This window comes from Nelumbo lutea, chromosome 6, assembly GCF_056320005.1.
Source record: "Nelumbo lutea isolate HS-2025 chromosome 6, American lotus-T2T, whole genome shotgun sequence".
Taxonomy (NCBI): domain Eukaryota; kingdom Viridiplantae; phylum Streptophyta; class Magnoliopsida; order Proteales; family Nelumbonaceae; genus Nelumbo; species Nelumbo lutea.
The window spans coordinates 72071366-72332565 of NC_142689.1; the positions used below are offsets into that span (position 1 = coordinate 72071366).

At 38.2% G+C, this 261200-nt stretch overlaps 9 protein-coding genes and 1 pseudogene across 20 annotated transcripts; 7 read left to right on the forward strand and 3 right to left on the reverse strand.

Moving 5' to 3' along the window:
* The first annotated feature begins 20832 nt into the window (after nt 1-20832).
* Nucleotides 20833-24796, forward strand: LOC148849614 (putative L-type lectin-domain containing receptor kinase S.5). Its single transcript, XM_088948886.1, has 2 exons — nt 20833-22133; nt 23543-24796. Exons 1-2 carry the CDS (start codon nt 20915-20917, stop codon nt 24382-24384), a joined length of 2061 nt encoding a protein of 686 aa, XP_088805012.1. The 5' UTR covers nt 20833-20914; the 3' UTR covers nt 24385-24796.
* Nucleotides 24797-35291: 10495 nt separating this feature from the next.
* Nucleotides 35292-37929, forward strand: LOC148849615 (galactan beta-1,4-galactosyltransferase GALS1-like). 2 transcript variants are annotated; one of them, XM_088948619.1, is made up of 3 exons: nt 35295-36032; nt 36273-36594; nt 37116-37929. In XM_088948619.1, exons 1-3 carry the CDS (start codon nt 35501-35503, stop codon nt 37459-37461), a joined length of 1200 nt encoding a protein of 399 aa, XP_088804745.1. In that variant the 5' UTR covers nt 35295-35500; the 3' UTR covers nt 37462-37929. The 2 variants fall into 2 exon arrangements, with proteins under 2 accessions (XP_088804743.1, XP_088804745.1); XM_088948617.1 differs by having other exon boundaries at nt 35292-36594.
* An 18502-nt stretch (nt 37930-56431) lies between these two features.
* LOC148849616 (protein RGF1 INDUCIBLE TRANSCRIPTION FACTOR 1-like) lies at nt 56432-58984 on the forward strand. The gene is made up of 5 exons (XM_088952072.1): nt 56432-56707; nt 56805-56916; nt 57050-57250; nt 57349-57564; nt 58142-58984. The coding sequence occupies exons 2-5, from the start codon at nt 56914-56916 to the stop codon at nt 58439-58441; spliced, it is 720 nt and encodes a 239-aa protein (XP_088808198.1). The 5' UTR covers nt 56432-56707; nt 56805-56913; the 3' UTR covers nt 58442-58984.
* Nucleotides 58985-82308: 23324 nt separating this feature from the next.
* On the forward strand, nt 82309-82875 carry LOC148849617 (uncharacterized). The gene has a single exon (XM_088951427.1). The coding sequence runs from the start codon at nt 82309-82311 to the stop codon at nt 82873-82875; it is 567 nt and encodes a 188-aa protein (XP_088807553.1).
* Nucleotides 82876-111327: 28452 nt separating this feature from the next.
* On the forward strand, nt 111328-112304 carry LOC148849618 (protein MIZU-KUSSEI 1 pseudogene; annotated as a pseudogene). The gene has a single exon (XR_016101475.1). The product of XR_016101475.1 is annotated as a protein MIZU-KUSSEI 1 pseudogene (transcript).
* Nucleotides 112305-121250: 8946 nt separating this feature from the next.
* On the forward strand, nt 121251-130743 carry LOC148849619 (Serine/Threonine-kinase, putative (Protein of unknown function, DUF547)). 3 transcript variants are annotated; one of them, XM_088951663.1, is made up of 10 exons: nt 121251-121417; nt 122202-122319; nt 122600-122681; nt 126667-126990; nt 127708-128090; nt 128602-128701; nt 129461-129520; nt 129600-129686; nt 130035-130163; nt 130237-130743. In XM_088951663.1, the coding sequence occupies exons 2-10, from the start codon at nt 122237-122239 to the stop codon at nt 130552-130554; spliced, it is 1566 nt and encodes a 521-aa protein (XP_088807789.1). In that variant the 5' UTR covers nt 121251-121417; nt 122202-122236; the 3' UTR covers nt 130555-130743. The 3 variants fall into 3 exon arrangements, with proteins under 3 accessions (XP_088807789.1, XP_088807788.1, XP_088807790.1); XM_088951662.1 differs by having other exon boundaries at nt 121271-121812; XM_088951664.1 differs by having other exon boundaries at nt 121346-121812; nt 130035-130453.
* Nucleotides 130744-130868: 125 nt separating this feature from the next.
* Nucleotides 130869-134244, reverse strand: LOC148849620 (protein DETOXIFICATION 33-like). 2 transcript variants are annotated; one of them, XM_088951665.1, is made up of 8 exons: nt 133481-134244; nt 132778-133319; nt 132575-132664; nt 132330-132386; nt 131824-132062; nt 131492-131610; nt 131242-131328; nt 130869-131127 (listed from the first exon to the last, which is right to left on the reverse strand). In XM_088951665.1, exons 1-8 carry the CDS (start codon nt 133718-133720, stop codon nt 131029-131031), a joined length of 1473 nt encoding a protein of 490 aa, XP_088807791.1. In that variant the 5' UTR covers nt 133721-134244; the 3' UTR covers nt 130869-131028. The 2 variants fall into 2 exon arrangements, with proteins under 2 accessions (XP_088807791.1, XP_088807792.1); XM_088951666.1 differs by lacking the exon at nt 132330-132386 and having other exon boundaries at nt 133481-133846.
* Nucleotides 134245-134849: 605 nt separating this feature from the next.
* PDE191 (Mitochondrial transcription termination factor family protein) lies at nt 134850-141966 on the reverse strand. Of its 3 annotated transcripts, none has more exons than XM_088951669.1 (3): nt 141828-141966; nt 139747-140748; nt 134850-135511 (listed from the first exon to the last, which is right to left on the reverse strand). In XM_088951669.1, the coding sequence occupies exon 2, from the start codon at nt 140741-140743 to the stop codon at nt 139748-139750; it is 996 nt and encodes a 331-aa protein (XP_088807795.1). In that variant the 5' UTR covers nt 140744-140748; nt 141828-141966; the 3' UTR covers nt 134850-135511; nt 139747. The 3 variants fall into 3 exon arrangements, with proteins under 3 accessions (XP_088807795.1, XP_088807796.1, XP_088807794.1); XM_088951670.1 differs by lacking the exon at nt 134850-135511 and adding an exon at nt 139475-139667 and having other exon boundaries at nt 139747-140743; XM_088951668.1 differs by lacking the exon at nt 134850-135511 and adding an exon at nt 139475-139667.
* On the forward strand, nt 141903-144189 carry LOC148849622 (uncharacterized). Of its 2 annotated transcripts, XR_016101166.1 has the most exons (3): nt 141903-143448; nt 143663-143723; nt 143853-144189. XR_016101166.1 is itself a non-coding variant. In XM_088951667.1 (2 exons), exon 1 carries the CDS (start codon nt 142191-142193, stop codon nt 143412-143414), a length of 1224 nt encoding a protein of 407 aa, XP_088807793.1. In that variant the 5' UTR covers nt 141970-142190; the 3' UTR covers nt 143415-143448; nt 143853-144189. The 2 variants fall into 2 exon arrangements, 1 of the variants encoding a protein (XP_088807793.1); XM_088951667.1 differs by lacking the exon at nt 143663-143723 and having other exon boundaries at nt 141970-143448.
* Nucleotides 144190-147706: 3517 nt separating this feature from the next.
* On the reverse strand, nt 147707-236975 carry PHOT2 (phototropin 2). Of its 4 annotated transcripts, none has more exons than XM_088951659.1 (24): nt 236404-236975; nt 234517-235217; nt 233781-233963; nt 208234-208325; nt 207872-208148; nt 207330-207540; nt 206342-206412; nt 205525-205631; nt 205231-205280; nt 204802-204906; nt 203929-203988; nt 202395-202484; nt 186957-187033; nt 183171-183255; nt 177085-177165; nt 173118-173221; nt 169524-169573; nt 168941-169047; nt 159649-159768; nt 157184-157235; nt 149906-150018; nt 149395-149535; nt 148177-148289; nt 147707-148032 (listed from the first exon to the last, which is right to left on the reverse strand). In XM_088951659.1, the coding sequence occupies exons 2-23, from the start codon at nt 235077-235079 to the stop codon at nt 148179-148181; spliced, it is 2850 nt and encodes a 949-aa protein (XP_088807785.1). In that variant the 5' UTR covers nt 235080-235217; nt 236404-236975; the 3' UTR covers nt 147707-148032; nt 148177-148178. The 4 variants fall into 4 exon arrangements, with proteins under 4 accessions (XP_088807785.1, XP_088807786.1, XP_088807783.1 ...); XM_088951660.1 differs by having other exon boundaries at nt 236436-236789; XM_088951657.1 differs by having other exon boundaries at nt 147707-148289; nt 236404-236902.
* Nucleotides 236976-261200: the final 24225 nt, after the last annotated feature.

A 261200-nucleotide genomic window follows, 5' to 3' on the forward strand; every position in this document is an offset into this window, starting at 1 on the left:
TGTGATAAGAGCTTTGAAGACATGGGAGCACTATTTGATTGCAAAAGAATTTATTCTCTACACTGACCATCAGACCCTAAAATATCTTAGTGGGCAAAAGCAATTAAGAAGTGATTTGCATGCTAGATGGTCTGCCTTCCTAGACTAGACAAGTTCCTATATAAAATTGTGTATAAGACAGGACAACAAAATAAAGTGGCTGATGCACTTAGCAGGCGTGTAGCTCTCATCAAGACCCTCAGTGTTGAGATTGTGGGTTTTGAGTGCCTAAAAGACTTATATGCCCAGGATGAAGACTTCCAACAGGTATGGGAGAAATGTGTGAATAAGCAGACAACAAATGACTTCTTTATTTATGATGGGTTCCTTATGAAAGGGGAGCAACTATGTATCCCTTATACCTCCATTTGCGAAAAGATCATCAGGGATTTGCATGGGGGTGGATTAGCAGGACATTTGGGAAGGAATAAGACAGTAGAAGCAGTTAAGGGGCGATATTACTGGCCGAAATTAAGAAGGGATGTGTTTACCATAGTAAGTAGGTGCTATGTTTGTCAGACAGCTAAAGGACAAACCTATAACACATGTCTCTACATGCCCCTACCCGTTCTACTACTATATGGGAAGACTTGTCCATGGATTTTGTGCTAGGCTTGCCAAAGACCGAAAGGAACATGGACTCCGTCTTCGTGGTGGTTGATAGATTCTCAAAAATGGCTTACTTTCTCCCATGCAAGAAAATAGCAGATGCATCCACTACAGCCAAATTGTTTTTTAGGGAGATTGTCCGCTTGCATGGGGTACCAAATACCATCACATCAGATCGTGACACATGGTTCCTTAGTCACTTTTGGATAACCCTGTGGAGGTTGTTTGATTCATCACTTAATTTCAGTAGTATAGCCCATCCGCATACAGATGGATAGACAGAAGTGGTAAACCGGACCTTAGGGAATTTAATTCGCAGCATATGTCGGGAGAGGCCAAAACAGTAGGACTTCGCCATAGCCCAGGCCGAGTTCGCCTATAACAATGCAGTGCACATTTCTACAGGTAGATTCCCATTCTCCATTGTATACATGAAGGTCCCCTAACCATGCATTGGATTTAGTGAAGCTACCCAGAGTACCCGGCGCCAATATCTCAGTAGAACAGATGGCAGAACAAATCTAGTCCGTCCAAGAGGTCGTGAAGCAGAAGCTAGAGCAATCCAACGCCAAGTACAAGATGGCCGCAGACAAGCACCGCCGACCTCAAGTGTTTGATGTAGGTGATGAGGTTATGGTCTTTTTAAGAAAGGAAAGAATTCCCGTAGGTACTTACAACAAGTTGAAGCCTCAGAAGTATGGTCCATACAAGATAGCGAAGAAGATTAATGATAATGCTTATGCAGTGGACCTACCAGATCACATGGGTATTCAAGACCTTCAACGTTACTAACCTTCACCGGTACCTACCAGAAATAACACTTGCTTATCTTAGTCACAACTCGGGGTCGAGTTCTCTCCAAGTGGGGGAGAATGATGGAGGCCCATCACAAGGCCCATCTCACCCCTAGGGGCAGAAACTCCTAGGATAATGTTAAGATAAGAAGAACTTCCAAGATTATCAAGATAAAGCAAGACTCTTCCAAGATTATCAAGATAAACAAGACTCTACAAAGATTATCAAGAAATCAAGATCAGAATTCCAACAAGACTCCAAGAAGCATCAATATTAGCAAGATAATCCAAGATTCATGCATCAAGGGAGATTTGACGGTGGAAATCAAACCAAGAAGAATTCGATCCTATCAGATTAGATATTTGGATCTATCCTAGTTGTTATTTTATAGTTCTTTTACAATTTCCAAATGTATTATAAATACTGTTATTTTCCCAGAATTATTCATCAATTCATACTTCATATTTTTCAGAATTTCTTCAAGTTCTCTTCTTTGAGTTTTTGCCAACTTTTCTCTCTCCTAGAGAATTTGGTGTTCTTCACTAGGAACTAGCGATTGCCTGGTACTTGCATAGCCAGCCCGATTTCTCATTGCTTCCACGCTGCATGAATCAGCATTGAACCGATTGGACCATTACTTGTTACCAGCATTGGAACTGCGGTGTAGGGCTCACCGGTGTCCATTGCTAGTCACCAGCACTGGACAATTGTTTGTTAGCGTCGGCATCGTCGGTGCGGTGGAAGAAACGGAATGCACCATGAGCTAAGCCAAGGCGGTAGGTGTCTCAGTGAGAAACTTCACCGCCAGTGTCATAATGGTGGAGGTGGTCTCGTAACCCGCCACCAGCAGAGTCAGCAGGAAGTTGACGATCTCCTCATCCGAGAACCCGCCTTCCCCACCTTCCAATAGTGCCGCTAGCATGTCTTTCTTCTTGCCTTCTCCTCCTTCGCTCTCCCTTCTCCTCTTCCCCACGATCAACCGGAGAGCCTCTACCTCCTTCTTGAAAAACAATAACAGAATAGGGACAAAATAAAGTGCAAATAAAAAGCTGCAAATAAAGAGTAACTCCACTTCTTCTTGATGGATCCAACAACACTTGAACACAACCTTGGACTTCACAAAGCTGATGATACAATCCGAATTGGGCAGAACCTTGTTGGAGGTTTTGATAGCCTTCCAATAAAGTGAATAGTTTTGTTGGGGGCCGCTTTGTGACTTCTGCACATTCCCTTTTATAGGCGATTGCCACAACGTCTCTCCTATATAAAAGGAGATAAGAGCCGTTGCAAAAGATTTACTCACCAACACTTATCTTGTTCTACCCCTTCGGATTGAGACAAGTGTCTCAATGATCATGGTTTTAAACCGATCACTCAGCCCATTCTAAGCCAAACATCGTCTTGCTGACTTAGTCAAAAGCTGAAATGGATCCAACTTAGACCCAATAAGCACCCTGTGAATAAGTCAAAAACAGTTTACAGAAAACAGATTTATTTATTTATTTTTACATGAAAATAAATAATAACATATAACAAAAATTATAATTGGTGTGTTGTAGTGTATTCACAGAGATGATATCATTAAGCTACTCCATCAACGTGTAGCTTTTCACATGGCCAGTGGATTCTCCTACACGTTGAGGATTCCAAATCGAGGGCCTATGGCCACCCGGGCCTGTGCGAATTGGGGTACATGTAAATTATCTCAACAGTGCAAGGAATGGAATTAGAAGAAGTGTGACGTTCAGAGTTAATAATTACTTTGATAGCTCGGCCATAAGCACTGAAGAAGAAATGCAAGGGAACGGAGAAAAAGCCCTCGATGAGAAGGTACTCCATTCTCAAGCACTCAGTCCATTCCCCTGGATCAAAGCTCATCAGCTGCTTCATTGCCAAATTGAATGCATTCTGCGAAATACAAATTACTTCAGTTAAAGAAACACTTGCCTTCAAAAGAAAAAGGAAAGAAAGAAAAAAAAAAAAAGCAACAAAATTGGTCTCGTTGAGGGAAAAAATGATAAAGCAAAATAGCAAGGTAGACAAGACCCATGCACATTTCTCTTCTTTTTCCTTTTCGGAAGATATTACAGGGGAAGCAAGGAAGTTGATACCGCCACTGGTTCGAGTTGCAGCGGCGGTGGCGAAACAGGGGAGAAAGAAAAGGAAGAAGAGGAAAGAGGGAGAAAGGAAGTTGCTACCGCTGCTGCAACTCGAATCAGCAGCGGTGGCGAAACAGGGGAGAAAGAAAAAGTAAAGAAAAAGATAAAGAAAAAGAGGAAGAGGAAGAAGGAGGGAGAAAGGAAGTTGATACCTGGTTCGAGTTGCAGCGGCGGCGGCGGCGGCGGTTGCCTATCCCCGGTACCCCTACTATCGCGTAACTGATACCCCTAGTCCCCTACTGGAGAGGAGTCTGAAGCATACATTCGATATCAGGCCTCCACGGCTTTGATCATGTTCCTTGCAAATGGCACCACTTCCATTAAGATGAATAGCGCTGCCATAAATGCCTGATTCGAGTTCTGCTTCTTTAGTATTTCTGCGATGCCCTCGAGCTATGATCGCCCTGGCTCCGCCTCTGTGTTTAGATCCGCCACTGCAAGTGACGGCGATTGAAACAGGGGAAGGTATATAGGTCGTGGCACAACTCCTCCTTGTTTTTGCGATGCATTCATCATTTACAGTCTGTGCAGTTGTTCTTCTGTCGTGTCTATGCATGAATACAGTATTGCGTCCCATAGATGTCACCACAGCCACCGTTGCCGTTGCCGTTGTCGTTGCTGGCCTTGCTAGCCTTTGATTGCCTTGGCGGTGAAACTGGAAGCCTTCGGGAAAGAAGGCATCACCGGTGAAACTGGTTTCCCATTCTTTGATATTTTACACCATTGAAGAGGAAGAAGAGTCCCAATTTCGGCCGAGACCTTGCTCCATTGAAGAGGAAAAAGAAGGCAAATTTGACATTTAATTATAATAGAAGTAACAATGATTAAACAATAAAATATTTTAATCAAATAAATCGTGATATTGTATAAAATAACCATCCATTTGAACCAGATAGTAAAACCACCTAAGCTGAAAATACGTGGCCAAAGGGATTCCAATTCCGGACGATTTTTAAAACCTTGGTGTCTTTAGGCATAAGGTCCTTGGATAGGCAATTTCTCCGTTGTTTGAATCAGAATTAAGGAAACGCCACACATAAATTCCCTTATGGGCCTCACACTGGACCTGTAGAAGGATGTCTTTCAATGGAATAGATGGTTATGGTTGCCATAACCAATGAAGTTTGAGCCTGAAGATATATCAGCTTGATCAATGATAATAATCAAGCACGAAACACAATGTTCATGATCCTTTAAAGCACTGCAGTTATGGGGTTTTAATTTTGTTGTAGATGTTGATAGAATAGATCTCCAAACTAAAAATCTGAGATCACTGTTATAGAAATGGTCGGACTGGCATATCATCAACATCATCATCATCCATATCTTATCGGATCGGCTACATGAATTCTGTCTGGCAAATCTCTATTTAAAACGATATCTACTGTTAGATTAGTTAAAGGTCCGTTTGGTTTGTAATTGAAATCAGAATCCTTTGAAGTTGAAATCGAAATGGTTTATTCTAATAATTTGTTTGGTTCATAAAGGAACTGTAATGGAAATTAGAATCAATTGAAAAGGGATTTCGTTTTCAAGGGAGGGGAAGGGAATGCCCATTCTCTCAAATGGAGGAATATCATTTCAACAGGAATGAGAACGGGATTCTAATTCCACCCAATCAAATAGTTAGAATGAAAATGACCCATTCTAATTCCAATTCTAGACTTCTATTCCCACAAATCAAACAGGCCTTAAATCCTTATCCTTTTTGGTGAGAAAGATGTTTAAAATAAATGTAAGAGATTGGTTGATGGTGGGCCATATCATATACACTTTATGATATCCCATCAGGTTAAGGTGTCAGCTGGTTGGTTGGTAAGGCAATCTATTGGTTTCAGCAAAAGAGGCTGGGTTATTGCCGTTGATGGTAATTAAGGATTTACTATCAACAAAACACTCTCAACGCTCTCCAACCCGGCAACTACAGCCATACATTGGGAATATCTCCCTTTTATTATTGAGAGAATGGCTGTTGAGCCCATCTCAAAATTCTTAACCCCACACCTTATAGGTGGAATGAATCCCGAACTGCAGATTGATGCCGAATCCATAGACGAGGTTGTAATTTCAGAATTCTGCGATGGGCAACGTACTTAACCGTTTATTAATGCATGGGGAAATGTTAATGTAGGCTGATAGTTGATTCAAACTCATTAATCATGGGTGAGGGATGAGATGGCGGTTGAAACAAAACATCCCATCAGATACTCAAATGATTCAAACAAAACATCCCATCAGATACTTTCTGACTTGAAAAGTAAAAGTTAACATGGAAACAGAAATTAAGAGGAATGGGATGGCGGTTGGTCGTCATTCTTTTGTAACCAAAGCAAAAACCCATTAATCATATAGGTAAGGGACAAGTTCATAAACATGGAATGATGTCAGACTAATAAGCGTCATCACTGATCATAATCATAAACGGTTATGGTTGTTGGGCATATAAAGAAATAGGAACAGCCACTGTCATAAATTATGATTTTTTAAGGCCTTAATAGGAAATAGGGTTCCACTATACACAATGTAAGAAATACATAATATTTGAAAATTTTGTGACCGATCAATACGTATATCATAAACATGTTAAACAATCAGGTGGAATTTATCAAAATTCATATATGGGTTTTGATTAGTCAAAATTCTTCATAGATTTTTCCTAAAAAAATGATGTATTTTGTATATTGGCAAGGATGTATGTAGTCATGTGGATGGTGATTTTGTTTATTTACTAACATTGACTTGATAACCATGATTCTTCCAAGTTTTTTCCTTTTATTATTTTTTCTTGGAACCCATCTACGCTTTTATTTAGTTTTTCCTTGTCACGTGGCGCATATATGTAAAAGACTTTTTGGCTAAGGATTAAGGAGGAAGGAGACATCTGTCAGGACGCGTTATAGTCAGTGGAGACATTTGTTTTAATTTCCGGGTTCAAAAAAGTTTGATTCCATGTTTGTTGCCTGGATTTGTTCATACAACCAGTATTTCAGCAAACGACGACAAATTAAAGCCTATCATAAGAAGCTAGGGAGAGAGCTAACCGTGTTTCCAACAGTTTGATTTAACTTTTTAAGTCCATTTTTTAATTTTTTTTTTAAACTTCCATGTGTATTCTGAAAAAACACTTGTATGGTGTTTCATAATTTATGGTATGATGTTTGAAAAATCAAACTTATTATTCAACTATCAAATATGAAAAGCAATCGTTTTTTTTTTTTTTTATTTATCTTTTTGACTTTTTCAGTGACTCTAAAACTTATAGTTGGAACAATTTTTTAATGTTTAAAATTATAAACTTTATTATTTTACTTACCTATATATTGGGATAAAAACGGATCGGATTGGATACGAATTAGAGTGTATTCAAATCCAATCCAACACTCTTTATGTCAGATCCGATTGGATCTTCTGATAGAATTCGATTTGAATTCAAATCTTATCCGTAAGTCAGATCTTTGAATTTGATTTGTTTTCTTTAAAAATTAATAAATTATTAAAAGAAAAATAAAATATGCTAATTTAAATAAAGTAAAAACAAAAAATATAAATATTTTTTTAATTATTTTCATCATATATACATGTTTTATAAAAAATAAATAATATAACAAAATTATTAAAATATAATATAAAAATATATTTATAAATAAATAAATAACATATATATATATATATTTATATTTATAAATATAATATATATCAGATTGAATCTTCTCAGATTGGATAGGATGGTGATTCAAATCCGATCCGAAGATCCAAACAGGAGTAGTTAAAATTTGACCAAATAGAATCGGATCAGATCATGAATTGCCAAATAGAAATAAACTGTTAGATGTACACACACAAAGCCTATTTATAGGATTCTTCCATGCATTGCCAAATTCTTGTTAAAAATTTCTAACAATATAGGATTCAATATACATGTACATAACAAAAATTTCTAATAGTACAAGATTTGATTCACACGCCAGAACAAAAATTTCCAGCAGTATAGGCCAATTCACATTTCACAAACACAAAAACTTCATTGCAAAAAATTCACTGCAAAAAATTCGCATTTCACACACACAAACTTTCAGAACTTGCGAAGAAGGTGCTTCTAGGACACAAAATTCACTGCAGAAAAAAAAAAAAAAAAGGAATGAGCAGTGGCAAATTACATTGCAGGATGAATATAATGCCGTATAAAAACGAAAGAATCCTACTAATTAATGCCTGACGACAATGAGTAGCAACGTTTGTATACTAGAAATGTTGAAGCAAAGGATAATATATGTATTTGGTTATGAGTGTTTATTTTGGTGTGTTTATTGCTTTAAACATTTATTTGAAAAACTTTAGTTTAAACGTTTTTGGGTGTTGGGAAAATAAGGATTTGACATTTTCCCAAATGCTTCATGCTCATAAGTCCAAGCACTTATTATGATGGGCAAAACTAACACACCAATCATTCGACGCCACATGGATATCTCATGCCACCTCACACATCTCAGGACTTTAAGTAACATCAAGTTGGAATTTTCCCACCAACATGACTGCCTTGTGTCTTATCAAAAGACCCCTAGCAGAATTGAAGACAGTCTGGGTAGCAGGGGAAGGCCAACCATGACTTCGGTCATTACATCGGGGTATTCATACAGCCCAGGCTCCCGATCAGTTCTTCGACCTCATAAAGACAATCTGCATCATCCACTTGTGGAGTACTTTGTAGAACATTTAATGCCTTTGAGACCCTCGGGAGGCATGTCGCACACTTGGCGGTCATGGTGAAAGTCTCCCCCATCTCTTGTGGAAACGGAAAGTAGCATATTCGGTGAACGCTCCCAAGGATGTCACCTCCAATAATCTCGGGGGTGTTCTGATCACTTCCCGAAGCCTATTTATAAGCAAATTCTCACCTCCAAAAGGTACGCTCTTTTTGGCACTGAATTTCTCATCCCTTTCTCTCTGCTCTGAGTTCCCTTCAACTTTCTTACCTTGGAATTAATTTGATTGTCAGAGCTTCTACACCCGGGTTGTGAACCCGGGCGCTCTAACACTGTCTCCTTTGCAAGCTCAGGTAAAGCATCCATATCTAGCTCACCTTTCTAGTAGGGACCTGGGAAAATCGAGCGACATTAATTGGCACCGTCTGTGGGAACAATCGAAAGGTCATCTCCACTCTATTCTCCTCACCATTACCAATACGACTTTGCACAATGGAAAAGAAACCCAAACTAATGCCACCGGAGCAACACCTACATAGCAATAACCGCAAAATATCAATTCGTCAGCGATCCCAGTTGGAGTTAATGCCCAACAATTCCAAGAACTAATGACCTACATTCAGGAAACCGACCTTCAGATGCCAATGTGGGAGCAATGCATGGTGGCCGTGGGACAACCCCCAACCCAAGCACCAAACCAAGATCCTCTACAGAACACCAACCATCCATCGCTTCAAAGTAAGGAACGACCCCAAAACCCTGACAAACAGGTCGCTACTACAAGTGACCATGCCAAGCATGTCACTACAAATGGTGACCGACAACCTTCACAAGTCCGCTTCATGAAAAGCTCACACGAACAACCACCTCGAAACGATAAGATCACACTTAAGTTCCCAAACGAGTAGATAGTAGGAAGACCACTTCACATGGGACCGGGACATCCACTCTATGGCCAGTTCACATTGGGATAGACGTAGGAGGCACCCCTGCTGCACCTAAGTGTTGGATCACCTCGGACCACGGGTCGAGCAACGCGCCAATTCAGTTGAAGATCGCACAACTAGTCATGGTAAAACCTCTGGTCTACCTATGCTTGCTCCCCCCCCCCCCCCATTGTTAGTCAATATCCTTGTCGAACCGCATTCAAAGGACTTCAAAATGCCAAACCTGAAAAAACTATGACAACATCGCCGATCCTTTGAACCATTTGGAAAGCTCCTAGACCCTTATGCTTCTTCAAAGGGAATTGGAGGCCAATATGTGCTTGGCCTTCCCCACCACCTTTTGTCAAATAGCTTAGATGTGGTATTTGGGGCTTGTGTCGAGCTCCATCACCAGCTAGAAATAGTTCTCTAAGCTCTTCATCACTAACTTCACTACTAGCTAGAGACACACCAAAATCGTGGCGAGCTTGATGTCCATCCGCCAATGTTCTAGGGAAAGCATCCGAGAATATGTTCAGAGATTTAACTTAGAGTGCCTACAAGTCCAAGGCCTCAATCTATCCATCCAAGTGACTACTTCCACCCGAGGTGTGCGAGATCATTTCCTCTAGGCCTCCTTGGCAAAAAACCCCTCGCAAAAAATGAAGAGCTTCATCGATTGTGCATAGAAATATATAAGCATAGAAGAGTTGATGGTAGGCTAAGGTGATCAGGGAGACAAGAAGAGGAAGGACCATGACAAAGACTGTAGAGAAATTAACAAGTGAGGACAATTAGATCGTAGGTCATCCAAACGCTTGAGATCACCGGAAAAACATTCTCTGACTCCCTTGGTGAAGTATCATAGTTCCAGACCACTTAACGCCAAAAGGGGGGAGATTCTTATGCAAATAAAGAAGATAGATTACTTGAAGTAGCCACCGCGTATGAGGAGAAATCCAGAGAACAAGAACCCAGATAGGTATTGTCATTTCCATCGAGATAAAGGCCACGACACAAAATACTATTGAGATCTCAAGAACGAAATCGAGGAATTGATCAGAAGAGGGTACCTCAAATTGTTCATCAGAGAAGACCAAGCGCCCGACTAGCAAAGGAACTAGTATGTTGAAATCCAGGATGAGCAGATTGTCGAGGTAATTGTGACAATCTCGGGAGGAACAATTATGGCTAGATACAACAGCTCAATCAAAAAGAACATGGTAATAAAGCTGTAACACAAAGAGAATCCTCCCTAGAGATTGAGATCGGAGGCAGTTATTCCCTCCATCAAAGATGACCTTCGAGGAACCCACCTACCTCATGAAGGCCACACCGGCTTGTCCCTTGCAAGAGAGATTGGTGGGAAAGGTTTACATGTCTGTATTGACTCTCATCTCGTGTACCCAATGAATGGGCATTGTGAAGCTCAGGGCCCAGCCATGATTGAGAACTTAGCCAAAGTCCTTGAGCTCACTAAGCAGTTCAGTACATTCTCCATTCACTAGAGCCTGGGGCCTGAGAACAACCAGGTCACCGATCTTTCAATGCATGTATGACTTGCTTTAAGAGCTCATCAACATGATTATTGTCTTGATTTAATTCATTACATCTCGATTTAATTCATTTGTGACTTACTTCATTTATTCTCTTCGATTAAGTTCATCGAAGAACAACTTGACCTGAGGACCAAGCTTTGTCTATGCAAATTTCACACAATGACCCATTTAGACCAACCTGTCAATAGCTCCTTGGTACGATTATGCACGCCAGCACGTTTGGATACTTTGACTTAATTCGTTGGTTTGGTGCATTTTAATCTCTTCGATTTATATCATTATGACTAATTTCACTGAGAAATAGCTTGGTATGAGTCGGTATGAGGACCGAGCTCCATTTATGCGATTATTGCATAACGATCTCATCAAACCGACATGCTCTTGGCACCCTAGTCCGGTTGTGTACTTCAACAATATTTCAATAACACCTTGGTAGCATTTTAATACTTAGCCGATTTTATGGACACTTCAGTTTATACCTCAGTTTGTTATTACCTTGGAATTGTTTTAATACTTAATAGATTTTACAACAAAACAACACGATACAAGAAACATTTCATTGCCAAAGTGAAGAGTCTAGGACATTGAACACAAAAAAAAAAAAAAAAGTAGAATAGAAACTATTTTAGAAAGTAAACCGAGCTCAGAGGCTCAAACCATGTTGTATGTTCAGGGGGTCCAAGAAAAGAGGCAAAATGTCATTGCTGACTAGGGGCAGATCATTGTTACCTATCCTTGTACCTTCACCATCCTTGCCTCCTTTATCATACTTGCCTTCTTCCACATCATCACCGCCATCATCTTCACCCTCACTATCAACATCCTCCTCGTCACCCTTTGCGCTAACTTCCTCTCCACCGGAGTCTGGCTCATTGTAAACCTCCATTTCCATCTTGGGGGTGGTGGCATCAATCACCAAAGGACTAATGTTGTAATCTAGCGTAAGTGAACTGATGAGCTTGTGGTATAGTTTGAAACCTTCCCTCATGGCATAAGCAGCATAATTGTCCTCCTTTTTGAAGAGGTGCGAGGCTCGGAATGTGGTGATGGCTCTCACTTCTATAGCACGGATGTCTTCGACAAACTTGGTTTGTTGTTCCTCCAAGCTCAATCGCCGCCTTAAGGAAGATAACATGTGAATAACTAGGAATACATTAAATCAACCTACTCCCTTCGCCTGAGCCTTCCACCTCAAGTTTGGGAGTGGGGGCATTTGATGATGGGAAAAATTGGCACACAAGTCATTCGATGCCATGTGGATATCTCGTGCCACCTTACACACCTCAGGACCTGAAGGATCATCAGGTCGGAATTTGCTCACCAATAGGATAGACTTGTGTCATACCAAAAGACATCGAGCAGAATTGAAGATTGTCCGGGGAAGGCCGACCATGACTTTGGCCATCACCTTGGGGCATTCATATAGCCCACGTTCACGATCAGTTCTCCAACCTCATAAAAACGAATTTTGTCATATTTATGTGGAGTACTTTGTAGAACATTTATTGCCTCTAAAACCCTCAAGAGGCATGTCGTGCACTTGGAGGTAATGGTGGAAGTCTCCCCTATCTGTTGGAGAAACGATGAATGGCCTATTCGGAAAATGCTCCTAAGGATCCCTAAGATCTTGGTGGTCAAGGCCTTTTACCTCTGAGAATCTCAGGGGCATTCTGATAAGTTCTCGAAGCCTATTTATGGATAAACTCTCACCTCCAAAAGGTGCACTCTTTTTGGCACTGAATTTCTCACCCAACTCTCTCTCTCCTTTGAGTTCCCTTCAGCTCACTTCTTCGGCACTAACTTGATCGTCGAAGCTTTTACGCCTGGGTTCACAACACGAGCGCTATGACAGTATCTCCTTTGCAGGCTCAAGTAAAGCATTTGTATCCAGCTCACCTTTCTAATAGCCAAGGTGATTTTATGTTGTGGGGTAAAATAGTGTAAGAAGAAATAATGGTGAAAAGTAGAAAAATCTACTTGCAGGGGTGGAGCTACATTATACCTTGTGGGGTCCTCCCCTTGAGACCATGTATCCTACAACTACATTGCAGGACAACCCCCAGGACCCCCATTGATTTTTGAACATGCTAATGCTTGGTGAAAAATACAAAATATCACATCAAATTGGTGTGTTCAAAAATCACTTGGAGGGGGTTGTTTCTTGAGTTTATCTTGGAAGGGTTCTCACAAGAAATGTGACCTACCTCTCCCCCAATCTCTCTCTCTCTCTCTCTCTCTCTCTCTCTCTCTCTCTCTCTCATTTTGCATTGATTAATGATTTTTTTTTTAATTTTTTTCTTCTTTTTTCTTTGTGTAATGGAGGTGTGAGTTAGTTAGGGTGAGATATTTGTATCTAGGTCTGGGGCAAGGTGGGCTATGTCCTCCCCTTTTCTTGTGACTTTTAAGATTATTTAATAAAAGTTTTGCCCCTCAGTAGGAGTAAAGTTTAAAAAAGAAAAAGAAATGTGCCCTATGTTGCTCATCTTCATTCTTCAAAAAAAAAAAATTAAAAAACTTTGTGCCAATGGTCATAAACTGTCGACCTAGGTCTCTAAAACCATAGACATAGATGTTTATCGATGGATGACCAATGGTCAATGTATAGCGGTGTAAGTTTTGATGGTAGTCTGCCAATAAACATCTATGGAGATAGTTTTGTAGACCTAGGCGAGCGGTTTACGACTATCAGCATAGAGTTTCATTAAAGAAAGAAAATGTGCAAGATGGGGCATGATTATTTTTCATGCTATAGGCTACCTCAATTTTTGTGTTATAGGCTGACTTTTCATTTTAAAAAGAATGAAGTCCATGGTAAAAAAATTGTAACCAAACACTCTAATGTTATTCATTCTTGCCCATTCTTGCTTAGGATGAACAAGAATTAAAAGGATGGGAGGGCCAAAGCAGTGAACCAAACATGGCCTTTATTTCTCGTATTCCATCTCATTTGATCTAACACAACTACTGATGAACTTGCTAGACATTCTTTATCATGTAACAAGACATTTACTTGGTCTGTCCTTGCACATTTTCTCTTGACAACATGAGGTGGTTAATGTTGATTGATTTTGCTTCAGGCCTCTTTCGAAAAAGAGTATAAGGAGGTTTAAGTAATTTCCCCTAAACAAAAGCCCCACGTAAATCGTAGCATGTCAGTTTCAAATTAGTGGGGTTCTACTATGATGCTAGAAAGACATGATATTGGAAAAATATACAACCAATAAACCACTATGGGAACCAATAAGGTGGGTTTTTATCAAAATTCATGGCTTTTCTTTTTTATAAATTGTTTCAAATTCTTTTTGGGGAATGCTCTTTAATGGGGGAATTATAATCAAACTACAACATGGCATCTCATTCTCTTTCACTTTACATAAGCAAGTAAACAACAATAGTCTCCAACGACATTTTTCCAATTTTTTCTTGTTCTTTATTATTATTTTTGATGGTGCACGATCTAATGCTCCCTGCTAGTAGACAATTCAGACTCCGAATTGAGTAAGTCGCCTGGTTGAACTGCAAGAAAGTGATTATCAGAGTGTCCGGGTAGCTTGACCTGGGGTGGGTACTTCGATGCTTGTCAGCGAAATAGTAATTCTTTGCAAGAAAGCGAGAGCTAGAGAATTGCAAAAGCTAAATCGTGTGTACCTTTTTTGTAAATGGAGATGCCTTTATAAAGGTTTGCTGTAGTGAGGCTCACGAAGCGCCTTTGAGATCTTGGGCCCATTAGGTCCAGAGGTGGTTTCGCGTCCACAGATGGACTCCATGTAAGCAGGTAGCGTCTATCCAGTCGCATCCGAAGTGAGCGGAGTGATAACCAACTCTTCCGACATGGCATCATGATCTCGGGGAAGTTAGAGATGATAATCCGCTCATGGGGATGTCAATCGACACGTCTGGCAGGTCACTAGTCGAACTCGGGTCAAGTTAGCAGAAGCAGGTCGCTTCTTATGCTGACCTAATGTTTTCCAGGCTGTTTGTAGTCCAGCTTACCGAGGCGGTGGTGAGGTTGTCAAGATGGGAGCAAGGTATCCAAGACGCTCCTAAGATTTACTTCCGTAGTGCTGAGATGTCGTTTGATTATTTTAAAGTATCATATGTCATTATCTCACTGAAGGCCAAATCTCCCCTCATCAATTATTAATATATTAATATTAATATTATTTTATTTATTATCTATTTGTTTCTGATTATGCTTCTCTGCTTGTCTTAAATTATGGTGGAAGATAAAGACAAGATGCGGCTGGGTCAAAGAATTAATAATTCAATGTGAAACGAATAAAATTACAAATTAATAAACAATGTTTAAAAGTGCATGGTTAAGCTTAAATATTATAATCCCCTCCCCACTCTTGCATGGGTTCGTAATATTTACTCATAATGGGCGCAGCGTATACATAATATTATATATATCAAGCATCAGAATTTTTTTATATCTTTTTTTTTTTTTTTTTTTTTGAGGGAATCAAGCCTGAAATAAAGATGTTTCATCCTTTAATTTCCGCATTTCCCACCACTACTTATATATGGTCGATTGCTCCCCTTAAAACTTAAAAGGTTCAATCTAGTAAAAAAATGTGATCAAGCATTGTTTATAAATGCAGACATTCTTTTAATTAAAAATAAAAGAAAGAAAGAAAGAAAAAATTAAAATCTTTTAATTAACTACCTGCATTACATGTGATGATCAATGATTGCTCTTTGCCACCTTTTTATATTTATAAATTAAAGTTTAATTAACAGTTGTAAAGTAGAGATTGCATCGATGCATATACCTGTACCAGTACCTCTGTATTGTAAAGTCGTTTCAGTCTAAATTAGTGGACTCATAACTTTACCACATTGCTTTCACACATTACATCTTAATTCTCAATATGCAACTTTCCAAAGACAGCAGTTTAGTAAGGTCATGAAACCATGTTGAAGGCAGTAGTTTAGTAAGAATGTCTGCAATCTAATTATGGCTGGGAATGTGATTGATCAGTAGAAGGCCGGCCGCAACTTTTTCCCGTTTAAAGTGAACATTCAATTCTATGTGCTTGGTGTGAGAATGGTGGACAGGATTGGAGGAGAGAAACTTGGCACTCAAATTGTCACACCAGATGACAGGTGGGTGAGGGAGCTTCAATCCAAGCTCCATGAGTAACATTTGGAGACAAAGAATTTCAGTGGCAGTGGAGGCAAGACTACGGTATTCTGATTCTGTGTTGGAGCAGGAAACTGTAGACTGTTTACGAGAGCTCCATGAAATCAGATTACGACCCAAGTAAACACAAAAACCACATTGAGAGCGACAATCAACAGGGCAACTAGCCCAGTCAGCATCAGAAAAAGCTTCGAGAGCCAATTCTGGAGAAGCATGAAAAGTAATGACATGACCAATTGTGGACTTGGGATAATGAAGGATCCGCTTGACTGAACTTCAGTGAACATCAATAGGTTCTTTCATAAACTAGCAAACTTTATTAACTAAGAGGCTGATGTTTGGCCGAGTAAGGGTAACATATTGCAGTGCCCCCACGACACTGCGATATTTGGTGGCATTTGGAAGAGGAGAACCATTGCTCACATCAAGTCTGGTAGATGCCGCCATCGATGTATGAACGAGTTTAGCCTCATGCATCTTGGTCCTGACGAGAAGATCATGAATATATCTACGTTGGGATATGTGCACCCCATCTGAACTGCGATGCAGTTCCAAACCCCAAAAGTAATGAGCTTCCCCAAGATCTTGAAGAGAAAAGGTGGTAAAGAGCTGAGAGATGAGCTAAGTAAGTGTAGAAGTAGAAGAGCTAGTGATTAATAAGTCATCCACATATACAAGAAGAAAAATGACATCAGTGCCAGTCTGCCGCATGAATAAAGAACTATCTGCTCAGAATTCCAAAAAACCAAGGTGAACCAAATGATCTCATAATCGAGTAAACCAGGCCCGCAGGGCTTGTTTCAAACCATAAAGGGAATGTTTAAGACGACATACAAAATGCGGCCATGTTGGATCAACAAAACCCATAGGTTGTTTCATAAATACTTCTTCACTGAGATAGCCATGAAGGAAGACATTGCTCACATCAAGTTGTCTAAGATTCCAGCCATAGTGAACTGTGAGAGATATTATTAACCGAATTAGTGGTTGGTTTAACCACCGGACTAAAAGTCTCAGCAAAGTCAATACCGGCTTGTTGAGTAAACCCTTATGCCACCAATCGCGCCTTGTATCTTTCAATGGACCCATCCGGATGTCTCTTAATTTTATAAACCCATCTATTTCCAACAATGTTCTTATGAGGTGGAGGTACAAGATCCCATGTATCATTGCGCAACAGCGCTTTGTACTCATCTTCCATGGCGAGTACCCAATGGGGATCTTTCTTGGCAATAGTGTAGCAAGAGGGTTCAACATTTGGGTCAACAGAGGCTTCCAAAGTATACTGAGACTTTGGCTTGCGAATGCCACTCTTGCTCCATGTCATCATGGGGTGAGCATTAAGTGGGTTCGCAGTGGAGCAAGAGGGCGTATCTGATGGGGTTGATGATGATGGTAGCAGTAGCAATTCGACAGAACTAACACTAGTAGATAGAATAGGTGGGCTAGGGGAGGTGGAGTCGGGGGGTACGGGAATGGTTTGAGGAGAGGTACACGGGTATGTAACAATAGGAGGGCCAACCATAGTGTCGGTAGCCAATTTGGGAGGTGGAGTTGGGCTACCAGAAGTGCATGGGAAGGTATGTTCATCAAAAACCACATTACAGGAAATATATAGATGTCCAGATGTTAAGTCCAAGCATTTGTACCCTTTGTGATGTAAACTATAACCCAAAAATAAACAACGCTTGGATCAATAGTCTAGCTTAGAACGGTTATAGGGTTTGAGATGCGGATAGCAAGCACATCCGAAAGTGCGCAACATAGTGTAATTGGGTTTAGTGCCAAAGAGACACTCTAAGGGAGAATTCATGTCCAATATTGGAGAAGAGAGCCGGTTAATTAAAAAACTGCAGTCTCAAATGCACCATACCAATAATGTTTGGGCATTGAAGACGTAGCCAGGAGGGTGAGACCCATTTCAACAATATGGCGATGACATCATTCTACAACTCCAATTTGTTCATGAATATGAGGACATGAGAAACAATGAGTGATGCTTGAATTAGAGAGAATAGGGAGAAGTAGTTTGTATTCTGTACCTCCATCTGTTTGCAAAGTTTTAATAGAGGTGTTCAATAAATTCTCCACATTCTTCTTAAAAATAACAAAAAAAGTGACAACCTGAGTTTTGGAGGTCATAGGAAAAATCCATATATACTTAGTGTAAGCATCAACAAAAATCAAATAATAGTGAAAACCTTGTCTTGTAGAGACAGGGGATGGTCCCCAAACATCAGAAAATAAAAGTTCTAATGGATACTTTGCAACAAAAGCACTACTAGAAAACGACAATGTATGACTTTTGCCTAGTGGACAGGATGGACAAAAAGAGATGTCCTTATTTGAAATTGGAAGTTGAAATGAAGATAAGATGTGGCCAGCTACTCGCTTGCTGGGATGTCCTAGCCGCTGATGCCATACTGAAAACGATGCTTTCTCACCAATGAACGTCGGTGGAGCTGTAGAAGTTCAATTTGTCTTTAGCTGATAGAGCCCTCCCTTAATCGACCATTGGAGGAGAGTTTTCCCAGTTGCTTTGTCCTTAACAAAGAAGCCAGTAGCATCAAAAATAAAAGATGCATTATTATCCTTACAAAACTAGCTGACAAAGAGCAAGTTCTTAGATATATTAGTAACTCTGAGAATATTTTTCAAGGCAATGGACTCAGAATCAGTATTCAAAATAAAAGAGCCAATATGAGAAATGTCTAGACCCGTACCATTGTCGACCAGGATATGATCTGTTCCATGATACTCACCGTGAAGAGAGAGATTCCCAAGATCTGAAGTCATATGATAGGTTGCTCCAGAATTAGGATATCAATTTTCATCACGAGCAGATCGTGAAGATGAGTATGAGCTTGCTTGGTAGGCTTATTCGCAGTGAGTTCTAGATAACGGCGGCAAGTAGCTGTTGTATGGCCTGGATACCCACAGAGTTGACAAACCACAGTGGCGTTCTTGGAATTGGATCTGCTGCGATTATTGTTATTATAGGAAGTTTTCTTGGAGTTGTTAGAACCACCATCATTATTAAATTGTTAAGGCTTATAAGAAGAGGACTGATTGCGATTGAAGGTTTTCTTCTTATTGGCCAAATTAGCAGAAAGAGAATCCAATACAGATTGTGAAGAGTGACGCTCTAAGCGCTTTTCAAAGGTAAATAATGTACTTTGAATTTCAGCAAAAGAAAGACTATCTAGTCTAGTAGTCACAGAGAGCACAAAGGTATCATATTCAGTAGGTAAACCACCAAGAAGATAATGAATTTGATCAACATCAGTGAGAAAGTGTCAAGAAGTAGCTAAAGCATCAGATAAACTTTTAATTTTCTGAACATAATCAGTGAGAGTGAGAGCACCCTTCTTCAGATAAACTAATTCTAATTTCAAATCATGGATTCGAGTTTTATTGGTAGATGAAAAGAGAACATGAAGTAGATCCCATACCTCTCTGGATGTCTTATAGCCAACTACTTGAGCCAGAACTGGCTCTGTTAATAAAGATAATAACAAGCTTATGATCAACTGGTCTTGTTTGATCCATGCTGCATGGTCTAGGTTGCTGCGGCTAGATCCTTGGCTACTATCATCTTCTAAGAAGAGTGGAGGACAAGGAAAAGATTCGTCCACATAGTCATATAAACGATGCCCTCTGAGAGCTAGTGTAGTTTGAGAGCTCCAAAGCAGAAAATTAGTATGATCCAGTTTTACTGAGACTACATTTATAAAATTAGAAAGGGAGACCACCATAATGGTTTGACCATCTGTCGATCCAGGCCTCATTTGTCTCTGGACAGCATGAGCAGTGGTGCTTGTTTCTGAAGCCACGACGTTTGTCAAAATGGCTCTGAAACCATATAAGAGCAATACTAAAAAAACAATGAGAATGGAATGACTCAATCAATGATGATTGGTCTCTTGAACCATTTAAATAGAGAAGTTACAAGAGGATAACTATCTACAAAGATAACTGTTACAGAGTTAGAATTTATCTAGAAAATTACATGATAATGAGATAAGGTGATCAATTACCTAGATAACCATGATCAGTTATCTAGGATAGCTATCAGAAATACCCATCCCAGTTACAAGTCTATCATAACTATTGAGATACTCTAACAAAAATGATGATATTATCATTAAGAAATGTTTTCAATACATGGCGAAAATGTGTTATGAGACGTTGTAGGGGACAATCTTGAAGAATTGATTTGATCTCTTCATACTTGTAACTTTACTGCCCCATTTCTTTTTTCATCCCCACATGCATATCGCATGCAGCTTGCTCAAAGAGTTGTTGTGGGGCGCCAATCTAATTTTTTTTGTATTTTTTTTTTTGTGAGGTCTGATTATAACAGAAGAGACTTGTGGGAACATCTCTTATAGTTGAGATTCATCCACTACTTTCTTTTATTAATCCAAAATTCCGATTGATCTGACTTGGTAGAAGCCTTTCTAAATTATGCCATTGCCATTAGCTTGCCAATGAGAGTGTTTTACCAAATAATGTTTATGTTTTATAACATAAAATATGTTTCAAAAATAAACTACGAATTTTTATTCTTCCTAAATTGTTATTTTTCCCCTTAAAACAGCTTGGTTGGCTCGGCCGTTTGGACCATGACCAACCTCACCGGGTCTAGGTAGTTGGATTGGTGATGTAAATACGCGGTTGTCTTTTTCTCTGTCCCAGACCCCAACAGGACCAACAGGAGCTCTTTAACTTGCAGAGCTAACGCTTCGGTTTTCTTTTGAGGCCCGAAATGGTTGACCTTCTTTTTCCATTTGACCTGTAAAACAGAGCCGCCTCCATTCAATTAAAAAGAAAAAATATTAAAAAAAAAAAGTGCTGGATGCCTCTCTCTCTCTCTCTCTCTCTCTCTCTGAGGTCTGAGTATATATTGACATAAATGACATGCTAATCACCTTCCCCTTACGGCTTTCGCTCTGTTTCACTCCGGCCATCTATTGAAATGACTACGCCGGAGAAATTCATCAGCGCCATACTTCTATCGTTTCTGTGCATTCCACCCATACTAGGAGTCAGTTCCTCACCTGCTTTCTACACGTACAACAAGACGGACTTTCAGACAGAAGACTTAGCCGGCAATTTGACTGCTAAAGGCAACGCCTCCATCAATGGAGGAGCTCTTCAGATAACATTGGATTCCAGCAATACGGACTACCGGGCCTTAAACAACTACGGCCGGATCATGCTCAATCGACCCTTCAAGCTCTGGGACGAAACCTCTGGCTCCGTCGCCTCCTTCTACACCAGCTTCACCGTCAACTTCTTCCGCCCCGACAACCAAACTGCCGCTGAAGGATTCGCTTTCGTCATCGCCCCTAATCTCACAATCCCTTCAGACAGCTATGGCCAGTGGCTCGGCCTAACAAATGCTTCCACCGACGGCAACCCCTCGAACAAGCTAGTCGCCATCGAACTAGACACTGTACGACAGGGCTTCGACCCAGATGACAACCATATCGGTCTCGACATCAACAGCGTGAACTCCACCGTAGCAGTCTCGCTCAACAAGTCCAACATCATACTGGCTCCTGTGACAATCAAGAAATACGTGGTTTGGATCGATTACAATGGCACGTCCAAGGTGATGGACGTCTACATGGCCGAACAAGGGCAACCCAAGCCGAGCAGCCCTCTTATTAATTACGCCATAAATCTCACAGACTACGTAGCACCGTCATCTTACTTTGGATTCTCTGCTTCCACGGGAAACACCACGTACCAGCTCAACTGCGTTCTGAGTTGGAATCTGACGGTGGAGATGCTCCCTGAGGAGAAAGATCAGACACAGAAGAACATTGCGATTGGGGTTGGTGTCGGAGGAGGGGTGGTTGTAGTGGCGTCCTTGGTGGGGGTGGTGTATTTTATTCACAGGAGGAGGATGGCCAACGATCCGAGGATAATGGGGACGCTGAAGAGCTTGCCTGGGCATCCAAGGGAGTTCAGATTCAAGGAAATGAAGGCGGCCACGAACAACTTTGATGAGAAGATGAAGCTTGGACAGGGTGGATTCGGGGTGGTTTATAGAGGGGTACTGCCCAAGGAAAACCTTGAAATTGCTGTGAAGAAGTTCTCGAGAGACAGTGTGAAAAGTAAGGATGATTTCTTGTCGGAGCTTTCAATCATTAACCGTCTCCGGCACAAACATCTCGTCCGATTAGTTGGTAAGTATTTATGACCCCTTCTTCTTGCTTATCTTCATCTCGTCATCGTCATCGTTATTATTTCTTTATATATAATTTATTGATTTATTCAGCAGGAACAGCAACACCGGATTTCATATATATAAGCCTAGGAAGATAATAAAAGTATTAAACCCTCTGCTATATCCCAATTCCACGATATTTATACGCTCCGTTGACACAGAATTGAAATCTTTTTTTTTTTTCCTCAAAACAGACACGCAATCGAAAGTTCAAAATCTGCATCTTTCCCAAATTCTTTTTAATCACAGAATTGGACCCAAAGCAGAGAATGTGGAAAGTTGCGGATTTCCACCTCTCTCTCTCTCTCTCTTTCTCTTCCTCCCCTCGTCCCTTTCATTTTTTGTTCCAGATTTCCACCTCTCACTTGAATGATCTTTTTGATGCGTGCATGTTTACCAAAAAAACAAAAAACGAGTCGTAACTAGCGAAAACGGGCTTGAAAATCCATTATTCAGCGTTTGAGTTCAAATGTGAACTTCGAATACAAAAACATAGCAGGAACCAAGAAGTTTCGGCTTGTTTGCCCTTTGCGACTCAATATACCCGATGATTTGTCGATTCAGGATTTAGAAATCGGATTAGATTAGACCGAGTATGGATCTACCCCAGTAGTCGGCCAACGCCATCTTCTATCTCTTGCGTTGGATTTGTTCAGTCTATTTGAAATATATATATATATATATATATGTTTGTGTAGGTTCCTTTCTCTCTCTTCCGTGTGCCATTCAACTACCGATAATAATATATTTTAATTAATTTGATTTATTAATGATATCTAATTTTAAAATCTGACCCACCAAAATTAGAAAAGTTTGGGGTAAGAAAAAATCAGATCCAAAACCAATGAAAATTTGACGGGTAAAATTGAATTTGAATTCCAATCTTAACAAGAGTTGTGTAATTGTACATGCCATGCCCAAAACGTCTAGGTCCCATGAACCATGACAAGAGTATATGTGTCTTCACCTTGACTGAGTTCACTTGTTCTTTATTCCAGGAAATTTATGTATGACTTGATGGACAGGATATATTTGAAGTTTTGATGCACACACATTAAAGCTATAAAAATTCTTTATAAAAATTTTGTTTTCTGGAAAGATTCACATTCACAATCACGTTTTTGTTTGACTATTATTTATGAATATGGCAAACAAAACCCTCACGGCCTCACCTATCACATAATATTCTATTTTAATTCAATTTGGGAGACCAATTAATCTACTTATACACCTAACCTCTTATTGGGATTGGATATATTCGATCCATTTATTAGGTCAATAATTTGCTGAATGAATTTTCATTAATTTTGACACAATAGTTGTTCCAAAGGTGGTGATGCCTCACATCAGTTTACACATTTGGGACAGGATGGTGTCACAAGAACGGAATACTTCTTTTGGTGTACGAATACATGCCGAATGGAAGCTTGGATAAGCACCTATTTGATGTGGATGGGGCAGAGCAAACGCTGAGCTGGGCACATCGGTCCAAGGCCATCTCAGGGGTGGCATCGGCGCTGCACTACCTCCACACCGAGTACGACCAGAAGGTGGTCCACCGGGACATCAAGCCCAGCAACATCATGCTGGATTCCAATTTCAACGCCCGGCTGGGCGACTTCGGGCTGGCCCGTGCCTTGGACCACGAGAAGACATCCTACGCCGAGCTGGACGCCCAGGGCATGCCCGGCACCATGGGCTACCTCGCACCAGAGTGCTTCCACACCCTCAAGGCCACCAGGGAGTCCGACGTCTACGCCTTTGGCACGGTTGTGCTTGAGGTCGTCTCTGGGCAGCGCCCATGGACCAAGATCGAGCACTACTCCTCCTTGGTCGATTGGGTGTGGGCGTTGCACAGGGAAGGCCGTCTCCTTGAGGCGGTTGATGAAAGGCTGAGGGGTGAGTACGTGGTTGAGGAGGCACTGAGGCTGCTGCAGCTGGGTCTGGCCTGCTCCAACCCTGAAGCGTCTCAAAGACCCAAAGCGCAACAGATTTCTCAGATTATATCGGCATCTCTGCCTCCTCCTCATCTCCCTCCCTTCAAGCCAAGATTCGTATGGCCGCCGCTGGGGCCGCTTGAAGACAGCAGCATAGAAGATTCAACGACCGATACCACACCCATGAACTCGTCTTACTGTGTATCACTGTCCACCCCTCAGTCTCTCAGCCGGGAGGACTACGTCCGCCACACTCGTCATATTGGTAAATAGATTAAGGGACTAAAATAAATTACTGTTAATTTGGTCAAATTGTAAATGCCATTCAGTAGACAGTAGCCAGCAGCTAAGGCCTAAGGGAGGAGAGGCAGAGGCACTCCTCCATCCGACATCCGTTTGGTTTGGGAACGTGGTGACCTGGTGACTGGTGGGCGAGTTTTTTAAATATTTCTTTTCCTTCTTGTCTGGTAAAGGTGGTGGGTGGGTTTTTCTTTTTGAGTCTTGACTTTTGCACGTTGTTGCTCTCTCTCTAAAAGAGAAAAAGTCTCAAGTGGTTGGGTTTATTAATTATTTTATTTACTCTTCTTCTATTGCAAATGCTGATTTTTTGCATTATTCATTGATTATGATTCATGTACATATGCATAGTTTTGGTCTTTGAATATTTGGTTGTTTCAATCTTCTATTTTATCCGGTCCCTTGCGGTATTTTGAATTCATTTCCAAATAAAAGAAGAAAAGAAAGCAAAATTAGGCATTGTAAATTTGTGATCAATCGCCTAGGTTCATAAACTATCATCAGACGATTAGTTTGTCTGGTAGTCAGGTCAGGTGGTTTAAAATGAAACTTGAATGATCAAAGAATGAAACACTTTCTTTGGTATATGGCAAAGTGGTTCAATTTGAGGCCCAAATGGCTCTGCACATCCCTTAGCAGAGGAACAAACTTGAGCTTCAAAAACTATTGACACATTATAATCAGAATGAAACCCTTTCTTTGGTAAATACTTAAATATGAAATATATTATAATCAACTATATCCATGTATATCCTTCTTATCATTAGGGGTGTTAATTGGACTGGATTTGGTTCAATGTAAATCCATTACAAATGGACCTCATTCAATCCAGTCCAATAAATATTTTGAACTGGTCCAATTCAATGTCTGGACTGTTTAATTTGTTCAAATTCATTTTAATTTAGATTGATTGGTCTATTAATACCTATATGGTTATATTCTTATCTTCTATCAATGGATCAGATATTGACTTAATCCAACAAAATCCAATGCAAATTCATTATAGGCGGATCAGGTCCAATCCAATCCAATAAATAATTTGGGCCGTTAAGTCTGGACTGGTCCAATTCAATATATCTTATTGGTCTGTCCAATCTGTCCAAATTGATTTTGATTTGGATGGAGTCCAACCTAAAAGTGGTCCATTGACACCCCTATATTCATGCATTTCTAAATGTATCCCATTATGCATTACTTCTACGTATATGCTTACAAGTTACAACTTGGTCCAAGAGAACATGTCTCATATGACCTGGTTGGGCCTGAATTCTCATGTAGTTATCCGTCCGTCTCGGTCCAGCTTTCATGTGTAAAATAAATTTCAATCAATTAGATTTTCTGAAAGCATTTTTTCTGGATTTTATGTAAGGGTGCACATGAGGAGTAAAGTTTAAAAATTACAAGAAGTAACCCATATGATACATGGATTTATGGATGGCAAATTTCTCCAACCTAGCAGAGATAGGGATGGAGACCGTCTTAGCAGGGATGGGGATGGGGTGAAAACCCTAGCTTGTATATATTAAATATATGATATTATTTATGTTATTTAAAATATTATTTATATTATATAAATCAAAATATATTTAAAATGTTATTTATATTTTAATTATTTTCTTTGTTTTAAATAAATATTTAATTAAAAAGTTTCGGAGATTTAGGGGATTAGAGATGAAGGTCAGAAACGTGGATTGGAGATTTAGGGGATTAGGGATGAAACCAAAGATAAAAGATAACTTTTCTGTCCAACAAGAATGAAGGTCAGAAATGTGGACTAATTTAAGAGTGGGGATTAGAGATGGGAAAAACCTGCTCCATTGCCATTCTTTCATGGATTGGGGCGAAAAACCAAGAAGGCTGAATCTTGGCCTCCCTCTTTTCTTTATAATAATATATGATTCATAGTTTGCATCAGAATATGCATGTCTTTGTGAGGCGAATTAAGCTGCTGATTGGCTTGTTCATCAGGCCCAATTCAAATTTCTTAAATTTTAATATCCAGGATCTCCTTCCCCCTCTAGGTTTTATATGTAATTGTGATTGTTGGGGGTCGTAGTACCCCCTAGACCTAGACTTGTGTAACACCGCTTGGATTTATTAAAAAAATATATATGCATGTATGAAATGAATAATTACTTTTCTCTCTCTCTTTCTATATATATATATATATATTGTACAAACAAGCCTAAAAAGTCTAAATGCAGGATACAATAAATTACTATATAAATTCTGTTGTCAAAAAAGTTAAAGTTTTGATTGAATCATCAGTATAGAAGAAGCATATGTATCAATTTTGGGTAACAAAATTGAAGCTGTGAAATCTCAGCCAGGATTCAAATTTCAAATGGGATTTTAACTACCAGGTCCGTATTCATATCGTTTTCAGAAGGAGGTCGGATCTCCTCACAGAGCGTGCCTCAACCAACCTCACCTCACCGTGCATCGTAGCCGTGCATTGATAATATCTCTTCCTACATAATGTCATTATCTATAGAAATAGAAAGATATTCCTAATGCACGGTTGCGATTCACTGTGTTGATGGTGTGAGTTGTGATGTGTTAATAGCAGATCAGAACTCTTTTACAAGCATCGCATCCTTGCCCCATGGGCCATGGCCATAGTGACGGCATGGAGTACCACTCCGGTCCGCATGGGTCTGTCCCTGCTACCCGCCTACCGTACCTTCTCTTCTTGTGTTTATTTGCTTTTTTCTCTCTCGATCCATGGCTGATGAATTTGGATTTTGGAACCATCGGCTTGACCCTTGGGAATTGGGATGTAGGATCTCACGGAAGAAGATAAACCCTGATCCGGCCCATTTCCAATACCATATTAAAAGGATGTTTGACCCTCACCCTCACCCAATGGCCAATGCCCAAAATTATTCAATGTGGATCTCAATTTGATAGCTTGTTCCTTCTTCATTGCAGTGTTTGTACAACTGATTATAGATTATCCATTAACAGACCCAGAAGCCACAATGCCCATAACCGTCCATTTATGAATCTGGACAATCGGGTCTGACTTCATTATATTTGTAATTAATAATTATCTATAATAATAACAATTTAAAACTTTGTTTTTGATAATTTAACTATTAAGAATGATTATGTTGACAGCCAGATGAGGGAGGGAAGAGCAAGGTCTATGCTCAATCCAACACCTCAACCACTTTTCCAATACAAAAACACACAAACAATGAAATACCTGAAACTTGTGCTCTCTCTCTCTCTCTCTCTCTCAAAGAATAGGAGAAGAAAAATCAGAAGAAGGTAATGATGATGATGATAGCTAGTTGTTTATTTTGTGGTGTTTCAAATATCGTCCCATATGTGCACATATTTGTAATTATCCCTAAGAGCGCATTTTTTAATTTATGGGGTGGCCTTGAAATTATTTGGGAGTTGAAGATGGTTTTAGATAATTCCCTTAAAATAAAAGACACTCATAACATAAAAATCAGAAGGCTGTCAAAGCTCGATTCAATAATTTTGAATTTGGACGTTAAACCCTGCTTCCATTTAACAATCAGATATAGATTTGATTCGATTAAGGGTCTGTTTAGTTTGCAGGAATAGGTGCTTGAAATCGGAATTAGGATGTCCTTTTCAATTTCAACTGTTTTACTTTTGACGAAAAAAAAAACTTCAATTTTGATCCGAAACCCTACTCGACCCCAAATCCTCGTATCTCAGAGGCATTCCAGCATCCAAGTTAGTCACCGACAACCACCATCTCCAGCGAAGTCTATTTTCTTCCATTTCTTCCTCTTTTACCCCTCTTCTCTCTTCTTTTTCTCCCTCTTCCACCTGCCCTTTATCACAATTGCTACTACTAATACGGTTGATGATTGTTACTCTTAATCCAACTCGAAAAAGTTGGATTGGGTTGATGTTCGGGTTAGGGTTAGGGTTGAAATTCATGAATATGACTTTATTTCGGGTTGGACTAAAATTGATCCCTTAGCCAATCCGATTCAACCCAAACCCGACTCTATAATATATGTCATATATAAATATATGCTATATATAATATATAGCATACATTGATTTGTTTAGATGCATGATATTTGTATAGTCTCCACCATATAATATCATGTATTTCTTTTAAGATAATCACTTCACTTAATTCTAATAAGAAAGACTAAACCTTAATAACATTTTTTTATGTTTTTTGAAAATTTTCTTCTTCATCTCCTCTATGTTGTTTGCCACTTAAGAAAGATCTATCGTAAGTCATAACTCATAATAAAATATAGTCATCTTTTATACTTGTTTTTCTGAATTTTGTACCAAAAGAACAAAAAAAAAAAAAAAAAAACATCAACAAACAAATATTAATGAAACATAGGATTAATATATGTAGTGAGAGTTGAGTTAAGATCTAAAGTCGATAAATTCTATGAGGTTTTAAGGGATGGAAAGAAGGTTGGGTTGGACCCAACTCGAGCCCTTGGGTTGGGTTAGGGATGAAGGAATCTAATTAGGGTTGGGTTGGTCAGTTTGAAGTTCGGGTTGGGTTAGGATTTAGAACTTAGGGTTGGACTAGGGTTGGCCTCAAGCCGACTTAACCCAGCTCGACTTACAGCCCTAATATTAACAAATCCCTCTTCTTCCAAATCTTTGTCCAACTGAACAAAGACTTGAATCTGTCCTCTAACATTCCCCTCTTCTTCATCTTCTTCTTTATTTTTTATTTAACTAACTATACTAATGCTTTGATTTGCATATCCACCCTGCAACCATAAGACTATATTTGGTTGCAGTGCAAATTTATTTACACTAATATAAATTTATGCGAGTGCAAATGTAAGAAATACAAATTATTGTTTAATTTTATTTTATTCTTCTTCATCTTTTAATTTATTTTATTTGTATTATAATCAAACAAAATAAGCTAAAATTTGAAACAAAAAATAGGTCCGAATTTACATTCAAATCATTTGCTCTGTCATTCTTTTGCGTTAGTGTAAATTTACAACAATCTTACTCTTATTTTTAACCAACTGCTTCATCTCTTCATTTTTTTTCATATTTTCTCCATATATATACTTGTTAACAAGTTGTTAATGTATGTATTTATTGAAAAAACACAATAAGTAACCTGTTTTTGAAGTTCTTTTAACAGGGATAAAATTGAAATTTTCGATTGATTCTAATTCTAACTTCTAGTTGAACTAAAAACAGCAACAATCAGAATTAGGTTCCAATTCCCGGCTGAACCAAATAAGGCATCCGGAATAGATGATTCTGATTTCGATGCTGAACATGAATCAAACAAACTCTAAGATTCAAATCTGATTAATATATGTATACAACTAAATTTATGGTTATTAAATTTAACATTTTATATGAAATATATTATTTATGTATAAATTAAAAAGTAATTAATTCTTTAGACATACTAAAATTCAATCTATATTTTATAGACAGTAAAGTGGATTCAGTTTGAATCTGCATGGAATCCAATTAGAGACCCAGAAACCAATTTAGCCAAAATTTTAAAGCAATTAGAGACCCAGGAACCGTTTTGGCCTTCATTTTTTTGGTTGACAGTTTGATTGTTCAATTCAAACTGATGACCCACTTTTATAAAAAATTAAAAAATAATTAAAATAAAAAATGACAAAAAGCCGTTGCACGGGTTAATAATTTGACTGTTTGAGTTAATAGATCATTGATTTTTTACCAGAGACCGAATTTAGAATAAAATGAAACTGATTTCCTGGATAGTTTCCAGGCGAAACAGTCCAACGGTCTGGATTAACGGCGGTTTAAAGACATTGGTTTAAAGTGTACCAAACCATAGGTTAGTGTGGTGTGAGAATAGACACGAGTACACTTGGCTCAATCAAGAGAAATAAAATACTGAAAATTTAGACAAAGTAGCTTGAATACGGCCCAGTGTCCCCTTGCCGACACCTTTAAATGAAAGACAAAGGTAGTTTCCATTTTCCGCCTTCCAAGGATCAACTTATTACAACTTTCCCATGGACGGGGGTTCCTGGTTTCAGTGGTACCGACTGTCAACCGTTCATTCGTTTCAACTTTCAAGTATCAAGATCGATATATTCGCCAGAGAAGAGGAACAAGGTTGGCATGTTTTTATCAAGGTTTGTAAATCAGGATCGGATATGGAATAATTTTGGGGACGGGTTTTTAGGTTGAACGGTTTGATTATTTAATTCAAACGGAACATACTTAAAAATATAAAAATAAAATAAAAAAGATGGTCAAAACCATTGTCCAAGTTGACAATTCCACGGCCTAAATTAATGAGTTATTAATCAAATCACTGATTTTTAATTAAAATCAGTTTTAAGGTGAAACAAAACCCATGAAATAACCGGTTCCTGAGTTTTCCAGTCCAACTGTCCAGTCCCGTCCGATTTTCAAAATCATGATTTTTATATCTCCAGACTCTAGATTGCTTCTTTTCTTCCTCCAAAATTCTAATTCATCCAGCACCCGTTACCCTGTTTATAATCACGGCAATCCAGTGACCCGATTAAACCGGACACCTTGATAGAAAGAAGACCCACCTCCCTCATACATATCATTGTACCATTGGTTTAGGGATAAATAGATTCCATCAGTTCAGACCTGGGGCCTCTGGGCCTTATGGCCCAGTCCGGATGCCAGTCTGGATCTCCTACATGTAACATCATTGGGGGCCTAATTGCTCGAAGTTTTTCCGATATAAAATCCATCCAGATCCAATCCCACGTTTGAGAGTGTGACCAATCAATCCTCCCCACCCCCACCCCGAGTGGTGAATTTTGATGAATACTAAAGCCCTGTTCGGTTTTACTTTATCATTTATTCAGTTTGGCTGTACTTAGAAACGATGCAAATATGTAAAATATAAAATAGTTCATATAAATTGTAAAGTTAGGTTAGTTTTGCACCGACAAGTTTACCTTCTTTTCAAACTGTAATAGATGCAAACATGAATTTCAATAAAACATATATATATTGTCAAAAGCCCACTTGAATGCAAATTTACTTATTTTTTATTGATGTACTTTTACATCTTATTATCAATGTAAAGGTCCGTCATTTGTCAATGCATAAATGCAATGTTGTCAAAAACAGGCAAAATTGAATTAGAGTGCAAATTTACCCTAAACTGGGATTTACACTCCATTTGCATCATTTCCAAACACAGCGTCAAGTGTTTCTTAAATCAAACTTATCTGGGTAAATGAAGTTTCAAGCGATACAAGTTATTTGGATAAAAAAGAGGTAGGAGAGAGAGAGTGTTGTAAATTCGCACATAAATTGTTTATCCACCTTGCAAGAGGGAGAGTATCAATATCAGGGTAACTAATACTATCCATTATGTTGGATTTTAATCTCATTAGAGATTAAATCCAATGGGTTTGATTGGTCAATTACATGAGAAATTGCACATGCACACTTGTTTTAGAAAACAAATTTTCTCTTACTAAAACCAGTTTTTGAACTTATCCCACATTGGATATTTATAAGTTTTGTTTTGGGTTTTTTAATAAGAGCTAATTTGCACTCCTTAGAAATAGTAGAGGAAAGTATGGAGGTTTGATACCATGCAACACATGTGTGCGTGTGTGTATGACACAATGAGATCAACGGTCATAATTCGATCGGGTGTGATCAAGAGGCACAATTTAAAGTTAACAGTCATGAACTGTTAACTTTATATAACCCAACAGCAAACTCAGTGAAAACTGAGTGGGGGCAAATAACATTCTAAAGACGGTGTCTTCAGACACGCCTCAGAGCCTCTCCTCCAAGTTTCAGTGACCCCATTCCCAACACATTATCTAGCTACAAACGAACATAAGGATCATGATCAAATTATCGATTGACCAACTTCTCTCTACTAAATGCCGCAAACGAACGGACTATACATAAGAAACCAAACATGAGATTGGCCCCTTGAAAATAACTAAAATAGAGCTTGAATGGCATGGTTAATAGTGGTGGCAATTGGGCGGGTTGGGTTGGGTTTGGTTTGGGTTGAGTTTCAACCCAACCCATTTAACCTTCCAACCCGTTAATGACCCAATTATGTAAAATTAAATGGGTCGGGTTCAACCCAAACCCGCTTTAATCCAATCCAATTCGCCCAAACCCATTAATCTTATATTTATGTACTTAAAACCAAAAACTAACTCCATCCTAATAAATAAGTTGGTTATAGCTTAGTGGTAATAGTAGTTGTTATTTACACAAGTGTTGAAGGTTCAAGTCACATTACATGCATTATTTTTACATAAGTAGCAAAGCCATTTAACTATGTTCGGGCTTTGGATTTGATGAACCACTTAGGTTCAAACCGGTTATATCAACTTGAACTATCTAATTGGATTGTCTTTGAGCTAATCACATCAAGAGTGGTTGAACCCCTTAGATATGGACCAGTCTAGTTGGACTAGGTCCCGACTGAACCAGTTCGGACCAGAGCCGAATAGATCGGATTCAATTCGGTTGGGACCACACCCGATCGGGCTGGTTCATCTTGGTTGGGACAGACCTTGGCTGGACCGGTTCACTTCGACTGGACTGGTTCGAGCCAGCTTCGGGTTAGTCCCAGGCCAAAGGCTCCAAAGGATCTAGGTCAGCTAGCATTGTTGACCCGGGTCGGATTTGGGTCGGGTTGTATGGATACAAGGCGAACCGATGATCCGAATAGGGCAAAGAAAGTGTGGTGGTTTAGTGTCTGGAGTTCACCCGGTCCGACCCGCTTCAGATTTGGGTCAACCTGGATCAGCTTGTGTCGGGTCGGGCTAGGGCTGTGTGAATAATGTTTGGACCAGACGACCCAAACTAGGCAAAGCAAGCGATAGCAAGCCATCCTGTTTGAGGTCTATTTCAAATTTGAATTGACCTGAATCGGGTCAGACTATGTTGAACTAAACCGGACTTGGATGAAATTGATTTGGATTTATGTTGCGTGAAGTATGTTTATTGAAGACAAAACTAAATTTACTCAACAATTAATAGAAAAATAATGTATTAATTATAAATTATTTAATTTAAATGAAGAAAAAAAAAAGGCTAAAGAATTAATAATTCTGTTTGTAATGGTTAACCCAATGGTTATCTACACCCAACCCAACCCAACCTATTTAAATGGGTGAATTGAGTGATGGATTGATCACATAACCTCACCCAACCAGCCAAATAAATGGACGGGTTGGACAGGGGTTGGGCAGGTTAGATCCTGAGTGGATTGGGCAGATTCAACGGGTTGGGTGAAAAATCGCCACCCCTAGTGGTCGATACATGCACGAGGAAAGGAATTGGTCAAGCGAAGAGTAAACCGAAACTCGAGTGCAAGGACCAGATCTAGCAAATACAACATAAGAAGTATATTCAGTCAATACTTTATAAATATTCTAGGAACAGTTAAAAGTTGTCTTGAATCATGTTGAGGGATGGAATGGGGGTATTTCAAGGGACATGTGTCAAGTATTCATTTAATGTACTCTACCTCATCCAATTCCTAATAAGGGCCTCAAAATCGAATTCATATTGGCTGAACCTTAGTTTTACGACAGTAATAAATTCATGGTCCCCACAAATTCGCTGAACTTGCTCCTCCAAATTCCGGATTTCAGTCATCGCCTCTTTGGCATTTGACCCAACGATCACCTACTGCCGCTGAAGCCTGACGCCAGCCTAATCTTTCTACCCTAAACTCAGTTTACATTGTAATTTAATTGGATTGAGGTAGGTTGGTCAATAAATTCATTATAAAATTATTTATGATATATATATATATATATATATATATATATAAATATATTTACACAAGTATATAAAAAAATTTAAATTCTTAATACTCAATGACTCAAAATCCAAATCCATCTTATATAAAATTTTTGGTTGGGTCAGGTTAGCTCGGGCTCAAGTTGGGCCCTCCCAATTCCCTAATCCCAGCTCTTGTTCCAACCCACACCCATGTTCCTGCCCACGAGATTCTATTCATGCCTAGTCACAAAATACTATCTATGTGCATTGGGAACATCTCTTCCGTGCATGATAATATGTAAGAGGATGAGATCCTCCCCACCTGCGATGTTGTGGGTAGGTGTTGGTAGAATTGTCATGGATAGTAGGGGTAAAAAAAAAAAAAAAAACTGAACTGATTGAAAAACCGTTGGAATCGAATAAAAAAATCGATTAATCAAATTGATCAATTTAGTATTTAAAAAAAAAAAAAAAACCAAAAATATCAATTTGATTTTGATTAACCAATATAAAGACCGACAGTTAACCAAACACATTAATATACATATATTTCTATATTATATATATATTTAATATTTTTTATATATTATAAATTAATAAATAAAAAAACAACGAATGAACCGATAATTAACCAAATCGATCAACTGGATAACCAATTTTGATTCGAATTCGATTACCGATTTTTCAAACACCAATAGTATCGATTCGGTTACCGTGAGCACCCCAAAATGGTAGGAAATCCGGACTCTCATGTTCCCATTGCTGCATCACCATATCTCTTCTGCCATATGATGCTCATGCAATAAAGAGTTCATCGAAAAAGCGATACTAAAACCTAAGACCGAATCTGCTCCTGACAGCACATAAGATTAGATGCACACACATGGGTTGTTACTGGACCCATCATCATTTAACGTGTCCGTTGCTGGCGCCGATCCCCTCAACTTTAAGAGATATGATGTGGCAAGTTAATGGTACGGACCATTTTGGCATTGTTGTGATGCAAGGACCGTTGAAGGCACTGGTTTTTAACGGAACACAATAATCTAAAATGCCATTTTCGTAATTTGTAGTTTAATCAAGTCCATTTCTAGATTGAGATTTGAGACCACGACAAAGAAACAAAGAAACCCCAGAAGCCAGAAGGCCCAGAAACAGAACCGGAGCCCGGAGATCGCAAACATAACATCAGTACCACTCGACTCTCAAGTCAAGGAGAACACTATCTTAGTGTCTAGTGCCTAATTCCACCCTCTTTCTCTCTCTCTCTCTCGCTCTCTCGCTCTGAGTTTCAGTCTCTGTCATCGCCACACTATCGAAAAGCTGTAACCAAAACCAGAATCCCTGGAACGCCATGAGGAAGGACGGAGCACCGCCCTCTGTCTCCGACAATCCGACCAGAAAAATGCCCCTCTGCTTCGAAACAAAACCCTTAGTCGCCACGTTTGTCGCCTTAACGTTGGTCATGGCCATCTGGAACCTCCAACGCATCTACAACTTCTTCTCCACCACCCGCCCCTGCTCCGCTACCATTACAACCCCACCGAATTCCTCCACCCACCAATCTCCTAACAAGGAGTTTTCCACCTCAAACTTCGATCCGAACAAGCGTCTCTTCCATTCCTACGGCAACGCTGCCTCTCTCTTCGTCCAAATGGGTGCCTACCGCGGTGGCCCTAGCACCTTTGCCGTAGTCGGCCTCGCCTCCAAACCCCTACACGTCTACGGTCGCCCCTGGTTCAAATGCGAGTGGCTCTCCATCTCCAACTTGTCCACCAAAGCCAAGGCCTACAAAATGCTTCCCGACTGGGGCTACGGCCGCCTATACACCGTCGTCGTCGTCAATTGCACGTTCTCCATCAACCCGAATGCCGACAACACCGGCGGCAAGCTCCTACTCTATGCTTACTACAGCCCTTCCCCTAAACGTTACGAAAAGATAATCGCTTTATCAGAAAAACCGGGGTCGTACAACGAATCCAAGTACAACCCACCCTATCCATACTCGTACCTCTACTGCGGTTCCTCCCTCTATGGCAACCTGAGCGCCGCTAGGATACGAGAGTGGATGGCATACCACGCGTGGTTCTTCGGACCGCACTCACATTTCGTGTTTCACGACGCAGGAGGGGTCAGACCGGAAGTGAGGGCGGCACTGGAGCCGTGGGTGCAGGCAGGGCGGGTCACGGTGCAGGACATTAGGGACCAGGCAGAGTTCGACGGATACTATTATAACCAGTTCTTGGTGGTCAATGACTGCTTGCACAGGTACAGACATGCTGCGAATTGGACGTTTTACTTCGATGTGGATGAGTATATATATTTGCCGGATGGGAACACATTGGAATCGGTTTTGCAGGAATTTTCCGATTATACCCAATTTTCGATTGAGCAGTATCCCATGTCCAGTAACCTCTGCTTGAATGATTCCACGCAGAATTATTCCAAGTAAGTCTCATCTTCCCTGCATTTTGGTATTTCGAGAAATTTGTTATTTTTCGCCATTTTCCCCTTTTAATGGGAGTAGTTGAGTTGGGGATGCACTCTGGGTGCCTGTAAAGAATTAATGCTGGGTGCCTGGGATTGAGTTTTCTCATTTGTTTTGAACTCTCTTGAACAAAATGAAATGTCGATTAGACCCAAAGAAGAAATTTCTGGGATTTTACTTACGATAATAGTAGTCTAAATGGGATTTTCTCACATCTTAAGCTTTCTGAATTTTCTGTGTGATTTCCAGACAGTGGGAGAACTGGGTAATTGATTCACTCCATTTTAGCATTTCCTCCTTGCGGCAGTCTAATTTCCTGGAAACAATACTTTTACAGGATTTCTTTCAGTTTTTTTTTTTTTTTTTTTTTCATCCAAATATTAGTATATATGGAAAAAAAAACCGAAAAGAAAATTTCGGCCAGGACGATCTCATAATCCTCTCTCAAGATTGAATCTTCTATTTTGTGGATGGTTTTTAGGCAATGGGGATTCGAGAAGTTGCTATTCAAGGAATCGCGAACCGGGATTTGGCGAGACCGGAAGTACGCGATACAGGCCAAGAACGCTTACGCCACCGGCGTTCACATGTCGGAGAATGTGATCGGGAAAACGCTACACAAGACCGAGACTAAGATCCGATACTACCACTACCACAACTCTATATCGGTACAAGGCGAGCTGTGCCGGAAATTGCTCCCTGTTTCGGCGAAAAACAATGTTACGTGGATCGACGACCTTCCGTACGTATACGATGATAACATGAAGAAACTGGCTGATACGATCAAGCAATTCGAGCAGAAGGCGATTGGATCTGTACACGTGTAGAAAGGAAATTGCGGACCAGGTTCCCAGTTCTCAGGATCGGATATGATGGAGACTGAAGTGGGCCCGATATGAAAAGTTGAAAACAAGTAAAAACGAAAAGGGCTTCTAAAGATGACGTTTTCATTTGTTTAAATTACTTTTGATCATAAAAGAAAAAAACTATTATTGTTTTGAATCCAAGAAATTGTTAATTGTTGGGCTGGGCCCGTATGATTTCGGCTCTGGATGATCTGGCTGGTCTAGTGAACATTTATATATGTCAGCATTTAGCAATGGAGTTCGGATCTCCTACATCCACAAAAGCCATTTCAATCTTAAATTGTGGGCTTGTTGGGCTCAAAGGCCTGATTAATATATGTAGTTTTGTATTGTGTTGCATTTGATTGACATGTGATGTAATCGTTTTGGTGACGTACCAATGTTTTGTGATGTAAAATATTTTAGCTAAGTACCTCGTTATTTGACCTAGTGGTGGTGTGCCTTAGTGATGAGCTACTTGGTGGTGAACTGCCTATTGGCGAACTGCTCGGTGGAGAATTGCCTGGGGGCGAACTGCCTGGTGACGAATTGCCCGGTGGTGAACTGTCTGGTGGCGAAATGCCTGGTGGCGAGCTCCCTGGTGGCGAACTGCTTGGTGGCGAACTACCTGGTGGTGAACTGCCCGGTGGCGAGCTGCTTGGTGGCGAACTGCCTGGTGGCGAATTGCCTGGTGGCGAATTGCTTAGTGGCGAACTGCTTGGTGGCGAACTGCTTAGTGGTGAACTGCTTGGTGGAGAATTGCCTAGTGGCGAACTGCCTAGTAGCGAACTACCTACTAGGCGGCCGGTGACTTAGAGAATGCTGGAGCTCCCTAGTGCGGCGCAATCCGACTGCCCTTAGCATTAGGTGGTCTTCTTTCCTTTGTACGCAGCGGGAGCTGAGGGACCTGCGAGAACTTCATATTTTCCTCCTCTTTGTAGGTGGCGGGAGCTGAGGGACCTCCAAGAACTCCATCTTTTTCTCCTCTTTGTAGGCGGCGGGAGCTGAAGGACCTGCGAGAACTGAATCAGAGGTCCCGGGGGTATTTTCCCAGTGGGGGCTCTTCGACGCTTAAGTTAGCACTCTTATTGTAGAGAGCTTTGAAGATAATATGAGAGAGCTAGAGAGCAGAGTTACTTCCCTTTTTTCATCCCCCTCCCCTTTGGGGGGTGAGGTCTTTATATACCGGAGTCCTTGCGGGTTAGGTGGGTGAAAAGCCTCCAAACGGTAAGACTCGTCGCATCCTGTCAGAACCGGGGTACGGTGGTGAACTCCTCGAGGTCGTTAGGCTAGCGCTTGTGTCAGGCGGCCAGGTCGGCGCCTGGGCCGGGTTGTTAGGGGGGCGCCTGTGTCAGTCAGCGGGTCAGTGTCTAAGCCAGGTCGTCAGGTCGGCGCCTGTGTCAGTCGGCGGGTCAGTGTCTAGGCCAGGTCGTTAGGTCGGCGCCTGTGTCAGTCGGTGGGTCAGTGTCTAGACCAGGTCGTCAAGCTGGCGCCTGTGTCAGTCGGCAGGTCAGTGTCTAGGCCACGCCGTCAAGCTGGCGCCTGTGTCAGTTGGCGGGTCAGTGTCTAGGCCCAGTTTGTTAGTGGGCGCCTTATGGGCGGCTTGGCCGGATCATGTGCTAGGCTGGTCCAGGTCGGCCAGGTCGCGCAGGCCGCACGCAGCTCGCGCAGGCCATGCGCAGTTCGCGTAGGCTGCGCGCAGGTCGCGCCAGGCCGGCCAGACTGGTGCCTGGGTGGGTCACCAACTTCGTAAGTTTGTTGGTTGGGTGATTTCCTAGTTGTCACGAGGTTCCACGTGTCACAATTTCACTGGAGGGCCAAATCTGCCCTCATCAATAGCCCCCCACTCCCGAGCTGATAGTAACTCAGCGTAGGGAGTAGATTTCTTTTAGCCCATAAGTCGATGAGCTAGTAAGTGCTGGTCCAATTACTAGTGTGGCCCGTAGGCTTTGGGAGCGACTCGTAGTCTACTCTTCTTTTACTTTTGCCCGTGCCGGAGAGGCGACAGGGTCTTTAACAATAATGTGGCCCATAGGCTTTGGGAGTGACCAATGGTCTACTCTTTTCTAACTTTGCCCGTGCCGGAGAGGCGACCGGGTCTTAAGTAGTAATGTGGCCCGTAGGCTTTGGGAGTGACCAGTGGTCTACTCTTTTCTAAATTTGCTCGTGCCAGAGAGGCAACTGGGTCTTAAGTAGTAATGTGGCCCATAGGCTTTGGAGTGACTAGTGGTCTACTCTTTTCTGACTTTGCCCGTGCCAGAGAGGCGACCGGGTCTTAGGTAGTAATGTCGCCCGTAGGCTTTGGAGTGACTAGTGGTCTACTCTTTTTTTACTTTGCCCGTGCCGGAGAGGCGACCAGGTCTTAAGTAGTAATGTGGCCCATAGGCTTGGCCTGCATCAGTTTCGTAATGCCGGTCACCTACTCCTACAAGAAGCTATTAGGGGCTTGACCTTCGGGGGCAACACTACTAACTTTAGGTTGCCAGTTCACACGGGAGCCTTGGAAGGCTCGACTGGTAAGGGCGCCTATGTAGTCAGTTGGCCGCCAACTCCCGCAGAAGCCACGAAGAGCTCATCTTTGTAGGGGGGACCTTGCAGAGAGGACTGATGTGGCATTATCTGAATTGAAAGTAAGGTTGGTAGAGCTACTTAGTCCGTTAGCTCCCTGCATAGTCTCTGAGTTCATAAAAAATGTAAAGTATAAAGCGATAGTTTCAATTTCTAAAAAGTGAGGACTTAGTTTTGGCAAGATGAGAACTTAGCTTTTGTAGGATGAGAACTTAGCTTTTTGTAGCGTGTTCCCACAGACGACACCAATTGATGTAACCGTTTTCGGCCACGTACCAATGTTTTGTGATGTAAAATTTTTTGGCTAAGTACCTCATTATTTGACCCAGTGGTGGCGTGCCTTAGTGATGAGCTACTTGGTGGTGAACTGCTTACTGGCGAACTGTCACAATTTCACTAGAGGGCCAAATCTGCCCTCATCATGCAACTGAAAATTGGAAGAGGTGAATACGCAGGGTTTAGTATTTACAAGAAGAAAAGAAAATAGCATTTGTGGACCTGGACCTGGACAGTTAACTGTTGGGCTGATGCACGTGAGTATGGCAGAGTACCTAAGTCACCTAAGCTTCGCCTATTGGGCCAGGCCTTTTTTTGGGTAAGGATGTCAATGGACCGATCAATTTTGGATAGTACTCCATCCAAATTAAAATGAATTTGAGCGGATTAGACGGACCAATAAGACATATTGAATTGGACCAGTCTTAATGGTTCAAAACATTTATTGGAGTTTGGACCTGGTCCCCATCCACAATGAATTTATATTGGATTGGATCGAGTTGAATTAATATCCAGTCGATTATTATAAAATAGAAATAATGGTGTCAAAGGTTTGGGTTAGAATATAAATTAAAATCAGTTTGAACAGAATTTCTTTCAAAAGTGATAAAAAGGCAAAAAAAAAAAAAAAAACAGTTTGAACAGAATAAGTTGATGCAAAATAGTACAAATCAGTCCGACCATCTGATGCAGTCGGGTTTTAAAAACATTGATTAATATTGAGGAGCCCAACTTTATATTTTCTGGACCCAAATCCAAACCCTGATGAAGGAAGAAGCATGGTTGTGTCAGCCTATCAGGTAGGTAGCCGGCATAAAACCCCTTTAGTCGGTCCAATATAAATATGAATCCAGAGTTGTTTTATGCAATAGTACTTATGATGACGCATTTCATTGGCCTTCAATGCAGTTATAAATGGGCAAAGTTTTACTATTTAAGTTTTATTTTTATTTTTTAAATCAATTTACCATTTGAGTGTTACTATGTAAATAATACAATGATCATATGGCAAGAGTTTCTTTAACTTAAGCCAATTAGGTAAATAAAACAGAAAGTTGGGTTATGTTTGGGTAGATTTCTATTGTTAAAAGTATATATATATATATATATATATATATATATATTATTGTGTCTTTTGTTTTTCGCTATGAAATGTGTTTTGTTTTGTTTTTTTTGTAAAAGTGTTTGGGGGGTTTAAATTTTACCATGTTGTGGGGTTTATCATATAGATCTGGATAAGGGTCCTCATGAACCAAAAATTCGAATCAAAACCAAGTTTTGAACCCGATGATGCATCCTATCGTCAAAGGTTTCACTTCTCCATCGAAATATAATTTGGATCATGGTTTTTAAAAAACTAGGAACCGGTCATTCATTTTACCCCAAATCAACTTTTTAGCCATAAACTGTTGATTTGGTCAGTAATTTGTTGATCTGGGTGTTGAACCATCGAACCATCAACCAGACAATGGTTTTTGGCTGTTTTTTGTCTTTTTAATTTTTTTGTTTTTTGTTTTTTTTTTATCAGAGGGGGGCCAACCATTCTGATTGAACCGTTCCCTGCCGTTCCCTGTTCAATCTGATTTTAAAAACCTTGATTTGGATTATTAATGGGTCATTCCTCCTCACATTATTCTCATTACCTGCCTTCACTAGTATTAATTCATAATGCAAATAAAATTTACTGAGTGAAAATGACGAAGTACAACCAACAGGTTCTTTTGAGTGTGGGAGGAGTTCAAATCAGCCCCCCAAAACGTCTTACAGTACATCCCCATTGTGTATTAGGAATGTCTTCCCATGATGATATCATCATTTCTAGTATTATGATCGGGAGATGTTTCTAATACACGGCAGAGTTGTGTTGTGGGACGTTGGGGGGCTGATTTGGGAGACCTAACATCAAAGGGTTCAGCTATCATACCAGAAGAAAAAAAAAAGATGATATCTAAAAAATTTGTCACCAACCCACTGTTATAAATTTGTTAACCAATCAAATGAGATTTATGAAAATTCACGGATGGATTTTGACTGGTCAAAATTCTTTCAATATCATATTTTTTCCGGCATCATAGATTTTCTCAACGACCTAGAATTTATCAACAACTTTTGGAGACAAAATCTTTGAAACTAAAAAAGCATTTAGAATATCTAATGTAGTTTTGGGTGCTAAATCTCCGTTAAGCTATTACTAGGTCTATGGATTTTTTCTTAACTCAAAAAAAAAGGTCTATGGGTTTTTTCATTTTAAAAAAATATTTTTTAATATTTCGTATGACTAATCTATACATTTTTTTGTTTTATGTGGTCATGGAATTTTTTTTTCTTTTATTATTTGATCCATTACATTATTCTACCATATCATAGTGTTTTCTTAGCGTATACGGCTCTTAAAATTGCTTTATGATACTCCTTGTGATAGTGACTGTGATGCTTAAAACTTGAATATAAGGTCTAAAATGCTATCCAAATCAATTTGTTGAAAACTAAAAGATTTAGGCCTTTTTGCTTCTGGTAGTCTATTTGTTACTTCCCAATATGCGGCTCTACCTACGCCACCACTTTATGTGGTCTCTCCTACTCTCTCCCTATGGCTTTAAATCCAACGCCTGATTTCACTCGCTGAAGATTGCTGATGTGGGTGAATGGAACCATGGGACCGTTGGGGGAATTTTAAAAGGCTTGAGTTGGAAGGTGGACAGCATTCTGTTTGGCCTTTCACCTTTATCATTATTGAGAAAAGATTACTGTATTTGATAGCTGTTTTACTTTTACTTAAGGCTCGGATTGAATTCTGATCTAACTGTTTTTGGCCACGTACCAATGTTTTGTGATGTAAAATTTTTTGGCTAAGTACCTCGTCATTTGGCCCGGTGGTGGCGTGCCTTAGTGATGAGCTACTTGGTGGTGAACTGCCTACTGGCGAACTGCTTGGTTGAGAATTGCTTGGGGGCGAACTGCAGGTGGCGATCTCCCTGGTGGCGAACTGCCTGGTGGCAAACTGTCTGGTGGCGAACTGCTCGGTGGTGAGCTGCCTGGTGGCGAACTGCTCGGTGGAAAAGAGCTACCTAGTGGCGAACTCCCTACTAGGCGGCCGGTGACTTAGAGAATGGTGGAGCTCCCTGGTGCGGCACAATCCAACTGCCCTCAGCATGAGGTGGTCTTCTTTCCTTTGTAGGCAGTGGGAGCGGAGGGACCTGCGAGAACTCCATCTTTTCCTCCTCTTTGTAGGTGGCGGGAGCTGAGAGACCTGCGAGAACTCCATCTTTTCCTCCTCTTTGTTGGTGGCGGGAGCTGAGGGACCTACGAGAACTGAATACGCCAAACTACTCTTGTACCGAACTTCTTCTCTACAAGTGGCAAGCTGCCTATAGCGAGTTGTCCGGGGGCGAACTCCCTGGGGGCAAACTCCCTGTGGCGAGCTCTGCCGAGCCGCCTGGCTCTTTGGCAAGCTCCCTGGTGAGCTATCGAGCTCGTGGGGTATGTATGTCGCCAAGTTTATCGGTGGGCGTCTTATGGGCGGCTTGGCCGGGTCATGTGCTAGGCTGGTCCAGATCGCGCAGGCCGCGTGCTAGGCCGCGCGCAGTTCGTGCAGGCCGCACGCTAGGCTGTGCAGGCCACGCACAGGTCGCGCAGGTTGCGCGTGCCACGCGTCAGGCCGCGCTCAGGTTACGTCATGTTGGCTAGACTGGTGCCTGGGTGGGACACCAACTTCGTAAGTTTATTGGCTAATTGTTTGCCTAATTGTCACAAGGTGCCATGTCACAATTCCAGCGAAGGGCCAAATATGCCCTGATCAAATTCAATTCAGTAAAAGGTATATCTAATCTATTCGATTTAAATTGTAATAAAAAACTTGATAGTATTATATAAATAATATATTATAGGGTAAATTTATTAAATTATCCTTATGATTTAACTATTTGACTAAGTGTATTTCTATTGATTAAGACGATTGACTAATTTTACCGTTATTTTTAATAATATCCTCATTTGCATGTTATATATTTTAAAACCCAATTTTACCCTCCACCTCCCTCCCCCTCCTCTTTCTCTCTCCTCCTTTTTCTTGTTGGGTTCAGGTAAAGTAAGAGGGCACGAGAATCAGCTCATAGTGAAAGGAGGTGTTTCACCGTACTCTTCGTCTTGCTGAAGAGAATCAGCATGAAGAGAATTTTTACAAAAATCAAGAAGAGATTTTCTTTCATTGCTGCGGAGGACCTTTTCGTCTCCATCTTCGGGTCTTCGTCTCAGTCTCAAGGCTTTCTTCTTCATTATTCCAACATTCTGAAATTCAAAGGCTTTCCATGTAGCTAGCGTGATGAATAAATCTTAGTTCCGGCAAAGATATCTCAATTCTAACATATTCAAAGGCTTTCTTCGTTCATTACTTCTTTATCCGTTTCAAACGAAAACCTAGGAGAGAGATGTCCATCTTAGTTTCGGCGAAGACATCTCGGTTCCAACATCATCAAAGGCTTTCTTCATTATGGGCTTCAGACCTTGTTGTACGGTCTAAGATTCTTCTTCCTTGCTTTTTGAGAAAGCAGGAGAATAATCGCAGAAAAAAAAAAAAAAAGCAAGCAGCAGGAGATCTCAAAAACCAAAACCCTTATCAACTGCTAACCAGGATGACGCAGTCACGCAGCGAGATTACGGTGTCTTTTGCATCTCCCAAGCTGTGCAGCCATTGGCATTTAAAGCTACATAGATTTGCTTTTCCTAGCAAAAATAATAATAAATTCATCCTCCGTTAGTTCCCGCCCATCAAGATCAAGATTAAGCTCCATAGTTCAGATTGTTGTAACTGTAACATTTAACAGAAACCATCGTTGGCTCTGACTTTGGAACTGGTGTCAGAATTCAAACTGATCTTAAAGCATGTGGGGCGGTTGGAGTGTACTGTTCCACCGTCATTATTGCGGTCACCGCGGAGTTCAGGTGGGTACAGGGGGACGGAATAAAAGCAGGACGCGGGTGCATCCTCTTCGAAACAAAACTTGTGATTCAAGTCTCCATAAGTAATATATAGGGTAAATTTCTTAAAGAGGAGGACGATGAAAAGTTGGCCATCGCTGGGTTTGAAAGGTTAGGGTTTTGATGAATCATCGTTCCTTTTCTATTTTTTTTTGTTTTATTTTGAAAATTTAAAAGAAAATAAAGGGTAAAATAATTTTCTTTTTCTTTTTGATAATGAACTTAATCAATTGTCAGAAATAGTAAGATAGGCTAATCAATTTTCAAACAGTAATAATACACTTTGTCAATTAGCTAAACCATAAGTATAGTTGAAAAAGTTTATCTTATATTATATTTATATAATATAATTAATAATATATTAGAATATATATATATAAATAATATATAATATCTTATAACTAAGGATTGGATTGGGTTATGACGGAGGTGCCCAAATCCAATTATTAGGATTTTGAATGGGATCTGATTTGACTTATTTGCAACTCTAATTTTACTGTCAATTATTTGTTCCACACTAGTCATAAAATGCGAATGAGAGATTGAGTGGTTGTAACCTATATGCAGAGTAAAATGCTTGGTCGTTTCTCTTTCTTATTAAACTAGTTGTGTGAATGCACATGTAAGAGGCCACTAACAACAAAATGGAGAGGGAGAGAGAGAGTAGGCAGGGGCGGAGCGAGGGGAACCCAAGGGAGCCATTGTCCCCAGGTTGTTCAGAAATCTACTTGTGATTGTAAACTTACCCCTCCCGCTATTCCCCATTCCAATAGTTGGTCCATTATGGCCATCCATATTTATTTATTCCTCCCTTTCCCTTTTAAATCCATTTTAGGTTTTACTCCCTTCATGAAAAATTTCTACCCCTGATAGTACGGGTATTGTGGGCAGGTAAAAATTTAAACAGACTGAAGTTAGGTTTGAAACTGTTTCTTTGGACATGAAACTCTATTTGTATAGAGGTTATAGAGAAAAAATTGATTCTGTATATTTGATAGCTTGGTCAATCATCAGGGCGGCTACAAACGATATCCGTTTGTTCAAATTCAAATTCAATCTCATTAAGGGTTAAGAGTGTTTTGAATTTGATATACTTACAATTTGATATTCTTTGTTGGGCCTTGAGGGGGTCATAGGCCATGAGGAGATGTCAAAATTGGGGGATTTGTACACATACACGCATGTAAGACTTATATGCAAGAGATAAACACCACTTACAACCCAAAAGCCTAAGCTATTGGGTTATGGGCCACTCTTGTATACAAGTCCCTTGCACTTCTTGTGTCTTTCCAATATAGGATTCCCTTTCATTCCTCATTCCATACACCTACTCAACCACTCCCTCTCGAATGGAACTCAATCACCAAGCTTGACATGTACCATATTGCACTGCATGCACAACACCAAGAGTCCTTGTTCACGACTATAGGGAGCCTACCACCTACATATCCGAACACACATAACCATGGGTGGTATCATGGGAACCATGTACATGCTCTTGAAAACCGCTCACCAACTGCTCTCACCCAACCCATTCAACCATGGGGAACTGGTAGAGCCATGAGAACCATTGCATGCAAACTACTTGACCATGGGTATGGGGAAAGGAAGCAAAGCCATGGGAGTCACTATGAATTCAACCATGGGGAACTGGTATTGGCATGTTGAAGAAATGGCTGATTAAATCAACCATGGAAATTTGGTATATAATGTTCCATTTACAGAATTTTACTTACCAAAAAATCTATGTTGCTAGAAAGACATGCCTTTGACAAATTAATACCCCACTCACTATGAATTTTGATGAACGCCACATGATTGGTTGCCATTTATATGATAACTGTTCTTTGGTCACAATTTTCTCTAATAATATGATAATGTGGACCCTAGACTTCTAAAGAGTTCAAGATTTCAAGTGCACCGAAGTCCAGAATTAAAAATAAACCAAATCTAAGGTTGGTATTTCATGGTCATTTAGGCTGTATTTGGTTTGAAGGAAAACGTAGGGAAACCTAATACAGGCTAGCCTGTATGTGATGGCCCTTTCTCTTCCTTCAAACCAAATACAGGTTAGGCTGACTTTCTGTTGGATCTTGTGGCATGGCTGCAACACCACAGTATCGTGTGTTGTTCGAAGCTCCAACCATAAACCTGTTTGGTGTTTTGGTATAGAAAGCCGCTGGGCTAGGCGTTTATACAAAGTTTTCACTTGAAACCCAATTGGTATTGGTTAGTACAAACCTGATTAGGTACATCACATGCAGTATCTGTTTACTGATTGTAAGGGTGTCAATGGACTGGTTTTGGATTGGACCCCATACAGTTCAAAATCAATTTGAATAGATTGGACGGACCAACAAGACATATTGGATTGGACTGATCTGGTTCAAAATATTTATTAGATTGGATTGGACCTGGTCCGTCTGTAATAAATTTATATTGAATTGGGTTGGGTTAAGCCAATATCTGGTCCATTGATATAAGATAAGAATATAGGTGTCAATTGACCAGGTTTGGGTTGAAACCAATCTAAATCAAAATGAATTTGAATAGATTAGACAGTCCAAACATTGAATTAGACCGGTTCAAGGTGATCCAAAATATTCATTGGATTGGATTGAACCTGGTCCATTTATAATGCACTCACATTGAATTGCATCGGATTGGTCCAAATCCAGTCCAATTGACACCCCTAACTGATTGAAATTTGAGATATTCATCCAAATGCTAAATGCTAAAGTTAAACCACACTTGCAGGATGGGGTACTTCACATGTGAAATATCTATTTATTGGTGCAAGATCATAATAGAAAGGATTAATGAAGGTGGAGGAAAACCACACTTTACAAATACAATGCCAAGCACACATCACCAACATTCAACCATTTTTTACCCAAGAAAAAAGGGTACATCCCTTAAACCTTCCTTAGGTTTTCTAAAAGGTCGTTAAACCTCCCCTGACTTTTTGGGGATAAAGGGACTTATAGATCCATCAATATTATCCTAACAAGAAATGGGTGTACAGTTGTGCCCTCTCCTTCAAAGAAATGATATCCCACGTACTAAAACCATAAAGCGTGCGAAAATGACTTGAAGAAATCATAGGAATGCCACATAAAGACAAACCATCCTATATAATTGTCTCTATGATATTTGAAAATTATAAGGTTGACACATATAAGAAACTTTCAATATAATTGACTCTATGGCATTTGAAAATTATAGGAGTGTCACATATAATTATTTATGATTATGCCATCCTATAAAATAAAATGTCATCATTATTCTCTCGCCTAATTTCCCCCCTCCTATTCAATATCTCAACTTTTATTTATTTATTCATTTATTATTATTATTATTATTATTATTATTATTATTATTATTATTATCTAAACATTTATTTAATAAAAGTAAATAAATAAATTATTTATTTATTTAGAAATATTTTACTAAGAAATTATTCTCTCCCCTTGAGCCTAATATTTAGGACTGTCAACATGTTGGGTCTGGCTCAAGATAGCCAATATCAGTTCCATCCCAATAGACTTTTATTTATTCATTTTATTTTATTTAATAAATTATTATATAGATATTAATTTATTTTAAAAAAATAGGGTTGAACCAATGGGTTGCATCTACCCGATGGAGTTAAATTGATTGAACATAATTATATTGGTTATGCTTCCATGATTTTGTCTCAATTAGAAATTGGGTCAGTTTTTAACTTTCTTGTAATTTTTATCATGTTTTATGTTTAAAATAGTAAATTTGATAGATAATAAATAAAATAAAATTAGTTAGAAATGTTTAACTTATTAGCATAAAAATAATTTAGTATTATTTTAAGTTATTATTTGAATAAACTCAGGTTTATGATTTTCTCCCAATTAAATAATTGGTTTAAGACTAGTTTTTCCAAGACCTGATCTGTTGACAGCCCTAAAACAAATTGGGGCCCACTATAATTATTTATTATTTGTAGTAATATAATTATAGTCATTTTTTAACAAAAAAATCTAATTTATTATTGTATCTCTATATGTCATTTTACCCATGTGAAGCAAGGGCTTCCTCGCTAGTTCCCTTAATTTTAAGTGGATAAAGACATTAAATATCTATAATGCCCATACTAATTCCTCCAATCGAGTTAGTAGGTTTTTTTCTAATTCCAACTTTACCCTTGAACTGTTAATACAAGTAAACATGTTATAGTATTTTATTTTTTATGGCTTAAACAAACCCATTTTTGGGTAAAGAGAGGTTTAAGGGTATTTTATTATTTTTTCCCTTTTTTTTTTGTCTACCAAGAGGTCTAATCGCCTATATGGCATTGACTAGACCTCAAATGGCAAAGCAACAATCCTTCCAAACACCACCCGTACTGTTGTGCCTATGGTGTGTCTTTGGTTTGGATATAGGTGTTAACAGGTCAGTTCTAGCATAGACCTGAACTGACCAAACCAATTATATTGGTTCTGGTTCTGTGATTTTGCAGCAACACCTATTGTTACAGTGCAAATTAAGTATTGATTAGACACCACACTTAACCCTACTTGATACCACACTAGCAAAATTACATAATTTTTGTTTTCAAAAATAATACCATCCATACTGGAATGCTGATTAGGTTATACCACTTTAACTTGAGCATATCCAAGTATTTACAAGTTGCAACCCTTAGCCTAATTATTCAAGTTTGAATACACCTAAGCTCCAATACATTTGACCTATATCCTACAGGTTTAGTCGAATTTAGGTCAAGTTATAAGGAGAAAAATAAACATGTAATTGGATATTGATTCAATCTATTTATTATTATTATTATTATTATTATTATTATTATTATTATTATTGTTTTACTATAATAAATAAGATTCAATCTAAACTTTAAACTTCGCATGAAGCTTCTCATAAATACTAAAACCAGTTAATTTATTAAACCTCCCCTCTAAGAATAAGTTACCATTAAATTTGACAAGGCAAAGGAAAAGGAAAAGACTATAAAGACTATCCTTCGTTATCCTTAAAAATTTCAAAGAAAAAAAGAACTATATCAATCTGCATAGTCCCAACATGTATGGCTTAATTTTGAGAAAGCAGGAAATGAATATATAGATACCGCATTAATTAATTCATGCTTAAAACTGCACCCGCTAGAGAGAATAATGGTTAATGTGTGAGGCAAAACAAGTTTCTTAGGTCGCGTTTGATAAATTTGAAAAAGTTAAAAAGATATTAAAAGTGTCTTAAATCTGAAAGAAGGCATTGATGCTTTTTTACTTTTAGAGGATCTGAATCCATAAGTTTGTTTGTGTTAGATTAACTCTTTACCATCTGAAATTTATTGATTTTACTATTTTACCCCCAAAATATACTATTTGAAAATGTTGAATTCAATTTGCATTATCTTATAAAAAATAATTTTCAACCTCAAAATAATATTGAAATAGCACAAATAAAAATAATAAAACAATAATTACTAATTAATAAATGAAATGATTAAAATTAAAAAAATAATTAATGACTATAAAAATATTAAAATAATTAATAATTTACAAAAATATAAATTAAAATAAATTTTAAAAATTACTAGTTAATAAAAATAATTAATAATTAATGAAAATATTATTATTATTCACCCAACCACCACTACTACATGTTGCAGTGGCGGTGGGAGTGGTGAGAAGATAGGAGAGAGAGAGAGAGAGAGAGAGCCCCCGCTGCAAGTTGTAGCGGTAGTGGCAGTGGTGGGAAGATAGAGGAGGGAGAGAAGGAGAGAGGGCCACCGCTGCAAAGTTGCAGCGGCGTTGGTGGGAATACAGGGTGAAGAGAGAGATAGCGAGAACGAGAGCGAGAGAAGACAGGGGGTGAGATAGCCATCGCTGCAACTTGCAGCGGTGGTGGTAGGAAGACAAGGCGAAGAGAGAGAGAGAGAGAGAGAGAGAGAGAGAGAGAGCGAGAGAGCCGCTGCAAGTTGCAATAGCAGTGGTGGGAATACGGGGTGAAAAGAGAGAGAGGGAGATGGAGAAAAGACAGGGGGAGAGAGAGAGAGAGAGAAGAGAGAGCCGCTGCTACAAGTTGCAGCGGCGGTGGCTGGAAGACATGGCAGAGAGAGAGAGAGAGAGCGAGTGAAAGAGGGGTCAAATGTTTAGGTTTTCTGGGTTTGGGGGTTATGGGTAATTCGTGTCATTTCCAAAATAATGTAAGGATATTTTGGACTATGTGCTTGCTCTTAAACGCGCCTGAGCGCATTAAGAGCCGGCCCAAGGTCTATTATTTTCAAAACTGAAAATTAGATTCAGACCAATTGTAAGAGATAAAACCAAACAAGGGGTGAGGTCTGAAAATTAGCATTTTCAGATTTAGACCTCTGAAAAGTGCAATCAAACGATCCCTTAATCCTTACTTTTCACCATTAGTAACAAGCAAATTAACAAGAAGCTACTCTAAAAAGGAAAAAGACCCTTTATATAAGATAGTGTTTGGTGTCTTAATTCTTACTTTGTGCAAGAGTCATATGTTTCCCCCTTTTTTGTAATGTTTTCCCCAATACTAAGGCTCAGTTTGGAAGGAGTATAAATACAAACATGTAGAACGCAAAACTATATATTTTGTATATATTTGTACCGTACTTGTATTTGTACTCCTTCCAAATTGAGCCTAAGGTATTTTTTTCACTATTCAGCTTAAGCAGTGACTAATGGTATCTAATGGCGCCTAACTATCAAAAAATGTTTTTAACTGTTTTTTTTTTTCAAGTTGAATGCCATAAAAAATATTTATTAAATAAATGGCAACAGAACTAAACAGCGCCTAACTCATCAGAAATTATCAATGTTTTATTGAGGTTCCTAATGCCAATGTTCAATGGTTTGGCTTGACGTGAGTAGCAAGGGACGATATCAAGGTTTTTAAAACCAAACCAGACAGGGAACTGTTATGGGTCTGATTCTTGGGTAAAATGGTCCAACCATCTGGTCTGAATGGACAGCCCGCTCACTCTGATAAAAATATAAAAAATTTAAAAAACCCAAAAAATGGCCAAAAACCATTCTTGGGTCAAACACTTTGACCACCCGAGTCAACGATTTACTGATCAAATCAACGGTTCTTAGCCAAATAACAATTTTGAGGTAAAACGAACCAATCACCTAACCGATTCCTGGTTTTCTAGTCCTACCGTCCGTACTGTCCGGTTTTGAAAACATTGGACGGTAGAACCTATTGTTCTCTTTATTGGGCAGCGCAATTCTACCCACTATACTGGTCCAATCCCATTAATTCAGGTAAGCTCTATATTCGTAGGTATCCAGTTTCCTTAGAAGATTTGGAGCAGAGGGGCGATATATTAACTTACAAAAGAAGAACAGGGTAGGGCAGCAATTACAGAAGGATTGACGAAACAAAAAACATTTCAACATGCAACTGGGTATTGATAGAATCCTGACAGAGGGGGGGTCACATAGCAATTGGGTCTTGATAGAATCCTAACAGAAGAGGAGGATGTTGTTCAATAACATCAGTCGACAGAGAAGGTATTAGTCCATTTTGAAACAAGAAGGAAGATATTAGTATTCGCTACAGTCTGCCAGAGACCTTACCAACGCCGGCACTGAGTCCTACTGTCTCTTATAATGATCCAAACCCACTAAATTTAGGTATGGAACAGATAGACATGAAGAAAAACTTGATGTACATTTCATTATGGAGATCAGGCGAAATGAAGAAAAAAAAAAATCGAAGATGTTGGCGAGATGGATTATATTTAAGGCCTGTTAAATGATATCCGAAAATCTGTAGTCCTATTCGACATCCGATCCGATTATATGTTTATGCAATCGGATTACATTCAAATTTTGAAATCTGCATTTTATTAATAATCGGGATTCAGATTTGATTTTATTCGATTTGATTAAAATCCGAATCTGATTATATTATAATATTTATCAATTTTAATATGTAAATTTGATATAATTATATTTAATATGATATTATATATGAATTTATATACTGTAATAAATTTAGTATGTGATATTTACATTAACTTATTATATATAAAATTTGAAAAGTAATTAATGTTTTAATTTTTTTGTATTTTAAAAAATTAAAACAGAGCCAAATTAAATCGGAATCCATTAAGATTCAAATTCAAATCCGACCAGATTTCACATCGGATTCAGATGCAACTTTTCAATAATCAGAACAGATTTGGATTTTGCTGAATCCGATTTGAAAGTTATTTGAACAGCTCTAGTTGGAGTACGTCTGTGAATGGACCAGATATTGGTCCAAGCCGATCCAATGCAACATGAATCTATTACGGATGGGCTAGGTCCAATCTAATCTGATAAATATTTTGGACTAAGCTGTTCTAATTTAATATCTTATTGGGACACCCAACCTGTTCAAATTGGTTTTAATTCATATTGTATCTAATCCAAACTTGGTCCATTGACACCCCTACTCTTGTCTTTTGTCAATAGACAAGATATTGATTCAACTCGATCCAATCCAATATAAATCTATTGCAGATGGACCAGGTCCAATGCAGTCTAATAAATACTTTGGACTAGTAAATTTGGACTAATCCAATTTAATATATCTTATTGGACCATCCAACCCATTCAAATTGGTTTTGATTTGAACAGGGTCCAAGTTGAACCTGGTCCATTAACACCCCTAAGTTGGAGAAGATGTATTAATCTTCAAATTACTTATTTTTCTAATCATAGCTAGTATGTATAGTTGTTGATATTAATAGTCATCCTATGGATTATTTGAAATGGTCCGCCTTGGTGCTTTGAATTTGTTAAGTTGGATGATAATGGGAGATCTTAATGTTACTGTTACAGGTAGGGGTGAGCACATGGGTAGGTTCTACTTGGAACCGAATGGAACTGATTTCGAGCCGAACCTACCCAATTTGTTATAGGGTAGGGTTTGGTTCCAAATTCTTGGAACCGACCCTTACCAAGGTTGATTCCAGGGTCTAGGGGTTTACCCTATCAAAACCAACCTGATGAACCGGCCTTGGTTGGCCTTAGTGAAACTGGTCTTGGAACTGAACTTTCATTGAAATAAATTTTAAATTTTTTTTAAGAATGTGAAGATTTGAACCCAAGCGCTCAGTGTTACTAAAGCCACGGTCTCACTTGACCACTGAGTTACTTAAGTAATTTGATAATTTGTTTTCACTTTAATATTTGAATGTGTATAATTAATAATGTAAAAGATAATATTTATAAAATTTAAATTATAATATGATATATTTTGAACCATATGTTAATATATTATAATAATCTACATACTAAGTTACTCAGTTTAATCAATAAACATAATATAAGTTTTAAATTATATATTATGATTAGTGAAAATCAACATTTTAAAGGACATGTTTCATTTTTTTTAAGAGGGAGAATAAACAAAGAATAGGTTTCATGGGAAGACCCTAGTGCCAACCTCAGAACCGTCAAGGCCAGAACCGACCCTGCAACCGATCTTCACATGGTAGGTTCTGGTTCCAAAAACTTGAAACCTACACCCAAGTTCTTCCATGAAACTGAACCAAATCAACCCATTTTCACCCTTGGTCACAGCCATGAAAATGAAAATTAAAAGGACTGCAATCTCGTTCGTATTAATAGATTCAAAGGGTGGGGGTGCTTAAAATTAAGTGTTTATTTAAATAAATATTTATTTTGGGCTGGGATCACATCAATAAGTGCTTATTCTAAGAATAGAATTTGAGAAGCCCAAAATTTGGGCTTATTTTTAAGGCCCCGTTTATTTTTTGGAAAGGTACTTATTCGAGCCCGGATAAGTGCATTTACTCATATTCTTTTGCTTCCTAGGTAAATAAAACAATGATTGTTTTAGTCATAAGAAAGCCATCTACAACTTTTTCCCCCATGTGGAAAAGTTTGTTACCTAGGTGGGAGATGGATATCACTTAATAAAATAAAATTTCGTAGACCTCACATAAGTTTGAAAAAAGAACATAAATATCTTCATCAATAAATACCAAAATCCCACAAACCGTCTTTCTCCCTCTCGAAATCCCAAAAAAAAAAAAATCAAACAGAAATTAAGCATTAATTCGACAAGCGCCTATTTCCATTCTGGCCTATCTTACCCTGCCACATCATTTTGACAATACCTATACTATCCCCATTTGAAATGAGTGGTTTTTCATCAAATACTTATAAACACTTATTTTTAAGCAATGATCCAATAATCACTTATTTGAAATTCAAATAAGCATGGTTTTTAAAAACAAACTGGTCAGGGGTCCGATTACTAGTTCGAACGGTCGGACCGTTTGACCCGAACAGCTGGCTCATTCTGAAAAAAAAATAATTTTAAAAAATTGTAAAACAGTCAAAACCGTTCGAACGATTAACCAACCGGTTCAACAGTTTACTGACCAAAATTAATGATTTTAAGGGGAAAATGATTTTGAAGAAAAATAAAACCAATAAGATGACCGATTCCCAATTTTTCCGGTCCGATTTTGAAAACATGCAAATAAGCACTGGGTAGGGACAGACTCCAAGTGGCATCTTCACCACTGTCTACTTCTACTTACTCTACTGTACATTATTTATATTTATGCATTTGGCTCTATCTCTCACTCGGAATTTGGAAGAGATTTTTGGCGGTTCAACCAACAAGCCGGCCGGCTTATCTTTTCGCCCTTTTCTCTTGTGTCACTTCTATCCAATATTGAATGCTTGCCCAACTTCAACTTAAGAATATAACAACATTAAGATTTCAGAGACAAAGTCATGTATTGAAAAATCAAATGTATGGACATAAGCGATAAGAACCAACCCATTATTTTATTTATACAACCACATTAACCAAAACACCAGTTTCTAATTTCTAAAATTTCCTACAAGCCTTTAGCCGCTTTTAGTCATATTCTTATTGGGCTTTACGTACTTAATATCTCATACCCCCATTTGACCAAGAAACTGCAAAAGGTTATGAATTAGAAGGAAATAGAATTTTGTATATTCAAAAATATATAAATCCTAGGGATTTAGTTGTATTTGACCAACACGTCTAAGGAGGTATAAGTAATTTGCTCTTTGTGTATGACGTTTTTCTTTGACCACTATTTAACAAGGGAGATCAGAATTAGAAAGAATAGAGATAAGCATAGAAAAACAAAGAAAATATAAATACAGAAAATCTGAAAACATTGGATGGTAGGAAGAGAGAATCTCGCTTAGCGACCGCCTCATATATTCTCCCTTGATCCATTAAACCCTCTTTTAGTTCCTCGCTGTCTTTCTCTCCTTGTTGCTGCTTCTCTCCCCTCTCAAACTCCAGAGCACAGCGGCTTCTGCTCTGAATCTTCTCGAAAAAAGTAGAGCTTTCGGAGCTTGACGCTTCGCAATTCTAGGTAAAGAACGAAATCAAGGCTAAAGCTGATTTCAAGTGTGTACTCTCTCAATCTATTCTGCCTTTCATTTCTAACATGGGTTGCTTTTATTTTTCAGTTTTGCCTTCTGCCCCTTCTTCCTGCCTGTGGATATATAACTGGACAAGCTGGCTATCGAGAATCAACAGCAGTCTATCGGGGTTGTCAAGGCCAAGCAAAAGAAAGTCATGGTGAGAATGAGAACACTCATTGGAGAATGCTCTGTCCTGTTTCTTCTTACTCTTGTTTTAATGGATTTGGGCATGTGGGTATGCGTTTTGATGAGGTTTTAATGGATTTGGGCATGTGGGTATGCGTTTTTAGGTGAGCTTGACAGTCAAAACGGGGGACGATGATCTAGGTCCGCCATGGTTGAAGCCGATGTTGAAGGCTAACTACTTTAGTCCCTGTAGAATCCATTGTGACTCCAACAAGAGCGAGTGCAACCTCTATTGCTTGGACTGCATGGGTGATGCTCTCTGCTCCTACTGCGTGATTCACCACCGAGACCATCACATTGTTCAGGTCTGCCGTCCCTATTTCATCTCCAAACTCGTTCTTGGCATAAACATCTCTGTCAATCTGGTGTTTTAATCCATCTTCTTTGGGGTCTGTTGATACAGATACGGAGATCATCGTACCACAACGTGATAAGGGTCCATGAGGTTCAGAAATACATCGACATCTCAGCCATTCAAACCTACATTATCAACAGCGCCAAGATCGTTTTTCTCAACGAGCGGCCTCAGCCGAGGCCGGGGAAGGGCGTGACCAACACTTGTGAGATCTGCTGCCGAAGCCTCCTCGATTCTTTCAGGTTCTGCTCTCTTGGATGTAAGGTAAGATTCATTCTTTCCGGTTCACTTCCTCGGTTAAAAAATTAAAATTATCTTGTTTATGATGCTATCATCCCACGCCTTTGGATTTGCGTGGTCTGTCCAGTTTCTCAGAGCATTCCAATTCCATGTATTATTTCCAAATTGGTTTCGTGAATTTTTTATTCTGTTTGCAGTCATCAGTAACATTAGTAGATACCCATGTATCTTGTTTCTCTGTGACTGCAGAAAATTAGTGGTTTTCTAGGAATCAATCCTCAATAATTGAGGTTTCTACAAGTACGCCGATTTTGACATTTAATCAATTAAGGTTTGGTTTCTACGAGTAGGCCAATTTTGACATTTAATCAATAATGTTCAATGGATTTTTGTCCGGGCTCTCTTTTTATTTTTTTTTTTCTGTTTTATTTCTGTGTTCATCCAGACTGCGTTGATTTTCTTCTTCCTCAACAATCTTCAGTCGATTTTCCAATCCGGGTTTATGTTGATTTCCTTCTCTCTGTTTCTATGCCCTGTTTTCTAGAAGCCCGCTCTGTGTTCATTCTTATGAGACAAAGAAAATTCCCTTGTTGATTGTCAGCTCGGAGGCATCAAGCGTGGTGACCCGGACCTGACATTCACACTGCGATCGAAACACAGCCGAGACGCGTTGCATGGATGGGAATCGTCGGACGATTCGTCGACGCCGAAGAAGATCCGAAAGACCTCTGTCTTCAATCGCTTCATTGAACTGGCGGTTTCATCCGATGGTGAAAAGGATGGCATTGAGAAGTTTAATAGCTCGGGTTACGATGCCGTGAACATTTCTCCGGGGACTCCTCCGATTGTCAATTACCGGACGTCCAGGAGGAAGGGCATCCCACATCGAGCCCCATTCTGAAATAAGTAGAATTAACAAAAAAAAAAAAAAGATATATAAATAAAGCTGAAAAAAAGAATGTAAAAAGGGTGTGGAAAAGGGTCCTCAGTCGTGTGAAATAAACGTGGAAAGGTAATAGTAAGATGGGTCTTTTAGAGAAAGGGAAGGGAATACTTGAACAAAGGCATAGAAAAAGGAACAAAGTTAAATATATATAATTAGATGTACAGAATGTAAATAGAAGGAATATAAACTATAACGGTGTGTTTGAATAACTATGATATTTTCCTTTTGATTTTAAGCCATAACCCCTTGAAGATAGGATTGAAGCTAAGTCTTGTTTCATAAGCTATAGGAGTAGGGGAAGCATCACTTTGCATAAATGCTTAAAGTATATTCTTGTAAATAATTCCTGGCTAGGTGTAGCTGTTTACATATATGGTGATGGTGTAACCTGTAGATGTGGAGAAGCTAAGGATAGAGAGAGAGAGTGTGTGTGGAAGTGGCATTTTTATAATGTACAGAGAATTAGTTCTGATAATAGAAATTACTTTTTAAGATAAAGATGTTGTCTATATCCTTGTTTGTTTTTTCCTATTTGATTATCTTTTGTGTTTTTTGTTATATTTGATTGAATATAATATTTTAGTTGAAACGCTTGTTCTCCCCCTGAGAAGTCGCATCAATTGTGGAGGAGGATTGTGGAGTTAGGTGTGAAGGAGGAGGTCGGTTGTTTTATGTTTTACACTTTTACTTTACACGAGGGAGGGTCTTCACTCTTGAGTGAGAGTTGAGATCGATACTTTGCTTTTATTCTAAAAACTGTTGAATGTATGGGTATTATTGTACTATTGGACCAGTAATGGTTGCTTGCTTTGTATCAAAGTTTGCACTGAAGCAATCAGCAATGCAAGAGCAAGGGCATGTGTAGTGTAGTGCCACCACGCCTATGGCCTATGCCTATTCGTCATTTACAACACACCCACCAACTTTAATGGGTGCAATGGACACATTTGTTTGTCCATACTTTTTAAGATGGTGTTTGGTAGGTTGGTCGTTTTTCGGCCCGATTTTTGAAAAAAAAAATGCCAATGCCTAAATATGCATATTTTCAGCATATTTGGTATGGCTTCCCTTTATTAGATAAATGGTGCTAGATCATTGCCATGTGGGCATTTGTCCTATTATGTTATTTCGTACGTTTATTTATCTTATAAATATTTGTCTTGATTTACATGTAAACCAATTTCTAGATTAAATTTCATTTTAACATTTCTCTCAATACAAAGGCATTTTATTTATTGTTCTGCTTATATGACATCTAACCATTAATAACTATCAAAAAAACATTTATCAACCACTTTTTTCCAGTTTTAAAGATTTTAAAGAGAATTAATTATAAACATTTATATAATAAACATAAGCCATACAACATACGTACATTATCTCTTTTCCAAGTTTTTGACTGTTTTGTGCCAAGTAGGCTTTCAGCAAAGTATTAATCGAACAGTCTGGTGTACTGTTTTCAAAACTGGTCCGGATCAGATGGTCGGACTAGAAAGACTAGGAACCGGTGTTTTCCTCTAAAACCGCTTTTCCCTCCAAAACCATTGATTTTGGTCAACAAACTGATGAATCGACTGATTAACCGTTCGAAACGTTTGAACGGTTTTGATTGTTTTCCAATTTTTTAATTTTTTTGTCAGAACAGGCCAGTCGTTCGGGTCGAATGGTCAGATCGTTTGAACTGATAATCGGACCCCTGACTAGTTCGGTCACCAATTCGTTTTTAAAAACCCTAGTGTGAGCTTAACTGTGAAGTATTTGTAGGGATCTTGTTCCAAATCTTGAATGAGGAAATAGTAGAAACCTTGAATGGGAAAACAATGCGATAGTTTTCATGAAGGAAAATTTTCAAAATCACCAAAACATTTTCATTCATTACTGATGAAGGGAAATTTGGTCCGACCTCTTAACAGGGAGACACGTGGATGTGACTCGGCATAGGTGACAACTCAACATGATCAGATCGGCACGCGGACGTGACTCGACACAAGTGATAGATCCGTTCGCTACAAAACTACCTCGGGTACCCTGATATCCCAAATTGAAGTCACCCCGGTATTAGATCGTGACCAGGATAACGATATCAAGTCCGCTACGGATTGAACCTAGACAGATGGACCACCTCGAAAAGAATCCACCTCGAGACAAGCCTACCTCGGTGTAAGATCACCTCAGCACTAAGGCACTTCGACATTCATATCAGGTCGGATCTAAAGAGCACGAGCGCAGGAAGGTCGCCCCTAGTCAGCTTGCCACTAGGCAGCATGGCACCTTACGAGTAGCTCGCCTCCTAATCAGACCAACCATTGCATTGCAACCGCGGAGATCTCATCACCATACTCCGCATCTTACGGGATCGTACCTTGTAAAGGTTTTATTAGCTCACCCACTTCCTGATTCAGGCGGAAATGGGTAACCTTACCGATTGGTTGTGTTGTTCCCACCTAACATGGAAACGGATCCCATTACAGCGGGGATCCAGGAACTGCTCCACCAAACCTACGAGAACTCCACTATATAAAGACTTCACCCCCCAGGGGCGAAGGTATGTGTGTAATCTTTGTTGTCTAGCTCTCTATTTCTCTTATATCATCTTCAAGCTCTCTATTACTAAGTGCTAACTTAGCCATCGGAGTGTTATCGTCAGGTAAACCACCCCAGGATCTCTAACTCCTTTCTTGCAAGAACCTTAATTCTTGTCGTTGCTGACAGGCAAATCATCTCCACCAGGGAGCAGCCGAATTACGCCACATTAATTACACATCATCAATTGCCACATGGGATACACATCGGATCCATGCAACTAAACTGCTGGGGGCAATGAGGAATTTTTTCTTTTTTTTTTTTGACTTCGGCTTCCAATAGAGATGCTCGTTCAAGCAGCCTTTACAGTTTTGCATTGGGAATATCTCCACATTCATGTGCTTTATTTCTTGAAAAAATATTTCCAATGTAAAGTTGGTATGGTGTGAGTACAGGCTTGCCCTGAGCAAAGCCGGTCTCGGTTTTTTTTTTTATCGAAAAAATGGTTTTAAAACCAAACATCCAAATCTATAACCAATAACTATATATGTTGCCAGCACCGGGACGACCCAGTTGGTATGTTAGTTGATTTATTCCAGCATTAGACACGGATTCACAGATTCGATAAAGATACATATGATATGGCTCCTCTCTCCTCTCTTTCTCTCTCAATGGATGAATGGAAAACATTTCAAACAACTGGAAAACGGTTTTTCGTCCCAACAGTCTGACCGGCCGACTGGCTGATCACCGTAATTTGTGTATTTGACAAAGTTAATTAGAATAATGTATTTAAGTCAAGCGAGTCTCAGTTGTGGATTAATCAGTGGAATAAATTAAAAGCTTGATTTTTAAAAACGAACCAGTGATTGAATCGGTTAAGGATCTGGTTCAAACGGTTAATTAGTCGGTTCAGTGATTTAGTGACCAAAATTAACGATTTTGAGGGAAAAAACAATTTTTTCTGATTAAATAACCGATTTCCAGTTTTTCTGATCTGACCGTCCAGTCCAGTCAGGTTTTGAAAACAGTGATTAATAGAGAGACATGGACATAATCATGCTTAGATATAATAATGTCAAATGAGTCTCACGATAATTCAAAGTCGTTGGATGGTGGCTTTGATCGATACTGATAAGGAGTTCAAATCATCTATAGTTATACTCTTATATTAATCATGATAAACCTAAACCATGTATTGAAGACTCTCTTGGAGTTCCATCCCAAAACTCAACCGAATTGTCTCTCTTCTCTCGATGGGCCTACTCATTCAATACTCTATTAGCAAATCCCAACTCTGACTCCTAATTCCAGTATCGTTTCTTTTTTTCTTTTACGCCTAAACAGTTGAGAAATCACTACAACTGACTTATAAATTAGGAGAAAAAAGACTTGAGAAATCACTACAACTGACGTAAATTTAAGAAACGTCATAAAGGTCGGCTAAGTGCCTTCAATAGAGATTAAGTCAGCAAGTGTGTCTTCCTATCAAATGAGTCCGGATCAACTATATGCAAAACCCTCAATGGATAGTGTCTCCCTACCAAATGAGTCCAGATCAATTATATGCAAAACCCTCAATGGGGTATAGAGAAAATGAGTACCATGGCACCCAATCAATGGGAGAGGCCCAAGATCTTCTCCTATTATAAAACTCTCCCTAATGCTCCACCTTCCAAGCATTCAAGGAATGAGCCCCACAAAAATTCAAAAGTGCACAAAAGAAGTTGTAACTTATAACTGTAGGGACATAAAATATGCAAAATACAACCCATCCGTGTTGTTATAGAAACCGAAACAGTTGGAGCATGAACGTTGCCGGAGAGACCCCGAATGGACAGTACACATAAATTCAACCAAGGCCAACAAAAAAAAAAAAAAAGAGTAGAGGGAAAACAAATATTATAATGAATAGAGCCAAAGATCCCAAGTCTACCCTATAGGCCTAGATCAAAACCGTCATCTCTCAAATCTATCCAAAGAACCTCTCCAACAAATACTGATATGCAAAGAAATAAATGAAAGTTTTTACATCCATAAATGTGAGAGAGAAACCCTACCACGCAGAGAGAGAGACCCTCACACAGAGAGAGAAACCCTCCTGCCAAGAGAGAGACCCTCTATGAATTCCAGTATTATTGAGATTGGTATAACTTATCATGTTTTATGAAATTAAGAAAAGAGTTGGACTATGATACTAGAAATATATGATAGCATAAAACTTATAATCAATCAACTGTTATCATAAAAAAATATGACCAATCAAAGGTATTTATCAAAATTCATGGGGTGCTTTGATTTAGAGATGCAAACAAATCGGATTGGATTCAAATCAAGGTATAATTGATTCCAATTCGATAAATTGTAGATTCGATCTGATCTGATTAGATTTCATGAATATTGGTTCAAATTTGAGTCCAATAAAAATGTTGAATATCCAAATCTGATTCGATCCGATTTAGTTTAAAAGAATAAATTAATTCTTAAAATAAAAATAAAATATGATAATTTAAATAAAGAAAAACAGAAAATTACAAATATTTTTTTCAAATATTTTCGTTATATGTATACATGTTTTCATTAAAAGATCAAATAATATATATTTCTTAATTGATAAATGGTAACTAATGAGATGAGTTTTCATCAAAATTCAAAAGGAAGTTTTGATTGACAAAAAGCTTTTTCGGTGTTATACATTATTTTCAAAACCGGACCGGACCGGAAAAACCGAGAACCAGTCACCTGACCGGTTCCGTTTTCCTCCAAAACCACTTTTTCCCCCAAAACCGTTGATTTTGGTCAGTAAACCGCTGAATCGGCCGATTAACCGTTTGAACCGTTCAAACGGTTTTTTCTAATTTTTAAAATTTTTTTATTTTTTTTGTCAGAACGGGTCTGAACGGCCGGACCATTTGAACCGGACCCTAACCGGTTCGTTTTTAAAAAGCATGGTATTATATCTTTTGGGCATTCATAGATTTTTTTTCCCGCAATTAATCTACTGACTGAAAATTTTCAATCCGAGCACCGGCAATAGTCCCGTGGTGTAGTAGTTTACAGTTGAATAACCGTCGAAATCGAGGTGTCAAATCAAGTGTGACAAAGAGGGCATAGAGAGACAAAAAAGACAAGGTAGATGGTGACATTCCCCCGCTTCTCTAATCTCTTTTCTTGGCGCACGCACTACGACACTACAGCCGTGAGGAATCTGCAAGGGCAGCGTGGCCCATTTCAATATCATTATATAACTATGTATATATATATATTTTTTTTCTTTGCATTACCAACTACCATTACCCACAAAGATCACACGCGACAACTTCAAGTGGATCGATACTACTGTGTATATATAACATAGCCTATCCATTGCTACGTGGCAAGAAATTCATCCTCCAATGTTGGTACATGTTTTATTCCTTTTTCTGTGGGCTGCGGATAAATATCATAAATCTTCTTCTTTCTTTTCATCTGTACCGGTAATTGGCTCAATTGATGATCAACTCCCTTGAAGTTGAAATTTATTAACAAATCGTAACGACTACAACATAGCGCATTTTGTGGAAAAAAAATGAATTAATTAATTTAGTGGTTCGTGGGTTTGCACCGGAGATGTCATAATTAATACTTGATTTGGACATTGTGAGATTACAGGGAGGAAAGCCTTTCCCAAGTGAGTCTGATCCGCATGTTTTTTTTTTTTTTTTTTTTTAATTTACTGATAAATAAATTCGTTTCACTTTTAGAATTGAGTATTTTGACTTTGTGAGTGAGAGAATCGGATTTGCTCCCCATGGAGTGCATCTCAAACCAATCTTATCGGAGCCGTGCATTCAGAACATCTCCCATGAATGACAAAATCAGTTACCGGAGATGTTCTCAATAAATACCTGAAAGGGCCGTGAGATTGGTGTGAGATGCATGCTGGGAGGAGTGAATCTGGATTTGCGAGGGGAGAGAGAGAGAGAGGTGCAAACTGCAAAGTTGGGTTAGCTAGCTAAGTCATCAATTTCTTGTGTGTCTATCATCATCCAAAGTGTTTTGGTTGGTTAAGTTTCTATTATTAGCACAAAACAAACCCAAGGAAGGAGCTATCAAAGTCGTCGACATGAGCTTCCTTCCTTCATTTTCATTTTATATAATATTAAATTGCAGTATCTAATCTAAATCTAAATCTAAATCTAAATCTAAATCTGATGGAGAAGAAGTAGACCAACTAACCCTAGCCAAACATGGTATCTTCATACAGTCAAATGTCACAAACAGCTTTTCTCCTTCTCCTTTTAAGTTCCAACAAAGCCTTGCTTCTTTTTCTTTCTTCTGTAATATCACTCACCAGAGATTCTTGAACTTCATCATCAACTTTCAACTATATATTTATATCCCACTATTCTTTTTTTTTTTTTTTTGAAATAAAATCTTGTCCATTACTGGGCTACTAAACAATGCCCGAAATACCACCCAAATGGTCCTCGTATAGAAAATATGATCCTTGCTTTTCTTCATACGATTCCTAACTATACATAACTGTGTCAATGGACCAGTTTTTGGTTAGACCCCATCCAAATCTAAATCAATTTAAACTGATTCGACATACCAATAAAATGTAAATTGGACTAGTCTACACTTAATGGTCCAAAGCATTTATTAGACTGAATTGGGTTGGAGCCCATCTAAACTAAAACTAATTTAAACAGATTGCATGATCCAGACATTAAATTGAATTGATGTAAAATAATAAAAAATATTCATTAGATTGGACTGGGCCTAACCCATTTATAATAGACTCATATTTAGACTGGATCGGATGTAACCAAATCCATTCCAATTGGCACCCCTGAGTATATAACACAATTTGGCAAGTACCGGGATGCATCCAACCTTGTATCAACCTTTGGAGATCCAATATCTGAATTTATTTAGTGATTTAATTGTTTGTTGGCTGGTTGAGATTTAATAGGATATTAGGTGAAATTGGCGATGTTACATTAAGTGATAAAGATTAAACAAATGAAGGATGGTGTCAGCTTGTCACATTCACAAGTCATACCAATATAATTAACCGCCACAGATTCCAAACGTTTTAACTTCCAATGGATAGTGAGTTGCACAAAAAGAAGAAAAAACAAGCTCTACTTCATTAATTTTTTTAAATAAAGAATGAGTGGTGCCCCACGCAATATATTATTTTGATGCCGGCCTTGTATGTACATTTGAATTATGAATTCATTCACCTTCACCAATCACCAATCACCACCACCACAGACCCTTTCTTATTCCGCCCCTTTGATTTGTTTTATTAATCGTCTAAGATTCCTTATTTCTAAATCTAATTAATTATTCACTTTACTTCCACCGAGACCGAGGGATGTTCATCACGATTCACACCCACCCAAATTCCTCCTAATTGTCCTCTTCCGCTTGGGAGGGCTTTTAGACGGTGGCTTTTGGTGTTTTATGAACACTACACTACACTACAGAAACCCTTTCAAATGGGCTCTAAAGCTGAGTTTGTGCCAGGTCTCTCACCTTCGAGCCTTGTGTTGTCATTTGCGTTATGCCAATGGGCCCCACATGCCACCCACCCATCAAACGGGATAATTTTGGCTGTTGGGGGCCAACAGCATATTGAGAGTGTTTTTGGAGTAGACACATTCACCAATTCACACCCATATCTATGTTTATGATACAAAAAAAAAAAAAGGAATAATTACTATTTTACCCTATTCTCATGATTAGGTAGCATTTCCAAAAATGTGAGTATAGGCCAAAGCTTTTCCCCATCAAATCTCTATAACCGGGTCGGGTATACTTACCCTATCCCTAAGAAAGTAAAGATACGAAAGTTGAGGCAATACGATAGTACATGGCTGATGCCTCGTGGGGCTGCGACTTGTGGAGTTGTGATGGATTATTACTCTTTCAGCGGATGGAAGGGGATTTATACGATGTGTTCTATACGAATTCTGTTTAGAATATGCCAAATTTGCACTGTAAAGTGTAAATAAATTAAGGGCCCGTTTGTTTGCAGGACTCAGGGTCTGGAATCCAAATGGGAAGTGGCCATTCTTATCGTAATTGTTTGGTTGATTAGAGTCGGAATCCCATTCTCTCTCTTGATGGAACGGTATTCCCACATTTTGAAAAAATGGATATTCCCTCCCTCTCTCTTGAGACTGAAATCTCATTCTATTTGACTCTAATTCCTCATTTTGATTTCTATATGAATCAAACAGACTGCGAATATACCATTTCAATTTCGACTATAAACTAAACAGACCCTAAGACTTGGGTGAAAATTGTGAGAATGTCCTATTTTGTCAACTTTCACCGGGGCATAAAATAGTGCGGGTTTATCCAAAATCCATCGACACGACATCTAGTTGTTTTGGAGCATCACAAAATATTCATTTTCTAAATCAAATCTGATCCAGATTGTAAATGGGCCAAACGTGAGCCCACCTGCACCAAAATCCACCTTTTGCACTCCAGGTGGATCTGGATTTGGTCGGGATTCGTTTAATATCTAATTTGTTTCATGTCAGTCCAACTTCTTCTAACTTGGCAAAATGAGTATGTGTCCCTGCAATCCAACATTGGCAAAGGGATAGCAGGTCAGACTTCAAGGCTATGTTTGGTTTGAAGTAAAAAGTAGGGAAAGGGAGAAAAAGATATGAAAACCTATATAAGGTTTGTAAAGGTTTTCTTAATTTTTCTTTTCTTTCCTTTTTTTTTCCTTCAAACCAAACACAATCCAAATATCTAGAGGTGCACCTTCAATGGGTCTGGGTGCCCTGTTCCCAATCTTGTAAGGTCAAATTGGACCCCCTCCAGTCTGAAATCAAATTGAACGGATTGGACGAACCAACAAGACATATTGGATCCGGATCAATTTGGTCCAAAATATTTATTAGATTGGATTGGACATGATCCCATAACAAGTTTATATTGAATTGGGTTAAGCCAATATCTGGTCCATTGATATAAGATAAGAATGTGTGTCAATGGACCGGATTTAGACTGAAATCAATCTAAGTTAAAATAAATTTAAACAGATTAGATGGTCCAAACAATGAATTAGACCAATCCAAATTAATTTAAAACATTTATTGGATTAGATTGGACCTGATCCCTTATAATATATTCACATTGGACTAGATCGGATTAAACCAAATCCAGTCCAATTAAACACCCCTATCTGCATCTAGATATTAATCTATGTGTAATAAGGAGCCAGGAATCATCAGATAACATTTATTTCACCGTTATAAATGAATGAACGAGAGTTGGTATAATAGGATGGTGTCACATTGAATATAAACATTTCATTTAAACGTTTTAGGTAACAACGCGAATGCCAAATACGACGATGCTCAAAATACATGTTAAATGCTTAATCAGCATATGTACCAATTAAACAAATTTCATGTCAAACCAGCTGTATTGCCTCTCTAAGCAGTTGACCCTGAAACGGCAATACTACCAAATACAACCTTAATTAGACAGAAAGAGAATCGATATAAATGATTCTAACATGTCATACGGCTGTGAAATTGATGGTCATGTGAAACCATAGGTGGATGTGATTAGAGGTGCTTACATATCGGTTAACCGAATCGTGGGCTATTTTTTAAATCGGACTCGTACTATTACGTTTGGAAAATCGATAGTTAATATCAAATCAAAGCCAACTGGTTAATCGGATGATCAATTTGGTTCGTTGGTTTTTTCATATTTATAATATATGTTATAAATAAATAAATATATATATAATAAAAATATTAGAAATACATATGAAATATATAATATATATAAATATACATATAGTATATATAATTAAATATAAGTATAACAGTCGATTTGATTAATTACTGGTTTTTTATATTAATTAACTGAAACCAAATTGGTACATTCAGTTTTTTGAAAATACCGAATTGAAACTATATCGATCGATTTGGTTTACTGGATTTTCAGTTTGATCTCATCAATTCAGTTCAGTTTTCTTTTTCTTTTTCTTTTTTTTTTTTTTTTGGTTTTTCATAATCATCCCTAAATGTAATGAGTAGTGGTTGTAGGTGGAATCGGAATCGGAATCAGAGTGGTCTACTCCCATAGTATGTTTGGTTCAGACAGAAATCAAAATGGAACTTAGAATCGGATGGAATGGGAGTTCATTCTAAAGGAAGGGGGAGGGAATGACCTCTGTCCAATCAAACAATTGGAACCGAAATGATTATATTCGCACAAATCAAACGAGTCGTTAGTGTGAAATATATTCACGTAACGTGTAACGAACTATACTCCTGCGGATGATCAATGACTACTAACAACCCATTAACGTAACGGACCTGCCACACTGCCATGACCCAGGAGAGAGGGCAACATGAAGTTTACGATATGATACCATAAAAAGTAAAAAAAAAAAAAGACAAATAAAATTAGATTGATGAATCTATCCATGTGGGATCTGTGTATGCATGTATGCTTTTGTACAAATATTGATACATATGATTAAAACATCCCAGTTTATTATGTGCGTTCATTAATGTGTAAATATCGTGGATGGGACCGTTTTGGTCCTGTCTACGTAAGATATGGTGTTCTGTTATGGACAGGGATGTGTTATACCCCAATTTATTATCTATAATATTTTTTCATGGATGATCCACACCATAATTTGTAGGAAGGTTTCAGTGTAATGCATCTGCGTTACATTTGTCCAATTACTTTCATTTTATTTAATCTTTTAATAATTTTTAAATTTTAATATTTTATCAATAAAATAATAATTTGTAATGTTAATTTTATCACAAGTCCGATGGTTCTCCTTCTCAGCTCTTTTTTCATTATTTAAATATTAATTCTTTTCATATTTTATCAATAACATAATATTTAAAATATTATTTTTTTAATTTTTAATATTTAAAATAATATTTTTTAATTATTTAAAATACAATTATTATCTACATATTGATGCTTTTCTTTCAATTTATTTATCATATAAAATACAAAAATTAGACATTTATTATCGAGCGTGTAGATCTCTCATAAAATGTATATGAGATACATCTATATTACTTTAAGAAGCACGAATAGCCTCAATTCCCTTCTATATTTAAATTTATTGATAAAAAATGAGGAAAAATAGGATAATTGGTTATTGATATAAATTGAGTTAAATTGAGGTAATTTTAAGATATTCAATTCCCTCTCACTAAATGCAACATTTAAGGTATTAACTTGCACTTACCTTCATTCAATCATATATTTAAGGCATTTTTGTTTCTTCTCATCATTGAATTCTATAAATTAAATCCATATATAATAAATTAATAGTTCCAATAACATAAAAATTTGTACTTTTAAAATCTAATTGAAAAAATAGTGGTTTCATCTATGTGGTGGTAAGAAATTAAACCATCTTGGGTCAAATGGGTCAATCCATGTTGCTACAATTAAATCATAAAATTCAGAAATAGATAAAATGCAAAAAAAAAATATAAAAAAAATTAATAAAAACTGGGGACATTTTTAACATCATATGTTTGACACATTAAACAATAATAAGTATGATAAATAAGAAATGTTTTTATTAATTATGGAAATGGAATATAAAATTTAAATAAAAACATTTTCCTATTCTATATCATTAAATCCTATATTTAAGATATATTTTTTTCTGATCTTTAAATTCTACTAATTAAATCTACAATATTAATTTTAATAGTATAAAAATAAATATTTTGAAAAATAATTTGCAAACAATACCATTTTTTTCCTCCTAATGGTGGGTAAGCAATCAAATCATTTAGAGTCAAATGAGTTAATAAATAATACCATAATTAAATAATAAAAAATAAAAATATATAAAATATATAATACAAAAAAAAAGAATTGGGCATATCTCCAATATTGTATATTCATTATACTAAACAAAAATAAGTATGAAATATAAGAATTAATTTTATTAAAGATGAAAATGGAATACCAAATTTAAAATCAACTTAGAAATGAAATGATTCCATAGTCAAATATTAAAATTTTCCAAAATAGAAAATACAAAGAAACATTAAAGTTAAAAAAAGAAAAATTTTGGGCACATAATTAATGTTATATATTTATAAAAAATATAATATTAGGTACATCTCTAATATTATAAGTTCATTATATTGAACAAGAATAAGGATTATACATAAGAAATAATTTTATCAATGATGGAAATGTAATACAAAATTTAATGTTAACCTAGAAATCAAAATCAAACTATTTTCCTTTTTGGATGGTGGGTTAATAGTTTGGTCAAAAGGATTAATTGATGATATGACAGTTAAACAATAAATCTTTAAAAAAGTACAAGTAATTATATATATATATATATATATATATATATATATATATATATATTTTATGTAAAACAAAAATATAGGTGTAATAAGTAAAAATTATTTATAAAATATAGATTAACTATATAATTTAAAACTGATCCAGAAGCAAATCTATTTTCTTATTTAGATGGTGGGTCAATGATCTAACTTTTCAAAGAAACTCATGATGTTATAATTGAATAATAAATATTTAAAAAAGATAGAACATAAAAAAATGAAAATGTACAAAATTTTGTTGAAAACATTTGAGAATATTTCTAATGTTATATATTCATCATATTAAATAAAAATAATTGTTGATGATGACGGATTTGGCCCTCCAATGACACCACAACACATGGCATCCCGAAATAGCTGGATGACACCTAGACGCCACCTAAAGTGTGACTTGCCAAAGTAATGATCCTAGATCGCAGTTTGACGTCGACTCCGACCTGGCAACCTTGACCATAATTTAGGCCAGCTAGCAGCACTTCGTCTAGTGCCGACCTGTAGCAGCTCGTCACCAATCGAAGTGGTCTCGATGTGAGGAGCGACCTCCCTCAAGGGCTTACTGATCTGATTGAGATCTAGGTGGTGACCTGCGGGATGTGCTCACTGACTAATTCTGCATACATGCCCCATCATCCCTAGGTCTCTCGGAAGTTAACTAATGAGGGGTGATTTGGCCCGACCTAGTAAACGACGGACACATGGACATAGTCCAGGTTCAAAATATCAATACATCCAATATGCTAGTATGGGCGTATCAGGCAGATCGAATATAGTTATTCAGGCCCTTTTTTTTATTTTTTTTCACAACCGGTTTAGGGGGCTAGTTTAGGTATCCTCTACCCCCTGAGTCAGCCAGACCTCCGATACACTCACTAGGGGCTTATCGAAAGGGTCCCGGAATGATACGTATCATCCAATACAAGTCGATATGTGTTGATACTTTGAACCTTGGACACAACTTGGTGATTAGACACATGACTCAGCATCCTCGACCACCTCAATAGGTCGCGTTGCCTCTGGTATCTCAGTCACCTCGGATAGCACCGAAGCTCAGGTATCTAGGGATGACCAAGCATGCCAGAGTGACACATAGCAGATCTCTACAAGCTTGCCAGTTGTCTCCTAACCTTTCGGGATCATGCCGCATAACTGTAGGCCTTAACTTCATCACGTCTGAATCGTAGGGAGATGATAATTCCTATCAGTTAGTGCAATTTCTACCTTCCAAAGCGAAATGGACCCCTATGGCTTAGGCCGAAGATCCCAGAGAATTTTGCAAGACCCACGATAGCCTAGCTATATAAGAGCTTTAGCCCCTAAAACCCAGGTATGCACGATTTTGTGCATTCTAGCTTATTAGCATACAAACTTTCAGCTCGCTACTCATATATAATACTGACTTAAGCATCGGAGCAACCTCGCCAAGCTAGCCGCCCCGGGTTCTCTAATCCATCTGTCTTATAGTTTCGACTAGCCAGCTAAGCAATCAACATTCGAACTATCCTCCAGGTAGGAGCATCCAAATCACGCACCATTAATTAGCATCATCTGTGGGAACCACTACAAAAAGCTAAGTTCTTACATTCCAAAAAGCTAAGTCCTCATCTTCCAGAAAGCTAAGATCTCACCTTTTAAAAATCTAAGTTCTCACTCTCTAATTTCCATTTTTATGAACCCAATGGCATCTTTGAGCAACACCAATATCTAGAACAAATATCAATTACTAGGGGGCAAGAACATCCGTAATGAACCTTGAGAAATCCATGTGACAACAAGACAAGTTCACGTCGAACTCAGCATTCCCAGTACCGCTACCTCATGTGAACACCCCTCTCCCCGCAGTAGAGCCATCAGTGGTTCCCGCCGAGATTTAAGCATGGCAGTTCTATGAGATGAAGCATGAATTTCCAGATGTGAGCATGGGAGAAGCTCGATGTATTCATACCGCCTTAATGTAGATTGCAGCAAAACAACCTCAACTCATCCTCAATAGAAGTCAGCCCAGATGAAGCCTCATCAGCTCTATTTCATGAGGTCGCCTCTGCAAGTCGAGCCCTTCAAGGCTCCTGTGGGAGTCAGCGGCCAACGGACTACATGGATGCCCTTATAGGTCGAGCCTTCCAAGGCTCTCGTGCGGGTTGGCGACCTATGGTTAGCAAAGCTGCCCCGCAAGTCGAGCTCCCAATGGCTTCTCGTAGGAGTGGACAACCGGCATTGCTAAGGGCCACAACGCCAAGCATATAGTGACCTCGGTGCTAAACATGAATAAGACCTAGTCACTTTCTAAGCACATGAGTAGTGGGGACGACTCTATGCCTTACCAGTGCATAGGCAGGCTAGGCACGTACCCTACAACACTTGTTCACCTTGGCTTACATTACTTCAGGTTGTCCTTTACTATGCTTTAGAAAAGTTGATTTGTACATTCAAAAGAGAGAGAGAGAGAGAGAGAGAGAGAGAGAGAGAGAGAGAGAGAGAGAGAGAAGAGGAAACAAAGGGAACCGGCTCGAGGGATTTTGTGTTGAAGTCTACGTAAGGGGAGCAATCTAAAAAAAAATAGTTACGCAATCAAAACTCCTTCTTGAGGGCGGCATGATGAACTTCGCTCTTGAGGTACTTGACTGGATAGAATAACCCCTTGACGGTTGCATCCCTAGTAAGGTAGATGCCCTCGGGGTATCTTCTCCACCTCTCCTCAAGCGGATAAGTTCGCTCCTATGCCCCATTAACCAAGACAGTGAGCCCCTGTGTAAGCTTTCATTCAACACTTAGACTATTCCGACCTGATGAGCAAATTGGACTGACGTCTATAACTTCGAGCTCATCAAATTAGTCATTCCGAGCCAAAGGAACAATCTACTCCCTTTGCCGAGCTTCCCTCAGCTCGGGAGTGGGGGCAATTGATGAGGGTAGATTTGGCCCTCAAATGACACCATGACACATGGCATCCTGAAATTGTTGGATGACACCCAGACGCCACCTAAGCAGTGACTTTCCAAAGTAATGGAGTCCCATATCGTAGTCCAACTTTGACCCCAACATGGCGACCTACCTCTGCCGCCAACCTGGAGACCTCGACCATAACTTAGGCCGACCAGCAGCACCTCGTCCAGGGCCGACCTGTAGCATCTCGTCACTAGTCGAAGTGGCCTCAATGCGAGGAGCCACCTCCCTTGAGGCTTGCTGACCAGATTGAGGTCTTGGTGGCGACTTGCGGGATGTGCTCGCCGATTAATTTTGCATACATGCCTCTGTCATCCCCGAGTCTCTCGGAAGTTAACTGATGAGGGGTGATTTGGCTCGACCTAGTAAGAAGCGGACATGTGAATACAACCCAGGTTCAAAATATCGATACGGTCGATACGCCGGTATGGGCGTATCAAGTGAATCGATACAGTTTTTCATGCCTTTTTTTTGTTTTTCGCAATCGGTTCAGGGGGGCTGGTTTAGGTCTCCTTTACCCCCTAATCCGGTTAGACCTCTAATACACCTACTGTAGGGGCGTATCGAAGGGGTCCTGAAATGATATGTATCGTCTGATACGAGCTGATACGTGTCGATACTTTGAACCTTGGACACAACCTGGTATTAGACACATGACTCAGCATCCTCGCCCACCTCTGCAGGTCGCATCGCCTCGGGTATCTCGGTCACCTCAGATAGCACCGAAGCTCAGGTATCTAGGGATGACCAAGCTTGCCAGAGTGACACGTAGCAGATATCTTGAAGCTTGGTAGTTGTCTCCTAACCTTTTGGGATCGTAGGCCTTAACCTCATCCCATCCGAATCGGAGGGAAACGGTAATCCCTATTAGTTAGCGCGTTTTCCACCTTCCTGAGCGAAATGGACCCCTACGGCTCAGGCCGAAGATCCCGAGAGTGTTTCATGAGACCCATGACAGCCCATCTATATAAGAGCTTCGGGCCCTGAGACCTAGGTATAAGCGATTTTGTGCATTCTAGCTTAATTGCACACAAACTTTCAACTCACTACTCACATACAGTATTGACTTAAGCATCGGAGCGACCTCGTCAGGCTAGCCAGCCCGAGTTCTCTGATCCATCTGTCTTGTAGTTTCGACTAGCCAACTAAAGAATTGGCATTCGAGCTATCCTCCAGCTAGGAGCATCTAGATCGCACAGCATCAATTGTTAAAGTAAAAAAAATATTTTTATTTATGACAGAAATGGAATTTAAATAATAATAATAATAAATAATTGTTAATATAATTTAAAATTTCCATGTGCAATATGCATGCACATTACTACAAGCATTTGCGTTTATTTTTAATCAAATTGTTAGTTTTCTTAATTTCCAATTTCTATCTTAACTATGATATATCTAAAATTCATGTAATTAATATGAAGAAAATTTTCTTACATGCAAGAAATGTGCTTAATTACTAGTGTAATAAAAAAGTGGTCCACACTACACCTATAGAATACCACCATGGATGTAGACTGATCCGATCCACAATTCAGAATAGTTATAGACTGTGGTATGGTGTGAATTGGTATTTACCACAAGGTGTGATGTGGACCAGTTGACTCCTATCAATTTTTCATCCACACTACAAAACACCCCCTTAATCTCAAACAGATTTTGATGAGGTCGGTGTTATACATACGGTAGATTAAGAGTCCTGTTCTATGAATGACAAGTTATGTTCGTGTAAGGGTCCCTCACTCCTTGAGATGCATAAATTATTAAATAATTTTTGCCTACTTGCCTAAACCTTCAATCGATCCATGGCTAGAAAAAAAAAATCCTTCAATCGACCCATGTGGCGAATGTATCAAATTAAAAGGTTCACAACATTTAGTTCAAATATATAGAAGTTAAAAACTTTTTAAAGAAAAACCGAGCTATAAACTTATAATCACATAAAAAGATTTACAAGTTTTTTCTGCAAAAATTGACATGTACTCCCTTAATGGGGGACACCCGCTTGTAGAAATTAACAAGGGTATTGTTTTTGATTCCTTACTAAGTAATATAATTATCTTTTTACCTATATTAAAATGGGCATATTTGTCCCATTACATTTTATAATTTTTCCCTAGCTAAATAAGTGACTCTCTTTACTATAGGACCTAGAATGCTGGAAAAACTCCACCCTTCCCATTTACTGATAAACGAAGAGGGCCATAGAAGGAATGGAAGTGCACAACAAATGCAATGCCAGCCTATGAGAGAGAGAGAGAGAGAGAGATTCTGATGTAATACTGGTTTGTGTCGAGATCAAAAATTTTTCGTTAATTCTCAACTTAATTGGCAGTGCGTATTTTATTTGTTTATTTGGATTCATAGTTGTTAACATTTCTAAATTAAATTGTAACATTGTGGTACAAGTTAGGTGCATATCTGGTGGCTTGTTCTAATTTAAAAAATTAAAAAAAAAAGAAAACATTCAAAAACTATTGAATGGGTCAAATAGGTTGACGGTTCAATTAAAGTAAGCAGGTCATTGATCAAATTAATGTTTTTTTGGCCAATGACTAGGTTAAGGGTGAAATGGAATCATTTGCTTAGATGATTTCTGAGTCGAACAATCTGACAATCTGAATCAACGACAATTCGAAAACACTGGTTACAAGGATATATTTATAATATTGAAAAATTTCAAAGACTTGTATGTATTTATGGGAGGTAAAAAGCCCTTTGTGTAATTCTGGCATACTTTACTTTTTCATTTATTTAAATAATTAGTTGTGTAGAATTAGGGTTGAGTGAAAGTAACATTTTGTATCTCTTGTTTCATAGTGGATATTTTTCCTCTCGCAGATTTCCTTTTTGATTTATTCTTTTTTTTTAGTTGGCAAAGGGAGAAATGAAAGCTTATTACTTGACAATTGACTTATTAATTATGTAAATACAAGACTTCCTTCCCAAATTCCAATTTCCAGTCACCACCAGAATAACAAATTACAAAAGGACACTTATAAAACCTAAAAAAAAACACCACTACATGCAAAAAACATGTGGAAATTTAGACAGACGAGGTAATCCTCCATCAAATCCCCTTGAATATGTGGTGTCATTCTCATATATCTTCCCCAACTTATTTTATTTTAATTAAAAATAAAATAAGAGTAGTCATCAAGTCTACTTAGAATAAATAATAACTAATATTTAGTAGTCAATATCTTGCGAATAAAGCTACTAGTGGTAGTCTTACAGATCGGGGCCTTTGTATCTATGTGTGTGGTCCATATTCAAAGGAGATTGTACTATCCATGTTTAATGTAGTAGCGTCGTCTGTTTGTTTCAAAAACAACGGTATATTAGCGTTATGTGGGAAAAAATAGTGCTTCAGGAAATAAACATTTGTTTGAAAAAACAGTGTTCTTAATTATACCTCGAAAACTCGAGAAGGCATAATTTGGAGCAATGTCAAATTTGATGTTTCTTGGAATCACCACTCGTTGTTGTGAACAAGGCACTGATATGACACTGAATAATGGGTACCAGTGCTAAAAACTTTTCCTGAAACATTGGTTCTAAATAGAAAAAATTGTTGTTACTCCAGAAATGTCCTATCTAACAGAACCATTCCAAACAAAAGGAGACACTGTTTTTTCAAAAAATGATGCTTTCAACCCATACATCAACAGCACCTTTTTCTGAGAAAACAGTGCTGCAGTATCGATGCCAAACATATGCATAATGTAGCCCATCCATCTAACCCACCCAAAGGAGATGGTACTCAAAGTTTCTTATTATCTCCAAGATCTTTTTGATAGCAATGCAAAAAATTATATATGACGGGGAAGAGACCTCCCACCCAAGACAGTTAGAAACGAAATAAAAGCAAGATCCCAAGGGAAGGGAAGAGAGGTATTAAGGGTGCCATTTGACAAATCTTTGTAGGACAATCTTCCAACAGTTTAGATAACCAAAAATTGTATTAAGTTTTTAGGATCTTATTTTTAAAGATAAAGATCATTTGGCAAGAGATTTGGTCTATTGAGCTTTTAAAAACACATTAAAAGACTATTTATCATGTCAAAAAATCAAAAAGCTTCATTTAAACCTTTTCGAAATTCAACATTTTTAGTCTTTTCCGGTATTTCCACACATGCATCTTTCCATAAAATTGGGATCTGCTCTCAAAAAATGTTCCTTACAATAACTTTACAGCTTCATCTCATGGTATATCGGGAACACCTCCCACAAATAATAACATGCAACTATGGAAGATGTTCCTAATGTGTGACTGGAATATGATGTAAGGTCGATGTGAGAAACACCCAATATAATGAGCAGCAGATCCCGACTCCTTGTATTACTAACTTTTGATTAACAAAGAAAAAAAAAAAAAACTAGGTTTTGGTGTCTTTCAAATTCAAAATCATTAAAACCAAAGCACCCGAAATACTCACCAAACGCCACCAACTGATCTAAGTTGCTAAAAGTCATACGAGAAGGTACGGTCAGTACAATCAACTAATTTCAATTTTTTATAATATTTACTTATGGCAACACGACAGCTTTAATTAACTTATTTTCAAGCCCCTTCACGTCACCTTTAATTTATCCTTACGTATAAGTTATTACCGTAAGTCAATTCTACATTTACATTTGTCTAACGTATTCCAATTATTCACGACTTCAGTCATTCAAATAACCACATCGTTGAAAATAAATTTTGTCAATTGAAAAAACGATGCTATTTAAGGCTGAATTTTATTTGTTTATTTTTTTCTACACCACTACACAGCAGAGTTGACGAAATGCCAAAACAAGTATGTAATTAATTCACGTGCCGGATCCGGAACGTTTCAAGGTGAGTATTGAGTAAATAAGCCCTAGAACTACGAGTGGGGATCGTCACAAAATTGTTTATTAATTAGTTTTTTCTTTTAGAAATTTATGATTAAAAAAATCCCTAAAATTAATTAAATATTCAGGATACAAAAGTTTTGGTACATATTTATATAGTTAAAAGCATTTAATTAAAAAAAAAAGACATGGAAGTAAAGCAATGAAGGGACAACAGTTTGACAAATATGTTATTGCTGATATATGAAAAAGAGAAAAGGAACAACACATGAGTTGACAAAATCCACCCTATAAAATAAAATAAAAATACCTTTTGTTCCATTAGGTGAATTAATTAATTAGTGATGAGATAAAAAATCATGGGCCTCATGTTGCGTCATACTTGTCACATGGCTAACACTACACTTACTATCTAGAATCCTCCATTAAAGTCAGCTGGAAAGTAGGTAGTTGGGATGCATTGCTTTCCCCTTGTTGTGTCATGTTAGGACTTGGGGGTGATCATTTCAGTTTAGTCTGGTTTGGCCTAAAATTTTAGGTTTGGACTTGGGTTTTGTGTTCAGGTCTATCTCGCAAATTTTAGGTCAGGTTTAGGCTTAATATTTCAAGTCCGGGTTAGCTCGTATATATTTAAACTTATGCATTTTCTGTACAATGTATACATATATATACAAGTTATTTTACGTTATATTATATATTTTATATATCAACATTATAACATGACTTGTATAATTTATATTATATAATGCATAAAATAAGTTTATATGCATGTTATGTCATTTAATATGAAATATTATAAATATGTAATGTTTTATATATGAAAAGCATTGGCCCATAATCAAGCTCAGTCCAGTTCGGACCATGTAGAACTGTGCTAGGGCTTATGTTTCAGGCCCGGAACCCTGGGCCAGGCCGGACCCGAATCTATACTATAACCCTTATCATAAGTGCAAAACCAGGGCCGAGCCTGACCCATGATCACCCCTATGTCATATTCTTCAAATCATCTGATAAGTCAACACAAAATATCATTTGTGTATATAAATATAAATGCATGTGTGTATGTATGATATATGTAATAAGTTTAAGTTTAAAAGAAAAACTTTTCTAAATCATAATAACGATATTCTTTTTATACCTAATAACTTTGAAGCTAGAATTAACATGAATTTAAGAAGAAAAAACATTTTGTAAAAGCCTCATATTTTGTATTTCTAAATATATATGTATTTGTATTTGGACTCGTTCCAAACTGAACCTTAGGATTGGGTTAGTATTTCCCCCCAACATTACTCGGCCTGTCTTGCACCCCTTGAATAAGGTGTGTTAATTGGACCGGATTTGGCCTAATCTAATCCAGTCCAATATGATCTATTATTAGGTGCAATTCAATTCGATGAATATTTTGAAGCATTTTGGATAAATCCAACTTGATGTTTAGATTGATCAACTTGTTCAAATCCATTGATACTTGTATTCACGTTTTTTATCAATGGACCGAATATTGATTCAGTCCAATCCGTTTCAATATAAATTTATTATAGGTGGACCAGTTCCAATCTAACCCAATCCAGTAAATATTTTTGGACTGTTAAGTTGTGCTAAAGCAAAGTTGATATGATGTATGATGATCTTGGCCTGCCGGCCAATCAAGAGACTATAGCTGTTAGAATGAGATGTGGGTCTCCACACCGAAAATCTGAATGTGGGCCTGTGTAACGTACGAGAGCAAAGCGTCCAGATTCATTTGACCAAAGCTCGTTGAGTGGGAAACCGGGAATCAATATTAATAAGATTTGGAAAAGTAGCGATACACAATTCTGAATTTCAGCCTCCCACAATTAGCCCTTTCCCCTGTAAACTTTATCCCGTCCGTAAATTTGGCATTAATTCACAGTCTCGATGCATTTCCCCAGCCTAGAAAATTCTGATATAGGCTGATTGGTACTTCTTCAAAGATTTCACCTGCACTCCGTAGTTAATGGAGCCGCATGACAAATTGGAGTTCACATGTGCGACCCACGAGGGGACGCCCCACAATGTCCCACGGCGGATCCCCACGTGTCCTCGGCTGATGATATCCAAACAATCTTCCCCCAAAAACAAACGGCACTTTTAAGTTGACCCTTGACTCTCACGCGGTTCGCTAGAAATTAGAAAAACAAACCCCGGCCTCACGCGATCCACACCAATTTCTCTGTTGCTCATTAATCGTAACTCTTACCTTGCCTAGCGGTTACACACAGCTTAATCAAGGATCCGTTTGGTTTATAAGAACCATAATTAAAATCTTTTAGAATTTGATTTGGAATCGTCTATTTTCACAGTGTGTTTGGTTTAAATAAGAATTTCAATGACGATTATCAATTAGAATTGGATTCTATTTCCAAGGGAGGAGGAGGGAATAGTCATTCTCTCAAGTCTCAAAGGGGAATGCCAATCCAGATTCCACTAACAATGAAAATAAGATTTCAATTCAGTTTCACCAAACAGTTGAAATTAGAATAATTCATTCCAAATTTCCAATTCCAATTTCAAATCCCTAACCCTACCAACCAAACAGGCCCTAAAAGTATTTAGGGGTTACGAACCAAGGGTGAACCTTAGGGATAGGGATTATCGGATGTGGCCTTGACACAGAACCCTTCATTTCCTCTATAATAATACGACCATAACTGTACGGTAAAATTAAAACCCCTTGATTTAGATTGGCACCCATCCACATACGAAACTGGCGCTCGCCTGGCTCCACCTCAATCACCTGTGGAGTCTCATCAGGATTCAGGAGAGGAGGTAGGCTTACGCCTATCTCTTAATTCCGGTCAAGAATCCAAATTGTCAGAGCTGAAGTGAGGCCGCGTTTCATCGTATAATTTGACGACTACCACGTCAAAAACAAAAACCATCAAATCAAACCCCCTGATCAACTTCACTTTCACCAATTCGTTAATGACGGCTTCGGCCACCTTCCCTCCTCGTCTCCTCCCCTTTTAAACCCTCCCACCTGAGTCCAGAGTTCAGACCACCTCTCCTCGTCCTCCGTCCTCGCTTATCAATCAAAAACTCCCACCCTCTCCCTCTCTCTGTCTTTTGGCTTTCACAGGAATTTTCCCAAACACTTACTGTCTAACCGTCTCGAAGATGGGCTCCTGCTTGTCCTCCGAATCCAGCGATTCCTCTGCTTCCCCAACAGTCAAAGTCATCTCCGCCGACGGCAAGCTCCGCGAGTACGCATCCCCCGTTACGGTATCCCAGGCCTTCGAAGTGGAGACGTCGCCGTGCTTCATCTGCAACTCCGATAAGCTTTTCTACGACTCTCTAATTCCACCCTTGCACCCCGCCCAGCTACTCCAGCCTGGACAGCTCTACTTCGTTCTCCCCCTCACCCGGTTGCACTACCGCTTGACAGCTTCCGACATGGCAGCATTGGCCGTGAAAGCCAGTACTGCCCTCACCCATGAATCAAAGAAAATGGGTAGGAGGGGTAAGAGGATTCGAGTTTCGCCTGCAATTTTTGAGGTGGACGCGAGAGTAGAAGAAGGTGAGGTTGATGATGATTGCAAGAGGTTCCAAAGTAAGGAGGTCAGGGTTTCGAGATATGGGTCTGTTGCTAAGTTACAAAGAAGCGCCTCTAGGCGGGCTAGACTAGCGGTGCGGTCGTTTAAAATGAGGTTGAGCACCATCTATGAAGGTTGCGTACTTGAGTGAAAAAGAAAAAACAAATCTTTGTGTTCTTATTTGTAAAGAGAGGGTTTTTTTTTTTTTTTAACGTACTAATACCATTAACTTTAATAAGAAATCAAAAATTTCTTGTTCATTAATTTTTTTCTTTTCATTTTTTTTTCACACCCGTTTAGTGAACAGGCCAAAATTGAAATTTTAACAAAGGATGTGCTCCTTTATCAAAATTGGGATCTGCCCTAATCATCCCTTTTGCACTTTGGTTTTAAAGTTTCTTTCTTAATTCATTTGTTTCTCTTCTGCAAACCTCCCCTGGTTTCAATTAGTTACAAAGACCTTCCCTCGGGTTTACCTGATGAGGTATGCTCTCTTTGTTTTCAAACCAGATGATTCTGCCTTGTTTTAGAAACATATTTTCAAAGTATCAAAAACAATGGTGGTCAAGCTTCCGAACGTCCGGAAGAGAATGGCAGGAGAGAGAAGAAGGGGATACGGGAGAGAGAGAGAGAGAGAAAATGGGGGTTCCTTCCCATTACAATGTTTTGGACCTCCCATTTTCTAGAATTTTTCTAAATTTTATCTTTATCTATTTTGCCCTTCAATTATTATTCTAGCAAATGCTAGTATTTAATTAATTTATGTGAATCAAGTGATCAGTTACTCTGAACTGATCTGGTTTAGCTCAGACTTAAGCTATGTTAATGCATTTATATAAATTTAATTTAATGTCTTATACTCAAAAAAAAAAAAATCACACTGGGGATAATTCAGTTAATACTTCATTTAGGCCCCATTCCTTTATGGCTAAGACCCATTTTTCCATGTTCTTTTACAAAAACGTGTAAGGTCCACGGAAAATAAAGTTTTCCCAAGTAAGTTTAAAGGCCACTTACGTGGGAAAAACTTATCCACCTCATGGGTGGATAAGTTTACTTTTCCATCATGGGGTGTTTTAGTTAGTCGAAAATACCCGTGTTCTTAATTTAATTTAACGATTAGTGGTGTTAAGATCTTTCTATGATTAGTGGTATTAAGAAAACCTCCAAAAAGGGTAATGTTGACAATAGTGATTGGTTTGTGATTGATTGGGTTACTTTTGATATGGCATGGACCTATTTATAACATATTGGCCTCTTACCCAGAAAAATTGGTGAGACAAAAGAAAATGAATAAGGTGGAGTGTAAATTTTACCTGAGTAAGTTTCAACTAAAAGAACATGGATAAATAAACTTTATTGGGTAAATTTTACCGAGGATGGCAGTAAACGAATGAGGCCTTAAGCGTAAATTACTTATACCTCTCCTGGTCCTAGTTTTCTTTTTAATTTATTTATTTGGCTTCAAACCTCCCCTGGGTAACAATTAGTTACTAAGACCTTCCCTCATATTTACCTAATGACTTATGCCCTCTTTGACCATGCAATTGGGGGTTTATCCAGGAATAGATTGAACCAATCAAGGTAGAAATAAGTACCATTTTATGAAATTTTTTCAGAGTAATAAAGTATCAAATGTGCCTTTAAAACATATTTTGAAATTCAAAAAATGATCTCATCTATGAGCACTGAATATAGTTTGACCTTCTCAAATTTTACCTATAATTGTTTCTTTCGCTTATTTTCAACTTTTTATTCACACTTAAATGTTATAGAAGAATTGTCCGCTGAAGAAGTATACCTTTCGCGTATACTATCCATATAACATACACAAAAAGTTGCCACAAAAATGAAAAAAATTGAATTTTGGAAAGTTTTATATAAGATGTCATATATGTTAACACTTCCCCTCACAAAAATTGACAGAAAATGAGTATAAAGATGGAATACGTAATTAACCTCAAACTATATGGGGTGAATAAGTTGGTGGATCAATCTAAATCTATCCTTTTAGGGTCTGTTTGGTTTACAGTTGGAATTAGAATCGTAATTGAATTTCTTTGGAATTAGAATCAGAATGGTCTATTCCCTTCACCTGTTTGATTCAGTCTAAAATTGGATTCAGAATCAGAATTAGAACTGACTGGAATTGATTCTCATTCCCAGAGGAGGGGGAGGGAATGACCATTCCCTCATGGAGGAATGCCATTCCACCAGGAATATGAATGGAATTTCAATTTGACCCAACCAAACAGCTGAAATTGAAATTGGCTATTCTGATTCCGATTTCGAACCCCTTTTCCCACAAATCAAACAAACCCTTAGTATTTTAATGAAACCCAAGTAGAGGTATAAGTAATATTTACCCTTCATATTTATATAGGTTTCCCTGCCTTCCCCTACCTTTTCCTTCAAACCAAACACAGGGTTAGAGTAAAAGTAGGTTTAAATGGTAAAAGGAAACATGTATAAATAGAAATAGTTATTGCTGAAATTTGAATCCTACTCCTACCCTTTCAGTTCTTATCGAAATAAAAAATTGCCACGTACGTGTTGGAATTTGCCATGTAGAAATAGTTATTGCTGAATCTCTACAAGAACCATGCAGGAATCCCTCTCTTTCCGAAAATTCTTTTGGCACTAAGGTGGTATTCGGTATCGTGGAATGGGATTAAGATGAGGTAGGCACGAAGTTGTAAGTACGTTCAATGAACACTTTGAAAATATTTTGACACCTGTCCCTTAAAATACCCTCACCCCACCCTTGAAAAAGATTAAAACCCACTTTGATAGTTGTCAAAATATTTATCAAGTGCTCATTTAACGTGCTTATTTTGATGTGTCTATTAGATTCGGTCCCCGTAGAATGAGCACGAGATATTACGTTTTGAAACACACAACGATGGCTTAGGACGTTCAGGGTGCCTGTGGTGTAGACCAATCCATGCTATCTCGTGGATTGGCCCACACCACGGGCCAATTTCTCATCGACGAGTTTTTCTCGTGGATCAAAACACGCTACACCGGTGTATGCTATGAAGACTGATCCCATACTTCGCATCTAATGTTTACGAAACGTAAACCCAATTTCTTTTATTGTTGCAACCTCTCATACAAAGCACTATTGCTGCCCCTTCTTTTTCGCTCGCCTTTGTAACTCCGAGCACTACTGTTGCCCCTTCTTCTCCACTTGCCTTTGTAACTCCGACCGCCACTGCTTGCTTCACCACACACTGCCTGCATGCAACTCCGACCACATTTGCACTGAACCACCAACAGTAAGTGCTTCATCTCCATCTACTCTTACCCTTGTTTCATATTATTTTTACAGCTGATGAATACATGCTTCTTCGATTCTTTTGCTCTGTGAATGGTTACATGTTTATGTATTGTGAGAAACAAAATTTCTCTTCATCTATAGAATTATAAAAGTAATAAACATATATTCTATTCATCTATAGAAACAAAATTGCTCAATCACTTGCTTCTGCATCTTCAACCATTGCTGCATCGAACCACTGGCGGTAAGTGGTCCTTCTCCATCTTCTACAACTTCAATCATTTCTTTCGTTGGTGTTATTTTTCTGTACTTTTTCTCTACTCTGTCTAACATATTCAAAGAACATGTTAGATATTCAACAAAAGAAAATACTCAACAAAAGAAAATATTCAAGAAATACTCAGAAACTAAAGCTTTTGTTTGTATAATAAACTATATATAATTTTAAAACTGACTTGATTTAATGGAACTTGACTTCAAGAGGGGGATGGTAGGAACCTCCTTCAGAATGTAATGCCATACATCAGGTCTAGCATGAAAAGTTTGATTTTCCCTAGCTCAGCAAGGGTGTACTAGCATCCTCCTTCAATATCTTTCTTGTTTATGTCAAGAAGACAAGAGTTATTGTTTGATCATTTGTTAAAAAACACTTAACCTTCTTCATGTGAATCCTGAACATCTATCAACTTGAAGGCTGGAAATTGTGCCGGAAAAGAGAAAATTATGAGGGGGTAGGAATGAAGATGAACCCAGAAATTGACTTTTATTTGTTCAGGAAGAGATAGGATATTCAAGGGTTGGACTTTTGAAGTGCTTAGCCTATGAGCTCTCTAAAAGTACATGAACATGGTGTATTGTTGTACTGATGCGTTCTATTACTGGGACGGGTGGATGAATCCATTGACCACCAATACATTCATTGTTTGGCTGCTTGGCTTCATTTTATTAAAGTTGTTGGGGCTAGTTGGGCGATGTCAGGCTCGGTAAAGGATGTGCTTTGTAGTTGGTGCTTCCCAGGTGTGCTCTATAGTTGGTGCCTCCCAGGTCTTTCCAAGTTTGCATTTTGAAGTCAATTCCTGCTGTGGTGATTGGGTCTATCTAGGGGGAAAGGAACAATATACTATTCAATAACAAAAGGAAAAGCTCTGATGAGTTGATTGAACCTTACCCTTCGTAGATTGGGTTCTTGGGTTTCAGCTATAAATTACTTCAGAAATCAGAATGTGTTATTGATTCTCAACTCTTTAAGTTTATGGGATTTATGATTTGCTTGTCCCAGATGGGATTGGCTTTTGCTTCCCCACCTGAGCGTATTATTTTATTAATAAAAATATTAAGTTTCAAATATTATTTGATTTTATTAATTATTATAGTTACTATTTTATTAATTATTAAATTTTGAATATTATTTTGTTAATATTAATTATTATTAAGTATTACTAATTAATGTTAATATTATTTTATAATTATTAAGTTTTGAATATTACTTTTATTAATATTAATTGTTATTGATATTATTACTTATTATTAAATGTTATTAATATTGTTGTTAATATTATCAAATATCATTAATGTTACTACTCATTTATTATTAATATTAATATTATTATGTGTCATTTAATATTATTAATTATTAAAATTCTTAGCAATCTACTATTATTATTATATTGTGTATATTACTAAAAAATAAAATATTATTTTTAATGATTAATGGCATATGTTATCTTAGATGTTGTAGTTGAGATGCATGGAATCAAACACAAGGTGTGGATATACACATTTTTTTTCCACAATTTCTCATCTACGTTACAGAACACTCCCTAAATCTCCACAAGAATTTGTTTTGGTTTAAGTAATGTGTTCAATCAATTACTAAGCTATGGAAGGGAGCTGAATTCATGTTTGATCCTATACCAAGTATAAACACAAAACAGTTGAACCTGAAAAAACATTTTCCTAGAGAGACAACAAAGGAAACTACCGAGATGAGTTCAACCGGACCACCCCATTCAACAATGGTTGAAGTTTGGCTGGTTACTACTTGAAACCTATGCTAGTACTTTTCATAAAAGTACTTCTGTAAGAGTACTTTGGTAAAAGTTATTTTGTAAAAGTACTTTGATAAAAGTACTTTTATACAAGTGTTCATAAAATTGCTTTTATAAAAGTACTTTTGTAAAAGTGCTTTCAAGAAAATACTTTTATAAAAACACTTTCGCAAAAGTACTTTTGTAAAAGTGCTTTCATAGAACATAAAAGTATTTTTATAAAAATGCTTTCGTAAGAATACTTTACTTTCGTAAAATTGTTTTTGTATAAGGGTTATAATTAGTATTCTAAAAATTCAGTGTAGACAATTATGGGATAAACAAATTGTATAAGTGCTTATTGTATGAGCACTTAATAAAAAGCTGGAAATTTGGATTTAAAAATAAACCCTTATTTCAGGTTTATTTCCCAAACACTAATAAGTGCTTAATGGTGTGGTTCCCACCCAAATAAGCAATTATTTCCAATAAGCCCTCTCAAACATGGCCTTAGCTTATTGGAGCATTGTTCCTGTTGTAGGGTATAGAAAAACCTAAGGCTCTCATTTCATGAGAGGTGAGAGCTCAGGTCATAAAAGTGGGATCCAAGGAAAGCGTTGTGCTCATGCATGCCAATACAAAGGGGTTGTGTAGTGGAGTTCAGATCGCTTATCATAATATAGATGATTGAACGTGACCAGCAATGTATTGTGGTCAGCAGATCCGGACTGGCATAATCACACTTCATTATCTTGTCATATATAGAATGAAGTTCAATGCATGAATAGTGCTCCCACATAGTTTAGCACATTTACCATATTGAAAACAGAGTTTTAATAAAATTAAAAAGGGGGGCCGCTTCAAATGGATTTGGGTCTTGGGTGAAAAGATTCCCACATAAATCCAAAATCAAATAAGGATTTTCAAGATTATTAAATTTCTCTAAAATTCTGATATGCCGTTGCTTCTCCTGAGATTCCATTTTCTGGCATTACTCTTCAATTGATGCAGCATTGTAGAGGAATAGTTCCTCTCCTGTATCTCGACTCTCCCTATTTCTATTTGATATCAATTTCACTCTTTCTAAATGATCGCCCCACCCACCTCCCTACCTCACCCTTACGGGTGTCAATCGTACTGGATTTTGTCTAATTCGATCCAGTTCAATGTGAATATATTATAAATGCACTGGGCCTAATTCAATCCAATGAATATTTTAGATCGATCCAATTTAATGTTTGTATCATCTAATCTGTTCAAATTAGTTTTGATTTAGATTGCTTTTGACACCTATATTCTTATATTATATCAATGGATTAAATATTGGCTTAATCCAATCCAATCCAATAAAAATTTATTACGAATGGATCGGGTTCAATCCAATCTAATAAACATTTTGGATTAAATTGATCCAATCCAATATATCTTGTTGATTCGTTCAATCCATCCAAATTCATTTTGGACAGGACAGGATCCAATCCAAAACCAGTCCATTAACACCCTTACCCACCCTATCACAACATTTCAGACATGCTTTTTCATGAATTTTTACTTTTGTAAGCAATTGCAGCTCCCTATTGTCTGTTCAGATATCTGTGTTTTCTGAATGCGGTCATTAGTCATGGCCAAAGGGGGGTTGGGTTTTAAGAAAAATTTAATGTCACAACTTATACAAATTTAATGAAGGGGAGGTCTTTGTCTGATGACATCAACCATTAGGGGAGGTGGGAAGTTTCAGTGTATACAGTAAATATCAAGAGAAGTTTAAGCCTTTTACCAAAATAAAAGTAAAAAAAAAAAAATAGAGATTTTAGACTGAATTTAAAGAAACCTCAAGTTATATTTAGAACACTGAAACTTCTCTATAAGAAATGATTAATCAACTCCAATAAAACTTGCTTAAGAGCCTGCAATAAAAAATTGCTTCCAATGTTCAACGAATCATCCAGATTATAGAGTCCATACTGATGTAACCGTTTTCGGCCACTTACCTATGTTTTGTGATATAAATTTTTTTGGCTAAGTACCTCGTCATTTGACCCGGTGGTGGCGTGCTTTAGTGATGAGCTACTTGGTGGTGAACTACCTACTGGCGAACTGCTTGGTGGCGAACTGCCTGGTGGCGAGCTGCTCGGTGGCGAACTGCCTGGCGAAGAGCTACCTAGTGGCGAACTCCCTATTAGGCGGCCGGTGACTTAGAGAATGGTGGAGCTCCCTAGTGCGGCGCAATTTGACTGCCCTCAGCATGAGGTGGTCTTCTTTCCTTTGTAGGCAGTGGGAGCTGAGGGACCTGCGAGAACTCCATCTTTTCCTCCTCTTTGTAGGCGGTGGGAGCTGAGGGACCTACGAGAACTGAATCAGAGGTCCTGGGGGTATTTTCCCGGTAGGGGCTCTCCGACGCTTAAGTTAGCGCTCTGATTATAGAGAGCTTTGAAAATAATATTGGAAAAACGAGAGAGCTACAGAGTAGGGATTACTTCCCTTTTTTCATCCCCCTCCCCTTTGCGGGGTGAGGTCTTTATATACCGGAGTCCTCGCGGGTTAGGTGGGTGAAAAGCCTCCAAACGGTAAGACTCGTCACATCCTGTCAGAGCTGGGGTACGGTGGTGAACTGCTCGAGGTCGTCAGGCTGGCGCTTGTGTCAGGCGGCCAGGTCGGCTCCTGGGCCGGGTTGTCAGGGCGGCGCCTGCGTCAGTCGGCGGGTCGGCGGGTCAGTGTCTGGGCCAGATTGTCAGGTCGGCGCCTGTGTCAGCCGGCGGGTCACTTTCTAGGCCAGGTCGTCAGGCAGGAGATCTTCCTGCGATACGCCAAACTACTCCTGTACCGAACTTCTCTACAAGTGGCGAGTTGCCTATAGCGAGCTATCTGGGGGCGAATTGCCTGGGGGCGAACTCCCTGGTGAGCTACCGAGCTCATGGGGTATGTATGCTGCTGAGTTTATCGGTGGGCGTTTTATGGGCGGCTTGGCCGGATCATGTGCTAGGCTGGTCCAGGTCGGCCAGGTCGCGCCAAGCCGGCCAGACTGGTGCTCGGGTGGGTCACCAACTTCGTAAGTTTGTTGGCTGGGTGTTTGCCTAATTGTCACGAGGTGCCACGTGTCACAATTCCACTGGAGGGCCAAATCTGCCCTCATCACATACCACTAGCCAAGCATAAACCAAATCAAATAAAAAATTAGAGATAGAATGTTTAATGTTAGAAACTTTCAAAATGTAGAATGTTGGCTTGAATCTTCAACAAGCAAGACCATTCGGTCAGAGAAAATAGCGTTCTCTTGATCTCTTCATCTACCTTCGTTTCTCAAAGTCTCAAGTCTTAAGTTTCAACCTTTCGTCAGTCTCTCAGTCTCCATAGTCTTCAAGCATAGATCGATGGGATCTCTTTGTTGGGCCCAGCCCATTATGGGATATTGACCCATATTATAGCCCACTCTCCTTCAGCCAACTGTTTTTTTTTTCAAAAAAAAAAAAAGAAAAAAAAAACTAGGGTTAGATTTTCTTTTGCGCTCGGCGTGTTGAAGAGAGAGGAAAAGAGAGAAATCGAAATATTGTGCAGATTACTTAGTGCGCAGAGTTCATCAAACGCCGGAACTTTCCGATCCACCGTCCGATCGAGCAGAAATTTGGATATTAAGTGGATAACTCATTTCTCTTCATTCTGAACGGTCGGATCGTTGATCGGAGCTCTGAATCGCCGGTTATTTGATGTCGAACAGAAGCAACTCGTAGTTGTTCGGGAAAAGAAAACATTTCGCGGCAGTCTTCATCAATTATTCTGATCAAGGGTCATTTGTGGTTCGATTTGGCTGAAATTTGGTGGGATTGTTCTAAACTCACAGACCTACGATCGGAACGGTGGAGATCTGATTTGGAGTAGTGAAGGTCTCCATGTTGTGGCCTGAACAGTAGCCGCGTTTGTGAGTTTTTCTGACTGTTATTTTCACCACTTTTGGTATTCTCGTTTGTATGTTTGAGAATCTGTATTTGCTCTAAGTTTGTGAGCATATTGTGGTGTTTGAGTTGCTGTAATTATTACCTCAAGTTATTAGTGAAGATTTTTTGTTGGGTCAACTTGGCCCCGTGGTTTTTACCCTTCACATTGGAGGGGTTTTCCACGTTAAATATCGTGTGTGTCTCTCTTTGCTTGGCTTATGATTGTTTTTGTTGATATCTTGTTTGGAATTGTGATAGTTGAATATCTACAAGTTTTTATTTTTGGGAGAGAAATAGTTTGTGGATAAACTTAGTTTCTTCCCAACAAAGTGGTATCAAAGCCAAGTTATTTGTTTGTGGATTTGTTTGATTGCATGATGGAGCCTAATTATGGTAAGATGATTAGTTTGAATGGCACTAATTACCACAAGTGGAGAGGAAAAATGAATGATCTACTATTTGTGAAAAAGTTACATTTACCAGTTTTTTCTACTAAAAAACCTGAAAATAAATCTGATGAAGATTGAGCTTTTGAGCATGAGATGGTTTGTGGCTTTATTCGACAATGGGTAGATGATAATGTTTTGAATCATATTGCTAATGATTCGCATGCCAGAACCTTTATTCGATGACATATTGATTGTTGGTCATAACTGTTCTAGAATTGGCAGGTTGAAAAATGATCTTAGTAAGTCTTTTGCAATGAAAGACTTGGGACCAGCAAGACATATACTTGGCATGCAGATTACTTGTGACAGAGAGGCCAAGAAGTTGTGGTTATCTCAAGAGAAGTATATTGAGAAAATACTTCAACGGTTTCATATGGATAAGGCTAAAGTGGTAAGTACACCTCTTGCTTTACACTTTAAGCTTAGTACTAGACAGGCTCCTTCTAGTGATAAAGAGAAAGGAGAAATGCAACGTATTCCTTATGCATCTGCAGTAAGAAGTTTAATGTATGCATCTGCAGTTGGTGTTGTTAGTCGTTTTCTATCCAATCCAGGTAGAGAACATTGGACTGTTGTGAAGTGGATATTGAGATATCTCCGGGGTGCTTCTAGTTTAAAACTCTATTTTGGAATTGGGAAACCTATTCTTTGTAGTTTTACAGATTTAGACATGACTGGGGATGTTGATTCTAGAAAGTCTACTTCTGGTTATTTGATTACCTTTGCAGGGGGAGCTGTGGCCTGGCAATCTAGGTTGCAGAAGTGTGTTGCATTGTCTACGACTGAGGCTGAATTCATCGCTATTACTGAAGCATGTAAGGAGTTGCTGTGGATGAAAAAGTTTGTGCATGAACTTGGTTTCACTGAAAAGAGGCATATTTTATATTGTGATAGTCAGAGTGCTATTCATCTTGGTAAGAATCCAACATTTCATAATAGATCGAAGCATATTGATGTAAGATATCATTGGATTCGAGATGTTTTGAACTCCAAGTTGATTGAATTTGAAAAGATTCACACTGACAAAAATGCTGCTGGCATGATGACAAAAGTGGTGCCTCGAGAGAAGCTTGAACTGTGTGCCGGAGCAGCTGGCCTTAAATTTGCATAGTTGCCTTTTTTGAAGTGTCTCCCTTCTCTCATGGGCTAGAGGGGGAGAATTGTTGGGCCCAGCCCATTATGGGATATTAACCCATATTATAGCCCACTCTCCTTTAGCCAACTGTTTTTTTTTTTCAAAAAAAAACTAGGGTTAGATTTTCTTTTGCGCGCGGCGTGTTGAAGAGAGAGGAAAAGAGAGAAATCGAAATATTGTGCAGATTTCTCAGTGTGCAGAGTTCATCAAACGGCCGGAACTTTCTGATTCACCGTCCGATCGAGCAGAAATTTGGACAGTAAGTCGATAACTCATTTTTATTCATTATGAACGGTCGGATCTTTGACTGGAGCTCTGAATCACCAGTTATTTAAGGTCGAACAGAAGCAACTCGTAGTTGTTCGGGAAAAGAAAACATTTTGCGGCAGTCTTCATCAATTATTCTGATCAAGGGTCATTTGTGGTTCGATTTGGCTGAAATTTGGTGGGATTGTTCTAAACTCACAGACCTACGATCGGAACGGTGGAGATCTGATTTGGAGTAGTGAAGGTCTCCATGTTGTGGCCTGAACAGTATACACGTTTGTGAGTTTTTCTGACTGTTATTTTCACCACTTTTGGTATTCTCGTTTGTATGTTTGAGAATCTGTATTTGCTCTAAGTTTGTGAGCATATTGTGGTGTTTGAGTTTCTGTAATTGTTACATCAAGTTATTAGTGAAGATTTTTTGTTGGGTCTCCTTGGCCCCGTGGTTTTTACCCTTCACATTGGAGGGGTTTTCCACGTTAAATATCGTGTGTGTCTCTCTTTGCTTGGCTTATGATTGTTTTTGTTGATATCTTGTTTGGAATTGTGATAGCTAAATATCTACGAGTTTTTATTTTTGGGAGAGAAATAGTTTGTGGATAAACTTAGTTTCTTCCCAACATTCTCTCTATCTCAATCTCAACTTAGGGTTTTCAATCTTATGTTTTGAGTCTTTTTGACAGTTCTGTACGTCCTGTTTTTAGAAAGCAGTTTTGCCCATTATTATTAGTTTCAAAGGTCCAAATTGAAAAAAAAAAAGTGTCTAATATTCTATATATTTCTAATTTTAGTGAAAGAGTTTGACCTGGGACGGTTTACACTAAAACCACTAGCCTTTCAAAACCATCTGGGTTTCATTGGTCCAGATAATATTTTGGATAATGGACACTTGAGATTGAGTTGAGAAAAAAAAAAAAAGGGATAATTACTTATATATTTAAACTATTTATATGTATCTTAAACTTTCAAAAACAGCTTATATATACGTTAATCATCTTTTAACGTTTTAAAAGACTGGTTTATCCTTAGTTGTTAATTAAATTTTCAAAGCATCTCATTCTCTCTTCTCTTTTTCTTATTTTCTTTTTTACTTTCTATGTTTTTCTTCTTCTCTGCCATGAAACACCACGGGAAGTCCTTTTTTTTTTCTTTTCTTTCTTTTTTATGTTTTTTCTTAGGCTGTGTTTGGTTTGAAGGAAACAGTAGAAAAAGGAAGAGAAAGGTGGAAAAACATCTACAAACCTTGTACAGGTTTTCTTATATTTTTCTTTCTTTCCCTACCTTTTCTATCAAACCAAACATAGAAATTTAAGATTTCCTTAGAGAAAAAGAGAAAGCATCACATAAAATTGATTCCAGAAGCAAAAGTCGTAGAAATTTGAGATTTCCCTATATAACACTCACCACCAAAACGGTCCAGTGGAATGCATCATGCCTTTTTTTTTTTTTTTCCATTGACGCAATCTATTTTGGGCCTTCAACCACATTAGGATTGCAATTTGCAAGCAAGTTTTAAGAGGAAAATTGTAGGAATCCTAACTATGATTCATACCTCACCTGTTCTCTTGCACCCCACTGATCATCCCTCGCCCACAAGACGAGCCACAGCAGCAGCTAGGGTTGTGAATTGGACCAGATTTGGTCGATCCAATATGAGTCCATTATAAATGGACCAGGTCCAATCCAATCCCATGAATACTTTGGACCACTGTTGTGAAAGAAAGAATGTTGAAATGATAAAAAACCACTGACCGAGATGGTTGAACCACTAAACTGTTCAACTCAGGCAGTGGTTTGTGGTTTTAATAAAAAATTATTTAATTTTTTAAGATCAATAATGGAAAAAGAAAGGGAGATTGAGATGGGGGACTAAGATGATTTCATCACTTAGATCTGTGAGAGAGAGATGGGATCTAAGATCAGCAAAAGAATCATTGTTGTCGCCAGTGAACACCGTCGTCGTCATCATCACTGATGAATGTCGCCTCCCCTCCTCCTTCTTCTTCTTTCCTTCCCTCCATATTTCTTTCCCTCCTTTCCTTCTTCTTTACTTGCTTTCTTTTCCGTTTTTCTTTCTTAATTTCCTTTTTTTTTTTTTGTTGTTGTTGTTTTCTTCAGCCAACAGCCATTATCTCTCTTCTCATAAAAGGAGAGAGAGCATAACTATATGTATTATATCTACCCTAATATTCCAATCTGAAGGCCGAACTGCTTGAACCGTTTGACCTGAATGGTTGAAATGCTGACCCAGAAACCAGTGGTGATCGAAAGCGATTCAATTTATAGGTCGGTTTTTAAAACCTTGCTTTGAACCATTTTGGATCGCTCCGATTTAATGTTTAATTAGACTGTTCAATCTATTCTATTGAGATTGGTTTTATATTTAGATTTGTTTCAATCTCCGCTTCTTTGATAGATTAAGAGAAATTAAAATTATGGGAGATTACAAAAGGTTAGTTCCATCCAGCTGGGACTATTTTGCCATTAACGAAATATGTCAGAATATTTTGCCTTTTGGGGCAGTTGAGTTAGCAAAAAGGGTTGCTCCCTAAGTCTAAATAAAATATTTACAGCACCCAAGTGTTTAACTTCACTAATGATTCTGTCAAGATGAGGCTTGAGACGCTAGTAAAAAACCTGCTCCAAATTGCCTTGGAGAGCATCATCAACTAGGCCTTTTGCATCCGTGAAGGTAGTTATGCTGGTCCAATCATTCTTTTTCGCTAAAAACAGACTTTCAAGAACCGCTTCACATATAGCTTCCATATAGGGCTGCAAACATAATCAATTCTGTTACCCAGAACATACAAAAATTTGAAATTATTATCATATGATCCTTGATTGTTGCTCCATCACAGATTATGTAAATGGCATTGTCTGCTGAGTAGGAGTAGTTAACCATTGGGGTCCCTGGAAGTTAGTCTGAATTTGGCTTAATGTGTCCATGAGACAATTCTTTATTTCATTTCTGAAGATGGCACTATTGCTGGCTGGCTGGCTGTCCAGATGAGGTATCATGCCATAGCAAGCCATGAAAGAACTTGTAATATGTTTTATCCATCCATCCAATCCATCCAATCGACGAAATTTCGGGGACACTCTTAAGCTTCCAGGCAAGTACAGAGTCATTGTAATAGCTTTTTGTTTCAATGCAACCCGGGCTCATTGACACTTGTATTCTCATCTTCTATCAATGGATTTGATATATTATTTCAATGTGAGCTTAATCCAATCCACTGTGGATGGATTGGTTCAAATTAATATGTTTTATCCATCCATCCAATCCATTCAAATTGATTTATATTTGACAGTCCATTGACACTCCTACCAGCAGCATTTAAGGGGAGTTGATTTCAAATTTTCTGACATATATAGGTTAGAAGTAAAAATAAAATAAAAAACAAATTAATCCATTGTTAATCAATCAATCCAGACCAAGCAAGCAGGTGAATCAAGTCTAGCATTGAGTAAACTAAGATATTATGTTTCTTATCAAAAACATTTGGCTCTTCTGTAAGTCTCTTGTTTTCCAGTTTATTTGGGTGGCTAGTCAGGCAGATTCAGCTGCGCATTAACTTGCTATGATGGGTTCCAAGGTATGTTTTCAGTTTGAAGATCTTTTTCCAGTTTGTTTGGCTCTCTGATGTTTTAAAAGTTGATCATGTCGTTGGTAGTTCTGTTTAGTCTTTTGTGTGTTCTTTGTGGGGTTGTGTGCTTGCAGTTCTGCTGTCTTGTTGCTCCTGTGTGTTATGTTATGTTTCTTCACTTGTAGTTGGTTCCTCTTGCTTTAATGAAAAGTCGTTTTACCAAAGAAAAAAAAAGAACTTCCAATTTAACTAGCGCTGCCCAAATATCCATCCAAGTGGCACCTCTCCCTAATTCATTTACTTGGATAAATGCATTTATTTGGACAAGTGTTTCTTAACAAACTTTTATCTACATGAATGCATTTATTAATGTTCTTTTATTCCTTAGAAAAATTTATATAATGATCATTTTATTACAAAATACAATATTAACTCCATCACATATCAGCAAATTTCTGACTGGGCGGATAAGTGAAAGTCTCATGAGGGTATTACTTGCCCAGGAATTGTTATTTTTTGTGAAACTAGAGGTGTTTGTTATACAGTTCAAACTGCAAAACAATTTGCAGTTTGGTTTGGTTTCAGAATTTTCTAAATTGCGGTTTGCACTTTCAGTTTGGTGTATTGAATTTTATAAATCAAACCAAATTATAAACTATAAACCAAAATTATATTTAGATATTATTTATAATATATGTAAATGGAATGTGTAAAATTATAAATATATAATGAACTCTTTATTTTATAATAAAATAATAAATAAAAACTTTTAAGTTTTAATTTTTAGGGGAGCTATTTGGGCTTTCTAATTGGGTTAAGCCCATAAGAATCAAAGAATGGTCCAAAGTCCCCAAACCACATTAAAAACTGCACCAAATCATAATAAAACGGTTTAATTTGGTTTGATTTCCATACCAAAATGGTTTGGTTCGATTTAAAAAGTTATCAAACCGTAATTTACCGATTTAGTCCGAGATCTTCTCCAAACCGCACTGAACATGAACACCCCTACCTTAAACCCACCAATTTACCCATCCAAGACCTATATGTTACCAATTGAAAGTTCTGATGACCCTTTTACAGTACTGGTCACATATGGATGAATGTAGAAAGCTGCACTCAGTCTATAGAGAGAAGTAAATATATAGAAGCTTAAAAAATAAATTAAATGCACAAAATCATCAGAATCAGCAGGTTGATTAATTGAACAGAACAAATTGAGTAAAGGAAGGGCGAGTTATGTTGAAAAGGATCCCAACTTGGGTTTTATATAAGTAGCAATGGCAACAAAATTGCTTTTAACAGATTAGACTACTAAATCTTTAGGAGTATCAAACAAGACTCCTAGAAGACATACTTTAATAATGTTGCATTTCGTGTCCGACATACGTGTCCCCTTATTTGTTTTGTCGTGGAGAAATATTGCCAACTATATATATCACTATTCTTACCTTTTAGCTCATTTAATGATCATTAGAAAGCCAGGTAAAATAACATACTTATTGATGAAATAGCATCTGATGCTATAATCTGGACAAGAGTTTAATTCCAAGGGCCAAGTGGGCTTCTTCTAAACAGGATTCAAGTTTTAGCTTTCTATGGGTCGGTTTGGTTTACATGAATAGGGGTCTAGAATGGAAATTGAAATGGCTAACTTTGATTTCAATTCTCTGGTTGTGTGGAATTAGAATTCTATTCTCATTCTTGGTGAAATGATATTCTCTCATTTGAGGAAATGGTCATTCCATTCTAATTAATTTAGATTCTGATTAGAGATGGTAATTTTGCGGGAATTTTTGGGCATCCAATCCGTTATGACCCTAATAGGACATGTTTATCAAAACCCTATAGGGTGGGATTTTAGAGTAAAACCCTATACGATTGGGGATGGGTTTGGGTTTTAACTTTAGGGTATCTGATACCCGATACCTGAAATGCATAAATATGAACCTATTATATTATATATCATACACAAATTTATAAATTTCAAGTACTAAGATAAGTATTCTATTCTTAATATTTTATTTGTATAAATTTCTTGGGATTAAATTCATCATTTGATGTAAATTTGGATTTGATAGATTACTTATTTCATTTAGTTTTAAAATGCTAATTTTAAATATTATTTCTTTTAATTTTTAATTGGAATTGTTAATCATATACATGTGTTGATTGTTTTGATAAACACAAAAGTTAATAAAATCAATTTTATTTCATTAAATAACACAAAAGGTGATATGATTTAGTAGATTAAAGTAGTGTTAAGAGATTTGGCGTAATCATTAATTGATTAGGGTTCAAGTCACACTGTAAGCATTAAGATACTTTGTTTAGTAGAAAACAATTGGTCAAGGGGTTTAATGGGTGGAATGGGTTTAATGGGTTTGGAAAATTGAAAAAAGAAAAAAAGTTAAACGGATTTGAAATCAAAAATACATAAATGGGTTTAGGAATAGATATAGCAATTTGTATGAATTACCCGTTGTCATTCCTAATTCTGATCCCTACTATAAACCAAATGGACCCTAACTATCAATATTAATAAATGAGGGGAAGGGGATTCAAGCTTGTGTAGTGAAATTTGGTTAGGGCGAGAGATGGTGGGGAGCATGTGGGTCAAAGTTGAATTTGGCTGGTTCATGGAAGGAAAGAGAGGGGGAGCATGGGGTAGTGAAAAACTGAGCCACGTTACCCATGTAATCATGTGAAGTTTGAGATTCTCTCAGAGACATGGGCAGGTGGCTTGGCCATCTACCATGAGAAGTAGCTTTACCGGTTTCTTTCATCATGTGGGTCTACCCAGCTAAGTAACCAGTAAGCATACCAATTAAGTACCTCAAAGATTTCTACATTATTGTCTGGCCTTCCCCCTTGCTTCTCATGGCTGCAAGTTACGACAGACACCAAGACGTTTGTTGGGATTGAATTTTGATTGCATTAGGAAGCCATAAGTTAAACTTGTGTTCCATACTCTGCTCTGCTGTCTTGTTTTCGGGCCATAAATTAAACCTGCACAACTACATGATTCTAAATATCGTTACAGGCCTATACAACGGATGGGGCATGTTTGTCTTTACCGTTGGACATTTCATTCTTTCCTTTTTTTTCGAAAGTATTGATAGATTATCGATATGATATATATTGGTTAATACGGGCTGATACGTTACAAAATTTTAATTCTTGAATGTCAATAATTTTCACATCTCACTCATTTTACAAGATGAGAATTTTACACATATAAATGGTAGTTGATAGAAGAGACTACCTAGGTATGACTTTTATTTAACAGCATCGACCAGGGCTAGTCATAGGCATATAGCTAGTCAAGTTAGTAAAATGAGAAAAAGAAAACCAACATTCCTCTACTCTACTTTCCAAATATTACATTTGTTTTTGTAATCTCATTTTAATTCATTCTATTAGTTAAATATAGATTTCTAATTGATGTTGTACAATTCGAGGTGTCGATTCAAGATCGTAGTTAGATAATCCTATCAACTGGGTGAAATCAAGGTAAAAGGATGAAATCGCACACCAAAGTCTGAAATCAAGAAAGAAAATCAGAGGCCCAAGGATTTATTCCCCAAATAGATACTTCGACGCTCAAGTTAGTGAAACGAAGGGTATGAGGTCGGGCCGAGCAAATAAGAAAAACATTGGTTTGAGCAGAAGAAGCGAAGTAAGATTTTAAAGATCCAAAAGTCTCTTACCCTGAGCAAAGGTTTCCTATTTACAGTTAGAGATCCGTGTCCTATTCGGATGAGGCTTTTGGGGTTATCGGGATGAAGTTGCACATCGAGGTCTTTGGGATTAATCATCATCCCAAACAGGATTACGTTTCTTGTCCATAGGGAACTCCTCTTCTTGGTCGCATTTATCCATTCTGTATGATGTCGATATGGCTAAGACGATAAGATGGCCGCAGAGATTACACATAGCATACGTGACCAACTCAACCATAACTCAAACACTAATATTACACAATAAAATGTTCTCAATTAATGTACGTGGTGGAATTTGATATGAAGCTAAAGTAATTGAGTATATATAAAGACGATGCATTGCTCATGAATAATTGAAGGGTTTCGCAGAGATCGGGAAGAAAGTGTGTAGAATATGTGGATGGAACAAGCTGGAGTGGAGTGGAGGGGTTTCTAGAACGTAATCATACGTACATTTAAGCTATTTAATCCACATGCATTGGCTTCAAATTGGCTACACCTCGCATTATGGGGATATGCTGATCAATGCTGCTGGTAAGAGAAAATCAGAAACTGTTAAACCCATTATTGAACATTTCTCGAAGCAATGAATTTTATATGACAGATCTTCAACAATTCAGCAAACATGTTTGATATAGAAATTCATATATACACACAATTAATGTAGCTAGATAAAGTTGCGAGTTTCAGATGAAACTTGTCCAAAAGGTGGAGGAATGTTAGGAAAGTAATCGATAAATGGGATCTTTAAATCTTCCCGCTACAAATTCTGCTCAACAAAATCCTGCATTATGTGCAATCCAATCCACCACTTGATTTGTTTCTTGATAAGCATGCAGAAAGATAATGTTAGAATTGAAAACGAGGCAGATATTGATGCTTTCTTTGATGATATTTTCCAATCTCCACAAGGGTTTTACCGTTTTCCTGAGACAATCGATGACAAGTTTGAGTCACTTTTAATATACTAAAGTGTATTAATCTTATATGTGTAATGGTGTGGTATACCACAAGACTAAGCAGGGGGGTAAATAGATAACATAAATTCAGTAAAATGGATTTTGTAATTTATAATTTAAAAGAAATACACATGGTTCGGTGTATCAGGTATTTCGATATCATAGAATATTTTTTTTTAGTTTTTTTACTCAAAATTGGTCAAGGATCGGTTATAGGCTTGCCCATCTACCACATGAAATTCCTAAAATCTCAAATCCTCTCAATGACTTGTGGACGTCCGATATGAAGAATATTATATCAATACTTTAAACCTTTTATAAACTTAGATTTTGATAAAATAATGGGGTATTGGCCAAAGCACAAGCAATATATTGCAGCTAAAATGTCTTAGATGTGTGCTTTTAGTTCTTGTAAAGGGAAAGAAGTCCCATCTAATCTAGACCCATGGCATTTTTTGAGATGTTTATGTTAAAATCTACGACCCATTACCGTCATTTAGACAAGTGATTTCATTTTCTAAAAAGCTAGACATGTGGAAATTTCTCAGAAATTCCTACTAAAACCCACAACCCATTGTCAAGCTACTCGCACCATTTAGACATGTGGCCTTTTCATTTTTGTGAAAAGTTAAACACATGGCATTTTAGGAGAAATTGCTGCTAAAGTCTACAACCCACTACTACTATTTAGAGAGACACATGGCATCCTATTAATTCAATAAAATAAAATCAAAATGCGGGTAGTTTCACTCTTAAACATTCTGATTAGATAGTTATTTATTAGTTTAACACATGTTTATCCATAATCTATTAAATACAAATGGTGGAACCCATTAAAAGATTACCATAAATCCACGTTTGTTTTTAAATGAATATTTTTTTTCAAAAATAAAATACTTTAATCAACCTAATTTAACTGTTAAAAATAAATAACTCAAAATAGATCTATTAGATAAATAGTAAAGACCAAATAAAGTGGAATATTGTTTATGAATAAGATCTCATTTAATATCTTAAGTTAAATGAAAAAATATAAATTAATAATGGTTTTCAAATAAAATAAGTCAGAATATATTGTCAATTACAAAGAGGCAAGACCCATATTAATTTTTTTTTTTTTAATTTAATTTTAGATAAGTAAATAATAAGCTTCAAACTAAATTATACACACATCTAGTTATCCTACTAGATTTACCACGTGCCACAGTTTAATGTATTCTATTACCGCCTCCAAATTTAGAAAGAAGTTGGCTTTTATTAACTGCATTCCAAGGGCAATAAACTGATCAGTCCCATGGCTGATTTGGCAAGATTAATTGTAGCAGAGGCTTACGTCCAATATTTAATCCCGCGTACACCTGGCGAGTTCTGTTTTAGAAGTTGAATGCACTTTCTCAATTTGAGAGAAGAGCTCAAAACCCTACATCAATCTCATGGAGCAGAATAATTAATTGGCAATCAAACCTATCGATTTGGTCTAAGGAGAACATACTAAAGGAGACAGCAACAGGGACTACCCTCACCAAATATCAATCTTTTCATTTTTAATGTTCTTTCTGGCTTAATTAGTTGGGGAAGAGGAAATGAGTTCAATCCTAAGATAATCATCTTCATCTTCATTTTAACAAGTGGTTCAATACTTGTTGCAGGGTTAATAGATACAAGACCACCCAAACCTTGATCGATGTATTCCTTTTCCATTCTCTTGTCTTATTATCACAATTCAAGGGCACTGTTCCCTTCACTGTAAACGAAATCTCCTTATCAATCCTCCTGTTTTGTAAGAGGAGAGAGAGAGGACCACTTTATGACTGGTTAAAGGGGATTCTATTTGTTACCACTAACTTTTTTTTTCTTCTTTCTTCCGTGGTCTCCATAATTTCATTGTCCGACAAGGAATCACACGCGTCAAGCTAGATGCCCTGCCTATTTTCATACTAACAGACTAACAAACAAAGTTTGGGTAGTGACAGGAAAGCAGAGATGTCCCCAAAATTGGAGGTCTCTGAGGCCCATGTGTCAACCTTATAAGCTGTGTGTCACATCATAGAATGATACTTTGTTCCAATGCTTTCCTAGAGAAGCGGCAAAGGGCCAGCAGTGTGTGTCTTCACTCTTCATCAAATTGGTGAAACAATCCATTGACCAAATCGACCTTATCTGCTTGGAATGACCAAATAGTGGCTTCTCAATGACTGATCAAAATCGTTATATTGACCCTTGTGCCTTTGATTCATAGACTAGGTCCAATCAGTTATTTAGAAAAAAAAAAAAAAAAAAATTGACTAGATTACATTGAAAAAACCACATTATATGTGTTTGGTTTTCTGGGCGCTTATAGTTAAGTGTTTCAGGTAATACCGTACGAAATTACTATTAATACGCCGTAAAGTATGCGACATATGCATTTAATTTTGGGGCATTTTTTTTACTGGATTTTGAGAGGGGGATTGTTTGGTAAATGGGATTTTGGTTCCCAGTGACTAAAAATACCATATTTATGTGGGTACTAAGAAAAGTTTATTTTCCTGGGTATTATTTACTCAGTTTAGTGATACCCATCTCTTAGGTGAGTAAATATCTCACCTATGGGAAAGTTGATAACACTTGAATGGGACAAAAATGTCCTTTTTAATAATGGATTTTATGACTAAAATGGTCATTGCCTTATTTACATGGAAAATAAAAGAACATGGGTAAATGCACTTATTTGGGTAAATAACTTACGGAAAAGCGAACGAGGCCTTCAAAAAATGCTAAGGCATTGGAGGAAACAAGAATTTTATGTTTTCCCAGATACCTCATGCACATAAATCCAATCATTTATGTTTTTAAGTGTTTATTTGATAAACATAGAAAACAAAGAGTGATTTAAAGCACAATAAACACCAACACCTATGTTTTTTAGTGTTTATTTGATAAAAATTGAAACCAACGAGTGGTTTCAAGCACAATAAACACCAACACCTATATGGTGTTTTTCAATAAGCGCCCACGGAACCAAACATAGCCTATATCATCACATTTATAGAGATAGAGAGAGAATCATGTATCCAATTACCCTATTAATTTCATGAAAAACTTAAAGATTGTTTGATTCACGAAACTAAGAGTTTGGAATCGAAATTGGAATGGGCCATTCCAATTCCAATTATTTGGCTGGGTGGAGTCAGAATCTCGTTTCCATTGGTGGAATGGCATCACGGAACTAGGAGTTTGGAATCAAAATTGGAATGGGCCATTCCAATTCCAATTATTTGGCTGGGTGGAGTCAATAGACCATTCCAATTCTAAAGAATTTTAATTTCAATTCTAACTGCAAATCAAACAAACCCTTAATTACAAGAAAACAATAGATTGGATGCGAATTCCCATTTGCCCCATAGAAAGCGTCCCAAAAACACTCCACATAACATCCCAACCATGCATTGAAAACATCGCCCAATAACAAATACCGAAGCTGTTCTCAATACACGCTGATATATGGATGTGAAGCATTTTGGAGGCGCTGTGGGGGCAAATGTGAACTCCTTGGGTGCTATCTATCAAATATAAAGAACCTGAAAACTACTTAAACTTTTCTTAAAAAACAAATTAGTTCATGATTACTTAGGTAATACCCATCATTAACTATGACTAGATGCCCATGCGCTCGCTTATATCAAGACTTCAACTTAGCCATGATTGCGAACCATCACAACAGAATGAGTAACAAACGTTTGTAATCCAAGATTCCAAGCATTAAATGTTAAAATAAGAAAAACTGCTTTTTTGTAAAGCAAGTGGGGGATGGGGGTGGGAGTTAACATTTCTTTTTTACATTTTTCCATCTTTTTTATGGAATGAGTAGATACAAACAGAGGAGTTCATAGCTAAGAAAGAATAAAAAGAAGAAAGGACATATCTGGGCCACGAGAGAGAGAGAGAGAGAGAGAGAGTCCCGGATGAAAGAGAAATCTAAATGGTTGGCATGAATTATTGAATCAAAGGAAGGGACTGAACGTGCAAAAGGTGGTTCTCTCTTAATCAATGAGTCCCGGATGAAAGATGAAGCGTGACTTGACAATGGGAGAGGCAGAGGCCCTTGTGGTGTTTTCTTGCTCGATGCTTCTCATATATTCTTTTTGCTAGGGCTACCTAATGTTTTTTCCCTTTTTTGTCTTCATGCGGCGGCTCAACAATTAATGGGTTGGGAGTAACCCGAGTACGGATCCGGATCTTCTCTCTACATCAACCTCACAATACATTTCAACCGTACATCAGGAACATCTCCTATACTTGCGTTGTTTTTATAGAAAGTGAAAGATGTTTTCAATACACGATGAGATATACTATGAAATTGGTGTAAGATGTAATCTGTGAAGAGCAAATCTCGATTTGGAAACCCCAACCTGTCCTTATAGATATAATCCCCCAATCCTTTAGGCCCGATTTGGAAACACCAACCTGTCCTTCATAGACATAATCCCCCAATCCTTTAGGCTCCATTTGGTTTGTAGGATGGGGACGAAAATATTCCCTTTTCTCTCATTTGTTGTGAGAGAAAGAGAGGGATGGGATGAGAAATATGTGGGATGTTGGATTCCAAAATCATGGAATTGAGGTCGCACCAAACCTGTGCGATCCTAGTAGAAAATTTTGAGAAAGAGGAGGGAGTGAGGAACGACTTGTGTGGAAAATACAGAAGAGGAGTTGGTTCAGTGGCGGTGACGTTCAAACCCAGAAGCAGGAGTCGGAGGGGTCGCACCAAAAGCATCGGCGGTCTGCTACCTCCCCTTCCTTGAGGACGGTCGCCAGGTGACATTCTCTACCGACGCCCCTCGAAGTGAGAATCTTTCATTTCAACAGAGAAGCAATGCTGAAGCTGAAATCAAGAGTGATTATAACTAGTCGAGGCTAAAGCTAAGATTAACAGGTCCAGCGATACTGAAGCTGAGATTAACCAGCTGAAATCCAGCAATACTGAACACTGAAGCTGAGATTAACCAGCGATACTAAAGCTGATAGTAACCCTCCTTCCAAGGCAACCACATTCCAAATGGCAGTGAATTGTCATCTGTGAATTGAACCCAACGGTCGCTTCTACTGGGGAGATGCTTTCGAGGGATTTGCGGGCGTGTGTGTTTCTACTGCATGGAAATGTAATCGGGTACAACAATGCGGCAATGCGGCGGGTAGTGGAAGACTGGGAGAAGCATTATTCATCATCTCCGACGCCACTGTCCGAAGGTAGGAGATGATGAATAGTGTTTCCTATTATTTACCCCATATAAAACCAAACAAGGGAAGTATAAGTTTTTACACTTTCCCATCTCATCCCACCTAAATCTTCCCACGAACCAAATGGAGCCTTAGATTATGTTTGATTTGAATGGAAAAATAAGGAAATGAAGGAAAAGGTAGGAAAACCTATACAAGATTTGTAAAGGTTTCCCTACCTTTCCCTTCCTTTCCCTGCTCTTTCCTTCAAACAAAACACAGCCTTAAGTAATAATATGGGTCATTATGTTAATCTGCACTAGCTAGATTGGGTGGAATTTTCAATTGATTTGAAAATATCAGATCTGACCTACTCCATGATTTTGTTGAGGTCCTTTTGTATTTTAATTAATATTATTATTCTTAAGAGAGAATCAACAAATGATGGACAATAATTAATCCCCTCTCATAATTGTGCAATTTTAACTCCTCTTGAGAATCGACTCCAATTCTACTTCCACTTGCATTAACTTCACACACACATGCTAAAAGAAGAATTTGGCATCATAGTTCTCACTTCCGTTTCCAATTCCACTTGAAAATTTTAATTCCTTATGACATAGCGTGTGCCATGTGTTCTCTCTTACTCCCTAGATCTGCCCGATACTCCCATGTAGGGGTGTCAATTGGATCAGATTTGGTCTAATTATATTCAATGAATATTTTGCAGCAGTCTAATTCAATGTCAGGATTGTCTAATCTGTTCAAATTTGTTTTAATTCAAACATGGTCTATTGATACCTGCATTTTTTTTGTTCTAACAATGGATCAGATGTTGTTTCATTCTGACCTAAATCCATTACCTATGGACTAGGTCCCATCTAATCCAATAAATGTTTTGGACTATTAAATCCGAACTGATCCAATTTAATATATCTTATTGGTCCATCTAATCGGTTCAAATTAATTTTGATTTGGACAAGGTCCAACCCAAAACTGAACCATTGACCCCCTACTCCGCATGAGTTGGACTAGGGATATAGAATTAATGACACATTGAGTTGGAAGATAAGCCGGGGTTGGGTTAGTTTTAGATTTTGGGGTTCAATACGTCCAATTGGGTTAAAGTTGCATCACTTCAACCTGACCTAACCTGATAGATAAATAGAAAAAGAGAGAAGGACGGATACAAAGTTGGAGTGTGGAACTCGGTCCCAATGTCAATATATGGTATATGAAATGTTTGAAGCACGCCTGACGCCTGATTTGGATGGAATCATTGCCGCAGCCATGCGTGCATGAACATGCATTGGATTCCAATTAAAAAACATCAACTTATTTCCGTTCCTCCTCATTTTCTCACTTTCTTTTGGTTTGGCTAATGTCGGGTCATGTCCTTCGCGTTTGATGTTGCTCTTGTCCACGTAAAATTAGTCAAGTGAAGATGATGATAACGATGATGATGATAATGATATTATATTATATTATTGCATATACATCATCTCATCATCTATCACAAAATTATTTATATAATAATTTCATACATACCAATTAGGACACTGTTTGGCCATATTTCCATCATTTACTACTTTAAGCTTTAATTAAATAATTAGCTCCTCTCCATATACCAAATGGTTTGCTTACACTGCATGAGAATATCCCATGCCAATCCTAGTAAAGATGTAATCTCAAGAATGGATTATTTTATTCCTCTCACTTATTTGATTCAGCTGAGAATCGAAATCGGAATTGGAATCAACGATATGGATTTTTATTTCTAAAATAGAGAAAATATCAAAATGACTAGCTATATCCCACCAGCAATATGAATGGGCTTCTCAGTATTCCCACAAACCAAATGAATCCTAAGTAATTCAATCATCGAACGCGACTCACACGATGGAGGCCGGAGGGGGGAACACCGAACACACGATCAGAACCTTTTGCACAAGCGCAAGAAAAGCTCATCAGTTATCACATGTAAATTCACATTGTCCCCTGTAATGCCCACTTGGAAACATGCCTCACATCTCCCTTTATTCTTTGCTGTAAAGCGTTGTTTCTTCCTTTTTTCCCGGCCGGCCAAACTTACTTAGCTATATAGCTGTGCATTCTCATAAACAGATAGAGTGAGACCAATTGACCCCAAGTTTGTCTGTGTAGTAGTGGTGGTGGTGGTGGTGTCTATGTCGGTGCACGTAATGCTGGGCTGCGGCCTCACCCTGGGCCCCTGTCCGGTCAGGCAGCTAATTTTGAGTTAATCTTCTCATGAAAATGGAATTTTGAATATTACCCTCTTAAAACTACTTAATTTGGACTATAGGTGGAATTAATTAAAGTTATTTAAAAAAGAGAGAGAGAGAAAATTGGTAATCCTTGACCATCGGTCAGATTGAGTCGTCGCCTTTCGAATTTCAGATTCAACGCTTTATATATAAAAATAAAATTTTCTGGGGCGAGAGTCGAGAGATGGGGTGATCATTACAGTTTATTGCATATTTATTTTATTTATAGATAGAAATAGAACAGACATTGTGACCATCATGCTAGCTAGGTCATCCTTTATGAACATTATTATTTATGATGACAATATGGGAGAGAATCTTCACTTTGATCTGGATTTTCCAAATCCCAACCCAACATCAACATTCAACATGAATGATCAGCCAGTACGTCAGGTCAGGTCCGACCATTTCTGGGCTGGGTCGGGAAAAGCCCAACCTGAGGCTGACCCAAAGTAAAGTGGGTTGGGCGGGATCTAACTTTTTTTTTACTTTTTGGCCTTGACAACCCAAAAGCGAAGTAGGGGAGCGATGACTGATTTCTATGCAATATATGCATGTGTCATGTGTGTGTCATGGCTGCCAGACCATCCGGATTAAACTTTATTAAACCGGGATGTCCATCAACATTAGCAAATCCCCGACCCTGAACAACAAAAGAAAAGGAAAAAAGGACAAAGCATTTAGGCCTTAACTAACCACTACCCAGCCCAGCCCATGTAACTAAACTATATTATTATTATTATTAATTAAAGATTAAAAAAATAGAACCTTCTGCTGTTGTGTGTTTTTCATCGTTTCTTGTTATTGTCTAGGCTTGTAGCTGCACTCATCCAGTCAGGTTTGATTTAGGGGGGGCCATTTGGATGACACCTTGAAGAGGCTGAATTGAATCACTTGCTGCTTTGTCTTTTAGTGGATAAATTATTTAGGAAGCAAGTTTCTAAAGCTGAAGTTAGATAATTGTACAATCCAATCACTTGAAATCTCCTACCATGTATTGGGAATATCTTTCCATGAATGACAAAAAAATATATTTACAAAGTATATCTATAATGTCTCATTTAAGGTTCAAAATATCGATACATCCAATATGTCGATAAGGGTATATTGGACTATATTGATACTTTTTTTTTTTAAATCAGTTCAATTTAAGACTTTTCTACCTACTGAACCAGTGAATATGTGTCGGCTCATACGGATCGATATATACTGATACTTTAACCTTAGTCTCATGGATAAAAATGTGGCAACAGTTTGTAGGCTGGAGATCGAAACTCCAATTGAAATATGTCATTATTTGAGATCTTATCCACTAAACGACGTAAATAATAAATCATCTAATTCATCCATTTTCGGCTGTTATCAAACTGGCCCTTTAATACATAAAGAATTCTAAAGGTTGATATTCTTTCTTGATTGTTGATTAGATAAATATAAAGAATTCGTTTTACCTTTTCTTGGTGTGGTATAGACGAGAGAGTTCGATATCTCCTTCCTTGGGGGTGTGGACAATGGACAATTGGACACGAGAGGAGAAGGGAGAAGATCAAAGAGACAAGGAAGCGAGGTCTTTGGTCCTCGTCCCTCTCAGCCTTTGTAATTTCATGCGCGCCATCCAAGTCCATCCAAATTGGGCCCCACACACCCTCGTGGTCAGAATTATTGCCCACGATTCCTCGGCCCACCAAGATATCAAACCCTCTTTACACGCCTTCCTCTCCCTAGCCCCCCTCCCCTTATTTAACACCCCTCACACCTTTCCTCCTACTAAGTTTCTCTCTTCACTTCTCTTGTGATCTTCCGTCTTCGCCTTCAACTACTTGATTTTCAGCCCCTAATACTTCATAGTTCATACTCACCTCTCTCTCTCTCTCTCTCTAGTATTATATATCTTGTGACTGAGATCCATAATATATACCATACCAAGATGAGGATGGTTGATTTGGGAGGCCAAAGAGGCCCTATATACATCATCGATACACCTACGGCCGTGGACTGCGGCCGGGAGGTCAGATTCCGGCGATCGTTCAGATCACTGGTAGAGTGCATGGTTCCATGTTGTGGGTTCCAACCATCGGACTCCGTCGACAGTGATAGCGACTTGACACATGGCTCGACTGTGACGGGGACCTTCTTCGGCTATCGAAAGGGACGGGTTAGCTTCTGCCTTCAGGATGATTCAAAGAGCTCTCCTCTCCTTTTACTGGAATTTGCCGTGCCTACGGCTTATCTTGCCAGAGAAATGCAGTATGGGTTGCTTCGAATTGCACTGGAGTGCAATCAAACAAGGGCCCGGTCCAACTCTTGTTCTCTGTTCAGTGTCCCGGTCTGGTCCATGTATTGCAATGGCCGGAAGGTCGGGTTCGCGGTCAGGCGTCAGATGACGGAGAGTGATGCCACTACTCTCAAGCTCATGCAGTCTGTGTCTGTTGGTGCCGGGGTGTTGCCGGTGGAGCCCAAGTCTGAGGATGGGGATCTCATGTACCTCAGAGCGAGTTTTGAACGGGTCATTGGATCGGCTGACTCGGAATCGTTTCACATGATTAACCCAGATGGTAGTTCCGGCCAGGAGCTAAGTATATTCTTGCTAAGATCATGACACCTCAACTTCAGACACGAAATCCCAGAGTGTGACGATGATGGCAGAACCCTGTGGGTCCCTCTACCCCAGAAAGAAAGAGATACTTGTATGATATTCCCAATTCTGAAATCCAAAGTCCATGGTTCATTGGTTCTTATTCTTTTTCACAGCTACTGCGTAACGTACTACATAAATACCACTTTTTCTATTTTCTCATTCTGTAAATACGATTAGGCGTATGTGGCTGGGCTTGTGCTTAAATTTTGGATAGATTTAGGCCTCGTTTGCTTACCTATATCTCGGGCAATTGATTAATTTTTCATGTTCGATTGCTGGAGAATATCAGTGTTTTGGGCAATCGATGCATTAAAATCTCTCAGCAAAGTCTAAGCATCCATGCAACTGAACAGTGACACCGCAATTTGACCGAAAAACTCTTACCTGATAATCATTTATCCAAATAAACACATAACTCGGGTACCGGAAACAAACGAGCCTTAATAAAAGGAAAATGTCCTTTGCATAGACACTCTTGTAATTAGACCCATTTCATTTGGGCGCCCATAGTTGTAAATTGTGAGGTCCAGCCAGGATGAGGATGGGTGAATAGGGATGAAATCCTTTTGTCCCCTGCCTACGTAACCGTGTCTTGGGGCTTTTGTAGCTTGTAACAGCCAACAAGCCCCCATTTAATTTGATGCCAAACAAAAAGGTGTTCTGAGAGTACGTTGTGGTCCTTAATCAGATATGGACATGCACACGAGGGCCAGGACCATCAATTCTTTGCTCTTACACCTAGAGATGTTAGATGTAGGGAGTAGTGGGTTATTTGAATTTATTCTGACTCCTTAGGGGCAATTCGGGGATATAATAAATATGATGAGACCCAGACACCGGAAATGTGTCTTTTACATCCCATGTGATGAGTTTTCCCGAAGACTGTGGTAGGGTTTTGGTCCAGGATCGCTGTTGTCTGTCTTTGACTCTTTGAAGCCCTTACTGATTAAAGGCCCAGTCCATTAGTAGTAGACTACAACTCTAGTCCTTGTTTTGGGGCATTGGGCAACGACCACATTCCTCTTCATCAATGGACCACTCCATTTGTACCCTATTAACCTACACCTTGGCCAAATAATTCTAATTGCTTTTGGCTAACAAACACGGGCGGGCCTTAATGTTGTCTTGTTTTGAAATTTCTGAGTTAGCCATATATATTCAATATTTAAAGTATCTATACTTTTGTGTGATATATCATATCATATCACGCATATCGTATCGTATTTTTTTAATATATGATACATCTATTTATTGGTATTTTCAGGAACCCAAATAAAAAATAAAATGAATGATTTAAAATACCAATACACCTCTGCCGATATATATACTTTGAACCATGCATATATTTAATTTGCAAACAAATGTATCCATGTCATTGCTCAACATCAAGGGTAGTAGGTCATTTGTAGATTTTAGATGTAGCTTTAACATGCAAAAATCAAGCAAATAATGATATGGTCGCCCCCAAAAGGGAAATATCATCAAATTCAAAACTCTAACTCTAATGAAATCAAACACTGTCAATTTGTGAATGATTTTATAGCTTCATGGTCGATGGTAGTGCCTAACAGCTAAATGTGGTTGATATTTTGCAATCAAACAGATCGAAATATCTTTTATTACTGCTCCATATTGAACCATCTGGCTTCAACAGACAACAGTCCTTTATATATATATATATATATATATATTATTTTTCTTTCTGGAATATGCATCACCACATTCGATGCTTAATTACCATATATAACACTTTTTCTATGCATGAATCATGATATCCAATTTGGTGACAACCCCCCGCTACATTGGTAGATAGGACTAACTAACTACCTTGGCGCATTGTTGGAGCAGAGGATGTGATGGAAGCTACTTCAATTCCACCGCCCAAAACAAGATGTGGCTGCCAAAATCCCCCAACTAATCTTTGCCATGTTTTATCTTAAGAGTCATTCCATGTGTATGATTGATTCAATATTTATCATGGCAATGGGATGGACAAGGGAAAAACGACAGGAGACAGTTGGCTTATTCTATCTTTTTCACACACAAAATAAGAATAGCAAAGGAATTGTGATGATTTGAGCACGTCTTCATCCATGATCCATCCATCCAGTGAGCGGCTCTCCCATTGGCCATTGGGTTTGGATACCTCTATGTGGGTAGAAGGATGTTCATAATTTTGCTTTTTTCGATCGGTTGCTTGAATTGTAGAGTCAATACCCATAAGCCCACATATGACTTATTATTCAATTGACAGTGTGCTCATTGAATGAATCATCACTCATGATTAAACACCAATATTTTTCTAGATGAACAATATACCCTCTCCCCTAACTTGATTATTTGGCTTGAAATCCGTTTTTCACATCGGCGCCCCACCTAGTTATTCGAGCTCGGCTTGTCAAGGTAGTATGAGGTCCGAGTTCGGTTTAAGCTAGAATTTTGAGTTTGAGTTCAACTTGAAAAAATGTTTTAGAAAAATAAAAAATATATATATAATATTTTTTATTTGATATTTAAGAAAGTAAAAATTATAATAATTAATTATTATTATATATAAAAATAAAAATATCATATATATAATATTTTTATTATATATTATTTTCTATAATTTTATTATTATTATTATTATTATTATTATTATTATTGTTGTTATTATTATTATATGTATGTATATATGCATCATAAATATGTAACTATTTAAGCTTGAATTGATTAATAAACGAGCATGTAAATTGTGCTCGAACTCGACTCAAAGATCGGTTGAAACCAAGCTGAGCAGAGCTTTTCATGAACCAAGCTCAAATAACTCATAGAGAACTCAGTGGAAATGTTCTCAATACACGCTGAAGATGTACATGTTGGGCGCCCCATCTCTGTGGAGCGCTGATGTGATCTCCTTGGACTTTTTGGGCTTGGGGATGTTGGATTTTTTTGGGTTGCTGCAACATGTTCCTTTTGATTGTCTGGGCTTGTCTTTTAGTTTGGCCCAGCTTTCTTATTTGGGTTGTAAAGGTATTTTGGGCTTGGAGATATTAGTTTTTTTTTGGGTTGTGAGCCCAATGTATCTTCTTTCTTCAGTAATACCGCTACTCTTTCTTCTGGGGTACATGTAACATGTTGAGTTGCTTGACTGACTAGTTAGATTAAGATCTATTTGAGCTATAATCGGAATCGGAATCAAAATCAAAATCTTTTGAAATTGAAATTAGAATGATCTATTCTTATAATTTATTTGGTTTATAAAAGAATTAAAATTGAAATTAGAATAAGTTAGACTGGAATTTCATTCTCAAGGAAGGAAATGTAGTTCTAGCAAGAATTGAAATGAAATTTCTAATTCCACCAAACTAAATAATTAAAATCAGAATGACTCATTTCGGTTCCAATTCCAGACCCCAATCAGACAGCCTGGGCTTTCCTTGCGCGCCTGACATATATTATCTCACCCATGACCCAACCCAATAAATACATGGAGCAATTGGGAGCTAGCTTCTTGAACATAACACGTTACCCCATTCTCAGTCTCTTCCTTGTCTTTTTGGTCAAGTGATTATTGATTGCAGCAAATATTGGTTTGGTTTATACTCCACCGTCCGTCCCCCCCCCCATGGTATGGTATTGGTAGGCACAGCAAGTTCCGACATAGCCTACCTTGGCCAATACCGGAACTATATAACAATTAAGGAGTCAGTGGGAAGGGAACCCGAGAACGTGTCACGCAGGGAGAGCCCTATGTAGAGTGTTGACAGCCCAGGCTGCACATTGTTTGAACAGGTACAGAACAGTCAAAAGTTTTCTCGCTAGTCGCTACGGAACATGACCCCACGTGAAGGTGAAGAGATGGCGTGAGCAAATCGGTCTGATCTGTTCATTTCATATCACACTTACTTCACATCTTTAATATGCTTCCTTATTGTAAATAGTAACGTATTCTTTCATTTGAAGCTTTTTCCTCGTATCCTTTGGTGGTAATCCATCCAGCAACGTCAACCCACTCATCCCCATTCAAGTATTGTGGACCAATGATCTTGGGATGCTTGGGCTTCTGGCTGTGGTCCTCTGTCTCTCAGTCTCTCTCTGGGTTCTGGTAAAATGCAAAAAGATCAAACACATAAAATCCGAGAAACCATTATTCAGTTTATTCTAATGGTGTCTTTGTTTGTACTTTGCAAATCGACGGACACATATTCATGGGTTTCACTTTCACCTAACTCTCGAAATTCAAACAAGGTTCCTTTGTCGCGACTTCCATCTTCAAGCAAACAAAACAAAAACTTCACGCACTTTCAGCATTATTTTGCTACACCCAAGCAATAAGCCTCCCCAACTGCTTTTTAAACAAACTACACCCCGAATCAGTACTACTGGATATCAGAACATGCAGCAGAAGATACCCAGAACGTAACGCAGCTGATGACCACCTCGATCTGCCCAAGAAGAAGAAAACATAAAATAATTTCGTAACAACACAATTACACCATCAGCATCTGGGCTCTTGATCAATCCCGAAAGAGGTTCGTTTTTGTTCTCTTCCTCTTCCCCTTCTTCCGTTTGTAGTTTACGTGAATTTTCCATATTACTTTCTGTGTTGTCTCCAACCCATGTGATAATTAGACATAAGAGTCGATCTGTCAAAGTGAAATCTCCCAACGTTCTCACCATTTTACTTAAGCAGCTTTTCTTAGCTAGCTAGCTAAGTAATCGTGTTTAAATTTAACCAACATTTGGAGGAGACATGCCAGTACTGCTCCAAAGAGAATATTTCTTTTGCTTTAAGGTGGGTGCATGGGTTTACGGTTAAATGCTTTTCCTTTCTTAAAGTGGGGATTCATTTTTTGATCAGTAGGTGGATATTGATTTGGGCTTCACATTTTGATAAATGGCATACTCCTTGTGAAATAAACAAGTTGGAAGGAGGGGGTGGAATATCTATTAAGGCCTTGTTTATATTTACCGATTATTTAATACAGGTAAATTAATTAATGGGATAATTAATTAATTTTTCCATGTTCAAATTCCAATATAATGAATCCCACAAAAATTATTTTTCCGGAGCGGAGAGTATTTGTTACCTGGGGGACCGACACTCTCTTAGAGGGTATCCAAAGTCTTAAAATCTTTGGTCAAAGTCATTACCAAGCAAGCATCGGTGTGACCTAACACTGTCACCACAATTTATCTAGATAACTCTTGCTTGGGAATCATTTGCCCTGATAAGTGTATTAATCAAGTAACGAGGCCTAATATTCTTCATTGCTATCATCATCGTTTTCAAAACTGGACCACATCGGATGGTCAAACTAGAAAAATCGGGAGTGGATGACTTTTTAGGTCAAATTTACCATAGGAGCAAGTACTCTTGTATGTGTTTGGTTTCACGAGAGTTTATAGATGGGGTGTTTTGTTGGGTGTTTCAAGTAATACCTCATAAAGCTATCTTCCACCTCAGCTTACAATGATCTAAGTAAATATTTTTATTTTAATAAACGCAGGGGCATTGGGAGAAACCAAAATTTGAAGTTTCCTCCAACTCCTCATAAGTCCAAGTGTTTTCTCTTTTTTAATGTTTATTTGATAAACATTTAAACCAAATAGTAATTTCATACACAATAAACGTCAATGCCTAAATGGTACTGATACTGTCACATTTTTCTAATAAACACCCATAGAACCAAACATAGCCCTTGTATCTCTATGATGCAATAGTACCATTAAAGCTAGAAGTAGTACTCCTCCATTTGGTTTTGCTAAGCACATGATGTACACATATTGTCAACAACTTGAAATACAAAACATAAGGAGATTCAACCAGGTTATTATTTGATATTATTCTATTCTCTAAAAGCCCATGAAATTCTAAGGCTGCATTTGACACATCTTTCCATGCAGTCTTTCGGTGTGTATAAGCGGGGAAGACTGATTTTTGGTCTATTTCCATTTGGCACACGGAAGATCTAGCCACCAAAAGACGGAACGCCGAAAATATGCGAAAAACCCATTTTGGGCTGATTTTAGGAAGCTCCAAATGAAAATTTTCACATTTTTCGCATTTTATTCTCGCGGAGAAAGGCGCACGTCAGCCAAACATGCTTCGAACTGTTCAGATCTTCATACAAAAGCTCAATGCGTCTTTTGACGGTCAGAACTACCAAAAAATCTTCCCAAAAATGTGCCAAACGATCCCTAAATCTTGGATTTGAAATTGGGTTTTTAAGAAGTTACTAAACCACCTGTCCCTCCCTTATTTCGTGGATCAGGACACAGCGTCAAACAGACCCTATTCAGTGCCGTAGCAGATAATCGTTAATATAATGCATAATCATCTAAGGCCTCGTTTGGTTTGCAGGAATAAGGATCTGAAATTGGAATTGAAATGGACTATTCTGATTCTAATTCCAACTGCAAACCAAACGAACTCTAAAATTATTATATTTTAATTGGATAGTGGACCAAAGGTTGCTTCTTTAAATGGTAAAAAACCCACAGATAATAAAGCAAACCAGATGGTTAATAATTGTATAACTATGCTTAAATTTGATACTGATTCAGTGGTGGACCACTGGACCCGGGGCCCCATCTATGGCCTGTGTGAGATCCTGAGCCCAGACCCTTGAATGATGGGCCCTGTTTCTGCAGGTAGACCCAAGGGGGTGTGTTAGCATCTAGAACAACTCGGTGTAGGACATTTACAGGTGTATGGGCATGAGCCTTCTACATGATATATAATGCCAACATCAATTATCAATCTAGGCTGTGTAGATAGATGAGTTTATCAATGTTTAATTTTGACTGAGCAATCATCAAACTAACTTGGCTTTGCTAATATCTAATCACGTTATATATATAAAATTTTAAGCTGTTGGATTTGATTGAAAAGAGTGTGTAAAGTGTGTTTGGGTTGGTGGCAATTAATGAATTAAAACATTGGTGGAGTTCAACATCTTTTCATCAAATTCTTAGTGGTAAGTGTAACTAATGTACCAAATCTTGGACACCATTATTTCTTATTTGATACTTGATCCACTGAAATACTTTATCAAAAGAAAAGTAAAATTGCTAAAACCTCCCTGAAGTGAAGTTCCTGACTTTTTCTGAAATCTCCTTTGAAGTTTGATAATTGCAGTAGTTGCTCTGAATTTTTTAACATGGTAGCAAGTAAATACCTTCTATTCGACATGAGGCATGAAAATGTTCAAAATGTCTAAGCATTTACTCTTGACCAATATGTTTATTTTCCAAATTTTTTCTCCTTATCAATTGCTATCTCAAAGTCCTTCTAGTCTCATTTTCGAAATTGATTTATTTTTTAAATTTGCCCCTAATATCAATCACTCAAAGATAAAATTGCAATTTAAAACTCTTTTTTCTGTTGTTCATAAAATCTGTATTGTTTTTTGTGAAGAAACTAGCCCCAATAGTAATAACGTTATGAGTATTTTAGACATTTTCCGTGCCTCCTATTAGAGGATTCTATTGAAAAAAATCTACTTTGAATATAAGTTCAAGGGAGGTTTCAACAATGACCATAAATTTTAGGAAAGCTTTCAACAATTTACCCAAAAAAATCCACTGAATAGCTTTTTTCCCTTTTTTTTTTTTTGAGGTTTAATTATCAAATGTGTGAAGAGGTGATTAAAACTGTCGTTATGAAAGTAATTGCATTTACTTTTTCTTGGTAACGGCAAACATAATTTTAGTTAACAAATCCTCTTAAACGGTTTAAATTTTAACAGAGTTTAAGTAAAGATTTCTTCTTCTTATGGAATAATTTCAAGAACCTCAAAATCAAATGAATATCAATGAAACGGCTATTTGTCATTATTGGAAATCCCTGTAAAATGTCTTATCATCATCATCATATCAATGGAATACTTATATCATCCTCAGATTTTTTTTACTATTTTTTCTCTCTAAATGGGTGTGAATTTCCTTCCTCCAAACCTTTTTCTTTCTTTGAAAACGACAATCAATAGACATAATTTGGCATTCTTTCAATATATATTTTTGGAGTGTGGGGTGCCTAACAACGTCTCAAATAGATATCCGCCGTGTATTGAGAACATCTTCCGTTGATAGTACCAAAAATGATGATACCATCATTCGGAAGATGTTGCCATAAAAGGCGAGGATGTTTTGGGACGTTGTGGGGCGCAGATCTGAATTCATATTTTTGCTTTAGGACTACGTCACCTTCTTACGATTTCTTTCCTAAAATCCTCCTTCTTCTTACAGTCTGTTGCCTGTTGGTCAGAACTTAGAAATTGCTTTTAGTCAATGACGTTTTCTCTTTTGAGGCCCCCCCCCCCCCAAAAAAAGCCCAACGATTCCAATTTTTTTCTTTTTCTTTTTAACCCCTTACACGTGATCAGTTTGGGAGTAAAAAGTAAGTATTTATTAAATAAATACTTAAAAATAAGTGTTAATTGAAAAGTACTTATTTTAATCTGGAGCAATATAGATATTTCCAAAAGCATGTAACGGCCACAAAGAAATAAATACTTATTTTGAATTTTTTTTTCTATATTCAAATAAATACTTAATAGTGTGATCTGACCCAAAATAAATACTTGTTGGAATGAATACTTTTAAGCACTCCCGAATTTAACCTTAGATGTTTCATTTACAGAAGGTATGTATGACTTCAAATCTACCCTCACAGAATGTGCTCCCAAAAACATTCTATAGCATATCTCAACTGTATATTAGGAATATCTCTCAATGACAAATATGATAAACGTTGTCAGTACACGCTAAAATGTACACGTGGGAAGTTTTTGATGTGAAGTCGGCATGTACGTGGGACATTGTTTGAGTAACGAGGATCCACCTTGATTGAGAGATGGAGGACCCACTTGAACCGATATAATGTTCCTGTCGTGTGGTTAAAGATGCACAAGAAAAAAAGAAGGAGATGAAAATTTGTTTTCATTTCATTATTCATTATAAATTTGGTTAAAGATGCACAACCGAGGACCCACCTAATTTTTCTGCTTTTGTCTTCATTTCATTATTCATTATATATCTAAGTTATATCCAGGAATAGGATACCCAGATCAAAATTTGACTCTCTTAACTGTTTCTTTCGCTAATCGATCCAATCTTTCGCCATTAAGAAACCAAAACCTAATGATAAGATGAAATGTTTTTATGTTAGGCAGAGCTGAAATACCTGCTCTCCCACTGCTTCCTTCGTCATCATAACTGCTCACTTCTGTGAGTTCTGTCCACCTAATAAGATGTGATTTATATTTTTTAAATGATATTTTTCTTAAGGCAGTAACAGTGGCCCCCTCTCTCTCTCTCTGTTGCTGAGACAATTAATGCCTGGTTCAACTCGCTCTGGTGGGTCGTCCGTCCTCCAGAAAATCTCTTGTTTGAACACCCGTTGGAAGATCTTTTGCAAATTGCAATGTTCCTGTTCATGATAACTCCATAGTCGCTCCATCTTTTCGAGATGGGTCCTGTGATTTTTTATAGATTCCGTTGTTTGGAAGCTTGGTAGTGCCTCTCTGCTGATATCATTTCAGTGGGTTCCCCATTTCTGCTACTGGCAATGCCTTCTTCTTGATCCTTTTTGATTATTTCTTCTTCCCACACAATATACTAAGGTGATGAAGCTCTCTTCCTTCTAAAGATTCTTCGTTTTGGCTTCATCCTGTATGTATTCAGTATTCTCAAGTTGTCTGTCAGAATGTTTAGAATTTGACTTCATGCGAGGTTCCTCTCCTTTAATTTTACCCTTGGCATTATTGCTCTTATTGTTTTCATCTGTGGATTCCCTTGTGTTTTTCTTTTGATATTTGAAGTTGAATAAATGGTGATTATTATTTTTGCTTGTGTTTTTTAGTGGTAATAAATACCCTATATGTCATCTCCTACTCATTGCATATATTTGTTCTTTTATTCGAGATTGTCGGGAGATCATATAGTAGCACATTGACATTTATATGGTTTTCCCCTTCTGTGGTAGCTGAAAAAAATTACAATTTCCCTTCAGATTCTCAGGAGATATCAGAATAGCAGCCATAGACAATGCTGCATGTTAATTGCCGCTCATCCTCTTCGTGTTCTTGTCCTTCTTCTACCATTTCTTCCCCACACTTGAGTTTGCAGAGGTAAGCATTAGGAGATTAGGCAGGGGTTCTCGATTCTCAAAAAATGGATACGATTACGAGTTGTTGTAGAGAATTAGTTGTTGTTTTCTGGGTTATTTATATTAGTTTAGAAATCATGGAATGCTCTCAGAATACTTGGATATACTTCTAGTGTTGAAAAGTAATTGATTCTCAATCAAGGCTTTTTAATTTGATTAGTAGCCATCCTTTTCAACGCTTAATTTGATTGAGTGTATTAAAATGTCTCATTTCTTTGTCTTTGTTGCGTTTGACATTGCAGTTCAATTTGCAGCTGTCCTGATAATTGTTTGCACAATGATATGCTACATACTTCACCACAATTATCCTGTAGTTCTGATTCTGTAAGTAATCCTACCCCTTTCTTCACTTGTTTTAGTTTTGTGCCAAAAGATGAATATGATCAGAACATTCTAGGTTTTCTCTTAGTTCATTATTGTTCACTAAATCAAATGATCAAGGCCAGATATTGTGGCCTCCAAACTGGGCCTATGATAGTGTCCTAGATTGAAGAGCTATGTCCCTTTCTTTTGACCTAAACTTCTGACCAAGGGACATTTGCCTCCAGAACTAGTAACAGCAAAGAATTATTGCCTTTCTTTTCATACATTGAGCATTGTAAATTAGGATTGTGTATGCCACTTATCACAACACTAAGGCTTTACAATCTCTTTTATCATCTTTTATAATTGGGAAACCATGAGAGGTATGATATTGAATGGAAATTCACTTCCTTCTAGTCATATGGCTGTAGAATATGTAGAATATTGAGTGACAGAAAAATTATATGATTCCAGTAATTGATTCTGATAATATCAGTAATTGCCTGAAGTGCTGGTGCAAAATAATATTTGTGATCATGAACAACAGAAGGTATAATACATGTTGATCTTTAAGGGAGGCTGAATAGACCAGAGCCTTCTACAATTTTCAGCTCACAATGGTTTGTCCAAGTCATATCTTGCTTCCAAGAATTTGGACTGCACTCATCCTGTAGCCAAATTATGGCATTAAACAGAACGGAATGGCAAAACAGTATTATTTTAGCCAACCGGCCCAACCCCATATATCTGGGATAAGGCTTGGATGATGATGATGACATGGTCTATTTCAGAGCCCTAAAGAGATAAGGTTTCTTACCTAGTCTTGTATGAGTTGTGTTTTTGGAATATTGCATCCTTGCATTGAATGGCAATCCATCCAACATAGAAAAGTGCTCAATTATAGTGGTGCTTGGTATCATGGTGTTGTGCAGGTGTTGTTGAACCATTTTGCCACCACATAAACACCACATAGGAATTTTCACTTTACCAAACCAAAATCCTGTTTGGTTGGGTTGATCAAGTACACACATTTTGTACTATTCTTTTTTCTTGGGTTATGTGAATGTGCATTTTGAAGGAAACACCATCTGGAAATTTCCTGCACAAGGGGGTGTTCCGGTGTTGTGTGGGCGGTTTGTCCTATGTGGTGCACAATGGCGCCTAGTGGTGCTTATGTGTAATAAATAACGATTTAGCATTCTACTTGGTACCCATTTTTTTTTTTTTTTCATTTTCCAATTCTTAAAATCAAGTAAAAACACAACATTCATACAACACACCAAGGTTCAAAGTATCGACACGTATCGGGCGATATGTATCATGCTGGTGGCTTCCCGATATGCCCCTACAGGGGTTGTATCAGGTCAGCCACTGGTTCAGAGGGTAGTCGGGCCTTAAACCGGACCCTCTGAATTGATTTTGAAAAAAAAGTGAAACATAAAAAAAAAAGCACCGACACGGGCCGATACACCCTACCAGCGTATCGGCCCGTGTCAATATTTAGAACCTTACAACACACCAATACTAAACACCCTTTCCATTTTGTTAATTTGTATATTGGAATGCATTGATGCTTACTGTAGATGTGGTTAATTTCAGTTCCAAGAAATGGTTTGAAACTGTTGTTAAGAAACTACCTTTAACTCCTAAAAACTGTCACTGCCAATTACATAAAATGTTAGATCTCAGAAAAAAAGTTTTATAAACTTTAAATATATTAAAAATAAAGAGTAAAGTACTATTCTTCTAAACCCATGTTGAACATTTCTGTGTTTTGTGCCTTTAAAATGTTGTCCTTGTCATGGTGTAAGGCCATGGAGTGCGGTCTATGCTCTGAAGGTTTGAGGGGGATGACAATCTAAACCGGGGGGAGGGGGGGTAGAGGAGAGGAGCTGGCCAGACCCCAGACCCCCAGGGGGCTGCCTATATACCCTCCAACAAGGGATCAGGCTGTTGTAGTTAGATGTTGAAATTTCAAAGGTGAGACTGAGAGAGGTTATCAAAAGAGTCTCAGATCTTAGATCTTAGGGCCTAATGTGGAAAAGGAAATTTTGACACAAGAAGGAAACTTATGCGGTTTGAATGGGTAAGAATGTGCCATGGATCCTCTCAGGGGTCCCCTATTTATGGATTTCCTTGGAGATTTTTCTTTCTGGAAAGGAGTTGAATTTGTTACATAGTTACCCAATTTGCACCACTTGCATTTTTGTTGGGATCTCACCACGTGCCCAAGCAGTTACCTTAGTGTCTGGGCCTTTGCCCCTTCCTAACGTGTGCATGTGAGGACATGGGTTGCTATGGCCCTTTTAAGTCCATAAAGAAATTGTGACGAGAAGTTGAACAAAGGATAATATGATGAGAGGCTAATTGTGATAGTGCGATGTGATGGGAACCTGCAATACGAAGCTGTGAAACAAAGTTGCGATGTAGAGTTTGTGAAATTGCGATATGAGAATGCAAAGCTGCGATACAAAATTTGTGAAAAGATGGGTTTCACTTGTGCTCAGGCATTGTCTCTTCCATTGTATATCGCAAGAGGTGCGGTGGCTAACTCTACATACTTACACATGGTCTAAAGACTCTAAACTAACTAAATGCATAAAGTTGTCATTTATGGGACAAGCAAAGAGGTCATGTGGTATATGCTAATTAAAAGGTCTATTTTCCAATGTTGGTCTTAGCTACTAGGGTCTCGAGAGGGGTGGATAGTGTGGACTGGAGATCTAACCCTCGACATGTTTTTTGCACAAAGTGGCATCTCTCAGACTCAAATCCACATTCGCGTGCTTGTCAACCTAAGGTTTTTCCATTACACCAAGCAATTGCCCCTTGGTTTATGCTATTTTCTAATTATATTCTTTTATTAACAAGATCGAAGCCATTGAACAAGGTGCATTTGCAAAGCTAGAACCATAAAGAGAACCTTTAAAATCATAAACAGGTAATGGGACTAAGAATATATGCATTGTCACCACCACCGTCATCATCATCTAACCGTCCCAACCATATGGGCTCGGCTACACAAATCCTGTTTCACCATGCCATTCAGTTTGATGGAAAATTTGAATTTGCAGTATTGGAGCAATAATGATTCATGATTAAGAGATGCCCCTAATTGACTATTGCCATTACCTAGGATTAGTCATCCATAGAGGAGGAGAAATTGAAGAGAATCCATAATCTCATTTAATTAGAGCTTATTGTTAAGATGGAGGAGCGCATATGGCATTTGTCGTGTTATCTTTATACAAATAAGGCTGGAAGGAAAGTTCTATAAGATGGTTATAATAAGATCAGAAGTGTTATAAAAAGGGTCATTACATGGATGTACATGGGTAAGTAAGATATTTTGCATATAAAATGCTTATAAAAAGACTTGATGTTTAATTTTAAACATCAATTGGTTTAATAAGGCTTCCATTTGATTTTAGGTATTCATATTCTCAATTGCTGTTGCTCCACTGCTCCTTTCAGATATTGTAAATAAAACAAAATTGTATTATGCTAATGCTACCCATTAAATTTAGGTGATGCAAGTTTTTATATAATGTATCTTTTAAAATCTAATGTAGTATTTGTTCTAGCTCGGATGTTCTATACTTGGCATATCCATGTGTCCATGCATATTGGTTATTCAGTTTCTAGAGAGCATTATAATTACATGGATCCAGTGATCTTCTCTTCATTATTTCTTTGTTTCTTTGTTTCTTTATGTTTATTCTTTGTGGAGGATGCACAAATCCAAAGTTGTAGTTTGCAATCTAAAGGCAGGATGGAAAAGTTTTTATTAGATTGGATAGGTAGCTTCTTTGATAGGGATGATAAATCTTTTAACTAGATGACTTCCTAGAAATATATTCTTTATTGACCTTTGGATGAGGATACTCTTAAATATACCCTTGTGTTTATGGTTTCATTTATTCATAAGGGTTGACAAGTTGATGTTTTATTGAATGTCACTCTGTTTTCAACTTGTTGAACTTTTAACCATGGGGTTGTGAAACAGTCTGCTGCAGAACTGATCAAGGAGATTGCAGCACTTGAGGTGGAAGTTACGCATTTGGAACGACATCTTCTTTCACTATATCGGAAGGCTTTTGAACACCATCTAGCTACCTTGCCTTCCACTATCATAGAAGAGGGCTCTAGACCTGACCTGCCATCTAGGACAGAATCTCTTTCACAGGACAAAAGAAATGAATTCTGTTGCCATAAGGATGCTGATGTGCTCAGCAATGACACAGTGGAGCATAATGGAGTTGCCCCTGAACATGGTTCCATTGGTTCTGATAATCCCAGTCACCCTCCTCCAGATGTAACACCTAGAATGGTACGTAGGCCTTACCCATGAAATTGTATGCAACATATGTAGTTACTCATTCTCAATGTGTTACTTTTATTTTGAGGTTAACAAGAAGTATTAATTTATTCCTAATGAAGTGCTTATGAAATATGAACTAATATTTGTTCTATAATATTTTCTGCAAGAATATTGCTTAACCTCTACTTTAGGCCTTAAAAAGAATTCAACTAGAGAAGCTACTGATTCTCTAGACTTGATGCTGGCCAAGGAGGCAGCTTTTAAATTTCACTTCAATGCTTAGGTTTAGTTTCTAGAGAACATTTTCTAGCAACTAGATCTGGTCAAGTGTTTATGAAACGCATTTTGTCAACTGAGTTTGCAAAATAATTGCCAGCTTAGAGAATGGAAAAATAGATTCTTGAACTAATCCCTGGTGAAAATGTTTAAAGATAATAAGCCAAATGACCTCTTAGTAAGAAGCTCAAATTATCGAGTCATATATATAATAATACTCCATGCTTTAATTTATTCCTTTTGTTTGTACTCCAGAAATCTTTCTTTTAAAGGTGTATAGAGAACCTTCTTATAAGAATGTGATCCTTTTTTAGAGAGAGAGAGAGAGAGAGAGAGAATTTTCTTTATTATTTAATCTTTTCTAGGTTTACTCCCCCCCCCCCATTTTTTCTTCATTACTGAAGCAAAAGAAAACCTTACATGCCAGGTTTATGGTGCATCTTTTTACAGGATGGCAAGAATGATGATTCAGGGTTCCGCAGCCTTGCAGATTACCTTGGTGCTTCTTTGATAGATGAGATCCCTGAAACCCCAGATAGACTTTCTGAAGAAATTGTAAGATGCATATCTGCTATTTATTGCAAACTAGCCAATCCCCCTCTACCCCAGATAGGCTTGTCAGCATCTCCAACTTCCTCTTTGTCCTCTTCTAGTACCTTTTCACCTCATGATCACTGGAGTTCCGGATACAGCGAAGAAACTCCAGAGAATCCTTCTCAGCTTAAAGTGGAGAAGGATAAGAATGAGCCACATGATGCAATGCTAGAAGTTTTGAAGATATGTGTAGATGATGAAAGGTTTAACTATGCTGCTGCCATGCTTCAAAGGTTTAGGTAGTCTACTCTCAACTTGCGCTGAAATTCTTGTGCATGTTTCATTTCACTGCATTATCTGGAGGATCTGTTTATCATGATTTGTACTTTTATATTCTTAACCCTTCTTATCAATATAGTTTTCTGTTCTTTCAAGTAAAAACAAACTGATTCAGGAAAACTGAAATGGCTAAAGCTTTCTAGACAGCACAAATCTTCTTACTACCATTTCAATCTTCAGCAAACCGAAAATCCCTTCCATGACCACAAAAAACAGAAAGAAAAGAATAATGGTCCTTCAACATAAACCAAACAATAAGTCTATCCAAAGCAGTTCTTTTTCTTTCTTGTACATGTCCAGCTTAGAGATTTTGTTGGTTGTGTTTATATTTGATTTTAACCCTCCTAGACCTTCCATTTATCCATTTAACATTCACATCTTAGCTTGGCTCATTTTCTTAACAACTTTCACAATGAAAAAGTTTGCCAGACCTAAAGTTTCTAAAACTGTACTAAACCTAAAGCTTTATAGGTCACTGGTTCAACATCTTGAGAAGGTTGACCCGAGGAATATGAAGCGTGAAGAGAAGCTTTCTTTCTGGATCAACATCCACAATGCCTTGGTGATGCACGTATGTCTTTCAAAGCTGATCTTGAAATTTGTTTTGGTAATTTATGTTCCCAAAGTTGCTGATTATTTTATGTCAGTTTGAATATTCTGAATATCAGAGTATTCCAGGTCATATCACACTATGCCTACCAGGTATTTTTACAATTCACAGAATCCCATTTGGTAGTTTTTCTAGGTTTAGATCAACTGTATGAGAATATTGAAGCCATCAAATGCCCCACATTCTTTTGGACAGTGAGACAACTGTTAAATGATCCATACTGACTTCACAATATATGATTCCAAGCATCTGACTTTTAAGTCGGAAATCCCTACATTAAATTAGGTTATCTTTTTTTTTGGGGGGGGGGGGTGGGGGAAGGCAGGGGATGGGACTGGAAAAGGATACTAAAATCCTTTAAGTGATGCTAAAACTAGCGGATTTGGTGATGGCCTGCCACACCCACAAAAAAAGATACTAAAATCCTATAAAACAACAGGAAAGGTGGCAAAGAATCCATATTCTAGAATTTGTGCAGCTCAATTTTCAGAGGAAACACCAGAATGCAAAATTAGCAGATTTTGGAATCCTTCATATTTTCCACCCCAGTCCAAACAGTCTTGTAAAGTCACATCCCCTGAATGCATGACAAAAGTTCTTTCTATTGAGACTGCTGTTTAGTCTATAATAGTGGGAAGAAAAATTTATGATGTTAATCGGGTTTGGCTATTCAACATGTTCAATCTGTAAGGCAGTATCTCAGCAGTTATTCTTTTGCAGGCATACTTGGCATATGGAATACATCATAATTGCATCAGAAGTACATCCATGGTCCTAAAGGTAATACTCTGAGTGCTAATTTTCAGGTTATAATTATTCATTTGACATTCACTTCAGATTTTTCAATTCTCATTTCCAGGCATCATATAATGTGGGGGGACATTCAGTAAATGCTTATATGATACAAAGCTCCATCTTAGGATGCCAGTTGCGCCATTCATCACCGGTATGTTCAATTAGTACATATATTTAGCACCACAGACTCAGATGCAATTCTGGAATTAATATCTGTGAACCAATTAGCTAATGGAAGGGAAAAACAGAGAAACTGGAGTTGTAGACAAAATGAGCTTGATTACATGTTGGTTTCAAGTAAATATAAGAGCAAATTTCAAGTTAATTGAAGACTTACACTAAAAAATACAAGATCGTTCTATAAAGAGACATGATGTGCATGGGTTGTGTATTCCCTCCATTTTCAATAAAAGATAGTTCATGTTACTGATCATAAACAAATATAAGTTCAATATCTGAATCTAGTTTTGTTTTACATGATGCCTTGCAAATTGTGCAGTGGCTACAGACATTGTTCTCACCAGGAACAAAGTTGAAAACAGGGACTCGCAAGCATATCTATGCCCTTGATTACCCTGAGCCACTCGTTCATTTTGCACTTTGTTCAGGGGCCTATTCTGATCCTGCGGTACCTCTCTCTCTCTCTCTCTCCACTTTAAATTAACTGCTAGTGACTTGCCTGTTGATTCATTATTTGTTAGGTCCGAGTCTACACAGCAAAGAATGTGTTTCAAGAGCTCAGAGTAGCCAAAGAAGAGTTTGTCCAAGCTAGTGTCCACATCCAGAAGGGAATGAAGATTATCCTTCCAAAGATTATTTACTATTTTGCTAAAGATGCTTCCCTAAATTTATCTGGACTTTTGGAGATGATACATGAATGCGTATCAGAAACCCAAAAGAAATCTATTGTAAGATGCATTAAAGGAAGGCTTGACAAACACATTGCATGGGCACCACAAGATTCTGCCTTCCGGTACATGATCCACAGGGACTTGGCCAAAGAAAGAGTATTCATGTAATCAGCCTTTGCTCTGTAATCAGTCATAAATTTAAACTCATATGTTGTAAGAGTTACTACCTTCATGTAAAGTCATTGTTAGTGATAATACCACACCTTGGGAAATGATTGATGGTGGGAGGACTCCAATCAAACATGGTGCTGTGCTGTTAATATGTACTAACAATTATGAAAATAAGCTTTTCTTGAATTGGAGTCTGGATACTCGCTTTGGTGTAGGCTGAGGCTGAAACATGTTAGCCACGCACGGCACCTACTTTCACATGTGCAAATTGGAGTCCTTTCTTATGCAAATTAGCAATACGCATCAACCAATTTTTGTCAAGGATTTAGTCTATTTTATATCTCCTGATAACTGATAACCCACATTAATTGTAATTGGGAAATTTTCTTTCATTGGGTCCATTCTTTCTCTCTCTCTCTCTCTCTCTCTCTCTCTCCAGTGATCTAAACATTGAACATGTACCCACCCTATTTAGGTGGTGATGTGAGTACCGTTGCTAAAAGATTCTTCATCCCCAGGATCTCTTGTTGACTTTTCCCATGTTGACACCCTGTCTTGTGCTGTTGATGCCTGCACTCAAAGACATGCATTGCCTAAAATCATAAACTTGGGGCTCAAAGGGACAAAACAAAGCTCAATACCATAAAATAAAAAATGCTGGTAGGCCCATTTGGATGTACTTGCCTCTTTATTCCAGTCTGTCCGCAATGTGACTATGGATATGATTATGAGTTGAGCCACGAACCCGAGTAACATTCCACCCCAGATGCCCTGTTCATTTTCATTTCCAATTGGTCATACCTTAAGTTATTGACATATATAGATCAAAATATCTCTGTTCTCTTCTCCAAGGAGTAAGGAAGCCCCATTATATTGATTATACCTCCTTACTCTAATGGAAATGAGAGAGAGAGAGAGAGAGAGAGAGAGAGACCTTGATACCAAGATTGAATTTGTAACCCATGATAATAGCTGAAGTGAGCCCAACTAGGAAGTAGCATCCAATATTGATGTAGGACACAATGGCTTGCCAACCAGCTCCTATTGCGACTCCTGATTATAAAAACCAAACGACAATTTTGAAAGATATGGGACTCTGGGTTGTGCCTAATTTTGCTTTATTGTATTCAACTGAGCAAATGCTGATTACAATTTACAACTCGGGCTCAGCAAGTAGGCCTAGGCCAACCCCAAAACGGGACCAACCTATATCTATACATGTAATTTTAAATGAAAGTGATGAAAAGAGAAGTTGAAATTGCTGACCTGATAGAACTGGTTGTACACTCTCGAGGACGATGGTGAGTCCTAAGAACCAAGAGATCCTTGATACTTCCTTCCTCACCTGCTCATCATTTGTAAAAAGTACGGGGAAACTAGTGCGAGTTATCAGAATTACAAGCATGAAAGCAATGCCCACCATGAGTGATGTTAACACCGTCACCATCACCGAAAACTTGGCAGCTTTTGGGTTTCCTGCTCCAAGTTCATTTGACACCCTAACGCTGTGAAATTACAAAAGATAAAACAATGGGGGTCATTAACATTTTCAGTTTGCCAATGTTCCATGGATGACCTAGCTGTCTACAGCGTGTAGTTAAGCGGAAATGCTACTCCAGCAGGAATGGAAATGAAATTCTGATTCTGCCCAATCAAACAATTGAAATCAGAATAACCCATTTGAATTCCAATTCTGGATCCTACTCCCACAAACAAAATGGGCCCTGGGGTCAAGCAGGTTGTTGTAATACTTGAAAAAGATGGGTTCTCACCTTACTGCAGCCATAAATCCAATTGGGACTTGCACAATCCATCCATCCAAATTCAAGCTATACAAATTAACACAATTTGGTTAAGTGAAAAAGCAAGTTAGTAATTAATATTCAAAGTTTGATGTTAACAAATTAAATTTGTTTTATCATGGGAAGGGGGTAGGAGTAGGAAGAACATTTGGGGTGGCCCGAGAATAACTGAGGCAAACAACAATTGGTTGTAAAAGGTTATTAATTATACTTACCATATGGCCATGGCATCCACATACACTTCTGCATTAGACTTCAGATGCCCCACTAGCAAAATCAAAATCATTACAAACCAGTATTCCAAACTGCAAAGTAAACAGAGCAAACTTATCAACTTATTGGAAGGCCCACAGTCCACAGAAAATGAATATCTCTATCTCCAGTTCCACCCAAGATTTAATGAATCTGAGGGACCTACCATAGCATGATGGCTGAAGCCATGGAGAGCTTCACAAACCCATATAAATCCTTAAAAGCCAACCATGAAAAGCCAGTCCAAGCTCCAGGGCATGTCCCGGCTAGGATGTAAACCAACTGCATCAACACTAGCAACCACCATGCTAAATTCAGTGTAATGGCAGCACCCACAAGTCCCCACCCCAGCTTCACGATACACAACCAGCTCCATATTACATGGATTGCTAGGCAAATACCCGACATCCATGTCATTGCCATGACCTTACTCTGTGCTTGCAGAAACTTCTGCATTGGAAAGTTCCATGCATATGCAAAGTACTGTGGAATAATCCATATAGAGAACTCCCCAGCAACTTGGGAAATCTCAGCAGTTTGTCCTAGGAGCCGTAGGATCGGGGCCGCGAAAATGAAGACCGGGCACGTAACCGCCGCGGTCACACTCAGGATTATCCATGATCTTTGCAAGTATATGCCCATCATGTGTAGCTGCCCTGCTCCAAATGCTTGTCCACATAAGGTTTCCAAAGCACTTCCCATGCCCATCTGTAACAAACAAATTAAAGGGATGTCATCTAGTCATGTTTAGAAACCGATCTAATACATACATCCATACATCTATGTTATTGAAACAGAATTTTCTTTTAAACAAGTATAGCATCTATCTATACAGAGGGTCTAGTCAGTCTAGACTTCTGATTAGTTACCAAGAAGCCGTAGCCAATCCCGGAGATGACCAAGTTCCCGATAGCCACTGCAGCAAGTTTAACTGCTCCGAGATGTCCCGAAAAGGTCTGTGTGATTGCAAACAGAGAGAATTGGAATACAGCGATCAAAATTGAAGGTCCAGCAAGAAGCCACAACTTCTTCCACTCTTGCCATATCTTGATCGATATTGTCTTTGATCTAGACTTGTAATCGGACCCTACTAATGGCGTAGGATCCATGGCCCTCTCGGAAGAAACTTTTCTCCAAAGTAAACAAAAGATGTAAAAGGTGAAGTGGGTTTGTCTCAAATTTAGTAGAAAAGGACATAGGAGGGATTGTTGTGGATTTGGGGACTTTGGGAGAGTTCTAAGAGAACTGGATCTGTCTCAAGACTTAAATAGACGATTCGTCTCATAGACATCTATTTCCATATGGAAGAATTTGTCCCGTTTGCTGCTGTCCAGTTTTCAGTTAGCACCAACAAATCAAAAAATCACCTATCTACCAGTCTGAATTTGTGAATTTCTTCTTCTCACATTGTGTTACATGGATAGCTGTTAATGTTACATATTTCAAGTATACACAATTCAAGGAGAAAGAACTGCAGGTCTGCAGCTGTGCCGCTGTGTTAGTGTTACATATTTCCAAGTATACACAACTCAAGGAAAAAGAATTCAGCTTTGCTCAGTGTGGGGCAGCCTATGGAGTGAGTCCGGATTTGCTTTTTGTAGCCATATATTGGAAATACTTCCCGTACTTGTATATTATATTGCCATTCATGGAGAGAGATTCTAAATACATCTGCTGTAATATACTGTGAGGTTGGTGTGAATCCCATTCAAATTCCTTTGGAGTATGTATAGACTGGTGGTTTAGAATTTTATGGTGGGTAGTAGTGGAATGGGGAGTGTTTTGAGGGTTCAATTTTCACCAAATCCATTGAGGGGACAGGGACGTACAGATGAGGTCAATCAGGGTTGTTGGTGAATGGTGACTCAGGGATGATTAACAGGATAGAATCAAATTACAATGAACCAGCAGAGAGCCCTTCAACAACATTTCACTACAATCAAACCTATCAAAGACAAAATTCACTATGCTCACGTAGAAAAGGAAGCCGTCTGGTAGTGTACCCTTATGGGTAGTAATTTCTTTAGAAATAATACATCGGGTCATTTGCTAGAATACCCCGTGAAATTTCATGAATTCATTTAAATTTACTTGTAATTTTTATTTTACTAAAGGGAAAATTTTCCATATGTATGTATACTCTAGACTGTGTGAATTTAGTATCCAAACTTTAAAACGCGACAATTTAATACCCTAACTTTAATATTAGATGTTAAATAATATGTAAAAAGACAAAAATACCCTTCAAATATTAATATATAAAAAGACAAAAATACCGTTCAAATGTAAAAAGATAAAAATACCGTTCAAATGTAATCTTCCAACTTTACTCCTTTGTATAAACTCCCAACCTTCTACAATTACGATCCATCCTTCTATTAATGATTTTTCTGTGAGATTCGGAATCCGACACAAAATGAAGCTCCTTATACTCTTCTTCTTTTTCTGCTGCTTCAAAACTCTTCAGGCTTTGAAGTCTGTTGCCGATGGAGGCGTCGAGGAGGTTGAAGAGCTTGCGGAAATCGGTGACGACTCTGCAGAGGACGCAGCTGCGCTTGCACTTACAGACGAGAGCCAAGGCACGTTCGAGATTCTTGGAGACTTCGGCAGCGATACGACGGACAGGGCGTTCGTAGAGGGAAGGTTTGAAGTTGGCGAGTTAGACGGCGGAGCGGGGCATTAGGTAGAGACGATCAACTTGCTTACCTACTTCAGAGTAGTCGAGCTTGAAGAGCATATCAAGTTCACTTTTCTTGGCTCTGCACCTTCTCTTAATCAACGAATGAAACCACAGTGTTGGAATGAGTTCATCCTTACTGGGAAAAGGTACAAATAGAGTGCAGATGAACCCTCAACGATCTTAGATGCAACCGAGATATTCTACCAACACATTATTGAACCTATACAGCCACAACCACAACAGTATCAATCCAAGATTTGAGAATATGGGTTCATCCAATAAGCATAACCAAGCCTCAAATTTCAATTACACCAATAACAACCATGCTGGATTTCCCATGACGGATGCCCTAGAGTTGCAGGTTGGATTGGGTCAGATGATTCGTTTCAGTGGTAGCTACAACTCGATGGATAAGGCGTGTAAGGGCAAGGAAACTCTAACAACGACGAGGAAATATTCTCCATTTTTGGAGTTGATGAGCTCATTCCTTCCTGGTTTTGCTCCCCAATCAATGGCTTCTTCCGGTAGCAGGTATCAAAGTGCAAACCATTTTCCGACCACGTTCCCCGGTGTGATTCAACAACCACTACCACCACCAACTTGGCTACCACCGTTCGCCAATAATGTGGTAGGATTGGAGAGCATGGCTCATCTTCGATGCTCTTCTCTTCTGCCAACGTTTATCAATGGATGGATTCCTTTCCTTTTTTCCTTCTCCTTTTCTTTTCTTTGATCAATACATCTACCATTACTTACATTTGTATGTCCTTCGCTTCTGAGCAATAGCAGCAAATGCGTTTGAGTCAACCAGGAAACCTGAGCAAAATTGATCTGACCATCGTCTCTGTTTCTTCTTCTTTCTACACCCCCAAGCAAAGTATTAAAGTAGCGCCTTTTCTTTTCCTTTTTTAATATATAGATTTTTTTTCGAGGGAGTAGTAGTGGTCCTACTCTCCAACATTCCGACATTCCATTCTTTGGGTTATCGGAATTTGATGATGAACAATGTGTTTGGGCTTGAGAAAGAAGATGATGAACAGTGTCTAAGGGTAATTTTGATATTTTTAAAAGTCTTAAATCGCACATGAGGTCATGTAATATACATAACGGTCTATTAACGCTAGGTACTAGATTGTCGCAAAATAAAAATTTGGATACTAGATTGTAGGGTTTTAAAATTCGGGTACTAAATTTGCACCCAGCCCAAAGTACAGGGTACTTATCAGGAATTTTTTCTTTACTAAAATACCCTCTATAATTTGCAATCTATTTACTTTATAGGCCGTTCACTAAGAAGTGTTTGTTTTGCCATTTGAAAATAGTAACATGATCACCTAAACTGAATGTAAAATGTTCAAGGGGTAAGGGCCCATACAAAAAACAAAATTAACCAAATAGAATGGTTGCCCGTATTTGTTAGGGGAAAAAATGGTATTTTCATTTTTTTTATCAAATTTATTCAAATAGACCTTAGGGTCAAAATTGCCATTTTCCACTGTCATATGATGAAAGATCAATTAAAATAAATTCATTGCAAATTATAGGGGTGTTTTTGTAAAACACAAACTACAAAGTAGGTCTACTCTTAAATGTCTGTTTGGTTCATAGTCAAAACCGAAATCAAAATCTATCGGAATCGGAATGGTCTATTCCCATAGTCTGTTTGGTTCAAACAGGAATCAGAATGGAAATTGAAATCAGCTAGAATGATATTTCATTCCCAAGGGAGGGGAGGGAATGGCCATTCCCTCAAATAGGGGAATGTCACCGAGAATGGGAATGCGATTCCAATTATGCCCAACCAAATAGTTAGAATCAGAATAACCCATCCCAATTTTGATTCCAGACCCCTATTCCTGCAAACCAAATGGGCCCTTAGTAAATACATGAAACAAATGATGTATTTAGTAAATGACCCTAAAACTTAAAGGTGTGCTTGGTTTGAAGGAAAAAGTAGGGAAGTATAAGAAAACCTTTACAAGGTTTGCAGGTTTGTAAAGGTTTCCCTACCTTTTCCTTCAAACCAGGCATAGCCTAAAGGTCTGATAGTCAGTCTGGATCCTCTAGTATGATTTATGGCCCACTAGGATGTGAATCAAGGTTTTTAAAATCGGACCGGATAGGGAATTATTCTGGGCTCCAGTTCTCCGGTCAAACAGTTCGACCGTCCGGTCCAATCAAACAGCCCACTTTGACAAAAAAAGTTTAAAAATTTTTAAAACTCAAGAAACGACAAAAAAATTATTCATGGGTCGAATGGTTTGATGATTTGACTGTTGGAATCAACATTCACTGACTAAATCAACAGTTTTTGGCCAAATAACAATTTTGGGGTAAAACGAAACTGATTAGGTGACTGATTACTAGTTTTTCCGGTCCGGTTCGCTTTTGAAAATATTGATGTGAACATATGTGGAGCATACAAAGATGACTGATATCACAGGACAGGATCCTGGTTCGACAAGTGTGCTCATCAATGAATAAAAAGGGAAAACTACTCTCTATCAATCCCCCAAATTGAGATATCATGTTGTAATAGACAGCCAACTCAAAAGATGGCAAGATAAAGACTGCCCACTACCGGTGTGAAACAATTAATTAATTAAGCTTGCTTTTAAGTTTTAAAGGAGCTTCGGTTTATAATCAGATGTAGCGAATGTTGTAATTAATTAATTAAGCTTGCTTTTTTTTTTTTTTTGGTATTTGGTGTCATGCACCATTAATAACTTTTCCTTAATCCCTTTTTTTTTCTAAAGTACTGATTGTGGGATTTAATTCTACGTTAACACTGAAACAAACCAGGTAACACACCAACGAGCTAGCCCTCAGTTAGCATGATCTTACCAAATACCATATATACGTATAGGTATAGGTGGTAAAGCAATTAGTGTTTTCAAGGCAATCCTGGGCTTCTGTGTAATTTGTACCAGCATCCATCACTGGTTATGACCTTTGCAACCTGAACCAGTTGATGTTTTCAAGTCATTGTTGTATTGGCCAGCAACCAGTGGCGGGGAGAGGGGCCTTTCTTGAGTAGGTATTTTGGTAAATTAACTTCTTCCATCACTCAATTTAATGGAGAGAGGTCTTTGTTGGAATTTGAAATTTCAGGAGGGTTTTTATTGCAAATGAAAGGTAAGGGAAGAGCTAATTACCACTACTCCCAAAGTACAGGTTACCCAAAAAATATGGATATGTTTGTTAACCTCACAGATAAGGAATCTCTTTTTGAGTTTTGACCACAAGGATGAAGGGAATTTCTATTTTGTTGAGTTATGACAAGAGACTATAAAATACTATAGAAATCTACTAGGGGAGGAGCATATCTCATGGCTATCTGTTTGGAGTCAAAATTTGTTCCCAATCAAGAGAGGAAGTAATATAAAAAGTAGTTACGCTATAGATTCCAACTTCCAAGAGCTTCACTTGATTGGGAAGCAACTGTAATTTGAAGTTTGATCCCCGATTGACTAATAAAATTCTCTATACTCTGCTAATTACATTTGACCCTTAAACCAGTTCAAATTCAATGGAGTGCCTCTCCCATTCACCCACCTTTTCCATTGGCAGCTCCACAGTAATTTATGGTACTGATACATTAAAGGCCGTTTCAACAACACAAGATTTGTATGTTCTTCTCTTCAGCGTCAATGGTGTGCTCCTATTCTATATGATTTAACTGTAGAACCTTTTCTTTTTTTTTTTTTTGATAATTAACTGTAGAACCTTTTCAAAAGGCACAAGGCACACAGATATAACTAGTACCAATCCCTAGTTGAAATAGATGTAATTGCAAGTGCCACTCTAGATCGTTAAATTTCTAATAGGCAGGGATTCTGATATTATCCATCCAAACTTTCTCAACTATGCATGTAGATGTAAAGTTTCGCCAGTGTCAGAGCAGAACAGACAGCAAGAAATCATGAAGTCACAACACAAAACACTGACCAAATGTGTCAATTTAACAAATGAGTAGTTTTGTTGTGGAATTACAGCTTAAAAGCATGGCTGTTAATTTTTTTTTGGATCTTATCGGATCGGACCCAATAATCTCAATTAATAATTGGGTTGGTTCAGGGTCCGTTATTATACTGGTTTGGGACTGGTTCTGCACATTTATTTATTGGATGGGGACCAGGTCTACCCTGAAACGGATCAGACCCAACCAATTGAGCACTAGGTATATGATGTTGCGATGAGCATTCAGATTTGTTGTTTCTACACAGTACAAACAGAATTTGGAAATGACTAAGAATTACAGAAGCAGGAGCAGGCAAAGACTCTTTTGTCTAATCCTGGAAAAGGCAGCCTAAACTATTTTTGGTTTAAGTTTACCTTAATCAAACACCACAACACAGGCAACATCAAATTCCAATCTGCATAAAAATGATAGGTATTTAAACCATTAATCTGGACTAAGAATGTCACAAAATTGAAAGGAAGTTACCATAATACCTCAGCTAAGCCCTTCAACCAAACCAAACTTTAACGCAAACTTCTTCGGATTACATTCCAGCATGTCACTCAAGCTATAATTTACATTCTTGTCTTTCAAGAGCCTTTGCCTCAACTCTAATTTCTTCTTCAGACCATGGCGAAAGAAATCAGGGTAATCTGCCACTTCATCAATCTGTCTTCCCATTACCTCCACCAAGAACCTAATCCTTGGCTCCAAAGAATTTCTAATGCTCTTTATGAGTACAGGGGGATATCCAGCCACCAGAACTGCTATCTGTCTATCTCCAAATCCACATCTCTTCAGAAAAGAGAGGTTGGGTTTCAGAATCTTCTCGACATCTCTACACAAAACTTCAGGGTAATTCATTGCCACTTTTTGGAGTTCTAACTCAGTCAAACCCACTGACTTTAGAAACTTTGAAGTAGGAAGTAGCCTTTTCTCAACACTGTAACCCATAATAAATGGGTGCTTCACCAGAACCTTACCAATCATTCCCTCTCTGCTAAGACCAAGGCTAGCAAGAAAATCCACAATTTGCACAAGTTTTGTTTCAATGCTGTAGCTGATGAGCCTTGGATTTAGAAGTATCAACTTACCCAACTGCTTTTCTGGAATCCCCAATGCCTGGAAGAAAGCTAGTAGAGGACAAAGCTTCTCTTCCACACTATGAGAGAGTATGTGGGGAAATTTCATTATGGCCAAGGTCACCTCATTCTGTTTTGTTCCCAAGGTTGCAAGACATTGAACCATAGGCACAAGCTTCTCATTTAGGCCTAAAGTAAGGATCTTGGGGCACTTTGAAACAACAGAAGGAAGCTTCCTCTCTTGAATACCAATGCTTCTCAAGTAATCCCAATTCTGGGAGGTTTTTTCTCTTTCTGTGCCCTCTAAACGCTTGCATCTTTTGAACATTTCATGGATGTTTTTCTCATCAAAACCTCGTTCCCTGAAGAACCCAATGATGCTGCCCTTTTGACTGCTGCTGATTTCCATCTTTCCTGGGAAGATAGTTTTAGTAGAAAGATTTATATTCAAGCCTAAATTTGTTCAAATACAGCAATACATATATTTCAGGGACGAGAGAAATACAAAACTAGGAACAGTTGAATTCTGAAAGATTGAAGAAAACAGGTTTTCTAAAAGGAACAGTTGAATTATCCTGAAAACTAGAATGTAGGAAAATGAAAAGTAATTTTAGCTTAAAAGAAGTTATATATCCTTTTACACCATAGTAACCATACAACAGGATAGAGTGAGGATAACACCATAAGCATCCGTGTTCCAACATCCTTCATAGGCATACACTACCATGACATTAAAATTAGCAATGCATGCATTCATCAATCATTATCATATATAAAAAAACACTTCTACGGTAATAAACTGTGCTTTAGTATTTCCAAAGTTTTTCATGAGCACGCACTATTTCCCTTACAGATCATATATATCACCTCATAGAAAGCAGAATGAGCCATCAGATCAACAATGCGTTTTTATTCATGAAATTCAACAAGAATTAGATGGAAGAAAAATGTATTTTTTCTAAATTTACTTAAAATAAATGGTTTTGATGATAAAATCAGTCTTAAGCAACAAATTTTACAATAAACATTATCCACATTCAATATAAATAACTAGTTTCCCAATGAACAACTCAGGAAAAAAGCATATACTGGTCTTACTAGACAGTCTAGACCACATCAAGAACTAAAGTTAGAGAGAGAGAAGGAAGAAGGAAACAAGTGTACTATTTGCCAAGACTGGAAAGTTTAAACTGAAACCGGTTCAAATGGGCAAGTATCAAATCTTACTAAATTGGAAAATATAAATTTCGTCAATCAAGGTCTTAGAAGTGAGAAGAGATTTCCAACCGGGTACCTTTCCAAACATATAAAAGAAAAATTGCCTGGTTGATCAATTTAACAGGATCCCCTGAAGGACATTAAATGGTCTAATCTGAAGAAGGTTGTGCGTGGTAACTTCCCCATAACTCAAATTAGAAGAAGGAGAGAGAGAGAGAGAGAGAGAGAGAGAGAGAGAGAGAGAGAGAGAGAGAGAGAGAGAGAGAGAAGGTTACCTCGATGAAATTCACGGATGGTTCAAGCTAAGCTTCTTTTAACCATTGCAAGCTTTGGAAGTGTTTTTCAGAACAGTTGCTGGAATATGAAGGTCTGAAATCCGAAGGAGCGGATACGGACTAGAGTCGCGGTTAGGAGGTAAAAAGCCTTATCCGGAGATGAGAAGTAGAGAACCACTTCAGCCTTTAAAGGGGTACATTCATCATTTTTCCGTAAGTACCCTTTTCATTTTTGCGTTAGGGCTAAAGTACCCTTAATCAGAGAATCAATTGTCATTCGCCTAAAACCCTTACCCTAGCCCCTCCGAGTCTGTCCTGGGTCCTCTGAAGTCTGAACCAGAAGAGAAAGAAGGAAACCCGTTCATGGCTTCCAAATTTCGTTTCTCAAATCTTCTCAAATTTCTCTCACATCGTTCTGAAACAGTTTCAACATTTCCTATAGTGCACCATTTTAGCTCGATTCGGGATAGACCCATAAGAGGAGAAATAAGAAGTAATGCATCACAGGATCCCTTCTTCAGTAAACTCGAATCTGGTTATGGTCAAGATGGAAAAGATGAAGAAAGAAGTAATAGAACTTATCAGAACCCCCCCAACCCGATACCCAACAGGCCCATGAGAGGAGAGAAACGACGAGAGCCATCTGAATATCATTTCAATGGAAAATTCAAGCTTGGAGACGACGAAGATGATGAGAAAATGAGAAAACCTGACCAAATACGGCAAACTCATTTTGGATCCAGTAGAGAGGGAAAGAGAGAAGGTAGGTTCAACGGTGATACTTTTGCCCGCAAATTCGACTTTGGTTCGGACATCGTCGACGAGAGGGCTTCGGAGTCGCAGCAAAGTCCTTCAGTGCAGTTTCCTAATAGACCCATGAAGGAAGAGAAGAGAGGGAGTCCATTGGACGAGAGTTTCCTCGAAAAATTGAGGCTTTGCGAAGAGAAGAAACAGAATACAAACGAAACTTCTCCCACCCAAGTTGCAGAAACCGATGTCAAAGCAGAACCAGATTCGACGCCACAAGATGCCGACGAAATTTTCAGGAAAATGAAGGAAACGGGTCTCATCCCGAATGCTGTGGCAATGCTTGATGGCCTCTGCAAGGATGGGCTGGTCCAAGAAGCCATGAAGCTGTTTGGCTTAATGCGCGAGAAGGGTACGTTCCCGGAAGTTGTAATCTACACGGCTGTAGTTGAGGGCTTCTGTAAGGCTGAGAAACTTGATGATGCCAAGAGGATTTTTAGAAAGATGCAGAATAATGGGATTTCACCGAATGCGTTCAGTTACACAGTCTTCATTCAGGGGTTGTACAAAGGGAAGAGATTGGAGGACGCCATAGACATCTGCGTTGAGATGTTGGAGGCCGGTCATTCCCCAAATGTGACAACCTTTACAGGCCTGGTTGACGCGATTTGTAGGGACAAGGGTGTGGAAGAAGCGAAGAGCACCATTGAGAGATTAAGGGAGAAGGGATACTTTGTGGATGAGAAGGCTATCAGAGAATATTTGGACAAGAAGGGGCCGTTCTCACCATTAATTTGGGAAGCTGTATTTGGGAAGAAAAATTCAAAACTATCATTCTAAATTCTATATATGCAGAGTTATTAACCGAAAATTTGTAAGTTCTTGCATTGGATTTCTTTCCCTTTTACCTTGGCTGTCTTTATACACTTCTGCATCTTTAGTTGATAAATGACTGTTTTTTTTTTATTTTTTTGTTCCATGAGACATGACTATGATAAGAATACATTTTAGTCCATTTAGTCTTTGCTTGTCTAATCTTCAAAGAAAGATGACTTCATCGAAGTGCTATATCTGATTATCTTCTGCAGTTCAGCTCTGATGGTTCTTTACTAGTATCTCATTTAGTAAGTTTATCTTCTTTTGGGAAGGGTAAGTTTGTCTTAATGTTTATTATGACTACCTCTTTATCTTACAATTTAAACTATTGTGACGTCTGTATGTATACATGGAGTGATTAGTATTCTTCTGTTTGTTGAATGTTTCCCTGTTTACTGACAGTTGTGAGTTTTGTGACATTAATGATGATCATCAAAAGCCTTAAGCTGAATAACTGGCGGGTCTGAGAAATTCCATGATTCCATAGCCCTATATCTGGTGTAATTCCTCTGCTAGCTTTATGTTTTTCGGCTCACTTTGCTTTATATTCAATAGAGAAGGTTCTGATTGTAATTCCTCTGCTAGCTTTACAATAAAAAAAAAAAAATTAGAGAATGCTCTTATTTTTTGAGAACACTGGTATTTATCATCACCTTGTTTCAGGAGTCCTGGTGGTCCAGTGAGTAATCCTTGCAAATTATTGGGAAAATATTGTTTTATCATCCATCTTCTTGTTTCAGGAGTCCTTTCTTTTTTGATAAATAGCTTCAGGAGTCCTTTAAACCTAGGCGTGATGTCTGGGCAAATCAACTGTCTTTAGTCTTAACTCTTTACCTAGTTGGATCATGCTGTTTTAAAATGGATTAACTTTTAAGTAGCAGAGAGGCTACTCGTAGGCCAAAAGCATTTTTGAGGCATAAAAAGAAAATCAGAACTATGAAACAAAAATATATATATACATATACTCTACCAAGTAATAAAACAACAAAAACAGCAATTGTCCACAATTCCACATACAAATGCATGTATCAGTCTCGCATGAACCCCTTCTAAATGGATGAAGCATCCATGTTCTGAGTGAACAACTTTCCTACCAGATATTTTTCCTTATTATGCTTTTACTTGAGCTAATATACATTATGATTGCCATATTTCCTACAGAACAATGTTAGAATTAATAGTGCATACGTTTTATTTAAACCTGTCACTGAGTGGACGTCTTTATTCAGACTCCTGCACGGCTGCACACTCTTCTGTCTGATTCTAATTCTCCCATCCATGACCCTGCAATATGTGCACACATATTCTGAAGCATGCTGTCCCTGTTAAGAATATTAAGAACTCGGGATAAATGATGTGTAAATGTAGTATTTGACTACAAAATTTGCAACAATGAGGCCAACCATTGCCTGGAGCCAAATATCAAGTTGAAACATTTTCTAGTGTAATATTTTTAGAGTATAATAAATGATCACCATTCGCCTGATCTAAAGTTGCATAATTGATCTTTGTGATTGATACAATCCCGATGGTGATTTTGAAAATCTAAACAGGCAGTAGATGGCCAGATGCAGGGACCTTATACTACAATCATCAGACTGTCCAAATGGTTTAAGATTCCAGCCAAATTGAGTTTCATGACTCACAAGCAATAAGAAAATGGCAAGCACTAAGGAATACAGCAGTAGCCATGGCAGCTAATCCAGTTAGGTGGGTTAGCTGCTACTTCTAAATCTTCTTCCTTCCTATTTTTTTAAGCCTCAAGGGAGTTTGCATTTGAGGGGAACCGGGGCCCTCCTAAAGCAACACCCTGCGAGTGTGAACATGTTGCAGATTCCATAAGCTCCTATCATTGTGCAAAGATCAGAGTGCTACAATCTCTTGCAGTTGCTACTTTCTCCCTTATTATCCTGTCCTCTAAAACCCTGAATAAACAATGATCTTTTATCAAGAATAAATGACAAGGAAAAAGAGAAAGGAGCAACTCCAAGAGAACTGTAGACAAGGTCAAATTCGCTTGTACAATCCGTTAGCAAAATCTAGGATTACCATTTTGCTCCATTCCAATCCTGACTGGTTTATTGGCTATCGGAACTTATCATTTTGCTCCATTCCAATTCTGCCACATCTGACAGATATCGGAACTTATCATCAATATTGAATGGATGAATCTTTTAATTCCACAAAAAAAAAAAAAAAATCAAGGAAAATTTTCTGCAAAGTCCCCAGTGCTATGCTTTTTTTTTTTTACTGCAACTGAAACATCCCTTTCTTTTCAAAAATATGATTAGACATCCCTCATCACAATATATTTGTCTAGCATAGACCACCTTCTGTGAGATCTGTTATTAACCATGTTAGGGAAACTTTTGGACTCTATATAGACCAAAGGAAGAAGCAGTGATCGAAGTACGGGCCGACATATACCAATAAATGGCACCTAATCCCATGTTTAAATATCACATATTTAACTCCCTCAAATCCCGCCTATTAATTTGTATTTACATTTTAAATTTTCAACTCCCTGAAATCCTACCTATTTTTTACCAAAAAAAAAAAAATCCTACCCATTAAAATTCAGGGAGGGGTTTTGATTGGTCAAAGTTCTTCCAGCATGAAAGAACTTATCTTGAGGGACTACAATTTACACATGCTATGCAATTTTCGCATACCATACTTGAAGGTGATGCGTTAATTGTTGTTAATCTTGTGTGAGTGGCAAGGTTCAAAAAATCATTACGTATTGACTTATATCGGCCAATGTATCGTATTGGGAGCATTTCAATATGTCCCTACGGAAGGTGTATCAAGGTTTTGGCCAGCTTAGGAGGTGGAGGAATCTTAAATTGACCCCTCTGAACCGAATTTGAAAAAAAAAAAGTTAAAAAAATAAAAAAACAGTACCAATACACCCATACCGGCATCAATATTTAGAACTTGGTCGGTGGTAGACCAAAGGTCAAATCATTTTGCTTCTATAACAAAAAATGGTGGGTTATAAACTTATAATAATTAAGGGAATTTATGGATAAAAAAGAAACAAATTTTGAAATGTGAGAGAAAGTGCATATAAAAAATTGGAGCATATCGGTTGATAGTACAACTTTGCATTTACTTCATAACCAGTCAAACGGCACTCCAGATCTCCTACCCAACCACAAAATATTATCAGTGTAATGAGAAAATCTCTCCATGAATCTGGTAGGAATACGGGAACGGTTAGTGGACATGACCAATGTTTTAAAAACTGATTCAGAATTGAAACCGCTTTGGCCACTGATTTTCAAGTTAGCAGTTCAACTGTCTGACTTGAACAGACGGTTCATTCTAATTTAAAAAATTGCCAGAAACCATTATCCTGGTTGATAGTTTGACCACCCAAGTTAATAGATTGCTAACCAAGTTTTTGGCCCAGGAACGGTTTTAGGGTGAAACAGAACCGGCTGCCTGGACAGGTTTCAGGTCAACCATTCCAACCATCTGATCTGATCCGGTTTTCAAAACTTTGGATAGGACTAGGAGATTCAAGCCTGTCTAACGGGCCCAGGACATGGCAAAAGAAAGAAAAAATCTCCTTGTTTCTTGGGTGGTAAGAAAGACCCTTGCAAGTATAAATTTTAGGGAGAATGACGATTCAGCCCAGGGTCAGATTTCATAGGCCCAAGGAACAGTTGGAGTAGGTGTCAACTCCAAATTGATGCCAATTCATGGGCGGGCATTGGTGCATAGGGTGGGGGTAATTGACATTTTCAAATGTTATAGATCTACAGTGGAAATCAGAACTCACAATGGACCTGTCCGTATTTCTCCCTAAATTTTATGGTTGAATATCCCCTTCATATTTTAATCATTTCATTTCAATAATATTGGGGGCTTGGGGCATTGGGAGAAACCAGAATTTGAAGTTTTCCTCCAATTCCTCCATCACATAAATCCAAGTGTTTCTGTTTTTTAATATTTATTCGATAAATGTTGAAACCAAACAGTGGTTTCATGCACAATAAACACCAACGTATGGTCCATAGCCTAAGCGGTGCTGATGTGGTGGTGTTTTCCCAATAAACACCCACAGAACCAACCATAGCCTAAGCCTACCAGAGATCAAGTCCTGTTACAAGGCAGGGTCCATAAACCTTTGAGGTTCTGAAAAGTGAACAATTAAGCCCCTAGTACCATAAGAGAGAGAGAGAGATGATTTGCTCATTATCTTTATTATCCATTTATTCATCCAAGATAAAAAAGCAATGGGTGGTGGATGCTCTGTAAATAACTATTTATTTTCTATAATAAAAATGCACATAGAGATTACAAATGGGTTCAATATTAATGGTGCTGAAGCGCTATCCACTTTCTGGTTGGATCTTATAGCCTGCATCTTTTCGCTGTCAACTTATGAATACACCAACCGCAACACCAGTATATCTTGCATACTCTCGACAAGATTATAGAAGCATTTGCTACAAAGATCCATGTCAAGCAAGACGATTGTACCACAAAGTTATATTCTTCAAGCTAGGGAAAGATGGGTTATCATTTCAGCCCACTCCCAACCTGAAGTGTAGACATGCAAGCACCACTGAACCTAAAGATCAGGTTCAAGACAATCATGGGCCAAGTTGCACCCAGAAACTAAACCAATGAATGATTTGCAGGTAAATTTTTAGAGCCAGCTTATACTAATTAAAGATCTCCAGATGTAAAATTTCCTGAAACAACTTATTCACACCTTTAAAAGATGTCTATAGACTGAACAAGCACTCCCTCATCGTCCCATTCCACATCTTTAGATTTAGAATCCTTTCCAATCAATTGAAGAGGCACCTCTAATGGTGGTGGGCTCTGCATGCAAGCAAACAGATAACTATATAGTAAATCTTACATCTCAAGTTTAGAAAAGGGCTAATTAAGAGCAGACTAGAACATATAAACCTCCTCTGGAGTTCGCGATCCAAAGGCCTAAGGCCTCTCTTATGATTTGTCACTTTTAGGTAACATGACCATCTAATTGCCATTTGACACGAATATACTAGAAATTGGTTCGCGGAACTTAGTTATTTGTTATTTTGTTAAGAACAGTCATTTACACTTAATTTTCACATAAGCAATTTAAAATGGGAAAGTTGTCTTTAAAATAAGCATCTCTAAGACTCTTAACCGATAGCTTTCTACCATATGTTTGCCTTGATTTATTATAATATGCAAACCCACTAAGTTGGGAGTTGGCCAAAGAAACTAAAACGTAATCTATGTGTTTAGAACTTTAAATAAAGTCGGCATCAGATGCAGCCCTCTCACAACCCTAGATAGTTTTGACTAACACTGAGTTCTGGCCTTTTAGATCTTTAGATAACATGGGAGAAAACATAGTCTCACCCAAAGTTGGTTTTCTTAAGTTGAACTTCGATTGCAGTAGTTTTGGCAATCCAGGCCTTCTGGATAGGAGGGGTGGTAAGAAATGACAGGGGAGAAATCCTGGGTACGTTTTCAGGACCACTTGGGGAAGGGGATTCCACAAGAATTGAGCTGAAGGCAGTGATGTTTGGCTTGCAAAAAGCTGTAGAGTTAGGATTCAAAAGTTGATAACTGAAGGAGATTCCAAAGTAATATTAAGCTGGCTGAAACAAGAGGAAAGGAGTCCGTGGTGTTTCAGAAATGAGATAAAAAAGTTTAGGAGGCTGTCAAAGGATTTGTAGTTAAATACTTCTCTGGACTCCAAGGTTGGCTAACAGTCTAGCAGATCAATTAGCAAAACAAGGGGTTAACAGACAACAGTGCTTTTGGACACAGTTGTAATCTTAAAAAGGCAAAGTCACTGGATTTGTTTCTTTGTTTCAGTAGTAGGAGGTAGCCGATGGTGCTCATGTGCTGTACTTTCACTTCTCCTTCATTAATAAAATCTTTTCTTACTGATAAAAAAAATCTCATATAGAGGCAGATAATATACCATGCACCGGATAAGAGGCCAATTGACTCCACGAAAAAAAGGGTATTGTTTGATTTCATTGGCACCATTTGTTGATCCTAATCGGTTTGCAGGGTCTCTATGAAGTAATCCATGGATCAATTGCCTAGCTGCAAGGCTTACCTGCAAAATTTGTCAATTTTAATCAAATAACAAGGATATATGATTCATCTCATTGTTGATTTAGTCTTCTAGTTAAATTAATCCAAATACCTCCTTTTCTGCAGTGAGTCTTATGGCACTAATATGTTCATTTTGTCAAATATGATTTGATTGTTAGTTGCTCATTACTTATTAATACAAAGACAAGATTTTGAATCTACGAGTAAGCTTTTGCAATCAATAACATTTAACAGCATAGCCATTAACAATTTCATGCTCTCAATCTGGCAAGTTAAACTGCATAACCAATGAAGTTTGAAAAATGCTGTAGAAAACAAAAAGGGTGACTCATGGAATTGCATTTAAATAGCAATTTATTTTTAATTTTTACCGGAATGCTACTTGGGAAAGTGAGGTCCTTGTGCAGGATATTGGCAAATGTTTTCTGCCTGTTCTTCCCTCTGAAAGGTGTACGGCCATAAAGCATCTCATACAACAAGATACCTACATTTAAACATAAATGAAGAATTAGGCCCAATAAACACAAACAAGCTGAACTAGAGGTACAAATTAGACCATCCAAATAAAACAAAAATAGATTTAATATAACACACGAGTTCTTAGTAAGTGTCCATGCAAAGTGAATGAAGAGCAACGTTCCAACCCATGGCCAGACCAGACCAATCAACCCATCACCCAACCAGATTTCCAGGTCCATTCCATCCCCAAACACAAACAAGCTGAACTAGGGATACAAATTAGATCATCCAAATAAAACAAAAATAGATTTAATAGAACACACAAGTTCTTAGTAAGTGCCCATGCAAAGTCAATGAAGAGAAATGTTCCAACCCATGGCCAGACCAGTCAACCCATTACCCAACCAAATTTCCAGGTCCATTTCACCCCCAAACTACTTGTCAAAAAACTTTGACTCAGTCAAGAACCCAGTGACCATACGGTTGAACCACTGAACCATTTGACCCAGTCAGCAGGTCATGGGTTCGACATTGATTCTTTATTTCTGTTTTTTGTATTTTTAGCCATTTTTCATCATTAATAACAATAATTATCACTTATGACACTAACTTTTGTTAAATATGATGAATATATAAAATTAGAGGCATGCCCAATTCTTTCTGCAATTTTTCTGAAATTCCATATTTTTCTGTAATTTTATCTATTTTTTACATTTTATTATTTAATTTATGACATCAAGGGTTGTCCCATTTGACCCGTACAGTTGAACCACTCACCCGCCACCCAGACAGAAAAGCAGTTCCATTTCCAGTTTTTAAAACATTAGTGAAGAGTAAAGCCAATAAACACATGAAGCACTATATTGAAACATACAAATAATATTCTACAAAATGCATTTGAAGAGACAGGATTTAGGGTCTGTTTGGTTCGCAGACAGGACCAGAATTGGAATTGGAATTGAAATCCCCCAAAATTGGAATCAGAATCACCTACACCTGATGCCTATTTAGTTCAATCAAGAACAGTAATCAGATTCCAATTGCTGTTTGGTTCATTGGGAGTTGGAATTGGAATCAACTCAAAATTTTCAATTTTGTATTAGTTTATTTATTACTTTATGTTAAGACACAAATAAGGGGAACAGAGGGACAAGTGTACAAGAAAAGGCAACATCAGCCTTTAAGTGATGTAACTCACAGCCAACCACTCGAACAAACTAAATAACAAACTGGACAAGTGGAGAAGCTGATATAACAGAATTGTAACGGAAGTGTTATAAATAAGGGAAGGAAGCCAGAAGAGGAGGTATTGATTTTGGGAATTCAGTCTCTCTCTCTCTCTCTCTCTCTCTCTCTCATTTCAGGAGGCAGGCTTCCTCGAAAAACCCTGAGTTAGGCAATTACCTAACAAGTTGGTATCAGAGCTGAGATGCCGAGCACAAGGTCATCCGCGATGGAGAACAGGGTCGACAACATGGAAGGAGAAATGCAAAGATTATCAGCTGACATTAAAGAAATAAAAGAGAGCTTCACGTCCTTGCTTGGGCGACTGGAACAAACACCACCAGTTCCGAATCGGGAAGGGCAAGAAGAATGCAGTGACACTAGTCAATGAATCGGATCAGGAAACACCAGAACGGCAATCAAGTTTCCCGTCTTCGCAGGGGGGATCCCACGTCTTGGCTTCTGCAAACCAAAAGGTACTTTGATTACCACAATACGCCTGGACCTGATCGTGTTCCACTAGCTTCCGCACAAGGAGAGGCGATTGTTTGGTACCAGTGGTACTGGTGACGGAACCCAAGAGCCACATGGGTGGACTTCACCGATGCCTTAACCATGATATTTGGAGTCTCGGTTTTTGAAAACTATGATGAAAGCCTTGCTAAGCTACGACAGACTGGCTCCGTCCAAGATTATCAGATGGCGTTTGAAAGGTTAGCTGTGCGCGTGCAATGGTGGCCAGAAAACGCAATGATCGGCAGTTTTGTTGGTGGACTCAAGGAAGAACTGCGGCTGGAGGTTAAAGCCATGCAACCCACCACCGTTCTTGACGCAACAGCCTTAGCTTGACTCCATGAAGACAAACTGAATTGGGCAAGAAGGATTAATCGACCCCCTGTGAGTTGCGGTCAGACCAGGTATACCGAATCCAGAACCGGGTATCTTAGGTAAACCGGAGTCCAGACCAGGAGTAAGAATCACAAGCAAGGAAGCCAACTCTGGTTCAGGCCCCGGCTCAGCCAAGAGCTTAACCTGGGATGAGATGCAAGCCCAACGAGAAAAGGGCCTTTGTTATGCATGTGGAGACAAATTTGGACTAGGCCATCGCTGTAAGATCCCGCAAGTATTCTTCCTTCAGCCCGAAATTGAAAACGCCAGTGAATCAGCAGACATTGACGAGCCAGTGGACAATCAAGAATGGGGGCAATGGACAAAAGAATATCCGAAAGTATCCCTGCAAGCCTTGACCGGTCTTGCCTCCTCTCAAACTATGAGTAACCGGACTGGTAAAAGGGTGACATGTATTGGTTCTTATAGACAGTGGCAGCACTCTCAATTTCATTACTCAAACATAGGTCAGACAACTAGGGATTCCGGTCCAACCATGTATAGCATTCCGAGTGCACGTAGCTAATGGAAGCAATCTGATGTGCGATGTGTACATGCACATGATTAAAATTGAAGATACAAGAACACGAGTTCGAAGTAGATCTACATCCCCTAGAAATCAGTGGAGCAGATGTAGCTCTCAGAGTCCAATGGCTAAGGCAACTAGGGCCAGTGATATGTGACTGGGCCCGTCTCACAATGGACTTTCAAGTGGGCAACTCACAGGTGCATATTCAAGGACAGATGTCCAAGGATCCAGGACCCATTAGTCTCGCCACCCTAAGAAAACAGGCAACAGACCCAACCCACATCATTTTAATGCAGATAGACTCCCATGGGAACGACCCATTTCTAGCCCAAGGAAGTAACTCCAGCAGATCCGAAGAAGCCCACATATAACTATAGCAGTTACTTCAGAAGTTTTCAGTGATCTTCCAAGACCCATTACAGTGAAGGATCGATTCCCCATACCGATAATCGATTAACTACTAGATGAACTCGGCCGGGCCACAATATTCTCTAAACAAGACCTGAGATCGGGATATCATCAAATTCAGGTCCATGAGGGTGACATCCACAAGACCGCCTTTCTTACACACAAGGGGCATTATGAGTTTTTGATCATGCTGTTTGGGTTGACCAATGAGCCAGCTATGTTCCAAGCACTTATGAATGACATATTTCGACCCCATTTGCACAGATTTATACTAGTTTTTTTTTATGATATACTTGTATATAGCACTACATGGGACGAACACCTAGTGCATCTACAAATCACCTTGGAACTACTAAGGACTCATAAACTCTTTGCAAAGGAGTCAAAGTGCACATTTGGACAGACTCAAGTACACTATTTAGGGAACGTAGTCGAAAACGACATTGTAGCTGCAGACTCAGAAAAGATCTCAAGCATGATAAATTGGCCCAACCTCAAAATGTTAAGGAGTTACGGGGCTTCTTGGGTCTAACAGGGTACTACCGGCGATTCATCAGAGGGTATGGACTGATTGCTGCCCCCTTGACAAGTTTAAGAAGAATAGGTTCTGTTGGACTAGGGAGGCCCAGCAGGCCTTCGAGACGCTCAAAACAACTGTCTCGTCCCCATCGACACTCGCACTTCCAGATTTCTCAAAGGACTTCATCATTGAATGTGATGCGTCAAGCCAAGGAGTAGGTGTGATTCTCATGCAAAAAGGAAGGCCACTAGCGTTTTTCAGCAAAGCATTGACAGCACAAAAATGGGCCAAGTCAGTATACGAACGAGAACTGATAGCAATTGTTCTCGCAGTTCAGCGTGGCGACCCTACCTTCTAGGAAGGAGGTTCATCACGAACTGACCACCATAGCCTGAAATTTCAGTTGGAGCAGTCAGTATTATCCCTGGAACTGACCACCATAGCCTGAAATTTCAGGGCATACTAACAAGGTGGCAGATGCGTTGTCACACCAACCACAACTATTTCCATTACTTCTCACGGACCCAACATGTTCCATCATGAGTCAGTTAAGGAAAGAAGCTGAAAGACACCCACAACTGAGCAAGCTGTGTTCATAGGTCCAAGAGGACCCTACTAGCCACCCAGGGTACACAGTGGAGAATAACTTGCTGTTGTATAAACGTCGAATGGTGATACCACAGGATTCAGCCCATATTTAGCAGCTTCTTGAAGTGTTCCACCCATAGCCGAATGCATCATTTGCCAGAAAAATAAGGCCGATATCCAATGTCCAGAAGGTCTGCTACAACCACTCCCAATTCCTACACAAGTGTGGGTGGATATATCCATGGACTTCATAACAGGGCTTCCCCTTTCCTATGGTAAGTCCGTCATTCTCGTAGTTGTTGACAGATTCACCAAATACTGCCATTTTTTCCCTCTTTCCCACCACCCCTTTACAGCTTCAATAGTGGATGAGACTTTTACTAAGGAGGTGGCACGACTGCATGGTACCCCTAACTCTATTGTCTCAGACTGCAACCCAATTTTTATGAGTCGTTTCTGGGCAGAACTTTTTCGACTATAGGGAGTGAAACTCTTCAAATCTACCAGCTACCATCCTCAAACAGATGGGCAAACTGAGGTGGTCAACCAGAGTTTGGAAACCTATCTAAGGTGCTATGCAGGGGACAGGCCACGTCAGTGGCTCAAGTGGCTTCATTGGGCGGATTGGTGGTACAATACCACGTATCACAATGCAGCAGGAATGACTCCCTTCCGGGCTCTATATGGATGGGACCCACCTCCCCTACTCCCATATGAGAAAGGGTCTACAGCAGTAGCAGTAGTGGAAGACCAACTCCTCTAGCGGGATAGGGTGTTACAAGATCTCAAATCCCACCTCCATCGAGCCCAACAATGGATGGCAGACTCTTACAACAGAAAGCATAGGCCTGTCCAGCACCAAGTTGGGGAGCAAGTCTTCCTTAAACTACAACCATACAAGCAAGTTTCAGTAGCAGGTCACGGGTGGAACAAACTGAGCCCAAGGTACTTCGGCCCATTTTGGATTGTGGAACGCATTGGGTCTGTGGCATACAGGTTTGACCTTCCAGCAACATCAAAATTGCACCCTTTATTTCATGTATCTCTATTAAAGAAATGGGCAAAAACAGGAGCAATAACAACAACAACCCTCCCATCGTTCTCGGAAGATGGCCAAGTTCAAACTGAGCCTACCCAGATAACAGATTTCAGGTGGATACGCAAAGGGCATCACATCGAACCAGAGGCATTGATGATATGGTCAGGTCTCCCACTTGAAGATGCAACTTGGGAACCTTACTTGAACTTATAGAATAGATTTCCACATCTTGACCTTGAGGGCAAGGTCACTTTCAAGGGAGGAGGGACTGTTAAGACACAAATAAGGGGAACAGAGGGACAAGTGTACAAGTGGAGAGGCTGATATAACAGAATTGTAACGGAAGTGTTATAAATAAGGGAAGGAAGCCAAAAGAAGAGGTATTGATTTTGGGAATTCACTCTCTCTCTCTCTCTCTCTCTCTCTCTCTCTCTCTCTCTTGTTTCATGAGGCAGGCTTCCTCGAAAAGCCCTGAGTTAGGCAGTTACCTAACTATTTTATTAGTACTTTGTTATTATTATTTTATTAGTATTTAATAATTAATATCTTAATATCATTATTCTCTTAATATATCATTGTATTACTATTACTTTAATAATTTTTCTATTATTATATTTGATTAATGATTTAATATTTTTTTCTTATTTTCTTATTAGCTTATCAACATTATATTATTTGTGCTTATTATTTTAAAATAAATTTATTATGATTTAATAATATAATATGTTAGTATTTTATTATTACTTTAATGATAATATATGAATATTTTATTTGTACTTAATTATTATTATGATTATTATGAAATAAATAATATCTTTGCTTTTTATTATTAATTTATTAATATTTTATTATACTATTGTTATTTTGTGAATATTTTACTAATATTTTATTGTTATTTTAATTATTGATATACTCTTGTTTTACTATTATCATCTTATTAATTTAATAATATTTTATTATTTTATTAGTATTAGGATTGGGGGGCTTTTTGTCATGAGTTCTTTACTTCTTGACACTCTAGAATGGGACTCCCATTCCCTAGGGAGGGGGCTTGGAATGGCCATTCCTCCAAGAATGGGAATCGGAAACCCATTACTACCAAACAAACAATAGGAATCGGAATGGACCAGTTAGATTCCAATTCCGGGCACCTATTCCTGGAAACCAAACGGATCCTTATTTTCTTTAATCTTGAGGGCTAATAAGGATGTTAAATCCTGCATCTAGAATTCCATTTGTCTTAACCAATGTTCAGAGAACCAAACTAGTCATAAAACTAGAGAAAGGGAGAGGTTCATGGGTCAGAGGTTCAACCGGTGTCGAACCAAAGGTCAAACTATGATGGCATGGCATATATGTATATATATTGTGGATTATATAAATACTATATATAATATATTTTATAAGTTTTAATATACTTAAATATGGTGGATGGATGGCAAATTCCTTAATTTTTGAAGCATGACCAAGGTAAGTCTCTTTATTCACATTTTCTTTAAAATACGTGTGTAATAAAGTAATATATACAATAAAGAGTCATTAAATAGCATAAGTAAAGTGGTGGACTAGTCAAATTTCAGAGCAAACAAATAGGCCCTTAGTGACCAGGGCGGTTTCACGAAACCAGAACTGGTTCACTGATTTTCTGGTTAAACTGGAAGGTCAGCCGGTTTTCATCAGGGTTTTAGACATTGCGGTTCTTGGGGTGTGACCAAACCGGCCAGGACCACGGGTCACGGTTCAACCGGTCCAGTTTTCTAAACACTGGTCTTAACACAGATGGATTTAAAAATCAACTTGGATTTCTAAAACAATATTTTAGAAAGACACTACCATTTAAAAATAGTTGTCATCAAGTGGTCATTTGGAAAAAGTAGCTATGAAGGATAGAGTAAATTCGATTTCTACAACAGAGATTACTATTATACAATGCTATATGAAAGACTGACGAATAGAAATAGTTATCATATATCATGAACTCAATAAATGCTTACCAAGAGCCCACCAGTCAATGGCACTACTGTGGCCTGAACCTGTGATAATTTCCTGAAATCAAGAAATCAATGTCAATTCTAGAAAGAATAAATCAATGATATAACTAACAAGTTCCATTATTAAACATGAAAGAACTTCCTATAGACATGATATAGAGTTAGCAAGGGAGTAAAAATTTTGGAACATACATTATTGCTCTGATTGATTGAATGACTTGATTCACAAATATTTATGTTCTGAAAATTATTCCTATTTCTACCAAATGTCAAAACATATTCAACCATGCCGAGCTAGTGTCAGTTTGTAAATTTTGATTGAATGACTTGATTCACAATGAGTAATTTATGATTACCAGAATAACACTCACAAAGAAAGTAATATCCTTGTCGAACTAGTGTCAGTTTGTAAATTTATATGGAAAGTTAGAGTTAATATTTCTCTAGGAATTAAAAACAAGCAACAGGTTTTGGAGTTAACCTTACAAGTACAATTAGGGGTGAAAGTAGGACCAGGCTAGGTAGGGTTGAGGTCAACCCTATCCCAATCTGAGGTTCTGAACCCCCAACCTGACCTTTAATCCAACCCAGTCAACCCTAATCCTAACCCAACCTAAAATACCTCAACCCGAAGTTGACTTTGGGTTAGGTCCAAGCCAATCTTCTCCCATCCACTTAAAATCTCTTAGAATCTCTCAAATTCTCTTAATATTTAATTAAGAGACCAAAACTTAACTTCTATGACCATATATTACTCATATTTTTTACTGGTATTTGCTTGTTTGATGTTTTTATTGTTTCCTTAGTACAAAAGTGAAAAAAAAAATCATGAGATCCTCAATAAAAAAAAAAGAAACATAAAATTATGGAATGAAAATCACTGATGATAACTTGTCATTAAAGTCAGGCTTAAGTTGTTATTTGTTGAAGCATTTGAAAGAAAAGAACATAGAAATTTTTTGAGAGAGATCATTCTGAGATGGATGAATGGAAAAACAAAAAAGGATAAGGCCAGAAATGAAGTCATTTGAAAGAACCTAGAAGTAGCTCCAATAGGTAATAAAGTGAGAGAAAATAGACTAAGATGGCTTGGTCACTTGCAAGAAATGATCTGTTGCAAGTTAGGGCTAGGGATAGTCCAAAACAGACATGGGTCAAAATAGTTAGAAATTATTAAAGTGCCCATAATTCATCAATGGATATGGCATTAAACAGAATGGAGTGGCAAAACAGGACTCATGTTGTCGACAACATATAGCTGGGATAAGGCTTGGATGATGATGATCATTCTCATCTAGTTGGATATGGCACTGAACAGAAAGGAACGGCGAAACAGGATTCATGTATCTGACCCCATATGGTTGGAGCAAGCATCATCATCTTATTTAATGTTCTCATGGACTGATCTTTTGGCACTTGAAGATTTTGGTCCTTTAGTACAAGGGATATTTAGCTGAACACTGTTTTGGGTGCAGAGCATTATAAAGCTGCAGCTCAAATTGGTTTTTCTCAACATGCTTATATGGTTTTATTTGACAAAATTTTTTATTACTCAAAAAAGAAACTCATACTGTCACTTTGAAACAGTATCAAAGTGCATGGAGTTGTAATCAAGTAAACCTATCTGTCTAGGAAAATTTTGAACAACCTCATCATCATTATCATCTAAGCCTTATCCCAACTATACGGGGTAAGCTACATGAATCCTGTTTCTCCATTCCATTCTATTTAATGCCATATCCATTGTTAAATTATGAGCACTACAATCATTTCTTACTACTTTCACTCATGGCCTTTTTGGTCTGCCCTTAGCCCTTCTATCCCCTTCAACTTGTAACAGATCACTTCTTCTTACGGGTGCTGTAGATGGTCTTCTATGCATGTGACCAGAACCATCTTAGTCTACTTTCTCACATCTTATCACCTATTGGAGCTACTCCTAGGTTCCTTTGAATGACTTCATTTCTGACTCTATCCTTTCTCGTTTTTTCCACTCATCAGTCTCAGCATGCATTTCTGCCACTCATTTTTGGACATGTTGCTTCTTGACTTCCCAACACATTGCTCCATACATCATAGATGGCCTTACAACTATGTTTATAGAATTTTCCTTTTAACCAAACTAATATTTTCCTATCAAAAAAGACTCTGGATGCACCCTCCATTTTTCCCATTCTGTTCTAATTCTATGGGAAACATCCTCCTCAATCTCTCCCTTGTTATGAATTATTGAACCAAGGTACTTTAACAGGTCAAATTGAGTTATCTCTTGGTCTCCAATCCTAAGCATACCCTGATTTTCACTCCTAACATAGCATATATTCTGTTTTAGTCCTACTTGTTTTAAAACCCCCTGTTTCCAGTCAAAATTAACCACCTAAAAAATTTTAAAATGTCTTTCCCATTATGAGTTGATAAATGGGAGGGAAAGTAGATTTTGTAATTATTGAGGTCAGAGATTATCATACCGGGGCAATGTACTCTTCAGTTCCAACAAATGAATTTGATTGAGTAACAGGTTCTGCAACAAACATGGGAGGTGGTTGACTCCTAGATCTTCGTTTAGTAGGCATTGGGTGCTTTATAACCTGCCATAAGGGAAATAAGAATTGTAAAAACAAAGGACAAAAACAATTCCTATTCTTTTAGGATATAGGATCCATCATTAAATACATTTGCTAAGGATATCAGCTGTTAAAGATCAAATCATCGTGCATTGCAAGTTCAATGACAGCAAAGAGCAAAGAAAGGTAAATCAATGAGTGCAAGAGTCAGCATAGTGTACAAAGGAAAGAAGCTATTCCATACACAAATGATGATGGTTTGAGAAATAAATTGAAGTAGAACTAGTTACTTCAGATGTGATTAAGTTACATGCCTGGAATGATGCAGAGACAACACTCCTACTTTCTAATTATTGTAAATAATACTGTTTGAAATTCAACTATTCCATTTGAGCTCCCCTTTAATACTCTTTTTTAGGAAATTGAACTTTTAATATTCTTCTTCCCTTTTCTCCTTTTTTCTTATTCTTGTTGTTTCTCTAGTTACATCAACTAGATATTGTAGTTGTGACATGTTACAGGGAACTAATCTTATGGTACCTTTCTGGTTCTCCTCTACTCCCCTTTATTTCTTTCTCTCTCATTCATTGCCTTCTTCCAAGGAAACATAACTTTGAATACGTTGATATCCTAACTTAAGATCCACTGTCTATAACAAAAGAAACTAGATATTGAACCAGAAGATTCCTCATCACATAGACAATATGGTATGTGATGTCATCCATCCAGTTGCAGAAAGTGTGTCTTTATGGGCTTCAAAGCCTGCACAAAGTAGGACACTGTTCCCCTGTTTAGCTGGATCTTGAGAAATCCAGTGGAACCAGTGAGACTGATCAACTCCAAAAGCTAAATAGGAATTCTATTCATCCAGAAATTTGGCATTTATCATCTGTATCTATGGTTCCCACTTAAGTACGTTTTTCTTTTTCTTCCCTTTAGGTTAGTTAACTACTGTCAGGCAGGCTTGCTAAGTGGTTCTCTTCCTCTGTAATCAGAAACAGAAAAGAAAAGGCTATACTAGGAGAAATTAAAAAAGAGACTTGGAGTAGTATTTAGGGATTGCACCGAAAAAGTGTTGGGTATCTTCTCAGGACCTCTGGGGCTAGGAGATTCACTAAAGTCTGAGTTAATGGCATTAGTACAAGGGTTAAGAAGAGCTAAACAATCAAGATTTCAGCCTTTGGAAGTAGAGGGAGATTCAAAACTGATAATTTCTTGGGCCAGAAGCAAGCAGCTTGCACCATGGGTATACGGGCATTAATTTAGGGAATAGAGAACATTACACAGGAGCTGAACATAACCTTCAAGTGGGTCAGAAGGACAGCAAATGGGATGGCTGACACTCTTGCAAAGCAAGGGGTATTTCTGTCTTTATACTTATGTTGAGGTTGCTGATCTGTAATATTATATTAGAACTAGTGTACCTCACTTAAGTAAGGGCACATATGTCTTTTCCATTATGTTAGTAATATAAAACATATCTGGCCGAATGGGAGAGGTAATTTTCTCCCATTCAAACCAGACTTTTCTTCTCTCCTTTTCTCCTCCTTTCTCTCTCTTTCTTTCTTCTTTCTTCTTCTCTCTTCTTGGCTGTTATCAGATTAACAGAACTCAAGGGCAGGCCGAGTCATAATATGGTATTAGAGCTCAACTAAGCAACTCGGATCTGCCCAGATTTCTGTTTTCTGTTTTCTGCGCACCCAGTCTAGGGTTTTCTCTTGATTTCTCTGCCATCGATCGGAGATAAGGGAAAGGGCTGAAAATGAGTGGTCTCCCTCTTCCCTTGGAGGTCTCTATGCCTCCAGTTGTGCTGTTCATGGTCGGTTTCTGTGGTTTCTAAGAAGCCCTCCCCTAATCGATGAAGAGAAGAGGGCTGATTCATGTGGTGCAGTGGGTGTCTTGTGTGGTCTGATTTTTTGTGTGGTTTGATTTTCGGGTGATGAGGTAAGAGATTTCTATGCATATTTTTGTTATGAATCAAATAAGAAGTATGTTTCAGATCGTATGGTGGGATTTCAGATTGTAGTGTGCTAGGGTTTATGCTGTTTTTAGTGTGACTCGAAGGGGGGAGTGGTCCTCATATAGTGTGGTGAGATTTCAAGTAGTCGTGGGGTAGGGTTTGTGGTGTAAAGAGTGCAATCTTCAGCAATAACAAGTGCTTAAACCAGTGTGATCAGTGTGTGGTGTGGTCTAGTGTGTAGTGTGCTGAATTCAGTAATAACAGAATGGAGCAATGGGAGATAGCAGTGATAGCAAATCTAATGTGATGATACCTATTGACTACCTGAATGTTCAAATGACCTCCATTAAACTGAATGGAGAGAATTATGTGTTAGAATGTTAGAGTGATGTTCGGCTGATAAGAGTTCTTATTAGCCCATACTTATGTTTATCTTATCTTGTAACTGGGCCTTTGTTAATGGGCCTAATCCTGTTTAATGATTTAAGTCATCTGGGTGTCCCATCACTAATCAAGGGGCATCCCAGTAATTTCTTATACTTTGTACTACATTCATATATAAATAATAGCATGGTTGACTGACTAGTACAGTTCGACATTCACTGCATTTCAGAATTTCTCTTCTCTCCTTTGCTACTTCAAGTACAGCTCCTAAGATTACATGGTATCAGAGCAAGTTCGAACCTAGGGTTTCAGCAGGCGCACTCTCATCTCTTGCTGTCTTTTCATCTTCTCTCTTCTTTTTCTGGGTTGCTGCAATAAAGACCTAGGGGTGTAAGAGAGTAAAGCAAGTTTGAACCTAGGGTTTCTCTTGGTTGTAGGACTCAAGGGAAGTAAGACCCAGAAGTAGATGTCCTACTAGGTTGTTTCCAGTAAGTAGTAGCTATTTGGCTACTAAGAGAGGTCTGTATAGGACAGACCTAGTTGAGGACTGATTTCAGCAGTCCTAGCACTAGCCGAAAGGGGGAGAGCCTCTTCTACAGTTGCAGCTTCGGTACTCCAGCAAGACTCCTACAGAACAGTGGTAAATAACCCTATTTTCAGGTCGGTTACCAGCCCTACTTTAGCCCTGCACAGCACAGTGGTAAAGACTTACACTGCACAGTTGCAGCCTCGAATTTTTACTTGCTACTATACCCGAACTGGTTCAGTCTAAGTGAAGTTTATCTAGTGTGCTACCAGCACTGTGAACACTGTGACCACTTCGGCCAGCCCTAAACAGAACCACCTACAGCACTGTGAACAGCTCTAGGACTGAAGTCAGGATGTCCTCACTATCCGGTGAAGTTTCCTCTAGAGATAACAGACTTGTCACAAGGTCCTCAAACCTGGAAAACCCTAATCTGCACAGCTTACAGATTACAAGTGTGCTGCTGGATGAGTATAACTTCAGAGAGTGGTCAATCTCAGCAAGGCTGTTCATTACCTCTCGTGAACTCACAGGTTATTTGGATGGAGACAAGAAAGAACCAGAAGTTGGCAGTCCTGAATACACTGTGTGGCGCAAGGAAAATGCCACAATCATGTCTTGGTTGCTGGCCTCCATGACTCCTCGGGTGGCCAGAACTGTTCAACATTGTTTACAAGGAGACAGGATGACAAACTTACAACACTCATTGTTTATGTGGATGATATGGTGATTACTGGAAATGATGTGAAAGAGACGAAGAGGCTGAAGGAGTTCTTAGCTTCAGAATTTGAGATCAAAGACCTGGGAAATCTGAGATATTTTCTTGGGATTGAAGTTGCTAGATCAAGAGAAGGAATCTACATATGTCAACGAAAATATGTGTTAGATCTCCTAGAGGAAACAGGCATGATGGGGTGTAGGCCAGTAGACACTCCAATAGAACCGAACCATGGATTACAAGAATTAATGAGTGAGGAATACTGTAATAAAGAAAGGTACCAAAAATTGGTAGGAAAATTGATATCTTATCCCTTACTCGGCCAGACATTGCTTATGCAGTGCATGTTGTCAGTCAATTCATGCACTCACCAAAGACCCCTCATATGAGAGCAGTGGAAAGAATTCTCAGATACTTGAAGACTTGCCCAAGGAAAGGAATTCTATTCAGGAAAAAACATCAGACTTGAAACTAAAGCCTACACTGATGCTGATTGGGCTGGGTCTGTTGGAGACAGAAAATCAACCTCAGGTTACTGTACATTCTTGGGAGGAAACCTAGTCACATGGCGCAGTAAGAAGTAGAATACCGAGCTATGGCACACGTTGTTGCTGAACTCTTATGGCTCAAAACTCTTCTTAATGAGCTTGGTATTAAAACTGAGGGTCCTCTCAGGCTGTATTGTGATAATAAAGCTGCTATCAACATTTCCAACAATCCCGTGCAGCATGACAGAACAAAACATATTGAAATTGATCGACACTTTGTCAGAGAGAATTATTTTAGGAGAACTCTGTGTGCCTTATACTCCATCAGAGATGCAGATTGCAAATGTATTAACTAAAGGGCTGTCAACAACAAAGTTCAGGGACTTACTTGGCAAGCTAAACATGATTGATATCCATGCTTAGCTTGAGGGGGAGTGTTAGAATATAGAGTGATGTTTGGCTGATAAGAGTTCTTATTAGCCCATACTTATGTTTATCTTATCTTGTAACTGGGCCTGTGCTAATGGGCCTAATCCTGTTTAATGATTTAAGTCATCTGGGTGTCCCATCACTAATCAGGGGCATCCCAATAATTTCTTGTACTTTGTACTACATTCATATATAAATAATAGCATGGTCGACTGACTAGTACAGTTCGGCATTCACTGCATTTCAGAGTTTTTCTGAAGGCAAAGAAGAAGGTGAAACACATAAGGGAGGAAAAACCCTCCACTGATTCTCATGAGTATGATGACTGGGAACAAGAGGATGCATAGATTATCACGTGGTTATGGAAAAGTATGGAACCCAAGATTAGTGTAAATTTCATGTTTCTTGACACTGCCAAAGATGTGTGGGACCATGCTAAGAAGTTATATTCTGGTCAAGACAATACAACTAGAGTATATCAGTTGTATCAGGAATACTTTAATCTGCAACAGGGCAATCAGAGTCTTGAGGAGTACTATGCTAGTATGAGAAACATTCGTAATGAGTTGAATGTTTATCACCCCCTCACTTCTGATGTCAAAATTCAGCAACAACAGAGAGAACAGCTTGATGTGACTCGATTTTTAGTGGGGCTGAAATCTGAGTAGTGAGTATGAATCGGTGCGGGCTTAGATACTAGGAGGGTCAGCTCTCCCTTCCTTAGAAGAGGTGTTTACTCGACTTCGGAGGATTTCCATTGGATCTACTGAGAACTCTAATGTTTCTAATAGATCAGCCTTTGTAGTATCAAGGGGCCGTGGTGTTAGAGGTGGAGCTCGGGGAGCTCGGTCTGGCCATAGTGGTAGCAGTGGTCCGATATATGGCTGGAGTAGTGGAGGTGGACCTACATATTATCGTGGTGGTGGTCGTACTGGAGGTAGAGATTCAGGGGGAGCCCGTGGTAGAGGATGTGGTTTGAGCCCGAGGAGGTGTACTCATTGTGGTATGGATGGACATGCCATTAATTATTGCTATGACTTGCATGGTCCACCCTCAACTTGGGCCAATCATGCCATGACTAGTGACACCAGTTTCAGACAGGAGAGTTGTTCAGCTGATCAGATGCCTCCTACATCCAACAGAACATGACTACTCTTGCACACTCAAGTATGGCTTGTTTGGCATCCACACCCAATCCCGGGATTATTGACTATAGAGCCTCCAATCACATGACTGGAACTCCAGGTGTGTTTTTTTCCCTCTCATTGCTCAACATCACAATCTATTACCCTTGCTAATGGTTCCACATCCTCCATTTGTGGTGTTGGCAATGTTAATATGACCCCCTTATCTTTATCCTCAGTTTTGTATATCCTTAAATTTCCGTTTAACCTTATGTCTGTTAGTAAGTTGACCAAGCCACTCAATTGCTTTATTACTTTTTACCCTTCTTCGTGTGTTTTTCAAGATCTCAAGACAGGGATGAAGATTGGTGGTGGGCATGAAGTTGGTGATTGTATTATCTTGACGGTGGTGGAAGAACATCAACAACTCTCCAGTCATCTCTCTCTCCTCTCTAGTGGCACTATCAATTTGGTCATCCTTCGCTGAAAGTTTTGAAGTCTTTGGTTCCTTCGTTGAGTCAACTTTCTATTTTAGATTGTGAGTCGTGTCAGTTGGGGAAACATCATCGTGTTCCCTTTAGTCCTAGGGTTGATAACCGTGTGTCGAGTCCTTTTTCTTTGGTTCATTCAGATGTTTGGGGTCCTTATAAAGTGATGTCATACAATGGATATAGATATTTTGTCATTTTTGTTGATGATTATTCAAGGATGATGTGGCTCTATTTAATGAAAGAAATGAGTGAATTGTTTACCATCTTCCAAAAATTTTATGATGAGATTCGCAACCAATTTGGTGTTCACATTAAATTTTTTCATTCCGATAATGGCCGTGAATATTTTTCATCATTTCAAGAATACTTGGACCAACATGGCATTATACATCAGACCTCATGTACCTACACCCCACAACAAAATGGGGTGGCTGAGAGAAAGAATCTTCATCTTTTGGAAACAGCCCGATCCCCCATGCATCACATGAATGTTCCCAAACCCTTTTGGAGTGATGCGGTGCTTACTTCTTGCTTATTGATTAATCGGATGCCCACGTCTATCCTTGATGGTCATTCCCCATTCACTACCTTGTTTCCCACTTTGTCTCCGTTTCCTCTTTCTCTTCGGGTTTTTGGGTGTGCCTGCTTCGTCCATAATCTGGGCCCCAGGAAGGACAAGTTAGATGCACGATCCATTAAGTGCATCTTCTTTGGCTATTCCCGAACCCAGAAAGGGTATAAGTGTTATCATCCTAGTTCTCGGCATTCCTTTGTGTGTGCTGATATTACCTTCTTTAAGTCTACTCTGTTTTTCTTGGGGTCCGATGATGTTTCTTCCTCCTCATCACCTCCTCCTCTTCCACTTCCAATTGCGGATTCTGTTCCTCTTGTTCCAGCTGTGACCAAGTCCTTGCCACCAGTGCCACCACCTATTGAACAGCCACCTATCCGTCAAGTGTATAGACATCGCCCACATGTACCGGCTGCTCCTCCTCCAATGCCACCACCTGTTGAACCGCCACCTTTCCGCTTCCCATCGCCAGTTTATCTATTTGTTATTCTCAATTGTTGTCCCTAAGGATGTCTAGGAAGCCCATGCCTCTCCAGGAAGGTGTCGTGCAATGGAAGAAGAACTCTCAGCTCTAACTCATAATCATACTTAGGACGTCACCACTCTTCCTCCTGGGAAGCAGGCTATCGGTTGTAAGTGGGTTTATACTGTTACACAGAGACCTTCTCCCTAGTTGGTTGCAAAAGGGTACTCCCAAACCTATGGTATTGACTATAATCATACTTAGGACGTCACCACTCTTCCTCCTGGGAAGCAGGCTATCGGTTGTAAGTGGGTTTATACTGTTACACAGAGACCTTCTCCCTAGTTGGTTGCAAAAGGGTACTCCCAAACCTATGGTATTGACTACACAGAGACCTTCTCCCCAATTGCTAAGATAGGTTCGGTTCGTGTTGTGATCTCTCTTGCTACTATGTATGATTGGCCCCTCTATCAGCTTGATATCAAGAATGCTTTCTTGCATGGTAATTTGTTCGAGGAGGTCTATATGGAGCAACCACTGGGGTTTGTTGCTCAGGGGGAGGATGGTAAGGTATGCAAACTAAAGAAGGCTATTTATGGACTTAAACAGTCTCCTCGAGCATGGTTTGATAGGTTCAGTGAGGTGGTAAAGAAGTTTGGTATGAAACAGTGCCAAGTTGATCATTCAGTCTTCAGTCATGACTCTCAGGCAAGACAAATCCTATTGGTGGTGTATGTAGATGATATTGTTATTACCGGGAATGATAAAATGGGAATTGATAGGTTGAAGACTTTTCTATAGGAACATTTTCAAACAAAGGACCTTGGTAATTGAAATATTTCTTGGGGATAGAAGTAGCAAGGTCTAAGCATGGTATTAATTTGTGTCAGAGGAAATATGTGCTTGATTTGCTGGAGGAAACATGTTTGTTAGGTGCTAAACCAGCTGAAACACCTATGGAAACAAATACTAAGCTAAGCAATGATATGGGTGAAGTGTTTGAAGACCCTGGCAGATACCGGCGACTTGTAGGTAAACTGAACTACCTAACCATTACTCGGCCAAATATTTCATTTACGGTTAGTGTGGTAAGTCAGTTCATGTAGAAACCTCTGGTTCCTCATTGGAATGTGGTTCTAAGAATTGTGAGGTATTTAAAAGGGGCTCCTGATTGTGGTTTGATATACAAAAGTGGTGGAAAACTTGAAATAGGATATACTGATGTTGACTGGGCCGGTTCTATGTCTGATAGGAGATCTACCATAGGTTATTGCACTTTTCTTGGGGGTAATCTGGTGACATGGAAAAGTTAGAAATAGACAGTCGTGGCAAGAAGCAGTGCAAAGGCAGAATATAGAGCTATGGCACATACTACTTGTGAATTAGTGTGGCTAAGGAACCTTCTACAGGAGATAGGATACAATGTTAACACTCCAATGAAGCTCTACTGTGACAATCAGGCTGCAGTTCATATTTCTTCTAATCCGGTGTTTCACGAAAGAACCAAGCACATAGAGGTTGACTGTCACTTTGTGAGATAGAAGGTGCTGAATGGAGTGATAGACACTGCATATGTTAACACAGGGAACCAGTGGGTAGACTTATTTACTAAAGGGTTGAGTCGGGGAAGAGTGGATTACATATGTAACAAGCTGGGATTATATGATATATACTCACCAACTTGAGGGGAGTGTTAGTGTCGAGTATGTAGGGGTATTTCTATCTTTATACTTATGTTTAGGTTGTTGATCTGTAATATTATATTAGAACTAGCGTCCCTCACTTAAGTAAAGGCACATGTGTCTTTTCCATTATGTTAGTAATATAAAACATATTTGGCCGAATGAGAGAGGTAATTTTCTCTCTTTCGAACCAGACTTTTCTTCTCTCCTTTTCTCCTCCTTTCTCTCTCTCTTTCTTTCTTCTTTCTTCTTCTCTCTTCTTGGCTGTTATCAGACTAACAGAACTCAAGGGCAGGCCGAATCATAATATATATAAAATAAAGCATAGAACATCTATGAAACAAATAACGATTAACATACTTGAGGCTTGGAAGATGTCAAAAATGACAGATCAAAATCAGTTAATACAACGTGCCCATCCTTTTGGAGCAGCACATTTTCAGGCTTCAAGTCCCGATAGATTATTCCTGTAGCATAAATACAAAATTAAATAAATAAAATCAAGATCAATAAAGTAATTAAAATAAAATGCAACTTGATTAATTCATATAGGATTAAAGTCATGTAATAATTTAGAGTCCTTTCAATATTACACCCCTTGCCCTAGATTTTCTAACTGGAGAATAGCTAAAGACACTGTATAAGACAATAAGTTGGAAATAATTTGATACTAGACAAAGAAGCATTCTGGGTTTGATATTGTGTAAATAAAAACAAAAAACACAAAATAATATGTTGCTGACGTTATAGTAAATAAGATACAGCCATTTTATATATAAAAGATCTAGAACCTTAAAGAAGAATGGACATGATACACTGCTTTTCTAGAGCACTTCATAGATGTATTATCTTGTTGCCTTCGCTTTAGTAGGAGCAACTGAATACAGGTAATGAGTATACCAATAAAACAACAATGTAACTGGTCTTTGAGATGAAAATATACCTAAACAATGAAGATATTCCAATCCAACCACAACTTCTGCAGCATAAAACCTGGGCAAAGTAACAGAAGCCAAGACTGAAGTTAGATTAAGGATGTAGGAAATAATATTTAAGAGCATATCTAGTTCTAGTCCTAAAAATATGCTTTGATTCCACTTCAGAACAATTAAGGGGGTGTTCGAAAACATGGTTGATTTTGATTTTGAAAACAAAAACAACTTCCACATCAGCATATTCCCTAGTGAACAAAGTAATGTATTCATTAAATATGATACATGGTTTAAAATGTCCCTAAATTGCCTAATATTTCCATGACATATTTCCATTTCCATGGGTAGTGACACAAAATTTTACTAGAATCAATATATTCCCCAGTGAACACCACCAGCACCATGCAGAATATAAGAGATAGTATTATAACATAAGTTGGTAACAATATTGTAGATATGTAAAATAGCAATGTTATTACCCGCCTAACTTACATGATTACCACTTTGAGCCAGCTCAATCTTGATTTCAAACATGAAGTTAAATATTAGTTTTTGTTTGCGTAATAGATTATTTGGTTGATCTATTAGAACCATTTACATTTTCTATGAGTTTCAATTTTTCTTTAACTCATTCTTTCATGTTGTTTTGAATCTTAAGTTTGACAGGACAACTTTAGAATGCATTCTTTTGTCTATTACCTTAGTTTCTTAGCTTTGTTTAATGATTTGGAACAAGAAAATAATTTAAAAATGTGTGCCTATGCTTCTTTTCTCATTTCATAAAATATCATTCTATATTTTTGCAGATTTTACAATGTTTCTACCATGTCTATAATTTTCACAATATTTCCACGTGATATTTCTGACATTTCCGACATGTTTCCTATATTTGGACGACCAGTATTTCCACTGACATCAACATTTTAAACTTTGAATTTGATCAATTCCTCAATTCATCTTCATATGACTAGGTCAAAAATAACCATTGTATAAGAAAACAAAAGTTGGCATAGTATACGATAGGAAAGCTCCAGAAGGTTAGGTAAAATTAAGGGGCCAAAATGCATGAAAGGTTTTACAACTGGAATTAACAAGTTTTCTAGTGATACATAAAGCCATCTAAAACTTTTTTCCATTAGGTGCAATCATGGTTAATTTCAAAAATATTTGGTGAAATTTTACTGAAATCTCACCATTTTTCTAGGGGGCAATACAAACATCCATTTAATCATTTTTCTGCTCATATATCACAAATATATCAGAGATATTTCGAGTATTCATGACAAATTAAACATTTAAATTTTCAAATTTCAGAATATTGCTGGTATTTCAGTAAAATTATCTGACTTTTTTGAAAGAAAAAAATATTAGTATTTTAAATGTGATTCACTGGTCCATATAATTCAAAAAGAAAGGGCAAACAAATGGAAAAAGGGGATTCTCAATCTAATCAACACATGTAACAAAAAGAAACATGAATAAAAAATTGCAACTTAGACAAGAGAATGGCATACTTGCAAAAGAGAAAATAACCCTTGACATACATCCACAAGGATGATGACTTACTGACTCTTGGAGAACTGACAATGTCTCAGAAGGTAATTGCATTCAGATGGATTTCAGCAAGTATTGACAAGGTCTCAGAAGATAAAAATAAAGAAGATTGCTCAGCAGAATAGTCAAACTTCCAAGCAGAATTTGCAAGCCTAATTTCTCTTTATCTAACTGTCAGATTGAAATGAAATTTGAATCTTTAGAGTTCATTGAGAGTGGAAGGAACCCTCAAAGTCTCAGGATGACCAGATAAGGGGAAGGCCTTCATCGAGTAGACTTACAATTGCTGGAATCTGTGGACCATTAGCAGTGGTCAACAGTCGTTAAAGCTCGACCACATGGACCCTACATATTGAGTCACCAAGAGTTTATTTTTGTCCAAGTCTCATTAATTTTAGTTTAGGCATGTATAATTTATAATTAATTATGTTTTAATTAGTAAAATTACTGGTACTTGTAAATTTCACAATCAATTAGGGAATGTGGAACAAAATCTTTCCAAAAATCTTTGATCAATAGAAACTTGTGCTCATTAGGACTTCTTTATATTCCACCCCTGCCCAACTACTTTTAAAGACATCCTATAGCCTTTTATATTTATTATTCCCTTGTTTTTGAATTTATCTACAAATCCAAAATGTATTTTATTTTTCTTTTATTATCATTTTCCAAATTTATTTTATTTAATTAATCATTTATCCATTTGGGTTATAAAAGGGTAAGTTTCGTTCATAAGGGAAAAAGAATATAATTATATAAAGTAACAAGTTTTATCTTGTTTATAACTGATAAAGTATTGAAGTGACATAAATAGGATTTTTTCTATATTTAGGACTTAGTGGGGCATAACTTTAGAAGTAAGGAGAATTGGTGCAAAGAGTTTCCTGCACTATCCTTAGTTGGCATAAAAGGGCCATTACCAAAGGTTGGTCCCAGCTATCTAGAACCTTGGGAGGGGTGAACTGGATACAGACCTAGCCTTTAGCACACAAAGTGGCTTCTTTAGACTCGAACCCACATTCTCATGAGATTTTACCATTACACCAGGCAATGGCCCTTTTGTCTATTGAAAGTTTCCGTTTCTCAAAAATGGTCCTTTTGTCTATCACTTCAATGTAAGGACACTTGGGAATATTAAGTTAATAGATTTTAGTCTCAATCTTTATGTGTATGGAGCAGGGGCAATTTAAAGAGTTTATTTGGAAATTTTCTAGGGTTTTAGGGAACCATATATATGCTAATAGCTGGAATTCAATGCTGCTATATTTTTGTTATTATTCTGTTTTCTTGTTTCTACCAATAGTGCTTTAAATTTCTTTTCTTCTCCATAGCCGATTGCTATAGTTTTTTATTATTGCTCTAATGCACTTACCTATCTTCTTTCCATCAATTGTTGGTCTTGGAACTAAAAAGGGCCATTACCCAATGCCCCTAGATATTTGGAGTCTCCATAGCCTAACCTTTGGCATTTTTTTTCACAAAGTGGCTGCTCTCAAAATCAAACTTGTATTCTCACATTTGTCATCCTGAGATTTTACCATTACACCAGACAATAGCCAGCAGCCTTGGAACTCCACGTGGTACCAAGTCTACAACAATTGAGGAAGAGGATCAAAATAGAAGAATTGTTTTTTATTATTCATTTTCTTATATGAATATTTTGTATAACTCTTGATTCAGAAGACATGTATGAATTAAATGCTTGGGTAATTGGTATACCAATTTAGGTCTCTTCATTTTCTGTTAGAGTTGTTTCCTAGGCATTTAAACCTGTTTTCCCAATTGAAGCGTGAGATGTGCATGTAAAAAGGCTCACTTTGACGAGAGAGAACTAGAAAGCCTATTTGTAGTAGGCTGTGTGATGGGTTTAAAGTTTCAGCTTGTCCACAGCAAAGGATGTACTTGGGCTAGAGACTAGATATGAAGTATGTCAGTTGGGCCAGGAACAACCATGGCTTGTTAATGCATCAAACCACATTTTTAACCATGAGCATCTATAATAGGATAGCAACCAAAAGAACAAAATGAATCCATGGAAAATAGCAGACTACCTTGCAGATTCCTCCTTAAATATCTTCATTGGTTGTCTGTCAAGTAAGGCAAACAATTCCCCACCAGGGCAAAAATCCGTTATCAAGCAAACATGAGTATCAGTCTGAGGAACAAAAGAATATTTTAGCATATTTCATTAAGAAGAGGTTTGAAAGAAACAAAAAGAAAAAGGAAACTTCCCTTGTACAGTGGTGCCTATTAACTTGTGATATCCAAATTCATTGTTTAGCCCAAAGAATCCATGTGGACAATAAAGACATGGATGTGTACATGGGACATTAGATGACAACTGTCTTCTCCCAGGTCATCTTAATAATGTTGTTATTTTGAAATCTTAATTTATTATCATAGTTGTCAAGGTGACGCCTAGGTGACAAGGCACCCTTGGAGGCTCGCCTTGCCTAATCACCAAGTAATTTTGTACATTGTGTTATAAAATACTTTTATATTCTTAATTTTTTGAGATTATAATTATAAATAAGCATTATTAAACTAAAATATTCATTTCATGTGTTTATATTACTAATTTCCTTTTATTAATTTTTTATTTGTTAGGGTTTAATCAACACAAACATTGATAATGCTGTATTTTCTTCTTCTTCTTTTCCTATAACAAAATAGGGGATCAGCCCCCATATTTTTTTAATTTTCTTTCTTTCTTCTTTTTCTTATGAATATGTTGATTTTCTATACTTTAACATGAAGGTTATACTTTTCTTCTGAAAATTATGGATAATTATTAAGGAAATATGGTTATGGAACCTAGGGAACTACCCTAGGATATATGCTTTCTACTTGAAAAAAAATCTATCACCTAGGTGACACCTGGGAGACTAGGCGACAAAGTGCTCCCTTGTTGCCTTGGCGCCTTGAACACTATGTTTATTATCATTATTATTTCTTGGTTCTTGATTTTTGATAGACAAGGCATCTATTTAGTTATTTGTGTGCACCCAATACAAATTATTAGTTGATGTTTTTAGAAATAATGCAATTTGGACTTGGAACCTACACCTACAATGCCTCAAGAGATGTCCACTTCACTCTCTGTACTATTTTCTACTTTTCTAGTATATAATTATATTTTAAACAGTGGTTCCCAGCCAACACCAGAGCTTCTCAAATAAGTCTTAGGGGCATGTTTATGACCACAACAAGATCACAAAATTCTGCATCTTTAGCCTATACATATAAATACTCTTCCTTCAAAATTGTATGATATTTTACACCTTTTCTTTTAATTTTTCTTTTTCTTTTTCAAAAAAAAATGTGAATTTGGGTATAATGCATGCTTACTATGTGAGTTTTCTAATAAAAAAGGTAGAATCTCAAATGATCAGATTGGACCGGGCAATATGCAAATTCCAATGCAATTTCATACTATAACCAGATTCAACTAAAGATGCATCTGTTCTTAGAAACTGAACAACTTAAACCATAATTGCAAAGTGGCTGTTCTCGAACTTGAACCTGCTTCTCACACTTGTCAATTGGAGGTTTTACCATTGCACGAAGGAATAGCCCCCATGTATGCTTTTAATTATAACATTAATTAAAATATCCTAACAGAAGCAAGTAAAGTGCTTTTATTTATGCTCTTAAACTAAGGAGTCTTTAGTTGAAAAAACACAATACCTAATAAAATGTGCTAATAAATATTCATTTTTGCATATGCTTCCATGGATCAGAATAGCTAACTAAATCTGCATTTGAACCAACGTTGAGCTCCTTCTTAGGCGTCCTCTACTCCATTGGAAAATATCACATTCAACTCTCTACCATCTATGATAATTCATTTTGGGTAATTTGTCTCCACCATTCATATCACGACTTTACATTATTAGTTCAGAATTAAGATTGCTTCTAAAATTTGTTATACCTTTTCTCTTCAATATATTTACCCTAGACCTAGTAAAGAAAGTATCAGTAGTTAGGAAAAAGCAATACAAGATTCCTGTAGTCTAGAAATTCAATGATACATAGTATATTAAAAAATGAAATGATTATTGAACAACATGAATTATCTAGTCCTTGAAAGGAATATTGTGCATTCTCTAGTTTTGCAACTCTCTTATGTAGTTTCATACCAAACCACATAATGGAATGGAAAGAAACATGTAGATGGCTTGACCTATATCATTATGATCCACTTTTAGAATCTCAAAATATGATAATAAAATAAGAAAAGAAGGAAGACAAGGGCAAAACAACTTCTTTTCATAAGTAACTTCAATTTTATTAAAAAAAACCAACATGTCTATCCAATACAAGCATCCCAAGGGAGAGGTGAGACATCCAGTTCAATTTAAAAACAAAAAACATCATAATTGAGCCCAAAATCGCTGATCCCTATATACCCCCTGTTGAGCTATATGGTCATCCAATTTATTTTACAATCTCCTTTCCCAATGAATAATCACTGTCATATTGCTGGTTAACCACTTAAACATCTTGATTTCATCCCTAAAATCCCAAGTAACAGTTCCCAGTTTCTATAGCCAGCCCACCACAAGCTTTGAGTCTCCTTCAATGATCAGCTTATTGCCTCATTCAGGTTCAAGGCCAAAACAACTTCTGCCAACATTCCCATCTCATGAGAGGGTCCGAAGAGAAAAAGTGGTGAAAACTGTAAGTGGGGCCCCAAGCCTTTGGTGGGCTCAGCTGCTGCAGCCACCACATAGAGTATTGTACAATCAAATCAGAAAATATCTCACCCCATGTGAGATAAATATGATTTCTCTTTTGGTATTTAAGTGGCAATTTTGTAGTTTCAGTCCATTTTATCTTTTAGGTCAATTTCTCAGAGTTTAAGAAATTTTGTCTTTTCTTTCAAGTGTCAATGACTTCATATTAGACAGTTAAAGATTTTCTCCTATTGTCTTGGTTAGATTTAATGATGGAGTCTACTTACTTGACATGGATTAATAGATTTTTTTCTTTCTTGTAGTAGGCAAAATAAAGTGGTAAAAGGCAGGTCAATTCTTTTCTACTTATAAATGTGCTTGTAAGACCATTGGAATTCCTTCTGATCAATTTGTGCAATAGAAATTGAAATTTCCAGATTCAAGACTTGAAGTTATTGAAGGAATTTCGCATTTTTTTCTTCTCTCTCTCTGTCAGGTAAAATCTAATCTTATTCTTCTTATTCTTGAATTAAGATCTAAGTCTTATAATTTCTTCTTTAAATCTTGGACAGTCCTTGGTTTATCTTGATTAATTCTTGATCCCTTTCTCAATTTCTTACGCTCTTGTTTGATTTCTAGCATTCATGAAAGAATCTTGATATGTTCTTGGTGTTACTGAGTTCCTGAATATTCTTATTTTCAAATACTCAATGCTTGCATTCTTCCTAGCTAAAACCTGTTTTACTACCTTATTCCTTGATTTTTCCTTTATTCCCTTTGGCCTAAAGAATTTTTTCATCCCTAGGATAAACAGAAAAGCCCTAAAGCTTCACTTCACCACCCTAAACATGTGTGAAAGTTATCATATGGTTGATATTCAAGTTCTCTATTAGTTGGGGATGGCTACATAAGCCTCAAATCATCCGTACAGATAATTGACTTTCCAATATGAACATTACCAAGACTTCATAAATCTCAAACCTAGTCCTTAAAAAATCCATTTTCCATCTTGTGCACCATTATGAAAATTTCTAATTAAGAAAATGAGGTAGAAAAAAAAAGAAAATGCAACTGCTTTTTTATTTGCTCTTTGGTTCAGGCTGTCTAGAATTGTTCATATATGTTCTATGACTTTGTTCAATATGCACATGAAAGTTTCATCTGCAGAATTTTTCTTTTTAGAGTTTCACAGTACAATTGCCTTCCCAAATAACTAAGACTTTTTAAATGTCAGTTGTGTTTTTACATTATCTAAATGCACTAATGTCAACATATCAAGTGGGATCCCTGTCAAATTAACAAAAGAATAAGATTTAGGAGTATAGTAAGAACATAAAAAGACCTGAAAAGAAGCATATAGTGTTGGAAGAAAAGGATGATCCAGTAGCGATACAATTTCCCTTTCAATGCACGCCCTATGGACCTGTACATGATTCATATATTGGGCAAGCTTTAACATTATTAAGCAAATATATTACCTTAGATAAAAAAAAAAGATATAGAAAATGCTGAGCTCCCTCTGCAAACAACATTAAGATTTTATGTAGCAATGCAGATGCATATCTAACTTAGAGATTATACCAGAGAAGGGAAAAAAAGGAACATCATGATTCATGAAATAAGATAATTGCATTCTACATGCTAGATTCTAAAAGGCATTAATCAGATCACTATTAACAATCTAGAATACATTTATCAAAATTTCCATACTAGATGAAGGTTTTCAACCTTAGATTAGAGAAGTACTTCCTTACTTTCATCAAAATATCCATACTAAATGGGCAGCAGCTTACTGTGTCCAGCCCTAACTTTGTATTTAAATGAGAGATTTCAAAATACAAGAAAGTACAAAACTGCCCCCAATTAGTAGGCAGTAAGAAATAGGTTACATAGCATAAGCCCATACCCATTAAGCACTATTAAAGAAAGATATACCAAGAAAGAACATTATAGCCCAGCCCATAAAACTTATGGCCCACAAAACCCCCCCTCAAGCTGAGCATAGATATCTTTTTTTTTTTTGGATAATTAACAGAATTTTATTAATGATAGCATTAATTACAATAGAAAGGGGAGGGGTAAAATTAAGTACAATAGCATTAAACTGAGCATAGATATCTATCATGCCCAGCTTGCACAACAACTCCTTAAATTTGGCAGAAGATAACCTTAAGGAGGAGGATGATGGCATGTGATTCTTTGAAGCAATCAAAGTCAAAGATTGTCTTGCTCCAAGAAACTAAGCTGGAGTGGGTTGACGCTGCTACAATTCGAAGTGTTTGGGGGGAGGATCAGGTCAGATGGAAGGCCTTGGCTGCCTCGGGGAGTGCTGGTGGAATTGTGAGCCTTTAGGACCCCATTTTCTGTTCCTTGGTTTCTTGCAGAATTGGTGATTTCTCAATCACCCTGAGGCTGAAACTACAAGATGGAAAACTTATTCAAGTCACAAACGTTTATCGTCCTGTTGACTCTAATTTTCGGGTGGCTTTTTGGGTGGAATTATCAGATTTGAGAGACCCTCAGAACTGTCCTTGGGTAATTGGGGGTGATTTTAATGCAACTATTTCGGTGGATGAGAAGAATACAAGGGGTAGAAGAACTGGTTCGATGAACATGTTTGCTGACTTCATAAATAGTATGGAATTAATGGACATCCCAATTCAGGGTAATAGATTCACTTGGACCAATAACCAATCTATCCCAGCCCTGGTTAGGCTGGACAGATTCTTGGTTTCTTCAAACTGGGACGAATTCTTTCCTGATTTCAGACAGCTTACCCTTCCTAGACCGATGTCCGACCATAGCCCTATTCAGCTCGTTTGTGGTCTCCATGAGATAGTCAAATCCCTGTTTAGGTTTGAAAATGCCTGGTTTGAGGAGGAAAATCTTATCCCCTTAATCAGCTCTGTGTGGAATGAGTTGCAAGTGGAGGGCTCTAGTTCTTTCATTATGGCATCAAAATTAAAGGCTGTCAAGGGTAAACCAAAAATTTGAAGGAAAAGAATATGAAGTGGGTTACTGATAAGAAGGCTTTGTTGAGCACCACTGTTGAGATTGACAGAGCTGAAGAGGCGGGTCCCTTGTCTGAAGATCTGATACTTAAGAGGTCAATTGCAAAAATCAGGTATGATAAGATGGCAGTTGAGGAAGAGAGGAAGTGAAGACAAAGAGCTAAATCCATTTGGCTTAAAGAAGGGGATAAAAATACAAAGTTCTTTCATAAAATGGCAAATGCTCATGCTAGATTCTCTTCAATCAGCAAGCTGGTGTGGGAGGACAGGTGTGGTGAGTCTAGTTCTGAAGTTAAATCTGTAGCTACTTCTTTCTATAAGAACCTTCATAAAGAGAAGTGGGTTCAGAGACCTTTTCCCTCCGAGCTCCAATTTAATAAATTAAATGAAGAGTAGAATATCTGCATAGAGAGACCATTCTCAGAAGAGGAAATTAAGGGTGCAATAAAGAAGCTAGAAAATGATAAGTCACCGGGTCCTGATGGGTTCTCTAATCTAGTTTACTTAAAATGTTGGGATATTGTGAGGAGTGATTTGATGCAGGTGTTCCAGGCATTTCACACTAATGCCTCTTTTCAGAGAAGTCTGAATGCAACTTTCATCACTCCCATTCCAAAAATTGAAGGGGCTGTCAATATAAAGGACTTCAGGCCCATTAGTCTCTTGCACAGTTTTTACAAAATCATGGCTAAGGTTTTGGCTGAAAGAATGAAGTGTGTATTAGGCAGTGTTATCTCTTGTAACCAAAGTGCTTTTGTCCCGGGTAGGTAGATGGTTGACTCTATTCTCATTGCCAATGAACTGCTGAGTCCAGAAGAAGAGAGGAGACCTCAGATGTTCTGTGCAAACTGGATATTGAAAAAGCTTATGATCATGTTAACTGGCACTGCTTGGATCTGGTTTTGGAGAAAATGAATTTTGGACAGCTTTGGAGAAACTGGATCAGAGTTTGTGTTAAGACCCTAAGTTCTCCATCTTAGTTAACGGGCAATCAACGGGGTTTTTTGGAAGTTCAAGAGGTTTAAAGCAAGGTGACCCTCTCTCTCCCCTACTCTTCATTTGCGTCATGGAAATTTTATCTCTCTTTAGCAAGAAGGCTGTTGAGAATGGGCTTTGGGAGGGCTTTGCAATTTGCTCTGGGAAAAGAAAAAGTTAATATTCTTCAATTTGCTGATGACACCTTATGCTTTGTTGATGCTTCTCCAAATCAACTGGAGGTGGTGCTTGGAATTTTGAGTTGGTTTGAGGTGGTGTCTGGCCTCAAGGTAAATTTGAGTAAATCTCAGATTATCCCTGTAGGTCTTGTTACAAATCTAGAAGTTTGTGCAGAAGTTATGGCTTGTCAGACTGCCCATCTTCCGGTCAAGTACTTGGGGCTCCCTCTTGGAGCTAAATATACTTCCTCTCAGACTTGAAATCCAGTGGTTGAAAGAGTGGAGAAGAAATTGGCTTCCCGGAAAGCTAAATACCTTTCTTTCTGGGGGAGAGTGATTTTGATTAAGAGTACTCTTTCTAATCTACCTACTTACTTCCTCTCCCTCTTTCCTATTTCTTCCAACGTGGCTAACAGATTGGAGCAACTACAGAAAAGTTTTCTCTGGAGAGGTTGGGAGGAGGAGAAGAAGGTTCATGTTGTAAACTGGGATCAAGTGTGTCTTCCTAAGGAAGTTGTAGGGTTGGGAATAAGAAAATTGAAGAAATTCAATTCTGCCCTCGTGTGTAAATGGCTTTGGAGATTTGCAAATGAAAGAAATGCTTGGTGAAGAAAGCTGATTGTGGACAAATATGGAGTAGATTGGGGTGATTGGAGATCCAATTCTCCTATTTCAAGAGGGATAGGCTCCATTTGGACAGGTATAATGAAGAACTCTAATTTATTTGAGGAAGGAATCAGTTACAACTTGGGAAATGGGGAAAGAATTAAATTTTGGAAAGACTCTTGGTGTTCTGAAGTGTGTCTGAAAGATGCATTTCCTCTCTTGTATCAAGTTTCTGTAAATCAGGATTCCTCGGTGGCTGAGAATTTCAATGTGGATGGTAACTCTTTCAGTTGGAACCTAACTTGTAAGAGGCGTCTCTTTGACTGGGAAATTGAGGAGTATGCAAACCTGTTGGGCCTGCTCCATAACCAGAGAATTGACCCAAACATGGAGGATGCTTGGAGATAAATGGGAAGCTGATGGCAGGTTCTCTGTAAAGTCTATGTTCAGTAAGTTGATAAGTACAGGTCAGGGAAACTTTCCGGCTAGGCAGATTTGGAACTCAATCAGTCCTTCTAAAGTGAAGTTTTTGCTCTGGACAATGCCTTTAAATAAATGCCTATCCAAAGTTAATCTAGTGAAATGTGGCATACAAATTCCGGACATGTCATGTGGCTTGTGTGGTGGGGCAATAGAAACTACTGAACATCTGGCCTTACATTGCCCAGTCTCGAATTATATTTGGAGGCATTTTCCTCAAGCTTTGGAAATCAGCTGGGTAATGCCAAATTCTGTGAAGGATCTGCTGTTGTGTTGGCAGATTGAGGGTCTCAGCAAGAAAGGTACCTTGGTTTGGAAGACTATCCCGGCTGCTGTGCTTTGGACTATCTGGATTGAAAGAAATAACAGAATTTTTCAGTGCAAAGCTAAATCTCCAGAGGAAATGGTGCAAAAACATGTGGATAAACTTCTGTCCTGGGTGTCGGCAATGGAGGTGTTTAAAAATCAGAATTCGAGTATGTTGTTTAGATCTCAGAACTGGACGTATTTGTAATTTGTGGTGGCTCTAGGCAGCCTCTAATGGCCTGGGCTCCTTTGTACTGGTTCTTGATTTAATAAAATACCTTACCTTTTCCGAAAAAAAGAAGACATCGGCCAGCTGCTTCCCAAAAGACATGTAAGAAATACATAGGTCTCCAGATACAAGTTTTTCTCTAATAAAATGCCTCTTGGTCTCAATATGTTTGGTCCTATTGTGCTAAACTGGATTATTGGCAATAGTGATAGCTGCTTAATTGTCACAATAAAGCTTCAGGGGACCAAAAATCCCTATTCCTAATTCCTTCAGCAAGATATGAATCCATAAGAAGTCAACCACACCATGGAACATGGCTTATATTCTGCTTCAGCACTGGATCTGCAATAACTATTTGCTTTTTTCTTCTCTATGTAACCAAATTTCCCCCAAAAAATGTAAAATACCTAGTTGCAGATCTCCAGTCCATAGACCATGCAAAAGCATCAGAGTATGCCTCAACTTCTAGTCTACCATGTTTCTTAAACAATTAACCTTTCCTAGGCAGTTCTTTAGGTATCTAAGAACTTTTTTCAACAACCTTCATGTCTAAGACTCTGGGAGCATGCATAAACTAACTTACAATATGCACAGCATATGCAATATCTAGTCTGGTGAGAGAAAGATAAAGAAGCTTGCCCACTAGTCATCGATATCTCTCCTTATCGTTATATAGCTCATCATCCCCCTCCTGTAACACATGGTTCTGCTCAATAGGAGCATCAGTGGGTCGATTCCCAAGTTTTGCATTTTCTTTCAACAAATCCAAGGCATACTTTCTTTGACATATTTAAATTCCCTCACTTGATCTTGCCACTTCAATTCTAATGAAATATCATAGATGACACAAGTCCTTGATTTCATATTATGATGCTAAGAAGGATTTCAGCCTTTGAATCTCCTCTACATCATTCCCAGTCACCACCATGCCATCAACATATACAATTAAAGCAGTAAGATTTTCATTTTTCCTCTTGTATAATAAATTGTGATCAGCATTACTTTGTTAATATCTGACACTCTTCATCGCATTGCATAGTCTCTCAAACCAAGCTCTAGGAGACTGTTTTAGACCATACGAAGCCCTCTTCAATAGGCATTTTTCCCTTTATGTCATCTCCTGGAGGAGGGTCCATGTATTCAGAAATGCATTATTGACATCAAACACCAGCAGAACTCTCAACCTAAATCCAAATGTTGCTTTGACACCAAGCTGTTGAATGAAAAGCCGGGAAGAAGAAGAAGAAGGAAAGGAGAAGAAAAGAAGAGAAGAAGAGAAGAAGCGAAGAGTTACAAATGGTGTTTTTGTTACTGTTCATACCAGAAACATTGAATTTATATTTGAGAGGAAAAGTACAAAGATTTCCCTTGGGCACCCAAATACAAAAGAAAGAAAAAAACCCCAAGATACCCTTACAACAAATTGCACATTCTCAACCATTACTAATAGTAAATAGCATTATTAATAACTAATTTTACTACTATGAGTAAATGACAAGAACAGATGCTTTTGTCCTTTTTTGTATAATGCATAGAAATTATGCAAGTTATCCAAATCACATGTATAAGAATATCTCTATTAAAACAAATATGTGTGATATATCATGAAGAACTCAATCAGGAAGTTCCATAATATTCAAACCTTGTTGCGGTTCAACATTATAGATTTGTCCATTGCCTTCATAGCATACAATTCTCCAGTGCCAATTAGTTCCACTAAATGAACACTGAAACAACACAGAAATCCACCAAACAATGAGACAGCCAAGTATAAACCTCCAACAAATTTCAAAAGCAATTATGCTAAATAAGTTTATATAATTTCCAGTATGTTTCCTAGAAAATCATACGGGTACATGTGACAAATCATTTATCCAAATGTTAGTGATGCATTTTCAAGTATTTATAAACGATTCAATGATAATCAATAAAACACATGTGAAATGTTTTTGTTCTACCTTGCCTTCAGGCTTTTGCAACTTAATTTTCCAATCATAATATTACCCACCTAGAATTATTAGTCATTAGTTAGGAAAAACAAATCACAAAAAGAATTAATACTCATCTAAACCAACTTCCTACTACACATGAAAAGAGTCCAAGGTTAGCTAACTTAATGTCTAACAACTTGTTAGGAGTCAGGTTACTCAGGACTTAATTGTATCGGGGATTGCCCTAGTGTTTGGGTTGCTTCTTGAAGCTTTGAGACCTCTCCTATCAACTGGAGTGGGTTCTTCAGTTGGCATTTGACCCATCCCCGTGGGGCCCCGCCCTGCCCCGACTAGGGTGGGTTTTTTTACCATTGATTGGGATTTGAAGCGGGTTCAAGGAAACCTGAAACTCTAGAGATTGGGGATGGGGTGGGGGTGGTATTTGCCCACCCCACCCTGACCTCGGCCCCAAACCCACCCTGACTATATTATATAACATAATATACATATGATATATAAATGTCAACAACTGTTAATATATGTTATATTATATTATATTACATAAAATAGTTCTAGGTAGGTTTCAAAAAAATAAATAACTAAATCTGTAAGTATACAAGTATGAATGACCAAGGCAAAGCTTTGCAAATTCGGGGATCCCTGTTCCCCACAGGGACGGGGATGGGGTTAAGATTTCTAGCTCCACCAGGGTTCAAGGCAGGGATGGGGTGGGGCATTTGAGTTTGGGGTCAAGATGGGGTAGGAAAAACTCGGCCCCACCCCACCCCATTGCCATTCCTAGTGGATGCTTCTATTATGCTTTCTCCATCTCTCCTCTAATTAAGTTCTTTACTAATAAAAATAGATTTAAGAGAGTATTTGAAAGCAAATCTCAGAAATTTAAATTTATTGAGGTGAATTTCTCTCCAGTATTATAGGCTGAGTTAATTGGTGGATCTAAGCTGCTTACGTAGAAACCTACTTCTCATTTTGGGTTTGTATTTTTAATTGCCATAAAATAAGCAATTAAAAAACATCCTAAACCTAGGATGTTAAGGTTGCGTTTGCATAACTTATCCATGGCTTTATCTCCATATGGATGTGAGTTTTGCATCTTATGGATAAAATTAGCTTGAATAGGTAATAATGGTGGGTAAAATAAGTTCTTTAATAAAGTAGGGGATAATCCATCCATTTAAAATTGTAGAAGTTATAAGGGTGGTTCAAATGGTTTAAAATCATTTACAAGGGTTTGATGGTCATAAAAAAAATTATTTTGCATTGTCTTTAGAGGACATTATAAATATTTCAGATTTTATTAAATTTTGAAGCCATGCATGCCCTTGCATCTTTGAAACACAAGGATGGATAAGGAGTTCCGATAGGCGGAGAAAAATGAGATCTCAACCCCTTAAGACATCCACAAAAACACTTTTTAGCCACCTAAATGGATAAGGAATTGTATTTTACCAAATAATAATCACCCACCTTTTCTCCTAATTCTATCTCAAAAAGGATAAAAGGCCTTATCCTCCAAATGACTTCATTTCTAACCCTATCCTTTCTAGTTTTTCCACCCATCCATCTCAGCATATGCATTTCTGTGCCACACTCATTTTTTAGACACGTTATTTATTGACTGCCCAACACTCTGCTCCATACAACATAGCTGGCCTTACAACTGTTTTATAGAATTCTCTTTTTAATCTAATTGGTATCTGCCTATTACATAAGATTCTGAATGCAACCCTCCACTTGTCCATCCTGCTCTAATTTCACGGGGGGGTCATTCTCAATCTCTCCTTTGTTATGAATTACCAAGCCAAGGTACCAAAAAAAGTCACCTTAAGTTATCTCTTGGTTTCCAGTCCTAAGTGTAACTCTTTTTTATCAATAACAAAAGACTTAATTAATTAGAAATAAGGATACAAAGGGAGGAGATAACCACTCTCATCTCCCACAAACAAGAAAAAACAGAGCAGAAAAATTACAGTTGATCCCAAAACATAGTACCCCTATTTACCCCTTGTTTTGCTAACCCATCAGCGAAGGAGTTTGCACATCTTGTAACCCAACTTACTTTAACTTTCATGTCTTTTTTCAGCCACTTGATTCTTTTTCTTTTCATTGCTGTCACCCACAAACCATTTTTGTCTCCCTCCAGCCATTCCACCCTAAGCATAACTTGATTTACACTCCTATTATATTAAATTAACATATCATTTTTTTATCAGAAACACAAAAGATTTCATTAAATGATTAAAGAGAAAAGGGATACAACAAGAGGTTGTGAATGCCACTAAAAAAATAAAAAATTACAAGCACACCCCGCCACCCTATTACAATTGAGCCCAATACATTTGTTGATTGTGAACACCTTGTCTAAACAAACCATCTGCCAGACAACTAGTCGATCTTCTATTTATCAAAAAAAAAAGATAATCAGTTGATCTTCTTACCCGTCTTATTTGAATGTTCATATCTTTTGAGAACCACTTAAATCATCTAATTCCATTTCTAAAATTTCCACACCACCCTCATCCCATATCACTCCTCCTCCTCCCTCCCCACCCTCCCAAATTCTTTAAGGTCCAGGATTAACCAGGCTGCTGCCATCAAAATTTAATTTCGTCCACCCACCACTTGGGGTGACCAAACCACAAGGACTTTTTGTTTCATAGAAGAAGATTCAGCTTTTTTTTATCAATAACAGAATAATTCATTAAATAGAGAAAAGGATACAAATGGAGGAAGAATCAGCTATTGCCCCCCAATTCCTGAAAAACACCTCAACTGTAAATTCTGGGAAGAGTTTCAGAGTCTTCACAAGTGCAAACCTTAATGTTATAGACTCAATTAGTGTCTCCTTTCTTCTCTCCATCTCCCAAATATTCTAAAATCTCTTTCTTCCTAAACTGTCCAGACCACCACCACCTTGTACATCTTCAGAGAATTCTGCCCTTTCTTTGTGTGCTCCTCAAAACAGATCATATACTATGCTCCTACTTATTTTAAAATCTCTTGTTTATAAGCTATTTGTCCTTGAACCTATGCATTTAATCCCTCATTAGTTTAATCAATCATCAGCTAACAACAATCAACAATCCTAAGCAAGTTTCTAGCTGGAAAATTATTTGCAGAGAAATTTTCTTTTTCTATCACTAAAAAGGCTTAGATAAAAAGTAAATTGCAGAAACAATGATTAAGGGTGCACACCATTAATCATTGTTCAAACAACACATACATTAAAAGATAAAAACACACCATCGTTTTGATTTCTTTGGTAATCAACAGTGGCTTCTTTGTTTTTTCACTAGGGATATCCTATTTTATAAAAAAAAAAATAGGATATACCCTAATCACTCCCCTGAAGAAAATAAGGGAATTAAAGAACCAATTCATTCAATTGTTGGATAATACCACTAGGAAGTCGAGATAAGTTACATGGAATCAGAGTCATGTCTATACTAACTGCAGTAAATAGGAAATTGCATTACCTGCCAGTATCACCACAACCCAGGGGCCTTATGGGCTTGAAATGCTTCAGCCCAATCTGTTCACCATGTGAAATAATCTACCAAGACAAAAGGAGATTAAAAATATAATAGCATTAGTGAATGCATATATAATATGCCAAAAAGTACATAACCAATAAAACTTTAAAACTTCAAATGATAAACAAATATCACTTGAACAAAATTCCAGAAGATTGCAGAACGTCACAAAGCATAAATTAAATAATTTAACTATAGATATACAAAGTACTAAACATGAGAATCCACAATACACTGTGTATGAAGTTTAAAAAAAATGCCAAGACAGATCAGAAAACCCAAACTAAGAGTTTCATGGAATCATGAAACAGAAGCAGGATACCGAGGACTCCACCCAAACTTATCTAAAAACTAAGTTGCATATATACTGTCCACAGTCTTAAAAACAACAGGGTAATAAGCCCTAGGTAAGTGAGGATATCCATGATTTGAGTGCTCATAAAGAATAATAGTAAAGATGAAATCAAAAAAGAAATTCCAAAAACAAAGAAAAGTATGAAATTCTGCAGATAGGACATGCAGGTCAGCAGATGCTCAACCATCTCCAGCATGAATTTCATCCATCTAAATGGCATCAAATTTCATTAATAGAAGGATCAAGGAACTATGTCTTAGAACCAATAGCTTATAGGCTCTTTTTGTTTTACACAAAAAAAAATATATATATATAAGAAGGTTAACAAAAGATAAATCAAATGGAATGAAATGAAACAAAAATGAAGAATATCAGATAAAAAATGCTTGGTTAATAAAAAATATAAAATTAAAAAAAAAATCCCATTAGTGCGCCTCACTCACCCATTTTGCAACTCATACTCAAATTTCTTTTATTTGAAGAGAGCTTTTAAGGAAAAAAAATTACCCATCATTTAAAAGAAATTTCTAACCTGAAATAGAGGAGAAAAAATGTTATACTTTAGAGAAAAAAGAGAGGGGGAAAAAAGGAAAACCACACTCTTACTTGAAAATAACTTCAAACAAACTTTTATTCCATTAGTTCATCTCTAATAGATACCCAAAAAATTAAAAAAAAAAAATCAAATCCCTTGTGTGAAGTAGATATAATAGATAGAAAGATAGATATAAGTAGGTAAGTAGGTAGGTAGAGAGAGAAAGAGAGCAAGGGTTCCACCACCAAAACTATGGAAACCTGTATCAATATTTTGGGGCTTAGCCACTTTTGGCTTTTTATAGTATGTACCCTTCTCCATTGAACCTATTGTCAATGAAAAAGAGACGTTAAAAGAAAGCTTCAAGCTATTTAACAGGAAGAGCTCAAGCGACTTTCCCTCAATGACAGGTATGGTCAGAGTTTCTTAGGGAAATACAAAGTTTAGGGTTGAAGCCTTTGGCAACTCAACCCAACCCAAATCCCACATGTCTTCATATTTTCTATAAATATCATATTAATGTGTATGTCTGTATGTACATATGCCTGTATGTAATAATTTAATTTTAAAAGTAAAGATTTTTTTAGTACAACATAAGTATAGTACTCCTAAAGCACCATAACCTTGTCACCCTATATAGCTAAACTTAATTGGCCAATACCACCATCCCATGTTTAAGTAGTGTTAACATTTTTTCTAAAAGCAAAAGGAAAAAAAAAATTGGCTACCTGAGACTAGTCCAAATCCCAACCTGATCCCAACACAAAGTCATCAAGTTGGATTAGGGCTGCTTACAACCAGTTGAAAAACAGTCCTAGAAGTAGGGACTGTGCTAGAAAACCAGAAAAAACTAACAAGAGAAGATTAGAGAAGAAGAGAGAGAGAGAGAACTGCGGCAAGTAGAGTTAGAGGATGAGGAGTTCGAACTTAAACCTCCCTCTAACACTCTAATACCTTTTATTTAAGTTAATCTTTGATAAATTACAGAGAAGCCCTTGAGTGGGCAGAAAAATACAAAAACAGAACACTACAGAGTATGGGCCCAGAATAAGGCCCATAACAGAGAGAAACATAACATAACATGAAGTGACAGTCTATGGGCCATTCGGCCCATCTCCTCTACACTCCCCCTCAAGCTGAGCATAGATGTCAATCATGCCCAACTTGCCAGTGTCATGATGAAGCCTTGCCTTGGAAATACCCTTGGTGAGAAAGTCTGCCAATTGTCCTTCAGAAGTAATGAATGGAAGACACACTTCTCCGGAGGAGACTCTTTCTCGAATAAAGTGTCGATCAACTTCAATATGTTTGGTTCGATCATGTTGTACCGGGTTGTGAGCAATGTTGATGGCAGCCTGATTATCACAGTACAACATCATGGGTTTGTCATGATCAATCCCAAGTTCTTCCATTAAGGACCTTAGCCACAACAATTTCGAGACTCCATGTGCCATGGCTCTATACTCTGCTTCTGCAGAGGATCGGGCCACAATAGATTGTTTCTTACTCCTCCAAGAGACAACATTACCAACCACCAGACTACAATACCCTGAAGTAGATCTTCTATCATTAATATTTCCAGCCCAATCAGCACCAGTATAGGCTTCAAGTTTCAGATGACCATGCTTGGTAAATAGGATTCCTTTCCCTGGAGAGCCTTTCGAATAGCACAAAATCCGTTCTGCTGCTGCCATATGAGTATCTCTAGGAGCATGCATGAACTGGCTAATGCAACTGACAGCATACGCAATATCTGGTCTAGTCATGCACAGGTACAGAAGCTTCCCAAGAAGTCTCTGAAAAACCCCTTTGTCTTCCAACAAAGTTCCATCCGAAGCTGAAAGTTTGTGACTCATATCAATGGAAGTTGCAGCTGGTCTTGCACCCAGTTTTCCAGTTTCAGACAACAAATCAAGAACATATTTCCTTTGGGAAATAAGAATCCCATCCTTGGATCTGGCAACTTCTATGCCAAGGAAGTATCTCAACTCCCCCAGATCCTTAATCTCAAATTCTATACGGAGGAAAGACTTAAGAGCCAGAATGCCTGAGGCATCATCACCAGTCAATATAATGTCATCAACATACACAATGAGATACACTGCTAGAGATCTACTTTTCTTCACAAACAGAGTATGATCTGACTGTGTCTGAACATAGCCGAATTTAACAAGTGCAGCTCTAAATCTCTCAAACCAGGCTCTAGGAGATTGTTTGAGACCATAAAGAGATTTCTTCAATTTACATACCTTTCCTTGCATATCTTTCCCATACATCCCTGGAGGAAGACACATGTAGACCTCCTCATGTAAGTCACATTCAGAAATGCATTCTTTACATCTAACTGATAGAGAGGCCAATCAAAGTGAACTGCCAGAGATAAAAGAACCCTTGTTAGAATGTTAGAGTGATGTTCGGCTGATAAGAGTTCTTATTATCCCATTCTTATGTTTAACTTATCTTGTAACTGGGCTTGTGTTAATGGGCCTGGGCCTAATCCTGTTTAATGATTTAAGTCATCTGGGTGTCCCATCACTAATCAGGGGCATCCCAGTAATCTATAAATAAAGGACTGGTCGACTGGATAGAACAGTTCGACATTCTCCTCAGTTCTGTGGTTCTCTTCTCCTCCTTGCTACTTCGAGTATAGCTCTTTAGATTACATGGTATCAGAGCATTAGCTCCTTCCTGGTTTCAACAGGCGCACTCTTTTCTCTTGCTGTCCTTTCATCTTCTCTCTTCCTTTTCTGGGTTGCTGCAGTGAAGACCTAGGAGTGTAAGAGAGTAAAACAAGTTCGAACCTAGGGTTTCTCTTGGTTGTAGGACTCAAGGGAAGTAAGACCCAGAAGTAGATGTCCTACTAGATTACACCAGCAAGTAGTAGCTATTGGGCTACTAAGAGAGGTCTGTATAGGACAGACCTGGTTGAGGGCTGATTCAGCAGTCCTAGCACTAGCCGAGGGGGGGAGAACTTCCTCTACAGTTGCAGCTTCGTGCTCCAGCAAGACTTGTGCAGAACAAGTGGTAAAGACTTAGCTCCTTCAACTTCAGTTGCAGTCTTGGTGCATCAGAACAAGTGGTAAAGACTTAGCTCCTTCAGCTTCAGTTGCAGTTTCGGTGCATCAGCTTCTACAGTTGCAGTCTTAGTGCATCAGCAAGACTCTTACAGAACTGCGGCAACTTCAGTTACAGATTTTCTTCAGGTCGGTTATCAGTCCTACTCTTGGACTGAACTGGTTCAGTTACAGACCTTTACCTTTTACCAGAACTGCGGCAACTTTTGCACCACACAGTTGCAGCCTTAAACTTTTACCAACACTGTGAACTGGTTCAGTTACAGACCTCTACTTGCTACTGTACCCGTACTGTGAACACAGTGACCAATTTGGTCAGTCCTTAACAGAATCACCTATAGTACTGTGAACAACTCTTGGACTGAAGTCAGGATGTCCTCACTATCCGGTGAAGTTTCCTCTAGAGATAACAGGCCTGTTACAAGGTCCTCAAACCTGGAAAACCCTAATCTGCACAGCTTGCAGATTACAAGTGTGTTGCTAGATGAGTATAACTTCAAAGAGTGGTCTGTCTCAGCAATGCTGTTCATTACCTCTCGTGACCTCACAGGCTATTTGGATGGAGACAAGAAACAACCAGAAATTGGCAGTCCTGAATACACCGTGTGGCGCAAGGAAAATGCCACAATCATGTCTTGGTTGCTGGCCTGTATGACTCCTAGGGTGGCCAGAACTGTTCATCACTTCCCCACAGCTGCTAAAATTTGGGAGAAAGTATCTAAGACATATGGCCAGAAAAAGAACAATGCTAGAATCTACAGGCTGAACCAAGACATTGCAGCCCTAAGGCAAGGAGATATGTCCATGGCAACCTACTTTGCAACACTGGAAGGCCTCTGGGAAGAGCTTGACCACCATTTGATCTTGGATTGGGAAAATGCTAATGATAAGGGGAGGCATGATAAGCAAATTGAGGAGGGCAGAGCCTTCAAGTTTCTGGCGGGTCTTGACCCTGTATATGAAGGTATAAGGTCACAGATTCTAGGGAGAGATGAATTACCTGAGCTTCACCATGTCTACTACCTGGTGAGGAATGAAGAAGTAAGGAGAAAGGAGATGCAAGTTGACTTCCAGACACAGTCAACAGAACTATCTAGAGAACATTCAGCCTTAGTCTCCACTAAGGAGAATAGATTTTCAGACAAGAAGTCCCTCAAGTGTACACATTGTGGTGGTGAGAAACACACAAAGGTGAAATGTTGGGTCCTGTACCCTCATCTGAAGCCAGCTGCTCTGAGAAAGGACAAAAGGCAACATAAGGGCCACACAGCAAGTGGGAATCTTGCCACCAACAACAGTAGTGACAACTCACAGAGTATTCAGACAGCGTCATCTTCCACCGCAAGGCAGGCTGCCGACTCCTCTGGACCAAGTACTTTGGGCTTCACAGCTAGTGAGGTAGAGGTTCTCAGTCGGGCATCAACCCATCTGAAGAACAATTCTTTAGCTTCCACCTCTCTTGCCAAATCAGGTACAACCTCTGCATTTAGTGCATCTAGTTCCATTAATTCTACCTCTTGGGTGATTGATTCAGGAGCCACTGACCATATGACACATATGTCCTCCTTATTCTCCACATATCATCTGTTTTCTGGCCAGGATAAGATGAGAGTAGCTGATGGGTCCCTCTCCACCATCTCTGGAAAGGGGGTGTTTGACCTAAGCAAGGATCTCTCTCTTAAATCAGTCCTACATGTTCCTAGTCTTACCTCAAATCTGTTGTCTGTTTCAAAGCTTACAAAAAACTTGAACTGTAGTATAACTTTCTTTCCTTCTCATTGTGTCTTCCAGGACAGATTGACGAGGAGAACGATTGGGAGTGGTCATGAGTATGGGGGCCTCTACTATTTTGATGAATATGTCAGCTCAGCCTTGCAAGCTTCTACTACTAGTCTGGAAAGTGTGGAGTCAATAGCTAGGCTGCACTTGTGGCATGCTAGGCTAGGTCATTTGTTTTTTTCTTCCTTAGCAATGTTGTTTCCCGAATTATGTAAGGGCATTCTGAGTCAGAGTTTAATTTGTGATGTGTGTCAAATGTCAAAACAATGTAGATCAATGTATCCAATTTCTAGTAATGAAATTCAAGCCCCTTTTGATTTGGTTCATTCTGATGTTTGGGGTCCTTCACCCATTGTTTCCATTGATGGCTTCCGTTACTTTATCAGTTTTATTGACCATTATTCTCGGTGCACTTGGATTTATCTGTTGAAAGGACGTGAAGAAGTTCCCTGGATAACTATGATGTTTTGCAAGATGGTTGAAACACAATTTGATAAAAAGATCAAGCAATTCCGTTCAGACAATGCAACTGAATACTTTGAAAGATCCCTGAACTCATTCATGGAAGATGCAGGCATGTTACACCAATCATCATGTGCTTACACCCCTCAGCAAAATGGGGTCGCTGAGCGCAAGAACAGGCATCTATTGGAGACAGCTCGAGCCCTTCTTTTCCAGCACAATGTGCCCAAGCAATATTGGTCTCAAGCTGTTCTTACTGCATCTTACCTGATAAATCGGATGCCATCTAAGGTACTGGGTATGAAGACCCCTTTCTCTGTTTTGTGTCCCACTCTTCCAGAATTTCCTCTTCCCCCGCGGGTTTTTGGTTGTACATGCTTCATACATGTGAAAGATCCAAAGAAGACCAAGCTGGATCCTAAGGCTACAAAGGGAATATTTTTGGGGTACTCTCCTACGCAGAAGGGGTATAACTGTTATGATCCTGTCTCCAAGAAAAAATATGTCACTGGGGATGTAGTCTTTTTTGAGTCTCAACCCTATTTCCAGTCTTCTCAGAATCCTCTTCAGGGGGAGAGTAGTGGGTTGGAAGAGGATTCTCATTCTCCCTTCTTTTTTGTTCCCATTTCATCACCTTCCACTACTACTAGCTGTAACATTCCGGGTCAACCTAGTGAGACTTCCTCTGTGCCAGTTGCTTCTCCAGATTCGGCTGATGCTCCTGAAGGTTCCAGTAAACAAGAAAAAGAGATACTTACATACAGTAGAAGGAAGAAGGCCCCTCAACCTCATGACTGCAACCAGTTGAACTCAGATGAATCTGTCTCTGCAATCCAAGGTAATTCTGATTCACTCAATTCAAATTTGGATCTTCCTATTGCTCTCCATAAGCCTGTTCGTTCTTGTACCACTCGGCATCCCATAGCCGATTATGTTTCTTACTCACACTTATCCCCTGCTTATCATTCCTTTGTGTCTGCCCTTTCCTCTGTATGTGTCCCTTCTAGGTATTCAGAGGCGGCATCTGATCCGAGGTGGAAAGAAGCAATGAATGAGGAGATGAAAGCCCTAATGAAAGCAAGGACATGGAAATTGGTGGACCTGCCAGAAGGGAAAGGCATTGTTGGGTGCAAGTGGGTATTCACAGTAAATCACAGGGAAGATGGGTCAATTGAGAGGTACAAGGCCAGACTTGTGGCAAAGGGATTTACACAAAAGGAAGGAATTGACTACAAGGAAACCTTTGCCCCAGTAGCAAAGCTCAACACAATCAGGGTTCTACTGTCACTAGCAGCAAAATTCTCTTGGGAACTTCATCAGCTAGATGTGAAGAATGCCTTCCTAAATGGTGATCTTCATGAAGAGGTATTCATGGAACCCCCACCTGGATATGATGTTGGAAAGAAGGTATGTAAACTAAGGAAAGCATTATATGGTTTGAAGCAATCTCCCCGGGCATGGTTTGAGAGACTTTGTTTGGCCATGAAGAAAGTAGGGTACACTCAGAGCAGTGCAGATCATACATTGTTTACAAGGAGACAGGATGACAAACTTACATCACTCATTGTGTATGTGGATGATATGGTGATTACTGGAAATGATGTGAAAGAGATGAAGAAGCTGAAGGAGTTCTTAGCTTCAGAATTTGAGATCAAAGACCTGGGAAATCTGAGATACTTTCTTGGAATTGAAGTTGCTAGATCAAGAGAAGGAATCTACATATGTCAAAGAAAGTATGTGCTAGATCTCCTAGAAGAAACAGGCATGATGGGGTGCAGGCCAGCAGACACTCCAATAGAACCAAGCCATGGATTACAAGAATCAATGGGTGAGGAATACTGTGATAAGGAAAGGTACCAAAAGTTGGTAGGAAAACTGATATACTTATCCCTTACTCGGCCAGATATTGCCTATGCAGTGCATGTTGTCAGTCAATTCATGCACTCACCAAAGGCCCCTCATATGAGAGCAGTGGAAAGAATCCTCAGATACTTGAAAACTTGCCCAGGGAAAGGAATTCTATTCAGAAAAAACAACAGACTTGAAATTGAAGCCTACACTGATGCTGATTAGGCTGGGTCCGTTGGAGACAGAAAATCAACCTCAGGTTACTGTACATTCTTGGGAGGAAACCTAGTCACATGGCGTAGTAAGAAGCAGAATGTTGTGGCTAGATCAAGTGCAGAAGCAGAATACCGGGCTATGGCACACGGGGTTGCTGAACTCTTATGGCTCAGGACTCTCCTTAATGAGCTTGGTATCAAGACTGAGGGTCCTCTCAAGCTGTATTGTGATAATAAAGCTGCTATCAACATTGCCAACAATTCTGTGTAGCATGACAGGACAAAACATATTGAAATTGATCGACACTTTGTCAGAGAGAGAATTATTTCAGGAGAACTTTGTGTGCCTTATACTCCATCAGAGATGCAGATTGCAGATGTATTAACTAAAGGGCTGGCATCAACGAAGTTCAGGGACATACTTGGCAAGCTAAACATGATTGATATTCATGCTTAGCTTGAGGGGGAGTGTTAGAATGTTAGAGTGATGTTCGGCTGATAAGAGTTCTTATTAGCCCATTCTTATGTTTAACTTATCTTGTAACTGGGCTTGTGTTAATGGGCCTGGGCCTAATCCTGTTTAATGATTTAAGTCATCTGGGTGTCCCATCACTAATCAGGGGCATCCCAGTAATTTCTTGTACCTTGTACCATATTCATCTATAAATAAAGGACTGGTCGACTGGATAGAACAGTTCGACATTCTCTTCAGTTCTGTGGTTCTCTTCTCCTCCTTGCTACTTCGAGTATAGCTCTTCAGATTACAACCCTCACAAATGTCATCTTGGCAACAGGGGCAAAAGTCTCCAGGTAGTCAATCCCATATGTCTGTGTGTAGCCTTTTGCAACAAGTCTGGCCTTGCACCCAACTGGATCCTTCCCTTCAGGCAAATCCACCACCTCCCAAGTACCATTTGCATGTAGAGCATCCATTTTGGTCTCCATGGCATCTCTCCATTCTGGAATCCCAAGAGCTTCTGAGACAGACCTAGGAATGGGGTTAGAAGCAACAGAAGAGAGATAGGCAAAGTATGAAGGAGAAAGCAGGTCATAAGAAAGGTGTTTGGAAATGCAGTGTGCAGTACACTTCCGCTTCCCTTTCCTAACAGCAATGGGGACATCAAGGTCTAGGAAGGATGATCCCAAAGGAGCTGAAGCAATACCTGTTATCTCATCTGTGATTGGGAATGTATGAGCCTCATCTGTTGTAAAGGAAACTACTTGCTCATTCCTGGATCTTTGCCTTTGATACACTTTGGGATTATGGATAGGACGAGAGGGTAAAGAAATAGGGGCACTAGGACAAGAGGTATGAAGTGATTGATCCTCCTTTGATTCATTTGGTGAGGATACAGGTTTGTCAAGAGACTCAACTGGGACAGGAAGAGGAAGGGCAAAAACTTGTGACAAACTCTCCCCCTGTGGACAATGTCCTTCCTGAGAGGAACCATAAAAAGGAAAAAGTTCATCAAAGGTAACATCCATAGAGACATGTCGGGTGCCAGTCTTTGGATCAAAACAACAATAACCCTTTTGTGTGGGGGAGTAACCAAGGAAGATGCATTTGTGGGCTTTCGGTTCAAACTTATGTCTCTGCACACTTGGAATGTGAACATAGCAAGTACATCCAAACACACGAAGATGAATTGGGAAGAGATCCTTGTCTAGATGAAGAAGACAGAAGGGGGATTTAAACCCTAAAACCCTGGATGGCATACGGTTTATGAGATAGGTAGCAGTAAGTACAGCATCACCCCAAAATCTTGTGGGAACATGTGAGGCAAACAAAAGGCTCCTTGCAACTTCAACCATATGTCTATTTTTTCTCTCAGCAACTCCATTTTGTTCAGGGGTTCTAACACAGGAGTTTTGATGAATAACCCCCATGTCAGAGAGATACAAGGATAAATTCTTCTCAAAATACTCTTTTGCATTGTTAGATCTGAAAACCTTAATTCTGGTATCAAATTGAGTTAAAACAAGCTCATGAAATTGCCTCACAAGTCTTGGGACTTCATCCCAGGATTTCATTAAGTATATCCAAGTGAATCTATAAAAGTCATCAATAAACAAGATAAAATATCTGTAACCCCCCATAGAGGATAAGTGGTAAGGCCCCCACACATCAGGGTGCACAATATGAAAAGGAAAAGAGGATCTTTTATTTCTCACAGGGTAATTTTTTCTACAATGCTTTGACAATTGACAGGACTCACAATTGAGACTGGACACACTGACTCCCTTAAACAATTTTGGAAACAAATGGCTTAAAGCAGAAAAAGGTAAATGACCCAACCGACAATGACTCAACATAATTTGACTAACAGACTCTGAAAAAGTAGAACCAAAAGAAACATTCTTGGGATGACCAAAGCATTGGTCAAGGGTGTCGAGCAAGTATACTCCATTCGCTTCATGGCCACTCCCAATCACCTTCTGAGACTTCAAGTCCTGAAACACACAGTGAGAAGGGAAAAAGGTTACACAACAATTCAATGACTTGGTCAGGCTACTTACAAATAATAAGTTGGTATTTAATTTAGGCACATGAAGAGTGGAAGATAAGAGTAAGGAGTCCGTAGCCTTGACAGTTCCCTTGCCAGAAATAGGGGCAAGAGAACCATCAGCTAAGGTGATTTTGTCACGGCCAGGAAGTAAATCATATGAAACAAACAAAGTGGAAAGGTTTGTCATGTGATCAAAAGCACCTGAGTCTATGATCCAAGGGGCTTTGTGATTACCTGAGGTGGATGCATGGTTAGCGGAAGCCCTTATACTTGAGTGAGCAAATGCAATGGTGGCTGGACTTTCAGAAGGGATGGATGATGAAGATACACCTTCAAGCTAACTGATCATCTTTCCAAACTTCTCATATTCAGCTTTCATGGCTGCCAACTGTGCACTGGTAGACTCAACCTCTGTATCTGTGCTTGTGGCTACATGTGCACTTCCTGTCTTTCTACTATCATTCTTCTTCTGGAATCTGATAGGTACAAGATTGGGATGCAATTTCCAGCACTTGTCTTTTGTGTGTTTCGGCTTCTTACAATATTCACACACCACCTCCTTCCTTCCTGTGCCACTGTGAGCTCCTGTAACCCCTTTGGGTTTAATTCCCATATTTGCAAAATGATCATTGATACCGACTCCTTGAACCTGCACTTGCCTCCTACTTTCTTCACTGCTGACCAAAGTATATGCTTGTGACAATGAAACATCTTCCTTGGACAAGATGTTTTGCTTTGTAATGTCGTATTCAGAGTTCAGCCCTGTCAAGAACTCAAAGACCCTATTCCTTTCAACCAATTTCTTGTAGGTTTCAGCATCCTTGGGGGTATCCCATGTCACAGCCTCTATCAAATCAATCTCTTGCCATAGAGATTTCAGGGTTGAGAAGTATGTTGCAAGTGACTTCTCCCCCTGCCTTAGATTCTTCACATCACTTCACAATTTGTAGGCTCTGGCAACATTCAACTTCTGGGAGTAAGTTTCTGCAACACTATCCTAGATTTATTTAACCGAGTTCATCCACAGGCAATGTTGGCTAATCTGTGGCTGCATTGAGTTCACAAGCCACCCAATCATTGTATAATTCTCCTACACCCATTTCTCATAGGAGGGATCCTCCTCTAGGGGAGCTTTCTTGCTCCCAGAGATAAACCCCCACTTTCCTCTACTGCAAATATGAATTTTTACGGATTGTGACCAGGCCAAATAATTGGTTCCATCCAATTTAACTATAGTTATAGCCAACAAGGAATCAGTTGTAGTTCTCGAATTATGTCCATATTCAGCAGTGCTCTTGTTCTCAATTTCTGAGTAGTCCATTATGTAACAGTTTCAATTAGGGTTTTGGCAAGCCTTTAAAAGTGATGTGACTTCAAGTAACTCAGATTGAGTTGAAATAATAGCAAACACAGCAACACACAAACTCAGTTCAGAACTGACAGCCGTGAGAACCAAGTTCGGTGGCAGCACTTTCAAAGAGAAGAAACCCTGGTTCAGCCTTCAAGGAACAATCAACAGGCCTCCAAACAATATGTATTCTTGGTTCCCAACAATAAGTTCCCAAGGAGAACAAAGAAAACAGTCCACAGTACCTAAGAGGACCTTTTACAAACACTGTGCATGCAACATTCAACACTTCACTGTTAACAAGCAGAAATCACTTCAAGAACACTTTGTCTAGGTCCAAGAAACAGCTGAACTAAAGTAGAGGCTTGTACCACTTAATTTAAATCAGTTTTCAGCAGTTTGGAAGCCCAAAAACGGCCGAACAACACTTCTAGAATAACCCAGAAATCAATCCAGCAACAGTGGGCCGACTGGAGGTGTGCTTTGAATGCTTTAACAGTCCTCCCAAATACCAAAAATAACTCAGCAAAGACCTTGAGAAAACAACTTACAGTATCTCTGGTTTGAACTTCAAACCAGGCCGAACTCTTTGCTCTCTGAGCTAGCTTCAAAAACCCTTTTCTCTGATTTCAAATCAGGCTGGAAAAAAACTTGCTCTCTGATTCCTCCTGGTCACCGAACCCTTCTCCAAGTGTATAGAAACTTGGGCACCCTCCAATGACCTCCAAGAACTAGGCGAAAGACTGTAAACATTTAGCCCTAGAACCTTCTCATGCAGTTGGCTGAACTAGAACCACATGAGGGACACGCCAAGTAACGACCCGCTCTGATACCAAGTTGAAAAACAGTCCTAGAAGTAGGGACTATGCTAGAAAACCAGAAAAAAAACTAACAAGAGAAGATTAGAGAAGATTAGAGAAGAAGAGAGAGAGAGAGAGAACTGCGGCAAGTACAGTTAGAGGATGAGGAGTTCGAACTTAAACCTCCCTCTAACACTCTAATACCTTTTATTTAAGTTAATCTTTGATAAATTACAGAGAAGCCCTTGAGTGGGCAGAAAAATACAAAAACAGAACACTACAGAGTATGGGCCCAGAATAAGGCCCATAATAGAGAGAAACATAACATAACATGAAGTGACAGTCTATGGGCCATTCGGCCCATCTCCTCTACACAACCCAACATGACCTGCACCCCTGTTCAGCCAACTAAAGTCACCTTTTCAGTGCCTCTACACTAATATCTTCCCCCAGGAATTGAGCATCTGCTTCACTAGCATTAGCAGAGGCAATTGTCAACTATCGTTTGGAGTCAAAACAGTGGACTTCAGGTAGAACAAGGAAAAGTTGAGGGTATCACTAAAGGGGCTGATGAGGGCTCTCGGTGCTGCAGAGTGCAGAGAGGTAAACACAATAGAAAAAAAATACATTGATAATGGCTTCAAAAAAAACAATGGAAAAGGTTGAATTTATACAAGACATGAGCTTGGATCATAAAAAAGAGGATGGAAGGGTCTACAGGGCTAACCCAATTGCAAAGGAGGACGACAAGGACTTGGAAAAGACCTGTGAGGCCAGTGAAGATCAAGCGGTGGCAGAGAAAGGTTCAATGGAGATGGCTGTGGTTTCAGATAAAGAGGTTTAGGTGGACTTCTCTTGGGCTGAACAGTTTGCCAACTCTGTTTTCAATAGGGCTGTCAATGAGTTGGTTCTGCCCAATTGCCCAAACCGAACTGAACCAATTTTGTCGGTTCTGGTTCTATGATTTTGTCCCAATTAATAATTGGATCATTCCAGTTCCTGCCTGTCCCAATCCGATTCAGATCCAGAACCAATTATTTTAATAAATATATAAGATTTTCTTAATTTTCTTATAATTTTTATCATATTTTATGTTTGAAATGGTAAATTTGATACATAATGTAAGATGATATTAATTAAAAATATTTAATTTATTAACATATAAATAATTTAGTATTTAATATTATCAAATTTAAATTTTAAATTATTATTAAATAAATAAATAAATATACTTTTCAGTATAATCAGGTCTATTGGGTCTGACCCAATAGACCTGACTATTAACCAGGATGGTTCTGGGTCTATGATTTTGTTCTGGTTAATAATTGCTTCCGAATGGGATCACCCTGTCCCAACCAGACCTGTCCCATTGACAGCCCTAGTTTTCAGAGAAATGGAAATAGAAGAGCAGAAAATCTCATGAGGTGGAAGTATCAACAAATCCATCCAATGAAAGTTGATTTAGGGTTAAGGATGTTATCATGTTAATAGAGAAGGAAGAGTTATTTCACTAGGACATAGTGGAGCCTAAGAAAAAATTGGGACTTTCAAGCAGATCTTGTGGGTGGGAATTCAGGTGGAAGAGATCAGTGCTAGTTTGGTTGCTGTTTGTGTTGCAGTTGGGAGTGGTTGGGTCTGAGAACTTTTCTTCTTGTGCTCTTCTTCTGTGTGGATTTCTATTGATGAGTTTAGTGGAGAACATCATATTTTGGTTTGGGGGTGGGACATTTTTATTTCTCTATTCTTGTCTTGTGGATTTTTTTTGTCACTCGAGCCACATTGCTATCTTTCTCTTTTATTCTTTATTTACTTTTTTCAATAAATTTTTATTTAATATCAAACATATTGTCCATTGTCCAGTTAGTTTAATTCAACAGTTCAACCAGATGAAAAATAGATAGTTGAATAAGTGGAGTATATTTCAAGCATCTTAAAATGAGCATAGGAATCATAATTGTGTCCATCTTATCAAAAAAGATCATAATTGTCTCCCCAAAAGGTGAAATATTAGTCTTATTCCACCTCTAACCGAATTCAAGTTCAGTCTCCACCAAAAATTACATGGTTGAAGCGCTTGTTTTCTTTTATTAGCAGATGAAATCCTTGTTTCCAGCATGCAAGACTCAATTTGGATATAATATTTTTGTAGAAATCAACAATTTACTGAAAGATAAACCTACCCTGCATCCACTCAATCATTGAGCAGGAGAAAGTTTTACATTTATTACCCGCCATGCACTTATAAATCAGTAAGGTTGAGTTAATATGAAATTAGTTGTTCAGATTTCACATATTCTAAAGACCAGGATTAGTTTCAGAGAAACCTTAAAGAAATGAGCATGACACTTCTGCATGAATAAAGTCCTACAAATATTAACATAGATAATACATATTTGAAAAAGGATCCAAAAATGGATCAACGGGTAAAATAATGAGCAATTACTTCATAAATAAGTACCTTTTGAATTGCTAACCAAGAAGGACTATGCTTTTTGTGAGGTCTTGGGAAGACAGGTTGAGAATGGATTGCCCACAAATCTTCTGGTCTCTAAAAGATTTCAAAAATAGCATAAGCTACATTTCAATATAGGGAATAGAAGATGAAAAAGTAACCAGGTGGTGAATACAGCAAATAAAATAATTGCTTATACTAAGGAAATAATAAAATGTACAAAAATGAGTAATAGTAGAGGTAAAATGCAAAGCCAAGAAGAATGCTATGAATCCACTGGAAATATTATCCGGAGCATTTCAAAAACCATTAGAAATAAATATTACCACAGCCATCTGTGTGGAAGCCAGAAGATGTGCATGACCCTACCTATCTCTGTCATACATAAAGTTCTGAAAATTTACAGCACATTTATGAAGCCATGAATCTAAAGATAAGTTACATTTAAAGTATAAAAAAGCCCACTGCCAAGTTTTCATCACTATGACAGAAGCAAGAAAGAATAGAAGAAAGTCACTATGGCTGGCTTTGGTTCACGGAATTGAGGTTTTGGAAGAATTTGCCCCAATTCCAAGTTCAAAATTTTGGCAGACACCTTACAGTGGATTTGTAAATTCCATTTGAATTTGAGGAATTAGGTACTAGCCTAAAAATACAAGCCACCAATGTTTAAGGGAGAACACAACACATGTTTTCTCCAGTTCCAACTTCCAAGTCTTTGGAATTGAAACACAGGCCACCAGATCCAGAGATGAATACCTTCAACATCTTCCACACTTTCATTACCTTCATTATAAGCACCAGATGCAATCTAGAGACTGAACCTTCATCAGACGTCTTCCCCTCCCCCTTAGCTTCAATTTCTATTCCTTTTGCCCAGCTTTTCTTCTTGGAATCTCAATGTGTCACTCTTCTTTGTTTCTGGCAACCTTCACTCTATCTCAAACCTTGAACCCTACAACTAATGAGCATCAAATTCATTCATCAAGTTCTGACCTACTGTGCAGTAACAACTAAAAACCATCCAACCTATTTTCCAATGACCGGCACAAAGATGGACAAACACTCAAACATATTCAAAACTTTCACCTAAAATTTCTGGAATGGACAAGTTAGAATGGTTATCTAACACCAAGAACCATTTATTGTTCTTCCTCTCCTGCAAAATAGAGAACAAACTAGAAACAGATGGAATTTATGACATATTTGGTATTCTTATTCTAATTCTTAGAAAATCTGTGTCTCATCCAAACACATAGAGTTCTGATTTTGGTAATTCTAATTTTATGAAGAGTAATTATATATCAGAGAGGCCTTATGTGTTTATTCATATTGTAATTCGCTATGGGCAATTCAGTATCATCTTTTGTCTTATTAGTTATACAAATTAATTTCTAAAAGGCTTCTTCAATAGGATCACCAAACACTAGAAAGGGAGCCTGTGAACTCAAAATTATTATGAACTATTCCAAGCAGTGACATATGACATCTTTGATTTCTTTGACCAAATGCATCATGGTTCTAGAAAGGTGTACCTTACCAAGTTGGCATCAGGAAGCTCTCGGACAGCTTCATCAACATTTTCTGCAGTAGCTTTGACCTGTAAAACATAAGCAAATACTCAAGTTATCAACATATGCAAACCACATCATCCAGGTTAAATTCCAATGGTTTTTGTGCAAAATACTTCAAGGATGAAGAAGAAAAAACAGACAAGAGAATATCCTAAATTATTTCAAACAAGTTCAAATTTCACATCTAGGTCATGCAGGCCAAGAAGAGTTAGACCAGCCCCAGAATGACTTTCATCCACTTGTTCTGGATCACTTGATCAGTATAAAGATCAAGGAGTCTATTAGTGGATTCCAAAATATTGGGCCAATCAGATGGAGCAAATAACCTCTTATGTATAGCTTCCCAAGCTAGTATTAGAAATTAGCAAGCTGCTCAAATCTGGATCAAAGATCAAAATTGTGATACTTGACTGCATATTTTAGAGGGTGCCTATTTTTTTATAATAAAAAGTTAAAAAAAAAAAGTTTATTAAATGCTCCATCTGTTTCTCAATAAAATAGAAATAATTTTTTTCAGACTGAAATTTTTTCAGCTATTTAAATGGCAAGGAAAACAATATTTTCATCGTAAAAGTGATTAAAATATAGATCAAATATTTCAAATGCATATGAGATCTCTATTACCACATGATTACAGTCAACCATTTGAACTGAGCAAGGTATGGACTGCACGATATGGAAGCCTTGGGCTTGATCTATGGACCGATCAGGTATCGCATTAACCCTCAATCTATGGACTGAGGCCTGAAAACCCACTCCAATATGCCAAAAAGTGAAGGGTACCCCCCAAGAAATAAAATTGAATATACTAAATAAATCATCAAGGTGAAAGGGCATACCAACTTAGCACTTTGCAGCTCTGTCTTCTCTGACAGACGGTTTCGAAGGGGTTCCACATGATCACTTCCATCTAGTTGCACGCCAATGAAGTATTGAAGTTCACCCTAACAAAGTAATGGACCATTCAGATAATTTCCAATAAGGATTGCAGAAACAGTAAACTGAGACTCTATATATATATATATATATATATTACAAGTAGTAAGAAGTGGAAGAGGCTAGAAGAGCTAGGGGTAGACCAAAAAGGACATGGGTAGAAGTAGTAAGAAGTGATTTAAGCACTAATAATTTAACAGTGGATATGGCTTTAAATAGAACAGCTTGGTGAAACAGGATTCATGTAGCCAACCCCATATAGTTGGGATAAGGCATGGATGGTAGAGAGAGAGAGAGAGAGAGAGAGAGAGAGAGAGAGAAATTGAGGATACCTTCTGGTCACGCATAGGTTGCAAATGGAATAAGTTCCAAAATTTCTTCCCTGCAAATCCAGATTTCATAAAGTCAACCACGTCAAAGATTGAATGTAAAAACTAGTATTCTCAAACTAATGAACCAATTTACTCTCAAGGCAATCAAGCATATTCTCACATATCCAAAAATTATGCATGGAAACATTTTTATTTTAATTCATTTAGAAAATCAGACAGAAATCCACAATGACATGATATATAATCTGTTTATATATTTTATAGACTGAAAGCTCCTTGAAATTGTAAACTTACCACTCTTGGTGTAGTTTATTAACTGCACTGTGATTTCTCTCTGCTCTCTGATAGCATCTCTTATTTTTGACACAGTTCCTTGATCTGTTTCAGGTCCTTGAAGAAATCTATACAACCCAATGAAGCTCAGTAGCAAAATATTATATGACAGGAGCAACATATATAAAAGCAAAAATAGAAACAAGGTACAAAATGCAAACAGTTTATTACAATTCCGAAAGGATACCATGATGCCAGATCAGATTGGAGATAATCAGACTGATTTTTTAGGTGTTTTTCAGTCCCAAAAGACCATAACCATTAAAGTACATAATGAAATATCCTTAATTCAATATGTAGTTGTATATCAATAACTCAATACCCCACACGCAAATATGTGTATTATGTATATCTATATATGGGAGAGAGGAAATGCAAAAATGATCAAGTACTTCTTAAGAACTTTGTAATTAAACATGTATGTGTTGGTATACATACAATTGCCATCTTATATAATAGTTCAGAATAATATACACAATAAACATGTATATAAGTATATGTATATACAGGTTTCTGTATCACAAATGTGTACGCCTCTTCGTATATCTCTGTAACAATAATTCAATATGTCATTAAATATATATATGTGTGTGTGTGTGTGTGTGTGTGTGTGTGTGTGTGTGTTTGTGTTTGTGAAAGAGAGTGATATGCAAAAATAAATGAATATCTCGTAAGAAATTTGTAATTAAAAGACTTTGTTTGCCCTTCCCACACTCAACCAGCATCTACCTTTCTATATAGACATTTATTGAAAGGAATAAAGAATATAACACCATACCGGCAGTTTCTTCCTAAAATTTCCTCCCGAGTATACTCCGTCAATTCAAGAAAGCTATCAGACGCAAATATCTGTGTGTAAAAATATTGGGGTCAAATCATGAATATGTAGAACCTCTCATGGTTTTTTATCAGTAAATGGTAAGTAATAATATACATAAATTATTTATGGACAGACCAGCATCAGCACCTGAAGTACATAGGGAGTTAAGAACAACAAAGGAAAATAGTGTAGTTGAAGCATTTTTATGTGTCAAGTTTGCATCTGGGTCCACGTACTTATTTGTGTACCCACTTTTATAAGTAATGGAAACTAAATCACTAATTTAATATATATATATATATATATAGGCATGAAAATTAATATAAAAAAATTCCTATGTACAGTAATCTTTATTTCACATCACTTCTAGGTAAGGAGTCCTCTGCAATATCCTCACTCAGCCTATGACAGTTGTGATTTATGAAGTGAAATGATGAATTTTTTATTGGAAGAAGTTGTTATCTATGCATAAGACTTTCTCTATAACTTCAGCAACTTTGACACTTGTGTATGCATTTTGATAATGCAATATCAAGGCTATTATCTCACCTGAGAACAAATGGAAAACAACCCTTGAAGAAATTAAGTGACAATTGAATTTTTTATGTAAAACAAGCAATCAAAGAACTCTTATGATACCTAGTTATCTGTATAAGGGTGCTGTATCATGTCAGACACTTTAATTTTTTTTAGTGTAAAATTCCATATTCAATATAGTATCCAACCATATCCAGGTAACATAGGAGAACTTTATGATTGAAAGTAGGAACAAATGTCATGATTTTCAAGTAGTAAATTAGGCTGTGTTTGGTTTGAAAGAAAAGGTAGGGAAAGGCAAGGAAAAATGTACCAGGTCTCTCTACCTTTTCTTTCAAACCTAACACAGCCTTAGAGTACAGTGTAGACATGAAAAAGCTACCCAAATGTTGTTTGAAGTCAGTCTTACAATTGGATTATCAGGAAGTCTAGGATCTGTTATCACAAAATTTTTTTCAATGCGTTCCAATGTCGTTGCTAAATCAATTCCTTGGCGTATATCCCTTTCTCTTTCAACACGGTCCCAGCTGTCAGAGTGTTTTACATCTTTGGTCATCAAAACCTCTGGCTCAATACTGGGCTGAGGTTTTTCTGCAGAACTTTGTGACCTGCCTCTGAACCTGTAAATAATGATCAACAATTTCTATAGAATCATCTGAAACACACTAGATGAATAACATAAATTGAGAAGTAAAAAGAAACAAAAATTAAAATAAAAAACAAAGGCATCAACTTAAATGATTGGCATTTTAAGTCATAAACTCATAATCCATGGGGGGTACAGTTTTTTTTTATGAATAATAAAGCATTCCATTAAAAAAAATTAAAATGGATTTACAACTGATACAGAATTTAGTTTTCCCAAGAGGCGTGAGATGCAGCCTCAAAAAACAATATTGTCTGGAAGCCAAAAAGACAAACATCAAAAGGAAACTCCAACAAGAAACTCACCCCATCAAGGAAATTCGCCCAGATTTTCTAGATTTATTGCTGAGATCATGACCAGAACTTCTTCTGGACATATCATCCATTTGAGGAGTTTCTCTGCCAGGGGTACTAAAGTTTGACAGTTCTGCAGATTTTGGCAGAAAATAATCAAGGTTAAACTTGTCTTGCTCTTCAGTCTTTGCAGGGATTTCATCATCTGCAGATTGAATATGAGCTCGTGGATGCTTCACAGTTTGGACAACCTCTGTGATGGAACCCAAGGCCTGCTCCTTCTGGCGAGCTAGTTGAACATAAAGAATCAACATATTAAATTGCAAATAAGATACAAATATATATTAAGAAGCATGTTGAATATGCACACTTACCATCATAGCGGATTAGTGACTTTGGTAAGCCATTTGGCCGCATTGCCTTGTCGCTCAGACCCTCAGTGTATTTACTAACTTCAACCTGCATCCTGCAAAAAGATAATACAATTAGCACCCTCAATGTACCATACTATCTCTAGTATCTAGATGAAGTACTTAAAAACATAATTAACTATTAGCAGGAAATCAAACTAAGAAAGACACCATCCTAGAAACCATATGGTATCAATGCTATAAGTTCAACAAGGCAGTTTACTGATGACCAAATACTGTAATTATCCACATCACCAATAAAAATTAGAACTCAATCATAGTTCAAACAAATGGACGATGAAGTAAATCATGCTTTCAGATTAAGAGGTTGAAGGATCACAGGAGGTTCAGAAACATGAACACTGATAAGCATAACTAAGATGTTTCTTAGCTTGAAGAGATAACCAATGTAGCTCGTTAGTATCCACCATCTACATGTAGACCAACCAAGCCAAGCATGACATCAAAACTCAAGAAATAAACTGTCATTTCTTGATAAAGAATCTAATACCAGTAAAAAGTTGAACCAACCAGGTCATCGATCATGACAATACCAAACTCAAGAACCCATCAGACTCTTTTCAAATTGAACATAAGACAGATCAGAGGAAGTTCAAAAACTTGGAAATCATTCAACACCACTAGACCATTCCTTAAAGGGGCAAATCCAAGGAACCTTAAAAATGAGTCAACTTGGACCAGGCAAATAACTATAATATCAAAAGCATACAAATAAATAGGTTCCAACAAAAGCTCTTATGTATCAGAACCTTTACAATCTAAGAAATGCATGTGTAGCCATAGAAAAAGACTACAAGTTTCCATTATAAACCTCACGAATTCTGAGTGTGCCTTTAACTTCAATCGTGCTCTCAAGTTTCTTCTAGTCCCTGCAGATATCTGTCTGTGGAGAATAGAAACAAACTACCACTCAGCCTTCAAGCGTTACAACTTGTAAATGAAGGCTCAAGGGAACATTTTGAAGAACTATGTCTCTTATCCTCTATTGTCTTTTTTATTTACATTTCTAACCATAAAACTAGGTTTAACTTCAGAAGGGTCACCACAATTTCAGTTCAGACTATCCTCCTAAATCTTGAAAATTGATCGAATGGCATACCCTATGCTTTAAAAATGAAGAGCAGATATCATTCTCTTCCATAAGTGCAGAGTCCAGATCTGCTGGAACTTAAATAAGAAAGAAACTTATGTTAGAAAAAAATAATATCTTTGTTTACTACTCTAAAACAAATGTAAAATGTGTATAAAATGTATTTAATGTGTGTTAAATGTCACACATTTTGATGGGTCGTAAAATCATCCTTAACAGAAGAGCTAATCATGCATAATTTAACTACTTAGGGCATCGTAATCTATTGTTATTATTTGAAAATTTATAAAGTAAACATGATTATCCACCACAAAAGGTAAAGAGAAATAATGTAGTTCAGAATTTGAAGAGAAGGAAGATGGGAATATATTATAAATAATATCATCTAATGGGATATTTATTTTGAGAGTACAACTTAGCAGATTTTTGAGGATCAACCACTATACTAATATCCAATTTCCCTGAAGGACAAAAATATTGAGGGATAATAAATAATTCTACTAGTAAATCAGGATGGGAAAATTTGTCCTTGAGAAATCAGGACACAAATAATTTGCCTTTTGCTGCCTTTTGTAGTAGGTAATTACACATCTTAGAGCCCACCATCCCAATTTTCTATTCCAACTGGTTAAAGTAAGCCTTCTAGTTAAAGTAGTCAAGAGTAGTCAAGACTCAAGAAGAAGAAGAAGAAGAAGAAGAAGAAAATTACAAATGGGGCCTTGAATAGGCGCCCAAATACAAAAAGGATGAAAGGACATAAATGCCCTTACATTCTCAACACTTCTTTTTTTTATGACTCATCCTAAAACATCATCAGACAGCCATGGTTCTATTAACAAAAACTGTGGGCAATGCAACATCTATTACATTAATAGAGGTAAAGGTTGTCTCATATTTTCCCATAGATGGGGGAAAAAACATTATTTGCACAAAATTATTGCATTATTTTCTTACAACAAATACAGTGATTTTCTACATCACAATATAGCATCCAGCCTTGCAATCCATTTAAGAACAGAATAACTACTTACATATCAAGGAATATCCTGATAAGATTGACTTCATCAAAATTAGTTCTACATATTTGACAATTAATAACCAATAAAGTGCATGATATTCAAATGTTAGAAAGAATCTGCAATGTACAGATTTACAGTATTATCAGTATCTAGCAATGTATCCATTTAAATGGTGAACTTTGTTAGTAGTGCACAATTATGTATAAACATACTAGTTCTACTAACTAGTAATCTTCCTAGATTTATTTATCTTTTTTTTTATCGGCAACAAAGAAATCATTCATTCATTAAAACATTTTTTTGATAATTGATAATCCATTCATTCATTAAAACATTAAGAGAAAAGGAGTACAAGAAATTGTAAAAGATCACTCATTATTCATCAAAATGAAGTTGTGAAAAACTAGCAAACCCATTATATAGCAAGCCCCCCAACATTATACTGCAATTGTGCCCAGTACAATTTGTTGTCTTTGAACCCCTTGCTTAGCTAAACCATCTGCCAAACTGTTATCTGATCTTCCAATCCACCTTATTTGAAAGTTCATGTCTTTTGACAGCCATTTGAAGTGTCTGAATTCATTTTGCATCCAATCACCCCCTCACGTTTCTTCAACCATCCACTACTATCTTCAAATCCCCTTCAATGATCAAATTGCTAATCCCCATATCTTTAGCTTTCCCAACCCCCAAAAATTGTAACAAAAAATTCTGCTCTTACGAATCACATTGCTCAATTGGGCCTGAGAACAAGGCACATATAATACCATCCTCATTGCCCACACTACTACCACCAAAGTTCAATTTCATCCAGCCTCTGACTAGTAGTGATCAAATCTCTAGGGTTCTTTGATTCCTAGAGGAAGAGTCAGCAATTGCCCCCAGTAGTCACTCAAGATTGAACAGACACTTAAAGGAGAAGAAAAAAAATAAGAAAAGAAGAGGGAGAAAAAGAGAGAGAGAGAGAGAGAGAGAGAGAGAGAGGGAGATTTTGATAAAAGAGAGTTGGGTTGATGTGTTTAAACAGCCACCCCCCTCTTAAATTTATATACATAGTATCATACTTGTAAAAGGACTGAATTGCTTACATGGCAAGATAAGATATGATAACAAGATAAGATAAGATAAAGATGAAAAAAGACTAATCCTAATCTTATCCTAATCTTATAAAAGACTAGTCCTAATCTTATCATAAAGAACTAATCCTAATCATAACTTATTGCTGACATACAAACAGTGAGGTCCACATTAGTGTTCTCTACACTCCCCCTCAAGTTGGGAATAGATGTTTGTCATTCCCAACTTGCATAGATCTGCTTCTAACTTCTTCCTAGAAACCGCCTTGGTGAGAAGGTCTACTAGCTGCATGTCGGAGGTGATGTATGGAAGACATACTTCTTGAGATGTAACCCTTTTTCTAATAAAATGTCGATCCACTTCAATATGCTTAGTCCTGTCGTGTTGTACCGGATTATGGGCTATATTGATGGTAGAGTACAACATCAAGGGTTTCTCATAAATAATACCTAACTCCTCAAATAATGATCTCAACCATAGGATCTCAAGTACACCATTTTCCATGGACCTATATTCAGGTTCAGCACTGGAACGAGAAACAACATTTTGTTTCTTACTCCTCCAAGAGACAAGGTTACCTCCTACAAAAGCACAATACCCAGAGTAGAACTTCGATCATCAACACACCCAGCCCAATCAGCATCTGTAAAAACTTCTATCTTCATGTGATAATTATTCTTGAATAAAATGCCTATGCCTGGGCACCTCTTCATATATGCTAGTATCCTCTCAACTGCAAGGAGGTGAGTAGTCCTAGGAGAGTGCATATACTGACTAACCACACTAACTACATAACTGATGTCGGGTCAAGTGAGAAAAAGATAGAGAAGTTTTCCAACTAATCGTTGGAACATAGCTTTATCTTCAAGGGGCTCTCCACCCTCTGTGAAAGCTGAACCAATGTAGTCGAAGTAGCAGAAAAGAGAAGAAGAAGAGATGCTGGAATGTCGAACTGTACTTGCAGTCAACCATGCCTTTATTTATATATAAGTGAAGTACAAAGTACAAGAAATTACTGGGATACCCCTGATTAGTGATGGGACACCCAGAAGACTTAAGAAATAAACAAGATTAGGCTCATTAGCAAAGGCCCAGTTACAAGATAAGTTTAACATAACAATGGGCTAATAGGAATTCTTATCAGCCAAACACACTCAAGCCTTCTAACATATCATTCTAACACTCCCCCGCAAGCTAAACATGTTTAGCTTGCCAAGTACGTCCTTGAACTTTGTAGTTGCCAACCCTTTTGTTAATACATCTGCAATCTGCATTTCTGATGAAGTATAAGGCACACAGAGTTCCCCTGAAACAATTCTCTCTCTTACAAAGTGTCGATCAATTTCAATATGTTTTGTCCTGTCATGTTGTACTGGATTATTGGCAATGTTGATAGCAGCTTTATTATCACAATACAACTTGAGAGGACTTTCAGTCTTGATACCAAGCTCATTAAGAAGAGTTCTGAGCCATAAGAGTTCAGCAACCCCGTGTGCCATAGCTCGATATTCTGCTTCTGCACTTGATCTAGCCACAACATTCTGCTTCTTACTGCGCCATGTGACTAGGTTTCCTCCCAATAATGTACAGTAACCTGAGGTTGACTTTCTATCTCCAACAGACCCAGCCCAATCAGCATCAGTGTAGGCTTCAATTCCAAGTCTATTGTTCTTCCTGAATAGAATTCCTTTCCCTGGGCAAGTTTTCAAGTATCTTAGAATTCTTTCCATTGCTCTCATATGAGGAGTCTTTGGTGAGTGCATGAATTGACTGACAACATGCACCGCATAGGCAATGTCTGGCCGAGTGAGGGATAGGTATATCAGTTTTCCTACCAATTTTTGGTACCTTTCCTTATCACAGTACTCCTCACCCATTGATTCTTGTAATCCATGGTTCGGTTCTATTGGTGTGTCTGTTGGCCTGCACCCCATCATGCATGTTTCCTCTAGGAGATCTAGCACATATTTTCGTTGACATATATAGATTCCTTCTCTTGATCTAGCAACTTCAATCCCGAGAAAATATCTCAGATTTCCCAGGTCCTTGATCTCAAATTCTGAAGCTAAGAACTCTTTCAGCCTCTTCATCTCTTTCACATCATTTCCAGTAATCACCATATCATCCACATAAACAATGAGAGCTGTAAGTTTTTCATCCTGTCTCCTTGTAAACAATGTATGATCCGCATTGTTCTGAGTGTACCCCACTTTCTTCATGGTTGTACAAAGTATCTCAAACCATGCCCAGGGAGATTGCTTCAAGCCATACAAAGCTTTCCTTAGTTTACACACCTTCTTTCCAACATTATATCTAAGTGGGGGTTCCATGAATACCTCTTCATGTAGATCACCATTTAGGAAAGCATTCTTCACATCCAGCTGATGAAGTTCCCAAGAGAATTTTGCAGCTAATGACAGTAGAACCCTGATTGTGTTGAGCTTTGCTACCAGGGCAAAGGTTTCCTTGTAGTCAATTCCTTCCTTTTGTGTAAATCCCTTTGCCACAAGTCTGGCCTTGTATCTTTCAATTGTCCCATCTTCCCTGTGCTTTACTATGAATACCCACTTGCACCCAATAGTGCCTTTCCCTTCTAGCAGGTCCACCAATTCCCACGTTCTTGCTTTCATTAGGGCTTTCATCTCTTCATTCATGGCTTCTTTCCATCTTGGATCAGATACCGCCTCTGAATATCTAGAAGGGACACATACAGAGAAAAGAGCAGACACAAAGGAATGATAGGCAGGTGATAAATGTGAGTAAGAGACATAATCAGTTATGGAATGCCGAATGGTACAAGAACGAATAGTCTTACGGAGAGCAATGGGAAGATCCAAATTTGAATTGAGAGAGTCAGAATTACCTTGGATTGCAGAGACAGATTGATCTGAGTCCAACTAGTTGCAATCATGAGGTTGAGGGCCCTTCTTCCTTCTACTGTATGTAAGTATCTCTTTCTCTTACCTGCTGGAATCATCAAGAGCATCAGCTGAAGCTGGAGATGTAACTGGCACAGCGGGAGTCTCACTAGGTTGACCCGGAATGTTATAGCTAGGAGTAGTGGATGGTGATAAAAGGGGAACAAAAAAGAAGGGAGAATGAGAATCCTCTTCCATCCCACTAGTCTCCCCCTGAAGAGGATTCTGAGAAGATTGGAAATAGGGTTGAGACTCAAAAAAAGTACATCTCTGGTGACATATTTTTTCTTGGAGACAGGATCATAACACTTATACCCCTTTTGCGTAGGAGAGTAACCCAAAAAAATTCCCTTTGTAGCCTTAGGATCCAGCTTGGTTTTCTTTGGATCCTTCACATGTATGAAGCAAGTACATCCAAAAACCCATGGGGGAAGAGGAAATTCTGGAAGAGTGGGACACAACACAGAGAAAGGGGTCTTCATACCCAGTACCTTAGATGGCATCTGACTTATTAGGTATGATGCAGTGAGAATAGCTTGAGACCAATATTGCTTGGTCACATTGCGCTGGAAAAGTAGAGCTCAAGCTATCTCCATTAGGTGCTTGTTCTTGCGCTCAGCAACTCCATTTTGCTGAGGGGTGTAAGCACATGATGATTGATGCAACATGCCTTCGTCTTCCATGAATGAGTTCAGAGATCTTTCAAAATATTCAGCTGCATTGTCTGAATGGAATTGTTTAATCTTCTTATCAAATTGGGTTTCAACCATCTTGCAAAGCATCATAGTTATCCGCGGAACTTCTTCACGTCCTTTTAACAGATAAATCCAAGTGCACCAAGAATAATGGTCAATAAAACTGATAAAATAACGGAAGCCATCAATGGAGACAATGGGTGAAGGACCCCAAACATCAGAATGGACCAAATCAAAAGAGGCTTGAATTTCAATACTAGAAATTGGATACATTGATCTGCATTGTTTTGACATTTGACACACATCACAAACTAAACTTTGACTCGGAATGCCCTTATATAAATCGGGAAACAACATTGCTAAAGAAGTAAAAGACAAATGACCTAGCCTAGCATGCCACAAGTGCAGCCTAGCTCTTGACTCCACACTTTCTAGACTAGTAGTAGCAGAAGCTTGCAGTGCTGAACTGACATCTGCATCAAAATAGTAGAGGCCCTCATACTCATGACCACTCCCAATCGTTCTCCTCGTCGATCTGTCCTAGAAAACACAATGAGAGGGAAAAAAAGTTATACTGCAGTTCAAATTTCTTGTAAGCTTTGAAACAGACAACAAATTTGATGTAAGACTAGGAACATGTAAGACTGATTTAAGAGAGATCCTTGCTTAGGTCAACCACTCTCTTTCCCGAGATGGTGGAAAGGGACCTATCAGCTACTCTCATCTTATCCTGACCAGACAATAAATGATATGAGGAGAATAATGAGGACATATGTGTCATATGGTCAGTGGCTCCTGAGTCAATCACCCAAGAGCTAGAATTAATGGAACTAGTTGCACTAAATGCAGAGGTTGTACCTGATTTGGCAAGAGAGGTGGAAGCTAAAGGATTGTTCTTCAGACGGGCAAATGCCCGGCTGAGAACTTCTACCTCACTAGCTGTAAAGCCCAAGGTACTTGGTCCAGAGGAATCAGCAACCTGCTTTGTGGTGGAAGAGGACACTGGCTGAGTACTCTGTGAGATGTCACTACTGCTGTTGGTGGCAAGATTCCCACTTGTTGTGTGGCCCTTATGTTGCCTTTTTCCCTTTCTCAGAGCAGCTGGCTTCAGATGAGGGTACAAGACCCAACATTTCTCCTTTGTGTGTTTCTCACCACCACAATGGGTACACTTGAGGGACTTCTTGTCTGAAAATCTGCTTCCCTTAGTGGAGACTAAGGCTGAATGTTCTCCAGACAGTTCTGTTGCTTGTGTCTAGGAGTCAACCTGCATCTCCTTTCTCCTTACTTCTTCATTCCTCACCAGGTAGTAAACATGATGAAGCTCAGGTAATTCATCTCTCCCTAGAATCTGTGACCTTACACCTTCATATATAGGGTCTAAGCCTGCTAGGAACTTGAAGGCTCTGCCCTCCTCAATCTGCTTGTCATGCCTCTCCTTATCCCTGGCATTTTCCCAATCCAAAATCATGTGATGGTCAAGCTCTTCCCAGAGACCTTCCAGTGTTGCAAAGTATGTTGCCACAGACATGTCTCCTTGCCTTAGGGCTGCAATGTCTTGGTTCAGCCTGTAGATTCTAGCATTGTTCTTCTTTTGGCCATATGCCTTAGATACTTTCTCCCAGATTTTAGTGGCTGTAGGAAAATGATGAACAGTTCTGGCCACCCGAGGAGTCATGGAGGCCAGCAACCAAGACATAACTGTGGCATTTTCCTTGCACCACACAGTGTATTCAGGGCTGCTAATTTCTGGTTCCTTTTTATCTCCATCCAAATAGCCTGTGAGGTCACGAGAGGTAAAGAACAGTCTTGTTGAGACAGACCACTCTCTAAAGTTATACTCATCCAATAGCACACTTGTAATCTGCAAGCTATGCAGATTAGGGTTCTCCAGGTTTGAGGACCTTATAACAGGTCTGTTATCTTTAGAAGAAACTTCACAGGATAGTGATGACATCCTAACTTCGGTCAAGGAGTTGTTCACAGTACTGTTCGGTGGTTCTAGTTAGGGCTGGCCGAAGTAGTCACAGAGTTCATGTTAGACAGTATTTGTATGCCCTTAGCTTCAATCTGATTTGATGTACTTTTGTTATTTAGTGGAAATAAATAAAGTGCATGTTTGATTCATGTTGTTTGGTTTAATTCTGTGTAAAACCCTAAAACTGGACATTTATAGAGACTCATGTTAGTTTTAAATGTTCACAGCCGTTGGATAAGTCTGGGGAGATTTATCCTGCCAAGGCTGATACTGGTGTGCCACTAAGTGTTGGGATGGCCTGTCTCAGCCATCAGGGTAAGACCCGATGCACATGCAGTATGGGATTACTTGAATCCTTGAACCGGACCAGATTTCCAGTATTGCCCTGGACCTTGGAGATAGATGGGCAAAACTGGAAAGTTACACCTGACCCCTAGACTCGATTATGACATTTCACTAGGTGTTGGATCAGGCTGCCTTTGATATGCCATTCAGTGAGATCCTTAGCGGGGATCAAAACCTGGGTATGTTGGGGCAGTTTGAGAATTCATCTGAGTGGGTGATCATAGTGACAGAATCAGCCACTTTGTCGGACAAAGGGTAATGATCGGGAATGCACTCTCTCTGATGGAAACCAAACTGCCGGCAGTTGATTTCAATCGTTGGAATTTTGTTTTGCAAAATTAATATATTTATATATATATGTACGGTTTCGAATTGTTTGCAAATGGTTTTAATTCCTGGGATCCATGTGAGAGGAGAGTGCGGCACTGTACCTTGCAGCCGAGGGAGAGGTCCTCTCTTGTCGGGCAATGCTTGATCATTAAGGGCTGAGAGGTTAAGTGTAAGACCATTGAGGATAATACTTGATGGGCTAATCTTGCACCTGCCCACAGTCCCTGGGTTTTTATAAGATGGCTTGGCCCAGGGACCACTTAATGTAAGTGTTGGGCCCATAGGGTTCATATGATGGACTCAAGGGGTTCATTGAGTTTTTCAGTGAATTCGGCTGGGCCTTGTATTAAAGGCTGGGCCGAACCCATGTGGCTGGTGTGTAGATCAATGCTTGGGTCCCACGCCATACAAAGAAGCCCAACTGGGCAGCAGATTGGAAAGTAATTAGACACTGAACACTTAATGGGCCAAAAGCCCATTTCGAGGTGGGCTGATATGATCACCCATCCATGGGGCGAATTTGAGATTAAAGTTAGTAAAAGGATTGGGCCTTTTAGCCTTATCCACTCTAAGAGACCAAATTCAAATTAGATTTGAATCTGGTAACCTCCTGATAAGATCAGGAGTAAGCTAACTCTATCTGCAGAAAGGATTAAGATTATCCCCTATCCAAATACTGATTTGGATTGGGATAACTCCTAAAAAGGAGGTTTCTTAATCAAGAAGAAAGGAGGAGATTTCGAACCACCTTGAAGAGGTATAGGATACCTCCTGCGAATTTAGATCTGATCTGATTCATACTCTCCAGAAAAAACAGAAAAACAGTTCAGCCTTTTTGTTTTGGAAATCTCCTCCTGCCGCCGCCTTCTGCCATTGCAAGATTAGATCTTTGCAGAGAAGAAAGTCAAGAAATCTGTTCTTGACATCAGTCTTGCAAGAAAGACTGAAAAGGATTCAGTGTTTAGTACTTCCAGAGGATTCTTGTGAAGGATCCAGTGTGTAGGACGCACTTTGCTGGTTCTGTTCCACATACAACTGTGTCATCTTCAGCAGGAACGGATCTTGGAGCATTCTTTGGGCGTGAACACCAACTTTGGGAGATACTGCTTCTCTGGATCAGGTATATTCCTCCCATTTATCTTTTGGTACATATCTGGTTTGATTATGGTTCAAGTAGGATCCTTGAATATTGTATTCTAAATTTAGGAAATATGATTCCCAGTTGAGAGAAGGTAGGAAATTTTTGAAATTCGCCCACCCATTCCGCAACCTTTATGGCGTCCATTATTTGGATCTCATTCTTTCAGTTCACAGTGCTGATAGCACACCAAATAGGCTTCACCTCAGAGTTCACAGTGCTGGTAGCACACCGGATAGGCTTCACTTGGACTAAACCAGTTCGGGTGCAGCAGCAACGAAAAGTCTGTAACTGAACCAGTTCACAGAGCTCGAGTAGGGCTGGTAACCGACCTGGAAATGATCTGTAACTGAAGTCGCTACAGTTCTGTAAAGGTCTTTCTGAACCAGTTCTGATTAGCTGAAGAACCTCAGCAGGCCCTGACAGCTCGCAACACAGTTTCAGACTTGCCGAGACTGTCACAGTTCTGAAGCAGTTCTGTTACAACAGCAAAAGGTGTTCTGGGCTGGTAACCGACCTGTGCTATGCAGACTCCACTTGAACTTCGACTACTGCAACTGTAAAGAGAGTTCCCCTCCTTACAGACAACACTAGGACTGCTGAAATCAGTCTTCAACTAGGTCTGTCCTATACAGACCTCTTCTTAGCAGCCAAATAGCTGCTAACTACTAGAAACTAGTAGGACTCCAGCTTCAGGGTCTTACCTCCCTTGCACCCTACAACCAAGGGAAACCCTAGGTCGAACCTTGTGTTGTTCTCCTGCAACCCTAGGGTTTCACAGTAGCAACCCAGATAAAAAAAAATGAAATACAGCAAGAAAGAGGAGATGGAGTTGGCAGTAACCAGGAAGGTGCTCAATGCTCTGATACCATGAAAGCTGAGCCACTGTAGTCGAAGTAGCAGAAAAGAGGAGAAGAAGAAGAGATGCTGGAATGTCGAACTGTACTTGCAGTCGACCATGCCTTTATTTATATATAAGTGAAGTACAAAGTACAAGAAATTACTGGGATACCCCTGATTAGTGATGGGACACCCAGAGGACTTAAGAAATAAACAAGATTAGGCCCATTAACAAAGGCCCAGTTACAAGATAAGTTTAACATAAGAATGGGCTAATAGGAATTCTTATCAGCCGAACACACTCAAGCCTTCTAATATCATTCTAACACTCTGCACTGATCTTGTGATTTTGTTCAATGGATGTGTCAATAGGCTTAACACCCAACTTTCTTGTTTCTTCCAACAGGTCAAGAACATACTTTCTTTGAGAAACAAAAATCCCATGCTTAGATCTGGCTACCTCAATGCCCAAGAAGTATTGTAGTTCTCCCAAATCTTTTACCTCAAACTCTTGATGAAGGAGTTTCTTAAGGGACTCAATCTCAGTATTATCATTTCTTGTTACTACAATATAATCCACATATACAACAAGCAAGGTTAAGGAAGAATCCACTCTCTTAATAGACAAGGTGTGGTTTGACTGGGCCTGTACATATCCGAACCTTTCAAGGGCTTGTCTAAATCTATCAAACCAAGCTCTGGGGGACAGTTTTAGTCCATACAAGGCTTTATTCAACCAACAAACCTTCTTTCCTGTCTCTGTACCATAAAATCCAGGAGGCAACTGCATGTAAACCTCTTCTTGCAAGTCTCCATTGAGGAAGGCATTTTTGACATCCATCTAATACAACGGCCAAGAGTAACTGGCTGCAAGAGATAATAAGACTCTGATAGTGGTCATCATCGCTACTGGTGCAGAAGTTTCCAAGTAGTCAATACCATATGTCTGAGTAAATCCTTTTGCAACTAACCGGACCTTATACCTTTCAATAGAACCATCAGCATTATGTTTCATAGTGAATACCCATCCACATCCAACCGGTTTCTTAGCTTTAGACTGATCAACTATCTCCCAAGTATTGTTTCTAATGAGGGCATCCATTTCTGCTTTTATTGCATCTTTCCATTCTGGTACTTCCGATGCTTCCTATATTGTTTTGGGAATGGAAACATCGGCAATGCATGCGAGAAAAGACTTAAATGATCGTAGGACAAGAACTGAGAAATGCTGTGAGTTGTAGATGTGGTGCAACAACGCTTGCCCTTACGAACTACTATGGGACGATCAAGATCATCTAATGAAGGTGAAGGCTCCATGATGGGATGTCTTTCATCTGTAGTATCTGTGGTACCTAGATCTGGCTCTGTAGAAGGAACTGGGGCTACTATGGTACGGGGATCTAGATCTATAGAGGAGACTGGGACTGGCTTGCACTGTTGATGTCCAAAATCAACCTGTCTCCATCGTCTATGATAGACTCACATCCCTACATCTCTGACAGCCCTCCCCATTACACCCCTCTTCACTTAATGAAATAGGTAAAGGAACTTCTGACGAGTTAACCCAATCCTTACTACTCTCCCCTTAAGGAGAAACCCTTGGATAATAGGGTACATCTTCAAAGAAAGTAACATCCATTGAGACAAATCTTTTCCCAGAAGTAGGTTCATAGCAACAATATCCCTTTTGAGTTTGTGCATAACGAAGGAAAATACATTTTGAGGCCTTAGGATCAAACTTGGAACGATGAGGGACAAGAAACTAAACAAAGCATGTACAACCAAAGGTTTTAACGGGAATGGTAAATAACTACTCTTTATCAGGATATAAGAGGGTAAATGGAGATTTCATGCCAAGAACCTGTGAATGAATCCTATTGATGAGATACACTGCTGTAAGAAAAACATCCCCCCAAAAACGCATAAGCACATTGGAGGTAAACATAATGCTTCTGGCTACCTCCAATATGTGTTTATTCTTTCTCTCAGCAACCCCATTTTGCTGTGGTGTATGAGGACAGGTACTCTGATGGATAATCCCATGTTTAAGTAAATAGGAGGCTAATGGGTTTGCAAAATACTCTTTCACATTATCAGATCTAAAAATTTTGATCTTGACCCTAAATTGGGTTAAAATCATCTGATGAAAGATCTGGGTTAATGGTGGAACCTCATCTCGAGAACGCATGAGATAAGTCCACGAAAAACGAGTATAATCATCAACAAACAATAAGAAATATCTGTACCCCCCCATGACAGTGGTATGGTAAGGTCCCCAAACATCAGTATGCACAATTTCAAAGGGAATATTACTTCTATTATTATTTAATGAATAGGTTGTCCTACAGTGTTTTGCAAGTTCACAACTCTCACATTTCAAACTAGACATCTAGATAGATTCAAATAAACTAGGAAACAAACTCTTCAAAGCCCAAAAAGATAAATGACCCATCCTATTATGCCAAAGCATGGCTTGATCAACAGACTAAGAAACACAAGACCTCTTAGTCTCACTATTTTCCCAATGAGGACTCCCTCCAAGAAAATAGACCCCATTTGCCTCATGGCTAGTCCCAATCACTTTCCTTGTCTCCAGATCCTAAAAAACACATCGATCTGGAAAAAAGGCTACTGAACAATTCTGGTTTATTGTAATGCTACTAGCTGAAAGCAAGTTAGTACTAAGCTTAAGTACATGCAAAACCGAAGATAAGGAAATAGCATTAGACAATTTGATGTCTCCCTTGCCAGAAATAGGAAGGAGGGAGCCAATAGTAATGGACATTTTGTCTCTGCCTGAAGATAAGTGATAGGTAGTAAATAGTGACGGCAAGCCAGTCATATGGTCGGATGCTCCAAAATCTATTATCCATGAATGTTCTGTATTACCTGTAACCGAGGCATGGTGAGCTGAGGCCCGATTACCTGAATGAGCAAAAGCTGAGGTAGGGGGTGTTGATGGTGTCTGAGGAGGTGGAGCTGAATTACCAACTTCATTTTCTAGCTGAACTAGAGCAACTCGGACATCAGCTAGAGTAACTAGAGGATTGCCTCTTGTGCTAGATGAGGTTGTACTATCAGTGTTAACAGCCATATTTGTATTCCCCTTTTTGTTTCTAAGCTTTGTTGGAACTAGATGTGAATGTAACTTCCAATAGGTCTCTTTAGTATGTTTAGGTTCCTTGTAATGCTCGCATACTAGGTCCTTCTTAGCTTCCTTCTTCATGTCTCTTTCCTTATCACACTCCCAGATTTAGGCTTAACTGTTGCCAAAGCTGATTCAAAAGGTCGTTGTTGTAGCATAACTTTTCTCTTAGTCTCTTCGTTGTGCACTAAGGAATAGGCCTGGGACAGAGTTACACTGTCTCTTGTCAACAGTTGATGCCTCTCAATATCATATTCCGAATTTAGACCAGCCAGGAATTCAAACGCTCTATTAGTTTCAATCTGCTTTCTGTAAATCTGTGCATCCTTCCGACTTTCCCATTCAATTGATTCAAGGTGGTCAATTTCATGCCACAAGTATTTCAAGATTGAAAAATAAACAGAAACTTGTTTCTCACCTTGCTTGAGATTTTTAACCTCACATTTCAGCTCATAAGCCCTAGCAGCATTAAGGGGCTGAGAGTAGGTTTCTTTCACAACATTCATATTTCTTTAGTTGTTTTTGCCCATAAGTAATTTCGGCTGATGTGTGGCTGCATGGAATTGCACAGCCATGTCATCACTAAATGATTTTCCTGAATCCACTTAGCATAAGTAGGATCCTCCTTATTTGGTTCCTTCACATCTCCTAACAAATAGTTCAGTTTTCCTCTTCCCCCAATGGCCATCATGGCTGATTGGGCCCACTCTAAGTAGTTTGAACCATCAAACTTTACAGTTGTAATCTGGAAGGTGTTTTCAGTCATGCCACCTGAACCAGTCCCAAAAACACCCTCCCCTAGGTGCTTGAACTCCATTCTTGGTTAGGGGTTAAGCAAAAAACACCTTCTATTTACTATAACAATCAGCCTACTAGGTCTGAAAAAACTAACGGCAGTAGGTCTAGAAGCAGAAATCAGATTCAGAGAAAGAAAAAAAAAATTCCAATTCACTGTATCACTGTATCAATCAGCCTACTAAATCTGAGAACTAATAGCAGTTGACCTGGGTACAAAACTCCAAAAACAAAGATCAGAGAACAGAAATCTGATAGGAGCCAAACTTAAAAACAAATCTAATCTCTTATCCAGACACAATAACAGTTCTGGATTTCAGGGTTTTCTCTTAAAACCCTAGAAAAGAAAAAGAAAAAAAATTCTATATAGTCGTACCTCACAAATTAAGCTATCCTTGTTGCTGCCCTCAAGAAGGAATAAGACCTTACCCAGGAATTTCTGAATAAAAAAAAAAAAAAGCTGATTTTGATTTAAAAAATTCTTGCTGAAATTCTGTTCGCCAACTTCAGTTAGCTCAAAACTGATCTTGATTCTGATCAACCCGAGAAACTTCTAAAACAGAACAGATATCGGAGAAAAATCTTCTTGATCGCCAACTTCAATCTTGATGAGAGAACCAAAAAATCTGATTGGCACCTCCAATCTTGACCAAAGACCTAACCTTGATCACTTAATTCTTCTCTGAGTCTTCCTGATTACAAGGAGCACTTTCCAATCCTTGGACAGTTGCTGAAGACTTCTTGTAATCTCCAAGAATCAGTCAAATGAAAAAACTCAGCCCTAAATAATTCTCATGTGGCCGGCTGAATTAGTTCCACATGAGAAACCCTAGATCAAATGCTCTGATACCAAGTAGTCGCTCAAGATTGAACAGACACTTAAAGAAGAAGAAAAAAAATAAGAAAAGAAGAGGGAGAAAAGAGAGAGAGAGAGAGAGAGAGAGAGTTTGAAAAAGAGAGTTGGGTTGATGTGTTTAAACAGCCGCCCCCCTCTTAAATTTATTCACATAGTATCATACTTGTAAAAGGACTGAATTGCTTACATGGCAAGATAAGATAAGATAAGATAAAGTTGAAAAAAGATTAATCCTAATCTTATAAAAGACTAGTCCTAATCTTATCTTAAAGAACTAATCCTAATATAACTTATTGCTGACATACGAACAGTGGGGACCACCTTAGTGGGGTCCACATTAGTGTTCTCTACACCCCCCAACTCCTGAAGAAATCCTCCACCTTGAAGTCTGAAAAGAGTTTCAAGGTCTTTACCGTGCAACTCTTAGAGTTATGAGATCAATCACTGCTTCCTTACTCCTCTGCTTATCCCCAAAAATTCTTGATTTTCTTTCTTCACAGTTCACACTGTCCAAATCACCACTTCCCTTATGCATCTTCAAAGAATTTTGCTCCTCCTTTTTGTGCTTCTCAAAACAGAAGAGTTAAACAACCACTCTAAACAGGCAAGAGGGTTACACCTGCAACCAAAAGGAGGAAAAAAACATTCCCAAATACAGCAAGCAAAAGGACAGGAGATTAAGAGATGAAAAGCAGTCTAACCATTCAACTTACATAAGACAGACAAATTGGGGGACAAGGACCAGTTTAATCTTTTCTTCTAAAGCACATCACAATTATTAATGCAACTATGGAAAACTTTTTCTTATCAAAAACTGGAAATTCCATTGGTAATTAAAAGGATTACATCAGATGAAAAAGGAAGAGATAACCTCTCTTATCTCTTCCCAGAAGCAAAAGATTACAAGAAATCAATTACAATTGTGCCCAAAATAGATGAGTTCTACCTGTGCCAAGCAAGAGTATATACAAATGAAATTGCACATCTTTTGACCCACTAAACTCTCACTTCCATATTCTTAGTTAACCATTAAATCTTTTTATTTTCATTATTCAATATCCAATGAATCAGTTCTTTTTCACAGCCAATTAACCACCAGCTTTGAATCCCCCTCAAATTATCAACTTCTTAATATTTAGAGAAATTGTTTTTTTAGATTCCTTCCACTTCTGCCAATACCTCAGCCTGAAGAGAAACTCCATTTGCAGCTAGTCCTAAATAAAGAGACACCACTTTACCACCCTCATCCCTTAAGACTCCTCCAATTCTAGAGGTACCTGGATTGCCCAAGCAACTCCCATCAAAGTTTAATTTGATGAAACCTCTCTCCAGAGGGGTCTAATCAGTTGTATTAGATGGATTAACAAGTGCAGGTTTCAGCCACCTCTTCCCAATTGAGCATGATGTCATCAACAGAATATGAAGAAAAAAGATCCACTGTCCTCACCCAATGAGCCACCTTGATCATGATAATGTCTATAATATCTTAGCAAATATTCTAAAATTCCTTTCCTCCCATAACATCCAACAAATGACAACCCTAGTGCATCTCCACAACATCTTACCCCTCATTTTTGGCAAGCTGAAAGGATTAGAGGCAAATTAATCCTTGCAAATCATCTGGGAGATTTGCACCCAAAAAAGGAAGAAAACCAATCCCAAATGCATGATGCAAAAGGACAAGAGATTAAACTCTTAGAGACTATGTTTTTGGATGAAAATCTTGTGAACTCTAGATGTTGGTCAGCCTCTCCTAATGGTCTTTTCAGTTGCTCTCCTAGTTTTTAGAAATCTAACCTTGTCCATTTCTGTTGGGGTAGAATTCCCGGTGAAAGAGATTTGGTGTAAGCCTATTCCGCCTAAAGTTCAAGCCTTCTGTTGAGAAGTTTTCCTTGGAAAGATTAATACTTGTGATTTGCTGCAGAGAAGAAGGCCTAATTCTTTCCTTTCTCCTCAGACGTGCTTTTTATGCAGGATTGGTGATGAAAGTCAGTGGGAGCCACTTTGGTTTGACCTAAATCAAACTAGGGCGTAATTTTTTTCCCTCCAGCTAATATGAGTGCATGTGATAGGGAGATTCATATGATGAACTCTCTAAAGGCCTTCCATCATTAGCATGAGGATGGATTCTTCAATAATGAGGAAACGCACCAGAAAATGGGTTATCCATTTGCTGTTGGGCTTGTCTGAGTGTTTCATAAGATGATAGGGGCGTCATAGACCGATGTGGGAGGGGCTTCACCAGAAAATGGGAACTCTCTCACGGTACCTTGGCATTCACGAATATGATGGGTAAGCACTCACTGGACAGAAAGGTTTACTTGAAAACGGCTCTGAACCTTGTCTGACAGAGGCCAAAGGGAAAACTCATATGATGAGTGGATATGATCCTTCACAGAAAGATGGTGGGGTTATGCAGCTGAAACAGTTGGCTCCATGCACCCTATGTGATTTCCCACATTTCCAGAGACAACCCGTAGTCTCCGTCACTGAGAAAGGAGGGAAATCTCAGAGACGAATAAATGGAAATGGATCATAGATTAAAATCCATATCTATGAAATGAACATGAATCAAATTAGGTTGTGGGCTGATGTTTGCCCTTTTATTAGAAAATGGCAAGCGGATCTTTTGCAAAACTGCTTAATGACAACAAGTTGAAGAGACCAAACTATGCTGACTAGTACAGGAACCTTATGCTGGTCCTAGCTTCTGAAAAGCTGGACAAAGTGGCAAAGAATCCTGCCCCGGAGCGTCCGGGTGATAGGGCTTTTGAGGCCCGAATGAGAGACTATCAAGAATGGGAGGAGAAAAACTCCCTTGCCCGGTGTTACATCATTTCCTCCTTGGACAACCCGATACAGAGGCAGTTCGATCAGATCAAACTTGCCAAAGACATATTGGACAATCTCAGGACAATGTATGAAGAGCAGAATCGTTCTACTCAACAAAAGGTCTTGAAACAGTTCATGACCGCACAAATGTCCAAGGGTCAACAAGTTCACGACCATTGTCTTCGGATGATGGGATACATCAACGAACTGGAGGCTCTTGGATCCGGGCTGGAGCTTGCAACCCAGATAGATGCTATACTTAACTCTTTGCCTCCTTCCTTTAATCCGTTCATCATGAACTATAACATGAACAAGCTGAATGTCAGCTTACAAGAGCTCAGCAAGACTGACAAGAGAAAGAGGAAGGCAAAGAAGCCTCAGAAAAAAGCCACTAAGAGCAAGAAGTAGAAGAAAGACAAAGCATCGGATGTCTGTCACTTCTGCAAGAAGACCGGCTACTGGAAAAGGAACTGTCCTGCCTACCTGGAATCCAAGAAAGGTAACTTCGAAACTTGTGTTATAGAAACCAATTTGTTGGTAGCTTCTGCGTCCTGGTGTATTGACTCCGGGGCTTCAACTCATGCTTGTAACTCACTGCATGGGTTCAAGGTAAGCAGAAGGCTGAATGAAGGAGAAGTCACACTCTACTTGGGGACTACTACAACTGTTGCAGCCGTGGCCATAGGAACCGTGGAGTTAATTCTTAGAGAAGGAACAATTGTACTGAAAGACTGTCTTTATGTGCAAAATTTAAGGAGAATTTTGATTTCTGTCTCAAAACTGTGTGCAGATGGTTATTCTGTCTTCTTTAGTAATACGATTACTATTAAAAGAAACAACAGATTCATCGCATACGGGGAACTGGAGAACGGTCTCTATGTTCTACATCCTTCTCTAGAAACTAACATAACCGAAACTACATCGGCTGAAATCCTCAAGAAGAGAGCCCGTGATACAGTTAATCCCACGTGTCTGTGGCATTATCGACTTGGCCACATCGGTGTTGACCGAATCACAAGGTTGGTAAAGGATGGTCCTTTGGATTTTCTAACTGTAGAAGATCTTCCCACTTGTGAGCCTTGCCTACAAGGCAAGATGACAAAACGACCATTTAACGGTAAGCCTGAAAGATGTACAGGCACACTTGACCTAATACATACTGATGTATGTGGTCCCCTGAGTGTTAGGACACGAAATCAACACGTGTATTTCATCACCTTCATAGATGATTTTTCACGATACAGTTATGCGTACCTAATGAGACACAAGTCTGAATCCTTTGAAAAGTTCAAAGAGTTTAGACAAGAGGTTGAGAAATAGTTAGGGAGAGAAATTAAGGCCCTTCGATCAGATCGAGGTGGCGAGTATCTCTCTGACGAATTCAGGGACTACTTAAAGGACAATGGGATAGTATCACAATTAGCTCCTCCTGCTACACCACAACTTAATGGTGTTTCGGAGAGGAGGAATAGGACCTTATTGGATATGGTCCGGTCGCTTCTCATACACTCAGAGTTACCCACATCCTTTTGGGGTTACGCATTAGAGACTGCGATTTATGTGCTGAATCGGGTTCCAACCAAATCGGTTCCGAATGCTCCATATGAACTTTAGACCGAAAAGAAACCAAGTGTTAGACACTTGAAGATTTGGGGTTGTCCAGCACATGTTAAAAGAACGAGTGCAAACAAGTTGGAATCTAAGACCAGCCATTGCCTATTTGTAGGCTACCCAAAAGGCTCTGTAGGTTACCTATTCTATGACCCAAGTGAGCAGAAAGTGTTCTGCAGTCGTAATGCGCAATTCTTGGAAACCGACTATATCCTGGACACCCATCGTCAGGAAGTTGTTCTTGATGAGGAGAGCTCAGGAGCAGTGGGAGATGTCCCACAAGTTCCAGGTAGTGACCAACCTAGAAGATCCACTCGGGTATCCAGGCCACCAGTCCGTTATGGTTATGACCAGGATAGTTACCTGGTGGAAACCTTGACTAGTGAGGAGGATCCCGTGACTTACACGGAAGCTATGTTTGATATAGATTCCCAGAAGTGGGTGGAGGCCATGAGAGCAGAGATGAACTCAATGGAGACCAATGGAGTCTGGACTCTAGTAGATCCGCCCTCCGGGGTAAAAGCAATCGGTTGCAAATGGATTTACAAGAGGAAGAAGGGCCCCGATGGTAAGGTTGAGACCTTCAAGGCTTGTTTGGTGGCGAAAGGGTACACTCAGAAAGAGGGCATCGATTATGAGGAAACCTTTTCGCCTGTGGCCATGCTTAAATCCATTAGGATCCTGCTAGCTGTACCAGCATACCATGATTATGAGATTTGGCAAATGGATGTCAAAACTGCATTCCTAAATGGAGATCTTACTGAAGTTATCTATATGCAGCAGCCGCAAGGCTTCATTGCTGCAGGTTAGGAAAACATGGTATGTAAGCTTAACAGATCCATTTATGGACTTAAGCAAGCTTTTAGAAGTTGGAACATCCGTTTTAACTCTGCTGTAAAATCGTTTAACTCATCCGTTTTAACTCTGCTGTCAAATCGTTTTAATTCCCGGGATCCATATAAGTAGAGAGTGCAACACTGTTCCTTGCAGTCGAGGGAGAGGTCCTCTCTTGTCGGGCAGTGTATGATCATTAAGGGCTGAGAGGTTAAGTGTAAGACCATTGAGGATAATACCTGATGGGTTAATCTTGCATCTGCCCACAGTCCCTGGATGTTACAAGGTGGCTTGGCCCAAGGACCACTTAGGGTAAGTGTTGGGCCCATAGAGCCCATTCGATGGGTTTCAGTGGGTGCACTGTCTTTAATAGTGTATTCGACCAGTCCTTGTAACAAAGGCTGGGCCGAACCCATGTGGCTGATGTGTAGATCAATGCTTGGGTCCCACGCCATACAAGGAAGGCCAACTAGGCAGCAGTTAGGAAGGTTAAGTGAGCACATAAGCTTAATGGGCCTAAAATCCCATTTCGAACTGGGCTATTTATTTAGTTAATTAAAGGGGCAAATTCTGAGATGGATTAGCAGATAGGATAGGGTCTTAATCCTATCCACTCAGAGAGTCCAGATCTGAATGTGATTCAGATCTAGAAACCTCCTAATAGGATTAGGAGAAAGCTAATCTAATCTGCAGATAAGATAAGGGTTTATCCTTATCACTAGAAGAGAAGGCTGATCCAAATATGATCTTTTAAGTCAACAAAAGGAAGGAGGGGGCGGCAGCCTTTAACATACATACATCAGATACTCTTTAGTGCTGAAATCAAGAAGAGAGTTTTCTGCACCCTGCGAATACTCTCTTGTCGCCTCCCTGTTCTTGCCACCTTGTTTGCCAGTTCGATCTCCAGTTGTGGGAGAAGTCAAGATTGGATCTTGACATCAGTTCTTTGAGAAATGATTGAAAGGAAGCTGTGCTCACGTACCATTCTACTGATTCTTGCGAAGGACTGAGTTCTTGGGGAAGAACACTGTTGATTCTGCTCCATCCTGCACTGCACCATCTTCAGTGGGAGCAGCCTTTGGATCCTTCCTTGGGCGTGAACACCTTCATTGGGAGATATTACTTCTCCGTATCAGGTATAATTCTCTCCTATCCCTTTTGGTTCAGATCTGGTTCAGTTTAAGGTTCAAGAATGATCCTTGAAAATATGATTTTCTAAACCAGTTGAAGGGAGAGAAAAATTTTTGAAATTCGCCCCCTTATTCCGCAATCTTTGGGCGTCCATGGGATGGATCTCTCATCCCTTCATGGACAACATCAAAATAAATGTGGTTGACTGGGTAAAAACCTTGGAAAGCTTACAAGTGTTCTCAGTTATGGATATCTTTAGAGCCTGGTCGGAAGTGGCACAATCCTCTAGAGAAAAAGAAAAGATAAGGTTGTATTGGAAAACTCCAGAAGGCATCAAAGTAAAGCTGAATTTTGACAGGAGCTCTGTTGGAAATCTGGGCATGGCTGGAATAGGTAGTTTGATCAGGAATTCTTAAAGGATAATATTGGCTCTTTATTCAGGTCCCATTGGAGTGGTGAACCCATTGAAAGCTGAATTGTTAACTTTGCTACAAGGTCTTCAGTTAGTAAAACAACTGGAGTAAAGACAGGTGGAGGTGGAAGGAGATTCAAAATTAATTGTTTCATGGGATAATGGGAGCAGTCAAAATCCATGGACTCTAAGACATGCTTTTAGGGAGGTGGAAAGTATTGATAAGGACATAATTGCTGAATTTAAATGGGTGCGAAGGACTACAAATGGGTTAGCTGATTCCCTTGCTAAGCAAGGAGTTATGAGACAGCATTTGTCTTGGACTGCTATGTAATATTGAGGGTAGCTTTTTTGGGTGGCAGTCCTTCCTCTTTGTATTAACTTTTTTGATCTTATAATAAAATTTCTCTATGCTGATCAAAAAATAATAATAATAAGTGGTGGCAAGACTCACTGTTGGCTTTACATAGCATACACCAATTAGGAGAGAGGCACATATTTCGTCTCTGGTCTCCTTCTTTGAAGCATGCCACAGGTATTAATTTTCCCCAAAAAAGCTTCCCAACAGAAGGCCCGAACTCTCAAAGGGATAGGATGGCACCAAATCTCCTTAACTGGGAAGCACAGACCAACAAGGAGAGAGGGAATTCAAATAAGGATTTGAAAAATGAAGCGCAAGAAAAGGAACTAGCAGGGGAGAGAGACCACATTCTATGATCTTGGCTCAACGTGTCCATGAAAATCCCAAAAAGGATGTTGATAAGTACAGATAACCCATTCAAATCACCTTCCCTAACCCCCCTTCTAAATCCCAAATCCCAATTCAACCCTAAATCCGAATCAAAATGATAGTAAAAAGAGGAAACAAGCTAATTCTTGAAGCTTGAAAGAGCATAAAGAGAAGGTAACTGATCTTTTTCTTCACAATTTTTTCTGAAGCATTAAGTAGATCTAGGTCTGACTCAAGAAATCTGGTGAGAGGTTGGAGAATAGGTAAGGAGAATGTGCCAATTACTCATTTACAATTCATGGATGATACAATTCTTTTTTTGTGAAGGGGATGACATGAATTGGACTAGAAATTTGAAATCAATAATTCAACTCCTTGAATGCATCAATTCTTAAGGTCAATTTCAACAAGAGTTGCATTGTATGAGTAAAGAGTTAATCTGACCAAGAGGGAGTTGGAGGAGTTAGCAGCTGTGAGGGGGTGTGAGATGACAAAGTGGCCGATTAAATATTTTGCTCTCCCTCTAGGTCATAACCCTAGGTGTGTCAGCTTCTGGGACCCAGTGGTGGAGAGTTTTGCTAAGAAACTTACCAGCTGGAAGAAGAATTGCATTTCTTTAGGTGGAAGGATTACTCTACTCAAAGCGACCCTTGCTAATCTTCTTGTTTATTATCTGTTGGTCCTTAGGGCCCCAAGAAGTGTGATCAGGAAATTGGAGAAAATGATGAAACATTTTTTGTGGGAGCCAAGTGAGGGGAGAAAAGATCACAGAGTTATATGGGAACAAGTCAGCAAGAGCAAAACTTTAGAAGGATTTTTTTTTTTTTTAAGATAAAACTTTATGAGGATTCAGGATTGGGAATTGGGAATATTGAGAGAAGAAATTTGGCCTTATTGGGAAAATGGCTTTGGAGGCTTCCTATGGAAAAAGAAAAGCTATGGTAAAAATTATGAAGAGTATTCATGAGCTCTCGATAAATGGATGGGACTCAGGAACACTGACTAGGGCTTCCCAGGCTTCTCTTTGGAAAGATATCAATGCACTGCCGCCATCTTTCCTCCCTTACATCAGGTATGAGGTTTGTAACGGAGTTGTGTCAAATTCTGGGAACCATGGAAAACTTCCCAGCAAAAAGCACCAACTTTTGAAGGGATAGGGAAGCATCAGATTTCTTTTACAGGAAAGGAAGGGGAAGAAAAAGCGGCCATGAGGGACTTAAAAAAGGATTTACAAGGAAAAAAAAAACATCAGGAGTAAGAGGCTCAACAAATTGGACACCAAGGGTATTTCTGACTCTCTAAGATTCCTAATGAAGCCCAAGTTCCAATTCAGCCCCAAAGAAGGATGGTGTTGGATATTACACCATAAAAGGTTATAAACTTTTGTATATTAGACCATAAAAGGTTGAAATTATCACGTTTTGGTTTCCAAAACCCAAGAAACTAGTCGCAATCCAAGATCCACAATACCAGGTTCATATCAACCCCCCTGCTTATCATCAAACATTAATTATTGTTGTATAGATATAAAATTTAGAACCTAACTCCATTCCTTGGAAAGTTTCTTCAAGTGTAGCACTGCGATCCTTAATGTTATATGGTGGACATGGGATCCATCATCCTTAATGCTACATAGTTAACCATCTGATTAATGGAGAATCTCTGAAAGCAAAACAGACAACAATATAATTGAAATGCAGTCATAACATCTCACCCTATATATTTGATAACTTTCCCAGTGTCATCTTTTATGGGTGTAATTGTTAATAGATTCCAGAAAGGTGTGCCATCCTTCTTGTAATTCAAGAGTCTTCCACAGTAGCTTTCCCCAGTTTTGACTGTTTTTCGTATTTTTGCAACTTCATTTTGATCTGTTTCAGGTCCCTGAAGAAAGCGGCTGCAAGAAGAGGAAAAAAGGAAGGGAGTTACATTCTGTTAAATAAAAGAATTGAAAACAGCATCCTCAAAAGAGGAACTTGCTTCTTTAGTATAAGAGCAGTGTGTACATGTAGAATATATTAACTTATCTAGAAGCATTAATAAGCATTCTTGATGGCATCCTTCCGTAGTCAAAAATGGAGAAAACTGCACTGGAAGTGGGCTGAAATGAGGTAAATTTTTCTTGTTGTTCCTACATATGAGATCCCTACTCCAGATACTTAAATTGGTCTAATGACTTGGATTTTAGAATCATTCTGTTCCATTTAGAAGGTATGGATATATGCCCAAGGATCCAGAAAAATGACCATGATCAATTGGATTGACCATTTATTTTCAAGATCTCCTAGGCAAGAACATAAATGGTTCATGACCCATGCTTGAGTCATGTGCCAATGTGCCATCTGGAACTGTCTTACGATCTCCCACATGACCCCTTAGGTTTCACAAAGTAAAACAAAGGTTCTAGCCTAGTTTCAGAACAATAGCAATTGATGAAAAACACCCCTTACCAGTTTCGTCCAATAACCTCCTTTGAAGAATAACCAGTCATGGTGAAAAAACCAGCACTGGCATACATTATAGGGCAGTCTGGCTTTGTTGCATCTGATACAACAAAAGTCTGTTGTAGTGTAGCCAATGCATCCTTCAGCTCTTGAGAGACCCTAGGAAAGCCAGATTCAGAACCCTCTTCAGATGTTCTTGTAGATTCGGTGGTTCTATCTGATGAATTTTTGCTTCGGTCTCCTGATGACCTGACACCAATGGCTTTAGAATTACCTATTCCCATCTCTGACTTAACTACAAGGCCCCACTCTGCAACCCTTTCAGCCATGCTTGCTTCAGATAAAATCTGATTACGATTTGAATTTTGTTCAACTGCTTTATTTGACTCCGAGAGATCAGTGTCTCCCTGCCCACACCCATTGTTCTCTGGCTTATAGTCTCTTTCAAATGCCATCCACTTATCAGTAGGTTCTCTACCAGACAATGTCATCAATTCACCCTCTTGTATGTGATCTGAACTCGGGAATTTAACATGTGCACTCTGACTACATTGTCCTACATAATCCATTGCTTCAAAGATTTCAACTTACTGTCCTTGATTTCTATTACTGACTGACTGACCCTTGATGTGGAGGAGGATAATTAGAAGGGAAGGAAATAAGAGCTTGCTGCAGTTTCCACTTTAAACTGTTAAGAGTAGAAGCCCCTGCCAACAAAAAGTTTCTCTGAATTAGAGAGTAAAGAGAAAATTTCACTAGCATTCTGTCAATTAATCATCTAATGATTGAATTATGAAATTGCATTGCAGGTGGGAAAAGAATCTGATGGAATCCAAGTGGAGAGAAAAAAAAAAAAAAACTAAGAAGTTCATCAAATGCAACTGGAGAAAATTAGATCAATAAATTGTGATCTCAAAGAACTCTACCATAGACAAGTTAATATTCATCTTAAGATCTTCACACCAGCAATGACAACTGGAAAAAGGAGTGATGAGAAATCACTGGAATCATAAGATGAAACAACAATTGCCACAGAGATGAGCAAATATCTGAATATACAAAAGAAAATGAATGAAAAACAAGTATCCTTCTTAAACTTGGAGTGTGACAACATATTTTTCGGTCTTTATTTTAAGGATAGAAATATAATAAATTTCCACTGGAAACCATAAAATCAATCTACAGAACCATTAAAAAACAGTGAATTATCTGATAATTAAACCAGAAACCACAAAATATCAAAGAAATCAAGTTGAAATGGCAAAGGTTGTACAAAGTCACATGAACAAAATTTAGGAATAATCATAATTTAAGACTAATAAGATGAAACTATGCTCCAAGGTTAGTTTACCAAATTTTCATTACTCCTACCCAAATCATATCCTGTCATAGTGAACAGATGGCAAAGATAAGTCCAATAATATCAGGACCTATCAGAACCCTACTGAAAAATCATTAGCCTACTGAGATTGCATGAAGACTGGAATGTTGTCCCAAGATCCCACCAAGAAAATCAAATTCTACCACAGCTTAAATAATAAAAATAAATAAAATCTTTTTTAGTAGGAAAAAAAAAACTCTGAGATTCATTATTCTACAAAACCACATCAAACTATTTTGTTGAAGTGCTATTCTAAGATCCTATCCGTGTTCAAATTTATCACAACTTGAACAATGACAAAAGAAAATTCTGTGTTCTAGTAAAATCTACTGAAGAAAAAAATCCTACAAAAGAGAAACACATTTTTTAGTAAAATTTAGTGAAAATTCAACAGTACGAGATAAACCGTAACCAAAGAAATGATTTCCAGAAGGACCAAAATTCAGCTTGAAAGAAATGCAATAAACTCTACCGACAATTAAGAGAAGAAACTAAGAAATGGTGAAACTCACAGTTTCAGATATGATGTAGGATTGTTACGTACATCGAGGCTCTATAGTAAGTCCGCCCATTCAAGCTCCAAATGATTCAGTTCTTCAAGAACAAGTGTTAAGCAAGTAACTAATTCAACCCTCAATGAACCTTCAAGTTCCTCTGTAATGTCCTCCAAACGACAGAGAATGGAGATACTGTTTTGAGACACTAAATGCGACTTCGAGTTCCGACTGTCCCAAGGAAAAATATAAGAAATAAAACACGAATCGTGGTCATTAGCTATAACACGTCGATCGTTAAGGAACATTCATGGCTGTTTATCTCATGTTCAGTATCTAAGTCCCACCTTGGTGGGTGTCTTTCTCATTTTTCAAGAAAAGAAATTTAGAATTCCCTTAACCAAGAGAAACGAAAGATGATATTTTTCCTATTTACGCGATCTTTTGTTGCGTCGACCATTTTTCTGAGGCTGCAAATGTCGCTTGAAAAATTATTACTAGATAATTTTTGCTACCCACTTTTTGTTTTATCTTTTCCTCCATTTATTAGTCTCTCGTGAATGAGACATGAAAGAGTGACCAATGAACCTAGAAAATATGAACATCTGGATGACTTTGGATAACACATCAACATATGGTACGGAAAGCTTGATTGATTGATTCTCCTTTCTACTTTCTACTGCGCGATGACAAAATCTTTTTTCCATCAATCTTGATAACAAACAAAACAACAGTGATGACAGAATCCCAATCCATCCTCCTACCATCGGTTGGAGCTGCACCCTTATAGTATGAGTACACCCACCTGGGACCCCACCTCCCATTTCCCTGATGAGTGGAGACGCCTCCCAGCTCCCACACGCCCGTGACGACCTTGTCATGCCACCATCACAACGAGCATCACCATTGATCAATCCTACAATTGCAACTCAGAGTCTTATAGTCATAGGTGAAACAGCTTCTACTTCCTGTGGCTGATTAGATGCATCCCAATCCAGTATACCCATGAAGCAATATTGGAGAACCCAGTCCAGCGGAAGCTTCAAGCTGCCTATAGAAAACCGTAACGTTGCTGTGTTCGTTCTCAGGGAATTAAGAATTTTGGAGTAAATTCCACTCTGATGTTGCTAAACTTTCGGACCCAAATAGTAGAACCCGGTCATTAAAATTCTTAACCCTATTCCAATAATCCAATTCTTTCGTAAGACTTCACCTGAGTTGGATAAGAACCATGCAGTTACTACTCGGAAAGCATTTGTATTCAGAAAAACGACCATAATAATCCTGAAAGTGATGCAGGAACCAATCACAATAATTTCCCCAGGAACCCTTCATCTAAATATTAAATAGTACAACCACCGATTTTTCAAATCCTTAAGAGCTGAACCTTGTATGGCTAGTATTCATCTTACGACCAACGCTTACCAGCAATCCAAATGCAAATGCAGTCTAAAAGACCAACACCGCGCTTCAAACCATTTTGGCTGCCAGGTGAGCTTGCACGTCAAAGTCCAATTATCCTCGCAGAAAGTGGGCACCGTGGGTCTTTGGGTCTATAGTCTACAGGTGACAGGTTTACTCTCTCTCTCTCTCTCTCTCTCTCTCTCTTAGCTTTTTTGGGATATTATGGATTTATATTTTTAAAAGAAAAAAAAAAAACACAAGAATAAGAGAGAAATTGAAAACAAAAACTTAAAAAGACCAAAACCAAATATATTAATGTATTACTAGCACGGTCGCAACTAGCAACACAAATTTTGATATTTATGGTCTTTAATTAATATTGTTGAATCATTTATAAATATTAATGCAATTTTCAAACTAAATTAAATGGTTGAAGGCATCAAAAGGCAAGAGCTTGTATAATATAATTGGAGTATTCTAAAAATCACTAGTTCAATAATATAGGTTTTGGGGAAACTACATTCATCCCACAGATGTCATTCCTTGAAAATTGGTGTTATTTGTCCTATATGATATCCGAATTTGAGAATGTTATTCTAAATTTTGAATTTTACCATTTTGTCTCTATAGTTGATTATCATAATGGGTATTGATAATAAAATTTTAATAAAGTTTACATAATAATTAAATATTGATAACATAACATAAAAATTAATATTAATATTTAATTGTTTTAATATTGTTTAGTAATACAATAATAATACAATATTATGAAAATAAAATCATTTTAATAATAAAATAATATATTAATAATGAAGTAAAATTATTAAAATAAATAAAATGTCAATATTATTTTATTTTAATATTCTATGTTATTAAAATAAAATAAATCTCAAGCTGGCAATTTAAGAACATGTGATAAGGGATGTAAATTCTCTCTTCGTTGTACATATGTATGTCAATAATTTTAATTTTAAAGGCAAAATTTTCCTAACAATGTCCTTTTTTTTACATAATAATGTTGAATTGATTTCAACACTTGAAAATCTAAGAAATAACAACATTTGACAAAAAAAGTAAACAAATCAGGCCAATCCAAACCAATAAACTTAGGGTTGACGTCAACCCAACCTAATCCCGCCAGACTTGCACTGAGTGCGGCCACTTTGGCCACTTTGTGTGTTAATTTGCCAAAGGTTAGGACCCTAATGAGTCTATTCCCCACAAGACCTAAATAGCTAGGAACTACCAATCTAACCAAATGCAATCTATTCTCCCAATTCAAAGTTGAAGATTGAAAGTGTGGAGGTTTTTAAAATCGGATCGGACATGGAACCATCCATTTCTTGGGACTGGTTCCCAGGTTGAACAGTCTAACAGTTTGGTTCGAACGGATGATGTATTTTGATAAAAAAAATAATAAAAATAAAAATAACCAAAAAACATTGTCAGGGTCGATGGGCAACAGTTCGACCACCCGATTCAGTGGTTCAATGACTAAATCAACAGTTTTTTGTCAAAAAACGATTAATCTAATTCCATGACTAGTTCCCTATTTTCCGGTATAACTGTCTAGTCCGATCCAGTTTTAAAACAAAATCCACAAATTTTGGGGAGACAGCAGAAGGATTAATTCATCTTGATCTTGCAACCATAAAGCATGCTCGGCTAACACACCCTTACAATATTGAAATCCAAAAGCAAAGCACGTACTGCACGAAGGGCCTGTTCGGTTTGCAGGAATTGAGGTCTGGCAACTGTTTGATCGGGTGGAATCAGAACTATTCCTGGTGGAATGGTCATTCCCTCCCCCTCTCATATAAATTTAATTTCATTCCAGCTAATTTTGATTCCAGGATATGAGTAGGCCATTCTGATTTTAAATTTGGCTGAAAACCAAACGAACCCTAAATTCTGTATCTGGCAGACTTTACCTCAACTTGTGTCCAATTTTTTTCACAATGAAATGAAATACCCCCCAAAAAAAATGGCATAATGAAATTAAGCACTTAGGGGCAAGTTCTTATATTTCTCTTTTCCCGTTTTTAAGGACAAGTTGTGAGAGGTAACTCGTACATACCCCATCAGACACTAAGACTATCTTTGGTTTGAAGGAAAAGATAGAAAAAGAAAGGGAAAGGAAATGTAAAAAACCTATACAAGATTTGTAAACATTTCTTTATCTTTCTCTTTCTTTTCCTACTTTTTTTTCCTTCAAACCAAACATATCCTAAAAACCATACATGAAAACATCTTTCCAAGAATGACAACTTGGATGTTTCGCATCTACTGGGTAAACAAATCTGAAATATCCACCATGTCGATGCCTACACTCTCTACCCCAAAATCATTACAACCACCCATCGGGGATCATCTCTCTCTGAATGGGCGGTGTCTTGCCGTCTTTCTAGATCCAATTGAGCTTGTCACGAGGACACACTTTCCAACTATAATTTTAAACAACATCACTCTCTAATAGAAGTGTAATTGGCAAATCTCATTCTCTCATTATTTCCTGACCCTTGAGGCCAATTTTACTCAACGTTCAAAGTATCGATCTATCATATGTTAATCTTTTCTTTTATTCTTTTTTTTTTTTTCCTTAAATAGGTCAGGGTAGGTTTTAGGTTTGTCTTCCCCTAAAATTAGAGTTACTTATAAAATAACTTGAAAATGTGATTAATCAAACGTATTTTATAGGATTTTTATTGTTCAGTCTACCCCAGAAATCTGAGCTCCACCGTACAGGTGGGATTAATCCTGGCCGTGGATTAATGCTAAATCCATGGCCAGGATGTGGTTTATAGGGGGACTACTAGTAGAGTAGGAGGAGACTGTAATTTCAGATCTCTGAGATGAACTGCAGTCTACTTATCCATAATTTTTTTATTTACTATTAATGAATTGGTATATTAATAATTAAATTTTATTGTTAACTAACTAAAAATATTCAAATATATTGTTTAATATTTAAAATGTTAATGATTGTATTTGTTCATTTAATGTTGATTTACAGAAAATAATTATTGTTAATTGAATATGAATAAATATTTTTTAAGAAATTTAATTTTATTAATCATTTGTAGTAATTTTGATAATTGTTATTATTTTCATTAATTTTAATTGAATTTAAATAAATAATAATTACAAAGCTAACATTTTTATTAATTTGACTTATAATTAACAATTATATAGGAATGAAAACAGGGTGGGTTTGGGGTAGGGCACCCAATCCCTATGTCTATCCCGTAGTCAAGACAGTCTACCCCATCCCCACCCCTTCCCCACTATTAGGGGGGTTCAGATCAAGGCACCCACTCTCTGTTAGGGATAGGGAATCTTGAATTTCCCCACCTCGTCCTCAATGTCGGGTGAGTTCAAGGCAAGGCACCCACTCCTCATCAAGGATGAGGAATTCTCAAATTTTCCCTACCACGTCCCTAATGTCAGGCAGCTTTAAGGCAAGGCACCCATTCCTCGTTAGGGACAGGGAATCCTTGAATTTCCTTGCCTCGTCCTTAGTGTTGGGCAAGTTTAGGGCAATGCACCCACTCCTCATCAAGGATGGAGAATCAATGAATTTTCCCCACCCCATCCCATGTGCCGGGTGGGTTCAAAGCAAGACACCCACTCCCCGTCAACCCAATATTCAATTTGATGACAAAAATGATATACTGGTCATTAGCCACATGGTAAATTTCTAAAAGTACACTAAATTGTCTTTAATTTTCACAAATGTAATTTTATAAAAATTTTGGGAAATTTATTACATTTGTGTAACTTTAAAAATTTATTCAAATTTATTTCTAAATTATTATTAAATCATCTATTTTATTTTTAAATGGTTTACTTACAAATTTACACTAATTTATCTTGTATTTTCTAATATAAACTAATCAATAATTTCATTTTTATAATATTATACTACTTTATCTTAATAATCTGTGTAAATGCTGGTTCAAATTACAATTCTCCCTTTCCCATATTCATTTATCTTTAATAATTTTTAATAATTTATAATGAAAATTACATAATTTTTCAATAACTTTCCAAAAATTATCAAATGTAACAAATTTTCCTAAAATTTCCAAAATATTCCAATAATTATTTAATACATTTCAAATAAATTTTCAAAAATTTTTATATCTTTTAATTTCCAAAATGTTATTTTACGAAAATATAGTTTTATGAAAATTTTATTACATTTGTATAATTATGGAGATTTATTGAAAATTATTTTAGATTGTTATTAAATATTTATTTTTATTAGGTAGTTAACTAACAAGATTACACTAATTTATCTTTTATTTTCTAATATAAATTAATTAATAAATTCATTTTTCAATATTATAATATTTTATTCCCCATCTTCATTTGGTTATTTACTATAATAATAGCAATAACTAAAATTTTATACTTTTTGATAATTGTTAAGAATAATTCTCAATTTTATAGAAATTAGTTAAAGAGCTTTCAATTTCTATAAAATGTAGCTAATTAACATGAATATAACAGTATTTATCCAAAATACTTTAAGAAGTCATATTGAGTTAGTTAATAACAATTTATTAGTTTTTGGTAACTTACCGTACTAATTTTTGGTAATTTACCTTCCAAATTACCAGTTATATCAATCCAAAGAAAAAAAAAAGAAAGAAAAGTGTAAGAAATTACTTCTTAAAAAAGCTTGAGATGACAAAATCACTAGTCTACATCTCCGCCCCACAACGTCTCAGAGCACATCTCTGCCGAGTATTGAGAACATCTCCTAATAATAGCACCAGAATCAATAATGTATATAATTGAAAGATATTCCCAATGCACAGTGGAAATGTACCGTGAGGCGGAGATGTGAACTCCAAAACCACAACCACAATCTGATCTGGTTAGTTGCAAATTAACTCAAAATAAAATACCAAACCCCTTGATTAGACCAGACAAAGTAACAATGAGCATACTCGTTGATCCAGACCGTTCACTATATGGATTGCAATAAAGCCTTGCAATCAAACGGGGAAGCCGGAAAGACGAAAATTAAAATTACTGATTTGAAAAACCAATGAAGAATTAGAAAGTGTTTAGCAAGTAACAACTCATAAACCACAATCCCGTTATTTTCCTGTGGGACCATGAATGAAACTCCTGAAACATAACCAAACGATCTTATCCATATTGGTAGTCTGCAATGACGATACGTGTCGACCTCTGAGCCACGGAATTATAACAATCACGTGATGAAGACGTGTCTGTTTCTGAAATAAAAGACATATCTAGTAATATCTTGGCCTGGATTGAACGTTGAAGCCCACAGCTGCCGGTCGAGTTTCTTTACCGATTACCGACAAACCCAAACGTCCATCTCACTCCAATAATCTCAACATCTAATTATTTGATAAAAGGGTAAATTGCTAAAACCTTTTCAGAAATTTTTTACCCTTGCTAAAACCTCTTATAGCACAAAAATATTCAAAATATCCATAATTACTGTTGAGACTTATTCCTGCATAAAAAATATATTAATGAAAAATTTTAAAAAACGAATGAATTAGAAAATAGATTGAAAGGGTTTGGACTAATGAATCATATGAAGAGATAATTTGAAAAGTAAATATTTTGGTCAAAACTAATTGTGTGGATATTTGAGAAATTTACCATTGATAAAATGTCGGGTTTGTGCACCTTGTAGTTATGGGCTTAGATTTTAATCATGAACTGTTCTCAGTTCCCACAACTCTATCCACTAGATATTACAGCTGCATATTGGAAATATCTCTCTTTTCATTTATCAGAAGATGGTCCCTACACACGGGTGAATGTGGGAATAAATCATGGGTAACAGATCTAGGCTGTATAGTTATAGTCTTGTTTGTATAATAGCAATTACGAATTACAATTTACGAGCCCTTCTTTAATCGCAAGTTCATTATAACGCAATTAGCAACCATGTAGAACACATTTTGAGACCTTTTATCTAAATGGCTCAAAATACCACCATGTGTCGACATATATCATGCGATACATTGGTCTTTCAGCCTTGAAGGTGTTCTCCATTGTTTTTAAAATCAGACCGGATCGGACAGTCGGATTGGAAAAACTGGGAACTAGTCAGGTGATTGGTTCCGTTTTTCCTAAAAATTGGATTTCCTTTTAAAACTATTGATTTTGGTCAGCGAACCGCTGAATTGGGCGGTTAATTGTTAGGACCATTCGAACGGTTTGACCTTTTTTTTATTTTTTTTGTCAGAACGGGCTGAGCATTTGGTTTGAACAGTCGAACCATTCGACCTAGTAACTAGACTTCTGACCGGTTCGGTCACCGGGTCGGTTTTAAAATAATAACCCCACTATTACGCTAACATGTTTAGGCAGCATTTGGCATTTCTCATTTTAAGGATTTATCTCTTTTTGCTATTTAAAACTCAGTGTTCATAAGGACATTTTAATTGTAAAAAAGAGATAACTCCTTAAAGTAAACAATGCCAAATGATGATGCACGACCTGGAAGCTCCTAGTTGGAGGATTGCCTGGACGTATTCGCATGGTGAGCTGGATCAAACTACAAAATAGGGATTAGAGAGACCGGGGTGGATGACCCAGAGAAGTCGCTCTGATGCTTAAGTCAATATTCTTGTTGTGGTTGCGAGCTAAAGTTTGAGTTAGGGCTGTTCACTGATCGGGTTGGGTCGGTTTACTGAGATTTTTCCAACCGACCCGACCTGGTTGGGTTACCTGAAATTGAAACCGAAACCGACCCTGTGTTAAGCAAAACCGACCTGGCCGGTTTGGGTCGGTTTCAACTCTAAGTTCAACCATGGTAGTAAATTGAAATTTCAAATTTTTTATTCTTGAGAGTCAAATTGTATTAGAGATTGTGCTTGATTTGAGGGGCTAAGGGGGGCGGACCAAGTTAGAATAGAAGTTATCAAGAAAATAGAAAGTCAAATTGTATTAGAGAAAGAAGATTGAAATTTGTATATTTCAAGAAACCTTCTAATCTAATTAAAAATGACACCTAATTCTAATTGTAATTGGTTGCCTATTTTGTGTAAAAGACCATAGAAACTAGGATCCTTTGATTCTTTTCTTTAAACTTTTCCAAAAAAATTCATTGTCTAATTGTCTTACAATACTTGCCATTAATGTCATTCTAAATAGAAGACTAGAAATTAAGTTAGGTTGTAACTAGGATAGAGACAACCTAGTTAAGTAGGAACTAAGTAGGTTGTAACTACTAAGTCGGTTTGGTTTTGGGGTCGGTTTCGATTTTTGGTTTATGATTTTTTACAACCTAAAACCATCCGGTGCTGAAGAAAACCCAGCCGACTCAGGTTGGGTCGGTCCAGGTTGGTCAGTTTGGTTGGGTTGGGTCTTCTTATGAACATCCCTAGTTTGAGTGCTAGAGAGCTTGAATGTAGGTAATCGCGTGTAACTGGACCCTAGAGGGGTTGATGCCCTTATATAGCTGAGCCATCGTGGGTCTCGCGAAACGGTTACGGGATCTTCGACCTGAGTTGATGAGATTCGTTTTCGCTTTAGTTGGGGAGTAACGTACCAATCAATGAAGTTTATCATTACCGCCTGATCCGGGCGGGGAGAGGATAAAGCCTGCCGTTATGCGACGTGATCCCGTGAGGTTCGAAATCCGCTAGGAAGCTTCTGGAGTCAATTACGTGTCACTTAGGTTCTTGGGCCCTGAACTGGCTTAGGCACCAAAGTGACTCTATGCTGAGGTGGCTAAAAATCCAAACTCTGAAAACTGCTGACTAGGCTCCCCTTGCTGAGTTGTCATTCTACGGGCAGATTGCGTCCACGTGACCCTTACTTACCAGGTCGTGCCAAATTACCCCACATCAATTGCCCCCCACTCCCCGTGCCAGGGGTCCTAACCCTACACGGGAAGTTCATGACGAGCCTAGGTTGATTTGGCACGAAGTCTAGGTGACATGGAGGGCAGATCGTCAATCAGACCAGTTCAACTGTTTGGCTCAACCAGGAAGTGACCCAGATCGCGTATCAGGTACGTGTAGACGTCAAGCCGATTATAGTCTTTGTAGATGTCAAAACGTATGCTAAACTAATATACTAGTTAGCGTCGTTGGATCATGTAGATCTCGACCATTGATTCCCAAATATAGTGGTTATAAATGGGGCCGAAGGGTCCATTTTCTTCGCTACAAAACTACGAACCCAAAGTCCTTGAGGTTGCATTTAAGTATCCCAGCTTGGTGTCAGCTATTCTTGGATTCGAGGTCATCTCGCTTTCTTCGGTCTTCTTTTGGTGAGTCTGTCTTCCTTTGCTTTTGATTACATTGTCCTTTCCATTAATATGTCTAGCCTTAGCTTATATAGCCTTCTAAATGGGAGCGATGAGTCCGTTGGGGCCAAGGTCAGTACTTCAGCACGGATTACGGAGCCTCATCCTGCCGAGGTGGGCACTTTCGGCACAAGATGTTGACTCCAATCCACCTGAGGCGGACTCACCTCGGCAAGAGCGAGAAGCTTCTGGCAAATCGGCCTCCACCTCACACCGAGGTCGCCTGTCAAACAACTTCGGTCCATCTACAATGACAGCGGATAGGCTTCTATCCTTAGTAGCTCAATATAAACTCCCCAATGACTTTGTATATAGTATTCCCTTAGGCAACTTTCCTTGCGATCATGGTCACGATGAGATCATGGTCTTCGAGGAACAGCTCGTAGCCGGTCTACGTCTTCCTCTCCACCCTTTCATAGTCAAAGTCGTTAAGTTCTTTGACATTGCCATAGACCAGCTACAAATGAACTCCATCCGTAATATCATAGGTATCATTTCCCTTTTCCACGATTACAACTGTCCTCTAGACCTCGACATCTTCTCTTCGATCCTTTCCATTAAGAAGAACTCAGCCTACGTTCTACCCGAACACAGGTGAAGTTACTATATATCTCCTTGCCCCGGGTACAATAGACCTGTTCATGGGCCGGGCCAGGCCGGGCTCGGGCCGGACTTTCACATGTCACTAATGAAAATATACTAGGCCCGAGCCCGGCCCGACCAACGAGCCTATAACTTGGGCCCAAGCCCAGCCTTGGTAAAAATCCCGAAGCCTGACCTAATTGAAAAAGAAAACAATTTTCCCTATTCAAATTAGAATTAAAAATTTAGATAGTATTTTTTTTTCTATTTAAATGAACAATGGGCCAACAAGATGGTATTTTTCTCTTTCTTTTATATTTTAAAACACAATTTTACACTCTTAAATCAAAAAATTTATTCAAATGGACATAATCACATAACTAATCTTAAGTTTAATATTAGGTCGGGCCGGGCCGGGCTATTTCGACAAAACCCGAGCCCAGCTCGAATTTATTGCAGGCCAGGCTTTTTGGCCCGAATTTAAGCCCGCGGGCCTATAAGCATGTTCAAGCCCGTCCAGAGGTTGGGTTGGGCTGGGCCGGCCCATGAACATGTCTAGGTACAAGCTATTGCACAAGCTCCCTAACAAGGTTCCAACCTAGAAGAGACGCTACTTCGTGGTCTGTAACACTAAGGGGTAGCCTTTCCCGACTCACTGGAGGGCAGCCATCCAAGACCCCGGTCTTAAACAGCCTATGCCGAAGAGGCAACTAAGACTTCTCTGCCCATGCCGGAGAAGCGACTGGGTCTTATATCGTGCCGAGGTCTTTTGTCAACTCGGCACTATAGGCCCTAGGCTTCTAGGAGTGACTTCAGGTCCTCTCTCCAATACGTTGTCCATAGGATTAACTCGGTGATCTATGGACTTAGTCGTTTTTTGCTTGCATTGAGACTTACAGGTAGTATCTCCTTAAGTTGTCGATATTCCAAGTGCGAGGTACCTGCTTTCCTTCCATGGTCTCGAGCCTATAAGTTCCTTCTCCAAACACCCATCTCACCCAGTAAGGACATTCCCAATTCGGATTGTGCTTACCCACGCCGGAATCAGGTACCATTACCTTGCAAAGGACCAGGTTGCCTACTCGGAATAGTCGATTCCTAACTCGGGCGTTATAATACCCAGCTACTCATTGTTGGTAAGCTACAGTTCAAATGTGGGCCAGATCGCGCACTTCCTCAATGAGGTCCAAGTTGGTTCTGAGTTCGTCGTCGTTCATCTCTTCATCGTAAGCTTCATGCCGTAACGTCGGTACTTCAATCTTTGCTGGGATTATGGTAGCTACGTCAGTACTTCGTAAACCGGTTTAAGTCAGCTACTTGTCCTAGTTAGTTGTTGTACCTCCTTGATTTTCTGGGGTGGTCGCTTCTCTAAGATAGCCTTGATTTTGTCCAGGTTTGCTTCGATGCCACGATGGTTCACTATATAACCCAGGAATTTGCCCGACGTGACACCGAAAACACACTTATTTGGATTTAACTTCACATTATACTTCCTTAAAATTTGAAAAACAACATCTAAATCGTTAATTAAAGATCTAGAGAAATTGGTCCTCACGGCCATGTCATCAACATAACACTCCACTTTATTGCCAATCAAAGGTTAAAAAATTTTGTTTACAAGTCGTTGGAAAGTTGCTCCAACATTTTTCAAATCAAATGGCATAACTTTATAACAGTATACTCCAAGTTCGGTTACAAAATCTGTTTTTTCTTGGTTAGTTATGTCCATCCTAACTTGAATATAGCCGGAGTAGGTGTCCATGAAATTCATCAACTCGTACCCTGAGGTTGCGTCTACCAGGCAGTCAATTCTAGACAGCGGGAAGCAATCCTTTAGGCAGGCTCTGTTTAGGTCGGTGTAGTCGACGCACATGCACCACTTACCATTGGCTTTCTTCACAAGCATAGGGTTTGCGATGCAGCTCGGGTAATGGACCTCCCTAACGAAGTCTACAGCAAGGATCTTCCTGACCTCCTCATCGACTACCCTCCACCGCTCCGAGGCGAGGTTACATTTTCTTTGTCAGACTGGCCTGACTAGAGGGTCCACATTAAGTTTATGAGTTATGATGCTAGGGTCAATTCTAGGCATTTCAGTTGTGGATCAAGCGAAAACATCTAAATTATTTAGTAAAAAACTTACTATCTATGTTTGAAGCGGTTCACTTACAAGTGTACCGATCTTGAGAGTCCTGGTCGGTTCAGTCTCGGGCATCGGTATTTGGACTGTCTCTTCCATCGGGGCAGCTCACTCCTCATTATAGTCTGCTAGTCGTTCTAATTCGATGTCTTTTGCCAATTCTGCCTTTCCTTTGAGAGTAGCCTCATAACACTTTCGGGACTCGAGCCGGTCGGCTCGTATTACCCTCACTCCTTAATCCATAGGGAACTTCATCTTAAGATAGTAAGTTGACACTATCGCATGTAAAACATGCGTAATAGGCCGACATATGATTGCGTTGTAGGGGGACAGAGTTGTGACCACCAAGAATGTGTGCTCGAACCGAACGATATTCAACCACGTGCCCACCTCCACTAGCACAGTGACACGACCTATAGGCTTGACTTCCTCTCCTCTAAACCCTACTAGTGGGGCATCTGCTAGTTTTAGATCACTCTGTTGTAGTTGCAACTTGTCAAAGGTTCCTTTGAAGAGGATATTGTCCAAACTACCTGAGTCCACCAAGATCCGCTTTACTTCAAACTCATTGATGATCATCTTCATGACTAGGGCATTGTCATGATGATACTAAATCCCATGGGCATCGTCCTCGGTAAAGTCAATTGGTTCTTCGATCCGAGGTTGCTTGGGTGGGTTCTCTGCTTCATGCTCCAGTTCTTGGACTGACGTTTTCCCAGCTGCTACTGTGCATCCCGCTACAATAGATCCTCTAGTGATCATATTAATCACCCCTCGAATCAGTCTTTCTTCCGATAGCGGGCAAGGTGGCTGCTTCTTCTGTTTACTACTCTCTAGGGCATCTTTTTTCCAATCTCCCTGTCGGTTCCTCTGTCCATTTTCCTCATGCAAAATGTTCTTCAAGTACCCACGATGGATTAGTTCTTTGATCTCATCGCAGAGGTTTCTACAATTTTCTGTGTTGTGACCATGGTCCCGATGAAAGTGACAATAGACGTTTGGGTTTCTGGTCGTTGGGTTTCCCCGTAGCTTGGGTGGCCATCTGACGATAGAGGAGTCTTTGATAGCCATTAGGATCTCTCCTCGCTTTGTGTTCAGGGGAGTATAGTCCGTTCTCTCCACTGGTGGGGTCTTGGAACGCCAACCCGACCTGTAACTTCACGAAGGGGACTTACTTCTCGAGCCTGGGAACTTGCTTCTTCACTTGGGGGACTTGCTTTTTTCTTTTATTTTCTTGTTACTCGTTCTTCTACCTCTCTCTTCCTTTTTTCTCCTGGCTGGTTGTCGGTTTTCTGGTTTATCTCTACTTCTGTACTGATAAATTGATCAGCCAACTTGGGGAATTCGGTGATGTTCTTTAACATGTTGGCCACGACGTGCCACTTGACCTCTTTGTGAGTGATTCCTTTTCGCACTGCAGCGAGACGTACTACTGGGTCAAGGTCTGGTATCTACAAGCATGTCTTGTTGAAGCGATTGATGTAGCTTCGAATTGACTCTTCTTCCCTCTGCACCACGTTCAGAAGGCTCTCCTATAACTTCGGGCACTTCTTACTTGTGATGAAGTGGACCGTAAACAAGTTCGCAAACTACGCCCAACTTCTGATGGAACCCGATGTGAAGTTTCTATACCAAGTTCTAACTACTCCTCTGAACGTGGTGGAGAAAGCCACTCACATACAAGCCTCGTCGGCCCCAGCGAGATGCATCTGGGACTGGAATGCATCTACGTGATTGTTAGGATCAAATGACCCATCATACTTGTCTAGCAATGGTATCTTGAAATCTTTAGGCATTGGGGCCGCTAGGAGATCGGGTGACAAGGGGGAAGGTCGGCTCAAAAGAGCAGGCATTGTTCCTGTGGCCACCAAGCTCACCTCCTCTCTTTCTCAACCTTGAACTATCGCATGGCTGGGCTTTGCTGATGGATCATTCCTTGTTGATGAACGACGAGTCTTGCGACGCCGCCGCTACTGCTTCTTTGGTAGTGTGGCGTTTGTACTGCTAGCCTTTATGTTGTCAGGTATTTCGGTCTTACTCCGAATAGTACTGCTGAATAATATATATATATATATGTTATTTATATTGCATTTTTGTAAGCTTCTTATATGATGAAAATAGTTGAAAAAATACTTATATTTTTTGTTTTTCCTTATTTCAACTATTATATTTTCTTTTCTTCTTAATATTTTTTTTCAATTAACTCAAGTCGTATCAGATTCGGATATCCAATATATTGATCGGATTCAGATTTGGATCAATATTTATGAGATCCAATCTGATCTTCAGATCGAATCGAATTCAAATATATCTTGATTCAAATCCAACCCGATCTATTTGCATCCCTACCAAACCACTTGCCTACAATGACCTAAGTAATTAAATCATTGAACCATTTTACATGGTTAGTGGGGTCATGCGTTGTACATTAATGCTATTTTTATTTTTTATCCTAATTTTTATCCCATTTCTATAATTAATGAAATTAATTCTCATTAATCACACTTTTTTATATGATTAATATATAAGATTATAAAATGTATCCAGAATTATCTACAAATTTCTACATTTTTTTAGAATTTTATGTTTTTTATTATTTAATAATAACATCATGTATTAATCCATTTGACATGGATAGTTGAACCAGTAACCCACCACTTGGATGGAAAAACCATTTTTTCTTTTTCAATTGATTTCAAATCATGTTTTACATTTTCATCATCAATAAAAGTAATTCTTATTTCTAGATTTATTTTTGCACGTGGCAATATCAAATGATGATGATGATACAGCCAAATGTCTTTACTTATTGAACCATTAATCTATTTAATCAGGAAAATTGACTACGATTAAGACTTTAATTCATTTTTTTTCTTTGTATTTTAGCGATTTCTATCTTTATACTGACAATAATTCCTATTTTCAAACATATTTTTCTTTAAAATGAAGAATATATAATATTAATGCATGTTAAAATTTTTCTATAAAATTTATAAAAAATTCTATATTTTAATTTTTTTATTATTTAATTTATGAGATAATAAAAATTACTTATTTACAAAGAGGAAATGCAATTTCAATCTATTGCTTGAACATTGGTTTTAATATTGTGGTCAAATCAATTATTTATATTATAGTATAATATTATTTATATATGATATATATGTTATTTATTATTTATTTATAAAAAAAATTATTTATATTGCATTTTTTGTAAACTTTTTATATGATGGAAATAGTTGAAAAAATACTTATATTTTTTCTTTTTTATTTCAATTGTTATATTTTTCTTTTTCTTTTAATAATTTATTACTTTTTTAAAAAAATTAAATAGGATCATATCATATTCGAATATCTGACATTTTTTATCAGCTTTGGATTCGTATCAATATTTATGAGATCCGGTCGAATCTTTGGATCATATCAAATTTGAATATACACTAATTTAAATATAATCGAATCTGTTTGCATCCCAACCAAACCACTTGCCTATGATGACCTAGCTAATTAAATTATTGAACCATTTGACATGGTCAATCGAGTCATGTGTTAGACATTAATGCTCTTTATTTTTTATCATAACTTTTATCCCATTTCTATCATTAATCAAAACAATTCTCATTAATCACACTTTTTTATATGATGAATATAATATTATAGAATGTACCCAAAATTATCGATAATTTTCTACATTTTCTAAAATTTTATGTATCTTATTATTTAATAATAACATCCATTTGACATGTTTAGTTTAACCACTAATCCAACACTTGGATAGAAAAATCATTTTTCATTTTTAGTTGATTTTAAATCATGTATTTCATTTTCATTATCGACAAAAGTAATTATTATTTTCACATTTACTTTTGTTTAATGTGGTGAATATATAACAATAGAATTGTATCAAAATGATTTATACAAAGCTTATATTTATATATATATATATATATATATATATATATATATATATATATATATATATATATATATATATATATATATGTATGTATGTATTTAATATTCGTTACTTAGTTATGACATCATAGATTGACCCAGAATGTTAGATCATTGACTTATCTACCTACCATCTAAATATGGAAATGGTTTCATTTTCAAAGTGGTTTTAAATTTTGCATTTCATTTATATCATTGACAAAATAATTATTATTTATCATCCTTATTCTTGTTTATATTATTAATATATAATATTATAGATGTGCCCCAAATTGTTTCATATTCTTTTGTACAATTCTATATTCAAAAATTTGTTTTTAATTATACATCATGGGTTAACCTATTTGACCTGAAAGGTTGAAACACTAACCCACCCCCTAGATAGGAAGATGGTTTAATTTCCCATCGGTTTTAAGTTGTATATTTGATGTCCATCATTAATAAAATTATGTCTATTTTATCATAGTTATTTTTTTAATATGACAAATATATAATAATAGAAATGTGTATTTTTTTCAATTTTTTTTTCTATATTTTTGTATATCTTATATTTCTAAATTTGTATTATTTATTTATGATATCATGAAATTATCCATTTGACCAAATGGTTGAAGTACTTACCCACGACCTAGATGCAAAATATGATTTCATTTCTAGGTTTATTTTAAAAATATAAAATTTCACAGAAGTATTTTTATATTTCTAAACTTGTATTATTTATTTATGACATCATGAAATTATCCATTTAACCCAAATGGTTGAACTACTTACCCACCACCTAGATGAAAAATATGATTCCAATTCTATGTTTATTTTAAAAATATAAATTTCCATTCTATTAATAATTATTGTGTATAGATTTGTTAGTGGAATTTAATGATGATAAACAAAAGTATAAATGTTGGATTCAATGAGAGAGAATGTAATTTATTTAATAACTTAAATGTGAAACTTAATGAGAGGTAATTGAATCTACTTAATGGTATTATTTTAATAACATTTTCTACATTTTCAATGGAGATGAACTAAATTCAAGAGGAGGAATATTTCAGTAAAAAAAATTCCAGAAGCCAAGACCTCTTCATTCACACTTTTAAAAGTAGTATAGATAGATATAGATTTGGTTGCCACACATATATGTATACATGCATACATATACACATGCATGTATATCAATTTTTAGTGTGGGTCGATTTACCAACCCAAGTGCCTCAAATTTTAGTGTGGGCAAGGCTTGGGCTTTAGGCCTAATTCTTAGGGTTGAACAAAAACCCAACCCAACCCGCTCAACTTTTATCAACATCCCTAATGGATAAGGGTAGAGAGAGATTTAAAATTGATCTTATTAAAGAGTAAATATGGATTTTATGAGAGACAATTAAGACTCATGAGGGTTTTAATTTTGATTTATTATATTTTTATAATATAATTTAAAAAATTACTATACACATGTGTGACAAAGGAGGAAAGGAAGTGCATATGAGCTCCATGATGAGAAAACCCCTTATGTCCCTTCTTTCCTCTTTCTTTAATAAACAAAAAGTATTCTCCTATTTGATTCGAGGCTAGACATGCTCTTCACACTCACCTCATAATACATTGCAGCAGTACATTAAGGGGGCATTCTTTTTCTGGATTTTGAGAGGGGGGGGGGGGAAGTTGGTCAATGGGATTTTGATTCTCATTGACCAAAAATATCATGTTCTTTTTTTAGATTTATGTGAAAATAAGAGAAAGTTTATTTTCCTGGTTATCTCCTAGGTGGGTTGTAAAGAGATTGGGCTGAATGGGCCCTAACAGCCTCTCTTGTAATATCTTTTATTTTATGTTGATGGGCCACACTTAATGGGCCTGTTATTTATTCTTATTTATTTTCTTTATGTAACTGCCAAACTGGCCGCCCACTTAAGGGCATTCTTGTCCTCATTAAATTTTAGATCTTAATAAAATAGGGTTAGAGGAGAATGGAGAATGATTCGACTCCTTTTTCTCTTACCTCTTCTCTTCGCCATCTTCTTCTCTTATACAGTTATTCAGACCTGTTTTATTCTGCTAATCACTAAGTTTAAATTTAATATTAGAGGACTGATTTACATCTTGGTATCATAACAGGCTTAGTTCCTCTTCCTCTTTTTTTTTTCGTACCTATACACTCTAAAATCAAGAGAGTGTATGGAGAGATAGGTTCTCTATAGTATAGAGAATCACTTGCCTAGTTGGTAGAAGGGTTTGGAGAGTTTAGTTCTGGCTAGATTTTTCCAAGAAGTATTGTTGTTCTGCTGCTACCCGAAACCCTAGCCGACTAGAGATTTTCAAGGTTACCAGGAAAGGTGAAGCTCAGGTGTGGCGCTCTGTGCTTGGAATGTGTTTTGTGCCTACTAAAGGAGGGCGGTTCAGGTTTGGAAGAGTTCGGGTTTGCCTGGCAGGTGTGGCAGCATCTTCTCTCTTCCTCTCATCTGCTGGACAGAGTAAAACCCTAGTTTTTCAAGCACCCAACTAGTTTGGCTTCAAGTAAGTTTACATAGTCAAAATTTATGTTCTTTGATTTCCGTTTGATTAACGGAGACATATGGAAGTGAGTTCAAACAGGTGTCGGTTTCTGGACCTGCCTCAGTAGATTCCATTTTGACTGGTGTTACCACAATTAAGCTAGATGGGATGAACTATCTTGCTTGGGCACAGTCTATAAAAATCTATGTTCGTAGTAGAGGAAAACTCGGGTATCTCACAAGCAATAAGGTGAAACCCGAAGAGATAGACCCTGAATTTGAAAAACGGATGCAAGAAAACTACACTGTTATAGAATGGTTAGTTAACTCTATGCAACCCTATATAAGCCAACACTATCTCTGTATGTCTTCGGCTAAGGAGATATGGGATAGTGTAACTGAGACCTACTCACAAAAACTAAATATAGACCCTGAATTTGAAAAACGGATGCAAGAAAACTACACTGTTATAGAATGGTTAGTTAACTCTATGCAACCCTATATAAGCCAACACTATCTCTGTATGTCTTCGGCTAAGGAGATATGGGATAGTGTAACTGAGACCTACTCACAAAAACTAAATGTAGCCAGAGCGTACAAATTGAAAAGTTATGTGAAAAACCTGAGACATGGGGAGAAGAGTGTAGCAATCTACTACTCTATACTAAAATCCCTATAGCAGGAAAGTGATGTTATGGAGACAGTGGTATGGGAGAGTAAAAAGGATTTGAAATGTAAAGAAAGCTGGTGGAGAGAAATAGGGTGTTTGAGTTTCTCATTGAACTCAACCCTGAGTTTGATATTATCAGACATAATATTTTGGTTAGGAATAAGGTTACTCTTTCACAGGCATATGCTATGATAAGTAGTGAGGAGAGTACGCAAAAGGTTCAGTTGCAGAGTCCGCCTAATGAACATTTTGCACATGCGGGAATGAAACCAAAGGGCCCTACTGAGGAGAGAGCAGGTGCATGAATATTGCAAGAAACCACGGCATACGAAGGACACATGCTGGAAGCTTCATCCTGGACTTCTCCCTGATAGGTTTAAGAATAATAATAACCCAAAGAAGGGCAGTCAGGTGGGAAAATCCAAGATTGCTAATGCTGCTACAATACATGAAGGGAGAAATAAGGAGAGTGAAGAGAAATCAACCATTGAACAGTTAGCTACAATGAAGCTGGATTTTGAGAAGTATGGAAAGCTCCTAAATCACCTAGAAGCTACAATTTCTTCAGCTCACCCTTCCAACAGTACATCATCTTCATCGGCTTTTGCTCACTTAGGTAGTCGTGCTTTAGCAAATCACGCTTCGGCTTCAGGTAATCATAAAATCCCTTGGATTATCAATTCCGATGCATCAGACCATATAACTAGTCTTTCTAACATTTTTTTCTCATATCACATTCTCTCTGGGAAAGAGAAAATATCCTATGCCGATGGGTCCCTTGCCCCCATCTCTAGTAAAGGTGATATAAAGACCTCTGACACTCTGTTCTTATCTTCTGTTCTTCATGTCCCTAAACTTAACACAAACATCTTATCTTTTAGTAGCTTAACAAAGTCCATGAATTGCAGCATAACTTTCTTTCCCATTTATTGTGTTTTTCAGGACATACAGTCTCAGATGATGATTGGGAGTGACCATGAGGCGAACGGAATATACTTGCTGGACACACCAGATCAAGCTTTGGGACCACCTCATGGAGTTGCCTTAGAGTCAGTCGTGTCAGAGTCTGTTAACAAAATTTTATTATGTCATTTTCAGTTTGGTCACTTGTCTTTTTCTGCTTTGAGTCATCTATTCTAGATATATTTAAAGGAGTGTCTTTATTGAGTCTTCATTGTGAATCATATGAGCTGGCAAAGCATTGTAGGCATTCCTATTCAATTAGCAATAAAATATCACTTTCTCCTTTCCATATTGTTCATTCGGATGTGTGGGGGCCATATCACATGCCAACCATGGGGGGTTACATGTACTTTATCATTTTTATTGATGATTATTCATGTTACACTTGGATTTATCTCATGAAATCCAGGGATGAAGTACCAGCTGTTGTGAAAAATTTTCATGAAGTCATCCTCACCCAGTTTAATACTCGTATCAAAATATTCCACTCTGACAATGCTAAGGAGTATTTTGAGAGAACTCTCTCCACTTATCTTGAAACTTTTCGTGTTATTCATCAAAGTTCTTGTTCCTACACTCTACAACAAAATGGGGTGGTGGAAAGAAAGAACAGGCATGTGGTTGAAATTGCCAGATCCCTCTTGTTTGCATCCCATGTTCCCGTAAAGTTTTGGGGAGATGTTGTTCTTATTGCTACCTTTCTGATCAACCGTATGCCCTCCTAAGTCCTTGGCTTTAAAACTCTTTTTAGCCTTCTCTTTTCGGATGAGGATCTCTTTTCTCTTCCTCTTCATGTGTTTGGGTGTACTTGCTATGTGCATATTCATAGTCAACAAAGGCAGAAGTTTGAACCTAAGGCTCATAAGTGTGTGTTTCTGGGATATGCTTCCACATAGAAGGGGTATTGTTGTTTTGATCCAGTTCGTGGCACCCGCTTTGTATCTCGGGATGTCACATTTGCCGAGTTGACTCCCTTCTTTAGTATTCCTCCTGAGGGGGAGAAATCTTATGAGCCATTTGCTGTGTCTCCAGTCGTTCTTCTTCCCATCCCTTGTGAGTCCGATCATGGGGTATCCACCTCCTCCACTAGACCTACCTCTAATATCCCTGTTCCTCCTCCTCATTTTGCTCCTGCTCTCCAAAGGTGGTCCCAAAGATAGAGATTCAAACATGTGCAGGCTGTTTCCACTCCTTCAGAAGAGCATCTTGCCACTCCCATCATTCTTGAGGAAACAAGTCAGCCCTCTACTGACCCATCTCTGACTATCCCGGACCTTGACCTTCCTATTGCTCTTCACAAGGGCAAGCGGAAGTGTACAGCCCACTGCATCTCCAAACACTTATCTTACAACCTTCTGTCCCCTTCTGACTACTCATTTCTTGCCTCTGTGTCTTCCCATGTGATACCCAGGTCTGTATCGGAAGCATTATCTCAAGCTGAATGGGGGGATGCTATGATGATTGAACTTGATGCATTGCATAAGAATCATACCTGGGATATTGTGGACATGCTGGAAGGGAAGGAACCAGTTGGTTGTAAATGGGTGTATACCATTAAGTATCACTCTGATGGCTCTGTTGAGAGGTTTAAGGCTTGGTTGGTTGCTAAGGGTTACACCTAAATGTATGGCATTGACTATCTTGAGACGTTTGCTCATGTTGCTAAGATGATTTTAGTCAAGGTTTTACTTTCTCTAGCAGTTACTTTTGGCTGGCCCCTACACCAGCTTGATGTAAAAATGCCTTCCTGAATGGAGACCTGCATGAAGAGGTCTATATGTCTCTACCTCCAAGAGTGTATGGGAAAAAAATGAAAGCCAAAGTGTATAAACTACACAAATCTATTTATGGTCTCAAGGAATCTCCTCGGGCTTGGTTTGAGAGATTTTAGGCTGATCTTGTCTCCTTTGTCTACATTCAAACTCAATCTGATCATACACTATTCTTGAAGAGAAATGACTCTCTAGTAACCTTCTTGATTATTTATGTTGATGACATTGTGGTCACGGGTAATGACATTGAAGAGGCCAGCAAACTAAAGGGATTTCTCAACTCTGAATTTGAAATCAAAGACTTGGGAGATCTTTAGTATTTCTTGGGCATTGAAGTTGCTCGATCTAAGGATGGTATCTTCATATCTCAGTGCAAATATGTCATTGATCTTCTTGCTAAAACTGGTAAACTTGGAGTTAAACCCATCTCCACTCTCATTGATCCTAATTATAAGCTTTCTGCCACAAATGGTGAACATTTGCCTAGTAAGGGAGTGTTTCAGAGACTGATTGGGAGGTTGTTATACCTTTGCATGACTCGACCAGATATTTCCTATGCAGTAAGTGTTATTAGTCAGTTTATGCATTCTCCCAGAGATACTCATCTAACTGCTGCATAAAGGGTTCTGTGCTACTTGAAAGGTACTCTAGGGAAAGGTATTATGTTTGCTAGATCCTCTGGTTATTATGCTCTGGTTGCTGGGAATATTATGTCTTGGAAGAGTAAGAAACAATCAACAGTTGATAAATCCTCAACTGAAGCAAAATACAGGGCAATAGCTCATGGTGTGTCAGAATTACTATGGCTATTGATCCTTTCTAGAGGAATTGGGGGTGGACTACGAGAAACCAATGATGCTCTATTGTGGCAACCAAACTACTATCAACGTTGTACATAATTCTGTTCAACATGACAGAACTAAGCACATTGAGGTTGATAGGCATTTAATAAGAGAAAGAGTCTCTTCAAGAGAAGTTTGTTTACCATTCATCACATCAGAAGAGCAACTGACTAATATCTTGACCAAGGGGGAAATTGACACACTATATAAGCAAGCTGGGCATGATTGACATCTATACTCAACTTGAGGGGGAGTGTAAAGAGACTGGGTTGAATGGGCCCTAATAGCCTCTCTTATAATATATTTTATTTTATGTTGATGGGCCACACTTAATGGGCCTGTATTATTTTCTTTATGTAACTGCCAAGCTGATCGTCCACTTAAGGGCATTCTTGTGATCATTAAATTTTATATCTTAATAAAATAGGGTTAGAGGAGAATGGAGAATGATTCAACTCCTTCTTCTCTTACTTCTTCTCTTCGTCATCTTCTTCTCTTATACAGTTATTCAGACTTGTTTTATTCTGCTAATCACTAAGTTTAAATTTAATATTAGATGACTGATTTACATCTTGGATAAATAACTTTCTCACCTGGGGCAAAATTGCCAGTACTTAAATGGAAAAAAAAAATGCCCCTTTTAATAATGGATTTTTATGGATAAAATTGTCATTGCCTTATAAATAAAAGAACATGGGTAAATGCACTTACCCGGGTAAGTGTGGGTAAATAATTTACCAAAAAACAAAGAGAAAGAGAAACATCTTACGTACTTGTATGCTGTCTTTCGTTTGGAGGTTTTCCCGGTATGTGGCTGAATGTATTGTGAGGGTGTGAATAAATTCATATTCGGTCAAGCAGATGTGATTTCCAACCTGGTTCAGTGCGTAATAGAATTACCTAAGGGTCTAGCCATCTCATCACCTACCGAATTGAAGAGTAACGATGCTTCGACCAGCAATTCAATCGAGCCTAAGTGAATATGGTTTAAGAGTTCAGCAACTTTGGATATGATATTGGGTTACCAAAGTACCAAACTTTAAAGACAACACACGTTCTATTGGTTAAGGACATATGAACAACCAACGTTTTAACGTTTTCTTTCCTTTTATTTTGGTAAAATATGTACTGGCAATGTTGGCATGTTGCAACAAAATTCTACGCCCAAACGTGCCTGCAAATTCGGTGGAAGCCATGATTTTAAATTTGTAAGAGTAACGAATAACGAATAGGATGAGTATAAAGAAATTGAAATAATATACATAAATGATATATTGGTAAACAAAACACTAGTACATGAATCTTGGGTCTGTTTGATTTGCAAGGACACCCCAATGAGAAAATAAATTTTCCGTTTCTCATCCCATGCCTTCCCACCTTTTCCTCTCCCAGACCAATTTTTTTGGAAACCAAACAGACCATAATGGAATGGCATTTCCCATTTGAAAGAATGACCATTCCCTCCTCCCTTGGGAATGAGAATCCATTCCAGCTGATTCCAGTTTTAATTTAAACCAAACAGACAGTGGCTTTCTATTTTTATTCCAACTGCATACCAAACAGATCCTAAAGAAACTCATCTCATAGTACACGGTTCAGTAATTTGTAATTTTGAATTGTATTGCACCAGCTTCATACAATATAAAGAAAAACTTTTCCATTATTTTCTAAGATTTAGACAACTA

Excerpts from the sequence above, each read along its gene's own strand:
- LOC148849616 (XM_088952072.1), top strand. Across the intron at positions 57,251-57,348 it reads GAGACCATCACATTGTTCAG|ATACGGAGATCATCGTACCA; the intron begins GTCTGCCGTCCC and ends CTGTTGATACAG. Across the intron at positions 57,565-58,141 it reads TCTGCTCTCTTGGATGTAAG|CTCGGAGGCATCAAGCGTGG; the intron begins GTAAGATTCATT and ends GTTGATTGTCAG.
- LOC148849622 (XM_088951667.1), top strand. The coding sequence starts at position 142,191 with ATGGCTTCCAAATTTCGTTTCTCAAATCTTCTCAAATTTCTCTCACAT.
- LOC148849619 (XM_088951663.1), top strand. The coding sequence starts at position 122,237 with ATGCTGCATGTTAATTGCCGCTCATCCTCTTCGTGTTCTTGTCCTTCT. Across the intron at positions 122,682-126,666 it reads TATCCTGTAGTTCTGATTCT|TCTGCTGCAGAACTGATCAA; the intron begins GTAAGTAATCCT and ends GTTGTGAAACAG. Across the intron at positions 129,687-130,034 it reads AGTTGCGCCATTCATCACCG|TGGCTACAGACATTGTTCTC; the intron begins GTATGTTCAATT and ends CAAATTGTGCAG.
- LOC148849614 (XM_088948886.1), top strand. The coding sequence starts at position 20,915 with ATGACTACGCCGGAGAAATTCATCAGCGCCATACTTCTATCGTTTCTG. Across the intron at positions 22,134-23,542 it reads ACATCTCGTCCGATTAGTTG|GATGGTGTCACAAGAACGGA; the intron begins GTAAGTATTTAT and ends CATTTGGGACAG.
- LOC148849617 (XM_088951427.1), top strand. The coding sequence starts at position 82,309 with ATGGGCTCCTGCTTGTCCTCCGAATCCAGCGATTCCTCTGCTTCCCCA.
- PHOT2 (XM_088951659.1), bottom strand. The coding sequence starts at position 235,079 with ATGGATTATGTAGGACAATGTAGTCAGAGTGCACATGTTAAATTCCCG. Across the intron at positions 183,256-186,956 it reads GGTTGTGGTGATACTGGCAG|TGTTCATTTAGTGGAACTAA; the intron begins GTAATGCAATTT and ends GTGTTGTTTCAG. Across the intron at positions 173,222-177,084 it reads CACTATATGCTTCTTTTCAG|ACTGATACTCATGTTTGCTT; the intron begins GTCTTTTTATGT and ends TTTGTTCCTCAG.
- LOC148849615 (XM_088948617.1), top strand. The coding sequence starts at position 35,501 with ATGAGGAAGGACGGAGCACCGCCCTCTGTCTCCGACAATCCGACCAGA. Across the intron at positions 36,595-37,115 it reads TCCACGCAGAATTATTCCAA|GCAATGGGGATTCGAGAAGT; the intron begins GTAAGTCTCATC and ends GATGGTTTTTAG.
- PDE191 (XM_088951669.1), bottom strand. The coding sequence starts at position 140,743 with ATGGAAATCAGCAGCAGTCAAAAGGGCAGCATCATTGGGTTCTTCAGG.
- LOC148849620 (XM_088951665.1), bottom strand. The coding sequence starts at position 133,720 with ATGGATCCTACGCCATTAGTAGGGTCCGATTACAAGTCTAGATCAAAG. Across the intron at positions 133,320-133,480 it reads GGATTGGCTACGGCTTCTTG|ATGGGCATGGGAAGTGCTTT; the intron begins GTAACTAATCAG and ends TGTTTGTTACAG. Across the intron at positions 131,611-131,823 it reads TGTACAACCAGTTCTATCAG|GAGTCGCAATAGGAGCTGGT; the intron begins GTCAGCAATTTC and ends TTTTATAATCAG.